The 281,152-nt window shown below is 40.8% G+C and overlaps 27 protein-coding genes across 50 annotated transcripts in view; 13 read left to right on the plus strand and 14 right to left on the minus strand.

Annotated features, from left to right (window-relative positions):
• The first annotated feature begins 2,286 nt into the window (after window positions 1-2,286).
• LOC143378764 (very long chain fatty acid elongase AAEL008004) lies at window positions 2,287-87,002 on the plus strand. 9 transcript variants are annotated; one of them, XM_076830720.1, is made up of 8 exons: window positions 2,287-2,589; window positions 66,634-66,779; window positions 77,531-77,721; window positions 78,192-78,272; window positions 80,162-80,245; window positions 82,464-82,520; window positions 82,639-82,744; window positions 84,097-87,002. In XM_076830720.1, exons 2-8 carry the CDS (start codon window positions 66,722-66,724, stop codon window positions 84,579-84,581), a joined length of 1,062 nt encoding a protein of 353 aa, XP_076686835.1. In that variant the 5' UTR covers window positions 2,287-2,589; window positions 66,634-66,721; the 3' UTR covers window positions 84,582-87,002. The 9 variants fall into 9 exon arrangements, with proteins under 9 accessions (XP_076686835.1, XP_076686838.1, XP_076686843.1 ...); XM_076830723.1 differs by having other exon boundaries at window positions 77,531-77,670; XM_076830721.1 differs by lacking the exon at window positions 2,287-2,589 and adding an exon at window positions 4,622-4,892.
• A 3,980-nt stretch (window positions 87,003-90,982) lies between these two features.
• On the plus strand, window positions 90,983-94,370 carry Arl8 (ADP-ribosylation factor-like protein 8). Its single transcript, XM_076830747.1, has 3 exons — window positions 90,983-91,467; window positions 91,918-92,234; window positions 92,317-94,370. Exons 1-3 carry the CDS (start codon window positions 91,345-91,347, stop codon window positions 92,435-92,437), a joined length of 561 nt encoding a protein of 186 aa, XP_076686862.1. The 5' UTR covers window positions 90,983-91,344; the 3' UTR covers window positions 92,438-94,370.
• LOC143378779 (protein FAM32A-like) lies at window positions 94,230-96,060 on the plus strand. Its single transcript, XM_076830750.1, has 3 exons — window positions 94,230-94,370; window positions 95,076-95,208; window positions 95,276-96,060. The coding sequence occupies exons 1-3, from the start codon at window positions 94,285-94,287 to the stop codon at window positions 95,396-95,398; spliced, it is 342 nt and encodes a 113-aa protein (XP_076686865.1). The 5' UTR covers window positions 94,230-94,284; the 3' UTR covers window positions 95,399-96,060.
• On the minus strand, window positions 95,731-99,819 carry Udt (protein undicht). The gene is made up of 8 exons (XM_076830693.1): window positions 99,639-99,819; window positions 99,134-99,382; window positions 98,746-99,051; window positions 97,995-98,421; window positions 97,770-97,924; window positions 97,208-97,447; window positions 96,909-97,141; window positions 95,731-96,348 (listed from the first exon to the last, which is right to left on the minus strand). Exons 1-8 carry the CDS (start codon window positions 99,688-99,690, stop codon window positions 96,127-96,129), a joined length of 1,884 nt encoding a protein of 627 aa, XP_076686808.1. The 5' UTR covers window positions 99,691-99,819; the 3' UTR covers window positions 95,731-96,126.
• A 1,618-nt stretch (window positions 99,820-101,437) lies between these two features.
• On the minus strand, window positions 101,438-104,659 carry LOC143378445 (uncharacterized; the record flags this gene model as incomplete). The annotated part of the gene is made up of 2 exons (XM_076830152.1): window positions 101,438-102,963; window positions 104,310-104,659. Coding segments are annotated over 2 exons (1,701 nt in total), but the record flags the coding sequence as incomplete, so codon positions are not given.
• A 1,383-nt stretch (window positions 104,660-106,042) lies between these two features.
• Window positions 106,043-111,228, minus strand: LOC143378748 (uncharacterized). 2 transcript variants are annotated; one of them, XM_076830695.1, is made up of 11 exons: window positions 110,585-111,228; window positions 110,213-110,477; window positions 109,195-109,388; window positions 108,912-109,115; window positions 108,049-108,172; window positions 107,731-107,900; window positions 107,406-107,548; window positions 107,133-107,333; window positions 106,723-107,055; window positions 106,468-106,653; window positions 106,043-106,408 (listed from the first exon to the last, which is right to left on the minus strand). In XM_076830695.1, the coding sequence occupies exons 2-11, from the start codon at window positions 110,358-110,360 to the stop codon at window positions 106,303-106,305; spliced, it is 1,809 nt and encodes a 602-aa protein (XP_076686810.1). In that variant the 5' UTR covers window positions 110,361-110,477; window positions 110,585-111,228; the 3' UTR covers window positions 106,043-106,302. The 2 variants fall into 2 exon arrangements, with proteins under 2 accessions (XP_076686810.1, XP_076686809.1); XM_076830694.1 differs by lacking the exon at window positions 110,585-111,228 and having other exon boundaries at window positions 110,213-110,500.
• A 233-nt stretch (window positions 111,229-111,461) lies between these two features.
• Prtp (thioredoxin domain-containing protein pretaporter) lies at window positions 111,462-113,698 on the plus strand. Its single transcript, XM_076830711.1, has 5 exons — window positions 111,462-111,944; window positions 112,132-112,278; window positions 112,383-112,491; window positions 112,567-112,857; window positions 112,942-113,698. The coding sequence occupies exons 1-5, from the start codon at window positions 111,766-111,768 to the stop codon at window positions 113,401-113,403; spliced, it is 1,188 nt and encodes a 395-aa protein (XP_076686826.1). The 5' UTR covers window positions 111,462-111,765; the 3' UTR covers window positions 113,404-113,698.
• Tektin-a (Tektin A) lies at window positions 113,519-120,268 on the minus strand. The gene is made up of 7 exons (XM_076830701.1): window positions 119,036-120,268; window positions 116,222-116,508; window positions 115,840-116,149; window positions 114,569-114,783; window positions 114,272-114,494; window positions 114,050-114,204; window positions 113,519-113,939 (listed from the first exon to the last, which is right to left on the minus strand). Exons 1-7 carry the CDS (start codon window positions 119,102-119,104, stop codon window positions 113,726-113,728), a joined length of 1,473 nt encoding a protein of 490 aa, XP_076686816.1. The 5' UTR covers window positions 119,105-120,268; the 3' UTR covers window positions 113,519-113,725.
• An 867-nt stretch (window positions 120,269-121,135) lies between these two features.
• Window positions 121,136-124,280, plus strand: LOC143378754 (aldehyde dehydrogenase 1A1). Its single transcript, XM_076830702.1, has 10 exons — window positions 121,136-121,268; window positions 121,718-121,822; window positions 121,921-122,022; window positions 122,123-122,288; window positions 122,766-123,070; window positions 123,141-123,243; window positions 123,315-123,613; window positions 123,689-123,897; window positions 123,979-124,053; window positions 124,134-124,280. The coding sequence occupies exons 1-10, from the start codon at window positions 121,233-121,235 to the stop codon at window positions 124,195-124,197; spliced, it is 1,464 nt and encodes a 487-aa protein (XP_076686817.1). The 5' UTR covers window positions 121,136-121,232; the 3' UTR covers window positions 124,198-124,280.
• Window positions 124,281-124,384: 104 nt separating this feature from the next.
• On the minus strand, window positions 124,385-125,288 carry Ndufb2 (NADH dehydrogenase (ubiquinone) 1 beta subcomplex, 2, 8kDa). Its single transcript, XM_076830754.1, has 3 exons — window positions 125,100-125,288; window positions 124,726-124,849; window positions 124,385-124,644 (listed from the first exon to the last, which is right to left on the minus strand). Exons 1-3 carry the CDS (start codon window positions 125,198-125,200, stop codon window positions 124,579-124,581), a joined length of 291 nt encoding a protein of 96 aa, XP_076686869.1. The 5' UTR covers window positions 125,201-125,288; the 3' UTR covers window positions 124,385-124,578.
• A 5,241-nt stretch (window positions 125,289-130,529) lies between these two features.
• On the plus strand, window positions 130,530-168,837 carry Rk (G-protein coupled receptor rickets). 5 transcript variants are annotated; one of them, XM_076807073.1, is made up of 13 exons: window positions 130,530-130,997; window positions 158,140-158,211; window positions 158,614-158,685; window positions 158,886-158,954; window positions 160,316-160,459; window positions 160,606-160,746; window positions 160,913-160,978; window positions 161,103-161,246; window positions 161,326-161,397; window positions 161,521-161,813; window positions 162,630-162,809; window positions 163,857-164,051; window positions 164,165-168,837. In XM_076807073.1, the coding sequence occupies exons 1-13, from the start codon at window positions 130,765-130,767 to the stop codon at window positions 165,559-165,561; spliced, it is 3,078 nt and encodes a 1,025-aa protein (XP_076663188.1). In that variant the 5' UTR covers window positions 130,530-130,764; the 3' UTR covers window positions 165,562-168,837. The 5 variants fall into 5 exon arrangements, with proteins under 5 accessions (XP_076663188.1, XP_076663189.1, XP_076663190.1 ...); XM_076807074.1 differs by having other exon boundaries at window positions 162,690-162,809; XM_076807076.1 differs by lacking the exon at window positions 130,530-130,997 and adding an exon at window positions 154,794-154,932.
• Stim (stromal interaction molecule) lies at window positions 168,529-185,841 on the minus strand. Its single transcript, XM_076807078.1, has 11 exons — window positions 185,068-185,841; window positions 184,199-184,338; window positions 184,009-184,128; window positions 183,812-183,924; window positions 183,251-183,366; window positions 183,019-183,188; window positions 182,800-182,943; window positions 182,556-182,723; window positions 182,214-182,478; window positions 181,878-181,952; window positions 168,529-177,426 (listed from the first exon to the last, which is right to left on the minus strand). The coding sequence occupies exons 1-11, from the start codon at window positions 185,273-185,275 to the stop codon at window positions 176,921-176,923; spliced, it is 2,025 nt and encodes a 674-aa protein (XP_076663193.1). The 5' UTR covers window positions 185,276-185,841; the 3' UTR covers window positions 168,529-176,920.
• A 1,770-nt stretch (window positions 185,842-187,611) lies between these two features.
• Window positions 187,612-190,984, minus strand: LOC143378755 (uncharacterized). Its single transcript, XM_076830703.1, has 4 exons — window positions 190,846-190,984; window positions 190,433-190,553; window positions 189,877-190,364; window positions 187,612-189,058 (listed from the first exon to the last, which is right to left on the minus strand). The coding sequence occupies exons 3-4, from the start codon at window positions 189,937-189,939 to the stop codon at window positions 187,706-187,708; spliced, it is 1,416 nt and encodes a 471-aa protein (XP_076686818.1). The 5' UTR covers window positions 189,940-190,364; window positions 190,433-190,553; window positions 190,846-190,984; the 3' UTR covers window positions 187,612-187,705.
• Window positions 190,985-191,089: 105 nt separating this feature from the next.
• Window positions 191,090-195,386, plus strand: Crm (cramped chromatin regulator). Its single transcript, XM_076830691.1, has 10 exons — window positions 191,090-191,300; window positions 191,365-191,628; window positions 191,697-191,900; window positions 192,682-192,872; window positions 192,943-193,449; window positions 193,868-194,029; window positions 194,101-194,241; window positions 194,303-194,626; window positions 194,696-194,809; window positions 195,036-195,386. The coding sequence occupies exons 1-10, from the start codon at window positions 191,090-191,092 to the stop codon at window positions 195,138-195,140; spliced, it is 2,223 nt and encodes a 740-aa protein (XP_076686806.1). The 3' UTR covers window positions 195,141-195,386.
• On the minus strand, window positions 193,867-199,711 carry LOC143378780 (uncharacterized). Of its 5 annotated transcripts, none has more exons than XM_076830752.1 (4): window positions 199,571-199,686; window positions 199,308-199,360; window positions 199,118-199,243; window positions 193,867-198,384 (listed from the first exon to the last, which is right to left on the minus strand). In XM_076830752.1, exons 1-3 carry the CDS (start codon window positions 199,582-199,584, stop codon window positions 199,122-199,124), a joined length of 189 nt encoding a protein of 62 aa, XP_076686867.1. In that variant the 5' UTR covers window positions 199,585-199,686; the 3' UTR covers window positions 193,867-198,384; window positions 199,118-199,121. The 5 variants fall into 5 exon arrangements, 2 of the variants coding, with proteins under 2 accessions (XP_076686867.1, XP_076686866.1); XM_076830751.1 differs by having other exon boundaries at window positions 193,867-198,515; XR_013088354.1 differs by lacking the exon at window positions 199,308-199,360 and having other exon boundaries at window positions 193,867-198,515; window positions 199,571-199,711.
• A 1,479-nt stretch (window positions 199,712-201,190) lies between these two features.
• Window positions 201,191-206,065, plus strand: LOC143378768 (uncharacterized). 2 transcript variants are annotated; one of them, XM_076830733.1, is made up of 7 exons: window positions 201,191-201,364; window positions 202,787-202,919; window positions 204,392-204,646; window positions 204,830-204,904; window positions 204,988-205,068; window positions 205,142-205,337; window positions 205,405-206,065. In XM_076830733.1, the coding sequence occupies exons 1-7, from the start codon at window positions 201,323-201,325 to the stop codon at window positions 205,514-205,516; spliced, it is 894 nt and encodes a 297-aa protein (XP_076686848.1). In that variant the 5' UTR covers window positions 201,191-201,322; the 3' UTR covers window positions 205,517-206,065. The 2 variants fall into 2 exon arrangements, with proteins under 2 accessions (XP_076686848.1, XP_076686849.1); XM_076830734.1 differs by having other exon boundaries at window positions 204,830-204,901.
• Window positions 206,020-210,409, minus strand: Art3 (arginine methyltransferase 3). Its single transcript, XM_076830699.1, has 8 exons — window positions 210,045-210,409; window positions 209,072-209,425; window positions 208,829-208,998; window positions 208,602-208,760; window positions 208,263-208,450; window positions 207,954-208,180; window positions 207,511-207,870; window positions 206,020-207,439 (listed from the first exon to the last, which is right to left on the minus strand). The coding sequence occupies exons 1-8, from the start codon at window positions 210,055-210,057 to the stop codon at window positions 207,330-207,332; spliced, it is 1,581 nt and encodes a 526-aa protein (XP_076686814.1). The 5' UTR covers window positions 210,058-210,409; the 3' UTR covers window positions 206,020-207,329.
• On the plus strand, window positions 210,387-213,673 carry LOC143378762 (uncharacterized). Its single transcript, XM_076830712.1, has 9 exons — window positions 210,387-210,442; window positions 210,554-210,883; window positions 211,212-211,464; window positions 212,400-212,528; window positions 212,597-212,699; window positions 212,773-212,896; window positions 212,981-213,128; window positions 213,195-213,323; window positions 213,388-213,673. The coding sequence occupies exons 2-9, from the start codon at window positions 210,767-210,769 to the stop codon at window positions 213,561-213,563; spliced, it is 1,179 nt and encodes a 392-aa protein (XP_076686827.1). The 5' UTR covers window positions 210,387-210,442; window positions 210,554-210,766; the 3' UTR covers window positions 213,564-213,673.
• On the minus strand, window positions 213,602-215,956 carry LOC143378746 (fidgetin-like protein 1). Its single transcript, XM_076830692.1, has 2 exons — window positions 215,590-215,956; window positions 213,602-215,518 (listed from the first exon to the last, which is right to left on the minus strand). Exons 1-2 carry the CDS (start codon window positions 215,742-215,744, stop codon window positions 213,703-213,705), a joined length of 1,971 nt encoding a protein of 656 aa, XP_076686807.1. The 5' UTR covers window positions 215,745-215,956; the 3' UTR covers window positions 213,602-213,702.
• Window positions 215,957-221,142: 5,186 nt separating this feature from the next.
• On the plus strand, window positions 221,143-225,029 carry LOC143378607 (cytochrome b5). Its single transcript, XM_076830445.1, has 4 exons — window positions 221,143-221,485; window positions 223,272-223,400; window positions 223,529-223,608; window positions 224,723-225,029. Exons 1-4 carry the CDS (start codon window positions 221,372-221,374, stop codon window positions 224,760-224,762), a joined length of 363 nt encoding a protein of 120 aa, XP_076686560.1. The 5' UTR covers window positions 221,143-221,371; the 3' UTR covers window positions 224,763-225,029.
• Trp (transient receptor potential) lies at window positions 224,799-248,534 on the minus strand. Of its 2 annotated transcripts, XM_076830443.1 has the most exons (18): window positions 248,281-248,534; window positions 241,572-241,813; window positions 241,072-241,216; window positions 239,326-239,421; window positions 238,670-238,812; window positions 236,858-237,059; window positions 236,605-236,775; window positions 235,852-236,086; window positions 233,893-234,045; window positions 233,291-233,436; window positions 233,051-233,157; window positions 231,790-231,923; window positions 231,406-231,535; window positions 229,879-230,074; window positions 229,146-229,310; window positions 228,390-228,612; window positions 227,035-227,466; window positions 224,799-226,409 (listed from the first exon to the last, which is right to left on the minus strand). In XM_076830443.1, exons 2-18 carry the CDS (start codon window positions 241,730-241,732, stop codon window positions 225,865-225,867), a joined length of 3,384 nt encoding a protein of 1,127 aa, XP_076686558.1. In that variant the 5' UTR covers window positions 241,733-241,813; window positions 248,281-248,534; the 3' UTR covers window positions 224,799-225,864. The 2 variants fall into 2 exon arrangements, with proteins under 2 accessions (XP_076686558.1, XP_076686559.1); XM_076830444.1 differs by lacking the exons at window positions 238,670-238,812; window positions 239,326-239,421; window positions 241,072-241,216; window positions 241,572-241,813 and having other exon boundaries at window positions 248,281-248,517.
• A 3,252-nt stretch (window positions 248,535-251,786) lies between these two features.
• Window positions 251,787-263,817, minus strand: LOC143366482 (FMRFamide-related peptides). The gene is made up of 3 exons (XM_076807599.1): window positions 263,640-263,817; window positions 256,092-256,504; window positions 251,787-254,852 (listed from the first exon to the last, which is right to left on the minus strand). The coding sequence occupies exons 1-3, from the start codon at window positions 263,640-263,642 to the stop codon at window positions 254,648-254,650; spliced, it is 621 nt and encodes a 206-aa protein (XP_076663714.1). The 5' UTR covers window positions 263,643-263,817; the 3' UTR covers window positions 251,787-254,647.
• Window positions 263,818-266,990: 3,173 nt separating this feature from the next.
• Window positions 266,991-270,638, minus strand: Tango14 (transport and golgi organization 14). Of its 2 annotated transcripts, XM_076807402.1 has the most exons (5): window positions 270,432-270,638; window positions 270,146-270,344; window positions 268,479-268,598; window positions 268,144-268,393; window positions 266,991-268,049 (listed from the first exon to the last, which is right to left on the minus strand). In XM_076807402.1, the coding sequence occupies exons 1-5, from the start codon at window positions 270,438-270,440 to the stop codon at window positions 267,959-267,961; spliced, it is 669 nt and encodes a 222-aa protein (XP_076663517.1). In that variant the 5' UTR covers window positions 270,441-270,638; the 3' UTR covers window positions 266,991-267,958. The 2 variants fall into 2 exon arrangements, with proteins under 2 accessions (XP_076663517.1, XP_076663516.1); XM_076807401.1 differs by having other exon boundaries at window positions 270,146-270,638.
• A 657-nt stretch (window positions 270,639-271,295) lies between these two features.
• Gar1 (Gar1 ribonucleoprotein) lies at window positions 271,296-273,538 on the plus strand. Of its 2 annotated transcripts, none has more exons than XM_076807404.1 (4): window positions 271,296-271,314; window positions 272,493-272,635; window positions 272,698-272,938; window positions 273,019-273,538. In XM_076807404.1, the coding sequence occupies exons 2-4, from the start codon at window positions 272,511-272,513 to the stop codon at window positions 273,283-273,285; spliced, it is 633 nt and encodes a 210-aa protein (XP_076663519.1). In that variant the 5' UTR covers window positions 271,296-271,314; window positions 272,493-272,510; the 3' UTR covers window positions 273,286-273,538. The 2 variants fall into 2 exon arrangements, with proteins under 2 accessions (XP_076663519.1, XP_076663518.1); XM_076807403.1 differs by lacking the exon at window positions 271,296-271,314 and adding an exon at window positions 272,112-272,401.
• Larp7 (La related protein 7) lies at window positions 273,401-276,425 on the minus strand. Of its 2 annotated transcripts, none has more exons than XM_076807399.1 (6): window positions 276,364-276,425; window positions 275,406-275,718; window positions 274,989-275,335; window positions 273,979-274,899; window positions 273,766-273,910; window positions 273,401-273,701 (listed from the first exon to the last, which is right to left on the minus strand). In XM_076807399.1, exons 2-6 carry the CDS (start codon window positions 275,653-275,655, stop codon window positions 273,550-273,552), a joined length of 1,815 nt encoding a protein of 604 aa, XP_076663514.1. In that variant the 5' UTR covers window positions 275,656-275,718; window positions 276,364-276,425; the 3' UTR covers window positions 273,401-273,549. The 2 variants fall into 2 exon arrangements, with proteins under 2 accessions (XP_076663514.1, XP_076663513.1); XM_076807398.1 differs by having other exon boundaries at window positions 276,305-276,420.
• Window positions 276,426-276,647: 222 nt separating this feature from the next.
• Rpt3 (26S proteasome regulatory subunit Rpt3) lies at window positions 276,648-279,182 on the plus strand. The gene is made up of 6 exons (XM_076807400.1): window positions 276,648-276,859; window positions 277,027-277,119; window positions 277,192-277,525; window positions 278,135-278,338; window positions 278,426-278,690; window positions 278,758-279,182. Exons 1-6 carry the CDS (start codon window positions 276,827-276,829, stop codon window positions 279,074-279,076), a joined length of 1,248 nt encoding a protein of 415 aa, XP_076663515.1. The 5' UTR covers window positions 276,648-276,826; the 3' UTR covers window positions 279,077-279,182.
• Window positions 279,183-279,740: 558 nt separating this feature from the next.
• Window positions 279,741-281,152, plus strand: part of LOC143366014 (alpha- and gamma-adaptin-binding protein p34) — a 1,984-nt gene continuing 572 nt past the window's right edge. Inside the window, exons 1-5 of one of the 2 annotated variants that reach the window (XM_076806695.1) lie at window positions 279,741-280,071; window positions 280,208-280,401; window positions 280,469-280,583; window positions 280,663-280,818; window positions 280,906-281,022. In XM_076806695.1, coding sequence (XP_076662810.1) covers window positions 280,008-280,071; window positions 280,208-280,401; window positions 280,469-280,583; window positions 280,663-280,818; window positions 280,906-281,022 — 646 coding nt within the window. In that variant the 5' untranslated portion in view covers window positions 279,741-280,007. The remainder of the gene's footprint in view (window positions 280,072-280,207; window positions 280,402-280,468; window positions 280,584-280,662; window positions 280,819-280,905; window positions 281,023-281,152) is intronic. The other variant, XM_076806696.1, reaches the window with a different exon arrangement.

The raw sequence follows: 281,152 nt of genomic DNA on the forward strand, positions 1-281,152 counted from the left end.
GATAGACTCCACTTTTTGGTTATCTCGCCACTCCATAAATTTGTTGTACATGGTCTACTTTTCTTTCGATTTCGCCGGCAGCAATGATTCCTCAATCGCTTTTGCAGCTTCTGCTATATAGGGGGCGTGTGGTAGTATCTCGTATCACTATCACTCTTATTATCACTCATTTTATCTTTTAATGAAAAGAGGTGCCAAGTTGTAATGTCAACATAAACACACATGATCGATATCGATTAGTCGATCAATTGCCTCTTCACGCCACAGGTTTACGCCCATGTTCACTCAGCTCGCAAACTCAAGTTCCCCTCGGGAGAAAAGTAGAAAACGCGAATACGTCTGAAATTGGCCATTTTGCTCCCGCTCAGTGGGTGTAAAAAATCACCCCTTTTCATGCAGGTGTTGAAAAAAATTATCTTAAGCCTCTGCGTTTAAACCTTTTCCAATTCTCTTTTCTTTTATTGTTAAAATTTGTCTCCACCAAAAATCTGTTACTCCCGAAAATGTATCGCTCCCCAAAATTTTCCGCTCCCCCAGATTTGTCGCCCCTACAAATTTGCCACTTTCCAATATTCGCAGCTTCCAAAATATGTCGCTCCCCTAAATTTTCCGCCCCTCAAAATTTGTCACTCCCCAAAATTTAACACTCCCCAAAAATTGACGCTCCCCAAAATTTGTCGCTCCCCAAAATTTTCCGCCCCTCAAAATTTGTCACTCCCCAAAATTTAACACTCCCCAAAATTTGACGCTCCCCAAAATTTGTCGCTCCTCAAAATTTGCTGTTTCCCAAAATTTACCGCTTCCCAAACTTTGCCGCCCCAGGCTACAACTTATTCAGCCTATACCCAAATCCACCCCTGTTGCTGTATGCAAGAAGGGCCTCAGGCCCAAAAGTCAGTTTCGAGAACAGTGTCTGTAAACATTACGAAATTAGATATCTTTAATATATAATAAAGTTGCAAAACTACCTACAATAATTACAAATTTGATATATCTCCATTATACTTCCATTATTCCATTATTAATTGAATTCTGCAAAACTTAATCATTGAAATTAATCTTAATTACTGCCCTCTCAGGCCCTTCTTGCATAAAATGGAAAAAACCACAGAAAAGCTGCTTTTTAACATTACTTTTTATTATTTATTTAATATTTGCATAAAATTTGAAAAAACACAGTCCTAAAAATAATCATAGATCGTGTCATATTCAGGTCGATGTATGTTTGATTTAGGTACGAGTTAGGGTCAGTTGGTCAACACCGATTCACAAAATTTTCCACAGCTCGGTGAATTCTAAAGATACAACAACGAAACTTTTAGGCATGTGTAGAAAATAATGCGGAATCTAATTATACCTTTTTTTTGCAAAACGGGCCAGAATGTCCCGAGACCGTGATCGCATCCAACAGTACAATTACAGATTAAACATTAAACAACGCACATTTAATACTTAACATTAGCATACGCAGTTCCTGTTTACAATGACGAATCTTGGCCAATGACCCAGGGATCTCTTTAACAATCAGTCCCACATATTATCGCGGACCCACTTATTATATTAAGGTGAACGACACGCATGACATAACCAGCGCGTTCCATTACGAAATTACATTATCAATGTTTACGCGAAGCAATCTGAACGTTGCGATCTTCCACCAAATCTCGTCTTGAATTTAGCAGAACATTAGAACAACCAATCGTTCGAGTATCGCTATTTAGATTACAATAACGTTCAACTATCACAAAATTCCAATATCCTGGGCTCTTAAAAATCAAAAATGTGAGATTAAAATTTCAAGTCGAGCAACATTAGCTTCACAGTACGAAATGGTAGGTTCTCCCAATTTCACCTTTCTCGCATTTAGTAGACAAATAAACGAATACATTTCACTTTGACACGGATAAACAGCGACGCGTAAGGTTACCTCCTCATTGCCAATTCTCCGGGTTGGTTTTGTGAATTTCAATCGCTTCTTCATATTGTATGCGACGAATTAATACCACTGATTATTCAATCGCCCGACGCAACAGCCCATATCTCATACGACATTTAGATTCATAGTGTACCTTTTCGCTGGAAATAAATGTCACTATATTTTACTCGTAAAAAAAAACACGTATGGTATATATAAATATCATAAGTACTCTTTCAGAAATTCAAATACGCGTTGATTTGAAATTCAGATCCCCTGGATAATCGATCCCTAATATCGAGTCGAATTTCTGTCCGTATCGAACTATCGATCTACGTGTCGCGTCAGTGTTTAACCAGGACTCGGGACGCGACGCGCCGAGTGGTGGCAGTGAAAAATCGCCCCGCTTACGTCGCGAGCACGCGTGACGCGGCTCTCATTTACCAGACGCAACTCGCGGGACAATTAGTGACCTCACTTCCATTTATCGTCCGTTGAACTGTGACCGCGCTGGTTATTGATTCTCGATCTCCGGGCAGCGTTGTTGACGGCGGAGAAAAAAAATATGGCGATTCAGTGATGGCCCTCTTCGACTGGATTGAAATTCCATGGCAGGAGGTGCGCTGCGGGGTGTAACCGAGACACTGTGATCCCACGAGGGAGTACTCAGGCACGTGAGTACTTGTTATTCTGTCAGACAACTCGCTTACGCTAAGGTGACCAAGTATCGCGAAAAGGAAACAGAATTCCGAGATTTGTACAATTGAATTAAACGTTTGGGACTGATCACTTTCGTTTGGAATAGTTGATCACCTCTCCGCAGTCGTACGAATACTAACCTATTAGTGACAGTTAAGTACATGTTACACGAAAACGTGTCCAAAGCGATTGTACATGGGTATCTAGCTTTTCTGCTAACCGCAAGCGCTACGATTAGGCAGAATGTGTTGGACACTCAAGGTCAACGAATCGTTGCTCGTATTACAGCTTTCCTCGCTTCGTCTTTTGTCTGTTGGTAGTGTTGAGTGTTGTGTCTAGAAAGCAGAAACTTGCAGGCGCAGTATCTTCTTTCGAATAGACAAGCATATTAGCATAGTCAAGTAGCATGTTTTTTGTCCCGACTGTAGCAGGTTTTTACGGTCGTATACATTTCACCTCCCGGTGTTCTATTTGCAGAGTTTATGTACTTGTATATCTATTATCTCGGGTGTGCGATAAAAACTGGCTCTTATCTGGTGAATTCTATTGAAAAGAGTGGCACTGTCGTAAGGTACACCGTTGACAATATGCAGCGTGTTTGAAGGAAAAAAGTGAGAACGAGTTAACCGGATTACTGCCCGAAGGCTTGATTAATTGAGTTATACTCTTTTGGGTGCATACGTCCTCCACATTTTTCCTGGTGAATTCGCCCCGATCGCTTAATAAATTTTGTCGCTGGAAAACACGCGGATATGTAACTGCTGCACCGTATATTTCTATAGATACACCAAGCTGCAAGAACGACGCGTCGAACTAACACGAAGAATCACGGATCGCACGTGGTCAGGGGCGGGATAAGAAACTTAAAACCCCCGAACTTCATCGAAATTTCATCCCATTCTTCTGATTTAATTTCTTCAATGAAAATCATCTTCCTACGAGTTCCATTTTATACAGGGCGAAGCACGTAACTCTGCCACCTTAAATTACTTGTAAACTGTTCGCTACGTGAAAAACTGTTTGAAAGAAAAATTGTGCGGTATCAAGGGCAGGGACGAACATTTTACCCCCTTGTGTTTCCCACTTTAGGAACTTGGGTTCACACTTTACCTAAAAAAGACTTATAATAAACGTGTTCATTAACTGCTTTCAAACATATTGCATTTACTCTAATTTGTTTGCTATTTGGTAACAGATAAATAAATTTTAAATACATAAATTTTACTTCACATAATATTTACTTTACTTCACGAAAAATACTTTTCCATAAAATCTGTATCTCCTTTGCTCCTAATGAAATAACGTAATATATAAATTTGAATAAAGCCATCGCTGTAGCTTTTCCAAAATTATGTCTTCGCAAATCGAGAGCCACTCGACTCCCCCCCAGTTTCGTCCCTGATCAAAGCTGTCGTACAGTGTAATATTTTTTTCTTTGTCCCCGCAGTTCGAACTGTAATTTAATTTCCCAGTAATTTACGGTGGAGGGGTTAGGAAACCCACCGCGGATACCCGAGCACTCTTACAAACCATCCTCATCAAAGAAGCCTCCCGCGACATCCAAAAGTGCAATTCTCCGCGATCAGCCACCATTCCCGATTGAACCTGCGTGCCTAACTCTTCCGGTGTCTGATCGCGAAACAGCCATAGAACCGTTATCCCCAAATCCGCGTAATTACGCAACGCCGTACCTCGAACCGTCCCACAATTGCACGCGCGCACGCCCATCTATGATCTAAGCGCCGCCAGCGCCACCATCGACCGGAACGGAAGATCCATCTCGAAGATTCCCGCGCAGCTGATACGTTCCGCGCGCGGTGTGTCTCGCTCCGTCGGATAATTCCAGTATGCGGAATTCTGGCCAGGCGACTTCTTAGCTTGCACCGTTTCTGGGCGCGGTGGGGGGAGGGGGGGGGGGGGAGCTCTGCGAGCCTACGCGCAAAGTGCCTGCACGGGACAATTTCGCCGCGGCACGACGAAATGGCACCGCGGACAGGCAGGCGCACGTGGCGAAACTAGCGCAGAGATCCATACACCGAGAAGGAGGAAGGGTTGTCGCGAGAGCGAGCGTCTCCGGCGAGCCCCGCCCCGTATATATTTTTAACCGGGATCTATCGGAGGTCCGCGGCCGACGTGGCGTGCCGTTCATTCGTCGGGCGAGTAGAGCTTCCATCGGGCAGGAAAGGAAGGAAGGAAGAGGCCGGAAGGAGGGACACGCCAGCGCGGCGCAACAAGTGAACAGGGCACCGGTCTCGTTTCGGCTGCCAGAGCACGCTAGGTGAGTAGCGTTCCCTCGATCAGCTGGTCACGCGGAATACACCGGCGTCAGAGAAGCCGCGAAACACCCATAGGCGTGCTCGCGTCTCTCCGTTACACGACGCTGCGCGGCGGGCCTGCGCCGCGCCGAGCTCGAGCCCCTCCACGCGGACCACCCGGTATACTGGCTCGTCGGAGCGGTTGGCATTCTCTAGGCGCGCGCAACCTTGCGCCTGCGCTCTCCGCGCATTTGAATAACGCTCCTCGCAACTCTTCCGATTAAGGGGGTATACCCGTTTGAACCCACGGAAAATGTATACATTTTGTGGATTTTTTTACAAGTCAACGGTTTGATGCAGATTTCCCGTTTTTTAACTATGTTTACATAGTATTATGAACTACTTATAAAAAAAGTTTCAGTTAAAAAACTATTGTTTTTCGGAAGTTACGGATACATGTCCGAAAGTCTCTCGATTTTAGACGGCTAAACGGTGGCCCTAAAAACTCGCGCTACGTTCAACCAATTCACTTCCAATTTTGCACGCAGAATCATAATAAGATTCCGCATCGTCCAACGAAGGCTTTTTTTTATTTCGATTCCCCGTTTATTATTTATAAAGGAAAAAGGGGGATTTTTCTCTTAGAAAAATTTAACTTTACCTTCGATCTCTCACCATTTCTTTATTTTTAAAAATTTTCAAAATCGCCTTCGTTGGACGATGCGGAATCTTATTATGATTCTGCATGCAAAATTTGAAGTGAATTGGTTGAACGTAGCGCGAGTTTTTAGGGCCACCGTTTAGCCGTCTAAAATCGAGAGACTTTCGGACATGTATCCGTAACTTCCGAAAAACAATAGTTTTTTAACTGAAACTTTTTTTATAAGTAGTTCATAATACTATGTAAACATAGTTAAAAAACGGGAAATCTGCATCAAACCGTTGACTTGTAAAAAAATCCACAAAATGTATACATTTTCCGAGGGTTCAAACGGGTATACCCCCTTAACGGAGGTTTCTCTTCTTGGATAATACTGCTTTGGAGGTTCAGTAGGCAGAATTTTGGGTTACTATTGTTCAGATTGGAGTGAGGCTTGTCTCTTCTTCACTATTCTTGGGTATTTTTTTTTATGGTTCGTTTGAAACTCAGTTTATGCAAACGAGTGGCGTTAAGTTTTCCGCGGGCAACTTTTTGCCATCCTCGATACTTTCTGCATTAGAATTGCTCGCTTTCGGGGACCCTTTAAAAGATTAATTAATGAAGACGTAAGCAAAGTTCGAGGTAGGTGAATTATGTGAAACGGGACACTTCCTTGCAGGATTATGCAGTCTGTTACACTGCATTTATATTGTCACGTTGTTTTTAACAAAGCATTGTTATTATTAGTGCATATAAAAACCGATTTTTGAAGAAAAAAAACCGTTTTTTGAATTCCAAGATTGCAAAAAGACCGACACAACCGGGTTTCGAATTTTCACACAAAAATATATGTATAATCAAAACAGTAAACAAATATTTATACCTACTTATTTAAAAAAAAATCAGTTTCTTTGGTATTTATGGAATTACAAAAATTTAACGAAATAAAATATACTCTATACAAAACCATCTAAATAAAAACTGAAATAACTAAAATCCGTCCAGAATATTAATTATAAATCTTTATTTTATTTAGTACGTTTCTTCAGCAAATATGAACTGGAGATTAGTTTTACAGTAAACTTTTACAATATGCTTGTGCCCTAGGCGATTTCAAATCAAAGTGTCAACGTTTTCAATTGAATACGTTAATTAATTTTCACATATTAATTCCAGCATCTAAAAGCCTGTCTCTTAAAACCCGGCTTTCGAATTTTAGAAATTCACTTATCATTTGATACGTAGCAAGCATTCGTGTGCAGCGCGGAAATTCGTTTGCAGCCAGCTAGAAATGTGGCTGTTAATGATAAATGCCGAGCGGTGGATATTAACAACTATCGATTTCCGGGAAACTGTTGATACCTAATGTAAAATACCATGATTAATGCAGCGGTACAGTCGGAATGGATCGAATCACGCCTATTGGAAGCACCGGTACGATTATCTTGACTTCTGACCTACTTCCATCTGCGTACTTGCTAATTCTTGGTAATTCGCTTACGTCGCTCATAATGAATAGTTAATGTTAGGTATATTTGCTCATAAACGCCTGGAATAATTCACGATTTGGTAACGAATGGCCCTTACTTTCGACCACACATCCAGGCGAGTGGGTCTCCGAGCACAGAGCCGAAATAATAAAAACAGTCGCGCGAGATCGTTACGAGCCTCGGAGCGCGACGGCGGGACGGCGCGTGCGCGATGGATCGTTAGGAAAATCAAAAGAGGGAAAGTCGAGCGGCGTTAGCCAATTTCGTGACAATAAAGGACGTTTCGACATTTACGAGATCGAAAGTGGCACGAAATCTGAGAGACTTAGGTTTCCTACAGCACTTGCGACATTTTGTTTATAATTCGACGCTGGGAATCGCGCGGTTCGACAAGCTCCATTATCCCGAGTGTTGGAGTTCAACGAGTCTCAGTGTTAGGACTAAGGGGCTGCGTTTCTCTTTTTCTGGAGAAGAGGGGCGAAGGGTCTTGACCGGGGCATAAGGTGACGACCGTAGCCAGTCTGAAAATTGTGACCAAACCGTGCAGATCGCGTTCCGTCCCTTAAAGTTTCTTTTTTCTTGTATACTTTTATATATAACCAATTAACGTGGACACACTGTGTATTGTCTATCTATACAATAAACCATAGTTGTGTTTATAGTGTGACATTTATTTTCAATCTCTGCGGAGTAATTTCCAACACCGAGGAACTACTCCTTTCCTTTACAAAGCGCAGACTTTCGTCGAAAAAAAAAAAAAAAACGAAGGTGTTCACGCAGCGTTAACAGTGCGCCTTGATTTATCTCTTACGTAACTTGCCTACTATTCGGGTACGCGGCCCTTTCGACTTCTCTAACCACGTAACATCGCGCAACAGTTTCCCCCGATTTCCCTGATTACGCGTCCAAACTGTAACACTGTCGTTGGTACCAACGACTAATTACCAACGCTTTTCGCGTTGCCCACCCGAGGATTAATAGGATCCAGCTTCGAACAGGGCCGCGGGAGAAGCGCGGAAGGCGCCGTGGCGCGCGCAGCGCTCCCCCGAGTATTCCAACCTCGTAGCCGCGGATATTTCCCCATAGCGGGGCACTCGAGGTGTTTCGCGCGGCTGCGGACCGAAAAAATAAATCAAATTCCGCCGCGCACCTCTCGCCGCCCGCCTCGGGTGGTCGCGCTGGCCCGTTCACCACCGGATGCGGCTGAACTCGGCTAGAAAGGGCTCCTTCCCTTGGTCGCGTTGCGAAATTGGGGTATTAGAAAGGCGGAATGAAAAACATCTCGGCGCGTTTCGCTTTTCTGCGCCCCGGCGTTACGTAAGCCGATCTGGAAAACGCGCGTTTCCCGCTCGAAAAAGCTTTCAGCGAGGAAGCGTTTGGGCCGCCGCGTTGCAACAGCCGTGGCGTAATCGACGACGCTAGGGATCGAGAGATCCAGGATTCGTTGGCTCTCTGCTTGCGATTGAGTCGCGAGGATAAGCGACGCTGGAGTTTAGAGACGCAGGATTACGGGCGGCTGGGGTCGCGCGCGAAGTCTCAGCCGGTGGTGGCTAGGTATTTGCACGGGGGAACAATCATTTTCGATGGCGTGTAAAGCCGCGTATTCACCTGCGCATTCGCCCCGAATGTGCATTCGGCGCGCACCGATTTTTTGCTCGTTCGGAGCTCTGCGCGCATTCGGCGCGCGTTCGGGGTTGAGTGAAATTTGCGGCGTCCATTCCATGGTATTGTTCGGACCCGAATGCGCGCTTTGATGGACCGCCAACAAGCGGATCGGCCCGAATGCGCGCCGCGCCCCGAACACGCGCCGAACACTGGACCAGCAAAAAATCGGTGCGCGCCAAATGCACATTCGGGGCGAATGCGCAGGTGAATACGCGGCTTAATTCTCGTGGACGCCGAAACTTTCACCCGCCGCGCGGGTCGGGATCCGGTAGCCCGCTCGATCACAAATTCCTCTACCCTCTCTCTTTAACATCGCGGTCCTCGCTCTCTCCGTTTCAAACGTAACCGTGAGGACCAGAGGAGAAACACCGCGGGGCACGTCCAGCCGACCGAGCTGTTACTTTTCTCGCGTTACGACAATAAAGCTCGCTCGAATGGAACGTCGTAACGACGCGCAACTGTTTGTCTTGCCCGGCCCCAGCGGGTTTGTTCCTCGGAATCGATCCACGCTGGGGCTGGGACTGTTTGTCGAATTTTTTTTCGGTATTCGAATAGGGTGAACAGTGGATGACCGAATTGTTGAATCTATGAACCTTTCAGATTGATACTTGAATATATATTTATGTGTAACAAAGAAACAGCTGTGAAATTGCATTTAAATTTATTTTTCTTGAAATTTCTATAAAAATTATTAGTTATTCTTATCGTAATTTAAATAAAACAATTGTAAAGTGCAAAACGTGTAGAAGCCCAGTAAATGGCCGCACACTTTTAATAAGAATTGTACTTATTACCCTAGTAGCACTAAATATTGGTTAAATATATTTTCCAAATATTATAAAAATGTTTTTTTGGCCACACTTTTTAATATGACAAAAATGTTGATTACAAATATTATATACACATACTGAAAATGTGAAATAAATGTTTTGAAAATATGAACTAAATATTCGTGGAATATAAAAGAAATATTCAGAAATTATAAAGCAAATATTCTGGAAATGTGAAAATAATATTCCGATATAAATATTCAGGAAATGTAAAATACATATTTAAAAAATGTAAAGTAAATATTCAGAAACTGTGAAATAAATATTCATGAAATATTAAATTAATATTTAAAAAATGTAAAGTAAATATTTACTTTATATTTGAAAAAATAATATTTTTTTTTATAATTTTGTTTCTACCATTAAATAAATATTTACTTTATATTTGAAATATATGTATTTTTCATAATATAAAATGAATATTTCCCGAACATTCGGAAGAAATATTTTGTTTCTAATATTAAATAAATATTTTATTTATATTTGGACAAAAATATTTTGTTCATAATATAAAAAGAATATTTCCCGAATATTCGGGAAAAAATATTTTGTTTCTAACATTTGCGTGGAATCCTATAGCACAGCACAATCAAATCAAGTGAAAAATGGGTGCGATGTACTGAACGAAGATTTCTTCGAAATATATTGATTTGGGAGAAAATGGCCGATGTTTAAAGTAAAAGTTTCAATTTTTATCATAAATCTTGCCTGATTTTCGTCAATTAAAAGAAAACTAAGCATCGGATAAAAAAAAATCCTTTCTTCAAGTACTAGATAACATAATATAATAAGTAAATTCTTTTGAATTTTTTACTTTAGATGCTCGACTTTCTTGCAGCAGTGGTCACCGCAGAAGCCTTTATTTTTAGAGAACCTTCAATTGATGAACAATAACTTAGTTATTGCTAAATATTTTTAAATAAAAAAATTACGATGCACGGTACTAGATGCAATCCATAAAAGGAAAAAAGATTTTTTGAGAAAAGTGTTACAGCTTTTGAGTAAAAAATTTCCAAAAACCACCTTTTTTCGTCCTCCTGACTGAGCATGACCCCTTAAGAGGGCTAGCACTTTCCAAAACGAACGCAAATTCCTGAAACAATCCTTAAGTGACAGGTGGGCCACTGTGAGGTGGACCGCGAAGCCTAATAACCTCTCGTTCCATCGCTTCTCGCCTCTTATTAAACCCCTACAGTAAGAATAACTCGCAGCAAACTCGCCACTCGTCCCAGTGCCGTCCGCGAGAGTAGTCGAAGCAGCGCGAGTCAGTCGGGCGCGAAGAAGGTGGACCCAGTTGCGAAAAATAATGTAGGTCAGGAGGGCCCGCGGCGCGACACGGTCAGCTGGCTGAAAAGAAAAAGGGGGCACAATGTCGGGCATACGGAATCACGTTAATCGCGATTCAGAAACGGTCACGAGTTCCCTCCGTTAAAGGCCTGCACAGCTGGGTTAGAGGATCGCGAGCACGTTCCAGCGCCGTTGTGCAACGGACGGTCGACGCTGGTGCTGGATTTTCTGACGGCGGCGGGCGATCGCGGCGTTTCGTGGCCCGGGCCCCTCGCAATAGTGGGCCAAGGCCGGGCTCCTCGCGAGCCACGGCCGTTGTCGGTCGCCTTCCCGTGCCTCTTCCGTTTCTTCTTTCCTTTTCGCAACGCGTGCAGCCGCCTCTGCCGTTCCGCCCGGACGCCGCCGAATCTCGTGGATCCGAGCGAGCCGCTCGGACGGCCGGGTCGTTGCTCCTCCATTATTTTTAAACGAATCCTTGGATTTCGACGGCCCGAGGGTACCGGTCAAAAGGCGCGTTAATTGCGGCGCGCGACAGCCCGTATGCGATCAGCTGTGCATGAATGACTCAATGTTGCCTGCTTGCGTAACGCCGACGAATTGGGTCGCGCGCCATGTGGGAAGCGAGAGAACTCCTCATCAATTCCTCCTCGATCGGCGCGCGAAAATTATTCGCTATTCTGTAGATATTCACTCGCTGACGCTAGGTCTATGTACAGACGGTTTTAGGGATAGAAACGTGTGCTTTGGAATTGTTTTTAAAATATACTGGGGTTGGATAGACGGTATGGTGTAGGAGGCGTAAGCGAGCTTCTTTGTTAGAAACCACTTGGGGTAGGAAGAGAGTTGTCTTCCTTTGTATTGATTCCTTTCTCCTCATCTCCTCTTGTCACCCCTATCGCGTTTATCCCTCCATCCCCTATCCTTTCCCACAACTCTCCGCTTCCGCCCTTCTCCCCTCTTTTACTTCGCGCTGTTCTCCCTCCTGAAACTTCCCTGCCCTACTACCCCCGTTTGCAAAGGGTGTCCAAGAAAATCCAATCCTCTAGTCAGCTTAAGTAGCGAGGGAGCGAACGTTTCTGCTGCCAAGTCTCTCGACGAACAAGATTCATCGCTGCAAATGGCAAAGGAAGTTCAAAGACACGAGACTGGGACGAAAGGCCACGGTGTCGCAATCTGCTTTCAATCCAAAATCCGCCAGATGAACAGATGCTTCGGGGAAGGATAGGCTGCTAACACTTTGAACAGCGGCCGCGTGGTTTCACGTCGGTGTCTTGTGGAAAACGTCGAAAGTATTGTCTGGATGTCTATCTATCCATAAGCTATGTAGGATGGAGCCTAGGGCGGTAAAGTTTTGGGAGCGTCGAATTTTGGGGAGCGGCAGATTTTGGGGAGCGGCAAATTTTGGGGTGCATCAAATTTTAGGGGACGATACATTTTGGGGAGCGACAAATTTTTGGGAGCGGCTGATTTTGAAGAGCATCAAATTTTAGGGAGTGATACATTTTGGGGAACCACAAATTTTTGGGAGCGTCAAATTTTGGGAAGCCACAAATTTTAGGGTGCGACAAATTTTTGGGAGCGGCTGATTTTGGGGAGCATCAAATTTTAGGGAGCGACAAATTTTTGGGAGCGGCAAATTTTGGAAAGCCACAAATTTTAGGGTACGACAAATTTTTGGGAGCGGCTGATTTTGGGGAGCATCAAATTGTAGGGAGCGACAAATTTTGGGGAGCATCAAATTGTAGGGAGCGACAAATTTTGGGGAGCATCAAATTTTAGGGAGCGATCAATTTTTGGGAGCGACAAATTTTTGGGAGCGGCTGATTTTGGGGAGCATCAAATTTTAGGGAGCGACAAATTTTGGGGAGCATCAAATTTTGGGGAGCGATCAATTTTTGGGAGCGACAAATTTTTGGGAGCGGCTGATTTTGGGGAGCATCAAATTTTAGGGAGCGACAAATTTTGGGAAGCCACAAATTTTAGGGTGCGACAAATTTTTGGGAGCGGCTGATTTTGGGGAGCATCAAATCTTAGGGAGCGACAAATTTTTGGGAGCGACAGATTTTGGGGAGCATCAAATTTTTGGGGAGCGAACAAATTTTGTGGTGTGGCAAATTTTGCGGAGCAACAAATTTTGAGCGAAAGAAATTGGAAACTGTTTAATCACAGAGGCTTGAGACAGCTTTTAAAACATTTCACTTTGTTTTTATATTGAATTAATTTTGAAATTGTCTCGACCCCTTTAAATTAAAATATTTGATGATATTTCATGAAAATGGCGACAGGCTCTTGTTAGCCTAGGGGCGCCAAATCTTCAAATCTGTATAGAAATTCGTTGGGTCACTCACTGATACATCAACTTCCAGCCCAAACCGCTAAACCTAGAAACATGAAATTCAGAAAGTATATTCCTTTTACGACGTAGGTGCTGGATAAGAAGGGATTTTGTGAAGTTCTATCCCCAAGGGGGTGAAAAGGAGTAAAGTGTATTTTCTCAGTCTCCTTAATATCCTTTCTTCGGCCCGATTAGACATCAACTTGGATTTTACAAAGGTTACCCACACAAAAACCTAAAATCCAACATATTCATATATAAATGTTCGTTAAGCAAAGGTTACTTTACAAAAATTACTTTAAAAAAACAGATATAAAAGTACTTCCTTTTAATTATTCTACCAGAGCGAAGCACGAGTATTCTGCTACTTGATAATATTCTCGTGAGAAATTAATTGACAGTATAAAAGTTTACTCAGCAACAATTATTCAATTTCAAAACCTCCACAAAGGAAAATCTAAATTTAAAAGCTACCAATTCGACAGAGCATCTCTTAAAATTCCTAAAGTTTATCAAATTTCTCCTTTTTGCGTCGCTAATAACCCGCATAAGTGGTTGCTGCGGCCCAAAATGAGGAGGGAAAAAGGAACACAGGAGTTTGAATTTTTATTTTGACGAAGAGTGTTGAAGTGGCGGGGCGAGCTGGACAAATCTTTGCCAGCAGAAGCGATCGCTGGGAAAGGCTCTGACCGTCTTGAAGGGGCGTTTCTGAAAACCTTGGGCCGCTGGGTATTAATGGAATCATCAATTACAGAGTGGAACACGGTGAGTATAGGGTCTACGACTTTACGACTCCTCCTGACCTTGAACTTATCTCACTCACCTGGCTTCGTTTCTGCTTTATGTTAATGTCTTCATAGGATATACAGCTCGATCCTTTCGTAATCTTCCTATCAAAATATTCCGCTGGAGGTTCACGGGTACCACCTGTGGATCGGCCATTAAAAGGCCATTTGCTTTCGGTTGATTAATACACGCGAAACCTCGTCTTCAATCAAACTCCAAAGTCATCGACTCGTCTACAAACTTAATTAGAACTCACGAGACTAAACGCTGGAAAGTTTGCAGACCAGAGGTCCTTCAACCACACACTGTTTCTTTTTTTTACACAGACTCCAGCTCGAAGCGATCGAGAATCAGCTGAATATTTCTGCGGGAATTATATCGACGCCAGTTTAGCATAAATTCTTCCGCTCAGTTTCGCTGCCCCTTTTCGGTGAAATAATAATTTTAAAGGTGGCTCCGAAGGTTCTTTACGAACAAAAGTTTCTTTTGAAGGTTCGCGTGAACGTAGAGCATAGTGGAGTACGCGAGGGGCGATTCTGTTTTCTTGCAGGAAGAGAGGTATAGCTCCATTTTTAACAGTTCTTCAGTTTGGACGTGTAATATACGTAAAAGAAAAAATTCTATATCGTTTGGTGCACGTTTCATGCTAAATGCGATAACCAATGAGCGATTTATTGCAAATTTTGTACCTGCACCCATTAGCCTGCTGCGAATCAGGAGCGGCTTCAGATTTCATAAATTCAGTAGAGCCAGTTATTGTGTAAAAATATAGTATTCTCTTTTCAATGTTAAGCGAAGGCAATAATTTTGTAAACAGTTTTCTCTAATTTACTCCAAGTTGGTAAAGAAAAAGTTGAATTGAATTATTCACTCTGGGGGGGGTGAAATCAGCACTTAAAGATATCGCGTTTTTCAAGATTTTTTACAATTATATAATTTGGTAACAGTAAACTTTAAATACAAGGATTGTTCAGTTTTAAAAAAACAAAACTACCTTTATTAATAACACGTGGCGACGTGAACCGTCGTGTACTTTATTTTATGTAATCAAAAGATGATTCCACCACTCGTTTAATAATAATAAGTCCGCTGTGTATCTTCAAAACACCGAGCTAAGGTCGTAAAATACTTCTAGTATTACTACTACTACTACTACTACTGCTTCTACTACTGTTTCTAAAACTACTACTACTACTACTACTATTACTACTACTACTACTACTACTACTACTATTACTACTACTACTATTACTGCTACTACTACTACTACTATTACTACTACTACTACTACTACTACTGCTTCTACTACTACTACTACTGCTTCTACTACTACTACTATTACTACTATTACTACTACTACTACTACTACTATTACTGCTACTGCTACTACTACTACTACTACTACTACTACTATTACTACTACTACTACTACTACTACTACTATTACTACTACTACTACTACTACTACTACTGCTGCTTCTACTACTACTACTACTACTACTACTACTACTACTACTACTACTGCTTCTACTACTACTACTACTACTACTAATAATAATAATAATAATAATATTAATAATAACTTTAAGGGCTGTTTTCAGTGAGCTTCCACAGAAAAATAAATTGCTTCTCGTACACTCGAATATACCTAATTACTGTATGTCCACGCGACGTTTCATTAGAATCGGAACTATCGAGTTGGGAAACGTTTCCTTGCCAGGAGCAATCTTCATCTCTTTCCACTATCACTTCTCCATCTCCACCTGCTTTCGTACACCGTCCCTCTCATAATTCCCTCATCAATCTCCTTCACCGTGACAGTTCCCATCGGGCGGACTTCCGTTTGCGAAGATGCGCGATTTTAATTAATGGAAGCCGGCGGAGGCTCGCGACGGCGAACGGAAGACAAACACTCCCGGAAGATCGCGGCCCGAAGGTCGCCGCGTCGGATTTTCAAGCGCAATCAACGCGAATCACTTGTATTCGGTCGTGCAAATAGCCGCGAATGAACAGTGACGTAAGCGGGGATTAAATTGCGTCACCGGGCAAAAAGCGTTTCGCCGGTTGCGAAAGACGGTGCGCCCGCTGGATTTGGCGGCCCGACAAGACCCTCGATCGTTTTTCGACGGTATCGAGGCTGTCTGAAAATACGGAGCATGGATCTCTTTTATCTCGAAGGACGCTAACGAACGATGTCGTCACGCGCGGGCATTTCGTGTGAAAAAAAAAACACTGATTCCACGAGTTTGGGCGAATTTTCGGAGATTAATATTCATGCGACTCGATCGGAGATACGGTCGTGGGCTTTAGGAATACGTACTCGGGATCGAAAAAGGCGAGGATCGATATGCGGGAATCACTCGGACTTGATTTTGTCCGTTCGAATAAAAAAACGCGACTTGAGTGCTCCCTACGACTTTTTCTTCTTCAAGTTATCAGTTATCGTGCAATGACCCAGTTTCATTCGCGGCAGTACAATTTATGGGATGACTTTGCGAACGATTTGTTTAAAACTGTCAAGTGATTAATCGAGTTCGCGAGATTACATGCCTCGAAGATGATTTTCTTAGGCCTTAAGATTAGTCATAAATTTCATTGTTGTAAAAACTGGTATTTGGGCACGCGTGGAAATTTATTAGTTCAACTAATAATGGATTATCCGTGTAGTCTGTAATACATCCACGTGGGTCTTCTCGTGGCAATTCTTGTTGTTCGGTTTTTCTTCATTCGAGATCTCCTGGTTTCGAGAAATACCAGATATTTCACCGTGATCGAATATCTTGAATTTTGAGTTAAAAAGTGCAACATGGCGAAGAGGTCTGCTCAAAAACTTCCACAATAAATCGAACGAAACGGGAATTATTCATTTATTCAGTGACACCTATTCTGTCGCCTCTGCACTGCTCGCAACACACTTCTGCCAGTGGTTGTTCCAATCTTCACAGCGACGCTAGAACTCGATTTCTCGAGTGGCCTGTTAAGCCGGGTTCACGTTTGTTACTGCGAGTAGTTCAGTTGCATTAGGATCTGTCCGTGGAAAAATTCCTAGGAAGCTAAATTTTTATTGGTGCTTGTACTTGGTCGTTTTAAACAATATGTGTAAGCAGTCAAAATTTTACAGAGGGTCAAAAAAGGTAAAACAGTAAAAAACAAATTTTCGCGAATATCTCGTTACCTATCAGTTTTACGACAAAAATAGTTATTATAAAATGTGTAGCTTAGGAAATTCTGTACGAAAAAGGTTGTATTAGTTTTTTTCGTAGGAGTAACCATTTTCATGTATGACAGCTTACAAAGTTTCAACCCTTATACAAGGGAAGATCCTGAACCTGGAAATTCAAAATATTATGAAACTTTGTAAATATATAGGGGATGTCCTCCTGAGTACACCGCAATTTTGTTCGCCGCCCAGAATCACTCTAAGAGGGTGAAATTGACCCCTGAAAAATTTCTGATTTTGTATTATTATTCGCGAACTGTAAGAGATAGAATAAAAGTTTTCAGGAGAAAGTTACTTCATTTAATTAGGACTATCATTTGGTAACTTACAGTTCTTACAGTTCGCGAGTTATACCTGAAAATCGAAAAATACCCCCTTAAAGTGAATTTGAGCAGCAAAAAAAATTGCGTAATACATACCTATATATCCTCTACATATCTCCAAAGATTAAAGTTTAAGTTTATTCACTCTGTGGGGTGAAATTGGCCCCTGAAAATCCGGCTACTTTTCAATATTCTGTTATAATTCGCGAACTGTAGGAACTGCAAGTTACCAAATTATATTCCTAATTAAAAGAAGTAACTTTTTCCTGCACCGAATCTCGTTACCACTAAATAAATTGACGCGGTAACAGAGCGCGGCGCGGTAACAAATGTGGACCCGGCTTTAGCTCGTCCACCGATTTTTTTTGACCACCAATTCACTCAAAACGACGTCCCGTGACGACAGCTTCAGCTTGGAAAACAGGAACAGTTGCACGATGATAGCTAGGCGACCACAGGGAACGACGAGTTTGACGAGTTCGTCGAGTTTTTGGCTAAAGAGTCGAAAAAGAGCATCGAAATGCGAGTCGTTACTTTATCGTGGCGCAAAAACCCATGAGTTGTTTTCCGACAGATCCGGCCGCTTTTTGTGGATCAAATCACGCAGACGCCTTATGACAATCAAATAAATATTGTGGATTAATTGTTCCGCCAGTTGGTAGGAATGCTTTCTGAACCAGACCGCAATACATAATTGAGGAAAACACTCGTGAGATCCTTGGTTTTGGATGCAGTTTGACCCGCTCTTTTCTTTCTCTTCTCTTTTCTCCTCTGACAACACTCATTCTCGAAGGCTATTTGCAACATTTCGGTGGTTTCCAGAACGGTTATTTTCGCTTCTAACAAAAAATTTAAGGGGACCCTTCTGGTCGACACGCTAAAAAAATAGGTGATTTTTATGAATGTTTTAAAAGAAGAGATGCGTTATCAGTGAAAAAATACTTCAATTACTAACAAAGACGATAACCGAAGTATCTCATGAAGAACCAATTCTGATCCAAAAAGAAAACTAAAAATCTGAATCAAGTCATTAAAAAAATGCAGGTATTTTCAAGTAGAAAAAGTAAGGAGAAAGTTTATGTATACAAATGCCATATGATTTCTTAATGACTACCCAAGTGACTGGATTCTTTTGTAAAAAAATTAGGTCCAGATCAGGAGACGAAAATTTAGGCAAATTATGTTTTTCGCGTTTATTTTTTAAAAAGAATTGTTAAATAAAAAATATTTAATTACGTATGTAAGTTAAGATTCTTTTCATTGTTTTCGTGGTGAAGATCCACATTAATAACTATTGCTATTAGTTATACAAATATATCTATTTTGTGTTATATCATTTTATAGTTTATGTTCAGAATAGTTTCGTTTGCGTGTAATTTTTATAATGCTTAATTAGAGTTAAAAATAAAAGTTTTTTGTAATGTTTACTCTTATATTTTCAATACCGGTAAATTACCGATAAACCGGTTTCGATTGGAAATTTTACCGAATTACCGGCAATTTAATTAAATCGGTAAATTTGCAATCCCTAGTCGGAGTATGTCAAAAGAAGTTTTTCGCAAATATCTCGGAAACGACGGTTAGCTTCATCCTTTGTTTTATCCCACGCTGACGCATACTCTGCCACGGACGCGTACCGTAGGTAGATATACAGCAGAACACATTGTACATAGTAGTAGCAGCAGCAGTTTTTCGCGAATATCTCGGAAACGAAGGTCGAGCGGCGGTAACATGTATAGGAAATAGTTGTTCAGAATCATGTCTCCGACAACATACTTCAAGGTCGTCAAAATCGGTGAGGAAACACCTGCACAATTACCGGATTTTCTAGGTGGCACACAGCGGAGTGATGCCAAAACGGGACACCGAAACGGTAACCACGAAATTTACTCACAGGATCGTCTAAAATTAGAAATCGAAAAAATTTCTCAAAATTCATATTGGCTACCGCATTCTCCTCTGTCGCGACAAAAAAAAGCACCAAAACTACGACGATTGGTGCACATTTGAACGAAGTAGTGCAAAAAGGGTAATTTTACGCGTTAATGTGCAGATAAAAAGCGAACCCGTGTTTCAAAAACTGTGTTAGTGGATGATGCGATAGCGAGTTCAATGACGAATCAAATGCCCACAGTTTTATTTAAATCGGTTCATTAGATCTTCTGAAATTGTGGTTGCCATTTAGGCATCTCTATTGGGGGTGATTATTTATAAAAGGGTAGACGTCACCGACTTCGACGACCTTGGAATATGTTATCGGAGACATAGTTCCGAACAACTTTTTCCTATATATGTTGTGGTCGCTCAGCTTTAGTTTTCGAGATATTCGCAAAAAACCGCGATCGGTAGTTGGTTCGGGTTAGATGTTTTAGGGGGGCCACCAACGTTACGGAAATTTACAGATTTTTTATCTTGAATCTCCGAAAGGTTGGCGACGCCCCTCCCAGTAAAACCATTTAACCCAAACCAGATGATTAGTAGTTATCGATCACGTTTTTATGCAAATATCTCGAAAACTAAAGCTGAGCGATGGTTACATGTATAGGGAGAAGTTGTTCAGAATGTTAACTATGACCATATATATTTCAGTGTCATCGAAATCGGATAGGACTGCCCTCTTGTAAATAATTACCCTTTCTGGCTGCACTAAGCGTCACCTAGGAAATGCATCAAGACCGAAACCGGTAAACTTGCCGATGAACTGGGCCCTCGCCGATTTCGATGACCTTCAAATACGTTATCAAGGTCGTCATTCTGATCAACATTTCCCTTTAAACTTTTTGGCGGTCGGCCTTTAGTTTCGGAGATATTAATAAAAAAAACTTTCGGCATAATGTATTGAAATCTGTTTCACAGCTCGCGGGCGCGTAAAGCATGGTAGCGAATCGATGTGAGGGTGTGTTAAACTCTGTAATTTTAGTGTTACGTAATTTTTTTGTTGCGAATATCTCGCAAATCAAAGCCGACCGCCGAAAAGTTTAAAGGGAAATGTTGTTCAGAATGACGACTTCGACAACATATGCGAAGGTCACCGAAATCGGCGAGGGCCCAGTTCATCGGCAAGTTTACCCCGAAATTATGAAACAAAAATTATTTTTCGTACCCTGACGAGTGTATTAATAAATGCCAAAAACATTTTCTAGGGTATGTTATAACCTCTTCTTGTAAAAAATTCATAAACATCACCTATTTTTCGGGCGTCTTGACCGAAGGGTCAATGCAAACTCTTATTTAGCTAGACTAGTTTAGAGTTCCGATAGGATGGAAATCTGCGATCGCTTAAATCTAGTCTCACATAAACGCAAACTATTCCATAGATATCATCTCGTGAATGTATCGAAGGAAAGCCGATTTTTTTTTTAAATGAGTTTATCTTGTTTTAAGCAGAGTAGCAACACTGTTCTCCTCGTTTAATTGTTGCAAGATGTTACGCGAGACTTGTTTTCGATACGCTAGTCCGATAAGTCGCGTTTACTACGCGTTTACCGGATTCAGGTATGCAATCGATACATACTTTTCCCAGATTAGCCCCGTTTTTTTTTTTTTTTATTATTTCGCTGCGTAAGTTTTAACGAGCCGATGGTATTTTCAAGTGTAAATAGTTTTAACGAATCGCGATATCTATGCACATACAAATCCGCACCATTTTCTACGCGTTAACGGATTTTTTCTGATTACTTTACCGGAACGACTTGCTTATTCTGTAAAAACAACAGTATTCACGTCATCGATGCGAACTTCGCCTCATACATATTATTACGCGCTCCATACTTATAATTATACAATATTTCCATCCTTTGAGCTGACAACTGTAGTATACGGCAGATGACCCAATTACTGCTAATGTCCCTATTACTGCCACTTTGTTTATTTTATTGAATAAAATCGCAACGTATAAAAAATACTGTACACTAATAATAAGGAGAACAGTCCCAATTTAATAATAATTTTGTTTGTACCCTGTTCTTTTTACGATAGTTTTTTATTGAATAAAATAAATAAAGTGGTGGTAATAGGGGCACTGGTAGTAATTGGCATATCTACCCTGCATAAGCTTAACTTTTAATTGGTTGATATTTTTGTATCGATGTATCGATATATATATAGTTATTTATTTATTTATTTATAAACGGACCGAAGCCTTCTTTACATAAATTTTTACAAAGCAAAAAGAACTTTACCTAATATAACAAAAGATAGACATGCTAAATTACATGGTACATCGGATAAGACATTATCCGATAATCCTACGTAACTGTCTTTCAAAGGTGTGCGCAGATCCATTAAAGAAATCAATACTATTATAGAGAGTAGGTACTAGAGTCAGCAATAATTCGATTTATTGGATTAATTAGTTATATTAAGGTACCAGTGCCTCTGTCGCGCTGAATCGGAGTATCGATATATCGGTGTAGTCTTTGGATATACCGATGTAAATAGCATTGTAGGTTTATCGATATATTCCTACAGTTGTGTCCTTACGCTATCGTTTTATCGTCGTGATAATGTTCATTCAACGATACACGTGTACACACGGCTCAAACGATCTTGGCCGTCGAGATTCGATAGTGATGGTTTCGGGCTGATCAGACTGGTACCGAGGCCCGAAAGCTTTTAAGTTGTGATTTTGCATTCTGATCAGATGTAGGAATTTTTAAGCTATAAAATCGGCTCCCGAATCGCGAATCGGGCCCCGTAATTTCGAGTACCCGCTCACCCCTAAAATAAATCATCGAAATAGAAGTGTTCAAGACGGGAACCTGTGGCTTGGCAGTGCCCTAAACCATAAAAAGAGCCAACCATGCGAAGCGATCCCACTGTCCAATCACGACGGCCAAAGTCGTTTGATCCGTGTGTACTCCTTAGGACTTACAATTAGGTAATTGCTGCGTGAACGAATATGTTGCCCCGAGAAAAGTTGCGACCCATAATAATCAGCGGAGCTGCAAGTCACGCGGTAGATTGGACAGGAATGTGCGCGCACAAATTCTACGTTCACTAATGTTCTCCGTTTTTATTCCCCTTTGCACGCAGTAGACGGTGGTGCACAGTGCGATATATCGTTTTGTAAATTCAATGCAATGGATTGCTAATTGTAAGGTGAATGTCCCAATTTCTGCTGATTTCGTATTTTTCTTATTATTATAAGCGTCACGTTTGTATTGTAGGTACAACAAAATAATTATAAATTATTTGAACATTTACGCGAGTGTTGCACGAGCTTGGGGCTAATCAAAGTGCAGCATACGCGGCGAAAAACTTTTAATATGAGAGATTCATGATTTTGCTGACCGTATTTTAGCTGCTTGTGGTAAGGAACTATTGGTATTCGATAATTGAGCAGAAAATAGTTTTTGCAGTAAAAGTTCTTATTTATTAACAAAAACAGATACCGTATTGTGCTCTGGATGTAGATTTTGTACTATTTTTGATTATTTTAAGTAGAAAACGGGTGATTAGGTTTAGGGTCAAGTGAATCACCGTCGTTTCCGAATTTCTACTCGCCAAAATTTTAGCAAGATAAACCTCACAATTCAGTATATGCTGTAACCTCTATTTCTATTCGAAGGCATTTTATTTTTTGTTTATCATTATTTTATGCTTTACCGTTGTGTTATAAAACATCTCCATAAAAGATGTAACTTATTTTAACCTGAAAAGGCAACATATTATGTGAGCAGAAATTGGTACAAATGGTGAGTAGAAATACGGAAATTTAAAGCATTATATTTAATTACAAATTACTAGTAGTTAAACATCTTGAAATATCTTTCTTAAATAGTTTTCGACTGGTTGATTTATTATTAAAGAATTAATCAATTACTCTGCAAATTTTCATCACAAACAAATTTTTTACACCTTCTTTCCGACGAGTAACCTCTTAAATCAGTAAAAATTGGGACATTCACCTTATGCACACGATATTATCAAAATATAAATTCTAGGATGATTACTATACAATTATTATTATTATTATTATTATTATTATTATTATTATTATTATTATTATTATTATTATTATTATTATCATTATCATTATTATAGGAAAGTACTAGTAAAATATTTCATGCTTCCTTCATTGCTGATGTTTTCATCGTCGAAATTTCATCTTACTTCGATGAAGGAGTCACAAAACGTTTCTTACAATAATTGGTGTCACTTCCAAGCTGCAGCAGAACTCCAGTCGTCATTTTATTTTCCAGTTCACTAACAGTAAACTTACGGTTCAATGTTTTGCAACGTCGACCGACAAACAACGGAAGTAAACGCATAAAGTGCTTTGGAATAATCAAGTTCAACGAGGAAAACGGGTCTCGTTAATTCACACACGTATTTGCCCCTGTTCCGCGTCATTGTAACGCTTAGGGTAGACCGGGGGCGGTAGTAACAGGGGGACGAATGCAACGCGCTAAATATCTCGAAACATGTAATAGATATTAACACCAATTTTGGATATATGATGAACAATGACACTTGGAATACACTAAAGTAACTTTTTCTTACTGACTTAAAATGGTAATATAAATCGTATTCCAAAGTTAAAGTGTTACTACCGCCCCCGGTCTACCCTACGTAATCCAAAAGGTAGTAGCAATGTATTCGACTCTATATCGGGATTTAAACTGGTGAACTTAAGGGGGGAATTCTCGTTTAACAGCTCCAAAAGCGACTGATATTTATAAATTTTTTTTAAAAAAATTATTGTTAATATTGGATTTAACTCTTTTGGAATATAAGGAGGCATCTTTAAACTTGCAGAATTTTATTTTATGTGAATCCTTCTTATAATTTATTAATTATTGGTGGAATCTTGTTAACCTCTTCGACGACAGTCACAGTCATGTGATTGCAAAGAGAAGAAAAATTTCTTAAAGCCAGACAGATTACGCTGGGAGTGAATATAAAATTTTAATTTTCGTTCTTATTTACAATACTTTTTTCATCTATATAAAGTAAATTTATCTAAGGAAAAATTTTACTTTTCTCTTTCAAACCTCTATAAATTTTTTCTTTTTTTTCTTTGAATTAGGCTTAATCTCGGCTTAATCTATCTAACTTTAACGAATGAATAATAAGAAGGATCCACACAAAAAAATTCTGCAACTTTCAAGATGCTTCCTTAAATCCCAAAAAAGTTTAATCCAATATTAGCAACACTTTCTTTAAAAAAAATCATAAATATCATTTACTTATGGAGCTGTTAGACAAGATTCTCCCCTTAGAACACGTCCAAGTCGATATTGGTCGGTAAGTTCCTACCATTTTTAACAACTGCTAAATAAACGCAACTCAAGAAACTTTCGAAAGCATCTCTAAAGTTGCATCTCTTTAGCAGCCATCAAAACCGGTACTAGCTTTCCAAGGAACCCGATGTTATTAAATATTGTCGATCCAACCAAACAAAACATGCACCAGCAAGTAAAACACATTAAGAATCCACTCCCACCAAAGCCCACGAAAACCGCGCTACTTCGTTTAACTTGCCAAGCAAACGGAGTAGCTATTTACCAGTTCGTTAGAATTCCAGTGGAAAGCAAGATCCTTGCACGAGCCACGAAATGCAAATGAATTGTTTGCCTATCAGCCGAGCCACGAAGAAGTTCGGAGCTCCTCAACCTCCGATCTTCCTCCTACGGGCCGGCGCAAAAAATTCATTTGCCTTGCCCCATGCCCGAGAGACACTGAACTACCGATGCTTCCAGAAAGGCCTCCGGTATTTGCGGTGATGCCCCTTGTGTCCACATACTCTCATGTACATCGCGGCTATTAAATCATCAGATAGGCGGGAACGTGGAACCAGGCTTACCTAGATATCTCGATTCTGATTAAGCCGCACTCTGGTATCAGCTCCGGGCGATTGCGCCCGTCAGAGATAGACGGGAATCGTGCTCCTCTTTGCTCGAGAGATCCGCGTTAAATGTGCGATAAACCGTTTAAATTAATTATGCAATCGGTCACAGAGTTGCTACTTTGCATAATGCAGCCGCAATTTATGCTAATCCTGCCCGTCGCAAATCGATTATAAAACGTATTGATGCGCTTTTTATTGGGGTGGGGACGCCAATTCGTAAATTGTTTACCACTACAGTGCGTAGTTTTGTAAACTTTGCGCCGCAAATTATTCTCGCTAAACGGTTTCCGGTAGAGGTTGTTTGGTTCACGAGGCTTGCAAAAAGTCTGTCGCTTCGGGATATGTGGATTTAAAAAACGTAAGTAATTATTGCTTTATCCGTAAGTGAGTGGGCTCGAGGTGACGAGTGCCATTTTAAATGGACACTTTCCTCTGTTACTTCCTAGAGCGCAATGTTGACCTATGGCTAGAGTCTAGTGGATATTCAGGGAATCTCGTTTTTAGGGTTTGATTGACGCAACGTGGAGTAGGTACCGATTAATTTAGGAGTTGAAATGGTAAATGATGCACGTGACTATTTTCAGTGTTTTCTTCTCGGCCACTGCGACGCTGCTACTCGTGATCCCGGCTCTCAATTATTCTAGCACTTGCAATTAGAGAGTTTACCATCATTCAGCGTGGAATTTGTAATATGCACTTCCTTTTCTGCTGAGAGAATCATTGTTTACTTCGTCGCTACTTATGCCTACCGCTTAGCAATTTAAATTAAGCAGCGCTTTTGGGTGGAATAGTTCTAATTATTTCGCTGCGTAATAATGCGAGCTTGTGTTAATCCTCGTTTCTTTCGGCGAGTGCTAGTGCCAAGAGTTCTGATTTGCTTGGCGCAAGTTCAGGCGCAATTTATTCAGCAAACTATCAAAAAGTAAAGAAAGAAAACACTTCGATGGCTAAGCTACAGTCATATATGTTTTATTGCAACAGCCCGTGATCGTTCAGATTACGAGGAGCGTACTTCAAAAAACCTCGACTTGTTTATTGATACGTGAGGATCGATTTTACGCCTCGTAAAGTTCTTAACAGCGACAAATATATGTGCATAAAATAAACGTATAATTGCAAGAAAAATTATATCTACATAATGATTCTGACGCAAATGTCAATTTTGCGACCGCTATTAATTATTCGCATAATAGGTTAAGTAACATACGGCTCGTGGAGATGATAAGAAGGCGAGAAATAACAGACAGTCATAACAATCCTCTACGAAATCGGTCTTCTATATTCCCCGGAGACTAAAGAGACCAGATGTTTTAGGTTCGAATGCGAGACGTGTGAAAAAAAGCAAGTTAACACGTGAGGACACCATTTCCTTGGTTTATTTAATTACATAATAAAATAAAGACTCTTCTGCTGAATTAAAACAAAGTTGAAAACACTTTTTTGCATAACAAAATATTAACTACGTGGAGTGTCAAAAGTAACTGTATGGATATATGTAAGGAAACAGTAGGGGAGACCGGGGCTGTTTGTCTCAAGGGGTAGATTGACTAATTGTTAATAACTTTGCACCGACATGTGCTCTACTTCGGAACGATTTACTGTAGAAAGAAGTCACTTTTACTATGCCATGCATTTATGTCCGACCCCGCGATCGCACGTTTCTTAACAGTTATAAGCTTTTGTCGAAAAATTGACTACGTAAGTAAATATTTTTTCATAAAGATTTTATTTTTTCTTGTTCTATATAGTTACGATAGAATAAATGTAAAGGGACTATTTTACAGTTTATTTATTAGACAATCTATTGACGTAGTATTTTTGTTTATACATGAATAATTGAAGGTTATATAGATTATTGAAGTCAAAATGATCGGTCGGAGCTGGTTGACTTATAATATATACTAATAACGTCAATAAGGTTTAAATTGTTACTTAGTTATTGAGAAAGCGATTTTAATGTTTAGTTTAAATGGCACTATGTTATAAATACATTATAATTTATGTTTGAGTTGAAAAAAATTTCAGTTTATTAATAAAATATGAAAGAAAGAAATTAATATTTTATAATGAAACAACTCTTGTGACATTGTGTTATTTTATTACCACTGACATAAGTTGCTAATAACATTTTCCTAACTGATTTTACCTATACTCAACCTACCCCATACTGTAAGTCAACCAACCCCGATTATGGTGTTAGAAAAACATTAAAATACCTTAATTGTTGTCACATTGAGTCAACTTTAATAATTTAATTAGATAGCCAAATGTATGCCCTATCAAATATATTAACCGGTTTAATGATATTTCGTCGACATAATTTATTAAAAATCAAAAACTGAAAAACTGGCCTACCATCCCCGGCCTCCCCTAATTTTGTGCCACTGCGAAAATGTTAAAAAGGTTACATGTCCAATCCTCAAATTCGGGACGTCCGACTATCAGAACGCAAAATTTCAAAATTCCCTTCGCACTCAGCACTCCCACTTCCCCTAAGAAATCCACGCCTTAAATCTCAAAATCAAGCATGCAACTGCTTCTAAAATACAGCGAGTCTTTTGGGCTCTCCTTTACTAGCTCATCGCGTCGAATACCCAAGATAGACTGCTCATTCGCCACGGCAGGAGCAGAAGAAGTGGAGGGGATAGCTGGCCTTATTTCGAGGCAGAAACCTGGTCCTTAAATCGAGACAATCGGGTAAAGGACCCATTTACTGACACCTAACCAATTACTGCTAACCTTAAGCTATTTTACTTAAAATAACGAACGAATAAACGTTGTAAAGTCAACACAAAAACAATTTTGTAACTCAACCTATAACCTATACCATAGATTATATACCACAGCTTATTTATTCGTTATTTTAAGTAAAATAGCTTAAGGTGACAGTAATTGGTTAGGTGTCACTAATTGGGTCCTTTACCCCACCTCTTAAAAGCCTCCTAACCCAGAACAACAAACCGTCCCAACTCATTTCCCCAAATTTCACCGGCTTGAAAATCGAGCTCCCGAAGCGAGCAAAACATATACTCACCAGCGCGGAAACTGAAAAGAAAAGCAGCACGCAGGGTCGATCGCTAGAGGCAGCAAGGGGCAGCGACGAATGTTGTCGGCGAAGGCGAGCAGCCGGTCCCGCAGCGCAGAGAAGGGATGCGGTACCAATATGGCGGCTCGGTTAAAAGCAATCGGCCGGCGTGACTGCTGTCAGTCCGCGACAAGGCACGGCGGTAGCGCGTTCGTTCGTACGGGTGTATAATCGGTGTCGCGACAGACGCGAGCACGCTATTCCCTTTCGTTTCTCTGCATCTGTTAGGCCCCCTCCCCGCTCCTATTCGCCGTCCCCAAGGCCCCAGCAGAGGAGCATCGACGCTCGGAAAGCAGTTCCGAAATACCGTGAGTCATTCCGCTGCGCTTGGCCGATCTATAGATCGCTGCGAATCGTCGACCCGTCGTGCCCGACCACCGAGCCTCTTCCGTCCCATCGCCGCGACGTGCGCCGAGGAATTTCGACGAGGAAACCCGTCGGCCAGCCGCCGGAACGCCAGAGAATCCTTGGCCCGTCAGCTTTCGGCCGCCAGTGTCGCCGAGGGGCAGAGGGGGATCGTCGTCAGTGTGTGTTCCGATTTGTTCAGGGGAGGGTTGAAGATTTACGGGAGATCGCCGTTCCCCGCCGATCGACCGACTGTGTTCCTGGTAAGTGAGAAGAGAAGTTGTTTACACGGCGCGTGCGAGCAAAGATCCCGTTCACGGACCGCTTTGTCTCGCGTCCTGGCGTAACGGATCGACCCGCCGCGCGGGAACGATCCAACGATCCCGCGCATACCTCCGGCCGCCCTCTGTATTTACGTTCCGCCGTGAATGGGACCGCGGCTCATTGATTTTCCCGCGCTAACCGGCGCCGGCGAAATCGCCGAAACCGAGGGCGGGGTTCTCCTCGCGGAAAGCAGGGAAGTAGGTCTACAAGTTCGATTTTATTCCACGCTCGGTGGTGGGAAAAGTGGAAGCTGGAAGATTTTAATTGTGGCTCTGAGGCACGTTGGCATTGTTTTCGTGGGATCGGTTGGGGAAGGTAAAGGGGATCGATATTATCGTAGGCTTGGTCTAAAATTTAGCCCCTCTTTTCGGTGTTGTTATTGGTATTTCGGGGTATCAGTTCTGTGATGATAATTGGTATATACTTTCTGTCTATAAGTATTACAGGAAGCGAATTAATTGTTTCGAAATATAAAAATAATTATACAGTACTTTTCAAGAACAATTGTGAAAATTGTAAATTTATTAAACTCTTACAAGTTTCACTTTGAGGTTTAAGAATTGAAAATCTAAAATTCGAGAATGTTAAATCTAAGAAATCTAAAATTTAAATTTTACTTGGTATTTTATATTGAAAACTGTTGGAGGATTTCGATCTCTAACAAATATCCCCTTTTCTGCAAGTAGAACGTGTGTTCTAGTGTTTATAAACCGCAGTGTGGTTAAGAGACTTAGAATTAGTAGGGCAGGGACTTAGGAAACGGTTCTAGAACGAGTGACACGTCTCGGTAATAAGTAATAAGGACGATATTAAGTAATGATCTCTATACTGAATTTCTGAAGGAAACTGGTAATCCAGAGAAAATGAACGCGGTTAGTTAACCCACATATACACCGTGTGCGATTACTTTCGGCAGAAGTAGCGGTGTGCAACATTCAGCAGAATTTATATTTTACATTCGATCGATATATAATATGTGCTTGAAGAAGTGTGCCTGTGATAATTGAGTATCAATTTGCGTATCGCGTTAACCAGGTCACGGGGTCTCAGAATTCTTGTGTTAATTTAAAAAAAAAACAAATTCAAGTTCCTCGCGTAACGTTTTGCAAACACGTTTTCTTCGAGAGTGAAGGAGTAAAATTATCTATTTCACTTTAAAATCTCAAACTCGATATTTTTTTTTGAAAATTAAGTTTCGTTCGCGTGAGAAATATATCGCTCGATACAATTGCAGAATCTCGCGGCTAGGTATTTAAGGAGTTACGCAAACCCTGAAAGTTTTGAAAACACGATTTTTTTTTCTTTGCATTTTCTTATTACGTGAAGTTTTAAGAACAATTTAAGTCATTGTAGACGCAAAAATTCCCCAAAATAGCCGAGTTATAGGCTTTCAACGAGGCGCGGATGTCGATATTCCGCAGCAGGTAGCGACCACTCTACTTTTCTTCTTTTGCGTTCTTCTCGAAACTACATTTTCAAAGATGACCTATCAAATATCTCCAAAACTATTTGTCCGATTGAGTTCAAACTTGGCACGCATATTCTTAATGGTATTATCTACGATGTAGCTTATCAGTTTTTCCATCCTACACCCCATTCGTATATAATTAATGCTTTAAATTCGTTTTTTCATGTGAAAAACGTATAATTTTTTTCACTTTGCTCTCATTTGTGCAATAAATTTTTTTCTCTCAAATCCCTATGCTACATCGTAGGTATTTTATTAAGGAATACGAAAATCATCGGGTTTTTGATTTCAGACGAACATGTTCGTTATAATTTGTTAGGTTAGTCACGCGTGCAACGGCGGACGAGCTTCGCGGAAGAACAAATAACTCGGTCATTTTTTAATATTTTTGTACAGTATTTATACAATACATGCACTAATACATGCTCTGCCCATAAGAAGAAAATAAATAATTTTCAACCTCGTAGTATCGGTAAAAAAAATTCGTCTAGTTTAGTGCTGTTTCGAGCGCCTCAGGGTGGCGTAACCCCTTAATAAAACCCTGGCCAGAGAAGAACAAAGGAACTATTAGGAAATGTAGGAGCCACTTAAAATAAATTCCTAAAATATTGATTATCCCATTACAGAGCGCACGACCCTCCAATTATTTCGATCGCAGTGTGCTTAACATTGACAACCAATTTCATAGTCCACGGTGTGTCATTGGGTAAGTATGTACCCAGCTAGGATGAAGGCCAAAGACACTCGAAGAGTTTCGTCCTCGGAAGCTTCCGTGTCAATCCATTCCGTTTCGACATCTTGTCAACAGCGAGTTACCCTGCTGAGGATCAGTGCGCAGGGTCAAACGCGGACCTTTGTAGATTTCGAACATTAAAACGTCCATTCGTCCCAGTTCAAAGTTTCATTGCAGAACGCAAGCCTGCGCAGCTTTCGCGCCCGAAAAATCGCGCCGATCTATTTCGATTCGTATTTTTATTAGCGATAGCGCCATTTGACGGAGAACCTCGACCCCCCAGCTCCGAAATGCAATCGTTCACAATGGGCGATAAAAGCCAAAACCGTCCCGGTCACGGCGTACAAGAAATGCAGATCTTCGTTATTCTCGCGATCGTAATTCTGGGAAACTCGCTGGGAAACGACTGTTATTGTCTAGCTAGATAGCCCAGTGAATTATCTCGCAATTACGCGCGTATTTTTCTGTAATCTGCGAGCGACACGTGGGCAATCCTCGCGATACAGGCGTGAATGGAGGCGCTCGAAAAAAGTATACGGGGTGTCTCGCGAATAAGAAATGTTTTACAGTTTCGCCGCTATATATCTTTATTCCACCCAACTTGGGAACGTTAAAAGTCGCAAACACTCGGGTTGAAAAAATTGTTGTGTTCCCAAAACACATATTAATAAATAGAAGAAACTTCAATCTAGTAAACACATTCTTTTTGTGACAAAAAAATTCTAAACAGCGGTACTTTATCAGGGCGTCACAGTGGAAAGACCCCTTAAATAAGTACGAGCCAGCAAATTTTACCCAATTTTGTCCAGAACACCCTGTGCACAGGATCGACGAGATCACGCGTAACGTGTGTGCTTTAACTGTGCTTCGACGCTATGTACACGTTTCTAAGTGCGATATAAAACCGATTGGTCCACGGTGTTTTCGACTGATTAACGGTAGTCGGTGACAGTAACGAAGTCCCTTTTTGTTTCCACGTTTCTTCGCTTCCACCAGTTGGTCAAGCCACCTGAGCAGCCGATTTGAGTTCGATTCACGTTCTACTCGCTCGCGACGCGCTTAGGAAGCATTCAAGGGGCGTGTTTCAAGATTCCAAATGCTCTTCGCTGTCGTTTGCAGACGCGGCGGCCCAGAACTTCTGAGGTCCCTGGGCCTTTGGCTTACGTGGATATTACAACTTTCAGTTGCTGTAATTTATTCGCAGCTACGTCCCATTCTTATTCCACGCGCGAGCTTCTCGTTGTGAAGATCGGCTTCCTTTGGCTCCCTTTCGAATTTAACGTTGCACTCTTTTTCCAGTAATATTGTGAACAGAATTTACACAATATTTCTGTCTTCGCTTTGAATTCTCGTATATTCCTCGGCAGCACTTGAGCTGGTAAAAGGTGGCGCGAAAGTCACCATCCGATGTTCTATAACTTTGCTTCTAAATGAAACCACGTGGGTTTTTTTTTGGTACCATTTATTGAGACTTATAAATTTGTGACATCGAGTTATAAAGATAATATTCGACAAACGACCGCTATGCGAATTGAGGCTTTTTTTAATATATTTTCCCTGGTATTTTCAAGAATCTGTGGGGTTAGAGTTTTGATTTCGTGTTGAATATTGCCCCTTAATTGTTGTAAAGTCAGTGGGTTATTCACGTAAACCAATGCCTTCAAATGGCCCCTAAAAAAGAATTCTTTAATCATTCGTCTAAATTTACGTTGTGTTAAGACCACTGACGAATATTTACGTAAATACATCCACACAATTTGGCCGCGTTCTTGAAAGGTATGCTTATTCATCTTTATGGACAACTAGCTTTACTCCTCGGCTTCGCTCGAAATTTAGATTCTGATTTTATAAAAGGAATTTTTTTTAATTTTTTTGTGAAAATTGTCACATTCATCTGGATTAGTCAGGCATAACGAGCTGAGGCACATTTCGTGATCCCAGAGTTTATCGTTCGAAAGTTTTTAGGCGACAGGCAAACACAGAAACATAGGTAGAAGGTGAGTGTCCCAATTTCTGCTCATTTAAGAGATAACTCGTCATAAAGAAGGTGTAAAAAATTTGTTTGTGATGAAAATTTGCAGGGTAAGTGATTAATTCTTTAATAATAAATCAACCAATTCAAAACCTATTTAAGAAAGATATTTCAAGATTGTTAACTATTAGTAATTTCTAATTAAATATATGATGCTCTAAAAAATATAGCGATGTATGTATTGCCCCAAGCTCGTCCAACACTCGCGTAAGTGTTTAAATAGTTTAGAATTATTTTGTTTCAACTATAGCAATAAAAATTAGGAGATATTAACTTCGGATACTGACCTCTTCTATTGAAATATCAAAACATTCAAAACATCACATATACCTGAAATTAAAAAAGTTAGGAGATATTAACTTCGGATACTGACTTTTGCGCCACCTTTTACAATGAATTGATTATTATTCTTATTATTATTATTATTATTAAATTAACGGGAGAACCCTTTAGATACAAAGTATACAGCAAATTAGTACAAAGATAAAGTAAATATAACAAAAACATAAAATAACATAAAATAAAATGTAAAACGTATGCATGTATGTTAGTATGTATTATGTTTGTCCGCGAATTTCTCCGTAACTACTGGACCGATTTTCGTGAAACTTGTCGCATTTAGTTTAGCTTCGATCAACTTAGGTCATGGAGAAAAAATTATCAAAATCGGTTCAGTAGTTTTGAAGTTACGCCAAAAATAAGAAATCTGTTTCATTATCCGGCTTCATTATTTAAATAAATCTAGTTGTATAACTTAAATAACTAAAAAGTAAAAAATAAACAAATTAAAACCCGACTTAAAAATCAAATGAAAATGCGCTAATAAGTAAAAATTAATTTTCTTCCTTATTTAATCCGTGACTCTCAATTGTTTTAAGTCGGCGCTAGATTTGCACAGTGCAAATGATGAGGCGCCGACATAAAAAAAATTGAGAGTCGTAGATTAAATAAGGAACAAAATTATTTTTTACTTTCTAGCGCAATTTTATTTTATTTTTGAAGTAGGATTTTCTTCATTTGTGATAGACTTGTCAATTTTCTGAAATAAAAATATTTTCCCGTGATTCAGCGCTTTCGACGATAATTCCCTCAGACTCGGGGGTCAGCTTTGTACTGTCTCTCGAGACTGGTGGGAAAAAAATGGCAGATCATACAAGAGTCGGACAATTGCACACTTAGCGCGCAATTATTAAAGCAGCTGATAAATTAGATATTTATGAAATCGCTCCTCGGAGGTCTATTGTGCCTCCGTGATCAATTTAAATAGCAGTAAAAGACTCATCGACACTGCGTGAACTTCGAATTCAGTATTCCGCGCTCGTTTCGTATTAATTAAAGTGGCTGCACTGCCGGGCAGTTCAATAGAAGTTCCTTCGTTTTTCCGTCGGCTTTTATTCACTTTCATTGACGATTGTGATAGGTCGTAAAATTAGCACATCGATAATTCCACTTTCTCTGCTCCTGTGCCGCATAATTCGACGCTATTCTCACTGGCGGAAATCATTCTTTGCTGGATGCATTGTTTTCGAAACGTTTACGAGCTTTAAATATTCAAGCAGAGTATAGGAGGTGGGGGGCAAAGTGCTCCGTGTATTTTACTTTGAATACTTCATTAGTGCCAATATATTCTAATGTGTTTGAATATATTTCACTATAGTTGGGTATATCGTGTTTCTGTAGCTGGGTATATCTCATTGTCATTATATCACAATATAATAATCAAAATAATAATTCTTTGTTGCACAAGTAGACACTACGAAACTAACAAGAATATAAAAAAAGGAAATACATAAAAAAACAAGAAAAAGAAAATAATTCCAATATATTGGAATATATCTCAGTGTATTCCAACATGCCGCAATACATTTCAGCATATTCCAACATTTTCAAAGTTTTCCAATAGCCAATTCTATACTCCACTACTTCGCGAACAAACGCACAGTTTGAACAACAAAGAAGCCCCTTGTGTATTCCTCCAATTGGACGCACGATCCGAAACGCATATTAATCGACCCTCGATCGTTACTCCGCCGATCGAGAGCCGGAAGAAGCGGATCTCGGGCCCGTCTGATTACCAATTCGACCCTCGAAACGCGGTTGTCCTTGGCGACGTCTCTGCGATACGACCGAGATCATCCCGACTTCCGCCAGACGGGCGGAAAAAAGAACAACGATTTCGCGAAGATTCAGAAATGTCAAGGCTGGGCCGATTAGCATTCCCCAGACGTTTCCGTATTCCCCGAAACGCTGAAATTGGAAAATCACCCTCTCCTTTTCCTGCTTGCTTCCCACAACGTCTATTTTTATCCCCAAGTCTGGAGGAAAACGGTACAAAAAACGTTCCCTGGAGTGTTTACTCGAACGTTGAATCAGATATTACAGGCACGATCTCTATCCAGATCACAATTCAGTGTACCTGTGTATTAGAATATTCAGAATGGTAAGCGTTGGTCTCCATATCACGTCCGCCTAACCATCTGTCATTAGCGAACTTGTGCTTATCAGTCGTCGGATTAGTAGCCTTCTATCTACAATCTAAAATCTAAACAGAATCACTCGTATCTCCTGGTATCATCGAAATAACAGCCAATCACAGCCGCCGAGTTGTTCTGCGAGAAAAATTTGGAATGGGGCTTTAACAAATATTCGAATAATGTAAGTATTCGAAAATTCGAAAATCAGAGAATTCGAATTTGAGATTCGAATATTCGAATACCAGAGAAGTCGACTTTGAGATTTGAATATTCGAATACCAGATATTTCGAATTTGAGATTCGAATATTCGAGTACCAGAGAATTCGAATTCGAATATTCGAATACCAGAGAATTCGAATTTGAGATTTGAATACCAGAGAATTCGAATTTGAATATTCGAATACCAGAGAATTCGAATTTGAATATTCGAATACCAGAGAATTCGAATTTGAATATTCGAATACCAGAGAATTCGAATTTGAATATTCGAATACCAGAGAATTCGAATTTGAATATTCGAATACCAGAGAATTCGAATTTGAATATTCGAATACCAGAGAATTCGAATTTGAATATTCGAATACCAGAGAATTCGAATTTGAGATTCGAATATTCGAATACCAGAGATTTCGAATATTCGAATACCAGAGAATTCGAATTTGAATATTCGAATACCAGAGAATTCGAATTTGAATATTCGAATACCAGAGAATTCGAATTTGAATATTCGAATACCAGAGAATTCGAATTTGAATATTCGAATACCAGAGAATTCGAATTTGAATATTCGAATACCAGAGAATTCGAATTTGAGATTCGAATATTCGAATACCAGAGATTTCGAATATTCAAATACCAGAGATTTCGAATTTGAGATTCGAATATTCGAATACTAGAGAATTTGAATTTGAGATTCGAATACTAGAGAATTTGAATTTGAGATTCGAATATTCGAATGTTTGAATATTTGATTATTCGAATAATTACAGCTGTAATTTGGAATCGGTTCCATCGGGCTCCAATTGCTCGAATATACAATAATAATACGTCTTTATTACACCACCAAATTGTATTGTTAGATTAATACAGTTGTTTTTTTGTGGTATAATCGGCGAGATTCAGCAAAATGCAGTTTTAAATTCCGACCCTATATCGTGTCGATGCAGGATTATTTAATTGAACGTGAATATCATTATTACCACGGCTCGACCGGTTGCGACAGAGTGTCTAGCGTGTATCATCTCGTCGCTTCGAATTTCACAAATCAACAGCGACGTCGAAAATGCGCCGGAGAATAATTTAATTGCCGCGGCTCTTAATCTCATTCGCATATTCATGGTGCATAATGCATGTTTTTTCGCGGCGCGCGGCGATGTGCGTAGAATCGCTCCTAGAGTCGAATGCTAGCCGAACCGAACGCGCGACCTCAACGTGTATTCGCAGGAGCCTTGAATGCTGGATGGCACACGCACACGTGCGCAGGTAACAAGGAAGTTTTTGAGTTTAGTGATTCACCGTGAATCTGCAATCACCCTCGAAATCTGATCAACGTTTCGTCGTGGTGGTCGTGACGGGGCGGTTTTCGATGGTGTGATTAATTCGATTAGAGGAGGATACAGAAACTGCACAGAAATTAAGTAGCCGAGGAGCGGAATTTATCCTGGACAGGAGCGGCTTTGGAGATTTAGGCCACTGCGTCTGCCCCAATTTTCGCGAAATATCAAATATTTTATTCAAAAGAATTGAAACGATTTTGAAATCAATTTAGCAAATTTATTGATTTAGACAACTTATTAACACAATGGACGAAAACACCACGAAGGAAGCTAAACTAAATATCTCAAAATACAAAAATTAAAATAAAATTTAATTTAAAAAGTTAAAATAAAATTAAATTAAAAATATTACATTAAATTATAATTTTAACTATTATATAGAACAACTCCGCATGGAATAATTATAAAAAAAACGTTGCAAATTTATAGAAAAACTCCCAAATCTCACTTCATTCAGTGTTTTAAATGAAAAAAAAGTAAATAGTATTCACTCCCTACTGAATGTCAAATTTTCTGCAATGACACCGGGTGTCCTAATATTTATCAACGGTATTAAATCAACAGATATTAAACCAACAGATTCGAAGAAAGGTCACATGGTGCTCGATGTAAAGAGTAAAATAAGCTGAAACAGATCCCTCAGCGATCCATAAATTCCCGCGGGCCAAGATCGACGCCTTTATAGGTCCCAAAGAGCAATGCCTGGAGCGTCGCGAGAATTCCTCAGCGCTACAATCCGTCACGGAATATATTTGCAATAAACACGGTAGATTATGGACCATTCCTCAGCGCGGATGGGGTTATTACCAAAATTCACCGGGGGAACGATAAATCTGCGGAACGGTGCCCGATCGGGTTGCGCGAGTTCGTTGCCGATCGCGCGGCTTGTGTACCTGCTTAGCTATTGCGTGAGAGGACGTTGCAACACCCCGGCGAATTTTCTGAAAGGGACCGAAACAAGTTTTGCTTTCTCTCGGCGCGCGCATTTCTTTTTTCCACCTGCCGCCCTAGATTCCTCGTGTTTTTTTCCGCCCGCCAGGGGGATCGGTATGCTAACTACTACCCTCGGCCCGCCGGCGTTGACCGGACGGGGAACGCCATCGATTCTGAGCAGAAACGCGTGCTCAGCGGTTCTCGAGAGCTTGCGGGCGAAGAAAGTGGCGTTTGCTCTGATTCGCCTCGTTACGTCGAACAATTGGCTTTCCATTCGATGGACGTAATGAACCACGCCGGCGGTTTTATTGACCCCCTCGGGGCAATAAACGCGCCGCGAGGTAACTCGACTTTTTTCCCCGATTGTCAAGAGGAAACGTTGAGCTTCTGCTTCTGTAAATGTGTTGTGGAATTTCGAAGGGAGTTTTCGCTGTGTGAGTCGATAGGAATGGATCGGATGGGATGGTAGTAGGTTCGAGATCACTGGTTTCTGAAGGGGTTTAGGCTAGGCGCGGATGAAAAGTATAGTTTTCGATAGTTACAGAGAAAGGTGAGTGAATGATCGTGCAATTATTGTGGTAACAAATTTGATAAACAAGGAACTCTGTTTACGTAATATATTCGCTGTACGTGATCGATACTCGAAAGTTCGCAATTTGATATAGAAATGTTCCCTTTCATTTTCATGTACGATTCGTGTACGTGGGTACATAATGCACGTAATGATTGGCCGAATGTTGTTTCCACCGCGGTGTAGTCGTCACTTGGTATTACCACAAATAAATTAGATGCATTTTGCAACTAATTTGAGACCGGTTCCGTGGCCGCTGATCGGCTCCGAGGAAGGACTTTAGTGCGGTGGTTACGTAAGAGGATTCTCCCGCCCTCCCTTCACTGTTCGACCAGGATTCCGTCATGCGGTACCATTAACGCGTTATAGCCACTCGGTGCAGCTATGCACTTTCCCTGCGCGAGGAGGTATTGCTGCAAGGGACTCGGCGGTCGTCAGACTTCAATTTCCATGGAAAAAGAACTCGATCAGTGTCTCGTTCGATCGTTTTCCTCGATAAAATTCCGGGAATAGAAAGGAAGATGACTCGTGAAAACGGAACCTGTTATTCCCATACGAATCATCTGGATGTGCAGTTCGTCAGAGTGGAAATTCCACCAGTGCAGTCTGCATTCTAATTATATCGCGTATTCTAAGTGTCTGAGAGTTCTCCGAAACTTTTGGAAATTTCGCGACCTTTAATATGTGTAACTATAGTCTTTAAGCTTCGAAATTTAGCAATCGAAGCTTAATAATGGGAGCACTACGATTCGAAGCTTGGCAATCGAGGCTCTAGTACTTGGAGTTCTAGAATTCAGAATTCTAGAAGTCGGTGCTTTAGAATTCGGAACCCTAGAAGTCGGAACACTACAATGTCGGTGCTTTAAAATTCCGAATCCTAGAATTGGAAGCTTTAAAATTCGGAACTTTAAAACTCGAAGCTTTAGAATTCGGAGCTCTAGATGTCAATACTTTGTAATTCGAAACCCTAGAATTCGAAGCTTTAAATTCGAAGCTTCAGAATTCAGAACACTAGGATGTCGGTGCTTTAAAATTCTGAACCCTAGAATTCGGAGCTTTAAAATTCGAAGCTTTAGAATTCGGAGCTCTAGATGTCAATACTTTGTAATTCGAAACCCTAGAATTCGAAGCTGTAAAATTCGGAACTTTAAAACTCGAAGCTGTAGAATTCGGAGCTCTAGATGTCAATATTTTGTATTTCGAAACTCTAGAATTCGGAGCTTTAAAATTCGAAGCTTTAGAATTCAGAGCTCTAGATGTCGGTGTTTTGTAATTCGGAAGCCTAGAATTTGAAGCTTTAAAATTCGGAACTTTAAAACTCGAAGCTTTAGAATTCGGAGCTCTAGATGTCAATACTTTGTAATTCGAAACCCTAGAATTCGAAGCTTTAAAATTCGGAACTTTAAAACTCGAAGCTTTAGAATTCGGAGCTCTAGATGTCAATATTTTGTAATTCGAAACTCTAGAATTCGAAGCTTTAAAACTTGAAGCTTTAGAATTCGGAGCTCTAGATGTCGATACTTTGTAATTCGAAACCCTAGAATTCGAAGCTTTAGAATTCGGAACACTGGAATGTCGGTGCTTTAAAATTCTGAACCCTAGAATTCGGAGCTTTAAAATTTTAAGCTTTAGAATTCGGAGCTCTAGATGTCGGTGTTTTGTAATTCGGAAGCCTAGAATTTGAAGCATTAAAATTCGGAACTTTAAAACTCAAAGCTTTAGAATTCGGAGCTCTAGATGTCAATATTTTGTAATTCGAAACTCTAGGATTCGAAGCTTTAAAACTCTAGGCTTTAGAATTCGAAGCTCTAGATGTCGGTACTTTGTAATTCGACGCTTTAAAATTCGGAACTGTTAAACTCGAAGCTTTAGAATCCGGAATTCTAGAATTTGGAGCTCTAGCACTCGGAGCCGCGTAACTTGACTGTAACAAACTTTGACCTCCACTAATCATAACCCCCTCGTACCATCCGTCACCGGTGACTCCGGTGAAACCCAGAAGAGATTCGCCAAAGTGCCCTTCCTCCGTTTTGCATACCTATACCGTAAACAACGAATGTAAGTAATTCATTTCACGTGCACAATTGTACACAATCGTGCACGTCGATACGGTGAAATGTACACAAAGCCAGGCTTTGATTAATCGGCACAAGCGGGCAAGTTATGTTGCCAAAACAAGCAACTGTGTCAGGCTTACGCAAACCGAATTCGGCTATGCTACACGCCTCGCGATTTACAGAACTCGCCAATAATAACCAGTCTCAACGAACTCTCGCGAGTGAAAGCGATCTTCCTTCCCTAAGGACACAATCTGATTTATGGGACAGGGAACAGCATTTGGGCGATGGATTTTTTCTGAATTTAGAAAGCGCGCGAAATGAGAATCCTCCTCGGGAACACGAGTTTCGCGATTCACGTCCGTACACCGATGACCCTCCACTTCGAATTCATTCCAATTTCCCCTAGCTCCCCACTACATCCTTACGCCAGCCCACACGCGTCTGACAAAAACGCGTTATTACCATTATCTGAACACTCGCGCGTAGGTATTACCGCGCTATCTTCGAAGCGACGGTACCGATCACCTTGAAATTTTAATCCGTCACGCAATGCGCCAGGTTCCTCCACTAACCCGAGCATCCTTTCGAAATGGAGCCGTCACGACGCGCCGCTGTTCGTAAATCCGTAAGCCCCGAGAACTGTGTCACGTAACGAGACACCGTGCACCGAATCCGCGCGCCATCGCCCCGCGTTATCGAGCGTGCCTCCGCCACGGATGCAGAGAGAGCCGGCCGGCGGGGCCGCGATAAGATTGAAATTTTCATAACTTCGACGGTGATATCAATATTTAGCGCGGGCCCAGACGATACGTAAACGGCGGAGATGTTTGCCCGGCCGGGAGGCCTTCTAGCAACAATCGCTTCTTAGAAACGCGCACACGATTAACGAAAAAAAAAACGCTCGCAAATTTGCGGCCGCGTCATCGCGTCTCCAAGAGGCGGCTCGCAAGAAAGTCGAAATTCGCACGACACCTCGAGGCCGCGATGTATTCTCGACCTTGTCGTTTGACTTATCGTCTCGCTACTTCGTTACACGTGCTGACTCGCGTTCTTGCGGCTCGGTGCGAGTAGCGATGGGAGTGAACGTACCGCGAACAAGGTTCAGAGGTGAAGGTTTGGATTTTATGGGGTTTCAATTTTACTTTGAAACGGAATTAACCTTTCGTTACTCGCGCTGTTGCAAGCTGGATAACTGTTGTGAACTTTGTTGTGCCTCAGCGACCAAGCGGTTTTGAACAATTTTCTAATCCTCTGGCTGTGGCTTTTGCACTTTATGAAAAATCGCCGTCTCTTTTACTCCAGTTTTTCAGTTCGGATGCACAGGCGTTGAAGGGAAACAGTTGTTATTTCGTAGGAAGTGCAACGGTCGGGTAATAGTTTATTGGCAAAATATAGTTCAAAGTGGAACTGTTGTGCGAAAGGTGTCATCAGAGCAATGGAAGTGAATGAAATAATACTGTTCCATCTTTTTTCTTTTTTAAAGACAAATGCATATTAGTATCGCACTCCAGGCAATTTTTTCTTCGTTGCCAATATTTCTGTAAATTTTTAAACCTTAACCCTTCGTGGCCACACGGGGTGTATCGCACCCCAAGAGAAATTTTCGAGTTGAAATGTCGCGCCGCTGCGTCTTCCAAATGGGATTTATCCCCCCAAAAAATAAAAGGAAAATTCAAAAATCATTTTTTCTCACAACCGTGAAAAATCGCTCATTTTCGACTACAAATTTGATCATATCAAAATTTACATTTCTAGAAAAAGACTATTGGACCATGACTGTATAAGTATGTACAATTATCACTGAAAAGTTAAAAGATGCAAAATACGAAAATGGTAACTCAAAAAATTACGCTGGGGTACAGCGAACCCCGTGTGACCAATTTGTGATTTTAAGAAGGTGTGACCACAAAGGGTTACTATTAAAATTTTAAAATTTGGTGAATTTTAACAAAGTCTTTTTTCCAGAACTATTAAACTGCTAATTTCATATCAAAATTTTTAGAAAAAGACTATTAGAGCGTGATTGTATGAGTAATACGAATGTACAATTATCACTGAACAGTTAAAAGTTTAAAAAATACAAAACTGCTAACTGAAAGATGACCCTGGGGTGCGGTGAATCCCATGTGATAAATTTCTGATTATAAGAAGGTGTGACCACGAAGGGCAAATATAGAATTATTTTTCAAGGAAAGTTATATTCTTAACTGAAAAATAATCAGAATACCAAATAAAACAAACAGGTGAAAATATCAAATAGACACAATAAAATCGCGAAGTAAAAAATACAACGCGCGGGTAACCACATTAAAAAATAATGTGCGGGTAACCAAAGGGTAACAGGATTGTGCTTACTATTTGTAACACTGTATTTATGAATGTAGAAAGAGGAAGGAAGTGGGAAAATTTAATGACCAGGAAAATGAAATGGACAAGGTGGGATATTTTTTATTTTAGTATGTTGTGGCGATTAGTTTTAGATCGACAGGATTTTAATAATTTCAGTAACTTTATATCCTCGTGTTGGGTGAATTCCATGGACCGACTCAGCGAATAGGGACATTAATCGCCGTCAAGGGTTACTATAATCCGAATTTATGCGCGAAGATCGGCGGCAAATCACGCGGCTCGCAATAAACGTCGCTGATCTGTTTTGCAATAGCGGCTAGAAGGTAGATTTCGCAAGAACCAACGAGGAGATCCGACTACCGTTTTGCTTCGCGCCCCATAGGACCGTTTCTTTTCCATCGTCCACGTAAATCCATGTGATCCACTACTAGACTAGATTACCTCTATCCGACATATGCCGCGATTTATCGCGCGATATCGACCGGCCGTTTCGCATTTGACCGGTTTATATCGGCGGTCGCCGGGCGGGACATCACCGAGCATTGGCAACGATCGTACTTTTTCTTTCTGCGTGCGACAAAATTACGTATTTAATTAACGTACTGAATACAGAAACTACGCTGACCTCGACACGGTCTACTTCGCCGATTTCACGTAGCGTCGCTGGTTACGCACCGCGACACGCGTTTCCAAAGCCACGTCGAAAGAGGGAACGGCACCGTGGGCTTGCCCAAAACTGCAGTGGTGTGAAAGAAACTTGAACTGCCATTGAGCGGTTGTTGGATATTTAACACCGAATAGGTTGTCACGCGTATTTTTTTTTTGGACGCAATTGTCACACTGAGTCCATTTTTCAATTAGCTGCTGTTTAAAAAAATATCTGTTAAATGAAGTCGTAAAAGTTCTGAGGTAAAGTTTGAACGTTGTAGGGCAATAATAATTCTTTACTGCACAGTAGACATTGCGAAAGTAAGAGGAAGATAAAAAATATAAATACGTATAAGAGAACAAAGTGAAGAAAAATAGAGGAGTTAGAATTTATATAATACATGTAGGGTTCATTCTCGAGAAATTTTATAATTGCTTATTTCTTATTTCTCGAGAAATACTAGAATTTCTCGAGAAACTTAAGTCTAGGAAAAATATTATAAATCTCATTTATTTTCGTAAATGAATGTATTACTAGTTAATCGCTTAAAAAATAAAAAATAAAAATATAAATACATATAAGAGAACAAAGTGAAGAAAACTAGAGGAGTTAGAATTTATATAATACATGTAGTGTTTCTTCTCGAGAATGCTTTCTCGAGAAATTTTATAATTGCTTATTTCTTATTTCTCGAGTAATACTAGAATTTCTGGAGGACGCATTGCGCTGCTTAAAAATAAATTTTAAAACCAAAAAGTAATGTTTCGCTTTGTACAAATTTTGTATTAAATAAATAAAGTTACCAATTATATTTAATATCTATTTTTTCATTTACACAAGTTTTGTATAAATTAGACAGGAATAATCATTTAGTTAAAGTTTTCTTGTGTTTTTGATAAGTATAATCAACATTATTCGAAAAATATAATTTTTGCCACATTTTTTTCAATTTCTCGAGGACTCTCGAGAATTCTCAAGAAATACGATCTCATTTCTGATTTCTCGGGAAACAAAAAACATCGAGAAATCAGGAACACTAAATACATGTAAAAGTAGAAGTTCAAAAGGCGAGAATATATGTTCATCGTTGAAAATTAACATTTAAAGTACCTACCTAGTATCATGTTTAAACAGTAGTGCCATTTTCAATGACGCCTAAAATATATATATTTTACCTCAAAGTTAAATCAGGGGCCATTTTTATTCAGAGTGACAACCGGGGGTTAATGAATGGTTCGATGTGTCCGGTGAATTTTAATAGAGTTAAGGCAAATGAAACTTAGCTTCCGTGAAATGCGTTGGAGAATTTCTACACAGGAAGTCAAATAGTCGCAAAGTGTGATTCGATGATTATTCCGTAACGAGGCATTTCTCTATATGTACGTACGTACTTTCCTTTCCTTTTCTATTTCCTCCGGTGTCAGCGCATTAGCGCGAATCGCAGCTAGGAAGTTTTGTAATCCGAGGACCACCATTCTTCTCAATTTCATACGATGCTGTAATAAAAACGGAAAGCAACGGCAGTGGTGTTATATCCATACATTCTCCCGCTGGGAAAGTAATCCGAAGCAGTTTTAGGTTTCTCGTGGGCCTTCCAAACATACGAGAATCACATCATCCACTTTTCATTAAATATCCTCTTACAGGCAAATATGGTAAATGGTAAAACCCACTTATGTTAACGTTTCCTCGAGCGTTCGACTTTCGAGGTTCACCGCACGATCTTCTATCGAAGCATTAGTGTTGCGCGGCTCCTACTCCTCCGACAAATAAAAGGAAAACAGCCCTGGCACCCCCGAAAGAAATAGGGAAAAGAGGATTAGTGTAGCCACGACTGAAGTAATTCGACAGCTTTGTAAAATGAAAAGAAGACTGGATTTTATTATTCAAATAAATTTTTATAGTTGCCTCGTGAATTTTATTGAATTGCATTAAACATATTCTTCTCCCCTCAACTCGGCTCCCCCAGGATTAAATCCCGAGTGCGCCACTTACACCCACAGAATCGAGTTGATCAGTTCCACTTCTGAGTGCTGCGTTTAATTAACGAAAGGAATCTCCTCAAGGCTAATAAAGGGAGAGGTATAGTAATTGCAAAGTATATAGATTGTAAAATCAATGAACCGTTAAACTAAACATATTCATACAGAAGTACGAAGAAATATGAAGAAATAACCACTCGAAGTCTCAATTAGATTCGCTACATTCTTCGCTGCCGCGGCTGGGCGGTTCGATCTACGACCTCGCCTGTATCTTTTCCAGCTACTGTACCCTTAGACCATACATACTGTGCTTATAGTCAAAGCGAAGCAAAGATAACGGGGGAAAGGCAACGTCACTCGCGAATTTTCGAATAATCATTAACAATGCTGCGAACATGTTGTTCAAAGAGTTGCAAAGACAATGATTAAATTAAATGACACTTTCGTAAATATTTATACATCGCTGGTAGTTCCATCGTAACTTTGCCCACATGTGCCGGGGCACGTAGATGATTTTATCTTTGCGTCAAGGCAGTTATCTGGAGCCGTGACGTAAGTATATAATGTATGATCGAAGACTGTGTATAGTGCCTATCCGAGATATAGTGACTTAGGTGCGAAGCCCCTCAGCGGGGTCCCACCCTGCTGGGTACTGGCTGCTAAACGTGCTCCCCTACAACCTCTCGCAGGACTGTATTTACAGCAGACCTGACAAAACTGGGGCCCTAACAGAAAATAAAACAGAAACTGAAGACGGTTTAATATTACTAAAATTTTTAATATCCAGTAGCAAAGCTTAATTGACGTCTTTTAATAATGATAAAGCGTATCTTGAATTTCTGTTTTATTTTCTGTCAGGGCCCCGGTTTTGTCCTGGTCTTCTCTAAATACAGTCCTGCAAGAGGTAGTAGGAGGGCATGTTTAGCGGCCAGTAACCAGCAGGGTGTCGGCTAAGGCCCCGCTGAGGGACTTCACACATAAGTCACTATATCTCGGCTAGGCACTATACGTGTACCGAAGTGTCACTGTCAGCCGCGCTGACGGACAAAAGGGCCCACAGACGCGCAGTCTCGCGTGGCCGCTGCGTTGACAATCGCGGGGCCTTTCGCTGGAAAAAAACAGTGACGTAATCGAAGCCAAGCGTGGCGCTGACGAGATAGGCGATAAAGCCGTGCTGGAAAGAGCGCGTCGACGGCCTCCACTTTTCTTCGCGAGTACGCGGCCGCAATTTCTCGCGAGTGCCGAGTGTCAACAAGGTGGCATGCGCGTACTCGTTCCTTTCTCTATTTTACCGTGCCTGCCACTCTTGTCTCTCTTGTCTCTCTCCCTCTCTCTCTCTCTCTCTCCATCCCCTCTTCACTATCCTCCCTTCGCCGATCGGTGTTTTTCTAGCATCTCTCCGCGGGTTCGTTCTGCGTTGCTCAAGGCAGGTCGAGCGCAGCCTTTCTCCCTCTGCCCCCGAGTATTACTTAAGATCAGGTTGTTGCGTTGCCCGGTAATAGTTACACTTGCACTTTCGTGACAGCGGCAGCGAGGCGCGCGAGCGCTACTTCAACCGACTTTCCCGCCTCGGCGCCGAGCGATCTAGCCCATACCGATCGGCGAGGTCGATCGGGCCTCTCCGTTACCGATCTTCGTGCGGAATTCTGTGATCTTGGTGGCCAGGGTGGCTGGGAAGTGGAGACTCGTTAGGCTTGAAGTTTGATCCTCCTGCTTACCGATTATCCTGCGCGAGATGGGCATGGAGATATCTTTGGAAATTTCAATCAATGCGTCCCATCTGGAGACTCTCGCTTTCGAATTCTGGGGCACAGATGATTCAAGGTTAATGTAAGTCGAGGGAGGGGGAAGGAATTGCACCGTTTCGGTTGTAGCTCCTTTGATTCTTTCGCAATTATACTTAATGATAATAATAATGATAATTTCCTTCCTGTCACTCCACTAAATTTTACGGATCATTTTCCTACTGTTCCGCCTTTTACTTTAACTCCCTACCATAGGAAATTCGCTCTGTAACCTCTTTCGCATCCTTCAAGCATGCAGCGACAGTATGTTTTGCTAATCAGCATTAACAATTAATTATTAAGTTTTAGTTTTGTCATTTTCCAACTACACGCGTATGATGTTAGTTCTTACTTTTGATTATGTTATTTGGCCGTCTGCTTTTAATTTTTGTGTGCTCTATTGTGTTAGCTTTAGTTTCAAGTAGCTTTAAGGGTAGGTTCCGGTCTAGAGCTAAAAAAAATAGGTGATATTTAGGAATTAATTAAAGGAAAACTACTGTATATAATTTGATGGGACTTCTTGCATTGTATTAAGGATGTCTTAAATTATAGAAATATATTTTTTGTTTTATAATTAATCATTGCAGACAGCCTTGGGGAGTCGTTAAAGTCAAGGCGTCAAAAAATTGATCAAAATCGGTGGGTGCTGTATCTCCAAAAGTTATTATCCGATTCGACTGAAACCTTTTTTATTTTGAAGATTATTCTTCTGTCTAAGGGAGGGACTGGATAAAATTACAAAAATGACATTTTTTTTAGAAAATAACGACACTTCAAGTGTGAAATCACTTTTCCCTGTATTTTTCGTCCTTTCAACGCCTTTGAAAATTATAAATCTTTAATTTTTTGTAATTTTTTCTAGCCCCCCCCCCTAGCCAAAAGAATAATCTTCAAAATAAAAAAAGTTTGAGTCGAATCGGATAACAATTTTTGAAGATACAGGTCCCACCGTTTTGAGAACACTGTTTCGAGAAAAATTGCCGCTACTCAAATGCCTATAACTTCGGGAATTTTACGAATTTCAACAAATCCTTTTAAACCCGTATACCTAAAAGATTGAACTTTCGATAAATGAAATAAAAAGAAATCGATATTTAGACCGCAACCTCCCCTTAAATGGTAAGGTTAATAACAGCTGACTGCTGTGCCTCGCCTTTTGCACTCCTCTAGTGTTATATGTGCTATTCAAATCAAACTAATCTTTTTCTTTTTCCTCTTTCTCTTTCTCACTTTTTTTATGTTTTCTATTTTAAAGTCTGCTGTGCAATAAAGAATTATTATAATAATAATACGTCTTTATTACATTCGCATCAGCATAAAATTAACAAAAGTTAACCATGCTAAAGTAATACCAGCGAATTTCCACGAAGAGATGCCAGGGGGAGTTACCTTAAGGGGTTAGGCCACCTTGGACGAAGCAAAGTCATCTTCGGCAATTGTTTTGAGGGATGATGAAATAAATTTGCTTCGCTCAAGGTGGCTTAACCCTTTAACGCCGAACGGCACCTAATGCCGAGCATTAGCTTTATCGGTGACATTTGAAACGCTATCGAGCCGTTATTACGCGTATATGGTAGAGGGGATAGAAAAAACAGCAATTAGGTTTCGACACGTCGCAGTAGCGCGTGCACAGCCCAGGAGACTATTTTAATATTATTTCTCTCTTCTTACTTAAGGAAAATCTTCAGCTTAAGGCACTAGAGGAACTTCCCCTGATAGGTGAGATTCAGCAATTTGCTGTTCTTAATCCTGAGAATAATAACAAAATACTAATAATAATAGAAAATGAATATAATACTAATAAGTCAGTTGAGAATAATATCAAAATAATAAAAATAGAAGGAGAATATAAATACTAATAAGTCTAAACCCTGAGAATAATAACAAAATACGAATAATAATAACAAAAAGAATATAAATACTAATATGCCTAAGCCTGAGAATAATAACAAAATACTAATAATAATAGAAAATGAATATAATACTAATAAGTCAGTTGAGAATAATATCAAAATAATAAAAATAGAAGGAGAATATAAATACTAATAAGTCTAAACTCTGAGAATAATAACAAAATACGAATAATAATAAAAAAGAATATAAATACTAATATGCCTAAGCCTGAGAATAATAACAAAATACTAATAATAATAGAAAATGAATATAATACTAATAAGTCAGTTGAGAATAATATCAAAATAATAATAATAGAAGAAGAATATAAATACTAATAAGTCTAAACCCTGAGAATAATAACAAAATACGAATAATAATAAAAAAAGAATATAAATACTAATATGCCTAAGCCTGAGAATAATAACAAAATACTAATAATATAAAAAGAATAAAAATACTAATAAATGCAATAAAATAAAATACGAAGCCAAGCCGAAAACAAACACACTGCAGAAGGCACGTTCAAACTTACCACGGGGTTAATAGCACTGGACAATAAAATACCCGAGACACTACGCCGCTCGGTATCCTGGTAGTACTGTTCCAACGGGTTTCCAAAGAATCCGGGGAAAAACTGTCGCTCGTTATGTTACCTTGCCAATTTTTAGAGGTACATAGATCGAAGGAGAAACTCGAATGGCTAATGCGGCCATTTAAGGCTCGCGACAAAGTGGATTTGTTTTCCCGGTGCCTGCACTGTCATTTTTGTAAATTGTACTTATTCGCGGCCGGCGTGCCGCAGCAGTTCATAATAACGTTGTTCCCCGTTATTAACGCTGCGATATTGTATAACGCCAATTATGCGCGCGCGCGGCCCCGTGTGCGCGTCGAATTACAGCCACCCACGGTTTCTACACAGCGGCCACGCTTAATTTCAATAATCTTCCCCGCGATTCGTTAAGCTCCTAGCGAGTGACAGTATATTTAGACGCGTCGGGGCGCGAATAGACTCCGCTGGGTGCATGTCGAGTTAAATAAAGATGCGCGTGCTGCAGCCACGAACTCTCGCAATATCCAGCTGCTCCGAACTCTCAGGCTCCTCCGCGCCTCTGATAGAAACATGTTTAAAAGCAGCTCCGAAGATAAAGCTGCGGGGAACTAGGAGTACTGGCAACGAAATTCGATTAGAAAGTGTGATGGAAATTTGATTAAGTAGCATCCTAGTAGGACCGGCAAATGGACCTAGTTGTGCAGAAAGCTACCAACCCTCGGTGATCTGAAACTGAGTTTTATTTCAAGATTTTAATTGTTAAAGAAAAATAGCTTTACTTCTATTGGGTGTATTTTATTTCTTGTTATTGTTTTGCAAGGTTTTTTAATGGGGTATTTAATAGTGAGTGGTGTGATTAATAGTATTTTAATAAATCTGCAGCTTTTGTTCTAATAATTGTGTGACGTAAGAGTTGTTCTATGGATTGCTAATTTTTGCAAAGTAAAGATCAAATGCAAGAATTTTTTGCATTTTGAGGGTTGGTAGCTTTCTGTGTAACTAGGCCCAAATTAACCTGCAGCGAACTGGAATCAAATTACCGGCTTTGTAATTCGATTCAAAATTTTACATTAAGGGTGTATTCTAGTCTAGACACTCGTTTTTGAAGGTGATATTTGGAAATTAATTCTGGAAAACCTATCGCACCTACAGGGCAGAGGTTTTGCACACTTATTTAGTAGTGTTTGAACTATCAACACAAATTTTTGGAATGCGTTATATTGAAATTTGTCCAAGTTACACGCCGAAGCGCAGGTCATGTCATGAAAAACCGGCCCCATCGGGCGCACGAATTGCGGCTGTCCTAGTCATCTGAAACGAAAGTACCAAAGATTTTTTTAATCTATACGAGTGTAGTCATCGCCTGAATTAGATGTAACCAAGTCCGGACATTGTTACCAAAATCGCAGCTGTTTAAAAATTTATATTTGATTTTTTCAACTCTTCTTGAGCTAAAACAAGGTGTGGGGGAGGTTGTATTAAAACTATTGATATAATTCTAGTTCCGGCTATAGGTACACATTCACTTTGAATGTATGTCAAATTTTAGCTCAATCGGTCCAGTAGTTTTTGAGAAAAATGTGCGCCCGATCTAAAAAAATTGTTTCGAGAAAAACGCGTTTAAAGTTTTTCGAAGTTGCGGTAGATAACAACTAATTTCTGCAACTTATCCCTAATCTGGTATACCAGGACCGTAGAGGAAACCTTCCTGAGCTTAAAAAAATCATGTTGGGCAACTCTCTTTTCTCTGCTGGCAGTCATAGCCTCTTTAGATACAAGGGTCGAAGGAACGACTGCCAGCCACTCTGGGGCCTTAAGCCCCTATAACTCTGGGAGTTTTTCGAATTTCCCCTTAATATTTTAGAGACATATTTTCGAAACCCTAAAATATTTGAAAATCAAATAAAAAAAAATAGAATTTTTGGGTAGAATACCCCCTTAACTTTTGTTTCTTTCGTCCATTTAACTTTTAAATTATTTCCTTACCAGTCGCTTGACCGGTAGGAATAAGTACCTATATATAAAGTGCCGGTACGTTTAGTGTTAACCCTTAACTGGTATCCTGGGGTCGCTCGTGACCCCAAGCACCCAAAGTTCGATGTACAATTTTCGGTTGTCTAAGTTGGTAAACTGAATTTCTAATTAATTTTATAATAATATTTTAACTTTCTACGCTTCTATTATTTTACACATTACCTAAGATGAAAATATTCATAGTGGTTTCTCTAGTGTCGATTTTACAAATTTCTGTGTCCTTTTTTATTTGGGGTCTGCCACGACCCCAGTATACCAGTCACGTTTGCCAAAAACAGTATACCAGTTAAGGGTTAACATCGAATTAAAATAAAATTAGTTTCAACCGAATTAAAACAAAACTCGCGGTCTTTCAAGGTCTTTTAGAGGAAAAGCTGAAAGGTGGGATAGAAGGTCCAAGAAATTTTTTTTCGATGAGGTTTGCTGACACAGCAATTTATATTGCAGAGGTTTAGATTCGCCATTAATTTCCATCGACTGCACTTGATGTTCTGCTCAAACACCGTTGTTGTGACTGATTGAAGAATCTCGATTAGGTACTCGAGGCTGGCACTCGAATTTTCGAGGACCAGTGATAAAAAAAAATCGATTGTAAGGTGATTCGTCATTCAGAAGTCACTAGTGATCCCATATTCGAGGTAATTATGCGTTGGCCGTGTCGTGGGATCGCTTGGCCGGTATAAATACCGATTGTGTCACTGGGATGCACGAGCAGTGATCTCATAGCAGTCTTGGGTGCTTCCGAGAAGCTCGAATTCGCGAGCTTTCGTCGCGGAAACCTGACTCGGCCGTAGACATTGGCACCTCTCGCAAAACGGTGCAGCTCCTCTTGCACAGAATCGTCGAAGCACGGCACTCGAAGATTTTAAGGGGGTATTCTACTTTAGACAGCAAAAAAATGTATTTTTTTTTTAAATTTGTTGAAAAATATTGTTTCAAAAATGCATGTGTAAAGCCCTATATTTGAACTCTTAAAATTAAAAAAGGTTTTTCTAAATATTGCCGTAATATATTAAGTCTTGACGGATTGATTCCAGATTTTCGTGCAGCTTCAGTGCACGTATCGTTATCATCCGCAGCAAAATTAATTCATAATAATGTTTCTTCTGAGTTTTTAGTCCGCGGAAGGTGCGAAAAACAGGAAAAAATCGATAGTCAAACTTCAAAGTGAGGCTATTTTTTTAATAGTCGATTTTTTCCCCCTTATTTTGGTATCAACTATAGCCAAACTCGTCCTAATTAAGAATCACTTTGGCTTTTTTATTTCAAATAAACAGGCTAGCCGAAATTACGGCAACCATGGGAAGACTTTCTTTTATAGCGAGTGCGTTGAAACGTTTGAACTCCCACAAATTTCAATTGTTTCTCTCTAAAAAAATTGTAAACGTTACTGAAACATGGATAAATATATGAACCAAAGTTTGACGAAAACAATCGTATAGGTGCTGTATAAAAAAAATGCCCAAAATTGTGTGAAGAGTGCGTTTTAAAATAGAATACCCCTTGAAATTCCTTGAAACGAGGAAGAATCCGTACGCATTTATTAAGGCATCTTCTATCGTAACAAAAAAAAAAAGAAAACAAATTTTCTCTTGCTCCGTGATTAGGCATAAACAGGCGGACTGTTATATGTATAAAATAACAAAGATAAATTAAGATGAGATAATAATAGATAACAAAAACATAACATAACATAAACTTTTTAAATACTACTAATAGTATTTTTAATACTACTAATACTATTAGTAGTATTTAAAAAGTTTGTTATGTTATGTTTTTGTTATCTATTATTATCTCATCTTAATTTATCTTTTTCATTTTATTTTATTTTATATTATTTTATTTTATTTTGTTATTATTTTATATATATATTTTTTATTTCTTTCTCTTATTTTTATCTTTCTATGTAGTAATGGTAATAATTTTGTATCTCTGTACACTAAAGGGTTTCCCATTAATAATAATAATAATAATAATAATAATAATAATAATAATAATAATAATAATAATAATAATAATAATAATAATAATAATAATAATAATAATAATAATAATAATAATAATAATAATAATAATAATAATAATAATAATAATAATAATAATAATAATAATAATAATAATAATAATAATAATAATAATAATAATAATAATAATAATAATAATAATAATAATAATAATAATAATAATAATAATAATAATAATAATAATAATAATAATAATAATAATAATAATAATAATAATAATAATAATAATAATAATAATAATAATAATTCTCTGAAAATTGAATTACCTGTGACAGCCATCACAGAGCAAAAGCTGTGCAGTAACTTCTTAGATATTAAAACGTTCGAACGGTGTGCAATTTTGTTATGCGACAAATCGACACTCTAAGTAGCATAAGCTTTTGCAAAATGGCCCTCCAAGTCGTCAAACTTTATACTATACCATTACATTGATCCACGACAGACAGTGACACAGTAATCTTCATACGCGATCGCATAAAATAATGTTACAAGAAAAGGTCACCGCCCGCCATGGGCGAATGGAAAATCGTCCCAAAGAAATGTCACTTTAATTCCGCCCTATGCCACCCTGTTTCTCATTCGAATTTCAAACACCATTCTTTTGCGCGACACAGGTCGCCACTTGGGCCGAATGTTCCCAAAGGTCGCACCCTCTATAATCGTCGCGGTCCGATTCGGTTTCCGCTAATGAGCAGGACGTGACCGTGCCCGTTCGTGACCCGACAACAATTCGCTTGAATTATTGAGAATTTCGTTACCCCGCCGAGCAGATTCGCCTATCGATTCCGAGCGGCGAGCCGGCAACGTTCCATCACAGGCTTCTTCAAGCTTTCATAACGCTGATTGATATCTTGCACGATAGCGGGGCGAAGCAGTTCCGATCGCGGATAAGCTATCACGAGAAACAGTAACCGGCTACAAGCCGAGCGGTAAAAGTAGCGAGGGGCTTGAAGCTTTGCACCTGGAAGCTGTTGCGACGGGGCAATCTAGTCTTCGAGGAAAATGACGTGGAAAAGTAGGCGGGTTGGAGCCAATAAACTCGGATCCCAGATAAGGTATCCTGAGAACTAGTAACGCAACTGGTACAGTGAAGGCGGCGAGAAACTTCTGAAAGCTCCTGTAACGTAGATATTCTGTTTTCGAGGGAAATTAAATTAAAAAAGGGGCTAGGCCGCGTTAAGTTTCAGAATTTTTGGCACGAGAATTTAGAAAATAAGGGAAAAAACTTTTTTAAAACTTTTTTTGGCTTTATTCTACGTGCCTTATGGTATATAAAAAAAATTGTGAGTGCTACTTTTTTTAACAAAATAGCATTGCTGGTGCTCTTGCATTCTTGCAGTTTTTGGAAAGACACTCTCCACGACTGACAGTAGAAGTCCTGTATATTTTGACGTAGGATAAGAAACCGAACATTTTCAATATTTACATGACATTTACTACGGAAGTACATAGCGATTTGTCAAAATATTGATTTTTGTGAAAATGGTGGACAGTTTTAGCCGAAAAATTTCCCTAAAATTGTGTCTAAAATTGCCTGTCGCACAAGAAGTTTTTAATGAATCGTAAAATCAGTACTTCTGGAGATAATCTATTGTATACTATTAAAATTTCAAATGAATCGAATAAAAATTGTTCAAGTTATGCTGCTAGCCAATTTGAAAAAAAGTAATTCTGAAGGACAACACATAGTTGAGCTATTTTTTAATATTTCTCTGTAATATTTATACATTATATCCATTAATACATGGCCTAAACATAAGAAGTATACAAATGAATTTCAACCTCATAGTGTCACAATAAAAATTCGTTTAATTTGGGGCCATTTTGAGCGTCTCAGGGTGACGTAACCCGTTAAAGAGGTACAGGACTATTGAAATCTCGAAGAATCGATTTTTTTATTATTAATACTGAGAGTGTCATCTTTTGTGAATATTTACAACACTGTTGCATAAGAAATTCGAGTAATTCCGGAATTTATAGCACTGAACGTAATTGCGAGCCGTCGAGAAACGGCCTCGCAGAGCGGTATTGGCGTAAGAGACTTCACTTTGGAGCCGTTTATCTTGAACGAATGTATATTTTCACTTGGAACTTTAACCGGAGCTGTAGAATTCCATTCTCTATCGTCTGTAACTTCCGCATCAACATTGGATGTTTGTGAAACATTTTACAGCTGATTAAAGTCGATATTTTTCCGTAAAACTGTGGGGAAAAAATTGTTTCTTGTGTAACTTTCACAATTTATATTTAAATCCGCCAGCAGAGTTCCACTCGTAGGTTTTAGTGGAGAAATTATTCGCCTCAAAATATTTTAGTTTTAGATAATTGGTTCACCATCGCGGGACCATATTTGGCGTCAAATAACTTAAATAATTTTCAACATTCTGCCAATTTTTTTTTTAAATACCTACCTGGTAAAAGCGGGCATAAAACACTGTGAAAAGTGTCGGTATGGTGATTATTTGGTATCTAAGCAATCGAGCCGAAAAGAAACCATCGATTTCAGTCGATCAATAATCCCCGATCCCATTAAGGGGTCATGCTCAGTCAGGAGGCCGAAAAACGGGTGGTCTTTGGAAATTTTTTACTCAAAAGCTATAACACATTTCTCAAAAAATCTTTTTTGCTTTTAAGGATTGCATCTAGTACCGTGCATCGTAATTTTTTTATTTAAAAATATTTAGCAATAACTAAGTTATTGTCCATCATTCGAAGGTTCTCTAAAAATAAAGGCTTCTGCGGTAACAAAAAATTTAAAAAATTTACTTATTATATTATATTATCTAGTACTTGAACGAAGGATTTTTCGAAATATTGGTTTGGGTAAAAATGGCTGATGTTTAAAGTAAAACTTTCAATTTTTATCACAAATCCTGCTTGATTTTCGTCAATTACAAGAAAACTAAGCATCGGATAAAAAAAATCTTCGTTCAAATACCAGATAATATAATAAGTAAATTCTTTTGAATTTTTTATTTTAGATGAAAAAATTACGATGCACGGTACTAGATGCGATGCTTAAAAGGAAAAAAGATTTTTTGAGAAATGTGTTATAGCTTTTGAGTAAAAAATTTCCAAAGACCACCCTTTTTCGGCCTCCTGACTGAGCATGACCCCTTAATTGAAACGCGCTCCTCGAATTCATCCAGAATAATTTGTGCAGCTAAAGTGCCCTAAATAAATCTTCGATGCTTGCACTCCGACTCTATATCCTCGAAATTTCAAATTCTTGCAAAAATAGGCTGCTTCTAATTCGCTTCGAGTTCTTTATCCAAATTTCAAGGCATAGATACTTACACGGTTAAGTTTCAGGCGATACTGAGTTTCGCTTATCTATGGCTCGCGACCTTGAGGGAGTTTAACATCTCCCAGCAATTAGCAGTCTATTATGACAGGTCACGCGTGGTTGTGCAATTATTTTGCAACGTTATCGCCGTGCTCGTGTCGATCAGCAGGTTAAATTCGTTCGGAGCAGCTTTGTTCAAACAGACGTCGATGAAATATCAAGTGTACCCAAAGCTGAGGACTATTATTACAGTAGAACAGGCGGCAGGCGACAGGGACTACAGGAACTGTGATCCGCGAAGGTTCTGCTGTATTACTCCGAGATTTATCGCACTCCTCGACTGCTGCATCTCTTGGTCCCCATCCAAGGCGCCGTGGCCTCAGCTACCCAGATGCAGTCACTTTCATTTTTACTATGTACCTGTGCGTTACGTGGCTGCTTCTCCAGTGTGCGAAATCATATATCACGTCAGATAGACGTCGATGGTAGGGATCTCAGTCGATCTTATCGTCTCGAGCACACCCATCGCGGGGCATTTTCAATATTCCCTGGAGTGCGCGCCGCGGTGCGCTACATACAAATGCTGGAGCCCCAGCGACTGCGGTTCGAGAAGGAAGAGATCTTGGGTAGCAGTCGCCAATCCTTAAATCTCGAGGTATAAACTTGCTAGGCGACTACAGCTTCTTGAACGTCCACAAAGTGATCTGTCGCAAATGATACCGAATTTCACGAGCGTAGAGTAGCGGTCGAAAGAACACCCACTGCACCCCGGCGCCATTCTTGAGTTACCATTTTCGTATCTCTTAAGGGGAGATTCTGGTCTAGAGCTAAAAAAAATAGGTGATCTTTAGGAATTAATTAAAGGAAAACTACTGTATATAATTTAATGGGACTTTTTGCAATGTATTAAGGATATCTTAAGTTATAGAAATATATTTTTTGTTTTATAATTAATCGTTGCAGACAGCCTTGGGGAGTCGTTAAAGTCAAGGCGTCAAAAAATTGATCCAAATCGGTGGGTGCTGTATCTCCAAAAGTTATTATCCGATTCGACTGAAACCTTTTTTATTTTGAAGATTATTCTTCTGTCTAGGGGAGGGACTAGAAAAAATTACAAAATTACATTTTTTAGAAAATAACGACACTTCAAGTTTGAAATCACTTTTCCCTGTACTTTTCGTGCTTTTAACGCCTTTGAAAATTATAAATTTTTAATTTTTTGTAATTTTTTCTAGTCCCCCCCTAGCCAGAAGTATATTCTTCAAAATAAAAAAAGTTTCAGTCGAATCGGATAACAATTTTTGGAGATACAGCGCCCACCGTTTTGAGAACACTGTTTCGAGAAAAACGCATTTGTAGTTTTACGTGAGCGCCGGAGTGGATGGTTGTTGCCCATGCATTTGCCGCTACTCAAATGCCTATAACTTCGGGAATTTTACGAATTTCAACAAATCCTTTTAAACACGTATACCTAAAAGATTGAACATACGAAAAATGAAATAAAAAAAATCGACATTTAGACCGGAACCTCCCCTTAATCTTTTAAGCTTTCGGTCATAATTGCTCTATCACTGTCTAATATTCTTTCTCTACAAATATAAATTTTGATACGATGAATTTTGTAGTTGAAAAAATAGTTATGGAAAGAAGCGATTCTTTTTGGTTAAAATTCAGCAAATTTTTAACCTTAACACGAAGGTTTACAAATTTACAGAAACATTGACAAAGACAGTGAACATTGCCTGCGGTACAGTACACCCCGTGTGACCACGAAGGGTTAAGTGCGAGCAAGTCGAGAAGAGTTTCTGATTCTCTTAAAGTTCCTTCTCGCGCCCCAAAAGCCCCAGAAAATACTCACTTCGCAGTCTCTCATTCAGCTCGTTCCCTCCACCGCGCTCGCCCCTCGGCGAACCCCCCGAATCCCCTAGTCGCCGTCGCAGCCTCTCGAGCGGAAACCAGTCTCTCCTGTTATCGACCAGCGTCCACCGTCCCGGGTATCCCCGTCAAGGATATCGGTCAAGTATCATCGAGCGTATGCAAATGATGAGCGATTATCAGCGGGGCTGCATTAATTCGCAGGCGCGCGCGTCTGCTGTCGCGGCGGCGGCCGGTCGAATCGAAACATTCAGCCGGCCGGCGTGTGTATTGAGGTCAGTGGTTTGTCCATCCTATCGTTAATGACGATTCCAGCGCCGAGACACACAGCTTCTACGCAGGCACGGGCGTGCAGGCGGGCTCCTTGCGTAACCCTCGCGCCGGAGAGCGACCGCGGGAGCCGGCCGGCCCGTTTTCTGCGCCCCGGCCCATTATAATGTATACAGTTTTCGCAACATTACTCGCCCGGGGTATTTCGCTTGCTCGGCGCGTTTTCGACTTTTCGTTTTGCAAGCGAACGGGTGGCGATCGCGGCCCAGACGGATCCCGACCGCCGCGCGCCGATTTCTATGGGCCCCGGCCGGCTCCCACTTGGCACGAAAATCGGTGTACCCTATCGGGCCCCGCGACCCTACGCCGCGCCGCGCGCTGAAAGCGTAAGCAGCAGGTTTCGGCAAGTGTATCGTCGCGAGAGAGTTTTACTCGCTGTCGCGATTCGGCGATTAGGCCGGGGATCCACGTGACAGTTCAGCTACCCTAGTAGCATTTCTGGGTGGCCCGCGGTATCCCCAAGTTGGGGATTTGTTCGGCAGCAAAGTGCCAAGAATAAATGGTAAATGTAAGCTGCGCTATGCTGTGCTAAGTATTTGAAAAATTAGCTTTAATTGATCCACTTGGAAGCTAAGCTAAACTGTGCTAAGTTTTAAAACTTTCGCTTCGATGGGTTTAAGTTTTGAGAGATTAGCTTCGGTACATCCTTATGGAAACGTTTCCACCGAAAGCTAAGCTAAGGTGTGCTATGTTTTTTTTTTTGGAAGCTGAGTTAGCTCGACGTAGCTATATTTCCGGATAATCGCTCAAGAGTAGTGTTCCTGATTTCTCGATGTTTTTTGTTTCTCGAGAAATCAGAGGTGAGATGATATTTCTTGAGAATTCTCGAGAAATTGAAGAAAATATTGCGAAAATTATATTTTTGGAATAATGGTGATAATTTTTATCAAAAACACAAGAAAAGTTTAGCTAAATTATTATTCCTGTCTAATTTATACAATACTTGTGTAAATGAAAAAATAGATATTAAATATAATTGGTAAATTTATTTATTTAATACAAAATTTGTACAAAGCGAAAGATTACTTTTTGATTTTAAAATTTATTTTTAAATAGCGCAATGCGTCTAATGTAACGTCAGCGAATCTATTTTTTTTGTAGCAAAATCTGTTATTGTTATATTTTGACGTTTTTGAAATATCTATATTGGCTGTTAAATGAAAAAATGCGTCTTTGACCCTTTTGGAAGAAATTCTGGATTATGCAAAAATTTTATGCGGGATACAATAGTCTTATCTCCTGTTTTCAATATTTCTTCTTTAATAGCCACAGGAAACTAATTAGATACTTAATTCAGTATACAATTTTTCTAAATTTTTAAATAAGAATTTAAGAGCACCTTCAGCAGTTAATTATATCGAATCTTCTGTACTGTGATTTTCTATTGGAATTCGTATAGGTTCTTATGTTATTAATAAGATGTATTATAAATTGTAGATGTGTTTATTCATTTACTAAAATAAATGAGATTTATAATATTTTTCCTAGACTTAAGTTTCTCGAGAAATTCTAGTATTTCTCGAGAAATAAGAAATAAGCAATTATTGAATTTCTCGAGAAATCCTCGAGAAAGCATTCTCGAGAAGGAACACTGCTCACGAAGGACCCTCGTGCTACGTCGAGCTAGCTTTGCTTCCGAAAACAATATAGGGTAAAGGACCCAATTACTGACACCTAACCAATTACAGTCACCTTAAGCTATTTTACTTAAAATAACGAACAAATAAACGTTGTAAAGTCATACACAAAAATAATTATATAATTCAACCTACAATCTGTACTATAGATTATATATACTATAGTTTATTTATTCGTTATTTTAAGTAAAATAGTTTAAGCTGACAATAATTGGTTAGGTGTCAGTAATTGGGTCCTTTACCCTAGCACAGCTTAGCTTAGCTTTTAGTGGAAACGGTTCCATAAGGATATTATTTTATTACATCTAAGGTTCTAGCTAATTTTTTCAAACTTAGCACAGCATAGCTTAGCTGGCTTCCAAGTGGAACCATGAGGCAGGGGAAGGTGTCGATGAGAGATCACCAAAGTGGCTTTAAATGGTAATTCAGATCCCTTATTACTAACTGATCCCTAGTACCTAAACCAGCTGTCCGCTGTGTCCTAATGAAAAGCTGCTATGACACCTCAAAGATTAAAGACTCTGCACAGCAAATGACCACTATACTCGACAGACTATCGAAGAAGGGACTAAAGTCGCGGTTCCCTTCTGGGAGACCTCCAGAGTCTCTCAGATCGATCTATTAATTCCTAATGCTTTTTCCTCCTAGATGATGGTTTTTGTATCAGGCTCGCAGACTCCGCGACCGTGTACAGGCTTATGATAAATGACGACGCCCATTCAAGTCCGTTGTCGATTGGCCTTGACGAGAATTCTCTCGCCGGCCGAGTTGTATTGAAAGCGAAATTCAACGGGTTACCAAACCGTCCGTCCAGCTGAGCACGGTGGGTGGGATCTACGCGCGCGCACACGCGGCCCGTGTCTCAGGGACGTAATTAATCATTGGCACCCACGGCATAGAAGCGAGCAATTATACCAGCACAGTTCCTCCGCGTCCTCCAGATGGTCGGCGGAGGATATAATTTTCCGCGAGGCGGGGAGCGTCGAATCAAATTCCTTGGTCGGCGCTCACCTTAGTCACGCTCGGTGTCGTTTGTAAGCAAGCAGCGTTGGATAGAAGTGGATTAAAAATATATCCGCTTGATCCTGGCGCGGCTCTCGGGTCTTCTTCGACCCATCCTTTCAATTTTTGAAAAGAGTGCAAGGAATTTATTCGCTAATACGCGCAGGCATTTCTCAGTTTCTGACGTTGCGTTAGATGCGTAAGTGAACCGAAGGCAGTAGCAGGGTTAATAATAAAGTAGCGTGGGATGGAAGGGAATTAGAAGAATTGGTAGAAGGAAAGTAGATAAATGGACGCGAAGGAATTAAATAGAGAAATATATAGAAGCGAATGAGCAAATTGGGTAGAATCGAATTAGAAAAATGGATAGAAGGGAATTAGAAAAGTGGACAGAAGGAAATTAGAAAAATGCATAGAGGGGAATTCGAAAAGTGTATAGAAGGGAATTGGAAAAATATGTGTTTAATTCCAGGTCAGTTTAATGTCATTTCTTTATTTCTTTTACACTGTTTCTTTGTTAACTTTATGAACTATATATTGCAGGCTCAAGGGTAATAATAATGAATAAAAAAAAAATGACAAAGACTGTGTAGATTCCTATAAATATTAACTGTTCTGCCACATTCCTCTACAACTGGGAGTACATTCTTCTTCGAAGTTGAACGTCACAATAGGGTCTTCTAGGTCAAAACTCCACTCCTCAAACTCAGCCTCCAAACCCTCCAATCAGCTGCAGCGAGAATCAGTCCCGTCGATCGTAGATGCGAACGATCTATCAATTTGAAACGAGCGTATCACTCGGGCGATTTCGTCGGATAGCGTCAGTTGGCCGGTGCCGCAGGTGAAATTCGAGCGCCATTGGAGATGGCTGGGGCGTGCTGGGCGCAGTGGTTCAAGGCCGACTGCCGATTCATGGTCGGACCCGGTTGAATTGCGCGATGACCGATCGCGCTGCGTGTAATCCATAACAATAATTATTTTTGCTCGGTGTCGTAAGCGAAAGCACGCGGCGAATTTCGGCCCTCGCTTCTAAGCCGGCGTCCACGCCGAAAATCGCCGGGCGAATCGGTCACATTTATGTAACGGCCTGCTGGAGCTTTACGTGGTCGCGTTAAGTAATACGCCCTCGTTCGCGTAACAAAGGAACTTCGCTGCAAACGGAACTGGCGCGTGTGTTCGAACTCTGGGACACCGTTTCCCAATTAAATTTTCACGCGGAACCCCCCTTCTAAACTCACGGGAATTTGCAACCCCCCGACCTGGATAGTTTCTTTACTGTGTACACTGCACTGACGAAGCCGCGCCGTTTCGAATTTTGTAGTCGAGCGTATGTTTGTCGTTTTAAAGAATTTTCAATTTTATTATACAATAATTTTTCATGGGACTATAAAATTTACATGGCGGAACTCTAATGTTCACACGGCGGAACTGTAAACTTTGTGCGAGGGAACTTTAAATATTATACCGCGGAACTCTAAACTTTATATTTGATAACTTCTCGTGGAACTGTAAACTTTATATTTTCTAACTTTTCACGGAACTCTAAACTTTATATTTTCTAACTTTTCACGGAACTCTAAACTTTATATTTTCTAACTTTTCACGGAACTCTAAATTTTATATTTTCTAACTTTTCACGGAACTCTAAATTTTATATGGCGGAACTCTAAACTTTATATTTGATAACTTCTCGTGGAACTGTAAACTTTATATTTTCTAACATTTCACGGAACTTTAAACATTATACCGCGGAACTCTAAACTTTATATTTGATAACTTCTCGTGGAACTGTAAACTTTATATTTTCTAACTTTTCACGGAACTCTAAACTTTATATTTTCTAACTTTTCACGGAACTCTAAACTTTATATTTTCTAACTTTTCACGGAACTCTAAACTTTATATTTTCTAACTTTTCACGGAACTCTAAATTTTATATGGCGGAACTCTAAACTTTATATTTGATAACTTCTCGTGGAACTGTAAACTTTATATTTTCTAACTTCTCACGGAACTTTAAACATTATACCGCGGAACTCTAAACTTTATATTTGATAACTTCTCGTGGAACTGTAAACTTTATATTTTCTAACTTTTCACGGAACTCTAAATTTTATATGGCGGAACTCTAAACTTTATACCGCGGGGCTCGTAGTTTATTTAGTTGAACTCTGAAGTTTATATGGCGGAACTCTTAACTTTATAGGTACGACGGAAAACCAATTGGGAAACGCTGCTCTACGGGGACATGATTCTCCAGATTGTCCATTTGTCTATAACCGCTTTGTAACTTATATAGAACCTAAAAAATAAAAGTTATAGAGCTATATAGGACCCGTAACTATAACTTATATAGTCTGATATTTAAGTTCTTTATAACCGTTATTCCGAATAAAGGTTCTTCATAACTCTTTCAAGAACCGAAATCTTTATAATAACGGTTTCAAGCCCTGGTCACTGGAGACCCATACCGTGATCCATGAAATTACTTAGAATTATTCCAAATTCAGTTCCTAGACCCTTTATTATTATTATTATTATAATACAAACGGGACAAAAAAAATCCCAACAGTTACAAAAATACATAAACGACGGCGCTAACGATGACTAGCACTTATTCAACTAATTTTTCACCATAGATTTCATCCGACCGACTATATAACAAAGACCGGGACGAACTTCTAGAGAGACAAAAAGGGTCCATGCCGTTAAAATATTGATTAGCCACACTCATGGCGCGGTTTATGGGGTCAACCGAGTAGTGACGATATTGAGGTAGTCTCGAAACGAATAGAGGCCTGGACCGCAAATGCCTCTGCGGTGCATTAAAGAGAAACACTGGTTATTAACGCAGAACAGTCTATGCGACCATTTAAGACATTATACAAAAACATCGTATCCGCGATACGTCTGCGATCCACGAGAGTAGGGATATTCAAGGGAGCCATAATAGGGCCATGATTATGGTCAGTACAGTTTACCGAGGCTTTCCGAGAATACGAGCGGCAAAGCTCAAAAATTTGTGTTGGACCCTTTCAATCAAACTGCTATATTTACCATGCTTCGGACTCCAAATAACTGAAGCGCAACGTATATCAACATGCGGCCTAACAAGGGCAACATATAATTGTTTAATTTGCATCTATATTTCTAAAATTCCTCGCGAATCTGGAAATGAATCCAAGGATTCTTAATGCCTTACTGGTACAGCGTATGTAGTTTTATTCCAACTTGAAAAAAAATCCAATTCCAGAACCGTGGAAGTAAGAGAGAAATTTCCCCAATAAAAATTTCGTGGTGCAAAAGGAGCCATCGCGAGTGACCAATTTTTTTTTTTTGCAACTGCAATACCTTTCGATGGATTTTTCTCTTAGTCCCGTAATTTCGAAAAGATACTCACCGTATTCTTATTAATCCACCCTCTGTACAGCAAACGATACTCTCGAAATGATTGGCTCAGGAAACTCACATTACGTTAATCGTTCGCTTCCAAACGCATTCGCTGCCCGCCACCAACGCCACTCCACTCTAACGCTTTCGTCGTTGGCTATTTCAAAGCTGAACGCGCGCCGCGCATAGAAATTATTCATTTATTGCAAAGGGGGACTATAAACTCCAGCTATTTACATAGCAGTTCACTTCATATGCATGTACGCGTGTATGAGCAAGAGCGAGCACGTCGATCACATTCGCCGAACCCATGTATGGACTCGCGGCGCCGAAAGGTTCAACCGGTTGGGATAGAAATTCTGGGCATGTAGTGGTAGTAGATTACCGACAGCGGGGGAGGACAATTTGTTCACCAGTGGGCAGCTTCGTATTTCCTATAAAATTTACGAACGCTACTTTTTTATCGGACAGGAACGGGAAAAATGGTAAAAATCGTACCGCATTGATTAAAGCGTTCCTATTCCCTCGTTCTTAACGATAAACCAAAAATCCTAGTTCCGGAAAATCAAATAACGTTTGATTTCCCAATTTTAGACGACTAAAACGCCCGGGTACAGTGGAATTCAACGACACCCCACTTCAAAACTACCCATACTTTCGCATTCACAAAAATTTTTAATTATAGCCCGAACATAAAATAATGAAATGCAAAAAACGGAATTTGAAAATATCTCTTCGTTTCCGCAAAAAAAAAATCTGAAAGTGCCCTGAAAAACAGCATCCCGAATTGGAAAGCTCCCTTGAATCGACGAGAAAGTTTCGCACAAAGAGTAGAAAAGCGAGCGCCTTGCTTGGATTGTTTTCAAAATAAACAGAAGCAAGTCGAGATGTTAAATAAGCAAAGGCTCGACTTCCCTTTTGCTTGATCACGCCCCACGTTGACCCTGTTGATCTTCCTTGTTTCAGGAACCCTTGAATCTGGTCTGGCTGAAAATCAAAGCCCTTGATTCCGTCGAGGATCCGCGAAGGCGACCTTAGAAGAAACGGAGCCAAAATGTCGATCGTTATGCAGTACGTGGACCGGCTCCACGAGATACTCGACAAAAATGCAGGTAAGCGTACAACGAGTCCTAAAAACCAGCGAACTGACTCACATCTTTGTTCCTTTAAATTCAAAGGAACAATTGCCCGTGAATAACTATCGCGCTGCCTTTATGCATCCATTTGCGTCATCCTCGCCTTCCGTCTGTCTGTTTCGCCAGTTCTATCGTTGTTTCATTCGCCAAATTGAACGCGCGGAAACTTGTGTTATACGCGCGAGGGTGATTCGAAAACTTCGCGGACTTAACGGGGTATTTCGTAGACCAGGACGAGAAGTTTTATCAAACCGGGACCGTGGCGGCTAATTTTGAATAATAATGAAAAAAAAGTTTCTTAAGGGGTTATACCTAGTCAGGCGGCCGAAAAGAGGCGAATATTTGTGAATTTTTTTTGAAGAAGCGGAAGCGTATATTTTTACAAAACTTTTTGCGTTTGAAAGAGCAACATTTAAAGAATATTTGGTAATTTTTTCGTAGAAAAATATTTACGTTTATAATAAAATAACAAGCGACATCCAAGAAGCATTTTTAAAAATTTGGTTTTGCGGTGAGCATTGCCATGCTTCTTGGATGTCGCTTGTTATTTTATTATAATCGTAAATATTTTTCTACGAAAAAATTACCAAATGTTCTTTAAATGTTGCTCTTTTAAGCGCAAAAAGTTCTGTAAACATATACGCTTCCGCTTCTTCAAAAAAAATTCACAAATATTCGTCTCTTTTCGACCGCCTGACTAGGCATAACCCCTTAATACACTTCTCTGTTAGGCCGCGAAGTTTTCAAATCACCCTCGTATTTGTAGAAATTATGATATTTGGTAGAGATGGAATAATTTTCATTGCAATTTAAAAAACTGAATAATCTTCACTGCTTTTAATTTAAAGCACTAAATACTTTTCCCCGTTCTTAATTTAAAATACTAAATAATTTCCACCGTTCTTAATTTTAAGTACTAAATAATCTCTACTGCTTTTAATTTATAATACTAAATAAAGTAAAATTTCTTAGAGTCCTTCAACAAATTTGCAATACTTCGTCCTAATACTTATGCACGTCACTCTATTACCGATGCCTCGAGAAAGAAGCTTCAAATGCCAGAAAGCTAAAAAAAGCATGCGGAATTTGTAGGTTCCTGTATGCCCCTCAATTTTGGGCCACCCTGTACATGTCGGTTCGATTTCCTGGAGCGACGAGGGAGCCTTGTGAGCGATCCTTAAACATTAAGACATATCTCAGGGACGATCAGTGGCCGGTGACTAGGCGCGAATTTATTAAAGAAGAGGAGGAAGCAAACCGCCTCGTTCTCGTCTTTCTGCTTTCGTTCCCCGGTGCCCTGCCCCCTGAAACTCTGAACTGCGCTCCGCGGCGACTCGCGAACAAGTCCGACCGTCGGAAGCTCCGCAAACTCCGCAATTCGTCGAGGCTAATTCCTCGGGAGGATCTGAAATATTTTCCTACTGATATAATTTGTATGCCAGCGAGAAGTCAGCGGGTGGCCGCTCCGGTGACTCAGAGTTAACAAAGGCCTCCGGTCGTTGTGCAAATTCAGGCAGTCCTCGAATATTTCAGCTGATCCAGGTGCGATCGCCTACTAGCTCCTTCCGTATTTGCCCAGCCTTCTGTCACAGCTTTATTTATCCGCCGTCAACTACACGCTCGTGAATTTCAAATGAAATTTCCACCGTGTCGGCAAACATTCCCGCAATTGCGTTCCAGATACCCGCGGTGCCCCCGGGGCGCCGATAAAAGCCGCAACGGCAACGATCGACACACGCCACTGTTCCGCGGTACATCCACGAAAATCGACGAGGCACGGAAAGAGCGCACGGAGGCACCGTTGCCGGAGAACCCGCTACCGTAAACTGGGGTGACTTTGCCCACTTTTCGGGAAAACTTTATTTTATTTTATTGCGGAGTAATTAGAACATATGGTGTTTTGTAATCGATGGCAATAATTTCTACAAGGTCAAACGAAAAAAAAGAATAGCGAATTCAATCATATGGTAATTTTTTAGAGTAAAAAATTACAGAAACAAAGTTTGTTTTCCAAGTGAATTTTGTGATCTCCGAACTTTGGGGAACCTTAAAGTCGCGTACGAAATTGTTACGCAATGCTGTGACAGGGCCGGGGAAAATATTGTTAAATTCGTTAGCAATACACCCGGCCAAGACTGGTACATGGGCCTCATGAGAAGGCACAAAACGAAATGACCGAAAGAAGCTGTCAAAATATTTCTCGCGCGTGAGCGGCTGTTGGTGTCGAGGCGGTTGTAAAATGTCTTGACCACTTAGAGAAAACGTTGAAACGCGTCCTGATAGCGGACATACTTAATTACGACGAGACGAATCTTAGCGACGCCCCGGGAACGAAAAAAGCGTGTTTTCGGCGTGGGGTGAAATACCCAGAGCGCATTTTAAGGCTTTATTTAAATAATTTTTTTTTTTTAAAACATGTTTTGATAATACTAGTCTTATATCATTAGAATAAGAATGATAGAATACGATTGCTCAATCATAACTCAATAATGAGTTTTGGGCATGTTTTCACTAAAAAATTTGACGTGGGCAAAGACACCCCAACTGAGCGGGTAACTTTGTCCACCATGCTTTTGGCATTTTAAAAGCGTACGTTTAAGTAAAGATTTTTTTTAAAGGCATATTTAAATCTACACACCATCTACCATATAATAGTATTTTTCAAAAAAAAAATTGAATTCACTAGGAGTGCTAAAAAAGTTATTTGAAGTTCAAAAGTGAGCAAAGTCACCCCAGTTTACGGTAACGTAGCGTAGGGGCCTCGTGTCGTCACGGGTAGCTATATATATATATATATATATATATATATATGAGCCGTTTATTTTGAAAGTGGTCTAAGTCCATTTGTCAATGGTTTTTTGTTGACTGTAGTAACGCGTGCAACTTGAAGTCAGTATTAAAAATTTCTATATAAAAATTTTTAAGTATAAATGGACTTAGGTCACTTTCAAAATAAACGGCTCATATATATATATATAGCTACCCGTGACGACACGAGGCCCCTACGCTACGCTACCGTAAACTGGGGTGACTTTGCTCACTGTTGAACTTCAAATAACTTTTTTAGCACTCCTAGTGAATTAATTTTTTTTCTTCAAAAATACTATTATATGGTAGATGGTGTGTAGATTTAAATATGCCTTCAAAAAAAAATCTTTATATATATATATATATATATATATATATATATATATATATAAAGTTTCCAGAACGCCAGAAGTAGTAGGGAGTGGTAGAGGGGGAATTCCTAAATAAATAAAAAAAATCTTTATATATATATATAAATAATAAAAATCTTTATATATATATATATACATATATATATATAAATAAAGTTGCCAGAACGCCAGAAGTAGTAGGGAGTGGTAGAGGGGGAATCCCTAAATAAATAAAAAAAATCTTTATATATATATATATATATATATAAATAATAAAAATCTTTATATATATATATATATATATAAATAAAAAAAATCTTTATATAGATATATCGGCTGATGCACTAATACGACTTGTGCACACCATGCAAGGATTCCCCCTCTACCACTGCCTACTACTTCTGGCGTTCTGGCAACTCTGCCCGGAGGAGCACGACCGCAAAATATTTGTGCGCTCGACGCAATGTCACTTGTTACGAGGAGAAAACAAACGGGGAGTGCAGAACACGCTGCGCACACGCGGATGGCTCGCGTAACGAAGTGGACGGCGAAGGATTCGATAAACTAATGAATATGGAATGCCCTTCTATCGCACTAGCATAAGAATCGATGCAAATTGAAAAAAAAAGAAAAAACGGTGCACCTTGCTCTGTGACACTGGTGCAGCACCGGCGGAACACGTGCAGCATCGCAAACACAGGTACAAATTGATCCCGCAAATGTAAGAGTTCCCACCTTTCCGTGGAAATGCAATAGTTAACGCCGCGCCTAGGCAAACAGCCGCGCAGCTTCGAATTATCGGCAATAATCAGTCCGCCGCATGGCTGCGCAAATATTGCCCCGATAAATGCAGCGATTTCCGGGAACGGCGCGAACGTCAGGATTTTTCCATAACTAAATAGACTCCTTGCGCTCTGCGCAGCCACGCGAGTCTTTTAGCGCCGCCTCGAGTGAACGCGTTGCAACGCCGCAGAGGTGGGAATCATTCCAGTAAACAAGGACTTCCAGAACCGTCCGAATTACATGGCTGCAGCATTTTTCCGCGGAAGATCAACGGTCAACCGCTTACGCGAATGCATGCTGCAGTTTCTAATGGCGGTTATAATTACTGCGTGACGTGTCCCTGGAGGATATACTTATTTTTTTTAAAACTGATCTTTATTAAGTCTTTGCTAAACAAGTGTCTATTTTTAATTTTCCGCTTTAAATTCTTAATTAAATTGCATTAATTTTGTTTTACCACTGCAAAATGGGTTAGCAAAAATATGTCATCGGTAGGGTTGCTTTTTCATTACTATACTTTTCTTCGCCGTCACCCCAAAGTTGCCCCACCTGGAAGAAGGTCTGTGGACGCCCTTGGGTGTAGATCCTGATAAACGGGACGACTCATGATGCGTGTTAAGGAATCAAGGGTAGCAGGGTCCGTCTAGTGGAAGCGTTGCAGGCATTACGCTCTGTTTTAAGAGGGGCTCGCGCGATTTGTCAGCCGAGCCGTGACGCTGTGCGCGGAGATTTCGCAAGCGCGACCTTGCGCTGGACTCTCCTCGAGAGAAATTGCCCGGGTACTCGCGCGAGCGGAGTCGAAGCAACGAGGGGGAAACCAAAGTTGCGAGAAACCTTTCTAGGTGATATAGGTACCATCGACGGAATCGAAATTCCTCGCGCCTCTTGCCAGTGACAATAGCCCGGGTAGAGCAGTCCTCGGCTAGTTTCACAATCATCGGTGACTTTCGCGGACTTTTCCTCCTCCCTGCGCGGCACGGAGACTCGTCTACCTTATCGTAAACACGACCGCGGCTGAAATTAAAGAATGCGCGTCGAGCGCGGGATCGCGCGAAATTAGCATTGAAATTCGTTTTGAACCGGGAACCTGCGTCAGAGCGCGGAATGCGCAGAATTTCAAAGTTTCTCGCGACCTCGTGCTGGTACGGGACTCTTAATTTGCTTATTTTCTGCGCCACGATGTTTTTAATTCGGCGGTTAAACCAGACTTCTGTGGTGCACGAAACACTCTTTAAATAAAATTCAAACTCCTCAGTCCGAGGTGTATGCATGGGTATATAGGGAGCAGCACTGTCGATAGACATTCAGAACACTAATCTGCCCTGTTTTCCCGAATGAAAATGGAAAAATTTGTTTTTATCTTTTGTTATTATTAGATGTTAATCTATTTGACGGGGGAGGGAGACCGGTGCATCTGACAAGGCAGGTCGCAGGGTGTAAATCACCGCCGCTACGCGCAAAGATGGCGCAATTTCCCTTCAGAGAATCTTAGCTCTACCTATTATTATTATTAAAATATTACGAATTTTTATACTGACAAGGGAACACCGCGAACCCGGACTCACCGATTGGAACGCAACTTTGTCGGTTTTTAGAGTAACTCAAAACAAGAACAACGGTGTGTTTCATTTGGGCCCTATCGCCCTTTAAGGGAGTGAAAACTAACCTCAAAGTCGAATCGGCACTTCCACTTTTTCGCCCGTAACTCTCAAAGTACAGCGGACAGAAAAAAATGTTTTAAACAAAAGTTTAATGGCGCAATAAGCGCTACAAAGTTGCGTTAACAAAATTTTGAAAAGAGTCTTTTTCGTCAGTTATATATTTTTTTTTAACTCTTTTAAAAATTTTGTTAACGCAAGTTTGTAGCGCTTATTGCGCCATTAAACTTTTGTTTGAAACATTTTTTTCTGTCCGCTGTACTTTGAGAGTTGTACGCGAAAAAGTGGAAGTGCCAATTCGACTTTGAGGTTATGTTTCATCATTTTCCATCTGTAAAATAACAACTACCCAACGGAAACGAAAAAGCCACGATTAAGGACAAGCTAATCTAATATACTGACTAAATTTGGTCGAATTTTTTATTTCCGGTGGACCAGGTCGTAGCTATAGTGATCACCGTAATAAAAAAAGCGCTGTCGGGAGATCGCTTATAATTCCATTATTTATTTAGTTATCGCATTGCAAAAAAAACTACAAGAACTTTAAAATATATACTTTCGAATATACTACCGTTTGTTTAAAAAAAAAGTCTTCAAATTGAAGAAAAAAAATCCCGAATATACTTGCGTTTTCAGACCTTGCAGGTAGGCACAACCCCTTAACTGCATAAGCGGTCCTTCGCGACCTAAAAGCCTTTAATTCTAACTTCCATCAAAGTAAGATTTCGATAGGGTAATATTCCAAAGTAGCAGGAACCAGAGATCGCAGGGTTTCCGCTATAGTTTCCCCTACAGTTTCTTTTACGTGTCTTCCCGCAAACCCCGAAACAACCTTCGCAACGTCATCCGTCAGCGAGCGCTCGAGTGGCCCGATAAATGTCCCACGAAGCCTCTCCAGCGGGCCGCGACTTTTCTCTCAAAGCAACGGCGACGGTGATGAAGATTTCTAAACCCGCCCGGCGGCGGATGGGATTCGCTTGGCCGCTACGGTTCAGGGAGCCACAGTGCTTGCTCGGTGATTTCGACGAGCGCACAGGCGGAAAGGCATGGAATCGCATGGAATTTCGATGCACTTACATCAAACTTATCTGCCATCCAAAGCTTATCTGCTTAAGCATCCACACATGGCGTAGTGCTAACTGGGCTGATGTGTCCTATCGCTGAGTCCTTGCAAACGTATTATTTTGACACTCTACCCCCTCCCCCATTCTTGTTCTCTCTATTTTTCCGAATCTATTTTCGGGTCAGGCATAATAACAGCGATGCTGAGCCTCGCCCTTTCTATACTTTGCGTTTTCTAACTCCACGACGTTGCATTGATTATTTTGTAAAGAATAAAGACGATTTATTATTATTATTAGGGGAGACCGGGGCAAAGTGAACCTCGGGGTAAAGTGAGCTTTCTTAATTTATTCTTTAGCAATAGAATATATTTACAAATTTTGGTGACGTAATAAATGTGTGTAATACCACAATGATAATTATACACATTCAGATATCGCAAAATGGAAATTCATTTAAAAAATTAAAGATTAATTTTTAGAGACTTCCAATTGGTTTTCTTTTCAATTTAGCTTTTTGGATAGATGAGTCTTAAATGTGTTACTTTAACTCCAAAATTTTTCTGCGTGTTTTCAACACGCTTATACACATACCTGTACTCGCGTTTGAGAAAGCATTAATCCTGACATTATTAAATAATTAATTTTCCATTGAGTACCCATTCGGGGCAAAGTGACCGGGGTAAACTGAGCTGCAACGAAAAGATGCGCGAGTGATGTGCGCAATAACCTAACCTGTCAGCTAGCTGGGAAACCACGCGGCGTGATGGAACAGAATCTAACTTCAAAAAAATGAAAAATCTGCTACAGTTTTTGACAACCACGTTTAAAAAAAAAAGCAGAAACTGACGTGCTATACACGTCATCCCAGCGCAAGGGGTTAATTTAAATTACCTATATCCTTAATTAAAACTCGTATTTTATTTCAGCTCACTTTACCCCAGATAGTAGCTCACTTTACCCCATACATGGGGTAAAGTGATACCTCTTGCATCATTTCTTTCAAGTTGATTTTTAATATACTCTAAGTTTATTTTAAGTCTTGCTATTCGTCATTTATCAATAGTGCTGTTTTAATTATATTATAAATCTATTTCCAAACATTTTTATTGAAAGGGAAAAATTTTATTCGACTTCAAACTTTTTCCGCCCCACTTTTCCCCGGTCTCCCCTATTATTATTATTATTATTATTAAACACGAGCGCCATTCGTCCCGTCCAAGGCACGAACAAAGGTCTACGCACACATATCCGTTCCGTGTCAGTTCCGTATCCGTATCCGTCGTGTCGGGAACTGACGCAAAACGGATATGTGTGCGCAGACCTTTTATGCAGCCTTACGCGTCCCCCCTGGAGAAGATTCGGCAGACCTCGAGGAAGATTTCTCAGCCTCCTCCGCTGCATAAACACGCGGATGCGAGACCTTATTCCTGGACGTCCCGCCACGGCGAATCCAATTTTAGAATTTCCCGTAAGCGGCGAGGCGCGTGTACCGCCGACCGTCCTCCTCTGCGGAAGATTCCGCCTGCACGCCGCGCTTTTGCGTCTCCGCGGCGTGAACCCTGAAAACGCGGCGGCCGAAGGTCGAACGGGAAAGATTCAAGGCCGCGCGCGGCTACCAGCTAATGAAACCGTTTCTCCGACTGGTTTTAATGCGGTGACGCGATAGTTGATTGAACTCGCGAAGGACGAGAAGGGTGAGGTAGGATGCCGCGCAAACAGCCCGCCAAGGTCGAGGTTGTTACACTTTTACCGTCGTTCCGCCGAGAACCTGCTGAACCAACCAGCTGCGCGGATGAAGCAATCCGGCGGATCTTTAGAAACACAGTCGCTGTTCTTCGTGTTCGCGCTACAAGCTCGCGATTATGCAATTACTATCATCTCGGTGATTTCGGCGATGGATTGCTTGGGCAATACAGTCGGTTGCATCGACACTGATCTCGCACAAGCTTAAGGGGGAGCTGTGACGGCCGGAAAAGTAAGCCATTTTTGAAGATTTTTTTTCAGGAATAATTTACAGTTTTCGTAGACAAATTTTATTACCTACCTTTAGTACACTGTCTTAAGAGACTATAGAAAAAAATAAAGAGAAAAACATCCATAAATTTTAATATATTAATTAATCTTCTAAAACCCTGCCACGCGAGGTGGTCGAAGGTGTAACTATGGAACAGCAGGTCCGAAATCAAATTTCATTTTTTTTTTATAAACTATGTGAGTGTAGTTCCCGTTGTATGTGCGGATTCTTTGATTGAGAGCAAATTTTTTGAAATACACTCGAAAAACTGTCCATCTTATTCGCGGATTTTCGAAACTTTTCTTCTAAAGCGAACCATTTTTACAAAAATAATTTGTTTTAGAAATCGGTACGTACAACGGGAACTACACTCGTATAGTTTATAAAAAAAAAATCAAATTTGATTTCGGACCTGCTGTTCCATAGTTACACCTTCGACCAGCTCGCGTGGGGAGGCGTAGAAGATTAATTAATATATTATAATTTATGGATGTTTTCCTATTTATTTTTTTTGTATAGTCTCTTAAGACAACGTACTAAAAGTAGGTAATAAAAATTTTCTATAAAAACTGTAAATTATTCCCGAAAAAAAATCTTTAAAATGGCTTACTTTTCCGGCCGTCACAGTGGTGTTTCCCCTTAAGTGAAGTTAAGATACGAATATTGGTAATGGTGAGGATTTTAGTGCAGGTAGGATTCATTTTTAGATAAGTCTTTTGGTGGACTGCTTTTCTAGCTTTGAAATATAGTAGTGCGCAAGTTCTTCTACTTAGAACTCAGTACTTTCGCTTAGAACATATTGCGGTGGTAGTAGATTAACAGCTGGAGGACCATTTTTGTTCGCCAAGAAGAAATTTAATAATATAACTTTTCGTAGAATGTGTTTTATTATTATATCGCAACGACGACGAAAAGCTCCTTCTTTTCTTCTTCCTTTCTCCATTAGGAGCTCTCTTCTATTGACACTTCGTGTTAACGCAAGATTTTCTTTCGAGTTTTCTTAGATCCTTTCTTAGATCCCATGGTGCTCGCGCAAAACCAAATTGAGCAGGCATATGTGAGAATAGGTCGAATCAGAAGTTTGTAGCAGAGAAGTTTGACTGACTTGTTTAGAACTTTTGAGTAGAATAATTTTTGTTGATATAAAAAGCCTTTTGCGCTTTAAGAATTTCAATATTTATGCGTTGGTTGAAATTTAATTTAAAATCTAAATGCATGCCTAAATAACGCACCATACGATTGTGTGGGATTTTAATGTTTCTGTTGCTATTGCCAGTAATATGAAAATATTGAGAGTTTTCTCGAGCATCCCTGTTTTGCGTCGGATATTTTTGAAATGTAAGGTCTAAAGAGGATCGTTTCGCATTTCTTTATATTAACTTTTAATTTCCAAGTGTGGAAGTAATCTTGGATTTTGTTAAATAAACTTTGCAGAGATGTTTTTATTATTGATGGTTTATGGGCCGCCTAGCCAACTCCACCAACATCGGGTCCCCTTTTTTTTATTGTTTTACTTTTGGTTGCAACACAGTTTGCGAAAGTTAAAGATTACAAAAAAAAAAAACATACAAAAATAATCAGTCAGTCTTAGGAAGAAAATATTTCTCCTAGATAACCCATTTGTTGGCAAGCCTACGAAGCTAATGGGTATACAGTTGTAGCTACAAACGTAACAAAATTTTTTTTAAGATTAAGCAATAATGACCAAAGACAAGCAAATATGTCTGAAAAATATCATTCACGCAACTAAAACTAGAATTGCGATGTCAGGTGCATGGGGAAAGGTAGGAACAATAAGAAAACCCCTTGAACAATAAGAAAACCCCTTGAACAATAAGAAAACCTCTTGAACAATAAGAAAACCCCTTGAACAATAAGAAAACCTCTTGAACAATAAGAAAACCCCTTGAACAATAAGAAAACCCCTTGAACAATAAGAAAACCCCTTGACATCGGGTCCCCTCTTACAGGGGTTCCTGATCCCATAATATTGCTCCAAGGACATTCAGTCATAAGACATGAAATTCACCCCACTGCTTTCCGTTTCCAGATCAGAGGACGACGGATTGGTTCATGATGAGTTCGCCGTTCCCTACCCTGTTCATCTGTCTGGCCTACGTGTACGTGGTGAAAGTACTCGGGCCGAAGATAATGGAGAACAGGAAGCCCTTCCAGCTGAAGAACGCCCTGGTAGTGTACAATATGTTGCAAATGCTGTTCTCGGCGTGGCTCTTCTACGAGGTAACGTGTCCTACGATCGCGCACCCTGTTTCAGCTTCACTTCTTCGCCCCCTCTCTCTCTATTCTTCCCTTTCTCTGTACATACGCCTCCGTGCCGAGTACGTGCTGTCCTTCACCGATACGAGAATGTGATTGTTGCATGCGCAAGTCGAAAACTAAACGCCCCTAATTTAAAAACCACCCACCACGAACAGAGCAGCTTCGTGTTCGTGGTTTGGGTGGAAGGCAATTGTTTCTGCAAAATTGTCGAACGTCTGGCCGACGTGATCGAGCTCGAAATCGCGTGCCTGTGGGTTCCTCCTCGATGAAATATTTTTTTTTTAAATAAACCTCAAACATGAGACGAGGAATTCTTATGCTGCGCGGGTTGGAGTCGGAGTAGAGGAAGCGTTTCGAGCTCGATTCGATAAGCTTTCCATAGACGGACGGAGGAGCAAGATGAAACGTTAATTTCAAAAAAACAACAACAGTGTCTGATGGGCGGATGGTGGGGCCAGTATAGTTTCCGTTGCCAGCCAGTGGACTATACCGACAACCCGACGGCGATCAGGGTAAGTTGACCGTCGCTCGTAGTTCCCTTCTCTAGATGGATGATGATCGACCGCCACTCCAACGAGACGGAACCCAACGAATGCCACCTTCCATTCTACAATTCGAATCCTCCGACGGTCCTCCACATGCATATACGCGCGCTTCTACAGTCGCACCGTGGGGCAAACGGCACCCCTTTGTGTCAAGATCGTAGATCCTTTGATGGTAGTGAGATAGAGGGATGAATACTTCAGCCTCTAAAGAAAGTTAAGACGTTGCAGAATAAGAGACAAATATTGGATAAAAATTTAAAAAATTAAAAACCCGACTGCTTAAAACACATTAAAAAAATTAAATTAATATAAAAACATTAAAAAATTAAATTAATAAGAAAATTAAATTAAAAATTAATTTTTTTAATGTTTTTTTAAGCAGTCGGGTTTTTTAATTTTTTTAATTTTTATTTAATTTTTTTTTTTAATGTTTTTTTATTTTTTTATATCCTATAACATTCGGAACGTCAAGACAATTCTAAAGACACCTCATTTGTCCAAATCGGTGTACTCTAGAGATACATACATAGCCTGATAAACACAATACCCTCCTTTGCGTGCCGCAGTCGGGTAAAAAGTATGACAAACAAATTTTGACATCGAAGGTCTACGTGAAGGGTGACATTTTCGAAGAAGTGTCAAAGTTTTTCCTCGACTTGTTGTATATCATTTCCTACAGATTCTGACGCGCTGAATTCAAATCTGGCCGTAGAATTTTTTTCTCGCCCTTCAGGATTCTTTTGGCAGATTTTCAAGGTCACAACTTGTTCGCCATACCTTTTCAATATTTTTTCCTTACTCCGCGATATCTTGGCTTTAAGCGAGAAAGATTCATCCGCCTATTCTTGGGCGTAGCGAAGGTGGAGCAGAGGTGCGCGGCAGAAAGGGAGTAATAAATTAGTCATTCCAAAATTAAATGAATTTACCACAAAATAGAACTAAATTAAATTGTGTAATTCCGCATTACACGACCCCGGTTATATTAACCCCTATTTATTATCCCACTATTTGTTGCCACTCCCTGAATGAAACCCTAGCTAAGCCCCTGCATACTTCTATCAGAAGTTCCACGATCTTGACAGAAAAAAAGCGTCGCGCAGCTCTCAAAATTCTATCCGACAAACGAAATTATTGCTCGCGCAGCGCCGTATACGCATGTGCCCACGACAAACCGTTCAAGCTTCTGAGGGGTCTTGGATGGTAGCAGCTGAGAAAGCACGCTGCGATACTGCGGATGGTTTCGTGCTTTGTAGACGGTTCACCGAGGGGAGGAAGCAGGAGTAGAACGTGTTAAAGCCGCTTAACGCTTGCTGACTGTTTCTCGCTTTTATCCATTTACCTCGGGGCGACAGCTCCGGCCAACCTTGTGTCCATCTGCTTATTTTCTGCGCGGTGTCTGTTCTAACCCGCATGCGACTTCCAACTGCATCAGCTATGGGACCAGAGTCCGGATGTGCCTCAGTCACTAAAAGCAAGAACATGCGTGTGTAAAAAGAAAGATTTTAAGAGAAAAAGAACAATAATCGACACCACGATCGGCGGTTCAGGCAAATTCTCGATTCGATGGGAGAGCGCATAGGTAAGAATTGCGCGGCAGAGCACAGGCTATGCCGGGCCGTTAATGAACCATGTGCGTGCCAATGTTAATTTAACAATACGGTCACAGTTAACTTCTCCTATCGGTGTGTGTGTGTGTGCACCGTACCGTGACCCCTGTCTCTTCTGTTACTCTATATCTCTATCTCTCTTTCTCTCTCTCTCTGTATCTATCCCCCCTTCTCTTTCTCTGTTCGTCTCTCGATTATTTATTCTTTTTCACTGATCGGAAAATGGCCTCTGGGCGGTTGTGGTTGCAGATAGGAATGTCCGGATGGCTGACTGGCGACTATTCCCTAAGGTGCCAACCCGTAGACTACAGCGATCGACCCCAAGTACTGAGGGTGGGTGACGTTCCCCATTAACGCGTAAACGTTACACCAAAAGACGAACACACCTTCCAAGAATCCCGACGCCATTAGAACCTTCCGATCCCTAGAGTCGGAGCCTCTTAGTTGGTAACTCTCGCCTGGCGGATGCGTGGTCTATATGGGCCCACGTTACGTAATACTACGTTTACGGGCTTTTTATCGCTTCTTGGAGAACACGAGGATTTTAGACCTGTTGGTCGCAACCCCCAAGTGTTTTCCGAGAGGTGGTCACAGATAGTTTTAGCTGGCGATTTTTAACAGTTATTTATTTTAATATAACAAGGATTTTTCAGTAATGAAGGGGAAATATTTATCTTATATGGGGAGGAGGTCGCGTCCCTTAAGGGGTCATGCTCAGTCAGGAGGCCGAAAAAAGAGTGGTCTTTGGAAATTTTTTACTCGAAAACTATAACACATTTCTCAAAAAATCTTTTTTTCTTTTAAGCATTGCATCTAGTACCGTGCATCGTAATTTTTTTATTTAAAAATATTTAGCAATAACTAAGTTATTGTCTATCACTCGAAGGTTCTTTAAAAAACAAGGCTTCTGCGGTGAGCAGTGCTGCTCCAAAGTCAATCATCTAAAATAAAAAATTCAAAACAATTTACTTATTATATTATACTATCTAGTACTTGAACGAAGGATTTTTCGAAATATTGGTTTGGGTAAAAATGGCTGATGTTTAAAGTAAAAGTTTCAATTTTTATCATAAATCGTGCCTGATTTTCGTCAATTACAAGAAAACTAAGCATCGGATAAAAAAATTCTTCGTTCAAATACTAGATAATATAATATAATAAGTAAATTCTTTTGAATTTTTTATTTTAGATGCTCGACTTTCGGGCAGCAGTGGTCACCGCAGAAGCCTTTATTTTTAGAGAGCCTTCGAGTGATGGACAATAACTCAGTTATTGATAAATATTTTTAAATAAAAAAATTACGATGCACGGTACTAGATGCAATGCTTAAAAGGAAAAAAGAATTTTTGAGAAATGTGTTATAGCTTTTGAGTAAAAAATTTCCAAAAACCACCCTTTTTCGGCCTCCTGACTGAGCATGACCCCTTACGTATTTGCTGGGGAGTTGCCATGGTTATTTGACAATTTGTACCACTTATTTATTTGAATACACCAGGGATTTTTCATGAATGGAAGGAAGGAAATATTTACCTTATATAGGGAAGGGGGTCGCAAGTTATTCGAATATTATAAAAGGCGGTAAATGTTTGCTAAAAGTTTGGGAAACAGTGAATTATACTGTAACGCCATTTAATTCTTGTATATTATATTTTTTATTATTTATTTAAACGGGACTACCCCTTAGTATACAAACTGTAATATCTAAATACAAAATTTCTCTTATTAAAGATTATTAATAAAAGATTATCCTAGTGTGCACCTACACGAATTAAATTACGGGGAAGAATTAACTAAGCTGTCCGCCATCCAAGGGTTAACAACAATCGTAAGAACGCGTACACCATTTTCTGCAGCGAACCGTCACCGTCTGTCGAACTCCAGAACCATAGTTTTCGTCCCCGACTTTGCGTAAAGTCGACTTCCTACGACTACTTCCTCTCGAGTACGTACTTAGTTTCGCTGAACGCGTCGTTACCACTGCTCAAGGCTAGAGGCTCCGATTCATAGTTTCCTCTGTGTACCGCATCTTTGTCCGGTAGTGTAATTACCGTAATGGACACTATGTATATCGATAACTGTACCGTACCTTGCGTATCTGCCGCTAAGTTTCCAGGTAGCGTTTAGGTGTATACACGTAGTTGTTATCGGGCAAGCTAACGCATTACAGAAATAGCCGCTTGATGCAATTAACCCCACTTAACATACAAACTTTATTTCGAAAACGGACGCCACTTTACACAACTACAGTCACACGCTGCGAATCACCATTTCGATAGCAATCGTCGTTAGGTACCTACACAGATCTGCGAAACATTACCACCGACTGTTCTGCCTCCGTCGACGCGAACCCTGCCGAGGGCAAATCTATGGAGCCTTGTTACTAATTCACCCAGCCGTAATTCGCTGCTGTCGAATCTGTATGTACCTACGGACTTTGCAGCAGGATGTCGAGGCGTCTCCAAAGATTTGCTTCTCCCACTAATTGTTTGCCGATTATCGCGCCAGTAGCTTTTAAAAAGGACCCGTCTAATCGATATTTTGCAAAGCGCAGATGGTGCACGCTTGTTGGTGGTATTACTTCTCCAAATTCACGGAGTTCATGGACACGGTAAGTAGACGTAGCCCTGGAGTACGTCTGTACTTGAACGATTCCAGCCGAGAATTCCGACCGTCGGTCTTGTTTTTTCTTGGCAATTCACCGAACTGTTTGTTCGCCGCTTTTGTAGATCTTCTTCGTACTGAGGAAGAAGAACGATCACGTGTCGACATTGCACGTTATTCATCACGGTTGCATGCCAATGTCAGTGTGGTTCGGCGTTAAGTTCACCCCCGGTACGTAAATCAGGAGATATCTTTACTAAATAGATGGTAGAAATACGATTTGCACAGGTTGAGCGACGGAGTTCGTTCGAGTTAGGTTCGATTCGTTGTGTCACACCACTGTGCATACAATGGGGATATTAAGAAATCGTTGTTAATTTAATATTCCATTCGAAGATTCTAGATCTACTCAGGATCTCTTGGTAGCAGTTTTGGAATTGGTAATGGAGAAATCAAAGGATGCAACATACTAATTGACTTTATCCTAACGATTTTATACTGTTCCAAATTTAACAGACCGAATGTCTTTTTTCTATTCCTGAAGCAATGCACACATACGTATACAAAGCACACTAGAGGGAGGGGCAAGGATTATTATTATTATTAATTATTGTAGAAATAATTCTTTAGGGTTTTGTAATTCCTATATGTCAGGGAATCACGGGAAAAAACGGACCTCGGGCGATGGGGATTCGAACTTACGATCTTGAGGATTCCTCGGCGTACTGGTCAGCTGTCTAACCAACTCCACCGAAACCGATCTTCCGAGGTCTCTCTTATTCCGTGCTCCCTGTTATACTGTTCCTGGCCCCATATTATTATTATTATTATTATTTATTTATTAACGCAATATAACCTTCCGGTACATTTTAATAATATGGAGAAAGATGATACAGAGAGCAGACAAATAAAATAAAATAAAAATTACCAAAGAAATGAAAAAAGAAATAAAGTAAAATAAGTCAGAATTATTAGTTTTATAAGAAGACACTTAGAGTATTTAAAGTGATATGAAAGCTCAGGTGTTAAATTTGGGACGTGCTAGCTGATAACATGTAGGGTAGATGTCCTATTTACTGTCAGTGTCCCTATTACAGCCACTTTATTTATTTCGCTTTAAAAAAATGTAACGTATAAAGAATAGACGTATAAAGAGTGTACTATAATAATAAGAAAAGCAGTCCCAATTTTATGATAAATTCTTTTTTACACTATTCTTTACACGTTGCGTGTTTATTAAGTAAAATAAATGAAGTGGCAGTAATAGGGACACTGGCAATAATTTGGACATTTACCCTGTGTTAAAAGGAACTGCTATTTTTACCTTCGATTCACAAAAAAGAACGAAATAAAGTAAGGTAAAATTTGACTTACACACGTTTGCTTGCCCACCGAAGTAATATCACAAATTAGACCCCACATGAAGATAGACTTCCAAAGAAGAAGCCACTGTGAAAGCTCAGAACGAACTCTTTGCTCAGCCGAACGACGCAATAGCCCCACGCAGTGGTGGTGCCAGTTTCCAATTCCCCTCGTTTCCAAACTGCCAACCGCTAACACACCCGTGGTATCTTAAATTGCAGGCGGTCACAGCACGTTCTTCGGCCTCCTGAACACGTTCGTCCACATCGTGATGTACACGTACTACCTGCTGGCGGCGATGGGCCCGAGGCTGCAGCCGTACCTCTGGTGGAAGAAGTACCTGACCGTCTTCCAGATGATCCAGTTCGTGGTGGTGATGATCCACGCGTTCCAGCTGCTCTTCATCGACTGCAACTACCCGAAGGCGTTCGTCTGGTGGATCGGCCTGCACGCGACCATGTTCTTCTTCCTGTTCAACGAGTTCTACCAGGAGAATTACAAGCTGAAGAGGAGGCGGACGATGGCGAACGGCTTGAAGAAGGACCACCAGATCGGGAACAGCAACAGCCAGGCGCACGGCGCGGTTACGAACGGCAGCAGCCAGCCGCCCTCCGGGCGAAGGGACGCCGCCGATTACTACGTGAAGGGCGACAGCCTGGCGGCGTCGGAGCTGAATCTCCGGAAGACGTACACGACGGCCGAGTGACACCTGACCGCGCCACATCGTAGACCATCGTCCATTCATTTCGCCTATTCTCCATCGATCCTCCGTGTCGCATCCGGGCCTCGCTGTTCCGGCACTCCCGCTACGACGGCCCGGCCGCGATCCGAACGGACGTAGCCGCCGGGAGAGCGCCACGGTAACGCGAGAGTACAAAATTACTCGGCGCTCGCGGCCACGTTAGCCTGTGCATTGTATTCGTAGAAGGGGGACAGATACGTAGAGAGCGCGGAGGAGAATGAAACAGCGTAGGGGGGGTACCGGGGCCCAACGGGCCCGGATGTCGCCACAACTCAGTGCCACGGAACCCTGCCAATCCGGGTGCCTCGTGACACCTCGCGAGTACACCTGCCCCCCACGGCCGACGAGCAGGTAGCTCTCTCGCGTCGTCGATCCTCACCCTGGACGCGTGCGCCGTGGGTTGTCGCGGGGAGACGCCACTGGGCGACGATCTCCGCGTTCCCGTCTCCGTCGAACCCAGCCGAGCCTGAGCGCGACCGATCCTCCCCGATGAAGTCGCCCGGCTACCTCGGGCCACCGGTGGGACGTTACGTAAAGGCTGCCTCGTGCACGCGACTTCGCTGCGTCGCCGACGAAACGGCAATTCATAGGCATTACAGTAATCCAAGGGAGAGGGGGGTTGCGGGGACGTAATCGGTTTTTACTGACCGTGGCGAAATTGCGCGGCGGTTTCCGCAACGGTGGAACCCGCGTCTGGTAAAAGGCCACTCTCACTCGCGACGGGCGCTTCGATCTCCCTGGATTCGAGAATTCTCCAACGGCTCGGTGACACGAAGCTCCGATCGCCTTGAATATTAATCGTTGTCAGAAGGAGGTTGCTAGCAAGAAAGGGAAAATGAAGGTCTGGTGAATGTCGAGTGTTTCCTTGGAAGCGTTGGAGTATCTGATTACATTATCCATTACATTCCCTGCTGTGGTAGCTCTGAAAAAGGAAGGCGCTTTTAGGAAACGAGTTCGATGACTCGCGAGCAATGATAACAGATATGTAGCGAGATATAAGCAGACGTGTGTGCAGAAAGAATGGTGTGCAGGACGAACCACGCAACGTTTGAGCACCTTGGTTATTCGCGGTGTTAGTAGTGATCGATTCAAGTTCGCTTGAATTTTTATAGCGAAATGTTTAACAATTATTTATATAAGAGTTTTATTCCTTTTAACATTTTACTTTTAATTTTTATTCTATAACGTTTCTATTAGCACGAGTCATATGCGTTATGTCATATATATCTATATATATGTGTAGAGCAAAGAAATTTGAGTCAGACTATTTAAATACGCCCTGTATAATACAGCGGGCATTATATCGTGACAATAACTAACATTAAAGAATCTCAAGGATCCCTGATTTCGATTAATATTCAAAGTGATCCAACTTCTCTAGCCCCCTCTTTTCGTTAGAACGCAGGTATTGTTATTAGAGGCATTTCTTTTTTCTTTCGGTTCGTGTAATTTCCAAACGGGGTTGGAGCCCGCAAAACGCGCGCTTACAGATTACATGAAACACACAGAATTACATAAGAGAGTTAACGGTGAGTCTTCGATCGGTTTACGTAACAATGCCGCCGGCCGTTGTCGCGTTACGTAATTTCGGGAAGATCTCAGTCGCGTGATTCCACCGGGGAGGTCCGAGCGTTCGAAGATTCGTCAGTTTATTACTTACTCGCGAGATCTGGTAACCTAAATTTCAGCAGACACGATGGGACAGTCCAGTCCGCCGGCGCACGCGCAAGCGCGCCCTCTGCTTCCGTCGAGTTTCGAGGTTAGGCGAGAGCGAGCGCATGCGCGCTATCCGAGCTTAAAATTCGCCCGAAAATTAGCGTGTTACACAGGTTTACGCGTATTTTATATAAGAAAATACGCGATCGTTTTTTTCCATCGTTGTGATTTAAAACAAATTTCTTAGAACCCCTCTTTGTTACCGTGGCGATATGTTAGGAGACATATTGGCGCGCGCTTTTTTTCAAATCTTAGTAATCGTTCAGGAATCGACGCGCGAGAGAACTGTTCGCCGATTCTGCGGGGGGTAAATTCGATGCTCGTCAGAGCATCGCGGTGTACTAGGATGTCCAGCATTGTACATAACACACGTCGCCTGATTTCGGTATGTTCGGCTCAACAGCAGCCACTCAGTTCGAGCGGAAAAAAAAGAGAGAGTGAGAAAAAATGCGGATGCGTTGAAAAACGAGTCGGGGAATTGTACAAAGTACGCAGCTTACTATTAATCGGTATTGAGAACGATCTAACGGTCTAATCGGTAATGTATAGTCGAGCACAGGTCTGTACAGGATGTTCGCGCGTTATTGATCGCCAGAATTCTCATGTTTGTAAATGACTGGGGTTAGAAGAACGTTAAGGAATAAATTTTTGAAGTTTTTCTACAGGATACACGATCGTTATAAATTACATATCTTTGAGAATCGATGAAAAAGAAATTATTGCATTTACGAGAAAAACACTGGGCGCGAGTAACGAGGACATTCTGCGTACAGGGTGCACCTTTAGGAACCAGAGCATCTAATTATCCGCTCTACTGTTAATAGGAATACACGCTTAAAACACGTTCGGGTGATTGTTGATTAACCAGACGATAACTTTTGAAGGAGAAGCTAATTTTTGTAATCGAGCGTTCAGCTGGTTTCTGCTGGTCCACCCTGTATATTAGTACTCTCCGCTGATCGGCGTTTAATGCCGAGTTTTTAATAATATACGAGTTGCGAGGCAGCGCGAAGCAAAGGAAACGTACGTTTCCCACGGCCAAACGTTCAGACTCTTCCAACGTGCCTTGCGAGTAAACGGATGTGCCTTGATATCCAGGATGTTCCGGCGATCGCGCGGCGAAATCATTCGAATCACCCATGGGACTCGATAAACGATGCACCGTGAATGATCCGTCGCCAATGGCTCCTTAACAGTCTAAATAACGTCATAACGTCGCGTTTCGTTCTCGCAGCACGCGGTGCGATTACAGGAAGCATTTTACAGCGTGTGCTCTGTGATCTAGGCGTTAAGGTTTCGATGGAACGCATACCGAGTCGACCGCACGGCAAAGCTGTATTACAGCGTTGTATTTAAATCGCGAGGGTTGTCGAAATTGTTTGTTAGAGAGCTAGGGACGCCCTGCGAGCGTTCACGTTCCTTTTGTTTTGAAAGGTAGCTTCTCGTATTCAGCGCACGTTGGCCGCCTCGAGGACAGAGCATGTAATTCTATTTTTCTAAGCGAACGCTCGCTACCCGAGACATCTGTGATGTAGATCGTTCTCTCTGACTATCTCTAAATTAGCGAACCTCGCGTACTCGCTACCTAACATTAACATATCGATGTTTGCTCACGTTTGTCCCGTAGGGATTTCATGAAGGGGATGTAACTCTTAGAGGTTTATCAGCCTATGTGTAGGATCGTAACGGTTAGGGGCGCGATCAGCGTAGATCACCGATCCCCTCGAGCTCCGCGCCAGCGCGGGACAACATCCAGAGAATCGAGTAGCATGACGATACGGTCGATGCGCACAAAACGTCCACATGGTGTTTCGTTCGCTTTGCACGTTTCGTACACCTTGTACATAGGTAGGTTAGTTTTGTACTGTCGTAAGGATGAAAATAACAAACAAAAAAAGAAACCCAAAATCGAGGTAACAGAATTCATTGTGCCACGCTTCGCACCGGCGCGCGAAACAGGGAACGGGAGTTGGGGGTTGAGGGTTGGAGCCAGGTGCCGTAAGCTTAGTGCGCATAATGATAATTTATATAACGGATCTACATCTAGATATATTATTACGAATAAAGAGTTGTTCAAAAAGCAGAAAACAATAACGAAGGAGCAAAGGAAAATCTACACTGAAGCTAACGATTGCTTTTGTAACCGCGGCTATGTACATAAAAAACACTCCCAGAGGTGCAATGTCAAGTTGATCGGATTGGTGCAACGCCAACGCGAGACATTACCGATTGAAGCCACTGACACCGCCTTTCCTTTTCCACGAGGACGCATTATAGTAGGTACGAATTCAATTGGCTGCTCGGAATCGGTGGAGGACAATCCCCCACTACACGCTTTAGCTGTTACGTCATTCTACGGGGGAAATAATAAATTTAGAGGTTAATGGGCAGGGGGAATAAGTTTCGTTGGTTACACCAGGAAGAAAAATTGCTGCTATAGTCGAAGAAAAATCAGGTAACTACTTATAAGCCAATTAGTATCCCCCACCAGATGCCTAGCATGATTCAGAAAAATAATTAATAACAGTCGAAACACGCCTGCTCCCTATATATCCGACTGTAGTGTGACAGATCACAAAAGGGGAAGTTGCTTGTGACGTTATTCCCAATGTAGGAAATTACTGAGCGGCCAATTGAATTTAGGCCTACACGATTGATTTTTAGTATCAGAACCATGTATCCAGGCCCTGTAAATTAAAGTGAAGTGTAGCGAAAATTTGAGGAGTTCTTTTATTTTCAAAACGACCATAATAATTTTTGTTCCCTCACTGCCATAGGTCGAAGGACAGTTTGTAAATAGTACCAGGTATTTTGTCGGGATTAGAACTGGAAAAAGATTCTTCTGAAAAGAATGATTTGTGAATGTCCGAACAGCTCGGTCGGTAAAACAGAAAATCCAGGCTCGAATCTCGGTGCAACGACCCATTTGACAAGATTCTTTTTTTTTCTCCCTAGATATTGCTGGAATTCACAACTTTATGTACTCTATTTTCTTCGTCAGTTGCGCTATGTAATTGTGGAATAAGGATAAGGAATACTAATTAAGTGGAACAATTACTTTCCGTTTAGCAAAGAACTTGAAACTGCTTTGTGCGAGGCTTTCGCTGAGAATCCAGCAATTGCGAATTTCTATCGAACTTGCAGAGATTCCGATCCTTCCTAACCTCTCTCACCGAAATAATCAAATAAATGGATCTGCTGATCTGTTGACTATAAATTATAGAAGTAACGAAAACGGCTATTTCAATCTGCTCGAACTTTTGAACCCTCAAATCATAACGTGCTTATCCATCTTCTTTGTCTTCCTAATCTTTATCGAGTCAACAAATATACAATGACTAACATTCATTTGTGATGCTATCTGTAGCACAGTTTGGCGTGACTAATTTTCGAGTTTCTCTTTACAATCTCCGTTAGCCTTCTTGCCTAAATTTCCAGTGACGCATCCCCAGTTTTGAATTTAAAATGTAACACTTTTTAGGTTATCCTAAGCCTCCCCAAATTCCATATTTGAATTTGAATTCTGGTAGAAAGATCGCTTGAACATCGCAGTTTTTCATATTACAAAGAAAAAAAAACTGATAAAGAATTCAGAGGAACGATATACACGTGTCAACCTAATATTTATCAAAGAGTTTAGATTTCGAATCGAAATACGAGGAGGGTAAGGAATCGTACAGAAACAGATCCAACGACGATATGCAAATCGCGAGATGGATCGTGATGAATTAAACGTGGATTAAATACGGAATTAAAATGAGTACAACGGTGGACGTTTTATTCCCAGAACCCCGATCATTCTCTTATCTCGCGAGACGTAAACAAGTCGGAAGTAATTATCCCATTTATGCAGGATGGACTTGGTACTATCGTGGCTCATTTTCCCATGCACTGATAAGAAATGACACTTTCGTAATTGCTACAAAAGAACCAACACCACCTCAAAGGCCAGTGGTGTACAAACCAGAACCGATGAAGTTTCTTAGCAATAAACTTAAAAATACCAAAAACTAAACTAACCCAAGCATACCGTCTAACAACTTCGTGCTTATAATTGCATAATATTGCAATATTCATAAAGGATGACAAAAGAAATACATCGATTCCGCTACGACTGTATTCACGTGTTTACATGCACGCGACGTATTTATGCTTCTATAAATACGGAAATAATAGTTCTCAATCAATACATCGAAATATTTGTCTCCGCATCCAATTTCCATTGATATTGACAACCACTGTTGCACATACCTCGTAGCAACCTGAAATTGCCGAGTTTCAGCCACCACGGCCGACCCACCTGTAATAACGGTCATTATTGTCTGTCAATACAATGTTATTTTCCACGTTCCGTAAACAATACTAAAATACATTATCATCAATAATCCGAATTACACAACCGAGCAATTACATTGCTCCAGTAACACTTATGTACAAACGCACAGTGTGCATATTCATGTAAATTCAAATGTCAGTGCAGCACGGATGCTGCTATAGACAATGCGAGATCCGTGTACGTAAAATGTACATAGACACGGTATGTACGATATGATTCGTTGGGAGGTTAAAACAGAGGTCGCCAACGTTCCCTCCGTCGCTGAATTATTAATGAGCCGAGCTGCGCGCTTGTAGAGGCGCCACAGGGGCGGGTTGAGAGCCGCTGTCTCGGTCTTCTGCTGCACGTCAATGCCCGAACTGTCAAGATCGCTTGACCAGCAAGCAGCTGCCATCGACGATAAGCCCGTGCGGTACGCGAGACGCAGCAGTTTTTCGGGGGATAATATTCGAGCGGAGCAGCCCGCCGCCCAGCCATCCTCTACAGCAGTGCCGCGCGATTAGTCAGCGCCAGCCACTGACTAGCGCGGTACATACCATCGGTTCCGACGGCACTGACGTTGTACTCGGAGGCGCAAATGACTACATGTCAAAGCCAGTGAGCCAGCCTACGGTTTGAGTGAACCACTTGTACATTTCCACCGGCGGAGCTGGATTTCCTCCGATCCCATCGAAAATGTTGGCCCTCATCAATCGGATTCTGGACTGGTTCAAATCCCTCTTTTGGAAAGAGGAGATGGAGCTCACCCTCGTCGGCTTGCAGTACAGTGGGAAAACCACCTTCGTAAATGTCATCGCGGTACGAATGTTTCCCTCTGCTCCAGCGATTTAACGATCGCCCCACGGCCCCCTTCTCGTCCCCGATCCCGCGAGCGCACATTTTTCCAACGATAAATGGACGATGCCCGCCGCGATCATAGGCGCGGAACGTGCATCGTCTTGGTTAGATTCTATACCTCGTTCGCACTAACTCGATGGTCGTCATCGATGTCAACCGTTCTCGTACCCGCCCTTACGGGGCAATCGGAGGATTAACCGATGCACAAACGGTCCTTTCGAAAGAATTATGCAGAATTCGAATAATGCTGCGTGTAATATGGAGAGGATTGCTTGCCGTATATGTCGGCTGTTATAACGTTAATAACGGTGTCGGTTTTAAGTCCGTTTCAGTCTCACCGTTTTCGAATGCTCTCTATGTAGTTATGCCCTGTATATTCTCACACAGCGTACGTGTGTTTTTTCTTTCCAGTCAGGGCAGTTCAGCGAAGACATGATACCCACTGTCGGCTTCAACATGCGCAAAATAACAAAGGGCAATGTCACCATCAAGGTGTGGGACATTGGAGGCCAGCCGAGGTTTAGATCCATGTGGGAAAGATACTGCAGAGGGGTGAACGCTATAGTGTACATGGTAGACGCCGCGGATCCGGAGAAAATAGAAGCGAGTCGCAACGAGCTGCACAATCTGTTGGACAAACCTCAACTGGCCGGCATAGCGGTGCTGGTTCTCGGCAATAAGAGGGATTTACCTTACGCCTTGGATGAAAACGGACTGATAGAAAGAATGTACGTATATATTCTTTTTACGACGATGTAATCGGATGTATACAAGGAGGGTGGAAGGCTGATCGGTGCGTTTTGCTTTTAGGAATCTAGCAGCCATTCAAGACCGCGAGATCTGTTGCTATAGCATTTCATGCAAAGAAAAGGACAATATCGATATTACGTTGCAGTGGCTTATAGCACATTCTAGAAGTGGTGTTCGCTAATACCCGTAAACAGATTTTATGTTCTTATACATTTTTATTGAGAAAACCCAAGGTATCGATAGCAGAATTGGGATCAAGCGTGCGGCGGAGTGTTCACCGATGATTTTACTCTGGGTTCCATTGGTTGCCGTAGGGAATGTTTTTTTTTTTTAAAATCTAAGCTTTAGCCGTTCTTTGTTTAAACCTCGTATGAAAAGCGCATGAAAAGGAATACCGAGAAATTTATCGCTTAAGCCAAATACAGCGTGCGAATGATAACGGAGGCACGTTCATCTTGCAAGCACCCTAGGGATAAGTAACGATTTTTTATATTACGTTTTTAGGCGATCAGTTTAAGTAACATTGTTGTTATTCTACCTTAAACATCACGTGGAAATAGCATTTACCGTAGGGACGATAATAGCTAGTACGGATTACAGGCGCAAAGTTATATCAATTATCGTATAGTACACATTTTCAGACCTATTTAATTAAGATTAATAAATCACAGCATAGAGATTGCGTACATTTCATCGCTATATGTACACGAATATAATGCTAAGTAAACTTGTATAATTAATGGAGAATTATTAACAACATTATTACCGATTTATTATGATCCTTCAAAATACGAAAGTTGTGTTATGTATATACACGTATATATACATATATATATATATATATATATATGAAAAACGGAATAAAAAGATGCGATCCATTTTTTAAATGGAAGCTCGCCTTTGAATAAAGCCGGGAATCCACCGAGAAGCTAAGCTAAGTTATGCTATGCGATGCTATGTTTGCACGTAGGTTTTGGTGGAAACGGTTCCATAAGAATGTATTGAAGCTATTTCTTTTAAAACGTAGCATTGCATAGCATCGCATAGCATAGCTTAGCTTCCCGGTGGATTCCCGGCTTAAGTTTCTATTATCACTGACGGATAGTTTAAAGGCTCCTCCACACCATTGCTGCGATGGATTCGCGGCAGTTTATTGTATAGCCGCAGCGGAAATGTTTTGCGTCGGTCTGAACAAACCCATAAGCCGCCACAAAATAGTAAACTGCCGCGAATAATCGCGTTGGTTTGGGGGAGCCTTAACACTTACGGTTAATACTTATATTGTTTTATTTTCCAATTAATATTAATACATGGCACATAAGGTGATTGTATGTATATTGTGCCATCATATTAGACGATCGTGCTGGCTGCTTGGTTTGTTGAAATAACTTCAAGTCCGACTCTTCATTTACTCGTCATTTTGACTCGGATAGGCAGTGACGGATTTAAGAAAAAAGGCCCAGGTGGCAAACGTTCTGGGACAATCTGTATAAATAACAGAATTACAAATAAATTTAGGCGCGTGTGATATGAAAATTATAGGGAACAAAAAAAGACAATAGTTTTTGGATAAAATTATAATTTTTTTGGAAGATGGGGCCCTGGGGGACCTTCTGGACAGGGGCCCAGGCGGCAACTGCTCATCGGCCACTCGTTAAATCCGCCACTGCCGATAGGAGTCGTTTTTGTTTCCCTTTTTTCCGGATTTGTCACTTTCCAATTGCAATATTATTATTTTGATACTTTACTATAGTCTTATAAAATCGTAATTATGCATAGTTGAAATTTGGCTTCGAAATAGTGGCGGCAAAAGTGTTAATAAAATATTGTTGTACGTTTTCATTGGTGGAGTCGCGTGACGTCACTGCACAATCGATTACAGTACATCGAGAATCGATTTGTTTCTGCTAAGTTGACATTGGCTCTGTGTATTTACGTTGTATTACATTTGACGCCAGTCGTAACGTTTTGCGCGTCAACAGATTTATAACACTGTTCCGTGGATAGATATTCGTTTAGGAATCCGAAATGCCGCCGGTAAACAACGAGGACCCTTATTCACACGCAGCGAAGGGAACTTTGAAGCTGAAAAATGATCAAGGCGTGAGCAAAAAGTATGTAGGTGACAGATACTATTCCCGATTTAGGTTATATAGGTGTTGACAGGTATTAAGTAACTTCGAAACAGAGCTGCAGTTAAGTACTTTCGGAATAAATGTGAAATTACATTTAACTTATACCCACCTTAATTTAGTATATTAAAATACTGTGATTAGTAAATACGGGAATTTTACTTACCGTGTATCCTTCATGTTTATTGCAAGAGCAGCGAACCTTTTACATACGTCGTAAAAAATATAATATTTTTCCGAGTGAACAATAAATGGAACTTTATATTTCTGGCGGTATAATAAATAAAATACTTACGGTGCGAAATTCTTCTGTAACTATGATCTGCAAGCAATTTCAAAACAAGAAAACCGCTATAATTATGCAAATGCCACAAAACCGTTTCTGACAAATGGTTACATCTACCCTAATGCGTCTTCTATTATTAAATAATTTCCGTTAGTCTCTTACTGTAATTCAAATGTAATACCATTTTATATGCACGAAGCTTCTTAAGATAATATTCAGAGACTTTTATTTGCATCGTTCAAAAGTAAAAATATGATTTTTGTGTACATTCGATTTAGCATTCGCTATTCAATGTACTATTTTACATTTCATCCGGCTCTGTTCCAAGACCGTTGAACCGCATGACTAGCTCCATTAGTTATATAGAAATCACAAGTTTTGAGTAGGTAATGTTATATCAGAAAGAAGAACAAAGAAGGCAAAAGTAAGAAACTGGTGGAATTGACAAAGATCATGGAGGAAGAGAAGCCAAAGACTATGGAGATCAAGCGAACCAAAGCTGAAATAGCTTTCCAGAAAATGCAAGAGAAGATGGCAAGTAATTGATGTAGAAATGTGCATTCTAGGGACGCTGTATCTTACCGTGCAATATTGCTTGCAGCAAACTGAACGAATAAAGCAGAAGGCCTCAATGACGCATAAACAAAGGGTTGAAGAGTTTAACAGGCATTTGGACAGCTTAACGGAACACTTTGACATACCGAAAGTCAGCTGGACGAAATAGATGGCTGACACATTTCTTTCTCCTGTATTTTATTTATACAGATACAGTAAATACTCGTTATGAGCCCTTTTCTACCACGCGTTTAAAGCCCGGCGACTATCCCCACCATTTCTTGGAATCCTTCGTACGAGAGTGGGGGAACCCGGGAACGAGAGAGAGGCTCTTTGGTTTACTCACGCTCGTTCTTGTGTTTTCTCACTCGCGCCATTGGCCGCGCGGAATAGTGTTCACAACGCGCTACGAGCCCGCCGCCAGCCCCGTTTGTCGGGCTCATAACGAGGATTTACTGTATACAGTTGACAGAAATAATTGAAATAACATTAAGGTTGGCATTTAGTCTTAGACATGATTGTACTTTATTGCAAATGTTTGTAAAAAAACGGTAACATTACAATATAATCTTAAAATGGATGGAATTGCAAGTCTTCACGATTACGCGTTTCATTCGCACGTGTAATGTTTAAAACTAGTATTAAACCTCGGAGTATAAAAAGGCACTTGTCGTAATGCGCTTGGTAGTGTAACGTACATCGATTAGAATATTACAGAAATATTTGCTCGTTAAATATAATGTACATTACATAAGTGCGCTCTATAAATCGTAATATGTATTTAATATACATAGTCGCTATTCAGATCTAATAAAATGTATATACAAATTATGGACGGAATTATTTAAAAGTGGTTAAAACCGTAAATCTAGACAATTAATACGTTTCCTAATAACTTTACACGAAACGGATATTGTCGAGAGAAGATACTACGAAAGTACTATGCGTTAAAATTACGTGAACTATACTGACTATCGAAATTAAGGACGGATATAAGAATGATAGTTTTGTACCTGCGTTACCATAATGAAATACTTTGATATAATTTTCGGTGATTACCCAAGGATTAGTTCCATCATCGAAATACATTGGGCATTGGTCACGTTCTCTCTCGTATTCCTAGATTTATAATACTTAGAATATTACCCAGAGCAGGCTTGAGAATTAACTACTCTTTCGGTCGATTTTCAAAAGCAAGGCCCTCTTTTTTCCACCACGCGTCTTGGGCCCCGCGACAGCCGCATTAAGGCGACACTTGTATCAATAGGTTTCATATGGTACGTGACCAGCGGACGTAGCCGTGATGGAAAACACTGGTTCTCGTTAGATCACCGAAGTTAAGCATCGCGGGGCGGTGTACTGGGAAAAGATGGGAGACCACCACCTTTCTCCCGGGGCGCTGCTGCTGCTGGGACCCGAAGGAGAGAGGGAAAAAATGGGACTATAGTAGTAGTTCGTTCCTTGGGCAATAATAAGCAAAAATAAGCTTGAAACGCCCCACCCTGCTTAAAACACAGGAAAACAATAAAACATAAACATATGGTACGTGCCTGAGGTGGCTCAAGCACTACGGTCGTCGCGAGAGCTAAGACGCGCGGAGGGAGAAAGAGGGCGTGACTTCTGAAAATCGGCCGAAAAGAGAAGTAATAAGAAATGAAACTGTATAAATTTCAGCATACCTGCAGCTCCAATGCAACTGCGGCACCTTCGGTATAATTCTTACTCGTAACATCTTGTTTCAGGTCACAGAATGGTCCGATAGCTTGAGACATAAGAACCTTATTCAAATCAGCCCTCTGATACACCCAGCAACGATACTTGCTAAACGGATCCAATTCGTCGTACGTTATTAGGTACGACTTCAAATTCTCCTTCCAGAATCCAATACACTTCATCTTATAATCCGGCAGACCTATAAATTAGAAATGAAGCAAAGAATGCGCAGGTTGATCCTCCTACGGTGGCAGCTTGAACTCACTGTAGATATCTACGGGTCTTCCTAAATGGTCTACTGACAAACAGTAGGTCTCGTCAATGGCTATTTCCTTTTGGTCAGTGTCGCAGACGGAGAAGTCTGAGATATTCTGTTTACAGTAGATATTTGGACGAGGAGACAGTGTGACGCCCCCTAAGATTCTAGTTTCGAACAGAACATCTCCCGTCTGAGTGAACATGTATTTTCCAGCGACGGGGCATCGCACTGGCACAGGATCCTTTGCTACGATCCCAAAATATATCGATAAGAGATCAGTGATTGAAACATAAATCTAAGAAATCAGTGATCTTAATATATAAAGCAGAAAGTTCATTTTTGTGTTGTCTGTCGCCTAAAAACTTTCGAACGGTAAACTCTGGGGTGACGAAATGTGCCTCAGCTCATTATGCCCGGCTAATCCACATGATTGTGGCTATTTTCAGCTCGCTACGTCATTCCCTTCCCAAGTTATGAGTTAATTAGGGAAGATAAAATCGCAATCTAAATTCCGGGCGTAGCCGGGTAGTAAAGTTGGTTGAAACATAAATCTAAAGAAACTACCAACCCAAGAATAAGTCATATTTCCAGGCCTCCTTGTTCGGGAACTGTACCCAAGAGCAAACAGTGTGGAAATCGTCTTTGATAACTGCCACACCTCGTCGGTATCTGATGACATTATGGTGTCGGCGCACGAAATCAAAACAGACGTAATCTTTCTGACTGGAAGTAGAGTAATCTTAATTATCAAAGTACCACAAAACACGAGCTTCATCATTAGTACCAAGCTTACCATCCATCGACAGTCAATCTTGCCATCATCACTCTGGTGTCTCTCGATTCGCGACAAACGTAAATTGTACGTCTGTAACGACCTTCGTCAGGATACGAAGTTTCGATTATATGCGTTTCATTAATGAAAATATCTGCATCGATGTTGGCTGTGTTTATCCACTGTCCACTCATATCTTCTGGGAACCTGCACCCTGGCTCCACTACTTCGGCTTTAACGGGTGTCACTCTTAAACGCTCGGGACTTTTCTCGACAGTCTTCAACGTATTGCACTCCGCAGTAATAGACACTCCTATATAAAGATCATCGTCACGATTCTTTAGGAAACATCGGTACTTCTCGTCTTTCCTAGATTCTTTTGTGTTTGCAACCGCGAAGAAGTGATTCTTGTCTACGAACCAATCTCCCAGACAGCTATATTCCACAACTGAAATGTTTATAGTAAACACACAAATGAAATGTTGTAAGAATTGGGCGAACGACAGTCCGTCGAAGTAGCGGAAACATTGGATATTATTCCGACAGGGACCGGGGTGGCCGATCGAGATGAGGTTTGGGGGAAGAGGGTGTGGACCCTAAATCTAAAATTGTAAAATTGCTTTCATGCGCAATTACCCCTGTATCTTTCGAACGCATTAATTACCGAAGCTAAAATTTTATAATTGCGGTCTTTCCACATCCCTCGTAATACCCACCAAGTTTCATCTCGATCGGCCACTGGTCCCTTTCGGAAGTACAGCCGAAACATTACCTCCGTCGAAAGTGTTTTTCATGCCAGAACACTGCTTGTACGTTATATTGAATTTCTGATTGGTTATCAGGAATTGTGTTCCCGCGGTTTGGCAGGATCGAATTTGTGCGTCTGGGTGGTTACACTCTCCTGTAAATCTGAATCGGTTCTGATAAGCGAATTGCCAAACACCTTCGAGAGATGACCTGCAATTCACGGGAACATGGTTCTCGGAAAATAGGGTTATTAACTGCTGGTCGGATCGCAGTCCTTTGCATACATTTTCCACTGTGGGCTCGACGCCGTCTGGTAAATTCATGCAACTTCCTAGAACATAAAACGAATAATGTTGTTTATGCTTGACAGATTTTTCTTGTCGATCCTTTCCAATTTGTTATACAGCTTTTACCCTCGAGTTTCTCCAATACGTTTACTGTCCTCACAATTAGATTGACGCAGTGGTAGCACTCTTCGTTCCGAAATACGAATGTGTAATTAACGTGATACTTTTGGTGCATATGTATGCAATAACCACGATTCGTCATTGTTTCAGCATTTATTTCTGTTAGAGTGTTCCTGCCATTTTCCCATGAAAACCATGAACCTCTTATGACAGTGGGAATTTCACAGGGTGAAGATTCTTGGCTGGAATATTTCACTAAAAAATAATAGAATATTAGTACAAGTTATTGCCTTCGACTGGAACAATATTTGTATAACAATCATTCATTAAGCCTGCTCTGGATATAGTTGCGCAGAAACATTAAGTTGCGCGTTAAATGATGAATTATCTTCTAACTGGAAATATTCAATTAGATACAATTCTCGTTTTCTAATGAGACGGAATTTAATTTGTAACAATTATGTACACACAACAAACACTCGTGCTTGATTTTAAATTTCCGCAAACTTACCCTGCCATACAAAATATAGGGTGAACAGAAATGCGTGCCACGTTTTCGTCATCTTGTCATTAAATCGGGTAAAACAATTTCGATAGTTGAAGAAAAATTTAATTTAATTGTGACTGATCACCACGCATGAGAAAAACTCGTACCCAACGCCCATCCCACTTGTGAATCATGCTTGTGCTGCCCTCTGAAAAGTCAGAGTGCGGGTGTTTCAATAAAGCAAAGGCAAAAAACTAACTGTTTTGAAGTTAGACTTTAGAGAGTTTTATTCCGATGTGAATCTGAACTGTTCGGGAAGACAGTTAGGGTAGATGCCTCTATTACAGTGTTTTGACACCGACGAATGAATTAATTACTGACTTCACTTACCTTAATTTTGCTTGGTGAAAATTTATATGGGATTTTTGAACTTTTCTTTTTATTAAGGCATTTTTTTCGGGTTAAAAATGTTAATTTTTCATATTTTATTAATTGAAATAAAAAGACATGTTTTTATCCCAATTACGGTGCCCTGAAAAGTACGTTGTCCGTATTACGGTGCCTTTTTTTAAAAGCGTTCCCGCGGTTAGGTTATGTCTTTGAACTGTTCAAAACCTTTTTTTTCTACGAGAGGTGTTTTTGTGTAATTTTAATATGATATAAATTTCTGTTCACACATTCTGAGAAACGAAAATAATGTTAGGTTTAGCAGTTATGGAGGGAGTGAGCGGCGACTGATGGGCGCCAATACAGACCAGCGTTAAAAGTTTTACTTATTACTTCTTACGAATTTTCTTATTCGTACTAACGTGACCTGGCGTCGTTTGGTATACACGTACAGTAATCCCCTGTTATAAGTCCGTTTTTTCCTCCCGTGGACAGTCCAGTGACTATCCCCATCATTTCTTGGAAGCCTGCGGATGAGAGTGAGAGAACCGGACAACGAGCGAGAGGAAACGAGAGTCGACACAGCCACTGGCCGCGCGGAGTCATGTCCGCAACCCGGGACCAAGCTGTCTTTGTTTGGCTGAAGTTTTCCCGTTTAGTTAGCACCGCATTGGTAGGAGGCGCTAGGTACATCTCACACACGCATACCTACGTGTATCAGTGAGCACGACACACAACCTTTCGACGTTGGTGAAATGTTACCATGACGACCGTCGTCATTTAGAAATGTTTGGCGCAGACACGAGGAAGTGTCCTCACTTTCCCTGGTTTACCCTTTCTAAGGCCGTCTGACCATGAATTGTCGCGTCAGTGACGCGTATGCAGCAGATAGAAGGATAAACATTGAAATTGAATATATTTTCTTTTCCTAAGAAAAGAAGAAATATTCAATTTCTTTGTATATCCTTCTATCTGCTGCATACGTGTCGCTGGCGCGACAATCCGTGGACAGGTTTAAAGTAAACGGTGCATTACACGTATACACATACACATACGTCCCGATTCACACCAATTCACACATTCACAATTTAGTACGCACCTCATTGGTAGGAGGCGCTACAAACTCTGCTTCAACTTTCGTAAGAGGAAAGCTTGGCCCCCCTGCAACCCACTGAGTCCGCCGCCAGCCCCGTTCGTCGGACTCATAACGGGGGATTACTGTATACAGTAGTTGTTTACGGCGTCGGTTCTTGTGTAATTATTTATAAATCCAATCGTGAAAATGCCACCAGTTTGCATCGTGAAAGGATGTCAAACTAGTACTTCCACGAAAAGTTCGAGACAAGAAGAATTAGAGAAAAAGTGTATTATTCAACAGTATGTTAAAGTACGTATGAATCATCACATTTCCAAAAAAATAATACTTCGAATAATACTTAAAATAATAATATCGTGTTATTATTGATCCTCCATATTAAAACTTCAGAGATGTACTTATTTATTTAAAATTATTATATATACGATTCACAATTATTTTAAAATGTATGAAGTCTATATTAAATCTTCATAATTTAAGTAACTACGTATTATTTCAGTACAGTCACGTGGTAATCAAGGGAGATTGTTAATGAAGAGAAAACCAAAAATTTTATTACCTTTTTCCATAAACTTTTTCCCTTTTTCCCCCTTTCTAAAATTCCTATTTATCATACTAGCATAAATAGGAAATTTTATTTTATAATTATCTGATCCAAAAGCCTCTACTACACTTTCATTTGTTGCATACATTGCTACTTGACGTACACTTCTTGTCAAGATAGCATAAAATGTGATATTATCATTAATAACCTCCCTCTTCATGCTTGCTATTTCTTTCTCACATTCATTTTGGAAATCACTTAGTTCTTTATGATGGCTATCAACTGCGGTTGAGGGAATTGATAGTATATCCTTGTTAACTGCATATAAATTTCCAGCTTTTATCTTAACCGTGTGACGTTTAAGAATCTTAATAACATTTACATGAGGATAATCATCGGCATAATTATCATCATCATCCTCATCATTGTCGTCACAAAATGTTTTGCGAGGATACATAGCAAAATCAAGCGCTGTGTAATTTTGTTTACTCATAATAGTAGTATCGGAACCATGTTCTAGGAGAGCCGTAACAATTTCTTCGTAACCATTCTCAGAAGCAATGTGAAGTGCTATTACACCATATTCATCTGTAGAATTAATGCTGGCACCAAATTTTAAGAGCAGCTCGATAACATCTAGTTGACCATCTTCAGCAGTAAGGTGCAGTGGTGTATAACCTGCCTCACTTTCAGAGCTATATACAGCATTAACATTAGCCCCATATTTTAGAAGGTGTTCAGCAATTTGGCATTCACCTTGTTGCAATGCGATATGAAGAGAAGTTGTACCATCTTTTCCTTCAGCATTTACCTTAGCACCTTTACTTAAAAGCAATTTGATAATTTCTTCGCTACCTTTTTGAGCAGCAAAGTGCAGTGGTGTATAACCTTCCTGCCTTCCAGAGGTATCATACACAGCATTAACATTAGCTCCATATTGTAGAAGATGTTCAGCATTTTTCTCATGCCCATAATTTAATGCCATATGAAGAGAAGTTATACCATATTTTGCTTCAGCATTTACATTAGCACCTTTACTTAAAAGCAATTTGATAATTTCTTCGCTACCTTTTTGAGCAGCAAAGTGCAGTGGTGTATAACCTTCCTGCCTTCCAGAGGTATTATACACAGCATTAACATTAGCTCCATATTGTAGAAGATGTTCAGCATTTTTCTCATGCCCATAATTTAATGCTATATGAAGAGAAGTTATACCATATTTTGCTTCAGCATTTACCTTAGCACCTTTACTTAAAAGCAATTTGATAATTTCTTCGCTACCTTTTTGAGCAGCAAAGTGCAGTGGTGTATAACCTTCCTGCCTTCCAGAGCACAGTGGTCCAAGAGCACCTAAAAAGTGGCCAAAAACAAGGTAGAAAATTTCCGTAAGGAAAATTTATCACCATTTTCAGGAATAGTTGCAGTGCATGTAGACAAAATGTTTTGTGGATTTAACCATTCCTGCTCCATTGGCATTGGTTTTATGTTGACAAATGTATTAAAATGAGTGATATGTCTATTCATTATAATATCAATGTTTCTCATTAATTTATGTTTAATTTATGGAATTTTATTGTTATAGATTTATTTGTAAATATATATGAATTAAGAATAACACAGAGAAGTTAAGTTGAGAGGAAATTGTAATATTCAATTCCTTATCGTTACACTATAATCATATTTCGCAGAATGTTTACAGATGTTTTTCGATTCACCATTCTCCGAGATTCCACCTCTTATACAGAAAAATGAAGCCTGAGTGTACTATATGTAATGTATACTTTAATGTAAAACTGCTACTTTTTGCTACTTTTGTTGTTTAAATTAAATTAATGTTATTAACGAACGACCATGCGCGTATAGGTTTTTTTACATTTAATTATCTATTAGTCTTTCATACATCGTTATTATCTGTTAATGACATTATTTTTTAAATTTTGTCTGTTTCTTAATCACAGAAATAAAATCGCACTCAACGGATACGCCTGTGTATCCTTACTTCTCACTGCTTATACTTCAATACAATGTATCAGTTTTGTCAAGAAACTCGACCAGTCGAGTTGTCGAGTCTTTTAGTTGATCAGTTGCATCCAAGCAGATCAGTTTGAAAAACGAAAAGAAATGTATCCTCGGAGTGTATAACAATTGTAGGTGCGTAAGTGATTTTTAAACATAAGCTTTATATCAAATTAAAAAGTGTTTTTTAGCTGCTCCTGAAGTAAATGTGAGCAGCCATACTACTTCTCATGTCGATAATGATAGCGATAGCGATAACGATAATAATGACACGCACACAGATCTTCTACATACTTTTACGTATTTAGAAGAAGTGGAACTGACAGAAACTGACTGATTGAGAAGAAACTGTCCACTTTAATAAAGTGCCCGAAATTACCAGAAATGGTAATTATGGAGCCTAGAATGGCACTGCAACCTTCTTGTGATAGGCTCTAGACACTACAAATATTGAAGGTAAACTACAGACGTTCCTATTAAAAAATCCTATTTTTAAAATTTTATAGCAACTGTACTCAATATGCGATTTTGAATTTTAGGCTTTTAACGTCGGATTAGTCATCAGCAACCTCGAAAACCCCTAAATAATAAGTTTCATAAATATCTGATGAAATCTTGAATTTTGGCCACTTTTTGGGTGCTCCTGGACCACTGTGCAGAGGTATTGTACGCAGCATTACCATTAGCTCCATATTTTAAAAGGTGTTCAACAATTATTAACTGCTGCATACATGTTGCAAGATGAAGAGAAGTTGTACCATCTTTTGCTTCAGCATTTACCTTAGCACCTTTATTTAAAAGCAATTCGATAATTTCTTTGTTAATATTTTGAGCAGCAAAGTGCAGTGGTGTATAACCTTCCTTCCTTCCAGAGGCATTATACACAGCATTGACATTAGCTCCATATTTTAGAAGGTGTTTAGCAATTTGGAATTCCCTTTCTTGTAATGCAATATGAAGAGAAGTTATACCATCTGTTGCTTCAGTATTTACATTAGCATTTTAAAATATATTTAATAAAAAAAAAAAATAACTATATTTACCGCGTCGATGATGTAGGGCAGAGTCCTACAGTACTGGCTAAAGCTAGACCTCGCTACTAATATTAGTTAACTGCACTATCGATGGAGAAATAAATAAATACTATAGTCCTACCAGTGGCCGTAACCGTGATGGAAAACACCGGTTCTCGTTAGATCACCGAAGTTAAGCATCATGGGGCGGTGTACTGGGGAAAGATGGGAGAGACCACCACCTTTCTTCCGGTGCGCTGCTGCTGCTGGGACCCGAAGGAGAGAGGAGGGATAAAAAAAAATGTGTGACTATAGTTCGTCGGGCAATATAAGCAAAAATAAGCTTGAAACGCCATTCTGCTTAAAACACAGGAAAACAATAAAAACAACAATACTATAGTCCTGAGCAACGTATTCCGGTGACATTCTTTTTTCTTTAGTATTACCAGAGTTTTAAGACGTTTAACGTTTACGCTGGTTTTCCTTGCGCCAAAAGTTATTTTTCATAACCAATTCTTTTTTTTTGCAGGTAATTAAATAATTTTGTCATATCACGTACATTATTTATAGACTATATATTAGGTATACACCAATGCACAGTTTTTGCAATTTGCTTTGTGTATTACGCATCAAACCTAAAACTTTTTTTACGTGCTTGTCGTGCAGTACTGGCCAATTTTTTTAAAAAAAATTTCCTACAATTAAAGTCCTTGGGTTTTTCGGCAGAAAAATGTCCGAAATTAAACAGAAAAAAAAGGAAAATGGACGCTGCATGACGCGAATGCGGCTTTGAAAATGCTACTATAAAACAAAATTAGATTAAACTAAACTAAACTTAGGCCGGGATTCATAGTCGCTACTTATTCTTAAGCATTTGCTTAAGGAAATGCTTAAGAATAAGTAGCGACTATGAATACCGGCCTTAAACTAGGTTTTAATCAACAAGTCACTGAGTGCATCATTTGGTAAAGTTGTCGATTAGCATGATAAACACTAATTTCGATGACCTTGAAATATGTTGTATGATTCTGAAGAACTTTTTCCTATACATGTAACCGGCGGTCGGCCTTAGTTTCTAAGTATGCAGAAAAAACCTTGGTAAACTTTTCCTCATAGATTTGAGGGGAATTTTTTTTCGTTTACAATAATTTTAGATCAAGAAATGGAATCCCTGAAATGCCATCTGCTGGTCTTATAAGAAACTGTAAGCTAGGAGAAAATAAAAACCTAAGAATTGGAATTGGTCAATTATTTTAATCTCGCGCGCCTTTTAAAATAGCTGATGCTTTAAACTCACAGAAACGAGTACTTAACGGATATGCTGTCATTCGGCTCATTGTAAATTATCTACACAGTACGTGTAAAATGCACATTTCCCGTATAAAATTTTGCTTTATTCGTATAAATATTCCTTTCACTATTTCTTAACAGTAAATCGAATTGTCACAAAAACATTATCGATCACTTACCTTTACGATATTCTCTCCCGTTTTTCAACATTCAAAATGTATCAATTTATTAACATCGCGTAATTTGCGTACAATCTCACCTACACATATCTCAGTTATTCTATAACACTCTTCCGATTAGAATAAATAATTAAAGACTCTTCAACAATTCGTAGATTGCCTTTTAACGCGCTATTCTGTCTCTAAGATACGCAAGTATTTCTTCCGTAGATTTCGCCAAAATTGCTTGCCTTGGTTGTTTGAAGCAATTCCCAGATAAACACAAAGTCCTGTGGACATTGAATTTCACGAATATTTAGAAGAAATAAATAAATCTATTTAGACTGACCTTAGGTGCTTCAAATCGCCAAGTTCTGGTGGTACGTATCCGATGTTATTGTTGGATAGATTCAACGTTGCAAGCTTCTGCAACTTTTTTAAAGACGATACGTCGATGTTAGATATTAAATTGTCATTCGCTATAAGTATTTCCAACGATTCGACTTCATAAATTGATTCTGGTAATTGTTCGTACCTGTTAATACAGAGAAACCTGAGTACATGTTGTCAGTAATATGTACAAAATAAAATAATGAAACAGTACCTGTTAAACGACAAGTTAATTTCTCGCAGGTATTTCAGCAAGCCGAGGCTGGAAGGAAGCGAATCCAACAGGTTCTTACTTAAATCCAAAGCTTGCAAATACTTATACTTTTCGCCAATCCATTCCGGTATACATGTTAGTTGATTAGACGTCAGTTTTAAGTCGCCGACTCTCGCGATTATCGATAACTGATCAGGCAAGGCAGCCAGCTTATTTCTACTTAAATCCACTGTACCTACGTCGGCTATACAAGCGTCTTCCAAGACCTGTTGCGGCAGTTCAACAAGATTTTGTCCAGCCAGACTAAGTAATTTTGTACTTTGCATCGTATATCTAAGACATCACAAACGATTCGGCAATGATTTACTATTACGCGATTGATAAGTCTGAAGACATTTGCGTGCACATACCTATCCGGATAAGTGTTGGAATTGGCAACCGATATTACGTATTCGTTTGTATTTAAGTTTGTACTGTTGATACTCTGTCGTATGTGCTTCAAAATTCGTGGAGTCCCGCAACGTATTATATCGCTTCTTACATTTTGTACTTCATTTCCGTCAATTAGAAATTGCTTTAAATTCGGCATTATACCGATATAACTTGGCACTCTGTATAACAAATAATGTTGTTCTGTAAATGCTTCTTCGATATACAATAATGATATATGTAAAATAACGTACATAGTTAGACCGTTGTACGATAAATCGAAGATCTCGAGATTTACCAGTTTTATTATTTCCTCTGGTATTGCATCGATTTTATTGTTCCCTAGTGTCAATGTTTTTAACTGTCCTACACCTTCCAAGCAAGACATATCAATTTCCTGAAAGATATGCAAAATGAATATAATCGGATCGATAGTTAACAGATCATTTTTACATTATAAATTCTGCGTTGAAATTCAAATGTTCTAGTTACTGCTAATTGTAGTAATCTTAAAAACATCTTTCTTTGATGTACTTATACGAGATATAAAGCTACCTATCAGCATATAAGAGTACGTACTGTAATGTTATTGTCAGCCAGGTGCAGTACTCTTAATAGCGTACAACCAGATACTTGAGGAAATGTTGTTAATTTGTTTGTCTGCAATATCATTGTTTCAACTTTCCTTAACTCACCCAGCGGTGGCAATATTTCCAACTGATTATAGCTAGCGTCTAATTTTTGCAATGCTGTTTCCAAAAGAATACGTGTAATTTTTATTAAAGTCTTACAGTGTATAAGAAGGAACAGTGTGCAACTGCTTTTCTGTTTTGAGACTGATGTCGTAACATAGAAATAAATTATTCAGAATTTCATTTATCTTATTGCAGATCATACCTCTCATGCTTGTTAAATCAGGTAGCAATTCTTTTAACATGTTGTGACTTATATCCAAAGAAGTCAATCGCACTAAATATCCCATTTCTGGTGGCAATTCAGATAAATTGTTGCACGACAAGTCCTAAGTGTATAAAATATTTCATAAATGTTTGTACGTGAAAGTCTTTGAGCAAATGTAAAAGTTGCGTTAAGAATGCGGGAGGGAAATAGACGCGAAGCAAGAAGAGAAAAAGTCGAAATGGGAGGAAATTAGAGACGTATACTATAGGCAAAAAATGATGGATATTCAAGAAATGGAAATAGAAAGCAGGAGGGGAAGAGAGTTTGATGAGGAACTAGCGCAAAGAGACAAGGCAGAGCAGGTTCAATGGCAATAAGACAGAATACTAGGAGGCAGATATAACACGCATTATACAGAAATTAGGGATAACCAGAGAGCAAATTACCTAGACCGAAATTACAGAGGCAGAGATCAAAGCATGTACGCAAGGTTCAGGTGTGGGAACGAAGAGCGGGGAAGCAAGTACTGGAAAGAAGAAAAAGAGACAGTATGCAGACTGTGATGGGGCTAGAGAGACGCTGGGTCACATGCTACAAGACTGTAAGGAGCTGAAAAGAGAAAATTCAACAATCAGAGAGATACTAAAGGGAGAAGAAGAAAGAGCGGAGTGGATGCGTATGGTTCTGGAAAAAAGGAGAAGAAAAGAAGAACAAGATGAAGGAAGAAATCAAAACGAAAGCACAATCTTCAGTTAACAGTCCCAGAAACACTTACACACGTAACACATGTAACCCCATTTTGAGGCCGAAAGGCAAAAAATAAACCGATTTACTACTATAAAAGCTGTGTTATAATTTACCAGACAGGATAACATAATTAAATCACCAATCGCAGCATCCACTTCCTTCAGACCATTATTTTTCAAGCGTAATTCACGCAGTTCGGTCAACTTGTAAAACTGGTGCGGTAATTTCTGTAACTTGTTACTTGATGCGTTTAGTATTTCTAGCTTACTTAAACTCCCAACCTCGGGTGGTAAATCTTCTAACAAATTATTGTGCAGCTATCAAAATTATTTGCGACTTTAAATTACTGTATACAATTTTGTGATAACAAATAGTTGCTATAAATATAACACGCACAAGTAATGTAGTTAATTCTGTTAAACATTCTAGCTTTGGGTGAATTATAGTTAAACTGTTGTAGCTTAAATCCAGTAACTTAAGTGGCTCTTGCTCCCACCATCGTTCATCTTTGTGCACATAATCGAGTTCAAAACGGAGCTCGTTCACCTCTTCTTCCGTTAATTCATTTATGTTCCATACTCTATTAGGTACTGTAACAAATTTTAATACTCTGAACATATTGTACATTTCATAGGCTTACCTAATTCTAAATGCGAGCTTAAGCAAAACGATATGTTTCTACAACTAGAAGTGACTTACCTTAATATATGCTTTTGATGATCTTGCATGATATTGCAAATGTTGCTTGCTCTATGGCATTATTCGTAATCTAACATGCAAAGCTAACTATGGAGAATGAAATAAAAAGAAAAAAGTCTGACTTTACGATGAGAGCTTTATTGAAAATTTTAATTGCGGATTGCGTACGCTATGTTCTTCTAATTGTTCAAACGAGATGGGTGTACAAGTAAAAGAAATATTCTGTAACAGGATACATTTGTAGTAATTTCATATTCCTCAACAGTGACGAAATAATAAAATAATTAAATGCTGCTGGAAAGCTTGAAGCATGATAGTGCAAATCTTTCTACCCATGTAACAGTTTACCAATAACAATATAAGGAATTTTAGATACAACGTATACTTTATTGCAATTTCACGATTACAAAGTACAGAACAATCATTTCTCACACATAGGATAACAGTTTAATATAGTTTATCATTCGTGATATCCACAATGCCAATGCTACTTTTATAACACATTTCGCGTGAAAGGAAAAAGATCTTATTTTGTAATAAATTAGTTGTAATAAATTATGAAAACAACGATGTAGTATAGGTATGAACGAGCATGCACATTAGCTCATTTACGAGTGCAAAATCGAAGGTACCAAGCATTCGAACGATTTCAAAATGTACTATCTAAATATAACATTCGATGAACATTTATTCCACTTTCAAATGTTGCAAATACCCGTGTACAGTCCTCTCGACGAAAGATTCAACTGTCCAGTCTTTCTCGCGGATATAATAACAACATCAGGTAATTCAGCGTTATCGTCATTTTTCGTTCGTCGTTTAAACACTGCTAAATGATTAACTTTCTTCTTGATCCCACTCATATCGTACTTATTGCGCGCATTGTTTACAGTTTGATATCCTCGATACAGGATGACTTAATAATGAAACTTCCCCCACTTCGTACCACTTCGTACACGGAATGACGCATCATACTGTAGCTACATATATATATATATATATGTTTTATATAATGCAAATTACCTATGTATATATATATATACACCATTAGATCATTTCTTAACAACTACTATATAAGAATATTTACGTTTTAGGACCAATCAGAGTTGCTAATATTGGATTAGAAGTGCGACGAGGCAACACTTGCTGATGTAGTAGATTTAAGTAGATGAATTTATTTGAAATAAATGTACTCGCAGAGGCGTATTTAGAGTGGGGCAAGTAGGGCTCGTGCCCTGAGCACCAATGCCGGGGGGAGCGCAAAAAAGCTGAAAGAAATAATGTTTCTTGAATAAATTTATTTGGATGGTTAATGTTAGTAGTTTACGCTTGTTATTCGCGTGCTTCGCATGCCTCTTTAGAGAAGCTTCGGAAAAAAATTGCTGCACTTTTCGGCTTCATTTGCCTCGAATTTTCGCCTCTTTCGCTTTTCAGCACTAATTTCTTTAAAAGGATTCTCTAAATTCTAAATAAAATGTTTTGTATGATGAACACTTTTAACAAAGAAGTAGAACAGAAAAGATGGAATTGGAGTGATAGGCATGGGGGGGGGGGGCGCAAATTCTACGCTTGCCCTAGGCATTGTTTACACTAAATACGCCACTGTGTACTCGGGCATTATTTTAAATACTATGTAAAATAATTGATACCGAAACCAGTGGTAAATAATAGTTGAAGATAGAAAGCTTGAATATTTACTGAAATACATAAACAACGAATTAACATTGTTTTAAGTGTTTCCGGTTCTAAAATACTTGAAAGATTTTATTACGTAAAGTGAAGATAAGATGGCGTCTACTTGAAATTATAGTATTTTAAATAATACTATTCTACATTTTCATCGACTCCAAATGAACTATAGCGAATATAATTAGGAAGTTACTATAATCGGCAGGAAAAAGGATGATAGGAATTTCGTAGCGAAATGTTGCCGCCAATGCTGGAATATCATGGGGGCGGAATCGGCGGTTTCGATCCATTTGTAGGAGGCTCGAAGACCAGTGTAAAGTGGAAAGGATTGTTGAATTACAATCGTATAGTACCAAGCAATATTCCGTTTCAGTTTAAACGGTGGAAACTTTAGAATCTCTGATAGTACACTGTAGAAGTATTTAGATCTTTAACGCCGCAACCTCGGGATCAGAGAATCAGCGATGGAACGCTGAAATTTTTTAAATTATTCCTTTTCTCTGTCTACCTCCGTTAGTGATACAATATTTGTTTATCGAATACTTCATCATACCTAAAAAGCAATAATTATTTATCGCTATGGCTGCGCAGTCCGCGAGTTCCGTCATGTTGAAGAAACATATCTTTTTAATTGTATTTATGCTGAGTCAAGCGAAGAGCGAAGAGGAAGATAATCTACACACGTTACAATACACAAAAGAGAATTTTTCCAGCGAGATCGATAAGAAAAATCACTTCGTCATGTTCTATGCACCTTGGTACATGCAGTTTTATCATACCTTATGATTTAAGACCAAAGTTCATTATCGGAGTAGCGAAAAAATTAAAAACTTTGGAGAAGATTCGTGTAGACTGTTACAAGTCTCCTTGAATTCTTCAGTTCTTGCTGATGTAAGAAGAATAATTTTTATCAGATTAACATTGTTTATATCCAATCTATACCAGGTGTGGACACTGCCAAAGACTCGAACCTACTTGGGAGCAACTAGCTGAGCTATCAAACGAAGAGGACAATAATATAAAAGTCGCTAAGGTCGACTGTACTACCGATAGCAGTTTATGCACCGAACACGACGTTACCGGTTATCCTACGTGCGTATAGGATCAATTTCTTAAGCACAGCTTTTGTAGAATTTTTTAAGGCACATACATATATAGTTGCAGCAAAGTAAACTTTAGTTTCAACAATTTTACAGGCTAAAGTTTTTCAAAGCTGGGGAAAGCAAGGGCACTAAGTTTAGAGGCACAAGAGACTTGCCGTCCCTACTCTCCTTCCTTAACGACCAATTGGGCACTAATCTCGGGGTAATTGTCGGGCATGCTTTCGCTTCAGTATAATACATATTACACAGCTGTTTAATCTGGAAGTTTTTAATTCAGAGCGAAGACGTTGTACCATCGCCTCCCGAGGCTGTGAACGGTTTATTAGAATTAACAGAGGACACTTTCGATAAGCACGTATCCGCTGGTTACCATTTCGTGAAATTTTACGCACCCTGGTGTGGACACTGCCAGAAATTAGCTCCCACTTGGGATGAACTAGCCAACAGTCTGCGCAATAGTAAAGACGTTAGCATTTCCAAAGTTGATTGCACGCAGCATCGCGGTGTTTGCGGGCAATTCGATATAAAGGGATATCCGACGTTGCTTTGGATCGAAGATGGAAAGAAGGTGAAGTTTAAATATCACCTTAATTTGTCTTGTTCGAACTCGCGTCGGAGCAGGCGTCGGTAACGTTTGAATGTACATTCGCAGGTGGATAAATACTCTGGGCAACGTACGCACGAGGAATTAAAAGCTTACGTATCAAAAATGCTGGGAAATGGCAACGACCAAGTGAACATCAAGACCGACAGTTCTGACAGTACGACTCACACTGTGCTGAGTTTAACCGGCGACAACTTTGAACATGGTATTGAAAAAGGCATTTCATTTGTTAAGTTTTTTGCACCTTGGTGTGGACACTGTAAACGTTTGGCACCTATTTGGGAGGAGCTTGGGAAGAAGTTCTTTGTAAACGAGGACGTGAATATAGTGAAGGTAGACTGTACGCTCGACGCGAGCAAAGAATTATGCAATGAGCAAGAAGTAGACGGTTTCCCTACTCTGTGTTTGTATCGTGACGGGCAGAAGGTTTCCGAATACAATGGTGCTCGCAACTTGGACGATCTGTACGAGTTTGTGACGAATTATTTGCAGCTGCACGACGAACTATGATTATATATTTCTCTCATATTGACTCTAATTCCGAAACGATAGCGATAATGTAAGCTGTTTTTAATCGTAAATATGTAATACTTAATTTAATCATATATTAATGTACGAAACGTCATACAAAGAAACTCCAAAAGTATCCAGGCCATATATTTTTCATTTTTGTATAAAATATCAAAACAAAAATATTATAAAATTACTATACACGAATACTGAGAACTGGCGAAGTTTTGCGTGAATAAGTCTGTGTACTTCCGAAATACATTTAAAAGATACATTCATAGATTCCGTTTCTCCAGCGTGGCCCTGTGTTACTCGACTACCATTAAAAGCCTGCTAGAGCTGTCGCGGAGGGATAAAACGAGCGCAACAATTGTCCCCGCTGTTTATCTATGTACAACGTTTTACGTTTCACGATTATTTCACGTTCAAGGTCGCTTCTAGCCTTTACCAGACCCGCCTGGGTCTCTTCGGCTCGCTTCAGCTCCGCTAGCATGGCCGCCGTGCGCTCGTTAAGCATCTTCACTTCGTCCACGAGGCTAAACATAACACGCATCATAATGCTATAAATATGTGCAGACAATTGAATTATCATGCAACGTAACCCCGCGCGATTGCACGTAAAGCAACTCCGCGATAAGAAACTCACGCAAATTGAGGAGTGTCACGACAGCTTTCCACATTGCGTCGATGTAATCTGTCGGCTAATCGTGTTTGCGCCACTTTCATTGCGCAATCCAACCCGCGTACGGAATGACGAAGCTCTTCGATCGCTTTCTCCGAGTTCGCTTGCTCGTACAAGCACTGGAAATAGTTCTCCCCGTTAATGGGATAACGGTAGTTGCCGTGCAATCGAGGTAGCTCAACTTACGCGAAGCAATTCCTTTTCTAATTGTAAACGAACTTCCTCCGTAAGCTTGATCTTCTCGCCCAAACTCATATCTACGCGCATAGCTTGGTCGCGAAGATCCTTGATGGAGTTCGTGTATATAGCGCTCAACGTGGACCTTAAATTCGCCGACCTTTGCCTGGCAGCCTCGGCGGCGGTCAAACATTCCTGTGTATAGTGCTCGTAACTGGCTGGTGTCGATTGTCTGTTAACAAACATTTACAAGAGATTGCAGAGGCCCGTTTCAATTGCTCGATTAGATAACACATCGGTACACACTGTCCTGGGAATCTGGTAGCACCGGGATGCCATAATATGAGCGGAGAATTGTTCTTTAAACGCATACACTGGGAATCGATGGTATAAGCGCCAGTTTTATCAGTCCAATCAACCTCCATCCTCGCTTTCTCGGCCTTCAGTTCGATCAGTTGCATTTCTATCTGCTCCCGAGTTCTGACCAGCAAGTCGCGCACCTCCGAGCAAAGCGCTACCTCCTACAATTAACATGTATACAGAAGCAGGCATAACATTACACAGTTCGACAGAATTTGACTCATCTCCGGACTTGTAACACTCAATAGCCGTTTCTGGCAGGTTTTCGTGCGCTGAAAACGAATCCGCAAACCCTCTGTCGCCATCACCCTCAGTTTTTGAGAAATTCGATTTTGAAAAAATTCAAAATTTTCAAATTTGAAGATCTTTTATGACGGTAATAGTTGTTTGATTGCTTGTTCCGTCAAATTATTCTATGAACCCTCCCAAAGACAAAGATATAAGTTATTAATGTATTATGAACATTTAAATATGTTTAAACAACGATCAAAGGGGAAAGAACACCCGAAATGCACCCGTTTTTGCAGATATCTTTCAATTTATTTCCAAAATTAAGGGTCTGGGAGAAAATCTGACTACACCACGCGATGCAGCAGATATTTTTCCTTCGGAAAGCGTCAACAGAAGTGGTAAATCACGTTTTGTTTTCAATACAGAAACGAAATAGTTTAGTAAAACGTGCGGCGGCGACAGTGGTAGTCAACGGCGGCGCGCGATCCACTGCCGCTCAGCGTAACACAATCGCTTGACGCGCTTGATTACCACTGTCGGCGCCGCACGTTTTGCCAAACTATTTCGCTTCTCTATTGAAAACAAAACGTGATTTACCGCTTCTGTTGACGCTTTCCGAAGGAAAAATATCTGCTGCATCGCGTGGTGTAGTCAGATTTTCTCCTAGACCCTTAATTTTGGAAATAAATCGAAAGATATCTTCAAAAATGGGTGCATTTCGGGTGTCCTTTTCCCTTTGACCATTGTTTAAACATACTTAAATGTTCATAATGCTCAAAATATAATAAAATAATTTGACGGAACAAGCCACCGAATAACTATTACTCTTTCGACGCAAAAGACGTTCAAATTTGAAAATTTACCGTATTTTTAAAAATGGAATTTCTCAAAAACTGAGGGTGGTGGCGACAAACGGTTTGCGGATTCGTTTTCAGCGCGCGAAAGCCTATAAGAAACGGCTATTGAATTTTACAAGTGATATTAACTTTCGTCAGCTCTTCCTCGACTTCGTCTCGGGTCAGATCGGACTCTAGTCGCTTAGCTCGCAGTTGCAGAAACTCCCCGGCGATAGACTCGGGAATCGTGAACACCGACAGGGACTGTTTCACCCGTCGGCGTTCAGCTTCCAATAATTCTATTTCTTTAGTCATTTCAAGTATCACGTGCTCCAACTCGGTTTTCCAACGGTGCACCTCGCAGGCTCGATCTTTCAAGTGCTCCGTCGTCTCCAATTGCGTCTGGTCCGCTTCGCGGAACGATTTGGCGACGCACCGTTTCGCATTGTTTATAGCGACCCTAGAACATCAGCGTGCGTTGTTAGTATTAATGTAAGATTGCAAGTGTAGGGGTGTATTTATGTCAGCGTACTGGGCATCTCGGATCTTCTCATCCGATTGCTGGAAGAATCTCATATTGTTGGCCCTCCATTGGGCCGCGCCGAATTTAGTTACAGAGTATCGATCAACAACGGGCCTAACTCCTGTCAGACCATCTTGAGGTGTGAACGTCACACGGCCCGTTGCCCATGGGCCGACCGGGCCCATGGACGCTTCCGGTTGGGCCGGAAGCTCGTCTCCCGGCTGAGGAAAATACGGGGCCGGTCTGTGTCTCGTTTCACCCTCTGTGGATTCCATCATGGGACAAGGCATGGAAGGCTGTAGGAAAGGGTTCAGTCCCATATTACGGGTCAGTCATTCTAAAATGACTGCACTACGCTCTGCAACCCTTTCGCTGCGGATTTCGACTTCGGTCCACGCATTGAAAAATGCGGAGAAGCGTTCTCTTGTACTGTGATACTCAGCAATGTTCTCCGGTATCAGAGACGGGCAACAATTTTATTTAAATACAAATTTCGAATAACGAATAAGAGTTAAGAAATTATGGTCGAATGAATAAAGTAACTTTTGCTGGGCCCATATTTAAATAATTTTTTGTTTACTTAATGCCCAACTCTGATATACGGTGAGTCAAAAAATTATTGGAACACCCTTTCAAGCAGAATAACTTTTTTAAAATTGGCCCGGACGAATTGAGTTCTTTTGAGAAGCTAGAGGGGTAGGACTGTTGCGGCTTCGTTGCTAGCATGCCTTCGTGTTTTTAATCGACTTAAAAAGTAAAGGGGTTCTCAGTTCGATGTATTTGTATCTGTGTATGTTAGTATGTATTATATTTGTCCGCGAATTTCTCCGCAACTGGACCGATTTTCGTGAAACTTATTGCATTTAGTTTAGCTTCGATCAACTTAGGTCATGGAGATAGAATTATCAAAATCGGTTAAGGGGGAGGTTACCCTGAACAGCCCAAAATCAGGCCCTTCTTCAAACGCACATTCTGAAGTAATAAATGAATATAGAGATAATTTTTTTTTACTTTTTAAGCGTCATTTCGTTGACTTTAATGCGCAAAAAGAAATTTTTAAATATATTTATAGGGAAAAAAGTTATAAATATAAATGTGAGAGCGTGTACGCGATGCACCGTTTTATGGTGAACACGGTTCCGGACAGGTGAATTACCTAAAGCACAAAGTAAAGGCATTTTTATAATCTGTAAGACAGTATCCATCTTGTGCAGGAAGCAAAATTTTGTTAAACAAATTAATACAATTTTTATGTTGATGTTTCTGATTTTTTCCTTTTTTGTAGGAAAAATATTTTTTATCTTTTTTTAAGGAATTTATATTGAAAATGTGCTCCCAATGCGTGGAGGGGAATAGTTTCCTGCAACTCCCTGTAAATTTTCATTCAAATTTCAAGATTTTATGTTCACCGCTTTGGAAAACGTAGTTTCTGGGACACATTTTTTACTGTAATTCCTTCATTTTTTAGAATTTCGGGGCCCGGTTGCGCTTAAAATACGTAGAAAAGATGTAGCTAGCTTAATATACAAACATCCTAAAAACCAATTTCCGAAATATTTTAGGGGAACCTACCCCCTTAAATAGTTTTGAAGTTACACAAAAAAAAGAAATTTATTTCATTATCATTAGAATCTTCTGTTTCTAAATAGCAAACGGTTATTTTTTACGAGCTCCTTTTGTAGGCCTGCCCATACTTTTTAAAACAAATGTAGTTATACAAGTGAAATAACTAAAACAGTAAATAATAACAAATTTAAAAAAAAAATTAATACCGACTTCAAAAAAAAAAAAAAATGCACTGAAAAGTGAAAATTAAGTCTTTTCCTGATTTAATCTATGACTCCCAATTTTGTTAAGTCGGCGCCAGATTTACACAGCGCAAATGATGAGGCGCCGACATAAAAAAATCAGAGTTACCTTATTTTTCCAGTGCATGTTAATTTTTTTGAAGTCGGTTTAATTTTTTTTTGAAATTTTAGATAGAGCTTTCGGTTAGTATATACTCTCGGGTTTTTCCCCGTGGGCTTGGGTGAGTCAGACTATGGCCGCGTTACCCGTCAGGTAGTCCAATTCGCTCAGGTCAGTATTTTTCGGCGTGTGGAAGTGAATACCTTCCATTGTCCGCGCGTTTTCGGCTTCGCTTGAGGGACGCGATCCTCTGCGGGGTCTGCATAAATAGCCCTTCGAAGGTGACGCGGCCTCACTCTTGAACCGGGCCTCTAAGGTACTGTGTCGTGAAGTTCATCGTTAACCGTTTACCTCATTTGTGTACAGTCGGTCGATACGTTAAATCGAAAGCAGTGTGGTGAAACAAACTATCATTCATTTCTTAATTACACCCCCAAGACTTCTCCAGTATGTATACAGCTTACTTAAATCTACAAAAGACATTTTTTAAATTTTCATTACAGGCTCAGATAAGAAAGTTAAAAAAAAACGACTATCACTATTTTCTTCGCTATTCCGACCAATTGCAGTTTTTTTTTTCAAAACGACGGGACACGTCGCCTAGTAGATCCTTCTAGCTTCTCCAAAAAACTCAGCAGGGTTGGACCAATTTTAAAAAAGTTATTCTGTTTTAAAGGGTGTGCCATAAATTTGTTGACTCACTGTACATCTAGTCGACTGTTTATTTCCTGGATTCCATTCTCGAGCTCCTCTGATAAAGTTCCATTAGTAACCATAAGTTGAAAATTAAAAACTTTTGTTTATTCGTTTATAAGTGATATTTTCCAAGAATCGTCCCAAAATTTAAATACGTAGCGAAAGGGTTGAGCGACCCTATATAAGAAACATATACGGTCATTTTAAATCGCAAATTACCCCATCACCGGTTCCATCGCCTGGAAACCGAGGCGGTGCTCCTCCCGAAGAACCTTGCGTCTCGTCCATGTCGAATATTTCTTCGGATCAACGAGATTAAATTTCACGAGACGATCACAGCAGCTGTTTCTGTAGATAATTTTCTGGCGAAATATTCCCGATGTACTTTAAGGGTGCAACTCGACTTGACATTTTCTTGCTTCTTGAAATCGCATAGCGACTGGTCCCTCGAGTCACTAACATGAAATTTATCGATTTAATAGCTCGCGGCAGTTGGAAAGGGATTCTTTTTTAACTAAATCTACTACCTGTGTGCGTTCTTTTCCCATAATTATTCCAATGGAAATTATTAAGAGGTTGGTGGATCGTGTGACAGATGAATTAATATTTCCCCTCTCGCGATACTCTGAGTGCGTTCCAATTACGCCCGAATCGCCCGTGATTTTCATTAAATACCTTTCGTTTCAAAATTTTTGAAAATCTCCTGAAATATGGAAGAGAAATCTGTGGAAGATCCATTATCGGAAAATACAGGATTTTAAATATAAATTACGACGCGAAACGGGAACATACAATTTATGATATTCATTTTATTAACAGAACGGAACATTTGGGCCTGGCGATTTGGGCGTAAGTGGAATTTGGCTTATATAATATCTACAATTTTATCTTCATCGAGGTTTAGGTATCTATAATTATCCCAATGACTTGAATATTATAACTGTACTGCATAGTATTCGTTGAATTAAATCACGCGATTGAACTGCAAATAATGATATGAAATTAATGAAAGATAACAAAAAGGAGATGAACGCTATCAGGCATAGATATATAAACCGTATCGGAACGTTCTCTCGAATTCATCGTAATCTCGTGTAGGTAAAAGAATTGCGCAAATACGTTCTCCAACAGAATTCGGACGATTATTACGTAACGGTAATAAAGCGAAGCGAATAAAACTCTCGAAAAGTTCCCCCCGGTTTAAATGCGTAGGTACGGGAAAATCGGTTTCTTATTTCGCCACATGTAACATCTAAGATCCCCCTTTGTAATGCAAATCTTCTGCTCCGCAATATGTGTTAATCGGCTCCGGATAAGTCCGCAAGATACATAATCTTTCACCGTTCCAACAAAAACATCTTATAAAAACAAGCGCCCGACCTTTATCCTTTCGCACTTACGTCCCCACTTGGCAACCGATAATAAAAAATCTTAGATACAAAGCTATCCATGTACAATAGTTAATATGCTTTTGTATTTAGCTATATATTTTAATTATGAATATACGCTGAATTTTATCTATATATATAAAACCACGTTTATTAAATAATTGAAACCTGACTTATATCTTTTTCGATAATGTACGACAGCTATTCTGTAGGGCTGTTCGAGTACTCGAATATTCGAGTAGCTTGAAACTCGGTTAACGAGCCGTGTACTCGAAAAAAGAACCGAGTAGCTCGAAGAAAGCCGAGAACTCGAATTTTATCGAGTGGGCCGAAAGAACCGAGCAGTCCGAGTATGATAAGTAGTTTGAAGCTTGAGTGTTTCGAATATATTAAAATACATATGTTTATCTACTGGATAATGGTTCGTAATAATGTGAGTAACTAAAATGTAAACTGCAAATGAAAATATTCTTTAACTATTGAAAATAATTTTTCGCGTATGTATGATTTAATAATATTTCTGAAGAAATATATGGTTCATGGTTACCCAGTAGAAAAACATTCAAGCTTCAAATTATTCGACATACCCGGACTGCTCGGTTCTACTCGAGCCGCTCTCGGTTCTACTCGAGCCGCTCTCGGTTCTACTCGAGCCGCTCTCGGTTCTACTCGAGCCGCCCTCGGTTCTACTCGAGCCGCCCTCGGTTCTACTCGAGCCGCCCTCGGTTCTACTCGAGCCGCCCTCGGTTCTACTCGAGCCGCCCTCGGTTCTACTCGAGCCGCCCTCGGTTCTACTCGAGCCGCCCTCGGTTCTACTCGAGCCGCTCTCGGTTCTACTCGAGCCGCTCGCTTCTTCCGAGTACTCGAACAGCTTTACTATTCTGGTACATATCAATTAGTTCGTAAGTACGGGGTATGACTACATTACCAGCATTATCTGTTATCACAGAACTGTGTATTTAACGCGGTGATACTGACGTATCTTGAGTCAGTCTTTGAGAGAGCAGCGACGAGTGTGCACGGAAAAAATGACACGTAAAATGCCAGACGTTAAGTACACCCAGGTAAATTATACCTAATTAAAATAATATATATTATTTATTATACTGGACGTAGCCTTTAGTTACAAAAAAAACATATAGATAAGTATAATAAGCCTATATGACGGATGAGAAAAATTTACACACAGTCGATTCGCGGCATGTACACAAGAGTAGAACATAGAATAAGATATATACATAAAAACTGCTTTAAACAAAAAAGAAAGGGATATATACATAAAGACATAGAGATGTGGTTTGATTTTCTATTGAAAAAATTCAGAAAAATAGAGGAAAAATAATAGTAGCAAAGGTAAAAGTAACAATAACGCTATGGTAGTTTACGCTCTAGCTCAGTAATAATAATAATATGTTTAAATTTTCTTAATATATGTAATACATTTAAACTCGATGTATGTTTTATAAAATTCATACCTATCCCGTAATATTCACTAATCTGTTCGTGGTTCCAGCTATTCATCAATAATGAGTTTGTGGATGCGAAAAGTGGTAAGAAATTTGCCACCTTAAATCCAACCGATGGCACTGTTATTGCAAAAATCGCTGAGGGTGACAAGGTAAATTCTTTTCCACCGCAACAGAGTTATGCAACTTTCACAACGCTCGACAAATTTCTGTGGATTACGAATCACTTAATCTGTCTTATGCTTTTCAGGCTGATGTAGACAAGGCTGTTGCAGCTGCTAAAGAGGCATTCAAGAGAGGATCCACATGGCGGAACATGGATGCATCTGCTCGTGGGAAACTTCTGAACAAAGTATATCTATTATTATGCAATTTTGCAACGCTCTCGAAGAAGTTTAAGCAAACCCGTTCGCTTCCATTTTCTTCCCCGTTAATATATTGTATTTGTATAGTTCGCAGATCTCCTTGCACGCGATATGGAATATCTTGCCAGTCTTGAATCTCTGGATAATGGAAAGACATATATGCATGCTGTTTACGATGTACATGCAAGTATAAGTGCAATTCGTTACTGTGCTGGATGGTGTGACAAAATCCGTGGCGATACCATACCTGCAGGTACGTCATATTCGACAAGGGAAGGTCGTGAACCCGAAAATTCAAAAAATTCTGAAACTTTGCGAATGTGCAGGGGATTTCCTCCTCATTACTACGCAATTTTTGTTTGCTGCCCAAATTCACTCGAAAGGGGTGAAATTAACCCCTGAAGATTCGGCTATTTTCCAATTGTGTGCTATAACTTGCGAACAGTAAGAAAATAAGTTTCAAGACAAAAGTTACTTCTCTCAATTAGATCTATCATTTGGTAAACAAATTATTTTACAGTTCACGAGTTATAACACAAAATTTTCAGGGGTCAATTACACTCCCTTTGAGTGAATTTGGGCGGCAAACAAAAATTGCGTTGTAATCAGGAGGAAATCACCTACATATTCGCAAAGTTTCAAAATTTTTTGAAGTTTCTGGTTCGGGATCTTCCCTTGTCAGTGGTTGCTTTGCACATTTCATAGAGTACTAATCACTATTGTTACTTAGATGGGAATCTTCTCTCGTTCACGCGAAAGGAACCAATTGGTGTGGTAGGCCAAATTATTCCTTGGAATTATCCTTTGGTCATGCTGACATGGAAATGGGGTTCGGCATTGGCTACTGGATGTACCGTGGTTTTGAAACCTGCGGAACAAACTCCATTGACTGCCATCTACGCTGCGGCACTCGCTAAGGAGGCTGGATTCCCTCCAGGTGTTGTGAACGTTATCACAGGATATGGTCCGACAGCTGGTGCAGCTATAGCTGAGCACCCAGACATCCGCAAAGTTGCATTCACTGGATCTACGGAGGTACCCATTCGTGTTATTGGCTTTCTAATGAGATTTGAATCAGTACTAAAGATTCCTACATTACTTATAGGTCGGTCACCTGATACTGGAGGCTTCTGCCAAGACAAACATGAAACGTGTCAGTCTTGAATTAGGTGGCAAGAGTCCTTTGGTCATTTTCGACGACGTTGACGGTACATTGAGCATGCATTTTACGAAGTATTAAAATTATTTATAGCATTCAATAACGGAGAGCAATTTACAGTCAAGGAAGCCGCGCAAATCGCATACGGCGCGTTGTTCACGAATCACGGGCAGATCTGTTGCGCTGGCTCGCGTACTTTCGTACAGTCCAAAATCTACGACGAATTTGTCACTCATGCTAAGCAGCTGGCACTCAAAACCAAGCTCGGCGATCCCTTCGATCCCGAGGTCCAGCAAGGGCCACAAGTCGATGAACAAATGTTGAATAAAGTTTTGGGATTAATTAAGTCTGGGAAAGAACAGGGTGCGGTATTGGAGACTGGTGGAGAACGACTGGGGAACGTTGGTTATTTCGTTAAGGTAGACTTTCCTGTTGTAAACTTTAGGCCTCTTTATTTTTTAAACATTCCTTAATCTCCGTGATTTCAATTCAAGCCCACTGTTTTCTCTAACGTCACTGACGATATGAGAATTGCCAAGGAAGAGATATTTGGGCCTGTTCAATCTATCTTGAAATTCGAGACGTTGGATGAAGTTATCGAACGCGCGAACAATACGGAATACGGTCTTGCTGCTGGTGTGCTCACCAACGATATCAACAAAGCTTTGACTTTCGCGCAAGCAGTACAATCTGGCAGCGTCTGGTAATAATTATTGTACAAATTTTCTGAGCGGTATACCTGTATGGCACAGGAAATTTCTAAAACGATGTGACTGTTCAATAGGGTGAATTGTTACAACGCTATTACACCGCAAACTCCATTCGGTGGATTCAAGCAATCGGGCATAGGCCGCGAAATGTAAGTTTAACAAGTATTCGTTTGTATTGAACAATTTCAAGAAAAGGACATCGTAAAGCTCTGGTTTTGTGTGTTTTCAGGGGCCCAGATGGATTAGAGGAATACCTTGAAACCAAAACTGTGTCCATTAAGATACGAAACTAATATGTATATACGTTTCAATACTTTTTCTTATACGAAGTATATATAAATACGTATTTTAATAAATTTCTTGTATTTTGTATTTTCACTGCATTATTTTATTTCCCATACGTATTACGAGTTGTTTCGTGGTACCACGTACATATAAATAAGGAATATATCTTGGAATTACGTAATGCAGTCCCAGGGATTTATTTATCAAAACAATATTTTATTCAACAGCTGTGTACCAATTAATGAATCTCATATATTGGATACTAGCTTGTAGATTTCACTGAGCACAATGCAGCTTTATATTCAGACTAAGTGTATACAAAACATTGCACGTATGCCGACGAATTGAAAGTCTACGCTTACGAAGGAAGTCTTTACCAATGTATATCATCAATTATCGGGTGGTATTCCTAATTCCTCGTCCGTCCAAAGTGCTGGATCATGTGGAACATGTCCCTACGCATATAAAATATAAAATTACGGAATCTGTCACAAACCCATGACGATGCTGCCCTAATTATAGATTTTGATGTTTACATGAATAAGATGTCCAGAATCGTGCCAAAAGTTCCAAAGAAGCCACCACCAGGCGATTCCACCTATCATTTCCGTTAGCACTATATGAAACGTGTCACATTTAGGTACGTGACGGTAATGCATTCTAAAAGATATTACAATTTGTTTAGTATTACCTTAAACGCGACACACTCGGTCGTACCGAGGTGTACTCGAAAAATTTTATTTCACGACGAATGAATGGAAGAAATTAAATTAACACACGCGCAATTAAAATACGCATTTTACGTACAGTGTAGCTGCAAGTTAGCATTAGGTATTGTGCGAGTGCGAGTTAAAAATCACACAAACGTAACCTCTGTTTGAAGGATTATGTAATGGATGTATTAACTTACTCGTGACTTAGACGAACTGGATTCAAATTTACCACAGCATTCTTCCCCTGCTTCAAGTGATTCGCGGATCTTACGATCCCCGTAAACCGCGAAAGAATCATTTTTTTCAATTAACCACTAATTCCATTCAGCACCGTCGCACACTGCCGTGCTTGCTTACTGTCAAATCCAGCGACCTCTGATAAGAATAAGATGAGGCTGACGGTGGTCGAATTTCGATTAATCGAATGTGGCTTTATTTGAATTTTGAATCAGAATTTCATACAAACGTATGTAGTACTATTAGTACTAACACGGACGAGGTCCTCGTGGGTCCTCGGCAGAGGTGATAGAAATAGAAACAATGATTTTGGATGATGAAAAATTTTTTGTTTATAATTTTTAGCTCTAATAGTAATGATTGGATAAACAAACTGCAAATAGAAAAAATGTGTGTCGTGGCGAGCTTCACAACACTATATTTTTTTAAAATTCAGTTTAACAATATTTAATTTTCCAATCTTTCTTAGCGTTTGGACAATAATTTTTCCCATTTTCGAGCGCTAGTTTTCCCATTTTCTAATGCACTGTTTAATCATTCCAGTGAAGTAATAATAATTGGATTCCGTTTGCCCCTAATATTAGTTTACCGCCAACACTGAAATTTACAGTAAAATCTAATTTTAAAAGTCTCGCAGAAAGTTGCACGATGCATGAGTGTCTTAAAAGTTTGTCTAGCCCTGAGAAATTCATCGGTTCAGTCAAGTGTGTGCATGGCATAGTGCATATTATCTCGTGATTTCTCAATTTCATCGATTACTGGACCATGTGGGAGGCCTTTTAATTTAACAGGATTCCATTCAGATATACCCGTTACTTAGAAGACTTTTTCAGAAACTGAAGGATGTTTAAAAACAGAAAATGATTTTGTAATCAAAAAGTGTTTCATAGAGTACCGTGCCTCTACGTGTTAGTGATGCGAACGCGAATTCCCATAAGGTGATAGGTCTATCGTTTTAGCCTATACTTCGCCGATGTTAGTAACTAAGGGGGAGAAACAAGTATCTCACTCATATTTCTCCAAATATTCCTGCAACTATTCACTTACACTAAGTTCAACTAAAACGTATTTATACATTATAAATAATACTACGTGATATGTATAAGCATTAACATTAATGTATCGAACGATTAAACATTGAGAATAAAAGAGAATTCAGTCGGCGCAGAAAATCATTTGCAAATCCAAGGCCAAATGTTACAAATTGCTTGATATCTCGAGTTCTATCGATTATAGTTAATAATAATTTATACTAGGCGGTTAGTGTAAATGTTGTTAACATTATTTGTCACAGCAATAGCCACTGGAATGGATATTTTAGCCGAAAATCCATTTTTGCCGAAGAATTCGCTGGATTTCGCAATTGTAACTAACCGTCGACCTTGTTTTCATCGGGGGACATCATTCCTCGAAGTCTACATAAGGAGCTCACAGATCTTCATGTACTCAGTTGTCGTCGGTCCTCCGGGCTTTAAGGACCTCCGGGAACCCTGGAGCTGCCGAGCCACCTGGATCCACTGGACTTCCTGGGGACCTGGTTCTTCCTCCCCCTCTCCCCTGGAGCTGCCGAGCCACCTGGATCCACTGGACTTCCTGGGGACCTGGTTCTTCCTCCCCCTCTCCCCTGGAGCTGCCGAGCCACCTGGATCCACTGGACTTCCTGGGGACCTGGTTCTTCCTCCCTCTCCCCCCGGAGCTGCTGAACTTGCTGTGGACCTGGTCAGGATTTCAACCCTGGTTCTTCCGCCAGCCTCTCACCCCTCTGGCCTGGGTTCGTTTATTCGCTTGGTGCTGATGAAATTTTGGGGTTCGGTAAGTCATTTAAAATTTTATTGTTTTGCGAATGTCAAATCCATCATCTGTCCTATTTCCATGCATACTTTCGAGAATTTTGCGCGAGTCGTTCTATTTTGTGTATTTCTTCGATGGGTTTGCATGATTTATTTTATTTCATGCATTTCTTCGATGGGTTTAAATGATTTATTTCATTTTCGTGAATTTCTTCGATGGTTTTCTCTGATTCATTTCATCTCGTCGATGTCTTCGATGATTTTCCCTGATTCATTTCATGTCTTCGATGGTTTTTCCTGATTTATTTCATCTCGTCGATGTCTTCGATGGTTTTCCCTGATTCATATCATCTCGTCGATGTCTTCGATAGTTTTCCCTGATTCATTTCATCTCGTCTATGTCTTCGATGGTTTTTTGTGACAACTGTCACTCTTTCCTTCAAGTACTTATCTCTGCGGTGGTTTTGCATGCTCGTGCGTGCTCTGCTGTTGGTCGAAATTATCTCGATCGTCTCTAACTCAATAAGCTTTTCCTTAATTTCTTTCCAGGCCGACCACACCGTTACTAATATATAGTAGTTGATTGTTTCAGCTTTTCAGGTTCACCGTTACTCGGGGAATGGAGTTAATAACGCGATATATTTAAAAAGAAACTAGTGAAAAGTGATAGTGAAAAGTGATCGTGCAAAGTGACAGTGAAAGAAGACATCTAAGGTAGGTTAGGCTAATTTATTATAGTATGAAGTATTTAAGGTCCCATGTAAAATTGCCAAGCAGTCACTAAATCATTAACTATGTTGTTCGTTTATTGGCTCCTCATCTGTGATGAGGAGGTTACCGCTGCTTCCGTTTGCGGAAGCAAGTGACTGAGCATGGAATCGGTATGGGTGGATCGGTTTCATCCCTTGGTGTTCTTGTCCAAAGGGAAAAGTTTCGGGCGTAGGGGGTGCACCTTTTGGTACACTGCCTGCGTAAGTCACCCGGTTCGATTACCCAATCTCCGTGTTGGACGGCTTGAGTCAGGTCAAGTGTTTGCTCCTGACGAGTCGCATCGGAGCAACAGGAATCGTCTGGGAGGCGCCGAGCGCTTTTCCCTTTCGACTTGGACAGCAGGGTGGTAGGAACTGCGCCGTCCAATACTCGTTTCATGCTTACCCTTCGCCTTTCCTTCTATCCTGAATTTCTTTTAATCGAGTGATTGCTTGGCAGTTCCCTAGATTCTATATCTAAACCGAAGGAATCGATGGAACTTTGTTTCCATCCATCTCTTTGGTTTAGTAGGCTTCATGTACAGGGAGATCGATGGAACTTTGATTCCATCTATCTCTCTACGGGTCTCCAAGCGCAGCAACCTCCTCGCGGTGAGACCTGGTAATCGGTGAGAACCGAGCCGATGGCTGCGATTGTCAAATATTCTAGTCGTATATAAGAATTTCTTTAACTTGCAATACTATGTAACTTAAAATGTTGTTCGATTGTTCTTACCGAACCCCAGAACACGAATATATTGTTAAGATGGAAGAATAAGTGCAAGTTGGAATATTTCAGCGAGATACTGGAACTGTTGAGTTTTTCACAATTTTTAAAGTCGTCTCTGCTTCAGCATTTTATTGAAATATACAAAGTTACAATTCCTTTGCGAGGTATTCCACGTTACATCGTGAAAGCATGTCTTCCACAGATAATGTTGTTGTTTATATAAATTTGTATGTTAAATAAATTTATTTTGCGTTAAATAAACCGAAATAGGACAGCAAGGTTAAAAGACGAATGCGATATCGTTTTATTTTCTTCCTCCGTTCTCTTCCGTTGAACGGAATATGTTCATAAGACGATTTTTAAATTGTTACTCTAACAGAAACATTTGTAAATCGCGGGCATTGACTCTCAAAACATAAACTAGTTTTACTCGTGCTTAATTCTAGTTCCTACCACGCGTAGCGTTACAATCTGTTTTGAGACTTCACCGGTAACGTTGCATGCGACACTAAAATGGCAAGGGGGTCCTAGGACCCCCTAAACCGGCGACACAAAAATACATTGCTTGATAGGTCTATTCTATACCTCGTCTGTGCCACTACCTTCAGTCCTCAAATTATGGGTCGGTAACACAGTTGAGTGGCGACACGAATATCCATAACGTGATAGGTCTATCCTATACCTCGTCTGGGCTTGGATGTTTCCATAAGTGAACCAGAGATGGCGCTGCATGTCATTTTCGACAGCTTTTAAAAATATTTTGGCGCGTAGAGAGAGAAAATGTTGAGTTGTAATTTAAATTTTATTTGCAATGGGGTATCAAATTTTAGGATTTGTTAAAGCAGAAGTTATTTTAATATCTATGTGTAATTAACTGCTGAATACTTAGCCATGAATTTGATATATTATTTCGAGAATTATTTAGTTAGCTTGAAAAATATATGACTGTTAAAAAAAGTCGAAATTATTTAAAACTTTTTACAAGGAACCACCTAGGGAATCTTATTACCGAGCCTTTGCGTAACTCGTATTTGAATTCTCATTTTAATATCTCGTATTCGAAGCACTTTAAATTCCCATTTCGTTGGAAAAACTTATTTACCCAAATTATCTGAAATATGATAACAGTAACTCATTGTTACCTATGTTATCTTATCTTCCGATAATTATCTCCCGCACTTTATCTCAGATCGTACATGTTCCAATACTCTCCCCTTTGCCAATGTAGAACTATTAAATTTCAAACGATAGCCGCCAAATTTCACCCCCAAAAGACTAATTCTTCAAACTATAATCCTAAACTGTCAACTGTCAACTGTTTTCGTCTTTTCAGTGATCCTTTCACAAACAGGAATCAACCTAACACGCCGCCAATTTACGAAGAAATATTCTCAACCCGAAAATTCTGATTTTAATAAAATCACACGTGAACGTAGATCACATTGTAGTACACAAGGGTGAATTCTTCTTTTTTGCTAAAATTCACTCTAGAGGGGTGAAATCAGCTGCATAAAGTTTTCACGCATTTCGTAACTTTCCGTAAAAATTTTGCAATATAACTTCATTTTTCTTTCGGTAGTATTACTGAGCATAAAAAACTGAACAATTATTATATTCCAAGTTTTCTTCCATCTCGCGCCGTTGCAAAGTTATATTAAAAAAACGAAGATGAAGAAACGCGATAACTTTACTTCACCCCTTCTGAGTGAATCTCCTCATAAAAAAAGAATTTACTCCTTGCATACTCCAATACCCTCCACATTCCCGGTAAGGTTCACTGAAATCAGAATTTCCGAATTGAAAATATTCCCTCGTTACCACTTCACTGAAGCAAATGCACTCAATCTTCAACCAAACTTCATTAACCTCTTCACCTATCGAACCTAACCTCCAAAGAAGCTCGAAGTCACAAGACTATACAAAATCGAAAATCACCAGGATCGATGGGATCTCTATATACGGCAGATCGCGCCGATTGCACGGGAGCTTGTAGTGCGGTCGCGATCTGCGGAACAAGCGCGGAGAAAGTTGATTGGCTGCCGGTGGTGATCGCGGCGGGCGGTGGGGGGGACGAAGGGTGCAGTTACGCACGTAGCCGCGCTGTCAGTCGGTGAGTGTATCCCGTGGCGCGCGGTTCTGTTCGTCGAGTCGATTCGAAGGGCGAGTGCGCACGCGTTGCCTGTTCCGCGAGCTTCGCAAGCTACCAAACACGCCGCGGTTCCCACCGTTGCGAAACGTCCTCTCGGCAAGACGCGGCTCTTTGACGCGCGACCGGTCACGATGTGGTGAAGTGAGGACGTGCCCTGGGCGCGGCGACTCCGGTGGCAGGGAAAGAGCTGTCGAAAGCTGGCCGGCCATGTGCACGCAGTCCTGCCGCGGCACCGCTGCTGCTGTCGTCCTGGCGATGCTGCTCTGTCAGATTTGCTCTGCCGAGAAGCAGCCGGTGTCCTGGAGAGGGCCGGCCGTCCTGGAAACCTGCAACGTCACCGCCGACGGACGAGAGTTCACCTGCCGCGGGGCTGGCTTCCTGTCCATCCTGGAGCCCCTCGGCTCCGCCGTGCTTCCATCCACCGGGAATCTGACGATCTTGTGAGTACGCAGTTGCCTCTTTGCGTGGGGGAGAATTTTGCGCGGGGATTTCGGGGCGTTTGAAATCGGGAGAGTCTACGGCGGTTAGACAGTTTATCGGTTCTTCTTACTCTCTTTGCCTATTTTTTTTGCTCGAGGTAGTAGGAGTCGCGTTATTGTGATGGAGTTTGAGAAGTTTAACTGTTATTAGTTAGAAAGTGATGAAGAGGAATGCTTTTAGGGTTCGTTTTAAGTAACGATTGAGTTAAGGCTCGTTAGCACGTTTCCATTAAATTACGAATCACGTAGTGGCACGGTCAAGTGATATTGTGTCAAGGGTCACGTAATGGTGTGTCAACTTAACGTAGAAAGCATTCGAGATGCATCGAAAGCTAATAACGGTCGCCCGGTCGTCTCTCTTTCTCTCTTTCGCAACTTTTCAAGCGCTTTGGCCGCGCGAAGGTCGCGCAAACTTCGGTCTTGAAGTGTTTAAATGGCATGAAAGTGTCCGGGGCCTTGCAATCGGGGAGCTTCTAGAATGTCATCGGCGATTGAATGAAAATTCGACGCGGATAACTCGCGGGCAACTGCCCGTACCCGGGATCGCTTCTGGGTCAGAGGCATCTGACGAAATTGAAATCTAGTCCACATATTCGCTCCTGCTGTCCCTTTCTCTCTTTATAACCAGTCAGTTCTCCCTCTATCCGTGTTTTCGCACGCTCAGTGTCAGATTTCAAAACAAGTTGCTAGATGCCACTCGTCGTACCATTGTGCGTTTTTACTTTCGCTCGCCTACCCACGTCCTGCACCTGCATGTGCGGGTATAATAAAGATGTCGCTAGTGCCATCGCTAATATCCTTGTAAATTGCAGAGCATCGCATCTTTCTCACTTTTCTTTCCACCGTTGCTTGCGTGTTTGTGCTTTGGGGATTGCAAAACGATGGTTAACACGTTAATTTCTAGTATGTAGCTGTATCACTACTAGCAGCTACATACTAGTGTTTCCATCGCCACTAGTAGCTACACCCTAGTATTCCTATCGCCACTAGTAGCTACACCCTAGTATTCCTATCGCCACTAGTAGCTACACCCTAGTATTCTCATCGCCACTAGCAGCTACATACTAGTGCTTCCATCGCCACTAGTAGCTACACCCTAGTATTCCTATCGCCACTAGTAGCTACACCCTAGTATTCTCATCGCCACTAGTAACTACGCACTAGTGTTTCCATCGCCACTAGTAGCTACACAGTAGTATTTCCATCGCCACTAGTAGCTGCACCCTAGTGTTTCCATTGCCACTAGTAGCTACACCCTAGTATTCTTATCGCCACTAGTAGATACACCCTAGTATTCTCATCACCACTAGTAGCTATACCCTAGTATTCTCATCCCCACTAGTAGCTACACCCTAGTATTCTCATCACCACTAGTAGCTACACCCTAGTATTCTCATCGCCACTAGTAGCTACACCCTAGTATTCTTATCACCACTAGTAGCTACACCCTAGTATTCTCATCGCCACTAGTAGCTACACCCTAGTATTATCATCACCACTAGTAGCTACACCCTAGTATTCTCATCACCACTAGTAGCTACACCCTAGTGTTTCCATTGCCACTAGTAGCTACACCCTAGTGCTTTCATCGCCACTAGTAGCTACATCCTAGTATTCTCATCGCCACTAGTAGCTACGCACTAGTGTTTCCATCGCCACTAGTAGCTACACCCTAGTGTTTCCATCGCCACTAGTAGATACACATTAGTATTTCCATCTCCACTAGTAGCTACGCACTAGTAGTTCTCTCGCCGTATTAATCTGGAAGAGTACTATCTACCAGGAATGGTACTCACGGCAATCAACCCGTGGAAGCAAAAGAAAAGCGTCGCCGCACGGTCAGGGACTAAATGGCGACGTTTGCAATTTGCATATAATAATATGACGGTCGCGCGGAATCTTCCGGGGCCGGCGCGAAACCGCGCGGAAAAACGAACGACAAGCGATCGCGACTTTTTTCTGGCCTGGATTCCTTCCGAAAGTATTTCACGGGACACTTGGTCGTAGTTTCCGTGCACTCGGGCCCGATCCAGTGCATGCTACTGCGCGCTGTCTATTTCCGTTTGGTTTTTTTATTTTCGTGTTCCCTCCTTTTTTTTTTTTTTCTTTCTGGGTCAATCCTAACCTCCCGAAATGCGTGTTCCGCGCGAATGTCTCGGAACGGGGTAGGGTAACTGCGCGACCGACACTTTTACAAGGGGCGACATAAATTAAAATCACAATAAAACTGGCGTTATATCTGCGTCGAGCGTGCTCCGGTCTAAAATTGAGAGGCGGAATATAACTAGAATACTGCGTACCAGGGAAACGTCGATTTAACGAGAGTCTGTAAGTTAGATTAGATTTAGATTAGATTCAGACTCCTGGGGGGGCCTACGAGCTAGATTATTCAAATATGGTGGTCCAATGAGTGATACTCTCTTGAATAATTAAGGGACTGATATTCTGTGAATAATACACATTATACAGACTTAGGTTAAGTTGAAAAACAGTCACTGACTGAACTTCGCCTTTGCTATTGTCTTTGTTTACGTTCTTGTCATTGTAATCTGCTATGTTTGTTTTGCAATAAAGACGTTGAATAATAATAATAATAATAATAATAATAATAATAATAATAATAATTATAATAATAATAATAATTATAATAATAATAATAATACAGAGAAACTAACTTTGAAGTTCTGCAAAAGGAAAACTTCCAGAAAGTATAAGAAGACATTCCAAAATTTCAATAGTAATAGGAAGAACTCTTGTTCTCGCTAGCTCCCTCGAAACTTTAACATAGTTATAGAAACAGAGTAGGCTGAATTTATAATCAAAACTTGAATCGAACACTGCGATCCCCCCGGAATCTTCGATCCTCTGAACTTTCCTACTTGGAACTTGCTTTGCTGGACGCAGAAGCTACAAATATCTGTAACTTTCACAAGCTCGCGCCCCCTACGCCGGAGGCCAAAGCAATAACCATCAAAACGCGTTCTTATCGAGTGATTATAAAAATAAAGCCTCTCGAGCGGCATCGCCGCGCTGCACCTTGAGAGGAATAGCTCCAAGAATAAAGGAAGGCGATACGCGCGCGATGTAACCGGCATCTCCTAAAGGCAAAAGGTATGAAGCATAATCCGTACAAGCACGATGACGCCGCGACCTACATACCCGGAGGTTGATCCTTCTCGGCCCCGAAGACAGTCGATATTTTATAGAACGCCATTTAGGATCAAGGAAACAACAGGAGTTATGCAGCCACTCGATATGCTCCCCTCCACGTGCTTCTTGGAATATCGTCGCGACGATCGCGTCGAGGCGATCCCACCCGGTGTCTTCCAAAACACAGTGCCCCCTGCCCCCCCTCCCCCCTCCCGCTTCTTCGAAGATCGATTCGACGACGGCAGAACGCGGGGGGACACCGCTAGAGGGAAGGGCACGCGAAAAGCGTGGCCGTGTAATTTATCTTCTGGCTGGCGAGCGGGCTGATTAATCGACGGAGTCGTCGAGATTAATTTGCGCGCTGCTTAGGGCCGGTGAGCGAGTCGCCGGGAATTATCGGGCGTTATTGATTCTCAGCGGTCAGTAAATCGTTCAGGAAATGGTGTGCTCTTGTTAGGCTAATTGCTCGATTTGTAGGAGGACGTTGCGGTATAGCGGGACTTCTCGGTTTGGTGGTGGCCAGTACACGCTGTAGAATCTTTGTTGCGCGTGCAATGATATATGTGGAAGGTCTGCTAGATGGAGCAGGCGGTTCTGCACGTGTATTGAATGCAAGGCGTACAGTCAACTCCTCGAAGTATAGTGGTATCCTTAACCTTTAGAGGGCCGGGCTGGCCACCATAGTGGCCACCTAAGACTTTGGATACTTTGTCGGCCATTTTGGTGGTATGTATGCATAAATTGTAAGTAAATAAAATTTACAATTTCAATGAGGAAAAAATCCTGGAACTCTAAGTGTATAACTGTTAGACTCGTTTATACTTACCATTGTGTTTTGTAGTTCACTATATTTCTTTCACGCAATGTACGTATTGTAATTCACATCTATGCTTAATCGATGCAGGAAACGGAAGTGCCTGTTATATATGGCGACCGTATAGGGGTCCAAGACGCGATTGCCAGTTAATTTGCGAAGTGTTGAGTTTTTGAAGTTTTCATAGCTGAGGTACTTTGTAACCGACTTCACAAAAAAAATACAAACGAGTCGAATCTATAACCTCCTCCTTTTTGAAGTCGGTTAAAAAAGGAGGAGCTTATAGATTCGACGCGTATGTATTTTTTTGTCCCCGCATAACTCCTCAGCATATGGACCGATTTTGACGATCTTTTTTTTATTCGAAAGTCGACGATGCCCCGGTGGTCCCATTCAACACTGCATCAATATTAGCTCGATACTTTGCGAGTACTAGTTAATTCAAACTTCGCCTTGTTACATAATTGTTGTATTTCATGTATTCTAATTAATGTTATCGACCTTATTCAGTTCTAGTTGTAGATGGCCAGTGGTTAGCACTGATAATTATTACTGATAGTCATCGACAAGAGTTATTGGTTATTGATGACTATTAAGAGTTATCGATAGCTGTTGGTGGTTATTGATAGTTATTCGTAGCAATCGATGGCTGTTGATAGTCATAGACAGTCACTGACGACCATCGATACCTGTTTCTAGCTATTGATAGTTATTGGAAATTATTCACAGCCACCAAGACCCACTGATAGTCCTCCAGAGTTTGCAGCAACGACAGCGGTAATCCTACCACAACTTTACCTCGCTCCTCGCGCACCCAAAATTGATTGGATTCCAAACGACCTTGACGTTGGAAGCGTGGAAGGATGAGGAGTGATTAGAACGAATTGCCACCGCGAGCTGCAGCAATTAACGAGAGAAATGTTTACGATCGTTCGACGAAAGGATGAATGAAGAGTTCGAGCTCGCGCGGAGGCACCGGGGCGCGTGCACCCTCCTCCCCAGCGCCAGCGGCTGCCTTTCGTCGCGTTTTCTATAAATATTTCGGTTGGTCGCCGGCGTGCACCCAGCGGGGCGATTTTAAACCGGCCGTGATTTATTCTTCCCCAAGCTAGAGATTAATCGGCCGCCACCGACGCGCCGAGAGATATCGGCCGCTGAAAGGGCTGATGCTGCTACTGTCTTTATGTAATAAATGGAGCAACTGTTGATCACGGGGACCGCTGCCAGCGGCGGGCTCCCGTCCTCACCCCCATTTGGAATATTTATGCAACGTCGCCCGCGTTCTTCTCGGGGCTAGTTCCGACGATATTCTTACCACTTGAAGCGAACCGGACCTTACGAGTACCTAATCGGTGGTGTTCCTTCGGGGCGAGTCGAGGCTATCACTGCTGGACTCTTTCTGCTCTTTATTAATATGTTCACTGCCGTGGATGCTTCCAGCGACTGCGGATGTACCCTAAGGATACTATCCTTTGGACTCGTAACTTCTCTGTGGAGTTGGGATACAGAAATTCCTAGATTTGCGAACTTTTGAATAATAGTATTGTGATTATCTGATTACGAATGGTGTACAGTAGCGGTTCTTAAATTCTGCGCACATAATTAAAAAGAAGAAAGAGTTCTTGCAAATTTGTTTTCAACTTCAACATCGTCGTTTCCAGCTCAGAATAGAATTGGCTAGTTTTTTCATCCCTCTTCACTTCGATGCTAGTAACTGAATAACTCCTTGTAAGGAAATTTGGATATACAGTGACTCGCATTAATATGCGGACACTTTTTAAAATCGCATAACTTTTTTAGAATTGGTCCAAACAACTTGAGTTTTTTTGAGAAGCTAGAAGGGTTAGTTTGCTAACTGACGTGTTTCGTCGTTTTGAACAAAAATGTATTTGGTTGGAATAGCGAGGAGAATAGTAAAGGTCGATTTTTAAACTTTTTTTTGTGAGCTTGTAATGAAAATTAAAAAAAAAAACCCGTTTGTAGATTGCAGTAAGTTGTAGACGTGCCTAAAATTTCATGAATAATCGGTTAACGTTGCTCGGAGCTACAAACGTTTAAAGATCGCAGAATAAGGTCGAGAATTGCGAAAATTCCCTAAATCAGCGATTCTCGACCTTATTCTGCGATATTGGGTTACTTTGACCCAAAGTTACTTACTTACCCGTGTAACTTTGCAAATTCCATATAAGGGTTAAAGGGTCAGAATATTGGAAGATATTCTCAGAGTACTCTAAGAATAGTTTCGAGTCTATTGTCTATTTAAGAAACAATAATCGCTTTCCTCTCAATGCCAGAAGACGTCGAAGTGCCTTCGATACAATGACTGCCCGTGACATCGAAAATCCATCCCTTCTATGAATACACGTTCTGCTTGACTCTCGGGGGCTGATATTCCACCGAAAGCTTTCCTTTGTTCACGGCCTTTGCTTTATACAATGGGCCCCTTTTTCTCGCCCTCTGAATAGGTACCCTAAGAAAGTTGTCGAGTCAGAGAGCTTCTTTGCGCGAACTTTTCCCTCCGTTCGAGAGCCACTGTGGTATATATGGTCCTGAAACCTGAAACTTCCATTGAACGTTTTCCCCACGATTTTATTAACTACATTTAACCCAATTAATATCTAATCAGACCTCTAACAGGCATTATAAAAAATCAGTTAGCATCCAATTAAACTTCTATAAGACGTCTAATTCATTTCTATAAAAATAGAAGATTTCTACTCTAGAATTTTATTAGCGCATTATTACCACCCTGTTTTCCAACAGTATACATTCTGACCTCGACAGGACCTTGTAAGTTAGCAAAGCATTTAGTTTCCCGACTCGATATAATCCCCTGAAATAATTCCCGCTCGATTCGCATTAATTACGAGGGTCTCGCGTGCCCGCTTTTGTACAGCAGGGTTTACAGAATTATTATTCGCGATTTTGTGGCCGATAGATGGGAATCCAGGGGCATCAAAGAGAACTATCAATCACGCCAGTCACGTTCGTGACGCGGATCACGTGTACATGACGTTATTGTGAAAGTAATTCCACCGGTCGTTGCCAAATTCAATTCATTTGCTTGCACGGAAAAGGAATATTTCGAAATATTTATTATTATCCCGTATGATCTGACTTTCGAGCAGCGCTTGCATGGCAACGCTCTCGGGCTATTTTTACGTTTAATAATAGGGGACCAATTTTGTAGTGAGGTCGCATAGCACTACGTTATTATATACTATCAATGAAGTTGATTAACGAACGGTATACCTGTTCCTTATAAGTAAATAATTGCATAGTATATTGTTTAATTGTATAGTACTACGTTCGTAGTGACGGAATTAAATATCACGTAGTAGCACGTCAGTTAAAAAATTAAGGAGCCCTCAAGTAATTAAAAATTATACAATATTATCCAAAATACAACTCCTCTAATGTACTCCGTTTGCAACAAAAATCTGATACTCCACCTAGTACTAGTAAGTCAGTCAACAAATTAAAGATTCCATTGCAAGTGCAAAATTATACAGTAGGTACCACTCCAGCTGGAAGTCATCCAAGGATCACGTAGTACCACGTTTCTAAGGCTGAAATGAAATACCACGTACCTAGTAGGACGTTAGTTAGGAAATCCCTCATCTAATAAAAAATCGGGGTACAAATAATTATTGTGAATATAGGTATTGTAAAAATGACCACTGAGTAGCTCAGTTGGTAGTGTGTCAGGTGGAGCGGTTCATGGGTTTTTCTTGCTGCCTTCCTTCTGGTTGGGCACTACTTTATTTCCCCCCTAGATTAAGAATTCACACGACTATGTGATACTGAATGTGCAATACGTCTCCGTTCTAATAACACCAAAGGTACAACACCAAAGCTTCTTTAATCCACGATCGTATAACTAAGAGCTTCCAATTCGAGGAACAATTAGTTATCCACCTTCTTGATTGTCTGGCAATTTTTTATACTTGTTTTTTAGCGCCAAAATTGTTTTTTTAACACTCAAAACACAGTCCATTGTCAGCTAAATACATACATAGTAGCACTAATTGTTGCCACAAAACTCTCACACTCAAATATCACGCAAGTACTTAGTAGTACGTAAAAACACCACTCCCTAGGATACCACTAATCATGAAACCCAAAATCACACGAATCAACTTAAAGAATCAATTACGTAGCAATTCGTTGATAGCTGGTGAATCAGCGATAAAAAAAAAACGCAAGCAATTCCGCGTGTGAATCAGTTTGAAGAGATTAAGGGACCCGCGCCAAATTCCGTTCGTGCGAGGTGTCGCGATATGGGTCGTGTGGGGCTATGGAACGCGGGGGAAATGCGAAATCCACCGAGGCTCGTATGCGTTGTTCACGTTCGAATTGGGAGAGACCCGCGGAGCAACGAGGAAGATTGCCGAGGAGTCGAAGGAATGTCGAGGGGGTTGGCCAATCGAGACACACTGTAATCCGGAAATATTCGTGTCACATCTGTACCGGATACATCACTTTCCTGGGGCCGCGCTTGGAAACGAGATCGCGTTGGGCACACGCGCTGCTTGAATGGTCCTGATCGCGAATGTCTATCAGATTTGTGAAAAGTTAATTAATCTGCTTTACGTTTGAATACCTTTTGATTAAGGAATGTCTGCTGGAAATGCTATTTGTCGAATATGTAGATCTTTTTGCTCGAACTGTACCGCTGTTTGTAAGCAGTGGGACTTATTGGGCCTGGTTCTCTGTTTTTTGTAATAAGCAGTGGCACTTGTGGGCCTCAGACTCTGTATTTTCGAAATAAGCACTGGAACTACTGGGTTTTAGATTCTTCATTTTTTAAAATGAGAATTGGGACTTCTGGGCCTCAGATTCTTCACTTTTCCAAATAAATATTGAAACTTCTGGGCCTCAGGTTCTTCACTTTTCCAAATAAGAATTGGGACTTCTGGGCCTCAGATTCTTCACTTTTCCAAATAAATATTGAAACTTCTGGGCCTCAGGTTCTTCACTTTTTCAAATAAATATTGAAACTTCCGGGCCTCAAATTCTCGACACTTCCAAATAAACCTTGGGACTCCTGGGCCTCAGACTTTCCACTTTTCCAAATAAACCTTGGGACTTCTGGGTCTCAGATTCTCCACTTTTCCAAATAAACCTTGGGACTTCTGGGTCTCAGATTCTCCACTTTTCCAAATAAGCATTGGGACTTCTGGGCCTCAGATTATGTGTTGCTTCTAACAAGCAATGGGACTCCACGATTCAATTTCTCCATCATTCCAATTGCCAATAAGCAATGCTGGACTTCTCGGATCAGCTATTTCGTTAAAGCGCCTTTCTCCTTTTAATGAAATCAGCAAATTGAAGTTGCAAGTAGGCTCCACGGTACTATCCTACCTCGATATACAGTAATGAGGGTTCCCTAATTGAACTCGAAATTGCTTCTAAAGAGCCTTACGATTAACTCGGTAACGGGGGTGGGGGGCGACGTAGGCTTTAAGGTACCTTACCGACCCTGACAATGATGTTCTCCGGTAATTACACGCCACGCGATCCTTGCTTTAGGAGCACGATAACTGCCCGTGGGTCGTTCAAACCCCAATAACTTTTTCCCCCGCTGGCGATCTTAATCGCAGTTGCAAGGGAGCACCGAGTAAATTGAATATACATATTCTTCACGGCCAACGAACCGACCTTATTAACAAGAAACCAATGAAACAACGAATTTTCTTGATTTTAAATCCAAATTGGATTACATTAAAGCTTCTCCAGACTTAACACCTCTGGAAACTTTCAAGTTTCAAGTATCATCTGGATAAATTCTTAAATATAGATAGATTACATTCAAATTTAATTGGAGGATTCAAAATTTGACATTTATGCGAATTTCAATTGAAAATTAAAGTTTAATTTTTATAATTTTAATATTTAATATTATAAGTTCAATGCTATTAGAGTATAAATTTAATTGATAATACATATTATATACAGGGTGTCCCACTAAGGAGTGGACAGCGCGATATCTCTTAAAGTATTGTCGATAAAAATATAAAAAAAATAGGGAATTGCATGGTTCGAGGGGGCCCATTTATTAGCGCGAACGAATTTTGTTTTCGATTATTATTTTAAAAGATACGATGGTCAAGTTCGGTTTTTCAAATGGAACTATTTTTTTTGAAGACCTGAGTTGATAGTGCGTTCCAAGACAAATTTAATAAGCTTTAATGTATACACTTTATTTCCACTGGTTTTTAAGATATTGCGCTTGCAAAATTACTGATTTTCACTGGAAGAAAACCCTCTGGAATAGGAAGGACCGGGGTCGGTCTTACTGGCGCTACGGGTGGCATTGCCTGTTGAAACTGATACCTACCTGCCAAAGGTCTACGACAGGGTTTGCAGGCCCAAACGCTGGACAATTCTTTTCCGTCAGAAATGCTACTTAGGTAGGTACATCTGCGGTATCGAGAAGCGCATCGTTACTTTTATTTCGCACTTGCTTCTACGCTCGGATGGCCGGTTCTTTTGGGAGGGATGCAAGTTGGATTGGTTAGGTTAGGAGGAGTGAAAGTTGCTAGACTAAATTTCAACCATAGGGAGCAGATTGTGTCAAAAGAAAAGAATTGTCCAGCCTTTGGGCCTGCCATTTCTGGCGTAGACCTTTGGCAGGTAAGTATCCATTTCAACAGGCAGTGCCACCCGTGGCGCCAGTAAGACCGCCCCCGGTTTTTGCCATTCCAGAGGGTTTTCTTCCAGTGAAAATCAGTAATTTTGCAAGCGCAATATCTTAAAAACCAGTGGAAATAAAGTCTATACATTAAAGCTTATTAAATTTGTCTTGGAACGCACTATCAACTCAGGTCTTCAAAAAAAATAGTTCCATTTGAAAAACCGAACTTGACCATCGTATCTTTTAAAATAATAATCGAAAACAAAATTCGTTCGCGCTAATAAATGGGCCCCCTCGAACCATGCAATTCCCTATTTTTTTTATATTTTTATCGACAATACTTTAAGAGATATCGCGCTGTCCACTCCTTAGTGGGACACCCTGTATAATGCGTTGTTATTTCTTCAGAGTAGTTGATGGTGATTAACAATAACAAAACTGAGTTTCTCTGTAATCAAGAAACGACATTTAATGTCACTAATCACCCTGTTAATCTCTATTTCCAAGTTCTGTTAATATCTTTAATTTACAATTACTCTGCGTGAATTGCGACGTGCACAACTGTTTTCTGTTTACTCTCTCGTCCTTCGCACGCTCTGCTTTATTAGCGCTCGAGAGAGCGCGGCGATATTCAAATTAAATTAAAGGAATTACAGTCCCTTTACATATATATTAAATAAATATATTGGAATAAATCACTTGTACATTTAAAAATAAAAAATTCAATATTTCTCCATTATTATGTCTTCAGATATCTCAGTGAATTCCGCGACATGATAAGCAATATCTTCGGTCCCATCACAGGTCTCAAGCACCTCTATACGTGCATTAGACATCACAGCAAGCCCAAAGTATCTCAAAAACTCACTAGGCACCTCGGCAAGTCCTTGTCTGCTTCACCAAGTCCCCAGACATCTTCATAAACTCTCGAGCTCTCAAATATTAGAGATGCAAGAGGCTTAGGTATCTCAAGCTTTTATCTAACTTCATAAGTCCCTTGATACCTTCATTAGTCACCAGCCATCTTAATTAGTCCCCAGTTATCTGAACCGCCCCTTAATTTACCAATTTCTGCAATTCAAATGTGCCCCGCCTGAATAATCATCGGATTTCACTAAAAACCTTTCTCGTCTGACGAGTGCCGATTCGTGCCTATCCCCGCATCGCTGCGTGCTCGAATTCCGGGCAAACGAGCGTAGGCCTGTTGACCTGAAAAATAACGCGAGTCCCGCTCTGGAGGGCGAGGGATGGCCAGCGAATCGACGTACACCCTCGACCTATGCGCTCCTCGCGAAACTTGCCTGCAATTAAAACTTTGTCGCGGTAAAAATGGCACAGGGGCGGACGCTAACGAGCAACGCCAACGACGAGCTAAATTCTCATTCCGTTCGTAAAGAAAATAGGGGAATCGTGGCTTCGTGGCTAAGAAATAAATTCGCGGAACGGGGAAAGAAACAACCAATTAGAACGGAACGTTCCTCCTTCTTTCTTCCTTTCAATTAAGCAAACATAATCTTACGAAGTACCTACACTTTGGTGGATAATATAGCGCAGTGGTTAAATAATAATTTAAATAATTCTGAAGAATAATAGAAATAAGATGTACACCATATCTCAGCTGCAATTTATTATTTAAAGTTTAGGCTTTCGGTATTCTTTTCAGCACTGCCATAGTTTGATATTTAGCGTTCCATTTAATTTTTCTTTATCTACGGTGGAAATATAACGAATGCCCAATGTCACAGAAAATAAAAAATAATTAAAATCTAGAAATGATTAAAGTATTTTCATTTATGGTGGGAATACAATAATAATATCCCAACACCGCAGAAGCTCAACAATATTATAAAATAAATAAAACGGTTAAAAATAAGAAAATATATTTATTCAAACTTCTCCGGGCACTTTCATAAATACAATTCGATCCGATGGGATTGCGCCCGCGCGACACATTCCCCTGATTCGCGAGCCAAAGGCGGGATAAGAGGTTTCGTGCTTGGAAGCGAATATCACGGGGCCAGGCGTCCTGAGAAATTGAAGCTGACGCTTTCGCTCGGGAGGAAAGCTCCAGCGTTTCGAGGGTGTTTGCAGGGTCGAGGAGTTCGGAGGCGACGTGGCACTCAGCGTTTCCTTCGCCCGTATCCTCGCCACCCACGGCGGCGGAATTTTAACGCGACACTAAGCTGTGATAACGCCAGACGTTCCACCCGCATCTCGAAGACAGTTGGGCGGGGGTGGATCGCGAAAAATGTCTACACCTCGCGAAACCTTAGGACAGCGTATCCAAATTTTTTGCCACCCTTTGAAACTCCAGCGGGGATTCAGCACGCTTTGAAATTCTGCAGTCGGGTGTATGTTTCTCGTAGAATAATCTTCGCGTTTTTTAATATTCAAATTTTACGTGGTGTAAGGAGATTTGCTATTCATAGCGCGACGCCCACGCCAAAGGGGCTGGGATTTTCAGGAAACGTTGAAATATTCAAAATAGGGCCATTCATATTTCGGTGTACACGTGTGGCGATAGATTTGGATCGCTGGAAAGATTCTTTTGGATTGGTGGCTTCGATTCTTCACTGTTTTGGGGTTCCTGGTTGATTGAGTTTGTTTTTCAAGTCTGCAGAGGTGGTAATAATTTTTTGAGATACTTTGGGTACTTCCTAGATATTGGAATAAAATTTTAGTAGAAGTCTTTGATCATAGGTGTTTTAATTCGATATCTTTAGGTATATCAAATCTCTTGTTGGCTTGAGTAAATGGAACAATAGATATTAAATGTAATTGGTAATTTTTTCTTATTTAATACAAAATGTGTACAAAGCGAAACATTACTTTTTGGTTTTAAAATTTATTTTTAAATAGCACAGTGCGTCTAATGTTGCCTCAGCGAATCTATTTCTTTTTTATGGCAAAATCTGTTACTGTTATATTTTCACGCTTTATATAAATCTATCTTGGCTGTTAAATGAAAAATGCGTCTCTTGACCATTTTGGAAGAAATTCTGGATCGTGCAAAAATTTTATACGGGATACAATAGTCTTATCTCCTCTTTTCTATATTTCTTCTTTAACAGCCACAAGAAACTCATTGGGTATTTAATTCAGTATACAATTTTTCTAAATTTTTAAATAAGAATTTAAGAGCACCTTCAACAGTTAATAATATCGAATCTTCTGTACTGTGATTTTCTATTGGAATTCGTATAGGTTCTAATGTTATAAATAAGATGTATTATAAATTGTAGATGTGTTTATACGTTCGCGATTAACTAGTAATGCGATCATTTACGAAAACAAATGAGATTTATAATATTTTCCTAGTCTTAAGTTTCTCGAGAAATTATAGTATTTCTCGAGGAAAAAGAAATAAGCGATTATAAAATTTCTCGAGAAATTCTCGAGAATGCATTCTCGAGAAGGAACACTAGTTGCAAACGAGGAAAGGAGTGCGAACGGAATCGCGGGAGACACCGATGCGCGGGTGTTTGATAAAGTAGGGAGGGAGGAGAGGGACGGCGCTCGTGCCCGCGACGTGTCTGGGCTTATTTAAAGTTTCCAGGCGAAAGTTTCTCGGACAGCAACAAAGTGACTCTAGATACCAGTGGCGAGCGTGACTGGAATATCGAGCCGCGGCTCTGATACGCTTACGCGAAAGGGGAATAAAAGCCACGGTCCTCGTGCATGTGCCCGGCGAGTAACGCGAGATCGCCGAATTTCCTGGGGGTCAGGTGAAACGATTCCTTTCCCCCCTCGACACGTGGGCTGGATCATGTTTAATTAACGAAAAAGAATGGGTGGTGCTAGGTGGGTAAAAAGAGGGACGTGGAGCTGGGCTGTTAAGAGAAAGAACGTAGTATGTATACTATATGTATTATTAGGTGTGGGTGTGACTTGAAATAGTTGTGACGAAATAGGGTAGCTTTGCATTTGGGATTTGATGCTTTCCCAAGGAAAGAATGCAGTATAGTGTTGATGGGATTATTAAGTACAGTCGAACCTCGATAACTCGAATCTCAAGGGAAGGGAAAAAAATTTTCGAATTATAGAGGTTTCGAATTATCAAGTTCTCGAGTTGTAGAGGTGTTTACAGCGGAGCGGAAGGAAATGAAGAAAATTTTCGACTTACAGAGGTTTTCGAGTTATCGAGGTTCGACTGTAGCATGGTGGGAATGAGCAAGTAGTATAGTAGGAATATTGAACTAGTGTAGAATAGAACATCGGCAGGCTCGAGAAAAATATCTTATTTTTAAAAACTAATCTTTATTAAGTTTATACTAAAAAAGTGAATCTTTTAAATTTTTAACTTAATTGGTTCTACAAAATAAATTATAGAGGTTTCGGCTCATCGAGTTTTCGAGTTGTAGAGGTGTTTACAGCGGAGCGGAAGGAAATGAAGAAAATTTTCGACTTACAGAGGTTTTCGAGTTATCGAGGTTCGACTGTAGCATGGTGGGAATGAGCAAGTAGTATAGTAGGAATGTTGAACTAGTGTGGAATAGAACATCGACAGGCTCGAGAAAAATATCTTATTTTTAGAAACTAATCTTTACTAAGTTTATACTAAAAACGTGAATATTTTAAATTTTTAATTTAATTGGTTCTACAAAATAAATTATAGAGGTTTCGGCTCATGGAGTTTTCGATTTGTAGGAAGCGGAAGGGAATGGGGAAAATTTTCGACTTACAGAGGTTTTCGAGTTGTCTTGGGTCGACTGTATAAAGCGAAAGAATATAGTACCCACCACATGTGTGATTTAAGATCCTTGTGATGACATGAGATAACTTCGCATTAGGGATTTGGAGTTTATCCAAAAAGAAAATGTAGTATCCTATTGATGGCATTTGGTGGTGATTCATGAAAGAACTACGTTTACTATCACAAACCTACACAACTACTTAGTTCCCTAGCGAGTATTAATGCCACTTGACTCTGGTTAGTGATGTGCGATAGTGGTTCCAACTATCGATGATGCTTATATTTTTCCGTTTAATACCGACGCATCAGATATATTATTGAAAAAGTATGGGTATTGATAATATCGGTAGCCAGATCGTGTCAACTTACCAATTAAAAAATGAGCTACATATAATCAACAAAATCTCATTTCGGATTAAAAAGAATTTTCTAAGATCAACATTTTTATATAATATTAAGAAATTATTCTGTTTACGTTAAGACTCAAAGTATTAAAATCAGGACGAGTAATTTACTCTTCAAATCATATTTATGAAGGAAACTAGAATTTATGTTTTAATAAGAAACATCATGAGTATCATTCAATATAAAAATATGAAAAATAAATACTGAATTTTACTGACCGAAAATTATTAGCTTGAATCAGCTTAAGCGAAAGAAGGTGCAATAAAAATTATCAATGTTTTAGCCAAATTAATGTTTGAAATATGGATAAAAAATATAACAAATACATATCGATATATACAGTTATCGATAAATATCGCGCATCACTAACTCTGGTCCCTCATAAAAAAGAAAAAAGTTGTAGCTACATACTACTTTCGTCTACTAAACACTCCCATAACAAATAACAAATCTCCCTAAACACCACGTCGTCACAGAACACAGAGTCTCGAGCCACCCTTCCTCAGTTAAAATGTCCCACCTAAAATGTCCTATTTCCCCATTTTTCAAAAAATGTCAAAATGTCTGAAGTTCCACACGTCTTTTACATTTAAATAAAGCTGGAATCAGCCTAATTTATTTATTTTTCTACAAGCACGGCACAAAGAAAATGGCAACACTTCACTTTTCTCGGATCTCTCGAAATGCTAGACGTGACTTTTTAAATAAGGAGGGCCGAGCTGTCGTTCACAAAAATCGAGGTAGTGCCACGTTCGCATGCGCCATTTCAGCAGCCCCCGTTCTTTTCCTGGATTTTGGGGTTCTGCTCCATTTATTTATTAACCCTCTCGCATATACGCGCGTCATCGTGACGTCCCTCCGCCAGAACGGAGTATGTAGAACGAAACGGCTAGGTGTTTGTTTCGCTGGTCCCCGCCATCGCGAACTCAATTCGAGCAGATAACAGAGAAACTCGTGGCGCGATCGTTGTCATACGGGGAGAAGTTTTTTTTTTATGTACGCGGGGCAAAAGTTTCCGTTGCGCGCCCGTGAAAAACGGCGGGCCATAAACAAGAGACGAATTTCCAACTGGATCCTATCTCCGGGGGGACGAAATCGATGGAACCTCTGTGCTGGAACTTTCCAACGCGTAATAGAACTGTTCTCCGCGCTCTTCACTGGCTGCAGGGTGTCTCGTTGATTCTCCTTTCAAGCACACCCAGGCAAATGGAAGACCTCTACTTCTACCAGTTCGCAAATACAGACTGACAAATAGGAAAATTAATTCTCATTTTTCCAGAATTTTTGACGAGATGATATAGATTCCTGAAATTGAGTAAATTTAGTTTGAAGATTGCAATTGTTAAAGAAAAGTAGCTTTATTTCCATCGAGTGTATTTTATTTCTTGTTATTGTTCTGCAATGATTTTCAATGGGTTCTCCAATAGTGAGTAGTGTAATTAATATTATTTTAAATATTCTGTAGTTTTTGTTTTCTAAGCCTAAAATGGAACTACGGCTTGGCAATTTTAAGAATTGTATAGTGTAAGAGTTTTTCTGTGGGTTGATCATTTTTTGCAAAATAAACATCTCAAAATTGTGGGATCTGTACCGTGTTTGACTATTTTTTTGTTGCCATTTTAAGGGTTGGTAGGTTTCTGCATAAAATGGTCCAATTGTATCAGAATTACAATGATGGGATGTTCTAAGAATTTAGAATACATTCTTATGTAGCGTCTAGTATTAATAGTTCCCAGAGTTTTTCCCCCAGACTATATTAATCTTAAGCAACGCCACTCTTTTTATAAATTAATAGTTAGTTGTCAAAGAGGAGTTGATTAAAAGAAGTGCCATTTTAATTTGCCCACGATTTCTTTTCGATCGGGTCTTTATTGAATCAATAACATCAATTTAAAATATAATAATTGAGTTTATTTCAACTGAATAAATATTGCAAAGTGGCACTTCAATCGCCAAAGTTAGAATTATAGTGAAAGTGCGCCCTAAACCTAAAGAAGTTCTAAAGAAGCAGGGAACCGAGTCGTGCGTAGAGTGAATCCGCTTTTATTCCGTAAAACTCTGACGACGAAGCATCCCACCCTCCCACTTGGACATTGGATTCCCAACGTCTCCCAAAATGGTATCCGCCTACGAAGCATGGTACTAGCGATTTGCATAGAGACGATGGAGAAACCGTCGCGAAACGAGTGTCCCGAAGCTGTTTTCGCTCGATGCTAACGATTCGAGAGGATCGATCAGATTCGTGGTTGGGATCGCGTTATCCTGACATCTCCGTGGAATAGGGGTGGGTCTTAAGGGATGTTTAAGGTCCGCTCACACATTTCCGTGCTGTCAGTGTGAAGAATCAATTTTTTTTTTTTTTTATTTGAGCTCGACGACACTTTCAAAAGAAAGTTATAAAGCTTTATATGAGTTTTAGGAAACAATTCTTCACATTAGTTATATTCGGTAGTTCAATCTAAGTACATGATATTTTCAGCGACGTTGGTTATGTGCGCTTATATTTTTAAGTTACATTTATTTAGGAAATGGTATACATGTGTAAAAGCTTCGATGTTCGGTTTACTAAAAATTAATCTTGTATCTAGTGGGAGACGCAGTTTGCATTTATTTAGTTTTTTAATTAATTCTATGCTTTGGTTATCGAGTAGAGGACATTGCCAAACTATATGATTTGGATCCTGTTTTTCATAGTTACAATTGCGTTTCGCTTCGTTTATACATATGTACGCGTTGTAGCGATGAGGCGAGATTGTAGTGGTCGGACCTACGACGATTGATAGTAACAATAATCTCTCGTGAGAGGCCTGCATTTGTGAACCAAGGTTTATCGCTACTCTTATAATAAAATCGGAAATAGTCTTTGCCTTTAACTTGACCTTGTTCATCAATGAACTTTTTGGTGCTTAAGTTGCATTTGTAATTCAGTAAAGGGAATGAATATTGTGTCATCGTATTGTGCTTCAGTCGCTATTTTGGCTAGAAGAATTAATTTATTTCAGGGTGAGTAACTGACGAGGGAAGATCCCGAACCCGAAAATTCAAAAAATTTTAACGGGGTAACATTGATCCCTTGAAAATCCGAATTTTCTGATTTTGTGTTATAACTCGTGAACTGTAAAATATTTTTTTTACCAAATGATAGATCTAGTTAAAAGAAGTAACTTTTGTCTTGAAACTTTTTTTCTATCTCTTACAGTTCGCAAGTTATAACATAAAATCGGAAAGTAGCCGAATTTTTAGGGGTTAATTTCAGCCCCTTCGAGTGAATTTGGGCAGCAAACAAAAATTGCGTTGTAATCAGGAGGAAATTCCCTACATGTTCACAAAGTTTCAGAATTTTTTGAATTTTCGGATTCGGGATCTTCCCTTGTGAGTAACAAGTGTGAACTGCTCCTTTCCAAAACAGTTAAAAATCGGAAAGTTTGAATTCATTGATTATTTATATCACTGCGATATAAAATAAGCAATGGATTGAATTGCTTCGATTTTTGGCTTATTGTTAGACCACTTTCATTGTTCGATTTTTGGCTTTTCCGATTTCTGGCTTAATGCACTTTTATTGTTTCAATTTTTGGCTTTTTCGATTTTTGGATTAGGCCACTTTTATTGTTTCCATTTCTGACTGCTTCGATTTTTGGCTTAGACCACTTTCATTGCGATTTTTGACTTTTTTGATTTTTAGTTTAACTTCGCTCTCATCGCTTTGATATTTTCGTTAGACCACTTTCATTGTTCCGATTTTTGACTTTCTCGATTTTTGGCGCAGACCACTTTCCTTGTTTCGATTTATAGCTTAGACCACTTCACAATCCCGGCACACACGTGTGCGTGGGCCTTTAAGCGTTTGAGATGGCGTGGATTCGCAGAGGGGGTTGTAGAAGGTTTGTCGTAAAAAGCTGGAGAGCGGAGCGACGCGTGTTTGCGCTGCAGGGGGTTCACGGGCCATCGTTATTCCGCTCGTAGAGCCCCTCTACTATTCATCATAGCTTTATCTGCGCGGCGTCGTTCACCGTTTACTGCCCACGCTCCCCTTTACGTCGGCGTCGCGTCGTTTCGCGAAATAATGCAGTCTTCCCTTTCGCGCACTCGGCGATAAAACTGAACGAGCCCGCCGGGCGACGTACGGATTTCTAATCGGCGTTTAACGACCTCTCGACGAGTGCTCGATAATTGGCGGATGCAGCTGAGATTGGGTGAACGCGTCGCCAGGTGTATGAGACGCGTTCGGGGAGGGGGGGGGAGGGGTAGATTTGGGGGTTGTTTTGTTTTGGGTGGATGTTTTCAGCGAAGTTGGTTATTAATGGGTTTTGTGCTCGTTGTGGAGATTCAGAGATATTTTAGGAAGTGTTTGGGGTAGTTTTGATGGGTTCAAAGGGGTTCAGATTTAGTCTAGAGTGGTTCAGATGTGCTTTAGGGGTTTGGAGCTGCTTCAGAGGTCTTTGGAGTTGTTCTGAGGGGCACGCAGCTACTCCGGAGGTCTTCAAGGTTGTTTCAAGGGGTGACAGACACTTCAGAGGTGTTCAGAATTGCTTCAGGAGGTATCTGACACTCCACAGTGGTTCAGAGTTACTGCAGAAGGGTTCAGAGCCACTTCAGAGGGGTTCACAGCTACTCCAGGGATCTTTAGAGGTGTTTCAGGGGGTACCAGACACTCCAAAGATCTTCAGAGTTGTTTCAAGGGGTGACAGACACTTCAGAGATCTTCAGAATTGCTTCAGGAGGTATCTGACACTCCACAGTGGTTCAGAGTTACTGCAGAAAGGTTCAGAGCCACTACAGAGGGGTTCACAGCTACTCCAGGGATCTTTAGAGTTGTTTCAGTGGGTACCAGACACTCCAAAGTTCTTCAGAGTTGTTTTAGGGGGTGTCAGACATTCCAAATAACCTTCAGAGATGTTTCAGGGGGTATCTGACACTCCACAGAGTTTCAGACTTACTTCAGAGGGTCTCATACTCACTTCAAAGAACATTTGCTCCAGAAACCTTCAGAGTAATTTCAGCAAGTTTCAGAATCACTGCAGACACCTTCAGAACACTGTGTATAACTCTCTCATTGTCAGAAGAATTCGCAGTTTCAGTACAATCATAAGAATTTCAATTACTCAGTGCCTCGTGCCTCAAATAATCTCAAGTAATCCTTCCAATAAATACATACATATAGGTATCAGACTCCCGCGAACCTAATCCGGCGTACATCTGTAGTTCAGGTCAAGTGAACCAATTCGAAAGTGAAAACCCCAGTGTGTCTAGACACGCTGCGATTACTTTCCCAGGTAACCTGGTTCGTACCCACGAGGTGACGACGAGCTGGCTTGCTCACGCAACGTTTTCTAGGACACACTTGGCCTCGAACCGAGCCATTAAAACGGTCGTCGTCCGGATTACGAACCCGCGACCGAGCGCAATATTTCCCGGCCGTCCGACAGCGGGCAATAAATATCGCCGGATCCGATATTAGCGCTACCCAGCTATAATTCGCTGGGATAAAGTGGCCGGCGATACAACCGCGGGAACCATTTGCCAACTTCCATCGATTAGCATAAAGATCCGATAAAACGACGTGTCGCTTGATCCCTCCTGCATCGTCCAACCCAGATCCCATGGATGAACGAGATAGAAACGTCGATTCTGGAAATTGCGAACATCATGGGCAATGGGGGCACGATAAATTATTCTATTAACTAGGGGAACAGGTGCAAATTTGGGGGATGTGTGTCTCGTTGTGGTGGTTATTGGTTTGTCACAGTTTTGCTTTCTTGGAATTCTGTTTTGTTGGGGTACTGCTTTGTTAGAGTAGTATCCTGTTTTGTCAGAGTTCGGTTTTCCCAGGGGGCTATTTTCTTAGAATTCTGTTTCCCCAGAATTCTTTTTTTCATAGATTTCTGTTTCCCTAGAGTTTTGCTTTCCCAGAGTTCTGTTTTCCCAGAGTTCTGCTTTCGCAGAGTTCTGTTTCCCCAGAGTTCTATTTTCCTAGAGTTCTGTTTTCCCAGAATTCTTTTTTCACAGATTTCTATTTCCCTAGAGTTCTGGTTTCCCAGAGTTCTGTTTCCCCAGAATTCTATTTTCCTAGAGTTCTGTTTTCCCAGAATTCTTTTTTCACAGATTTCTATTTCCCTAGAGTTCTGCTTTCCCAGAGTTCTGTTTTCCCAGAGTTCTGCTTTCCCAGAGTTCTGCTTTCCCAGAGTTCTGTTTCCCCAGAGTTCTATTTTCCTAGAGTTCTGTTTTCCCAGAATTCTTTTTTCACAGATTTCTATTTCCCTAGAGTTCTGGTTTCCCAGAGTTCTGTTTCCCCAGAATTCTATTTTCCTAGAGTTCTGTTTTCCCAGAATTCTTTCTTTCACAGATTTCTATTTCCCTAGAGTTCTGCTTTCCCAGAGTTCTGTTTCCCCAGAGTTCTATTTTCCTAGAGTTCTGTTTCCCCAGAATTCTTTTTTCCCAGATTTCTATTTTCCTAAAGTTCTGCTTTCCCAGAGTTGTTTTTCAAAAATTCTGTTTTCCTAAAATTCTACCGTGCCATACTTCTATTCCCCCACAGTTTAGTTTTATCCGAGTTTTCTTTTCTTAGAACTCTGCTTCGTTACATTTTAGGAGTGTTATTGGATGTTTGGAGGGTTCCCGCTATGGGGGTTCATTTCCAAGGGGTTGTGGCAAAAGGATCCTTGTGTTTACAAGGATAGAGGGTTCTAAGCCTACAGGGAAGATAGATTTGCTTCGTGATGGAGCATGCTTATAGAATTATCATTGTCAAAAGGGAAATCCAACATGGCGTAATTGTGACACCCCCCTTGAACCCTTTAGACGCATCAATCCGAGGCTCCTCGACACGAACGACCCATTTCCTATTGAATCACAGTGCAGTCGAAGCACTTCAGCGTGGAAGCGGTAATTTCAACTCTCCCAAACCTCTGTAACTCTTGGAACTGGGTAATGGACGATATATATTACAATGATCCTCGTACAACACAAAACTTGTCTAACAGAGAAGCTCTTCATCCAGGGTACAGATACATCCTTATTCTATATTCATAAACAGCTCATAAATTTCTCAACCTTATTTTCTCGAAAACAAAACCCATGACAGAAGAACTTTATTCTATACCTTCCATTCAATTTTCCACAAATAGTCACCCCTTACCCTTCACCACACAAAACCCTATGGAACCCTTATAAAGAATAATTGTTTATCGTTGCTCCTTTTTTCTAGTGTACCTACTTAGAAAACTACCTAAAACAAAAGTCATTATTGTTTAAAGTACCACTAATGCCTCAGTCGACATAAATTTTTATTTTGCCAGCAAAAATTCCCCATCCACTTTCCTTCGAGAGGGATTCAATAGAAACTGTTAATCCCAATAAATCCCGCCTCTGCTGCTGTTCGCGGCAGCGATAACCACCGGGTGCATTGTCGCTGGTGCGACCGCTAAACGCGAAAACATCCCGAATTTATAGAAGCGGAGCTTCATTCTCGAGTGTCGAGAGTTTCACATGCAGGGTTGCTCGCGGTATTTGGAAATTGCCAGGACCATTTATTTCCCCCGAGCTTTTCGCGAGCTGTCTCCATAAATCACGCGAAAGCCGCGAATTTGCTCGACACTGTCAACGGTATTCCATAGAGTGCATCCATTCGTTCAATTTTCGCGTCGTTTAGGTCTCCCCTCGATTCGTATTGATGATTTCGAAGTAAAAGATAGTAGTTTCGGTGGACTGAGAGATCCTGCTTAATCCTTTGAGTCCTGTGAACGCAAATACAATAAGTTCCATCGATTGGGTACGATCCGTGCGTTGGACGCCTATAGGCGTTTGAGGAGCGTGGTTAATAGATACGATTAAAGGATTTCCGCACGTGGTGGGTGCAAAGTGTTTTGAATCAGAATTGAAAGGGTTAGGGAAGAGGCTTGTGGAAAGGATATTGGTGGTATTCAAAAGTGTTGTTCGGTTGGAGAACTTCGCAGGATCCTGGGGCTGCGCGTGCGTGGACTGGCTCGATCAATGTGTAGGGATGTGCAGGGACCATGGAGACCACATGAAACAATGGAGTTTTTTTTTGGTAGTGCGTGGGGAACTACGGAACTCCTTCGAAACTTCTTGAATGAACAGGGTGGACGTGATGTTCCTTTATTTTGTTGGAAATATGGGACTAAGGGTCGAAGATGAAGGTCTTCAAGTTAATGTTTCAAGATCATCGATTCGATAGGTAAGAAGGAAGATCGATTCGATTCGATCTTAGAGGTAATAGCTGAAGATTCTTGAGGTAATAGCTGAAGATCCTAGATTTGATAGCTGAAAATCCTTAAATTCAATAACTAGAGATCCTAGATTCAAGAGCTGAAGATCCTAGACTTGATAGCTGAAAATCGTGAAATTCAATAACTGAAGATCCTAGATTTAAGAGCTGAAGATCCTTAATTCGATAGCTGAAAATCCTTAAGGTGATAGCTGGAGATCCTAGATTTGATACCTAAAGATCCTTAAATTCAATAACTGAAGATTCCAGATTCGATAGCTGAAAATCCTTGAAGTGATAGCTGAAGATCCTAGATTTGATAGCTAAAGATTCTTCAAATTCAATAACTGAAGATTCCAGATTCGATAGCTGAAAATCCTTAAATTCAATAACTAGAGATCCTAGATTTAAGAGCTGAAGATCCTTAATTCGATAGCTGAAAATCCTTGAGGTGATAGCTGAAGATCCTAGATTTGATACCTAAAGATCCTTAAATTCAATAACTGAAGATTCCAGATTCGATAGCTGAAAATCCTTGAAGTGATAGCTGAAGATCCTAGATTTGATAGCTAAAGATTCTTCAAATTCAATAACTGAAGATTCCAGATTCGATAGCTGAAAATCCTTAAATTCAATAACTAGAGATCCTAGATTTAAGAGCTGAAGATCCTTAATTTGATAGCTGAAAATCCTTGAGGTGATAGCTGGAGATCCTAGATTTGATACCTAAAGATCCTTAAATTCAATAACTGAAGATCCTTGATGCAACAGCTGAAGATCCTCAGAGACGCTAGACTCGATAGCTGAAGACCCTTAATTCAACAGCTGAAGATCCTCAATTTGACACCGAAACATTCTTTTTCCACTTCCCAAAGCTACCAACCCACGGCCACCACTCCCCCTCATTATAATTTACCTAACATTCCACTGCAAAGCCTAAAAAGGTCCTCCGTGGGCCATAATTTTAAATCCGCTTACCCTGTCCAACTCCCATAAAGTGATTTTCCGGAGGACAGTGTGTTATGGTGGTTATAGTATCAATTACACGCCGTTTACCCCTTAACGACCGCATAAATTCGCCGATATCGGGCACGCCAGCCACTCGAACACGACGGATACGCCATTGTTCGAGTGCACCCCTTCGCAGGGGCGGGAGAGTTAATCTAGGAGTCTTGAATGGAATTATTTTAAGAAAAGCTCTTGGATTCTAGAAGCAATTTTCGACAGGAACAGATCTCATTGTAGGGTGGATGTACCAGTAAATGAACACGTACCAGTGAATGGACATTTTTTATTAAAATGAGTAAAATAAGTTATTGAAAAAAGCAACTAATTAATTAGAGACTTCTTGTAATTTCTTGCTTCAGACCCAAATAATTTTTGCAGCACGTGGAGTCAATCGTGCTGCAAACATAATTTTATAATAGTGTTCATTCATTAGCCTTAAAAGTGTTCATTTATTGGTGCGTTTACCCTATGTAGATGATTCTTCAGGGTTGTCGAAGCAGGAACACTTTGAGAAAGTTTCTGTTAACAGACGTTGCCCTTTCAAAGCTCCATAAGGAAATTATCTCTTCTCTCTATCGTACTGTCTGACTATGCTCGTCCACTACTACTTGCTTATCTCCAGTCTAGTATTTCGTTGCTCCATTTGCATATCTTCTACTATTGGTACTTGGTTATTTCCCTTCATGGGAATATTGATTTTTAGTATCAGCAGCATTAGTAGTAGGTCATCTCCATCATGCTATGCTACTTACTTATGCCCACTATGCTATTGATTATCTATAACTACACTAGTTCAATTATTCCTACTAATACTATTTTTACTTGTCTCCACTGTACTATTTTATCTGTACTCCACTAGTTTAATCTTCCTACATTGGCTGGAGTTGAAGAATGGTTTGGTAGGTAGGACGGAATGAGAGAAATGGAAGGTTGTTTTTTTTTAATAACATGTTTTTATCGTCAGTTCCGGGAGATAACATAGCTTTTACAATTAATGGCGACAAATTAACAGAGGAAATAAGCCATTTTTGAAGAAACGAAAGGTTTGCCTTAGACGGGGGATGTTAGGAAATAACTCGAAACAGGTATATATAGGAATCAGTAGTTGAGGGAGCACTTGCGAGAAACTGGGATCGTTCGAAATGCCATCTGGCGGCGGAATTGGAAGTATCGCTACACTACAAATACTACTACTCCTTACTTATTCCCACTGTAACACTATTATCTATATTCTATACCAACACGACGATGGGTTGCTTGTTTGAACCCATTTTGTAGAACCAATTAAGTTAAAAATTTAAAAATATTCACTTTTTTAGTATAAACTTAATAAAGATTAGTTTTTAAAAATAAGATATTTTTTCTCGAGCCTGCCGATGTTCTATTCTACACTAGTTCAACATTCCTACTGTACTACTTGCTCATTCCCACCATGCTACCGAACCTCGATAACTCGAAAACCTTTATAAGTCGAAAATTTTCTTCATTCCCATCGGCTCCGCTGTAAACACCTCTACAACTCGAAAACTCGATAAGTCGAAACCTCTGTAATTCGAAGATTTTTCCCCTTCCCTTGAGATTCGAGTTATCGAGGTTCGACTGTACTTAATAATCCCCACTGTGCCTACACCGAACAATACTAAATATCGTTAAGATCTTAATACAATAATCCTTTCACATCCCACGTGGCAAGCTCCAAGGGTACTCATTAAACCACGAATTAGATTTGAACTGAAAACAGCAGCCAAGAAGGGAGGCCCACTTTATCCTTGACTATATAGCACTAGAATTCCCATAATTCTGTCACACTATGCGTGGCGAACGTCAGAGGTACCGAAGTAGAATCTGCCTGTCGTAAACCCGCCCTATCTATTACTTCGCGTCTTCATAAGCTAAACTCGTCAAGCTACGCTTAATGACGCTTCGCACCCGAAAATGTGGGCCGTAGCAAGCAGTAACTAATAAATCTCCTTGTTTACGAGTTTCCACTGTTCTCCTTTTTCATTTGCACCCTTCCCCGCTTTTCCTCCTCGGACAAGACCACCTCGGCGCTGCTTATGAAACAGCCACGTTTCATTAAAGTATTCAGTCTCTGTAAAGTGGAGTAGAATTCCACCGGGGTGCACTCGGTGACGATATAACGCCCCTATTTCTCTTCGATTGTTACAGAGACCTAACGAGCAACAACATTACAGACATTCCAGCCCGTGCCTTCCATCGAGTCTCCAATCTTGAGGTGTTGTAAGTACGGACATCGATTGCACTTGCCTCGGATTGAAACTCGATTATCCTTCGAGTCGCGTGGCAAATTGCTTTCCTCCTTTTTACCTTTTTATAATCTGCTACCCAGCGAGCAGTTTCTTGCTTCCCCTACTAATCGAGTTTACAAGCTAATTGAAAAGTCCATTACCTATATATTTTGCTCTCGAACAAATCTACAGAAAAGAAATACAGTTTTCTTTACTCGACGAGTAAGACAAATTCGTTTATCTTCTATTTCTGCCCAGAGTATTTATTTAGATAGAAATTTTGCTTCGGTTTCGCCACACTATTATTCGGAACGTATCAGCTAAGTGTTTGGAGTCTAATTTGTAAGTGTCTCTTCCTTTTTGCATTTCGTTTTTCTTCTCTCTGTATTTTCAGATTACTCCGACGGAATCGTTTGCACGCGATCGCCGACGATGCATTCGCAAACTTGACGAGCCTTCGTGTATTGTGAGTGTCCGTGAATAATCGCACGCAGTTGGTTGCAAAATTGTTTTAGATGACTCGTTAAACGGCCCACTCTCGCTTGTTAGAGGCGGGGCGGCCGGCGATACGTCGAGCATAAAATAAAAATAAAAAAAAGGAAAGGGATCACGTGGTGTGGCCGCGGTTGTTAAAAGTTTTGTAATTTCTCTGTCTTGCTTTTGTAGGGAGCTCGATGACAATTATTTAACAAATATACCCGTCGCGATCGTAAAGCTCTCTGGCCTTGAAGACCTGTAAGTGTGCATCGATTCAGTAAAATGTAATTTGACAACTTTTTTTTACATCCTTACGAAAACCACTTTTCCTATAACGATTCAATTGTTTACGATGTTCGTGGAGAAAGCATTCGTCTATGTATTTCGATGTTATCGTGACACGATAGCTTCGAGGATCCTAGTTTCATGAAGAACTTGGATCACTTGTTGTTTTTTTTTTTTTTAAATTCTTTGTTTTAGTTGATATTGTTGACCATGCCACTCCGTATTGCTAAGGAAGTAAATCACTTTCATTTGATCTTGTACTTGTTTGGAGGAGTTTTGGGACTCACCTTGAAGTGATGAAGATATCAACTTTGACCTAAAACTTAGAATGAAAGAGCTTGGAACTGATCTTGAAGAAACAATTGGACTGACCTTGAAGAAACCTGAAATGTACTTCGAAGCAATGGGGAAACTCACTTCTCAGCGACCTTGAACTAACCTTTAATCTACTTTGAGTCAATCTAAAACTCACCTTGCTGTGACCTTGAGCTAATCTTGAAGAGACATTGAACTAACCTTGAAGAGACCTTGAACTAACCTTGAAGAGGTCTTGAACTAACCTTGAAGAGGCCTTGAACTAACCTTGAAGAGGTCTTGAACTAACCTTGAAGAGACCTTGAACTAACCTTGAAGAGGTCTTGAACTAACCTTGAAGAGACCTTGAACTAACCTTGAAGAGGTCTTGAACTAACCTTGAAGAGGCCTTGAACTAACCTTGGAGTTCTTGAACTAGCCCTGAAGAGACCTTAAACTAATCGTAAATTTGCTTGGAATCAATCGAAAGCTCACCTTGCAGTGACCTTGACATAATCTCGAAGAAACCTTAAACTAACATTTTAGTGACCTTCACCTAACCTTGAAGAGCCTTTAAACTGACCTTGAAGAGCCCTTGAACTAACCTTAGATCTACTTTGAATCAATCTAAAATCACCTTGCAGTGACCTCGAAATGACCTTGAAGTAACTTCCAAATCGCCCTGAAGTGACCTTGAGTTCACTTCGAATTAATCTAAACTTCACCTTGAAGTGATCTCGAATCCATTCCAACATGGTCCTAATTTCCATTTACCTTGAATTCATTTTGAACGAACCTAGAACCAACCCTGAAGCGGAGTGGCGATGGTCGCAAAAACGCATATACCAGGCACCCGTTGCCCAGTTCCATGTCGCTCTTCATACGCGAAACAGCGATCGATAAAGCTTCATCGCGGCGAAAAGATCGACACGCGAAGTCTCTTCTCTCTTTCTCTCTCTCTCTTTTGTTCTGCTTTTATCACCAATAGCCGTGGAAAGCAAGAAAATCGTATTCGTTTATGTTCCGTCCGGTTGCCGCAGGTCCCTCTCGAACAACAGAATAGAGAGCCTGGAGGAGCGCGTGTTCCAGCGAGCCACTAATCTGCTGTCGCTCGATCTGCGCGGGAACCCCATCAAACGAATACACCGCAACACTTTTCAGCATCTACGGAAGCTCCGCAAGCTGTGAGTACGACACCTCCTCCTTGGTTCTACACACGATTCATTTGAATATTTCATTAATGCTACCCTAGACATTGACTCCTCTCTCGTTCAAGCGATTGTATTCTGAAGAATGTTGCCTGATGATTCGTGTGACCGGAATGTTGCAGGATCCTCTCGAACCTGAAGGAGCTACGTGTATTCCCGAATTTAAATGGGACGCGATCGTTAGAGGTACTAAGATTAGATCGCGCGCAAGTGACGGACGTTCCATCGGATCTCTGCGAGCAGTGCCCGAAATTGAGAAGCCTGTAAGTGATCGACCCATTCAATGAAATTAGATTAATTCTTAATACAGCCACTTATTAAACCAATCTGCGATCGTTCCTATCGGTCTGATCTTCTCCGATTCATTTCGTGCCGCAATAATCCAATCAACTCTGATATAAGTAAAAGTCCTTTCGTTTCTGTTTCCAGAGACATGAAGTCTAACTACCTCAGGGAGGTGCCCAATTTGCGCAATTGCAGCGAGCTACGTGTCCTGTAAGTACGCGCAAAGATTAGATTCTGTAGCAATTTTGTTATTTCATAACATACACCTTTTCTCCTGGTTACTAGAGCGTACACCGTGATAGACAAATAATAACGGGCTAATTCATCATTTCAGGGATCTAGCGAGCAATCAGATCTCCTCGTTGCTGGACGAGCCGTTCAAAGGCCTCGAGATGCTGCACGATCTTCTTCTATCGAACAACAAGCTGCGAATCATCCCAGGCGACGCGTTCAGCAGCTTGTCGAGGTTGCAGGTGTTGTAAGTGTCGTCGCTTGTAACTGCTCCCGTGAGGATAGCTCAACGCTATCGTCTTGAAAAAGAGGGTTCGATGTTTCAGAGACCTAGAGAGCAATTCCATTGAGTACATACACCCTGACGTGTTCAAGGAGACCAAGCACCTCGAAGACCTGTGAGTGTAGCAACGCTAAGTAATCGACAAAAAAATTAGGAATTACGATTCTTCCTCAGACTTGCTACACTCCACTGCTCAGCATTGCACTTCTGTAAATACAGAATATCACTGTGCTTTCAGAAATCTAGGGAATAATGTGTTCCCAGCTCTGCCCACGCTGGGACTCTCAGGTCTCCTACACCTGAAGACGTTTAATAACCCAGCACTGAGAGAATTCCCATCGCCAGAGAGGTTCCCACGCGTGCAAACGATGGTGCTGTCGTATGCTTATCACTGTTGCTCATTCCTCACCGTTGAGGTGGAGGACCCCGTGACCAAGTCCTCCGTTCAAGAGTCCATCTTGTTCCCCACTGACAACGAGTTCGATATGAGTCTGTGGAACTCGAGCTTTACAGATATCTGGCCGCAGCTCAGTAAGTTTTTCAACAGGCTCCTCTGTTGAGATCCATGAAAGTTTGTCACAGATTGAGAGTATCGTAGGTAACAGTGTTAAAGGTTTCTGGGTGTAGAGTGTTGTGCTTCTGAGAACTGCTCCTTAATTTCATTATTTAATAGCAATAGAATATTTTACAAGTATCTACACAGAAGATCCACTTCCAAGGGTATTCTACTATTTATGCAATATTTGAGTACTTAGAAAAATACACAGAAAATAGTGATTAGTTAAAGTCACCAAGCGGACATCTCTACCACCTAGGTACTTGGAATTCCCTCCACCTTCATAAAGTTTTCTCCACCATTTCCTCGCCTCCCATCTTATCATTCCGTCCATTGTATTTAGGAATAACTCGCACCAACCCCAGGAAGCCTCGAACACCGTCAGCTACAGGCTCCTGCATTTTCAGTGATCACCAATGATCCATCGTTACGCGACATCTTCCACACTCGTGTTAACCACTCTACTCGTGCTTACACATTAATAATACCCTGCCACCTTCTTTCAGTGAACGTGATTAATATTTTCAACCCCTTTACTTTACTGTAATTTCGTTTATTTAGGGTAATGGCGGATTTCAGTTACCATGGTTTTGGCTGTCGCTTCTTCCACTTTCGTTTCCCAATAGTCGCTCGACACTTAAATGCTGCAAAGCATGAGCCACGCACACCCTCCACACAAATACACTATCACGCGAGGCATGTCGCTCTATCAACCCCTCAGCTTTCATCGACAGATAAATGAGAACCAGACAAAAGAGACTTTGCAGCACTGAAGTGATGACGTTTTTTAGATAACATGACCGACAAATTCGGCTCGCAAATAAATGAACTTTGGGCTAACTTTGGTTCAGATTTTACGTACCCTGGTAACCTGCCCTCATATGTTGAGGATTATTTTGAAGAGCAGAACAGCCGAGCTACGCTGCCAGCTCAGACACTGCCATCTCACGTCCAGTGCCTACCTCAACCTGGTATGTCTCAAAACATCCCTAAATCTTCCGTTGTAACTGTCCTCCAAATACTTATACTCGAGAACATACAGCAGAGCGTTTCTATTGCTGCGCAGGATGAAAAGCACTTAAGATATAAACCGGGAAAAAGGAAGATGAACGAGATCTTGAGAAGTTCTTAAGGGGATACATACGTTCTCAGCGCCTAATAATTGATCACCTTTGGGATTTTCTCCTGGAGAGGTGTGAAGTAAATCGAATCTCTTATAATTGTATCTTGTTCTTGGGACCTTTATTCATATAAAAAAATTTATTTGACACACTTTTGTCATATATTGCCGTTCGTTTTCTGCGGTTGCAGCAACCTCTGTACCAAGCAGGGGGCCACCTTATCAGCATCATAACTTCGCCAATTTACAACCTTTCTTCATGAACTTTGCGTTAATCTATGCAGAATGAAATTCTCTAAGTGCCATCGGGCCATTTTTTAAATATTTAATTTTTAATATTTTTTTTACCATTTAAAGATCGAAATTGAAGACGAAAAATCGACTGCTTTCTTCAAAATGGTATAATTTTCTTATTTCTAAAAATTCAAAAATTTAACCCAGTGGTCCTTAGAGAATGTCATACTTCATACGCGAACGCAAAGTTCATTAAAAAAGGGTTGTAAATTGGCAAAGTTATCATGCTGATAAGGAGGCCCCTGCTTGGTGCAGAGGTTGCTGCAACCGCAGAAAACCAACGGCAATATATGCCAAAACTGTGTCAAATAATTTTTTTTATATGAATAAAGGTCCCAAGAACAAGATACAATAATAAAATTTTCGATTCATTTCACACCTCTCCAGGAAAAAATCCCAAAAGTGATAAATTATTAGGCGCTGAGAACGTATGTACCCCTTAATACACTTTTACTTTCCTTACACCCTCAAACTTTAAATTACCTAATTGACAACGTGATTAGAAATATTAGAATCCCTCTGTACATTCATGAACCTATCCTTGACTAACTATAACAGAAGCTTTCTACAAACCAGAATAACTTTGAAACACCGATGCCTGCAGGTCCCTTTCTCCCATGCCAAGACCTGTTCGACTGGTGGACGCTGCGCTGCGGCGTATGGGTGGTGTTTCTGCTGGCGTTGTTGGGCAACGGGACCGTCGTGTTCGTCTTAATATTCTCCAGGAGCAAGATGGACGTCCCCCGGTTTCTCGTTTGCAATTTAGCCGCGGCGGACTTTTTCATGGGCATTTATCTAGGTCAGTGACGAAAATACACAGACCCTCTCCCTCCACCATTGAACGCCTTATGCAAAACCCCGGTCACTCTAACTGCACCGATTACCAAGAACGCTGACACCGCGCGATTCCAGGTCTACTGGCTGTGGTGGACGCCTCGACCCTCGGCGAATTCCGCATGTACGCCATCCCCTGGCAGACCTCGGCCGGATGTCAGCTGGCCGGGTTCCTGGGTGTCCTCAGCTCCGAGCTGAGCGTGTATACGCTGGCGGTGATCACTCTGGAGAGGAACTACGCGATAACGCACGCGATGCACTTGAATAAACGCCTCTCCCTGAAGCACGCAGGTTATATAATGACCGTGGGCTGGTGTTTCGCTCTGGCGATGGCTACCCTGCCACTGGTCGGCGTGTCTGACTACAGGAAGTTCGCCATATGCCTGCCCTTCGAGACCAACGGGAACGCGGCCCTTACTTACGTGCTCTTCTTGATGCTGATCAACGGAGTGGCGTTTCTGATACTGATGGGATGCTACCTGAAGATGTACTGCGCCATCAGAGGCTCCCAAGCCTGGAACTCCAACGACTCCAGGATAGCCAAGCGGATGGCCCTGCTGGTGTTCACGGACTTCCTCTGCTGGTCCCCCATAGCGTTCTTCTCCCTGACTGCCACGTTCGGATTGCAACTAGTGTCCCTGGAGCAGGCGAAGGTGTTCGCCGTGTTCGTGCTGCCACTGAACTCCTGCTGCAATCCGTTCCTGTACGCTATACTCACGAAACAGTTCAAGAAGGACTGCGTGCTTATATGCAAGGCGATCGAGGAGTCCAGGGTGACTAGGGGGATCGGCAGGTGCAGGCACAGCTCCAACTTCAGCAACCGGCAGACACCGGTCAACACCAACAGCCTGGTGGACAGGTCGTCCAGGGACAATCAGACGCCCTGCGCCTGCAACTCAAGGCTCCTCGAGTCCGGCCAGTGCTCCGGTTACCGGAGGTGGGGCACCAGGATACTGTGGCCCTGCGCCAAGGACACGAGGCCACGGCACGCGCGCAGCGACCAGTACGCGTACCAGATCGCGGAGATCCAGCAGAAACAGCACAAGAGGGCCTCCTCTGTCTCCTCCAGCGAGAACTTCTCCTCGTCGAGATCGGACTCCTGGAGGCAGACGCACCACTGCGGTATCCCGCTGAGGCTGCTGGACCCTAAAAGGAGAGCCTCCTCCTGGCTGATCACCAGGAAACCGTCTCAAGACTCCAACCTCAGCTCGTCGAGGAACGACTCCTCGGGCTCGGCTACCACTGCCAGCACCAGCACCTGGAGGATCTCCAGGTCGAGTGCTTCCCTGGAGATCACCGCCAGGAACACGCCCAGACCGGCCAGGTCGAAGCCTAGGCTGACGCGGCAGCTGGCCATCCAGGAGCCAGAGCCGCCAGGATCACCTGGCAGACTGGCCGTCAGGCTCCTCGCGACCATACCTTCCGCAGCTGAGACCAGCGACCAGCAGGACGACGACAATACGCCGCAGAACTAGAGACACTGTACCTGCGGAACTCCCAGGGTTCAGGCGGTTAGGGTGGGCCGAGGAGACGGGCCTCGTTGCTCTAGAATGGTGGTTTCAGTATTAAGAGTTCCGAGAGTCGTAGCTGAGTGTATTAATTTCTCCCAGCGTGATTGTTAATTGCATGTGGATATTTTGAGGGCTGCGGGCGCACCACCTGCGAGTACCAACGAGCAAGGAAGCGTCAGCCTGTAGATTTAATCGACTTTCGTTGCCGAGAACCGCATCGAGCGCGATGAGGAGGAAAGATTCAGCGAGGTCTCTTCTTTCAACGTCTTCTCCTTTCATTAATACTGCATTAACCAGTGAGCGACATAGCGCGTGCTTGAGCCATCAGGAGAAAGGCACCATAGCAATTTTTGAATTTTAAAATCTAACTGTTGTTAGGAACACTTTAGTCCAATTCTCGGAAATGGCTAAGAAATCGTACATCGCGTTCAATCACCCTGTATGAGGGGGCCTCAAAGTCTTAGGGCCTTTAAGGTCGTAATCCGAGTCTGCCTTTCACACTTGTCCATGGAGAATTCATCTGTTGGCTCAGCAAAGCGTTGAAAGAGGAGGCGCCGCTTTTATTCCTTTTGTACAATATTATTTATGCGAGTTTTGGTAGACGCAACGAAGTAACTTCGTAGCTGACCGAAGCGGAAACGAAGGAGATCCACCTACTTTCATCCGCCGTCCGTTACATGCGTGTAATCGACCTGGTTGCATCAGCAACGTACAGTCGATAGTATACAATAGTCACACTTTTTAGCTACTGCCATGGGTTTACCACGTTTCTAGGACTGGTAGCCTTTAACATGTTGACTGCCTAGATTTACAGAGGCCTGAGAATGCATCGATGTTTTGTACGTGCCCCTTTTAAATAACTGATTAGTCTTCGACGCCTATTTCTTCTTTCTCGATCAATATATTTGAAAGTTGCTGTAAATATTGAGTTAGGGGTCGTCCTTAAATTACGTAAGGCTTTTTAGGGGGGGGGGCCGCGAATTTCTTACGTTTTCTTACAGAAGGGGAGGGGAGTCAGGTAGCGTCTTGCGTAATATTTTTCAACCTAATTTTCAATAAATACAAATTCTATCATTAATGTTCCAGAAAAGAAGATTTAGTTTAAATTCCACGAAACCGAGTTAAATGAATTATATAAATCTTTAACAGAATTTTAATAACTGAAAAAATTAAATGTAAAAAATATTACGTAAGGAGGGAGTTCCAATATCAAATCTTACGAATTCTTATACTAGGGGAGGGAGGGAGTACGGAATCACTAAAATTACCCTTACGTAATTTAAGGACGACCCCTTACTTGGCTGAGGTGCCCTTAATCTCGGTGCACCCAGAGATTTTACGCTGTTAATATTTTACAATGGCAGTCAATACGTTGGTTCGATAGCATAATGTAATTTAATGAGGAAGTTACAGGATTCTTTTACACGTCCAAACAAATTAAAAAGGAAAGATTCCTAGCCTGGTCAATTTCTTCGAGGTCCCTCGCCTTAGAGGGGCCTCGGAGATAGTAACTTTATTAAACTTGTGACGAGGAACTCGACGTTCTGCATAGTTCTCGATTAAACGTAGAGCGAGAAAGTATTTATTGATAAATTAAAAGGACACACAGTGGTTTCTTTTCTACCGTTTAATGAGAATACTCAGCTCAACAGGAACTCGAAGCGCTTCTTTTGGAAAGGATCTTTTATTACGAGATCAGTATTCGAGGAGGATCCATTGTATTTAAATTGTTAATAAGTGTATTTTCGCGTTAATATAAGACTGAAGGTTTATACAATTCGTCCCTGTAATGTTGGAGTCGAATTTTAGCTGAAACAACCGGGCACAAGTTCAGCGACACTAGTAGTAAACGATTAATTTATTGAACACACTACAGCCTGTTATTAATTACGGTGGTCGATAAATTCCTGGATGAATAACGTTCCAGAGAAGTTTCAGAACTTCTCGCTAGGCATTTCAATGAATTTACGCAGAAAGAAATTTACTATCGAAACTGTTGAAAATTCACTACCGAATGTACATTTTACATAAATATACATGACTGCCTTTATATCAACACCACAAAATCAATTCAGAAAACTGCCAACTATTTAATGTGTTTAAAATGTACTGTTACTAATGATAAGCTACTTAATTAAGACTTAGTAACAGTAGAGGCGAATCACAAGGTTTAACTCTGTGAATTTATAGACCACCTTAGTATCACGTGATCATTGTTACGTTCATTAATTATCGAGGTGAACGATAAGAAGAATTAGTTACTTGATTATTAGATTGCAGTTAGTTCGTTCTAGTTTAAAAGCTATTATAAGATCGTTATATGGGGTGGCCTGGTGGCTATTCTCGCTCAGATATCTTCAAATGTATGAAGGCCCTCGAAATATGTTTTTAACGAAGACTATCTAATTCAATAATCTTTGCTTATAAATTAAAGTGTCTAAGGCATATGAAAGCCATCTTCGCAATCGCAATTAGAACATCTTTTACACATGAACTTTGAGGAAAAATAAAGAAACATGATCACCGTAATGTGGTATCATCTGAGCTCTGAAATTTTTCTTTAAAAACAGCTTTCTGTAACACTCATAGTTTTGGAGATATCCAGATAGCAGCGATGAATAATACTGGACCACCTTGTAGTGTGCAAATGTTTATACACCGTAGAGACGCATAGTATTACCATTCACCGACTCCATTCATTGTTGAATTATTATGATTTATTCGCAGCCACCGGTGCTGCGTCCACTTCTTCGATAATTTCGCCCTCTGACGGAGCGCGTTTCGCGTGTGTCCGGTCCGACGTATTTAATAACGATTTTCTAATAAAACCGCGTATCACGATGTAAAATGGGTCTGTCAGCGTGGCAATTCCGCCGTTCCCTGTAAGATCGAGCAAGGTATAAGACTGAAAAAAATGGGAGGGAAACTGACTCAGGCTTTTCTCGTTGAAACTTCTTTATTTTTGAAAAATCTGTTGCATTACAAGGAAGACTTGTCGCGCCTTTAAATGGCGACCAATAATATAATAGTAATAGTAGGAATAATTTAAATACTTATCTAAAATAAATTCAACTTTGAATAATACGTCCAGCGTGTTCGCGCGGACGCCTACGCCACTGGTCAGAAGTACGAGACCACGTGAATTATTGTTAACGTGATATTCGTGGTAGATGAAAAATAACAGTTTAGTAATTATTTAAATTAATCGTGATAATTATTCATAAAAACAGTGCTGTTGTTTTTAAAAGAAGCATAAGAGAAGCGATGCGAACGTGTGTTTAAATTCAAAAGTGATATGCGCGCGCAGACGCGGGAAGTATTCAGTTTTCAAATCGACCCCCCAGCGCCACCTGGTTCCATACTTTTGGCCAGCAGTGTCTATAAATTCTGAAGTAACGTGAACCTTTTTTTCCAAACTGCACACGCACCCTTTCTCCCACACACACTCTTTCACTCTGTGTCTACTAGTAATTAGTGAACTGGAGTCAGGTTTCAATACGATGTGATACAACATTAGCGAGACGCAAAATCTGAAAAACTGTCCCTTCTAAATGTCACTCGCAATATAAAACGCATTGCTCGAAGGTCCTACAGAATAAAAATCTACGCGTGGCCCTTTTCTAACCATTAAGTACCAACTTCTGCTTCTTAATTAAATAAACCGTTAGCTTGAACAAGGGTGGATTGCCAAAACTCCAGATGGCGCTGTAGTCGACTTATTCCACTTTCGAATGCAAAATTTAAATCTCTTTCCCCCATGTGGGCGACAGTGTTTCTTTCCAATTTCTCTAACACAGAACACTCAAACTTTTACTACCTATAGAAAGAAATCTGCGAAATTCTGCCAAATTATAATACGCGAAAATTAAGAATCCGAGTCGAGATTCGAAGTTAAACTCCCCGCCATCTTGGATTAGGCACAACGGCGCTGTTCAACGAGCCACTAAGTTTCTCCAAAGTTTCTTCCCTGATTTTCGTATATTTTCCAATCATTCCATCCCTGTTTCTTACGTTCAACGATCGAAGACAGCTTGAAAGTTGGTACTTAACGGGTCAACACAAACTAAGACATTAAACGAAGCTGACACATTTTATTCTCGTACACATATTTCCGTTGTTCGCTCTGATTACCCACCCACCCCTCGAGCGACGTTAGCCATTTCTCATCGAGCAGTCCAACGACCGATAAAAATTTCATTATACATTTGTAGATCGCGCTAATCTTCCCTTTTCCCGCCAATTGACATCGCACAAGGAAACTACTCTTGCCCGAGGACGGTGCACTGCTTTTAGGACGGTCTCAATTTTTGATTCGTTTTTCTCGTGGAGAAAGTCGTGTCGCGAGAGATCGATGATCGGTTAATTAACCTTCCGGTTCAAAGGCTATCCCCTCAAAGAAGGGGAGACACGATATTCAATCTTTCGCGATCACTCTTAACTCCTACACTTGAACTTGAGGACATATTAATTCTTTACAGTGTTTCATGTTCAGCGAGACTCAATGTTGAGACTCGAAAATGCGAAAAATTATTGTCCAAACGCTAAAAAAGATTGGAAAATTAAATGTCAAACTATATTTTACAAAATACACTGTTGTAAAGCTCGACACGACACATGTTTTTTCTATTTACAGTTTGTTTATCCATTCATTACTATTCGAGCTAAAAATTATAAATAAAAAAAAATTTCATCGCACGTAGTCAATATTTCTTTAAACATAAATTGCGGTAACTTGAGTATATGTTAAGGGATCGTTATGAGACTTAAAACATAACTTCAGAAAACTCTAGCGAAGCCGTGAAGTGTATGCCCAAAACCCTTATGTTAAAAGAGATAATAATATTAAATTAAAAAGTAATACTGAACGTGTGTCTAATAAAAAGTGTCGAAGCAATTTTGAGCTACATACAACTTGCAGCGACAAAGTTTTTCCTTAATACACAAGGAAGATTTTCAAAAATTTCCACACTGATTAATAAATAATTGTTAAAGATATGGCAATATAACAGTCAGGAGCTGCGTATAATCCGCTACTTAGCAGTCTTAGCACTCCCTAAGTGCTAACTGAACAAACGGTAAATAGAAAAAGTGTGTGTCGTGACAAGCTTTACAACGCTATATTTTTCTAAAATACAGTTTAACAACATTTAATTTACCAGTCTCTCGTAGTGTTTGGACAATAATTTTTCCCATTTTCGAGCGCATTTAGACCCTTTAATTGCTGACTCAACAAATGCTAGGATGTTTCAACCATCAAGTCGCAAAGTCTTTTATCTGTCCGAGTACAACCAAATTGGCAACAGTCACCTTGATCAGCAAACAGTGTATTAACACATCAAAATTAAACTTCAAAACTTCCAGACTCTTGATTACAACGATTTTGTAAATTCTACTATGTACTAATCGAGCCAATCGAATCTTACGATCCTTTCAACTGTCGCTCTCATTATTGTTATGTACTTAAATTGAACTTGGTCCATGAAACTTCAAACTTTAAACTCCGCCTATTGCTCTTTTATATTGCTCTACTATTAATTTACTTAACAAACAGCAATGTTGTAGAGAATCCCAATGGCCATTGAGATTACAAGCGAAGATTTACTCTCGAGACTTCCAGCTACAAATTGTATACTTCTGAAAAAATATTCTGTGTATGCGCTATAGTGGCGCACTCAGAGAGGGAAGCCAAGGGCTCTGGGCACCCCCAAAGAAAAAAGAGATTAATGTAGCCACGACTGAAGTGATGCAAGCGCTTTGTAAAAAGAAACGAGAACTGGATTTTATTCTTTAAAGAAACTTCTATAATCACCTAATGGATTTTAAATTCGCAGTGAAAATATTTGTATCCCTTCAACTGAACTCCCCCCAAGATTAAATCCAGAGTGCACCACTGATTCTCTGTGCCATCGCAGACAATTTACACCTAGAAGCTTAGAGTAACATCAATCCCAAAAACCCCAGGCCACAGGAACTCCTCAACATCCATGCTTCGTTCATAATGTCTGTCGTCCTAGTCGAACCCAGCAGTGTTCGCTCGACCAGCTCTGAGATACAAATGTGTCGATTTGCCATTTAGGAGAGGAGCGCGCTAAGTGTGAACCCGGAACGATAAAGCCAGTGAAAGGAATGCGCGTGGTCGCGTGGAAGAAGTGAATTCTCGCTGTACACGTGGGAAACTTACGGTGACCACGACGGTGTCAACCAAATCCAACTACTTTCAGTGAAATCGGAATACACGCCAGGTAAACATTAAACGGATACATCGGGTAGCACAAGAGAAGACAAAGCGGAAGTGGTGGTCAGCGTTTTGGTTCCTTCGTGTTGGAACCACGTAAAACTAAATTGAATAACGAGCGTGCGCTCGGACTCTCCACAGTTCCAATTTCCCCCTCTGAGCGTGTGCTCCGCAGACTTTAAATTAAACGAGCCACTGACTTCATTAGCACTTCATATAATTCCTTCGCTCCGAGGGGAAATCGACCCGTGGAGAGTTAAGCAATCGACGAAAGGGCTACGACGCCTGTTATAATTGCCTAGCGACTTGCACGTCCTCCGACAATGCTGACAGTACTCCAGTAAAATTTATCACACTATCCCTTACGTAGATATACAAGTTTCAGAGAGTTCCAGCCTCACCTTAAGCTTCTATACATAATACAATATATATATATAAACAAAAGAAAGAAAAAGTGATAAGGAAGAAACCACTCCGTACTACGTCTGTGCCCCTGCTTACCCCGACGAGGCAACAGGGAACAGGGGAGCAATAATAAGTTAACCTCTAATCCTTTAAACGTCTAAGAAGTGAAGTACAACGGGTGTCGCGATACTATCGGTCGAGACTTGAAAATAAAAGGGGAATTGGACGACACACGCGAGTTTTAAAACGGTGCACGCGACCCTTGAAAATGCCTTTTGAATCGAACCTGTCGCGATATAAATTTCCTACGCTTCCGCCGTGCGGGGTAAGCACGAATTGCTCTTCGTCACCTTCCTTCGTCACTATTATAATCCCCTGAGGTCCCTCCTCTCTTCCGGGACTTTCAAACAACCTCCGCGGTCGAACGCTATAAATCTAATAATACTTACAAATTTCTTAATACAAGTTTGTCTAAAACAGAAAGAAGAGCCTTAGAAGATATTGCTTTTCAACAGCGCTCTATGTACAATTCCATCGACAGCGATGAATGACGCTGGACCTCAAAGGATTCCAGTGCTGCGAGTCGCAGCGAAGCCAACTGGCCCAGCACGGTGGGCGAAGCGGCTTCGTAACAGTCAATTTGATTTTGTTCCGACTACGGTCCCGCGCGGGGCTATCTACCGAGGGATCCCATAAGTAACGTTAAACAGCTTCTTTCATTCTTTTCCAAGGAAAGTCACCAAGGCCACGAATTGGTACCAACAGAAACCATCGGAGGATCTTTGGCAAATAAGAATTTCTACGCTACGGAGCAATAATCATCACCGAAGGAAGTCTGCTCTCCGAAACAACTCATGGGATTACAAGATATCGTTCGACGGCTGTCCTTATCGTATACGCTCTTTTATCGACTACTTTAGAATATACGCGTGCCTATAATCGTTAGCTTCTTACAAATATACAAAAAAGTCCCGAGTGGAGTTCGGTTTGGTTCGGTCGCCCGGTCGTCGAGGCCCGCGGGACGCGCTTCCGGCCGCTCGGTGAAACACATGCGGCTCGGATAACGATGAAATTCAATCTGGCAAAGTTCCGCTAAGAACATTCCCTGAGCAGAGAGGAGACCGAGATTGCCGGCGAAGCATGAGAAAGATCTAACATCCAATGTAACTTTTTGCCGCGCGACTCTGGGATTCTTAAGTCCCGCTACTATTATTCTATCACGTCCGCAGTTAAGAATATAATGCAATAACAAGCAGGGGCGTCCGGAGACTTTTTTCCCAGGGGGTGGGTGGGGCGCAAGTTTGGGATGATGGTAAAGAAAAATATATCCCTCTTGCTTTTTTTAACCCATTTCATGGTGCCAATTTAATTAAAAATTTAAAATCGAAATTTAAAAATATTCCCTTTTTTTAGTGTAAACTTAATAAAAATCAGTTTTGAAAAATAAGCGACTTTTTCTCAAAAGCCAGGGGGGACAACTGCCCCTTTTGCTCCCCCCTCTACCGGACGCTCATGCTAACAGGGAAGGTCCCGAACCCGGAAATTCAAAAAATTCTGAAACTTCGTGAATATGTAGGGGATTTCCGGCTGATTACAACGCCATTTTTGTGTGCTGCCCAAATTCACTCTAGGGGGGTGTAACTGACCCCTGAAAATCCGGTTATTTTCCGATTTTGTGTTTTAACTCGTGAACTGTGAAATAATTTTCTTTTACCAAATGATAGATCTAATTAAAAGAAGTAACTTTTGTCTTGAAACTTTTTTTCTATCTCATATAGTTCGCGAGTTACAACACAAAATCGGAAAATAACCTGATTTTCAGGGGTCAATTACACCCCCTTAGGGTGAATTTGGGCAGAAAACAAAAATTGCGTTGTAATCAGGAGGAAATCTCCTATATATTCACAAAGTTTCAGAATTTTTTGAATTTCTGGGTTCGAGATCTTCCCTTGTAAGATTACAACGCTATTTGTGATGAGAATTACTCATTTAAAGCCAGTGATCTCTCACGATATTGATACTTTAGTTTCTGCAACAAGAAACCTTCTAATACGTTAGGACTACCCCATGCTTCGCCTTGCATCGAAACAGTCCGCAGAGCTAGCACGCTCCTCAAAACGTATACGCGAGAATCCACCCGGAGGTTTCAAGGTCCCTGGGTTTCAAACGTCCCGCGAAGGAGACAGAAGCGCTCGAACCGCGAAACTGGAGGGGGATACCTCGATGTAGGGGCGTCGAGTTTGTGCCCAGCATGTACAATGACCGAAGCCTAGACAGAGTCGATGGGAAAAGAAGAAAGAAGGGGGGTCGTAAAGGGGTTACGATCTAAGGATTATCACTAGCGTCGTCGTGGAAGAAAGAGAACAGAGAAACGGAAAGCCTTGGTGCGTTAGAATTTCATTTTCGCCAATGAAGAATAATGTATTGGGGGTCTGACGCAGGAATCGGCGATCGTGGATAAATGTCTTGCGATTGGAGTGCAGTAATACTCGGTATAAATGGAAGAGATTCATCGGAAGCGTTTGCTGATGACTGCTTGAAACTTAGGCCGAGTCATGGAAGAACTGGAAGGGTGGTCTTTCGAAGGGGTTCAGGAGTAGCTTGTACTGGCCTTTAAGATGAGAATAAATAGGAATGATAAATTAAGCTACTACTCCAGGGAACAGATTGCTGTTAAATTTGAAGTTGCGAGGTGAATGATATAAAGTACTTGGAAGGCCCGAGAGAGGGCAAGAGTGACCAGTAGACAACTTACCGTATTGTTTCAATACTTTAGAGAGACATAACGCTACAACAGTTATAGCCAATGAAGAACATGATGAGCAGAGAATTGAGATTCATTTAATTTAGAGAGACATTACATGATAGAGGGTAGAAACAAGGGTAGATCCCGAACCCGAAAATTCAAAAAATTCTGAAACTTTGTGAATACGTAGGGAATTTCCTTGATTACAACACAATTTTTGTTTGCTGCCCAAATTCACTCGAAGGGGCTGAAATTAACCCCTGAAACTTCGGCTACTTTCCGATTTTGTGTTATAACTCGCGAACTGTAAAATAATTTTTTCTTATCCAATTGAAAGAAGTAACTTTTGTCTTGAAACTTTTTTCTATCTCTTATAGTTTACGAGGTACAACGCACAATCGGAAAATAGCCGAATTTTCAGGAGTTAATTTCACCCCCTTGGAGTGAATTTGAACAGCAAACAAAAATTGCGTAGTAATCAGGAGGAAATCCCCTACATATTCACAAAGTTTCAGAATTTTTTTAATTTTCCGGTTCCGGATGTTCCCTTGTAAGAGCCCGAAGAAGAGATTAAAAGGGACACAGAGCAACTTTTCATTTTGTGTCGAAGCAGAAACAGATGTTTCAGAGGGAATATTCGAGCAAGGAAGTTCATCGCCCAGCCCTGAGCCAACGTATTGTCATGACTGAAGAATTTTGGCAAGCTTATAAACGGATAAATCTAGTTACCTACGTCAGACATTGCTTGCTGGTATATTGGACGAACCCTGATTTGTCGGAGAGAATGAAAATTTGGCAAAATGGGAGCACACCGGGGCACCAGAAACACCCTACGTGATAGTAGCCGAGTAGAACATGATTCGTAGAAATCGACTTCATTTTTAGCTGGCCTTCTTATTTGTCCCTGTCTACTTAACTAATGATCATCCATATTGTGCTACTACTGTCGCATCATTTATTTGGTTCGATATGTCCACCCTCTCATCTACTCTGGCATCATACAATCTCTTATCAACATAGACTCCTCGCAATATTCTTCTATAATACACAAATATACAATTTGTAAGGGCAACAGCTGCGCCCTCTGCATTTGAAAAGCTCCTAGCTTTCACCGAGCTGTGCTTCTCGGCGCAGCTGTTCACGGACACCTTACGTGGATGATAACCATCGCTATATTACAAGACATACAAGATTCGCTAACTATACACGTCGCCAGGAACCTACCAGAATTGACCAGTTTGTTTCAGAAACGATTCTTTCAACAGCATTTAGGACATATGGAAGAACAGAAGGACCTGCCTGGCCCAATGGGACCTGAACATCCTTCGTTCAAAATTCAGCCCACTGAGAAACGAGCTTCTAACTCTGCTTGAGCTCTGCGATCAGGAAGACGAAGAACACTTCCTGGAATATTTCATCACACATCGCAGGACACCTGGAAGAATGGCAAACAGAGCGATCAACCTCTCCGACTATTAGACTCATCGAAAAATTCTATACTTTCATTTCTCTAAACTTTCTTCGGCGCACAATACAGTACTAATCCCACGAACACTCCACAGCCCCCCCAAGACTCACGGGCCAACTCTGCTAGCATCCTGGGCCACCGATCGGCCGATCCTGAACCACGGGCCAACCAGCTCCCGCGGATGTTCTACCCGGCTACGACATTGTCTCTCTATACACGCGTCTCTGCACGTGTATGCATGTACACTACCCGACCTTATCTAAGATCGCTAAACGATCGATCGTTTTCTTTACCAACGCGGGGGGAGGGGGGACGAGCCGTTAAGTGCGCGTCGCGGCTTCGACCGACCGATGAATCCGCAAGTGTGTTAGCTGTTTTTTTTTTTTTTCTTTCTCTTTTTTCTTTAAGTAAAGGAATAATTGAACGATGCGCCATTTTTACGTGACTAGCGGTGACGTGATAGGCGTCATCACGTGACTTTCGTCTTGTTCTTCCTGAACGGGGGGAACAGGATCTTCCTGCGCCTCCGTTTCAGCTCGTCGTTGTCGGCGGTCGAGTTCGAGTCGGTGGAGAGCGTCTCGTCGTCCACGGACATCACCGTCGGCAGCTCCCTCAGCGTCTTCCTCTGGCTCCCCGTGGTCGTCGTGCCCGTCGCCGTCGATGTTAAAGGCTGACCTGACTTCTGGTGCCCGGATCGCTCCGCTGAGTCCAGCGAGTTCTCCGAGTAGGATGTCTTCGACAGGAATGCTGAGAGGATCTTGTCGTCGACCCCCAGGAGCATGTTGGTGTCCTGGCTGTGGGAGCGCACTATCCCACCGCTCTTCTCCCTGCTGGCTGCTTTCACTGGCTCGTCGGAGCCATCCCCAACGATGAAGTGCACCACGCTGCTCTCCGGTGGCGTGTCCTTCCCTGTCTCGCTGCTGGACGAGTCTGGAGGCAGTGAGGACTCCTTCCACGCCAGGCTCTCCAGGGTACCTGTGGATCAAGAGGAACATCATCATCGGGGCGGATAGTTTGGCGAACAAGTTTTTTTTATGTGCTTTGCCTGGGACTCTAGTTCCTTCGTGGGTCTACGAGGGGACTCAGGAATGTGGTGGAACCTGTTTTAGATTGAGTTGATGTCTCTGATCGTTAGCTAATGACTTATGCAGGATTTAATGCACTTCTTTGGAGGAATTGTAATTTAAAGCTGCTCTCTTGTGTTCGTTAGGTTCATGAGAAATAATTCCATGCAACATTGGAAGCTGTGCGAATTAGAAGATAAGAGGAGGAAGCAGAATCAACGAGATAAGATTGGGAGCATTTGTTTATATTCTACACCCGTATGTAAAAGCACCGTACTTTGCGGAAAGATGGCCTGCGAATATGTTGATATTCCAATGCATCTCCTTGCAATTGATCATTGAGATTCTACGCACTGAAGATATGGGAAACAATCTGCATGCGTTAGAGATTGCAATCATTGATTGAAAGGTAGAGATAAGAAACGTAGGTGAAAGGATCTCGTAGCTTGATACTTAAATACACACGGAATTATTGGAACAGTGAGAGCCACCATACTGAGTACGTAGTTTTAATCTGCTGGAGGTTCGTTATCTAATCTATCGCTGCCATTGAACCACAAAGAGCTGATTACATTTCTATATCTACTTAGGGAAATGAGTCTAATTCCAGAAATGTTGATGATTAACTTTACAGCTCTGCTAATAACTAAACAAGAAGACAGAAAAATTTCTAGAGTGTCAAGCTTGAAGAAAAGCATCGATGAAAAGTATTCAAAGCATTAGATAAGAGTCTAAAAGCTTCCGAAGACACGATCGTGCTGTTACAAATTTTCGAGAGCATCTGTCGCGGACAACGATGGACGCTCGATGCTATCAGTACTCGCTTAATAACGATTCCTTCGTTTCAACGCCGAGGAAATTAAAACTACATACTCGAGTGATTAATCGATCGTATTAGCGAGACGCGAAGAGGCGTTCTCCGCGGCTTAGGTCATACAAACAAGGCTCGTTGGTTTCTTGGTTTTCTCGCATGTTGCTTGATTTATTAACTGCTAACTATAAATTGTACACAATCTGGGTGGGGGTAACAAGTTGTTATATCAGAGTTAACGTATAGATTCTTCTCTCTTCATATATAAACTTGCGTACTAGCTACTGTTCAAGAGTTTGGGTACACACGTGTTAATCAGGAAGATACTCGTACCGTTCTACCCCTACGAGTTAGCGAAAACAGGTGGCAGAAGCTGTTCGATGCACTGCGATTACTGTCCTCCTATGTAATACATTCCAATTGTCCAGCGATACGTTGCCATATTACAGTAACATCACATATCATGAGAGTTTCTTTGGCGTTGACTATCAACGATCAGTGAAACCAGGAACATTGGTAACAGTAGCGATTAACTATCAAGCATAAGAATAATAGCAATTAATCTCTCATTACAGTCCGAGTAAAACCAACTGGATGCTGAATGGATCTACTCCCATCACTCAGCTTCCCCCTCTAGCGTGGTGCAACAGCGGGTGAAGTGGCATCAAGCAGTCACTTGACTTCGCCCCGACTATAACGAACCAACACTCCCTACAACTCCCAATTGATCAAAGATCCCTGAATCGCCATTCCCAAGCCTCCTCCTCCCACTTATCTCGCGCCGTTCCGTCCCCCCTAGAAGAGCGACGCACCCGGATGTACTTTGGAGCAGCGGCGCAGCGTTTCCACTCCGCGTGGCCGAGCGTAAAAGGAGGAGACCTCGCGCCGCAATTCCCGCGCGCCCCTCGAGTCGCCCGAGAAGATTCTCACCTGCGTGAAATCCTCGGTCGAATCAGTCGTATCTAATTTTAATTGGCTCTAATATTAACGGTGACGCGACCGGGTGTGTCTCCACCCCAGGAAAATAGAATTCGCTTTCTTGGCATGACCGCCGGATTCCCAGGAACCACTGGGATCACGGAAATCGGTCGGAGGGGGCGCGCGCCAGCCGTTCCTGCTCGTGGTAAGATTAACGGCCCTCCCGGGGTTGCGGTGGAAATTTATGGGGACCCAGGCGTACGCGCCGCGTGGTGCTCTCTCGCAGGAGACGCCACCTCCAGCGGCGACGTTCAATTAACATCCAATCCCGATGCCCCTCGTGCGCTCTAATTCCAACTATTAATAAAGCCACCGTTGCGCAATCCCTTTTCCGCGGCTCTGGCAAAACGAAACGCGCCTTTTGAGTCGCTAAAGCACTTGGCGGCCCGATTGATTCGACCAAGATCGCGCGACGGTCACGAGGATCCACGGTGCTGTCGCAAACGAGCTAAATGGTAACGAGGCGATAATTTCAATTACCGCGCTCGGAACTCTTTAATTTTTTACAATCTATTGCCTGTTTATGGAGGAACAGCGCGTCAGGGTCGGTTAGGATGCACCTTGGGATTTAGCAGCGAACGATCGAGAGTTACGACGATCTAGATTCTAGATAACTACCGAGGGGAGGAGAATCGAAGCAGTCGCGACACGAGTTGACCCTTGTATGTCGGCAATTAAAGTCTGATTCATTACTGTTGTCGCTGGTCTTCGCCGATCCAGCACGCACGCTTCGTTTGGAACATGTACAAGCTTTGTTGGAATACATTTAGTTTGTTAATTCGTGTGTTACTTGGATCGTTTGTCCCGTAAACTGATTGCAGGCATCTTCCTTTCGTTTGGAAAAAGAGAAGCTATGGAACATTCCTGCGACGCACGTGTGTACCGATTAACAATGAGATTATTCGTATCTGTGTGATATCACATAGTCTTTCGACATTTGTTATAAAGATAAACTGTTTATTTGTTCGTTCCGAGGTGTCGCGGAAAATTTCAATTACAAAAATATTTTGTCATGTTTCCTGTTCTGGTGTAATGGCGTCGCCACTTTGTAAATCGTACGTGTAAATATAAACTTCTACGCATGTATTAACAATAAATTGGAAGATTCGTCGACAGGCTCCTCGTGAAACTGGACAAATCTGTATTAGGAAAGGGGAACATTCCAACGTTCAATCCTCCCTTTTCCTGTACACATCCCGATTGGAGGACTCGGGCAAAAAAGTCAGTCGTCTGTAACATTAATCGTAATGTCATTCTAGAGAGGAGAATTGCCATCTATTAGGATATACTTTTGATCGCAGACGTCGCTTTCATGTCACACATTACTTTGGCATCTACAATTACACTTTAGGTTCCATGCGTCTACCATGAATACTGATACGCTGTCACAGTCGAAGTTGTGAAAATTATTGCAAGAGTAATTCTGCGACAGCTGAACTGTCAGAAGCTTTGGGCAATGCGCAAAATGAACAATATATCGCGCTCGCTTCGTTAGTCTTGCTTGAAACCGGTAAGTAAACTTTCTTCGGCCCCTAGAGTCGAATGGCAACAGAGCAAAGGAGTACTAAGTGCTTCGACACCTAATAACAATTCGCCACCAAATCAAAGACCACTGTAATCGTTAGTCGAATACTTCGAACAAGCTTAAAACAAGAAAATTGTACGTGTGTACATGTCTTTGTCTAACACAGCCTACGAGGCAATTAAAGTTAGTTCTACAATTACTCGTACTCCGAATTAAATAATAACAATCGCTGTGCCATAATTTACGGCAATGCTTCAGAGAATAGACGTTAAAATAAAGAAACAGATTTTAGTGAAACTCAATAAAACGTTTTTCTTTTTACAATAAAATTGATAGCTAGCGTATTCTTAATTGTTAAACAAATTCCTATAAGTAACATAATCTCGATACAAATGTATGTATATCTCTGCCCTAGGCATATTTAAGTAATAATATATTCCGTGAGGATAGTTCCGGCAACAACTGTCATGGCAACTCTAAAATACTCGTACATATTATTCTCATAAAACGCAGCTTTTACTGTAATGTGTGACATTAGCTATCCGCATCCTCAGTACCACTAACATCCTTCGACGGATGTTCTCAACTGTCTAGAGGTACTAAATACACAAGAAACTTTGCATGAGTGATTCAAATTGCATACGCCACTTTGAGATTTAAGGCAACCCGTGAATTCTAAATGAGAATTTCGATTTATCTGCAAGCTCGTACAAGCTCGCATCAACGACTGGCTAAACTTAGTAGAAATATGTTGAACGGTGCTTAAAAGACTGATCTTCACGAGTATCTACGTCACACCGTTGTCCGTCAACGGGGAAATTATCGATGTGACCAAAAGAGAAACACAGAAGAATTACTACCAGGAAGACAAACGAGTTAGTGAATTATTTATCTAGAAGGCGTCATCCACGTGATGGAGAATGGAAGATATATATATATATATATATGTGCGGGTATATAAGTCGTCATATAAAGTTACAACAGTATGTACAAATTGAGCATTTGTTATATCAATCTATATACTCGTGGAAGTCCGTTTCCAGCTTACCTGCGGCACCGCACGATGATGGCGCGTACACCGAGCTTGCCTCGTCGTCTAAGTCGTCTTGGCTACTGAGCCGACCTATAAACATCAATTACACACGATTATTCACATTAATTTGTCGTGTCTGAGGCGAAATTCCTTAATGAACACGCTGTAGGAATGTCGGTCTATCAAATGATAATTGCGAAACTGAAGGGGATCCTTCTCTGAGCTCCCCGTGCTATCACAACCACTCCAAACATAAGCGAAATGTTAATAGTAGCTACAAGCCGCATTAATATTTAATGCCGCTGTTCGAATTGTTCAAGAAATTCTGTGTCTGGTCTGAAGTTTAAATACCTCTGACTCCAAGGCCTCGCCCATTGGGTGTTCCTCTGTACAGAACAGTTTCCAAGTAGCTTATCCCATTATTGTTGATTATGTTGAAACCACAGAGAAGCTCGATCTGCTTCCAGCGGTGCACCCTCTCCTGCAATTCCGCGGTGACTTCGTTCAGCGAGGTTCTCGCTTCGACGATGCTCTTGTCCACCTCGTCGATAGACTTCCCGTGAGTCGAAACGAAGGCTCCTACCAAGCTCGATCGTTTCTTTCGTAATTTTTCGCACTAGGAAAGGCAATTAATACTGACGTGGAGTAAACGTCTATATTGTAATATAAAGTTATAGCGGTATAGTATCTTACCGCTTCTCGCGCTTGTTGCAACTGCTTCTCCGCCGATATCTTCTTCTTCGTGTACGATTTATTCTCAATCTCGTGAGTTAATTGCAACCAGTGTTGCAGTCCTGGAGGCGGGGACCAACACCTGTCCTCGAGTTCACCTTCCGCGCGTTGTAACTCAACTTTTAGCATCTGCGAAGTGGAAATCGATTAGACCTGGAATAGAGCGATTCCGAATCCCGGGAGTAGAAATATACGCAGCGCTAACTTCAATTTCTGCTTTTAACTGGGAGACTTCTAGATCCGAATACGAAGCGTGCAGCCCCATACTTTCGTCTTGCAGGCGTTTCTCTAAATTCTGCTTCTCCGTTGTTGCACTCTCCTGCTCCATTCGTGCCCGCTCTAATTCTTTCTGTAAAGGACACGGTGCTGCGTTAATCGCGAAAACGAGCGAAAAGTAGATGCTAGCGCGTGGAGTTTAACGCACTTGCAAGTCTTCCAGAGCCAGCTCTGCTTTGTGCAAGCTTTCCATGTCCTTCATCATTCTGATGAGATGATTCTGCGAGTTCTTCTTCTGTTGATATGCGTACCAGCATCCAATAAGCGCTCCGAATAGTAACGTTATCAGTATCAAATCTTTAACACTGTGTCCAGTATCTATAGCATGGAAGATTGTTTTTAAAAGGGGTTTGAATGGAAAGGAACATCCTGATCTTTACCTTTTGGCGGTCCAAAGAGAACTACATCCATGGCTTTTAAGGCGATCTTCTGTTTATGAATGGGGTCCTTGATGCCCAAAACATTGCTTAAGTAGTGCATGTTGTTTACAGCCAACCTGGAGGTAAATGGAAGACAGTGGCGTATTTAGTGTAAACAGTGCCTAGGGCAAGCGTAGAATTAGCGTTTATCACACAAAACATTTTATATAGAATTTAGATAATCCTTTTAAAGAAAGTGGAGCTGAAGGGCGGAAAAGACGAAAGTTAGAGGCAAATGAAGCCGAAAAGTGAAGCAAGTTTTTTTTCGAAGCTTCTCTAAAGAGGCATGCGAAGCACGCGAATAACAAACGTAAACTACTAATATTAATCATCCAAATAAATTTATTCAAGAAACACTATTTCTTTCGGTTTTTTTGCCCCCCCCCCAGCATTGGGGCCCAGGGCACGAGCCCCAGTTGCCCCACCCTAGATACGCCTCTGATGGAGGATGCTCAGCACACGAAATGCTCTGTCGCAGGGTTTTATACAATGCAAGGTAAGTATACTCGACAGCAAATTTACCTTGGAAGCGTAGCACCAGTTACACGGTGTTGTATAAAAGTAGGAACATATTGAGGAAGCTCGACATTAGTAGACAGCCACTCGGACGCCTGTTCTATAGTCCAGTTGTGGACCTGCGGAGGCAATACGTCGATAAAGTAATTTCCAGCTGCTGAAAGCTGCGATTGCTACGGAGACAAATACAACATCTACGATACCTCCGACCTCAACCAGGCCTCCCAAAGTTCTCGTACGCTAATGTGCATATCATCGTTATGATGGAAAGCCCTCTGCCTCCTCTCATACCCAGCTTCGTACTGTAACTCTTCCCTTAAAAACTACAAGGAACACATCGTTGTGTTTTCATCAGTCGGAATGGAATGAACAAACGAACAGCGGTATACTCACATCGTCCGACTCTGAAAGGTCTACATTTCCATTGGCATCGTCGTCTAGTTGACTATGGAGTGATTTGATAGCTTCTAAACCTAGTCGATCATGAGAAGCCATTGTAAGACAAGCTAGGTCATCGTTACAAGTATCGGAACCTGTAATAAATTAAACGGCCTACGTTTGATCGTATGTGTTTATGATTATGCCGAGCTTGTTATTGCAGGCGCCTTTCAATTAAGACCGCATTTGTACCCGTTGTTAAGTGTACCCGAGAAGCTTGTCTTCCAAATGTATTAATGTAAAGCTGACAACGCGGCGAATATATATTTTGCACGGTACAAGTAGAATTCTCATAACGGAGCGTTGTTACCAAGTCGATGCGAGATTAATTATATCTCTTCTGTAACATGATCATCATAAACACATTTCTTGTATCCACAAAAGGAAAAGGAAGATTAAAGTAAAACAAAGCCTCTTACTTCAAACATAATCAAACTCATAAAAACCTCCTCGCACCTCCCAAGAGAAATACGCAACGTTCGGATCGTCGATTTTATTAGAATTTTAAGTACAATTACTGCCCGTCGACCCGAGCATCGCGTACTTCCTTCATTAAGTAACTACTAGAATCTCCGCCAACATTTCCCAATGAGGATCCAATACAAACAACTATACTACTCCATTCCTATAAAAAGCTCGATACAATTACTGCGATTCGGCGTAATCGTACGCGCAATCCCTCCATATACATGTTCACCAGCACACATACATAACCCGCATCCAAGATTAATCTAGGATATACGAGGAAGAACAGAACGAATGCGAGGCAAGCGATTGTTGGCGTTAGAGGCGAGGATTAGCCAGCGATAGAGAAAGAAGTTTACCAGCTTCGTGGGCCACTGCCTGTGCCAGTCCATCGGTGAGCGTAGCAGAGAATGCTGATACTTTGGAATGTGAGCCTCCGGAGGAGCTGGACTGATAGCTCGGGCTGGAGTCAAGGGCCCCGCCGCTGGCGTCTACCGTGCTGGTACACCAATACAACAACTGCAGCCCGAACAGTAGAGTCGCATCGCTGATCACGGATGCTCGCATTTTAAGGTTAGATACACCTTGTCAGTGACACCTCGCGCCCCCGTTGCACAGCTGCTGCAAGTCGAATGAAGCCGAATAACTAGCTCTTGGCCCGTTGTCACCTTTGACGTAGAGCCGCAATAGTGACCGCGCTCAAGGTTACAGTTATCAGAACCGGGGTGGCGATAGAATCTGACGAGCGCATAACACGCGCGAGACACGATCACGATATTACAGCAGCCCCATAACTGGCTGGCGCGCACCGTCGATCGTCGGCCCGCATCAAGGCCAGGGCGTCGGTCAACGTCCGAGATCTTCGCGCTCCTACCCGACGAAACGGACCGGACGATTTTAATCCAATTAAGTACACTGGCTCCGCCGACACGGGTTTTTCCTATATCAAGGCCACTGCCCACGAACCAACGCTGCGGGAAATAATTAATTTAGATCGGAAACCCAGCATTCTCCCCGATTCTTCAGCCCGCGCATTCAGCTTGTGCGCCAATAATTGGAAATTCGCAATTGGCCGCGCGCGCGATCACTCGGGCGACGGTATTGGCTAGGAGCAGCTGGGAGCGAGTCGCTGTTGCTCGCTGCGGTGCATCGCCAGCAACAAGGCAGCGCGAAAAGTCATTTACTCATTTCAAGCATTTCGAGTGGTTTGCTGGCTGCACCTTGCTGCACTTTGGAGGGGGGAATGTTGTCACGCTGGGAGTGCGAGCCAGTTGCCTGCCATTGGCGTGTTTTCCCGTCGCAGTGGCGGGGATCGCAATTGAGCGTTTTTAACTTTTTTCGGATATACTTACGTGTTATATACGCAATTGCGAGGTTAATAATTGTATAAACCGGGTAATAATTGTTAATAATTGTTTTCTTTTTAGAGGTAAAGGATTTTAAGGTGATCACTGTTTGCATTGTTATATATGTGTTACGTATTATGCGCGATACCTATATATATAGCTTGTAAGAATAAATTTGTTTGATTTAGGGTTTGTCGGTTTTTAAAAACCGGATTTAAAAACCGTTTTTTTTATAAATTTGTAAAATTCAATAAATATTCCCTAAATATTTAAAAAAAAAAACGATTTTTTAAAAATAAGTACAGATATTTATTTTCTATTTTAATTATATTTTTTGTGAAAATTCGAATAGCGGTTTTTTGAGAATAGTGGAATTCGAAAACCGGTTTTCTGAAAAGTCGGTTTTTGTACACACCCTAGTTTGATTTCGCTGTATTGTATTTCAGTTGTTTCAATAAAATGCAGTTAACAAGGGAAGATCCCGGAATTCGGAATTTCCAAAAAAATTGGAGACTGAATATGTTATTCAGGTGTAATCAATACTCTAATTAATCTGTAAAAGATAGGAAAAGAGTTTCAAGGACAAAACTTACTCCTTTTAATTAGAACTATCATTTGGTAACTTACAGTTATAACACAAAATTGGAAAATAGCTGGAATTTAAGGGGTCAATTTTACCCCCCTAGAGTGAATTTGGGCAGCAAACAAAAATTGCGTTGTAATTAGGAGGAAATCCCCTGCATGTTCACAAAGTCTCCAAAGTTGAATTTCCGGATTCAGGATTTTTCCTTCTAAGTGATAAAATAGTATTAAGACCGTCGCGCATTTTGGCGAAGCGCGGAGCGACGAAGTGAATCGAAGAAATTAATAATAATTAATTAATTGTCGCTGCGCTTCGGTCTGGTGTGCGCGGCTCCATTAGAATCAATTTTTCATAAACTTTTCTTTTCGTATCGCCGGGCTTCGCCAAAATGCGCGACGGCCTTTCTTCCACTACTTACTCCTTCCTTTTCCAAATTGTATGTAAAAGCAGAGGACTGGAGCAGACCAATTTTTTATTTGTTCCACTCCTGCTCCGCTCTGACATCAAAATACTTACTCCAGCTCCGCTCCAGTTGCTTTGTTTTAAATAAAAATTCTTTTAATACTTTCAAACAGTGATCTCTCAGTTGCAACAAACCGCATCTTTCTAGCTTTTCATTTTCATACAGAAAAAAATTCATAAAGAATGCTTAATTTTCGGGCAAAGAAAGTACTACCTCCTTAACACTGGGCTGCGAGGCCCTACGATATAATATTTTTTCAGTGATGAAAAATTAAGATTTGGTATTTATTAAAGACATTTAACTCATCTGCTCTGATAAAAAGAAAAAATTCAAATAATAAAAAAAAAATGTTAATCCTGTTTTAAGATGCCATCGGCTATTCCTCAGCTCTTTCCACTTTTTTTCCAAAGTTGCTGGCTCTGTTACACAGTTGCTTTTCGGAGGTATACTCACAAAATTTGGCCTACAATTAAATAAGAGAGCCGCTCGGTAAAAAATAAAGAACAAGAAATTAATTTTTCTTAGAAAATATTATATTTAAGTCTTATACTCTTTGTAATAAATATTTTACAATATCTCTCTCTCTCTCTCCCTCCTTCTTCCACTTAATTACTCTCCCCCTCACTCACACTCTCACTCATTCCCTCAGACTCATTATCCGTCAACTGATTTTCTGCTTTTCCACATTGTTCCTCAATCGCTGCATCCTCCAATTCGTCTACTATCTCGTCGATTGCCCAAAACTTCCTCTCCACCGACTTCGTGTGCTCAATGTAATTCTTCCAATTGTCCGGTGTGACATTATTTACTCCAGCTATTAACAAATCTTTTGCATCGGATAGCTTGTAGGTAGTATAAATCTTTTGTACAAAATTCTTTACCGCCGACCACACCAATTCGATAGGGTTGTAGTCACAGTGGTGCGGCGGCAATCGCAGCACCCTTCTATTCTGCTGTTCTGCGTACTCGTCAATTAAATATTTCGAGTATTGCGGCCTTAAATTCTTGACAGTTTCCATCAGTTCTATTTTTAAACTATCATCCGGTACCGTTGCACCTTTCGACCGCAGCCAGCCTATAATACTCTCTTTCGCCCACTTTGACGTCGGACAATCCTCGACTTTAACAGAATGGAACGGCGCATTGTCCACGACAATCACGCAATTCTCTTCCAACTGCGGTAAGATATTTTCAAACCATTTGAAGAACTTCTTGCTGCTCGTTGCGTCGTGATGATCGCCGCTCTTCATCTTTGACTCAAAGCAGAAGAACCCGCCAGGTACGAATCCATCCGTCGACCCTATGTGAAGCACAGTTAGACGTTTCCCTTTGGCCATGGGTTGAGGGATACCCGGGGGCAGCTGCCTGATCTTCGCCTTATTTGCGGGTGTCTTGCACGTATCCTGCCATGCCTTTTTACAGCACTCGGTGGTGTTTACCCACGTCTCGTCTAATAAATAGTATATCTTTCTGCCTTCCTCTCTGTATTCCTGTATCTGACGTAAATAATTTCTTCGCCAGACAACGATATCCCTTTGTTCGGATAGCACGTTATGCCTTCTCTGCACTTTATACTTGAAATTTAAATTTTTCAGTATTCGGTGCAAAGTGGAACGGCTGTAGTTCGGCATTTTTGGGTCGTCATTGATCGCCGTTAGTATTTTCACCAACGTTGGAACTTCTCGGCGGTGCCAGAAGTCGTACACTTTTTGCCTTATCGCGTTCTTCGTGCTCTCGTTGGTGGTGTCAAAGATTGACGGCTTCTTCCTCGTCCTGTTCGGGGAAGAAACCCTTCCGCTCTTCTTGTACAACGCGATTGTTCTGGTAATAGTGCCTTTGCCTATTCCAGTCTCTTCGGCCACTTCTGCAATGAGCGCCTTGTATTTGATATCTGGCTTCTTTTTTTTCTTCACCATGTATGCGTGAATAATCATCTTCTTCTGGCCAGTTGTAACATGCTGTAAAACAATATTATAACAGAAGAATAAAACTCTGAAATTGGATCAAAATGATCTGTATACATTCATATAATAAATAACAGTTTAAAAGGGTAGGTTACCCTCAACAGCCCAAAATCAGGCCCTTCTTCAAACGCACATTCTGAAGTAATAAATGAATATAGAGATATTTTTTGTTTTACTTTTTAAGCGTCATTTCGTTGACTTTAATGCGCAAAAAGAAATTTTTAAATATATTTCTAGGAAAAAAAGTTATAAATATAAATGTGAGAGCGTGTACGTGATGCACCGTTTGATGGTGAACACGATTCCGGACAGGTGAATTACCTAAAACACAAAGTAAAGGAATTTTTATAATCTGTAAGACAGTATCCATCTTGTGCAGGAAGCAAAATTTTGTTAAACAAATTAATACAATTTTTATGTTGATGTTTCTGATTTTTCATTTTTTTTTGTAGGAAAAATATTTATCTTTTTTTTAAGAATTTATATTGAAAATATGCTCCCAATACATGGAGGGGAATAGTTTCCTGCAACTCCCTGTAAATTTTCATTCAAATTTCAAGATTTTATGTTCACCGTTTTGGAAAACGTAGTTTCCGGGAAATCGCGTTTAAAGTTGCACATCGTTATCCGATCTCATGTGCAGGCTTGTACATTTTTTACTGTAATTCCTTCATTTTTTAAAATTTCGGAGCCCGGTTGCGCTTAAAATACGTAGAAAAGATGTAGTTAGCGGAATATGCAAAATCCTAAAAACCAATTTCCGAAAATTTTGAGGGTAACCTAACCCCTTACGAAATGAAAAATTGGCTTACCTTTCCTTTGGGATTCTTTCCAAAACATGCATTAGCATTAGACGAACCGGGTGCTCCATTCATTTTGATAACACAATAGAATATTTGAGAAATCCAAGATGAAATACAATGAAACAACGAACAATTAAAAAAGTAAACAATGAGAACTAATACCGCAACTATACTAATGTAAATACTAATAACACGAACAAATAATGCGTAAATACAAAATACTAATAATAAAATGGCACAGAATGCTAACACAAATAATACTAAAAGATGCGAAAAATAGAAAAAGATAAAATACGAGAAAGTGGCTGCCTCATCAAAACTTCTGTTGCACCGTTTCCGTCACTAACGCTCAAGTGCGTCGAAGTTCGCCAAACAGCGGTAAGCCTACGAAAACAGATCGGCAGCAATCGGCAGGCAAGTCCGTTCTCTCGTGGTCCGTGGAAGTTCCACGGTGGAACGGAGTTTACCGAGTTTACGCTTCTATTCTAACCTCAATCCTACACCACCTCCATTGAATTATGTAACTCTTTCAAAGCACTACTTCAAACAATAGAACCGTATTCACTTTTCTTCGAAATTCTCGATAAAACCGCAGAAAAGATTTAAAGAAAATTGACGTATACCCCCTCCCCTTTGTTTACAGCGCATCGAATGAAGCACGACTGAAGGGGGCGATTAATTCACGCCTCGTCTAGTGATCCTCTATGGAGTGATCGGTATAACCGCGGCCACTTTGGAGCGAAACCGGAAATAACATAACCTAAACCATATCTATCTCTTTTTATCAGTATTTCTCTCTCTCTTTCTGTCAGTATTTCTGTCTCATTCTATTAGTATTTCTGTCTCTTTCTATTAGCATTTCTGTCTCTTTCTTTTTTACAGTTTCTTTCTCTGTCTACTTCCGCTTTTGCTCCAAGTCGCGGCAACCAATCAGCGACGATACACGTTGTTCCGATCACTGCATAGAGGATCATCAGCCTCGTCTGACACGTACTGTTTTTGTGCTTGTTTGTAAAAACTGAATTGTTAATACTGCTACGATAAGACGCCGTTCACTTTGGCCAGAAATATTCCCACCATCTGCAAATTGCAACAAAAGCGCGTACAGCGTCGCTATTGAAAATGTCTACGAAAGCGCCACTTGCTTCAACAATTCGCAAGGCTGAGAACACATGAAGATTTCAGACCATTCACTGTTGTAAACTTTCGTCGGAGCATCGGGATGGAGAGTAACGCAAAAGGCGACGAGTGCGAAGCTCAGGGAGCTGCTGCAGTAGCCAAGAAAGATGAAACACCTGTGCCAGCCCAAGCTGCACAAAGCTGCACGGACACGAAGGTGCCCGCGGATTCCAAGAATACTCAAGCTCGCGTTGTTCGGGGTACTAAAAAAGTGAAACTAGATGTGACTGACAGTAACACCTCCGAGAAGAAAGGTTTGTATTCTGGTCGCGTTCACGTTTGTTGTAAGGTAACCAAATTAATTTAAGTTAAGCGCAGACTCCAAGGACGAGGAGGCCAGCGCAGAGGTGAAAGTGAAGTCTTTAAAAAGATCTTGCGAATTGTGGTCCATGGAAGATAAGAACACCTTCTTTAAGGCTTTGAACGAATACGGGAAGGATTTCGACGCTCTGCAAAGCTACTTCTTATGTCAGGGAAAGAAGAAAGGCTTGCCAGACGTTATGATAAAGAACAAAGAGCAGATCAGGCATTTTTATTACAGGACGTGGCTGAAGATCTCGAAGCACTTGAAATTTTCAGAAGGTAATAGTTCGCGAAAAGTTTGCGAGCTGCTTTCATAGCCGGTGACCAGGGAAAGGTTTGTGTCGCAGATGTAAAGAAGACTTCCCAAGAGTTGTACGGCCTAATCAATTATGGCGAGCTCAGACGAAAATTGCCCCGGTTGCATGAGAAAGCTCATTTGAAGTTAAACGAGCTGGTTTACTGGGGATCGACCCAAGTCAGACTTAGAGGGAAAACTATGAGGATTAAAACACCTATATGCAGAGCGTTGAGGAAACTGAATCAACTAGAAGGTATATGCGATAGTTACGGGGTCATTCTGGTAATCACGCCACAAAATTCGGCAACATTCAGGCATTTTTTCTCAGTGAATACAATGAATAACAATGTCAAACTTTTTTTTCATTTATTAAGCTACTTGTAATGTATACAGAACAATTTTTTAAATACACTTTTAATTGTCTTTTTTTCAATGTTATTTGGAGTTCAAAATCGCGCCTTTGAAAAGAAACACCTCCCTGGCGGGAGTGATTTAAGCTCACAGACTCATCTGAAAGAAAGAAACCTAGCTGATTCTTAATCATTATGAGTACCGCTATCGCAGGTACCAGAATTAGCCACGTAAGTCAAAATTTTACAAAATTGCGCGCATTCAAACTTCAAGTTTCAAAATTTTCCATTCTTAGTTGAAGTTTGAATGCGCGCAATTTTGTTAAATTTTTACTGACGTGGATAATTCTGGCACCTGCGATAGCGGTACTCATAATGATTAAGAATCAGCTTGGTTTTTTTGTTTCCGATGAGTCTGTGAGCTGAAATCACTCCCGCCGTCTTTTCAAAGGCGCGATTTTGAACTCCAGATAACATTGAAAAAACACAATTGAAAGTGTATTTAAACAATTGTTCCATATACATTATATGTAGCTTAATAAATGAAAAAAAATTGACATTGTTATTCATTGTATTCACTGAGAAAAAAACCTGAATGTTGCCGAATTTTGCGGCGTGATTACCGAAATGACTCCTTAAAGTATTCTATCTTTATAAGATTCTAAAGTTCCTATCTTTATTCAGATTGGCAGGAAGAAATCAAACTACCACCTCGAGTAACGATCGAGTTGAGACCGCGCAACAACATGGCATGGTGGCAGGTACAAGCGTCCTCGATGAACCCGAGGGTGCGCACTGTGCTACCTGTGCAAAGGCGCTTGTCTAGCTTATTAATATTTCTACAACAAAGGTGGAGGTCTGCGAAATATAATACAGTATCCTTGCTTCGAAGTACATCGCCAACGTTAACAGAGTCTAAAGGAAAGTCCTATACGCATATTGTAGCCTTCTAATGTAGAAAATACGGCTGCCAACGAAATGAAAGGCACTCGGTTGTTACGAGTGGCGCCACCAGAAGCATGCAAGATTGCTCTGCCGATGGTGAATCTAGGAGAGTACCTGACTAGTAATAGCGTCAGCTTAAATTGCTACGAGGAACGTCTGGGACTGAAAAGTTCTAGAATGGGCTTGTTAGGATCGGGGCAGTACTTGAAAGGTGTCGGGAAGAAAGGGATCAAGAAGAAGTTGGATAAAAAGTGTGCGAATCAATCAGAGGACAACTGTGCGCTACCAGACAACAATAGCGATGTGGACGTAGTGGAGTCAGGCAGTAACGTTTCAGAGAAACCGTCCAGCATCGCCACTTTAGAAAAGTCAACGTCGGAGCAGCAGCAGCAGCAACAGCAAACGGAGCGTAATAGGTTTCCAGGGAGAGAAACGATCGAAAGGATTCGTAGAGGGTGGAATGTCGAAGAAGCGAATACCATCACTGTGGGAGATCTCTTTTTAATGGTACACATCTTACAAGGAGAGGTTCCCAGGTGTCCGCCTCCGATTGCTTTGGTTTTTGGACCGAAAAATAAGATATATGTGTTTTTTTTATAGTCGCCCGTTTTCATATTTAGGGGGTGAAACCAGGCATCAAAGTTATAAGATTTTCGGGTCATCAACCAGAATACTTTGGTTTTTGGATATGTTTTAGAGGGCCGAAAAATATGAAATCACCCCTAAATATGAAAACGAGTCGAAATAAAAAAAAACACGTATATCTTATTTTTCGGCCCCCTAAAACATGTCCAAAAACCAAAGCAATCGGAGGCGGACACCTGGGAACCTCTCCTTGTTAGTCGAGGCTGTGCGAAGTGGAAACTCTCTAAAACTCAAAACAGTCATTAGCAACGCGTCATTTCTAATTCTCTAAGTTTTCCAGTTCGGCCGTCAGTCTAAAATTACCCTGGAGTATTGGTGGGACTGGCATCCACAAGAGCAGCACACTGGGGAACCTACGTCAAGCACCCTACGCGATGATCATATGTGCCTGACATTGCAAAAGCTGTTATCCATAGCGAAGCACAGTTACGGCACAAGTAAAGTGAGAAGACAGATCAACGTAACACATTACAGTGTATAAGACACTCTGTACTAACTCCAATTGATATTTAGGTGTACAGTAACACTTCTGGGAGTAGCGAAACTGTAATCTCATCTCGCATGCCATCAACGAAGGAGTCCTTTAGAAGACCGCTTGTTCCACAGACGTATCATAAGATTGGTACACCGGACGCTTTCAAAACGCAGTTAGATGTAAGTCGCTACATTCAGCCGCGGGGTGCATTTATTAATGATGCTATTTTACAAAACGCAGAAGTTCAAGACACGCTTTTGTAAGCGAGGCAGAACTGTGAGACAAAAGAGTCTGATCGTGCAAAGGGTGTTGCCAATAATTTCTCCATCGAGCAATCCACCGGAGGATGCAGCAACTAATTCTGAGGAGACAGAGAAAGCTCACGATTCTCCCCTGACTAACAACGACCAGCAGAACGAGAAACCACCGTCGATGAACGAACCACGGGACAAGATCTTCTTGGATGAACTGGAAGTGGCACGCGATTCCAAACCCACGAATTCGATTATAACTAGCGCGACCCAGATTCTCAAAGAAGGAGAACACCAGTGGCTGAACAGCGAGGTAATTTCCTAATTCTACAATCGGCAATTTTAAAACGAAATCTTTACTAATGCAAGAATTGAATCGCAGGTAGCAGATTTCTCATTGAGCAGCTTCTTGGGGCAGCTTGAATCTCCTATGAAAATCTACCTGCGAAGTCAAACTGGAGACCATTTAGTAGAAGATAGTCGTCCATCTTCCGACGTAAGTATCAAGCGTACAATTATAAAATACTATGATTCAGCACTAAGCTAAGCTATGCTATGTTTGGGTTTGCTATAAAACATAAAAAACATAGCACAGCTTAGCTTACCTTTCGATAGAAGCTGTTCCGTAAGGATATATTGAAGCTAATTTTTTTAAATTTAGCATAGCTTAGCTTTCAGGTGGATTCCCGGCTTTAGATCGATATCTAAACGTAATGTTTCAGGTGGTGTCGCAAATGCAGTGCCTAATGGGAGAGAACAGCGTAGATTACATGGCGAAATTCGCCAATCTGGCGTCGCAAATGGCGTCAGACGATAGTAAAAAATAGCGACGCGGATATTTAACGAATTTTTATATAAACTTTAACGAGTACGACCGGTTCAAATCATGTTGACACGACCACATTTTACAATCGGACTGTACGACAATATTTGGATTGACTTATATATTTATCTCTTTGATACTCGATTTATCAGTGTCACGATAACGATGAAAATGCATGTAGTCAATGAATGAAGAATACGTTTGTGAAATATATCATTTTTTCACCGCATGATTCATGCGTGCATACAAAGTCTCGTTGAATTCCTTTAAACGAGACACCCGCGCAATTGCATTTCCTTTTACAATTAACAGCTCGCAGAACAGGTAACGTATGCGCTGGTACTTAACGTTTCGCTGTTAAGTGCTTGGCCAACATTTTTGCTGAATATTCTCCTCGCCATATTCTTCAAGACAGATATCATGAAATTTCTACGATAAGCTTGTACGATTGGCTTCGCGCCATCAGCCACTTAGGAGCATTCATAAATATTTCATTCTACGTTCGTTAAAAAAAGATTTATAGGAGAATGCAGCCACAGGTGTTATCTCTTATCCTCGCCTGATCCGCGGCGGTGACGCGCCGCCTGTTTCTCGAATCATTTAGGCAGGTTCTCGTACATAACGCCTGGAATTGCATATAATTAATTGCAGATGTAGAAAGAGCCAGCGACGAATTCCCGCCTCGCAGTTTTCCTTCGTGGAAAAAGAGAAGAGAAATTCAGCTATTTATGGAAATCCTGTCCCGTTCCTTGGAAACGATTACCTAGACAGGCTTATATAATATGGACGCGCACAAAGTAAAGAAGCAAATTGGCACATATTACAAATTGCGAACAGCGCTTTCGGATTGATGAGAAGTTTTCTGCCGTCTAAAAATAGTTGAACGCATCGAGCCCCCCTTGCCCAAATATTAACTCTTCTTAGCCGATAAGATAACCACCGGCAGATTACGGGCGGCAGGAAGAGGATAAGAGGTAGTATCTCCGAGGACCACGGAGACACTCGGGATGCTCGCGATTGTTAAATTTGAATTTGGAGCCGAGCGCAGATCGATCTGGATATCGATCTACGCTCGAGGGCAGTTGCGAGTACGTGCGCGGAATACGGGGACGATAATGAGCGGAACATCCCGAGGATAACGCCGTGGCGTTCTTGGAAACGGAGCCTACGGTCCGTTCGACCGGCGCGTTGCGAAACAGACGTTGTAAATGATTCATAGTGCCCGCGTCCACGTGATCTCTTGCGCACGCACCTATCTGTTATTTGCAGATGTGATTTTCCTCAGACGTAAGCGCGTTCCCCGCCTGAACTGGTTTTGCTCGTTTTATCGATCACAAAGGCTAAATCGCTGACGAAACGTACCGTCATCGCGCGGCCGAAACGCAATGCCTCGTAGGACAAGCGCGCGGACAGCCTCGTAACCAGTTCGTCGACATTTTCCTGGCGAGCCACCACTATCGTCAACAACTCCCTGGCGAGCCACCGCTTTATCGCGAACCCTTTTTCGACCGGGTTTCTTTTATCGAGTACACACACGGCGGTCCTCTCGCCGAAGGATCAGGCATAAGATTGATGATTTCCGTCAGTAACTCTCGATTTTGGTGTCCGAGTTAAAAATAAAATTTCCGAACCTGTTTGACAGACCGTAGTGACCTTTAACCGCCTCGAAACGTATTCGATTACGCGCAGGTTCGGAGATACTACGCTGCAGGCGACAAAAACTCTGTCGCGAAAACCTGGTCGGGGAAAACGGCGCCGCGCTTCGCTCTTAATCTTCGTTGCCCCTTTCATCCTTTCTGCGTAAGCACGCTCCAGGGAACAGCCGGGGGATTTGTTGACGTCTGTTTTCGGGATCGTGCGCATCGCCTGAAGATGTCGTCCTGCGCATCGCTCAGAGGTCTCGTTCCCCTGCGCGATACCTAATACTTCCGCGCACTACGTGCTCCGTTCTATGTAGGTCGACGCATCGTTTGACACCGCCTGATCGGTAGCTGTAAAATATCAATTTGTCTTTATCTAAAACACTCGATTTGTCCCTCAAGGATAATTAGTCACGGGGCTTCGAAGTAATTCGCACGAAATTAATTCTCCGTCGCCACTGATCGACATTTGCATTCTCAATTCTTCGAACTCCCACAAATTGGCATGCGTGTGCCGATCCGAGCATTAATATGTATACGCTCCGTGTGTATTCCTTTTAGCGTATTATGATGGAAATTGCTTAATTGTGCTTGTGGATCGAGTAGCTTAATTTTACCTCGAGCTTCCTATCTTTAGCTCAAGCTAATGACGAATTTTGTATTCTTAGAGTATAATGAATACAATGAACGAGACGAGAAAACTGAATGAAGAATTATTCCTGGAATATTGAAGCATCCAGTTCCTTATAGCCAGCGGAGTTCGATGAAGTCCCATGTTAATTTACCATAGACGCTCGAATGACTAGGTTAGGTGTGCCAGGAAATTTTCTATGAACTTCGCGAAGTAATTTTCCGATTTTATGCGGACGAGGGGATGGAAATTATGGAAGCAGCGATCTCTATGCCGGCGATTAAACACTGTCGCATGCAACGCGACATTTATTACAGCCGGCGGTTTTGATAAAGTCCCCAGGGTCGCGGTGCCGACGCGATTAAAGAATTCACCATTGATGCTCGAAATGCTCGCGGTGACCCGGCTGCGCGCGTCACAATATTTGCATAGGTTATAGTTTACTCGCGAGTCAATTATGTGCTGCACTACGAGAAAGTAATTTTTTGATTGTATGCGGATAAGGGAATGAAAATTAAAGAGGCGGCGATTAAACACTGTCACGTGCAGCGCGACATTTATAATTGTCCGTGTTTACAGCCCCGCGGTAGTGCAGCGCTTCGACGCGCTGCATTACAATCTTTAATGATCCTCTCATGAAACGGTGTATCAGATTCAGCTGCGCGACACGGTGTAAATTAAATTGCGTAAGCAATAATTGCAGTAAACAATTGTAGCTTAAGGTACTACTAACACAGTCGCTGGGAATTGTGTGTATGGTTAAATTAAATTTTACCGAGCTCCGCGAAATAATACGATGCGAAGTAACGGCAGCTCTTTCCAGTTCTTATACATAATACCTACCAAGAGTCATGGGAGTATATAAAACCACGATACAGAACGACCATAATCCAAGGCGATGTGGTCAAAGATGGTCAGAGATGAATGAACATCGTAATCGTTCCTTTTTCCATCTCGTGCCGCAGGAAGCGAGAACGCTGTAACCGACAAGGACGTGGTTTCAGAATTATCGGACGAGGATATGCGCCGGAAATTTGGCGGCAGATTTGAATTCCCCCGGCGGCCGGAGCGAGCGGCAAGGCCGGCCCAGCGTCCTTGGCGATCGTACCTGTGAACGCGGCCGAGAAAATTCTGTTATTTCAATTTTTACGAGGGCAGAGATGATGCAGCGGTTGATCGTGGGTCTGTCCGGAAAAAAAAAACACGGAATCGCGGGCGGGAAAACAAGTTCGAAAGCTACCCAGGAATTTTTCGATCGCCCCGTCAACGAAAAGGAACGCGACGAAATGGAACGCGGACGCGCGATCATCGATTTCGTGCCCATGGGACTCCGTCGAATACGCGGCCTCTTCCGCTCGAGCAGCGGCAAGAGAATACGCGACGGCTCCCAGTGTTGTGATCAAAACAAAACTTTTTTCTAACCCCGTGCCCCCCCTTCTTCTCTTTTTCCAAGCATCGATTCGTTTCGTGGAAAACGAAGGCCGGTTTTTTGCCAATCCGGAGACGCCAGGTGTGTAATAGGGGGAGCGATACAAAATAAAGCTCGACGGGATTATGGTTCTCTGAATCGGCCATTAGTAATCTAGAGGAGTCTCCGCGGATTGCGGTTACGATAAAGAGCCATGTTCTTCCCGCTGTGGAAACGGAATAAATGGAAAAAAAAGGGAACGATACATCGTAAAATAAAATGAAGATCATGGTACTACTGACGTGTTTACACTCCGATGTCGAGACATCGTGGCGTACTATAAATAAACGGCTGCATTGGCGTCGCCAGTGTAAGAGCCTCCTCGGTTTCTGGCTCGCAGGAATGGAGAACTGTAACTGACGGTCCATCTGCACATTAAGATTAGATCTATTTGCGATCGATATTTAGTGCTTAATCGATCGTTAAATTTACCTATTGGAAAAAGGGTTTCCACAGAGCGTTTCATTTGTAACGGTAAAAGTATCCTTGAACAGACGATACGTAGTTTGATTAGTACAATGAAATAGAAAATGTTTTTTTTTTAGGTTAGTTCAAGCTAACGATCTTAGATTTAAGTGTATGAGTACTTATTTCATTGAAACCTATAATGGAAACCACATTTCCTGAATCTGGGGATTGTAATAAAGACTTATTATAATTATTATTATTCGACTCGTAAATATCAAAGAGTGCACCTTTTTCGCGTCATTGCGATTTCTTCCGAAAACCGGGAATTTAACAGCGTTGCAGGAAAATTCGGCGTCGACTTGGGCACACGTTTTTTTGCAATACATATTTCGCCCGGCGATCTAACGCAGAGTATTCGCGCAGCCGGACAGCGTGTTCCACTAATAACGTATGGCAAAAAAAGAATTTGGTGCGATCTCGAAACGCCTCAATGTCATCGCGGTCGACATCTTCAAGATCAACTTTACCGAGCCGTTGGGCGCGTGGTTTACTCCGTCGTTCCTTTCATAACCCCTCGCGCGGAATCACGTGATATTTCCACGACGAAAGTCGGAGGAAAAACATTTCTGATAGTAATTGCATTTCGTGCAAGCTAGATAACCCGCGAGCTTCTTTCGTAACAAAGATTCAACTAATCGGGCAGTCCGCAGAAAAGTGTCGATACGAGTCACGTTTCTTAAGGTCCGTCTAGCAGCGAGCAGGGTGACATTTAATTGCTTCGCGGTGGGGCAAAAAAAGGGAACACACTCGCAAGAAAGTACAGTTTATACGCATACGTCAAGCTTCAGCAGCAACGAATTAACGCTTCGCATACGCTTCGCGCAAACTTTAAGCTACACCCGTATGTGATTAGAGGTTAGAATTACAGTGCACGGTGTCGTCCCTTTGGAAACCTTCAATCGTTCGACCGTGCAGTCAATGCAATCAATCACTGATACGCAGAAAAATGTATTCAGTGCACGCACACTTTCCCTAGCCTCTTATCTAAACTCCTCTGACGCAAGTCGCAGCAATTTTCGACTTCTACCCGATCCTCGGTTTCCTTAAGCCCGCGCAACACAATAAGACCTACACCCTACCCTATCGACTTCCCCACAGAGCCACGAAACGTCAAACAACCGTATCTATCTCGAACACTGTGACCACTAACTATGCTAACTACGTGCAGTGATTTACGATCAGCCTGTCGCAATTACACGCTGTCGCAGCGGTTCCCACCTGGTGCTCCGCGATACGAAGTTTAGGCTTTCGAGAAAAATTATCTTATAAAAAATTACCTAATTTTTTATATTATTAAAAGAAAAACTAATTGAGATTCGGGGTTTCGCGAAATTCCGGTGGGTTTGGAATGGTTCCGTGGGAAAATTGAATTGTGAATCGCTACGCTATTGGAATCTCCCCAAACCTAAAACGAATCAAATTCCTTTCACTAATGCATTTAAACTTTCGAGTCTCGAGTAAATGAAAATAATCGCTTCAGCAAAAAGCGACGTCGAGTCAGACTTCGGATCGAGGTAATCCCCAATCCCGTTTCCGAATCGCACGTTGCGTTCTGGATCTCGAGGACCGCCGCCAATGGAGCGTATCCGCAATTATTGCGTCAGCTATCGCGGGGCCGCGCCGCCGGTGATTGGCCGGTCCCGAAGAGCGGGAAATCCCCGTTGAAACCTGCTTCTTCCGCGCTGTCCGTCCCCGCGGTTCTCCCGTTGACGTCTTTCGCGTCACCGAGCCTGGCGACCCCGACTTCGTCAGAGACATTTCGGCGACCGGCGATCAGTATCGCGCAGCGCTACACCGCCGCGACGTCGCTGTACATCTGCTCGCAAGTATTCTGGCCCCTGCGGGACCGGGCGACGCGATTCGCTATCCACGCACCGTCGGACGATACCTGGTGACCGCGATAACTTTCCGAACGCTGCGTTCTTCGGACCGACTGCACACCGTCGTTTTGAAAACCGAGCGACCGTACGGGGGAGGCCATGGATCCATTCGACGGCTACGACAGGACCGACTTGTCGGAGGTGAGGTATAGCCTTGCTTGTTTACGCGGTTTCGGTTACGTTCCGTTCGTGCGCACGATTGTTCGAGTTCACACTCGGGCCGCAATACTCGCGCGATCCGCGACCATTTCACATGCCCATTTTAACCACGCGCCTCGCTGGCGTTCCGTAATAACTTTCTACGAAAACGGGAATGTTGCTTTTGGAGTGACAGTCGAATGAGGAAATGGAACGTGTAACCGATGGGGGCTTTGATCTTGGGTAATCTTTATTGTCGAATGTTGTTCGTAGGAAGTTAGTCTTAATACTCGTAACGTTTAATATCCTCGTGGTTTTTGGTGTTTGGTTAGCGGAGTCGGAAAGAGTAAATTAATCGCTGGCCAATTAGTAGCCAGTGGTAGCGGACGGAGGAGGACATATGTTCGCGGGGCAGACAATAGTCGCAAATGTTGGAAAGTATGCTGACACGTGACGCTCAACTATGAATCTTAATCTGTTTCTCGACGGTGGCATATAAGACCAGGAGCTCGAATAAAAGTCCCTGCCAAGAAGTCGGCAGTAAATCGGTGCAGAGCCCGTTCACATTTTTCCGACTTGTTTACGCCGGCGGTGCCGCGTGACGTTCGCGAAAAAGAAAAAGCGAACGGCCCGTTTCGGTCCATACGAGAATTCAGTAGCGCCACTGCTGCGTCAAAACAAACGCGTCCACGCGTAAAAGGCCCGTATCTGTGGCAATCTGTTTCCCGATATATTAAACGCAGGAATTCGACTCGAAGGATATCGTATTCCAGCGATCGAATAACAAGCTCGCGAGCTGTAATTATATCGTAAAATACTTGGCCCTTTGTATTGTAATTTCCCCCGTGGTTAAACGAAATGCAGAATACCTTAACTGTTGACGAGGTGCGTCGAATGGTAGCCAATTAAAATGTTTGTGGGAACAATTTATTCTCCTCGCTGTGCCGCGATTACCCCCGCCGTTGCTGACGCGAAAAGGAAAAAGGATCGATTACGGAAATTAGCCGGGGCGGAGATAAGCTTCCGCGGATTTAGTTGTTACTAAATAAAATTCGTGTGTGTTAATTCGCCAATCAGGAGTCATTTACTGTGCGCTTGGCTTCGCCTAAGCAACGTAACGCTTGACGTAAAAAAAAGGCAATTACGTTCGAAAGAAGCAACGGTCCGTGGTTATTTATTGCGAATTGCCGATACCTGTTCTGTACAGATATTCCACTTACTTATAATCGCGCGGCGTAAATACTGTGTCTGTATGTGCGCACACGAGCGTCGGGTATAGCATTGCAACGATCTCCTTTTTTTTTCTCTCTCTTCTTCGTCGCGCTGAAAGAGAGGCAAAACGCTCGAAGTCGCCGGCAAGGTCATTAACGTAGAAGCTCGACTTCGTTTCGGATTTGTTTGTCATAGGATACGTTTCGGTTGCAGGTGTACCCATCGTTTGCGAGCCTCAACGACGAAGATGACCACTTTTTATTGGACATGGACTCGCTGGTGGCGAGAAAAAGCAACGCTCTGACGACGCGCAGCTACGAGCCGGCGCGAAAAAAGTGTAGCTTCGGTAATGACCGCGATGTGTTTGTTGAAACTTATTAACATTTCCAGGTCATTGTATTTAGTAATACTGTCGCAGTGTAAATACTGTGTCAATGCGAGAGATAGTATACTACGTCGATGTGCTCGCCACGGTAGAGCTGGCCGAGTACTTGAAATACGAGTCGAGTAGAACTCGATTGGTGAATAGATGTAACTTCTTTAGAGTGCTCGAATAACTCGAGTACTGGTATCGGAATAGATCGACTTGTTTTGGGATACTCGGGGTGTTCGGGTACTCAACTTCGCTTGAGTAGTACTCAAAGTAATTAACTCCACTTGGGTACTCAAAGTACACGAGTTTATTTGAGAACTCAAAGTATTGAACTCCATTCGAGTACTCGAAATATTCAACTCTGTTTGAGTACTCAAAGTAATCAACTCAACTCCGCTCGAGTACTCAAAGTAATCAACTCAACTCCACTTGCGTACTGGAAGTAATCAACTCAACTCCACTTGAGTACTCGAGGTATTCAACTTCGCTCGAGTACTCAAAGTAATCAACTCAACTCCGTTCGAGTATTCAAAGAAATCAACTCAACTCCACATGAGTACTCGAGGTATTCAACTCAACTCCACTTGCGTACTGGAAGTAATCAACTCAACTCCACTTGAGTACTCGAGGTATTCAACTCCGCTCGAATATTCAAAGCAATCAACTCAACTCCGTTCGAGTACTCAAAGAAATCAACTCAACTCCGTTCGAGTACTCAAAGAAATCAACTCAACTCCACTTGAGTACTCGAGGTATTCAACTGAACTCCGTTCGAGTACTCAAAGAAATCAACTCAACTCCGTTCGAGTACTCAAAGAAATCAACTCAACTCCGTTCGAGTACTCAAAGAAATCAACTCAACTCCGTTCGAGTACTCAAAGAAATCAACTCAACTCCGTTCGAGTACTCAAAGAAATCAACTCAACTCCACTTGAGTACTCGAGGTAATCAACTGAACTCCGTTCGAGTACTCAAAGAAATCAACTCAACTCCACTTGAGTACTCGAGGTAATCAACTGAACTCCGTTCGAGTTCTCAAAGAAATCAACTCAACTCCGCTCGAGTACTCAAAGTAATCAACTTAACTCCTCTCGAGTACTCAAAGTAATCAACTCAACTCCGCTCGAGTACTCAAAGTAATTAATTCAATTCTGCTCGGGTACTCAAAGTAATCAACTCAACTTCCCTTGAGTACTCAAAGAAACCAACTCAACTCCATTCGCGAACTCAAACTATTCAACCCCGCTTGAGTATTCGAGCTCTTAACTCCGTTTGAGTCACCAAATCCGATTTAGCTTCCCTCGTCTTTCCAATGTATTCGGATTTAGCTCTGGTTCTCGCTACAATTCCCATTCACGAAACGTCATTTCACTTCGCTCCTATCACACCCCTCCCCTCCATTAGCTTCGCCCATTAATCTTGTCATGTCATCACGTGGCCAACAGGTGAGGAGAACAATGAAATTGACGGCACCGGCTGGTCAGACAAGCCCGTCAGAGACTGGTGTCAAGAGGAGACGATAAATTGGCTGATGTCCGCGGCGTCTTACATCGGCCAGCCGTACAGTATGATCCAGCACAGTCTGGCGGTGCCTGGAAACGAGCTGGTCACCTTCAGCAGAGGCGATTTTATCAATCACGACTCCATATACGGAGATCGTCTCTATGACCTACTCCACTCTCAGCATATCTCGAATTTACGTATGTATCTGTCAGCTACGCGGCGCGCTGATAACAAATGTAACAGTAACCGAATATGTAGCGGAGCATCTCGCTAAATAAACATCGGCTTAACTAAGCAACGTTATTTCTCCTCCACCAATTCAATCTCGATTAAAGAGAATTGCCCGCTCCCGGCATCAAAACGAATAACTCTGATTGCAGTTCCATCATTCGACACCATACACCCCCATTCCGAGGACGAATACGCGCGGATCAATTCCAGCAATGCATCAGGTAGTGAGTCCACTGGATTTCGATTATATAAACGGAAAGGCATCGCCTCCGATTCACCCCTCTATTTAATCCTCCCGCTTTTGCAGACGCAGAATCGGACAACAGTATTGAAGTCTCCACCAAACGACCACCGGGCAGGCCGCGAGTATTAAAGCCAAAGAAGAATTGTGAGTAGCACCGAAGCTATTCTAAATAACTCGTCGCGCACATTCGGCTAACGTTACGTAACTCCGCTTTCAGCCACTAGCCAGGGAAAGCTTTGGGAGTTTATTAGGGACTTATTGCGCAACCGAGAGACGTGCCCCAGTTTAATCTGCTGGGAAGATTATTCGCAGGCGAAATTCCGGTTCGTCAAGAGCGACGAAGTCGCGAAACGATGGGGCTCGCGGAAGGGAAACACTAAGATGACGTACGAGAAACTCAGCCGCGCCATGAGGTACTTAACCGCAACCGCTTATCTAATTCGCATCTGTAATTGATTTAACGCTTGTCGATCCTTCCAGGTATTACTACAAAAGCAAAATCTTCCAACCCGTGCTCGGCCGAAGGTTGGTCTACCAGTTTGGGCCCAACGCGAAGGGCTGGCAGACGGACAACCCAAATTTCCGGCATTAAATCATTCGCCGTGGGCTTCCGGGATCCCGTGGATCCCTTCGGAGTCATTGTAAAAATTGTATAGAAACCCGAGGACAATAATTGTGATCAATCGCCAGGTCCATCTGCGCAGGATGCTTTTGGGGATTTGTACAGGGAGAGATTGCCGATCATCATTTTTACCGACGCGTTTTGTTAATGTTTCGACGAAGAAATACCGAGTATCTTGATAACGCAAAGATACGTCGAACGACGGCTCGATTAAAAACATTAAAAGACTAGGAAGAAAAGATCTAGTATTATAGACGTTGTACGCCAACTAGATTTAAACAACAAAGACAGTGCGAATGAGTGAAAAGTGTTTCTTGTATGGATGTTTGAATTTGAATGAGAGAGCGAGAGATACAAAGTGCGAATCGATCTTAGCTCCGTAAGATTTTCCCATAGTTTATTCGATTTTAAGCATGATCGTTTACTTATGTAAAAGTATACATATTAATCAAGAAAGGCAATAATTCTCGTCATTTACAATCAAATAAATTTGCTATTATTCTTTTTTTTTTATATATATCACAGAGTTGTGTCTTTATATATCCTTAGTTCGGTGAGCGCGCGGATAACCTTTTCAGCGGACCCTCGGTAAAATGAGACGCGGGCCACTTTTAAGAGCGAACTAAATTCTAAATTACAAGTAAGAAACGATACGGTGTAATATTAGAAGTGTTTCTCCTAGACGAATCTTAAAGACCCTAAGCAAAGATAGGTAAACTGTTGTGTCGTTTGCTCGCCAACCTGCGGAAGCTGGAATATCAGATCGACTTCGTGTCCTGTTAACTGTAAAATTCGTTAACAAGAGTCGGTAGCTAGATACTTATCCTACGAAGTAGCGCATGCAAGAAAGCTGGCGGATATATAATCGAATCTCAGGGAACTTCGGACGATTTCGTTACCTGTTCAAGTATTTAAATATCGAAGATGTATAGTATATAATATCGTGGTCGGTGAGATGCACAAGCGAGAGGCATGCATATATTAGATTTAAATTGATTTGTCGATGTTCCTTAGTTGGGTTGCACTTAACTTGAGCGAACTCGATTATCGTTGTTCTCGCGGCAGAGCCGTAATAAATGTACCGGGCTGTGCGTGCACTCCGTCAGCTTTGGAACACGTTACAACCTTCGAGCAGTCTCGTTATCCAAATCGATCGAGTATACATACAGCCGCGCGTACTTGAACGTTTGTTTTCTACCGCCGCCGATAACCGTTTAAAAAATTCGACGGAACCGTGAAACGAAACGCTATCGCCAACTATTCCCAGAAACACCTAGCTTCTCGAAGCGTTCGCTGTTACCTTAATTACAAATGTAAATTTAACGGCTATCGAAAGGCACGAATCGTAAACAACCGCTATCTCGAAGCACTTAACATTCGCGACGTTAATGCGGAAAGAAATGTGCGTGCATGCTTGTATAAAACAACTTATCGAAGTAACGGGCGTGATCTTTGGTCATAAAGTATACCGTAAGGCAACGTAACAGAAGGACCTTAAGATTGTTTACACCCATTTATCCATTGCGGGGGACGAGAGGCTTACGATGCACGCGATTATACGGTGATTCCTACGTTCTTAAAGGGCTTCAAAAATGTAAATCGTAGTGTCTTAAAAAATACGAGTACGGGCTGCTCTATGCTACAGTTTCTGAGCCGCGTTCCTACGGTAATTTCCAATGATAGTCATCAACGGTGTTGCGACCAGCAAGCTGCTCTGGACCCTATGTTCTTGGTGTTTGGCACTTACGTCTATTGTATGGACTTCGAAGCGAGCATTGAGGACTTATTCCAAGTAGTAAACTTGGCTAGTGTTTTTTATATGGATCGTGATAATAAGTCCTCTAATGTCCCTGACGTGTCTGCGACAGATTAACTTACCGCTTAAGATCTCCCCTGTGGAAAGAAGCGCTTGTAATTATTTGCGAACCCTCCACTAGATTTTTAAAAGATTTTATTGCAATTACCCTCGGTAATGCTGATTGGTTCGCTCAGCGAAAATACTGTTTGCTTCCAATGCGTCGGGGTTGAGTTGGGTCCCGTGCTGAAATGGACTGGATTGTCCAGGTCAAAGAAGATATCGAAGTAGCCAACGATCGCGGTCAGCGATCCTGTCTTCTTCACTTTCAGCTCGAACGGCGACGAGAAGTTCACGCAGTCCTTCACCACTTTGTATAAATCGAACGCTTGGATTTCGACGGTGCTCGTTATCAGTTCATCAGCGTCGCAGATTTCTATGCTTGGCTCGCGAACAACTTCTGCTTTCATGCAGCTCATCTTGAAACCGTACACGTTCGACCAGTAATCGATGAGCTCCACGTATCTTCCTATAAAAAGAGTAGTATTAATTTTTCGCCGCATCGGAAGATATCCTTCCTGTGGAATCTATCGATACATAAGTCGCACGCACTGGTATCTCCGCTCCCAACGATACTAAGCGTACACCTGTTGGGGAGAAGCGTTCCACCAGGTGCTAAGTAATGATCCCTCGCATATATGACAGTGTCCAGCATGCCCTCGAACAAGAGGAAGTAGCCCATCCATTCCGACACAATTGCATCTACTTTCTCTTCGTCGAGATTAATATCCTCCAGGCGACCTTTCTTCAAAGTGATAATATCACTCAAATTGTTCTCCCTGTCGTGCGAGAGAAATGATCTTGTTAGGCATACGGAAGTACGGGAAACCAGAGTTGGGCGTCATTCGAGTAAATTTTTACCTCACTATGTCGATAGCATGACAAATTACATCTGACTGGTCAACACTGATAACTTTCCGGCATCCAGTTTTCGCTGCGAACATAGACAGGATGCCAGTTCCACAGCCGACGTCCAGCACCACAGAGTTACTAAATCTATTCGCGTTCATCAATAACGCATCACGATAGCTTTCTGTTCGTATTTTGTCCTGTAGAAAAATAATACTTATAGTCTGCGAGTTTCGATTAAGGGGAATAGGCAGTCGAAAAATCGATTTGTTTTTATTTCATTTTCCGAAAGTATTATCTTTTCTGAATAAAATGCCGCTTGTCCCTTTAAAGAAGAATCTGCTTATTTACCGTTAGCATCTCGTGATGAATGGCGAAATGGCTGTACGTATTGAAGTAGCTTTTGTCGACGTTGCAATTGGAGTTGCCAGAGGGAACGACAGTGTTGTTCTCATCCGAATCGTCATCCAGCACGAGCTTCCGTGCCTTCTCTGTCATTTCATCTATTTGCTGTGAATGCGATTCATTAGACAGGTTTATCGCCTACCGCAGAGACATTAAACTTCACGCACGTATACCTGTTTTGCTAAGAAGCACGCCAACTCACGGTGCTCCAACTGTGCTCGCAGCGTTTGTATCGTCCTTTGCAATTCAGCGAAGTGTGCTTCGGACAACGTGACACAGCCATTCTCCGAGTTTACTGTATACGCTATAGGCTTCGTCGTCTTCTCTTCCAAGTCCTCGATATCTTTAAACGAACAAGTACAAAATTAACGTATTAACTCGACAATGGAATCTTCACTGCTTATCTGCGTAGTTACCAAACATCAGCCAGGGATCATCTTCTATAATAGGCCTCAAGTACTCGTCGCTCTCCCACGTCTTTATATTCAATGCGTTCAGCTGATCGGGCAGAACGTTCTTTTGTCTGATGAAATTGATCAATTTGATATAGGAATAAGTGTCGAGAGAGTGTCTCGCTATAAAGTTCTTCAAGTCGAATCTGTGCGAGGTCACGAGGTGCTCCAGCGCGGTGGGAAAGTTGCTTGTAACTTCGTTGCAAAAAAGGCACGGTATCGATTCAAAATCCTCCGTGATCTCGTCCCAGTCGTCTCCGCTGTCGTCATCGCTCCTTCCGTCCATCTCGCACTCGTAGTCGGTCTTCGATGGAACGGCTGCAGATTAACGGGCATTAACTCTCGGAAGACAAATGGTGGATATGGTCGCGTAAGACGAACGCAGAGTCAGTTTGACCCATAGCAACATTTCTATGGTAAATGGGTTTCACGAAAAAATTGAATATAAAATGAATTAATCCCACATAAATAGGTAATAAAAAAATACATAAAAAAAAACATTCACGTACATTCGATACATAAAATAGGTGTATCTCCTGTATGATTTTTACAAATAATGCTACTGCAATTTAGGCATCTTACACTATACTTTGCCATCGCCGTCACAAATGTAACATCGTGATCGACTTTATCAGAGTTGGATCAAAATGACCCTGCATTCGTTGTACGAGGGTTAAAAAACAGCCCCCCAGCTGTACCATATTCGTAACACTGAAGTGAAAAATTAACAACAGAAGATCGTTCGTTTCAATGCAAACAACATTCCTTACTCGATCTTTGCATACACGAAACATGTTTTAAGTGATCTTTAAGTTAAATTAACACTCTGAAATTCGAATGAGTACCAGAAGATCCAGAGACTTAATCGAAAAATATAAATGTGAAGTATTAGTTTTGTGAGTACTCGAGAGTTTAAAAAGGAAATTTTGATTCGTACCTTGTTCTGTCATTCTGCGGCTAGTTGCTCCGAATAATAAGTAATGACTATTGCGATCGAAACGGAAGCGTGTAAATTCCGTGAAGGTTAGAGATCCGCGCTGGTTCGACTCATTTGTGCACGTGCTGCGGCAGGCAAAGCCCCTCTCGCTTAATGTCAAATCTGGTATTATATATCACATCGCGCATTGACCAATAAAAACCTTCTATTCGTATAGGTGGTCCCCAAACTATGTAGAATTTAATGTTTATTGATTCCACTCGACTCTCGAGTACACTTGACCCTTTAAACTTTTCTTTCTTCGTCCACGGCCCCCTCCCCCCTTCCCCCGATCCTGCAAGAAAACTGGAGCACAAAGGAAATTTTTTTCGCTCGTCTCGCTGATTATTCACGGATAGGTAATCAAATAAAGGGAATGTCCCTGAAAAAGTATCGCTCTCTTTTCTTTGAGAATTTAAGAGAGCCGATGTTGCTAAAAAAGGAATTAATTCGCCAGTGTTCTTTTAAAGGGAACGATTAAGATCGGGGACAAATATTTCCACAAGGACTTTCAGATTTTCAAGGGGTTTCTGAAGCGGGACACTGTTGTACCCAAAGCTGGTAACAACAAATGAAAATTCGCTCATTGGAAGGAAATAAACCGATTACAGATACGCGGTAGTTACACGTCGCGTTCAGTTCCATTGCCAGAGCATTTAATTTGCGACATTTGACAAGTGAAAATGACTTTCCCACCGGAGATATGGGAGCAAATATTTTTATACGTGGATCCAGTGGTGCTTACGAATTTCAAAACAGTTTGCAAGTGCTGGAACCTAGTTATCGATAAGATTTTAAAGGTACGTCTTGCGTGTTGTCCGAAGTCAGAATGCACCGGTTTTTTTTTTACACTTACATGATTCTATGTTCGTGTACAGTTCGTAAAAATTCTTAGTTTATTGTGGACAAATTTCTTAGCTTATTTAGACGAAACCACGTGACTGAAATCATTGTCGCATTGTTGTTAAATTTAAAACGTACGTAAACATGAATGCAAGTGCATGCGCGCACACACATGCATGGCGCGCGCGTGTGTACATCTGTGATGGCTGTAGAAGATATTAAACTTTTGCAGCTTTCAATCAAATTTCAATTAAGAATTACTTACCATTTATGAATCGATTCTAGGAAAACAACCACTGGTATAAAATATGCAAGAGGGAGATATCAGAGGATTTATGGAGCACCTTGTGCGAGACGTTAAAACCAGATAAGTTTTACACAGAGCTACACGAGAAACACGATGCTGCGCTGTGGAGAACGATGTTCAAGCTATGGATCAAGTGCAAAAATATAACAAAATACAATGTGGAAAGCAAGTCCATTGAACCGTTGTCGAAATACCGAGGCGAGGAATGTATCACTTGTACAGCTACCTCAGGTAACAGGATACATTAGCGCAGTGCTCTGCAACCTTTTCTCATCCTGGGCACACCTAAGCCCTTCCCAGAATTCCATGGTACACCACAAGCAAAAATGTGCAAAGCACACAGAAGTTGCGAAGCGTATACACAGAAATTACATTTATTTGTGAAAAACTTTGTTGAAAAAATCTTGTGCTTTTTCTCCTTTTGGAAGCATTGCGCTGTGGCATACTAGGCATTGTCTCATGGCACAGTAGTTGCGGATAGTGATACTGTCTTGAATGTCCACAGATGGACAAAAAATTATTTGAAATAAAAATTTGTGTACGAAATTTGTTGCTCATCTCTGCTTGAAACTCTTAAAAATCTTGATAAGTCTTGAATCTTGATAAGTCTTGAGTCTTGATAAGTCTTGAGTCTTGATAAGTCTTGAGTCTTGATAAGTCTTGAGTCTTGATAAGTCTTGAGTCTTGATAAGTCTTGAGTCTTGATAAGTCTTGAGTCTTGATAAGTCTTGAGTCTTGATAAGTCTTGAGTCTTGATAAGTCTTGAGTCTTGATAAGTCTTGAGTCTTGATCGTCTTGGAAGTGTTGAAACTCTTGCTTCAAAGACTTGGTAAGTTTCGGACCCGTATGTACTTCCACCGCCACCGTCATAAACCGCGACCCTGGCGAGACCCTCTGGCCGATCAACCTGGCTAGTTTTTGGTAACCAGATGTTCATTTTCAAGACTTTTAAGACCTATCAAGACTCAAGACTATCAAGACTCAAGACCTATCAAGACTCAAGACTATCAAGACTCAAGACCTATCAAGACTCAAGTCTTTCAAGAGTTTTAAGCTTCGAATCATGTTCGAAGTGCTTTGAATCTCATCACTAGTTGCGGAGCACTGCATTAGCGCACCGAACACATGAAACTGCATTTGAAATTTATAACGAACACTTTCCGCAGGGAATATATTGGCTGTCGGGACGTCCGAGGGGTACATTTACTTTTACGATATTTGTAATTTGCACAAAGGTGCGATATACATAGCTGACCACAAGGAATATGTAAGGAGCGTGCACTTATGCAGAGATGGTATTCGTATTTCTTTTTTAATAAATAATTTCGATGAGTTCTTTTGATTAGCAATATACGTTTTGCAGATACAAACGTGATTTGTATTTCGTGCTCTGTTTATGATCATATAAGCTTCTGGGATATTGCTTCGAAGAAGCTGATCGATAAGACGCGTGGGAAGCTGATTTGGTATGGCTTGAAGAATTTATAAATGATAGGCATGAAATAATTGCGTGGTTACTAAATATTGAACGTTTAACAGTACGAGTTACAGTTACTGTTACATCGCCAAGCATAATGTGATAGTTATCGAAGGACCGATACCAAGGACTATGTATAAATTCGGTACGGATAATATTATCGCTATTGGCTCAGATAACGATAAAGTAAGTGTTCAGCGATTATTAAAAAGTTTAAGAAACATAACTCGATAGATTTCTCATTTGAACTGCGGACGTGTTACTGCTAAGGTATATTTTTATACGGAAGAGGGACATTACGTTCACTGGAACCTGAGCGCGGACAAAGAAAACTATACTTACACCTGTGTTCAACCGCCAAACATACGAATTCGACGTTATTATACTTTTAAACCGGATATAATCGTCTGTATCGCAGGTAGGTGCTCATTTATCAATTAAATTTGTGAGTGTATAAAACTAACGAGATATCTTATTATTGTAGAATATGGATACTTAGGTTTTCTAGTGCGAGGCAAAGAATGGAAGTTACATAATGTATTTCCTACATTACATGGCACTCCGACAGATGTTTTAGTGTACGGCAATGTACTTATTCTAGGCTTAGATTCAGGTAATAGAACATTTCCTTTGTGCAACGTAAGAGTATCGTAATGTACGCAAACGATTATTTCCAGGGAACGTGCATATATTTTATATAGAAGACTTCGATAAGATAGATTTTAATGTTATGACATCGAAAAGACTGATACTTGACACTACGGCTGTTATTTCCTTGAATATAATGGTTCATTCCGAGGAATACTTGTTAATATCTTACAAAAAGAAAATCTATATCGCTAAATTCACATAACAAATCTTTCTTACGTAGATATTGAAGTAACTCCTACATCATTAATAGCCGTATTTATTATAAAAACTTGTAGTACAAAAATATATATTTGATATTTAAAGTAAATGAAATACTGAATCGTTCAAATTATTTCTCCCCCCTATACTTTATAATTCTGCGCCGTCCCAGTTCCATATATAGAATCCCATTCGATATAAGTTGATAAGCTGGACTCGGATACACTGGGGCGTACGTGTATCAGCGCTTCTTTAAAATCATCCACAGTCACTTGTCTGACGTCTTCCTTCCTAATATTTTCTAACTGGCTGAACGAAATACTTCTAATCGGTCCCATGCTAGCTTCTTTGCACAAATTGGACATATCTGCCCCTGAATATCCCTTCGATCGCTCAGCTACATCGTTAACGTCTTCCTCCGTGAGATTGTGCGGAATAGTTACCAACAAGGTATTTATAATTTGTTTACGAGCTTGAACTTCCGGCAGAGGTACGTAGAGCCTCTTAACGAGTCGCCTTCGCGCTGCCTCGTCCAGTTCTTGAGGTCTGTTCGTTGCTCCTACGATTAACATACGGTCTTCCTCGCCAGTCGCTGCCCCATCTAATTGTACCAGGAACTCGGTTTTCAACCTCCTAGAACTTTCGTGCTCGGTTTCGGACCTCTGAGTGAGCAAAGAGTCTATCTCGTCTATGAAAATAACCGACGGCTGGTAAACCCTAGCCACGGCGAACAACGCTCTGACCATCTTCTCTCCCTCTCCTATCCACTTTGAAGTCAAAGAGCTCGCAGAGATTGAAAAGAATGTCGACTTGCTCTGCGAGGCTATACACTTTCCTATAAGCGTCTTCCCGGTACCTGGAGGTCCAAATAACAAAACCCCTTTAGGCGGCCTACGCAGGCCGGTGAAAATATCGGGTCTCAACATAGGATACACGATTACTTCCTTGATAATCTTCTTCGCGTACTCTAGACCAGCTATGTCGTCCCAAGAAACAGTCGCTTTCGAATGCATTATCTCGTTCTTTATTAATTCAATCATTTTCGGCTCCACGTTCTTCAGTCTCTCGTCTTCCACTTCCATAGTATCAGTCTCGCTATTGTACATATCCTGACCCTGCGTCGCTTTCTCCTTCTCGCGTCTAAGCGGGCACATGAACTGCGAATTCACAGACGACTTGCCGCCTAAAGTCTTTTTCTGCGCCGCTCTGTTATTCTTCGCCTGCTGCACGCTCAACTCGTCCCTAGCAGTCTTGAAGCATTTCATCTTAGGTCTAGGGGCTTCGTAATCATCTTCGCTGCTCTGAGGAAAAACTTGGGACTTTAATTTCACATTGTTTTTATAAACGCTGGACGGTTCATGATTATTTCTAGGTACATTAAACGAATCCTCTCTGAGAAATTTCGACTCGGTTCTCGGTTTGAACTTAAGTAATTGCTGGCGTGGTTCGTTATGATTGTCTCGATTTATCGAGTGAGCTTTAGGCACCTGCCTGTTAGTACAACTTACTTGCACGCTACTGCTCTCGTCTGCGGAATTGCTCGACGATACGGAACACCTCTCCGCTGCAAACTGCACATTACTTCCTGGCCTTCCTCTGCCATCTATATTCGAACCCTTACCAACATTCGCTTTTACTTGAGCGCTGATCTTTCTGTTTCTTACTAACAGCTCTTTATTCTTCCACGTACTTATAATGTTCTCAATGTGCCTATCATTAAAGACTCTTCCACGACACGGCATGGTATTATCATTCTGGCAAGATAGAGGCTTCACGAAGCTGATGGCTACGTCTACGTCACTTAAACCAGACTTCCACGCCTGTGGATTGTTATCGACCTTTGGCGTTTGCGCCTTGAACTGCTTCCAATAATTATTCACGCCCTCCTTGCTTTCCATTAGACTCTGGTAATCTTCTAAACTTCTTCGAAGCAGGCAAGCTGCCATGTCCTCTGATTCACTGTGGAATATATATATATATCTATTTGTTTGTGAGTTATATTGAATGTACACGTAGATTACGAAACTTACAGCTGTTTTGCAGTCAAATATTTGGTGGCGAGGCACCTGCGTTCGATGTCTACGATCTCTGTATCGTCTTTGTTTTCTTGAGAGAATTTTAAGATGTGATATGCTGCTAGGAAATTATTCCTCTTCTTGTTCATTGTGGCGTCAGCAGTGGCCATGTTCGTCCCCAAATTAGGAAACTAAGTATGTCCTTTTCGATAGAACTGATTTTTCTTAAATTGCAGTACTTACTTAGTTCGCTTGATTTTCTATATTGTAAATCTAACGCGACAAGGGTGATTCGAACGTACGAGCGAAATGAAGACGCTAGCGCGGGAAGAATTAATACTAGATATGTCGCGCGATCTTTACTTTACCGTCGATGGATAATCATAACTATTTGAAGTTATCGCAGATATGTTTAAACGTTGCCAGAAATGTTATTTGTATTTGTATTTTTGTGCTCTTGTTAAACGGGATGGCGTTTCAAAGCATATCGCTTTGTATTGCCCAACGAACTATAGTCCGCCCTTTTATCTTCTCCCCCTCTCTCTCCTTCGGGTCCCAGCAGCAACGGCGCACCGGGAGAAAGGTGGTCACATGACTTATATGTTTAGTTTCTTCTTTTAGTTTTTTGGATTTTTTTCGAAAACCGTTTGTCGCACGAGAAAAAGTAATAGAACATAAAAGATGCTCCTTGTCCGAATCTACAACTTTTGTTTGACATATTTTTTTATTTACTCAATAACTTGGAGGATATTATATAAAATCGACTTCGCGAGCTGTTACATAATGATTTAAATGTTTAAGGGCCCAGGGGCAGCCTTTCCCGTTATCCGATCGAGCTGAAACTTTACACGGATTTTTTTTTAATTAATTGGAACTATTCTGGAGGGTGCCCCCGAAGAAAATCGACCTTTGCTATTCTTTTCGCTATTCCAACCAAATACATTTTTTTTCAAAACGACGAAACGCGTTAGCTAGCAAACTAATCCTTCTAGCTTCTCAAAAAAAAAAACTCAAATCGTTTGGACCAATTTTAAAAAAGTTATGCGATTTTAAAAAGTGTCCGAATATTAATGCGAGTCACTGTATAAGAATGATGACCTTGACAACATATTTCAAGGTCATCAAAATCGGCGAGGAATGGCTAAAATAGTAATTACCGAGAAATGCATTGAATTTTAGGTCTACTCTGTACCTCGCCTCTACATTCGCGTACGTGTCTTGTACCTACCATACTACATAGAACCTCGATCGTAACAACAGAAGATTTCATGTAATGGCGTGGGAGTTAATCAAACACAGATTGATTGAGTTAGTCGCCTGTGTACACACTGTAACAAGGTAGATAATCGATTTCACTTGAAACTTCTTCTCTTTTCAATTTTCGCGTTATTCAGATCTCTGGGCGACTATTAATAGCGTCAAGATAATAGTTGACACAGACTGCTTTGAAGTAAAATTGCACTGCCAAATGGATCTTGAAGCGATCATCTAGCAATCTTGAGGTGTATCTGGCAATAACTTTGGCACGAATCTATTACTAGGTAACTTTGAAGAGATCTTGAGAACTTGAAGTGACCCTCACATATCTTCGAATTGATCTCAAAATGATTTTAAAAAAATCTAAAAAAAAATGAAGTGTCTCTGCAACGACCTTGAACTCAGAATCTTAACCAAGGCTCTTCGTCTAATACTATTATATAAATTTGAAGTTGCATACTTCGAAATGCGTTTTCTCAGTAAGTTTGAACTGTATATGTTGTCGGTTTTTGAAAACCGTTTCTTTTTTATGAATTTGTAAAATTCGAAAACGGGTTTTTAAATTCAAGGAAACGGGTTTGGATGCTAGAATTAATGTGTAAAAATTAATTAATTATTTAATTAAAAACGTTAACATTTTAACTTGAAATCGCTTCGGACACAAGCAAATTATAGTAGGTAAGAGTTTACTGTAAAAATATAATCTTCGTGAGTTCGGAAGAAAAATACTAAATCTAATAAAGATTTATAATTTATATCTTGCATGGATTTTAGTTATTTTAGTTCTTTTTCATTTGGTTTTGTATGCAGTGTATTTTATTGTGTTATATTTTTGTAGATCCATAAGTATTAAATGAACTCAAAATTGTATGGGTTTGCACGGATTTTAGTTATTTTAATTTTTTTTTATTTGGCAAGAAAAAATATTTTACAGTTCACGAGTTATAACAGAAAAACGGAAAATAACCGGATTTTCAGGGGTCAATTACACCCCGTTAGAGTAAATTTGGGCAGCAAACAAAAATTGCGCTGTAATCAGAGGAAAATTCCCTACATATTCACGAAGTTTCAGAATTTTTTGAATTTCCGGGTTCGGGATGTTCCTATTTTAAAAACTCCCTCCCCTTCGCCGGGGAAAGATATATAACCCGGGCAACGCCGGGAACTTTAAGTCTCTTCATAATTCTAACATTCACATTTAAATATTAACAAAATACGTCGCATGCATCGTGCCACGTAAGATTCATAATAATGGAAATCTCATTCCTGAAATATCACTGAATTAATCTACAGGATTTTTTATCACTCGCAATACTCGTTCAGACTCTTTTCACAACAGCCTTTAATCGACTACGGGATAATTAATCACCCAAAGATCCAAATCACGCGTTGCCAGCCAGCTGTATTACTATCTCGTTCGTGATAATCTCCAAATTCCAAACTCCAAACTTCTCGATTGGAGGTTCCTGATATTTCATAAAATATCTACCCCTTTTCCTCCAACAGAAATCTATCACTATCTTAGCAAACAGCATTGCCTAGACTTCAGCTTGCTACATCGTCAACCTCGACTTCGTTTCCAATATGATTTAAAAAGAAAAGGAATCCAGAAGATTCAAGTCAACAGCGCTTGAAGAATTATCACTTATTTATCACTTTGTGTTATGAAACTACGAAACCGCGTCAGCCTCTCTTTGTAGAAATTCCCGGCCAGCGATTAATCGATGCCTGTTTCTACATCGAGCGGGGAACTACAGTGTGCTCACTGAATTACGAAATGAGCGCTCGTTATCTGTTCTTTCTTCCTCGTTTTCCTCTGCGCGAGTCGCCTGACTCAGCAGCGCGTTTCCCGCTAAGTGCCATTTAATTTACAATGCCAATTAAACAATCGACTATCTCCTCGTTATTGAGCTTTGAAACACACCTACGTCACCATTTCTATCTGCTCTAATTTCACAATTTCTTTGTGGTAGTTACAAATTCTATTACACTCGTAATTACATCAAATCTCACCTACCCTCGCAAGCATTCCATTTAATACAGTCTAAATGCAGTTAATCTAAGAAAATAAATATAACAGATACTGTGCGTGGTAATACGTGTATCACCGGTGGCGCGGTGGCCCAACTGGGGCGTTTACAGCGGGGCCCAAAGAAAGTCTGAACTCTGAACAGTAATAAATTTAACATAGGTGGATGAGGAAGAATTATATATTAAAATTTGTAAGTCATAGATGTAAAAATATGAACTTCATATTTTTCCAAATCTGAACTCTGCGCAGTAATAAAAATAGCATAGGTGGATGAGGAAGAATTATATATTAAAATTTGTAAGTCACAGATATAAAAATATGAATTTCATAGTTTTCCAAATCTGAACTCTGAGCAGTAATAAAAATAGCATAGGTGGATGAGGAAGAATTATATATTAAAATTTGTAAGTCATAGATGTAAAAATATGAATTTCATATTTTTCCAAATCTAAACTCTGGACAGTAATAAAAATAGCATAGGTGGATGAGGAAGAATTATATATTAAAATTTGTAAGTCACAGATATAAAAATATGAATTTCATATTTTTCGAAATCTAAACTCTGGGCAGTAATAAAAATAGCATAGGTGGATGAGGAAGAATTATATATTAAAATTTGTAAGTCACAGATATAAAAATATGAATTTCATAGTTTTCCAAATCTGAACTCTGGGCAGTAATAAAAATAGCATAGGTGGACGAGGAAGAATTATATATTAAAATTTGTAAGTCACAGATATAAAAATATGAATTTCATAGTTTTCCAAATCTGAACTCTGGGCAGTAATAAAAATAGCATAGGTGGATGAGGAAGGATTATACATTAAAATTTGTAAGTCACAGATATAAAAATATGAATTTCATAGTTTTCCAAATCTGAACTCTGGGCAGTAATAAAAATAGCATAGGTGGACGAGGAAGAATTATATATTAAAATTTGTAAGTCACAGATATAAAAATATGAATTTCATAGTTTTCCAAATCTGAACTCTGGGCAGTAATAAAAATAGCACAGGTGGATGAGGAAGAATTATATATTAAAATTTGTAAGTCACAGATGTAAAAATATGAATTTCATATTTTTCGAAATCTAAACTCTGGGCAGTAATAAAAATAGCATAGGTGGATGAGGAAGAATTATATATTAAAATTTGTAATTCACAGATATAAAAATATGAATTTCATAGTTTTCCAAATCTGAACTCTGGGCAGTAATAAAAATAGCACAGGTGGATGAGGAAGAATTATATATTAAAATTTGTAAGTCATAGATGTAAAAATATGAATTTCATATTTTTCGAAATCTAAACTCTGGACAGTAATAAAAATAGCATAGGTGGATGAGGAAGAATTATATATTAAAATTTGTAAGTCACAGATATAAAAATATGAATTTCATAGTTTTCCAAATCTGAACTCTGGACAGTAATAAAAATAGCATAGATGGATGAGGAAGAATTATATATTAAAATTTGTAAGTCACAGATATAAAAATATGAATTTCATATTTTTCCAAATCTAAACTCTGGACAGTAATAAAAATAGCATAGGTGGATGAGGAAGAATTATATATTAAAATTTGTAAGTCACAGATATAAAAATATGAATTTCATATTTTTCCAAATCTGAACTCTGGACAGTAATAAAAATAGCATAGGTGGATGAGAAAGAATTATATATTAAAATTTGTAAGTCACAGATATAAAAATACGAATTTCATATTTTTCCAAATTTTTGCTCAGCCCGGACTGGAAATTCAGCGGAGGATCTAAGGCACCCCCAAAGAGGGGGCTTTGTAGGAAGAAAAGAGAACTGTATTTTATTCTTTAAATAAATTTTTATAATCACCTAACGAATCTTAATAAATTCGCATGAAAAATAATTTAAATATTTAACTTTTTGAAAATCACCCCTTAAAGCGTTCAGGCCTTTCCTTCCTACAAACTTTGGTAGATCTCGAGGAAAGTAGCTACTCTTGCTTCCTCCGTTTTCAAAATAAGCAATACTTTCTCTTGGACAGTGCTTTAAAAAAAAATATCCACTTGCAAACACGCTGACTCTTCCAAGATTTCAAATAAACGCAAAGAAGTCATAAAGTGCGAGGAAAATCCTGTCGAGCAATCTGTATAAACAATTGACGTCCCAGATGGGATTTCCTGGATCACTGTTGCTAAATAGATAGCGCGGCTTAATTAGCAAATTTTTTCTCGTGAAGTGTGGCTCGACTCGCTATCAAATACGTGACACAGATTATCTGCGTTTATCTGCGTATGTGACATTGATCGCAGAGTGTAATTCGCCGATTCGATTTCATCTCCCCCGTTCGCTATCGTCTGGCATTCTCGCTGATAAAGCGGTCGAGTGCTACATCTGGCGCGCGACCGTAGCTCAGTCATCTCAGTCGCGGTTGGTTCGTTGATCGATCGCGAGCACCTTGTATCGACTCCACAGATTTTTCTTTAATAGAACATTGGTGTTGGAATTTTCTGGGGGGGGAGTTTTTGGAAAATGAGTGCACAGTACACGCTGAAGGAAGTGGCGCAACGAGACGGGAGAGACGGGGCCAGCACCTGGATCGTTCTCCATGACACGATCTACGATGTCACTAATTATAAAAACAAGGTACATTGGTGGAGGAACGCGTGGAATGAGGAGGAAGGAATTTACACTGCTGGACAGAATTAAAGGATCGCTAGAATCTCCCGAAAATTTTGGCCATTTTCAAATGGCTCTGTCCCCGCGAAAAATGGCCAGAAAAATATTTAAAAAATGGACAGGACTGACCATGACTATCTCCACCCTTGAAGACCGTAGACAGATTGCTGATATGGTTTTTTTTTGTACAAAGTCATCAATGATTTGGTAAACTGTTCGGACCTAATTGAGTTAATTAGTTTTAATGCCCCGGAGAGGCACTTGCGGAAAAAACGTCTTTTCGCCCATAAGCTGCCGTTGTACTCTTACTACACAATTGACAGTATGATTAGGGCTATGCGGTACGCTAATCAGCAGTTTAATGAGGTAGACACCCCTTCATAGGCTCGCTCAGCTCTTTTCGCGCGAGATTATTTAGTCATTTAGCAAATTCACGTGTGGTTAATTAATTAATTAATTAATTAATATTTACTTATGCTCTAGACGGTATAGGCTCTGGTTTATGTGTATATCTGGCATATTAAGGGATTTCCCGTTAAATAAAATAATAATAAATAAATAAATAATAAATAAAAAAACACATTTTAACGCTGGAAGTTTCAATCTAGGACTCTGACTTTTTTCATGCATTATGATATTGTTTAATATAGTTGAAGCGTAGAAAACGAAATTTCAGAATTTTTTGTTTAATTTGAATGTATATACGGACCCAAATTTTGACAAATTAAACACCCAAAGCGTGTTTAAACTTTAAACGCGTTTTTCTCGAAACAATCTTCTCAAAACGGTGGGCGCTGTATCTCCAAAAGTTATTATCCGATTCGACTGAAACTTTTTTTAGTTTGAAGAATATACTTCTAGCTAGGAGGGAAACCAGAAAAAATACAAAAAATTAAAAATTTATAATTTTCAAAGGCGTTGAAAGGACGAAAAATATAGGGGAAAAGTGATTTGAAACTTCAAGTGTCGTTATTTTTTTTAAAAATGTCATTTTTGTATTTTTTTCTGGTATGCCCTCTAGCCAGAAGTATATTCTTCAAAATAAAAAAAGTTTCTGTCGAATCGGATAGTAACTTTTGGGGATACAGGTCCCAAAGATTTGGATCAATTTTTTGACGCCTCGACTTTAACGACTCCCCAGTGCCGTCTGCAATGATTAATTATAAAACAAAAAATATATTTCTATAATTTAAGACATCCTTAATACACTGCAAAAAGTCCCATTAAATTATATATAGTAGTTTTCCTTTAATTAATTCCTAAAGATCACCTATTTTTTGGGGCTCTAAACCGGAACCTCCCCTTAAGGGTTTGTAAGAGTTTCCAACGTTTTTGAGCCAACTTCATTTATTTGGCACACAGAATTGGTAAAATACTTTTTTTATTGCAAATACTTTCCCTCGCGTTCGACAATATTCTTCCATTTCTCGGGAAGGAAATGGATCCCTCGTCGTAAGAACTCCTCACTTTTGGAGGTGGTCCTTCCAAAATCGGCGATGGAAATTTTTGCAGACCCCCAATAGTGGATTTGCGACTTATCTTTTAAATAATCGGTCGCTGCCTACGCGTGGCGATCAGATTTGGTTCGAGATTGAAATTTGCAGCCTTCCTCAATCTCGCGATCAGATTTGAATTTTGATTATGTCTGATATAGAAATTTAGAGTTTCTTTGGTTTTGATTTTAATTCGAGGTGAAGATGGAGGAAAGGGTGGATTGATTTTTTTCTCCAATAGTATTGGGATTTAATTTCAGCATCCCGGTGGCGCAGAACTGATCGAGGAGTACGCTGGTCAGGATGCAACTTCCGCTTTCGATGACTTTGGCCATTCTTCGGACGCGAAACGGATATTGAAGGACCTCCTCGTCGGCGAAATAGTGGATGTAGGCATTCGCGTTTTATTTTCTATTTCAATTGGGGACTATTATCCGCGAATTTTTTAACGATTGGAGACACATTCCCGTTGTTCCTTTGTTCAGTGACAATATGTGAATTATCTGTTGCGCTGTAGGAAGACAGAAGGGGGAACAGGAAGAAGAAAGGCGAGAATGAAGGCGCGAAAACGAAGAAGATAAAGGATGGCAGGCGGAGGTACGTTGTTAACTAATTACTTCTACTGCTTTAACACATAATAATTGAGGAACCTGTCGAAATAGAAACTTAAATCTAGTTCTCCTTCTATTCTTCCACATAATGATTCTATTAATATAGTTGCTTCACTACGACTATTCATTTGCATAAACTTTTTTTTCAAAAAAGTAAAAAATCGACTTCAAAGGTGCGCTAAAAAGAATAAAATAATTTTTTTTAAGTCGCTGCCAAAATAGAAACAAAATTAAATCAATTTCTAAACCTTTATCAATTATAGTCCATTACCAAACTAACGCCCGGAATTAGAGCGCCCCAAAATTTAGTGGGACGTCACGCGTCCAGCATATTTAATTTTGTTTCTATTTTGGCACCGACTTTAACAAAATTATTTTATTCTTTTTAGCGCACTTTTGAAGTCGGTTTTTTTACTTTTTTTTATATAAAAAGTTTATTATTTTAAAATTTATAGTGTCCTTTTTTGAAGTCGGTTAAAAAACATTTATCATTGTACCAATTGGGGAGCATACTCCATATAACAACGAAAAAATCATCCAAATCGGTCCACGCGTTACAAAGTTAGACGCGAACATACATTAAAACTGGAATTCTAGATAATTCTAGAATATCGAGATAACAATAAAAAAATTAGCATGGTACCACCGGCTCTTCACACTCTCTCAAATAGAAAAAGAAAGGCGTTTTAAAAAAATATCCAGTGGCGGACTGGACAGGGTCTCAGCTTGGCTGATCGCAAGTGGGCCCAGCGGGCCCCTGATAAAATGGGCCCCCTTAAGCATCAGGCATAATATTACTAAAATTACTAAAAAATATACATTTATTTCACCAAAATTTTAATTGTACTTTTCTGCCACTTATGTATTTTTGAAAATTGTATTTATTTCTTACAAAACTTTAATAATAGCCTGACAGTTGCGGGTGGGCCTCCCTTATCTCCTGGCAACCAATATTTTTAGGCCCAGTCCGCCACTCATTATGAAAATATCTGAAACTGAACAATCTCTTCCTCATTCGAACTGCAGTAGCTTCTTCATCGTTGAAGAAATTACCACGACCACTTGACACTGCACGTGACACAAATTTCCCTTTCTTGCAGAGTGTTCCTGTCAACGATATTCGGGAACTGCGTGTCGTGACACCGAACAGAAGAAATCGCATGACTCGTGCGGCGATTAGGTTATTATTAATTTATTCAATTTTTACTCCCCGTTGTTTTTTTACTACCAGTGTAAGTGTACAGCTAGTTACAAACTATGTAGAATAAGAATTTATATAAGTTTAAAAAAAAATCGTTTCTTAAGCTCCTATCCGTGACGGAAGTCTCGAATCAGAGGCAAAGTGTCGCGAGGCGTTGGCAGCGTGCTAATCGTACGCGATTAAAATGATGAATCAATTAATGGACACCGATGAGCGTTAAATTTATCGGGAAAAGTGGGCGTCTCGGCGATCGAGCACGCGACGCGTTCGCCTTCTACCGATCCCATTGCGCGTGCACCTCGATGGTCCCCTTTGATGGAGTCTGAGAACGGTAAGTATGTAAATCAAATGCAACGCATGGAGAAGAAACTGAAACAGCGTAGCTGGACATGGTTCCATATCCTTTTATCGCTGAAAGATAATCGCTGTAATTATTAAATAATCGCGGAAATAAATCCTTCCTGACAGATCGCACCGCCCGCGTCTAATCTCGCCAGAAAAATCAGAAAACCTTCCATCGGTGTTGTATTAACGTTATCGCGTTGCAGTTTGGACAGAATGTCACGCTTAAAGTAAACGTAGACCAGAGATGGGCAGAATTTTTATTTAAAAAAGAAATTCGAGTAACGAATAAAAGTTAAAAAATTATTCGTCATGTGTCGAATGAAGTGGAAATTTGAAGTTGAAGAATTTACTCAACGCTGAAGTTGAAAGGCTAAAATAAAAAAGTCCCTCGATTCATAAAAGCTAAATTTAAAGTAACGTCTACTTGCTCCGTTGTTTAAATAATTTTTACTTAGTTAATGCCCAACTCTGACGCGGGCCTCGATAGAATGGGGCGTCGCTGTTTTAGATAAATGAAGAGCGTTTGTAGAAAACACTGTAAGTGCCATGAATCAAATTCTATAGTATTGCCATTGGCAGGTAGAAGATTTTCTGATAAAAATGTTTTTTTTCTTTAATTTTGTCATTTATGGTGTTTCCTACAAGGGCTTTTTCAAATGTCACTCCCATAAGGGGCTCTGATCGAGAAATGAGTATTCAGATCCACCCGCCCATTATTTGGCCAGTGGCTTTCGATTTGCCTCGTAATTTCGTGGTGGCGACTGCGACGTTGTCTTCTTGCGGAGCTGGTTTCGAGGCTGGCTCCTTCTTCTTCTTCTCTTCTTCCTTCTTCTTTTTCTCCTCTTCTTCCTTCTTCTTCTTCTCTTCCTCCTCTTTCTTCTTCTTCTCATCCTCCCCCGCCTCTGGTTTCTTCTTCTCCTCGCCGCCCTTCTTCGCGTCGTCCTTCTTCGCGTCGTCCTTCTTCGCGTCGTCCTTCTTAGGCGGTGGCTTCGTTTCCGCGTCCCGTTTCGCAGCGGCCGCTTTACCCAGCGGCGACTTCGAGGCGTCGTCTTCCCTCGGGTCCTCCGGAATCGGGGACGGGGTCCTTACTTCCGGGGTGCTTGGACCCTTTTCCGCCGCTTTGTCCGTACTGCTGATGCTAACCGACTTCAGCAGGCTCTTCTTCAGCACCGACGGTGGCATACGAGCCTCGCTTCCTTGCCGAGACACGGCCTTGGAGCCCTCGCCCTCTTTGCTAGGCTCTGTTGCGGGATAAAAGTCACTTTTACGGCTGTACCTTTTTTCATTATTCATTATTAACAGCTGACACGTTGACTGAGCAGCTATGAGAGTTTACGTATCCTTGCTCGCTTTATTGCCAGTGTTTTAGAGACTCGGTGTATTTCATTCTGCGAAGGCTTGAATAAGTTATGGATTGGTTTAGTGGCAGTCAACGTGTCGGTTGGTAGGCTTATGATACGGAGTCCTGAGTCTTTTCACTGTCCCACAAAAATTCAGAACAATAGTTGAAGATACAATAAAACAGCCTGCCAAACCTGAAATTAATTTGTCGGACCGTTTTTGTACCAAAAATTCACAAAAAGTTACCTATTTTTCGGCCCAACGAGGCGCAATCCCCGCTTAATAGAGGAGGGAAATAGATCCTTAATAAGGGAGGTGATAGATCCCTGATAGAACGTATAGCTCCTTGACAGAAGGATACGTGGATCGCTAATAAGGGTTTCAGCTAGCTGCTAGATCCATGATACGAAGGCAAATAAATCGCAGATAGAGGGTCGGACAGATGCTTCCTAGAGGGGCACGTAGGTCCTCCACAGAGGCAGACCTGGATCCTCAACACAGGGGCAAAGAGATCCAGCTAATTACCTTGGACTTCTTGCCCCTCCTCGGGCAGTTTAACTCGGCTCAGCATGAACTTGGCGTAAGCGACCCTCGTGGTCGCCGAGACCTCGGACAGCTGCGGGTTGTAATCGACCAGGCGATTCGGATCCAGCGAGGCCAGGTCCGAGTTCGCCTCCTGCATCAGGCGGCGGCGGATGCTGCGCCGCGTTTGCTTCATCGACGCCTCGGTGGTGCTGCCGATCGGATCCTTCGCGATGGTGTTTTTCCTCACCATCGCGTTCCAGTCCTTCTTCTTGCTGCCGCTGCTCTTACGGCCGATCGCCTTCGCGATTTGACTGAACACGTCCTTCGGCTCCTTCTCGTTCTGGATCACCGCGTTCACAATGCCCTCCACTATCCCGATCTGGAAGTCCTTCTGCAGCCGACGCTCCATCACGCGGCCCTTCTTCCCGGACACTGCGAGCAACAACACCCTTCTGTCACCTTCTAGCACTTCGGAGGGGGGTCTCATTTAACATAGGATATGTTATACGGCTGGACTGAACGCTTTTTTGTAACGACACCGTGTCACGAAATGACGTAACGATAAGGTGTAACGTTCATCTCGGTATGGTCTAGGCTCAACCTGCTCATCTAATTGTAAGAAGACTCTCTCTATCTCAATCTCTATCTCTATCTCTCTCTCTCTATCTCTCTCACTTGCTCTCTTGCTCTCTCGTGGAGGCAAAAAGGGAAGTAATGCGCGAAAGAAGAAAGCTAAAAGGAAGAAATATCTCTCTCTCTCTCTCTCTCTCTCTCTAACTCTATCTCTAACTCTAACTTTAACTCTATCTCTATCTCTATCTCTATCTCTATCTCTATCTCTATCTCTCTCACTTGCTCTCTTGCTCTCTCGTGGAGGCAAAAAGGGAAGTAATGCGCGAAAGAAGAAAGCTAAAAGGAAGAAATCTCTCTCTCTCTCTAACTCTATCTCTATCTCTATCTCTATCTCTATCTCTCTCTCTATCTCTCTCGTGGAGGCAAAAAGGGAAGTAATGCGCGAAAGAAGAAAGCTAAAAGGAAGAAATCTCTCTCTCTCTCTCTCTCTCTCTCTAACTCTATCTCTAACTCTAACTTTAACTCTATCTCTATCTCTATCTCTATCTCTATCTCTATCTCTATCTCTATCTCTATCTCTATCTCTATCTCTATCTCTATCTCTCTCACTTGCTCTCTTGCTCTCTCGTGGAGGCAAAAAGGGAAGTAATGCGCGAAAGAAGAAAGCTAAAACTTCAACTTTTCCGTAATTAAATAATAGCATTTGAAGTTTTTAAGTGGGCAGGGAGATTTTCCTCTTTCATCGTTTCGTGTTACGTTGACTGAGAGCTGGAGGAACTTACGCGCAGCGTCTTGTTTGTCGACGTTCGGTGTTCTCATCCCATTTTGCCGAAGGATGTCAATCAGCTCGTAACGAAGAGTGGAAATGTCCTGTCTGATCTCCATCACGTCGTCCTCCGTGATCCCGAACTCGTCTCGTTTCCTCTGCTCCGCGGTCACGTAGCGTCTGATCAGCAACCGCATCACCGTTTCGTGCCTCGCCAACGCCTTCTCCCTTGACTTTTTCTGGGGAAATTTTTAACAAATTATATTTGAATCCCAAGAAATTATTGCACCAAACAGTATGCGAAAGGAATCCTAAACAATAGAAATAAATCCCTTCATTCCTTTGGAAGCAATATCCGATCGATTCTTGGACCAATTATTTATTTAATAATAATAATAATTAATAATTTAAAATTTTATTTCTCAAACTTTTTATTCAGTGTCCAGCTTCTTTGTTTAAGAATTAACAATTAATAATTAATAATTTAATAATAAATTTATTTCTCAAACGTTTTATTCAGTTTCTAGCTTCTTTGTTTATGATTTTGCTTCTTTATTTAATAATAATAATAATTAATAATTTAATAATTTATTTCCCATTATCTGAAACTTATTATTCAGGTTCCAACTTCTTTATTTAACTCTCCTTTTTATTCTAATATTAGATTACTATTGAGAAATGGACCATTGCTATTAGAGATCTAATAAATCGGTTTAGTACATTTTGATATCCGAATCTTATTAATTTCTTTAAACGAGCTAATGGCACGTACGATAAGGGATCTCGTTGAACGACCACTCTTCCCGCATTGAAGGATCTTGGAGAAGGATTTCCCTGTTGGAATCATGTTGAATGGCGGAGGCACCGTATCCCCATCTTCGAAGTAGCTCATCCACAAGTGGCTCCTGGCGAACTTCCACTCTGTGTCGGCCCTTTCCTGAAGACATCGATAAACCACGCATCCATTCAACAATCGAACGAATTTAATTATCTTTCAACGAAGACTACAATCTAAATTACTAAAACCCCACTAATTCTTTAACCCTGAAAGCGACAGGCAGTGACTGGGTCACTTTAGACCCATACCCACCTTTCTTCTTGTACCACTTAGGTACACGATTCCTTTTTTTATCCATATTTCAAACTCTAAAGATCCTTTTTTAATCATAAATTAAAATCATTGAGAATATGGGTCAAAATAGACCCAGGCAAAATGTTAATGTTAGAAGGTAGCTGCTTATAAAATTTCCATTTCGCGTAGGGAAATTAAAAAGAAAATATTTTTCCCTTTTTAACTATTTTATTTAATTTGTTATTGCATCACTGTTATAAACAAAGAAACTCTTATGAGAAATTTTATAAGCCTCAACCCAATACCATAATCAATAAGAATTTCGATTCCAAAATTTTCAGACCCTCGGACGGAGGAACACCTCAATATCTCGGTGTAATTTCGAAAACACCTCACTCGTTTCAGATACAGAATATTTTGTTTTGCGTCATACCGAGATGATCTGATAGGAGTTGGACATCATGGCGATCAGCATGTTGAGTAGGACGATAACGTTTATCACGGAGTACGAGCCGAACATCAGAAGCGCCCAGAATCTCGTGAAGCTCTTGATCCCCGTCAGATCGAAGGACATCAGGTCTATCATACCGAAGCTGGCCCAGAAGAGTGACTGCGATGTCTCGAATAAACTGGAAGCATTTAAGGGGAGGTTCCGGTCTAAATTTCGATTTTTTTTTATTTCATTTTTAGAATGTTCAACCTTTCAGGAAAACGCGTTTAAAAGGATTTGTTGAAATTCGTAAAATTCCTGAAGTTATAGGCATTTGAGTAGCGGCAAATGCGTGGGCAACAACCGGTCACTCGGCGCTCACGTAAAACTTTAAACGCGTTTTTCTCGAAACAGTCTTCTCGAAACGGTGGGACCTGTATCTCCAAAAGTTATTATCCGATTCGACTGAAACTTTTTTTAGTTTGAAGAATATACTTCTGGCTAGGAGGAAAACCAGAAAAAAATACAAAAAATTGAAAATTTATAATTTTCAAAGGCGTTGAAAGGACGAAAAATATAGGGGAAAAGTGATTTGAAACTTCAAGTGTCGTTATTTTTTTTAAAAATGTCATTTTTGTTTTTTTCTTCTGGTATGCTCTCTAGCCAGAAGTATATTCTTCAAAATAAAAAAGTTTCAGTCGAATCGGATAATAACTTTTGGGGATACAGGTCCCACAGATTTGGATCAATTTTTTGACGCCTCGACTTTAACGATTACCCAGTGCCGTCTGCAATGATTAATTATAAAACAAAAAATATATTTCTATAATATAAGACATCCTTATTACAATGCAAAAAGTTCCATTAAATTATATTTAGTAGTTTTCCTTTAATTAATTCCTAAAGATCACCTATTTTTGGGGGCTCTAAACCGGAACCTCCCCTTAACAGACGTCAGAACTATTTCTTCTGATAGATATCATCGCTCTAAGCACCAATGTCGAGGATCGTTAATACAAGAAATCTGTGAGGTAAGAATTTAAACGTAGATTTTAAAAATTAGAAGACTCTAATTTCAGAGAATTTTACGTTAGTAGAATCTGGAATTTTTGAAGATTTCGGGAGTATGTTGCCACTAAATAGTACACCTTCAATCATCAAAATAAAAATTCAGTACACGTTTGTTGCATAGCGATAGAAAGGAGCATTCCGATCGTTCGTTTCACCTCGCCAATTTTATTCTTTACATGGACTGACTTCTTATTTTGATCCGATTCGCCTTGGCCTAATATGTGAATCAAACATTAAAAGTAATTTAATAAAAGGGATCACTTTCTTATTTCCACATTTCAACAATTTAATTTTTTTTTCTGCGTGCAGGAAATTTGGCAATAAATCATAAGTGACTTATATTGAATTGATTTTAAAATGGTCTCAACACTTTCAAATTAAAATTGCGCCAAATCTCGAAATACGCCTTCACTTCAGCCTCAATAATTTTAAATACAGAAACCTCCCTTCTCCACGTACTTTGCGAAACGTCTCCAAATAGAGCAGGCCTTCTCCTGATTATCGAAGTCCGGAAGATCTGGGAATTCCTTCATGTGGTAGCACTTCTGCTTCTCCAAGTCCGCGTAGTACCACATCAGTTGGTTCATTCCTGGAGAAGAATGTGCAGGGGTGCGCTTCAATCTTTGCGTTTTTATTTGTTGGGAACAGAACTAACAAGTTTTCAACAAGAAGTAACAGTTCTTTAGTAGCAGATCGGTGGCCCGGTTTAATCGAAGAAGAATTTAATGTTTGCCTTGGTAGCATTTTTAAGTGGTATAGTGGGAGTTGAGGAGGATGCAATGGCGATTGACAGGCTTGTGGGAACGCGGGGAATGAATAAATAAATGGCTACTGGACGCTTACCGCAGCCGAAGGCGAACAGCACCAGCGTGTAGATGAAGAAGAACTTGATAATGTCTATTATCATCCTCCCCAGGGAAATTTGGAGTGGCCCAAGGTGGGGGTTCACGCTGAATATGTGAACCAGTTTCAAAAAACTGAAAACGTGGAATGGCTCGTCAGTTTGTACTGTAGTAGAAAATAGCGTAGTACGGCTTATTCGGGGCGTCAGATTAAATAGAGAAATATTGTGTTAATGACGGAAGGAATCGAGAGCAGACATCTCTGCGTTAGCTCGTTAGGAGTTGGTTTTAGAGCAGGTGTTTTCTTTTGGAATCATAATTTAGGGATAGTTATATTCAGCTGAGTAATAAAATTCGGCTCCAATCAGAAGAATATCAGTTCGAGTAGCATTAATTTCCATTAGAGCTGATTTGGGGTGCCAAAAGCTGCTCATGCTATCCCTACTGAGGTATTTTCTCCTCGAATCTTGATTTAGGAGTAAATAATACCTAGACTTAATAATTTAGGACTTCAACTAAATAATAAAATTCTGCTCCAATCAGAAGAATATCAGTACAAATAGCAATCTATTCCCATGTGAGCTCATTTGGGGTTCCAAAGCAGCTCATGCTATCCCTACTGAGGTAGTTTCTCCTCGAATTTTAATTTAGGAGTAGTTATGTTCAACTAAATAATAAAATTCTGCTCCAATCAGAAGAATATCAGTACAAATAGTAATCTATTCCCACGTCAGCTCATTTGGGGTTCCAAAGCAGCTCATGCCATCCCTACTGCAAGGGCGGATCCAGAGGGGGGCGATAGGGGCGGTCACCCCCCCAAGAGTAATAAAATAGAAATATATATATTTTATATATAGATAATTAATGTGAATTTAATTATTTAGGCCATAGTATCATATAGAAATATTAAAATATAAATTACAAGCAAATTTCAAATCTTGTAAAAAAAATTAAAAAATGTACTTATGTACTTTTACATATTTCGCCCCCTCCAAGAAAGGCTCCTGAATCCGCCTCTGCCCTACAGAGATGTTTTCTTCTCGAATGTTAATTTAGGATTAGTTATATTCAACTAAATAATAAAATTCTGCTCCAATCAGAAGAATATCAGTACAAATAGCAATCTATCCCCACGTCAGCTCATTTGAGGTTCCAAAGCAGCTCAGTTCACAATACCAGCTACCCCTAACAAGTTGTTCCCTATTCGAATCCCAGTCCAGTGATTTCTACAACCATTAAATATTAAAAAAAGAGACCATCACCTGAATATCATCCCTGCAGCAAAGGCACCTTCGGAAAGAAGCATAGGATCGAAAGCGTGCCACTGATCTCTGGGGTACCAAGGATCTAAGCCGTTCCAATATTCTCTCTATTGAAGAAACAGTTTCAAGTAGCCTAATTAATTACTTATGGGGGTGGAGTAACGAAGACGAGAATTAACTCTAACTTACTATTATACATAGAATATTATACTCCCGAAGTTAGGGCATTGGAAAACTTACTTGAACTATGAACCATGCAGTGGCCCTCAGCATTACCCAAATCACATAGAACACGTTCTGAACGAAGTCTACCACGTTCCAGAGGTCCGATACGTACTCCAATAAACCGTCTGACCATAACGATCTCATTTCACCCATGACTAGACCTGGCGGATGGAATCTTAGTACTATTTAAACCATTTCGAGTAATAATAGTTCCCACGATCATATATCATATTAGCAAGAATTTTCAACGAAGGTATTAGAATGAAATTATAAGTGTATTAAAAATTAAAAAAAAAACAGGTATTATTGTATTTACAAATGTTAATTGAACTTCTGGCGAATATATTGTGGCGTTAGACGCGGATGAAAGTCGAATTATATGTATACAATGGTATATACAGAGTGGAGCAATAAGAATTTCCACTTTAAGTGTCTCCGAAATCATGGAAGTTGTAGAAAAAAATTGTTATGACCAATTTTATTCCAAACTTTTATTCGGCAAACTTTTCTCTTTCTGCCATGGTTCTGCAAATATTCAAGGTGGTGATTCTTATTGTTCCACCCCTGTGTAATGTATTATAAGTATTCGTGTAGAGGATTTCATTAGGTCTGTTTACTGAACACGTAGATGACGACGCCAGACTCGACGAAGCCTGGCATGCATCCTCGCTCTCGCCTCTTCCATCCAGCTAGTATCTCTCGCATCCAGGCTGTTCCGAATAACTCGATTGCCAGGTACTCGATGCGCTGAGACGCCATTCCGAGCAACACTGACGAAAATATCAATTATTATCTTATGATATACAATTATTATTATATACAATTATTATTAAAATATCGATTAAGCTCCCATGAAAATAAAGAAATTTCTGCGTAAACAAATCCTGGTAAATATATTCTACAGCGTGAGGCGTGAATTGTACGAAAAAATCTTTGAAAATTCTTGGAACATAGCTAAAACTTAGGTACAGAGTAGGGTCACTGTACCTAATATCGCCACCCGCTATATCTCGCAAAGTAAGCTCTAAAATTTATCGAGTATGCACTGAATTAGTACCTAAACATATGTAGGAAGACATACTGTAATCGCAGCATCATGTGATCAGCAATTACAGAAAGAAAAGTATTTTAGTGAATCTTAATAGTGAAAAAATTTATTGGGCGAAGGTAAGCCTAATAATTCCGTAAATGCAAGAATATCTCCTAGAAAAACCTAATTAATGATGCGCTTAAGGGCTGTAATCGATTCAAATATTTTTTATAATGAAAATAGCGTTCTTCTTTTAGCAACAATGGTTTCGATGTAATATTTGTTACAGGTGAGGTCACGAAATGTGCGGAGCCACCGAAATAAACTTTATTTGCCCAATTTCCGAACGCAAAAAGTAAAATATTATAAAACTCCTGTTTCTATATTTTTTGTAAAAAATAAAAAAATTTTTAAACCTAATCCTAATCAAAGATTGATAAAAAAAAACATTTATAGAGCAAGGAATAATAAAAGTACCTGTGAAAATGCCTTAAAAACTCATATATACATGAATTAATCAATATTTCTTGAGTTGACGATATTAGGTACACTTTTTTCAGGACCCGATTTTTGCATATCTTGCGTTTTTTTCAGTCCTAATTAAAAATTTGTAGGTTTCAACGATTCTAACTTATGCTACATGAAAGATAATTTCAATAATTTCTCTTTAATTTAAAACGAACTGCATGCAAAAATATCAATTACAATAGTTTACAATGAAAATGTACATTTGATGAGAGGTGACTTCTCTTATGTTAAAATTTTTTTATGGAACAGTTTTCAAGTTATTGTGCTTTTTCCATTTTTTTTCCTCTTCACTTTAAAAACCATATCTGGAGCTAGGTGTGCCCGATTTGATCGCTCTTGGCACCAAACGAAAGACAATGAAATGACGAACAAATATATATAATGGGAGCTTTAATTAGTTAAGCGGTTCAAAAAAAGTGGCCGGCATGGCCACTGGTCAAAATGTGGGATTTGGATTTATTCACTCAATCGGTTGGTGTTATTTTTTGCGTAAAAGTATCAGCTATACGCATACGAAGAGAAACCGGACGTTTTTATCGGTTTCTATTTTTCCGTGAAAAGGTAAACAAATTTTATAAATCACATCTTAAAATCTGTTCCATAAAAAAAATTTAACCTTGATTTTCGAAATCAGGGGGAGAAAATTTATAAGAGGAGTCACCTTACATTTTCAGTGTAAACTAGTGTTATTATTTAATTGACAGCGATTTAACTTTTGCCTGGCGATATTAAGTACAGTCACCCTACTACTTGGAAGATGTCTGACTATTACTCGCCACTTCTACTTGTTTCTCTCCTTTTCTCTCGTGACTCTTTGTTTCTAACACATTCCACGTGACATGGGTCACTATATATATCGAAAGTGAAAGTTACCTTTTTCATTCAAAGCTAAATCTACTTTTTTAATCACTTGTAGTTTTATTAAATATCTGAATTTATTTTTAGTAACGAGGAATGTGTTAAAATGCTGTTGAAATTGAAGAGAACAGTAACGAGGTCTCGATCAATTATCCCTTACTGAGGAAGAACGCGTAGGAGGAGGAGTGGCAGATGAACTTGACGAATGGCTTCTTCATGAACTGGCCCATCGGCGAGGTGGGCGAAACCATGTAGATCGAGCTGTACACAGGGAACATCGCACCCAGTTTGCCAACATCTATGAACTGCCCGATCATGTTTTTCCTCCTGAAGCCCGGCAACCCGTCGTACCAGATTGCAGCCAACAGCTGCTGCACGTTTGGATGGGCCACGAACTTTAATCAATTCAAAGATTCGTTGTAGAAACTTGCAGGAACGATCGACTGTTTATTAGGTCGTTGCAAATGAAATGGCCGTTTCTGATTTTTTAATTTAAACTTTCACTTGACAAACCTAATTCATTATTAAAAAATAAAAAATTTTAATTATAAAATCAGAATTTAAATTTCGGGCGAAGCCGAGTACAATAATTCCCATAATCGAGAATCTTGTACCTACTACATATATTCCAGCACAGTAATTTCAATATACCTAATAGAAAGTTTACTATATCCCAATACAAGAAGAAAATTATTATATTCCAACACAGTAGCTCCAATATAATTGAGAGTTTACTGTATCCCAGTAGAATAGAAAATGTACCATATTCCAACATAATAATTCCAATATAATCGAGAGTTTGCTATATTGCATTCCAATAAATCAAACACATATACTTATTCTAGGTCTCCCTTAAAATAATTTCAATACAGCGGAGTATTGACTATATTTCAAGGTCCCAGCGACTCTTCACCTGTTTCTGTTTGTACTTGATGGCGAGCTTGAGTCGATCCAGGGTCTGACGTTCCCCAGGCTCCCAGTTGTCACCAGTGGGATTGTAATTCAGCATAATCTCAAGTTCCAGGGACGTGCGCGCGTGGTCCAGCAGCGCTGTGGCGAAATTTTGCGTCTGCTCCCGCATCTCCTGCAACCAGACTCCATTGAAACCCACACACAGTTCCTTCGTTGATTCTCATCTTCTAGCCAGGTGTTTAGGTAAATATTACATTGTACTCGAAACGAAACTCCTGCTCCATTTTGCTCAATCGACGGAGCTCCCAGGACAGCTCGAAGGCCGTCAGAAGAGGGTCCCTCGAGGACAGGGCGATCAAGGATGGGGAGGTCAACGCGCGGTACGCGTTTATACGTGCCTGCGAGTGTCTCAGAGAATCTTGCTCGCTGGACGTCATGCACTCGTCGCAGCCGCATCTGGGGAAAACAGTTATCTACGTGAATCGTAGAAAATGAGATGGTGAAATTCGTTGGAAAGCACGGTAGGCTTGAAACAGCGCGGAGTGGTCTTCAATTGAGCTCCAGGGCAAGTGAAACGAAGAGATCAGGGTAGATATTACAAATGTCCCTTACGTTTCAGGTGTGCGCCTCCGATTGCTTTGATTTTAGGACAAGTTTCAGGCGACTGAAAAATAACAAATACTTACTCTTTTCTTATTTTGGCCCGCTGGCATATTTAGGGGCTAAAACCACCCCTCGAAGTCCTCAGGAACAGGTATACAAGTTTAAATTAAATTATTCGACGGCGAATAAAGCAAAGGTTGAGAAATTTATTCGACCCTGCGGTTGGATCGCTCGACGAATAGAAAAATTAACTTTATTCGACGCGTGACGAATAATTTTTTCAACTTTTATTCATTATTTGAAATTATAATTTCACACAGATTAATATTCTATAAAACCGAACGATTAAAGACTAGATAAACTGTTGTACTAACTAAATCTTATTCGTTTTTTTATTTCAGATAACCCAGTTCCGAATAATGTTGGTCACCGCAGAACGTGTTTCTAAAAACAGCTTCCGGAAAATCAGTTGTAATTGTGCAATAACTAAATATTTTTATACCAAAGCATAATATAATAATCTGTTAAAGTGTCCGTCATCTGAATACAAAAGCCATTGTATAAAAATATACATGTACTTTCTGAAATAAATTCCCAAAGATTCGATTCTTTTTCTACCTCCTGACGGTAGGTAACCCCTTAAGTGCCTTTTTTTGAGTGCGCTTGAGTGAATCCTATTTGCGCATGCGCACTGAAATATTCGAGTGCGCTGAATCCTATTTACGCATGCGCACTGTAATATCCGAGTGCGCCGAATCCTATTTGCGCATGCGCACTGTAATATCCGAGTGCGCCGAATCCTATTTGCGCATGCGCACTGGAAATGCCACTGTTGCTACTTACGCGTACAAAGTACAAAATGATGAATCAAGAATTTAATTAAAATATCGTTAAATCTCGGCAGTAAACTAACTGAATCCTCTAAGAACTTGGAGGCCATGAATTTAGACGATGGAGAAAATAGAAAATCGAGAAGCACCGTTCTAATGTAATTTACAAGTTGGAAGTTTATTTCGGTCGAAGGGGAACTCGAAGCTTCGCCCCACCACAGAATCATCCCCTTTAAATAAATTACAAAGCGTGCACGTTTCACGGGAGCACGTTTTGATATGAGCACGTGCCACTTTTGCAATAACATAATTAGCACCCTTAATCGGATGACGGTGTTATAAGCGACTGACGAGTATTGACACGAAGCCAAATAACTTGGTGTAGGTAACCGGCCGACTTCGATTTAAGATTCTCGCGCTTGAACGCCGCTTTAGACAACCGTTCACTCGTACCTAACATTAAAAAAAAATTTAATCTGATCTCCCTACCGCAATCGGGAAGCAGCGAGCGAAGTTTCCAATAAGAATAAAAATATTCATGTCTTCTATTACAAAATAGCGCTCGGTCGATGTGGGTCAGTGATGGTAGCATACGAATTATTTAATCCCCCAGAGGGATTGCACAAATGGTACCTAGCATCGTGAGGAGTGGGCAACGTCGCACCACGATCGAGAAGTATCTTCAGAATTTCGTAGTTGTTCTTGTGTGCGGCCAGAATCAGCGGTGTTATGTCGGGGGTGAAGTTGGACGAGGATCTGTCGACGGCTTCCCAGCTCTGCAAGAAATTATTCATCGCAGTCAATCTGTGATTGTTTCATTAACGAGAGCTGCCGCCTCGGATGCATGAAAATCGTAGTTTTCGTTCAGCAATTTTTTCCCTTTAAATAATCAACTCAATGAAAAATCTGATTAATGGCAATTGTTGTACATTGTTTTGAAGATTAAAAGAAATTTTTTTTCAAGAATATGGCGGAGCAAATATTTTTTTTTAGCTTCGAGAGATGTACAATAAATGCCATTTAAAGGAAAAAATCCAGGGGTGCTAGCTTCCTTCTTAAAATGTAAGGGAAGTGGTTAAGGGATCTGTATACTTGAATAATTTTTAAAGTAATTATTTATTTTGGCAAGCCTGTTGTTTGGTGGCTTCTTTATATAAAATGCAGCTAGGGCACTAGTTGTACCTAGAGCGTGTTATGCGGAAGCTTTCAGGAATTTAGTAGAAGTTAAAGGAAGGCGGCCGAGCCATGAAAGAATTATTCAATCGAGACGGTGAACTTGTTGAACTCACGTAAGGCTGCCCCGACGTGTGTATCCTCTCCTCCCATTCCAGAAGGACTTCCACAGCCTCCACGTACTCCTCTTTTATGGCGTGTAAGAGCGAATCCTGGTGGGAACGGGGAGGAATTATGTGCGGGGTGTGCTGTGCTTTTAAACGCGCGGTCCCAACGGCGGGCTACTTTATCGGGAAGCTATGTTACGCGCCGGCGTTTTCTGCTCTTATGATACATGGACAAACAGACCTGGCTCTTATGCAACGGAAGCTGAGAAAACTCGAGAGGAAGTCAAGGAGCTGAAAATAAAAACTAGTGGGGTGCTTTGCATTCTTCTCAAAATGCAGGGGAAATTTTGTTAGTCGATTTCAGAAGAAGGGGGGAGAAATCAAGAAGTTTCAAATGAAAACGTGGCTCAGACTTTGCACCCTTCAAATTGCAGGGGGAATTTTTTAGTCGAATTTAGAAAAAATTGAGGAGAAATCGAGAAGTTTGAAATAGAAACGTGGCTCGTACTTTGCACTCTTTAAATTGCAGGGGGAATTTTTTAGTCGAATTTAGAAAAAAATGAGGAGAAATCGAGAAGTTTGAAATAGAAACGTGGCTCGTACTTTGCAGTCTTTAAATTGCAGGGGGAATTTTTTAGTCGAATTTAGAAAAAATTGAGGAGAAATCGAGAAGTTTGAAATAGAAACGTGGCTCGTATTTTGCACTCTTCAAATTGCAGGGGGAATTTTTTACTTGAATTTAGAAAAAATTGAGGAGAAATCAAGAAGTTTGAAATAGAATCGTGGCTCGTACTTTGCACTCTTTAAATTGCAGGGGGAATTTTTTAGTCGAATTTAGAAAAAATTGAGGAGAAATCAAGAAGTTTGAAATAGAAACGTGGCTCGTACTTTGCACTCTTTAAATTGCAGGGGGAATTTTTTAGTCGAATTTAGAAAAAATTGAGGAGAAATTAAGAAGCTTCAAATGAAAGGGCGATCCATACTTTGCACTATCCCCCAATTTGTTGCAAAATAAATTTTACAGTTGAGTTTAAAAAATTGAGAAGAAATTAAGAAGCTTCACATGAAAGGGCGATCCATACTTTGCACTATCCCCCAATTTGTTGCAAAATAAATTTGACAGTTGAGTTTAAAAAATTGAGAAGAAATTAAGAATCTTCAAATGAAAACGCGATCCATACTTTGCACCCTTCACAAATTGCAAAATAAATTCTTCAGTTCAGTTTAGAAAAATCCAAAAGAAATTAAAAAGTTTCAAATAAAACCGTGCACTGTTCTCCAATTGCGAGAAAAACCCTTTACTTAAATTTCTCGAAATATCGTCGCGAAAATTAAAATTCATTAAAAACCTAGTCTACCTTTACTTGTATCCTCAATTCGAGGAGCAACCTGATGAGCTCGATTTTTTACTTGAATTTAGAAAAATTAAGAAGCTTCAAATGAAAGTGCGATCCATACTTTACACTATCCCCCAATTTGTTGCAAAATAAATTTGACAGTTGAGTTTAAAAAATTGAGAAGAAATTACGAAGCTTCAAATGAAAACGCGATCCATACTTTGCACCCTTCTCGAATTGCAAAATAAATTCTTCTCGAATTGCAAAATAAATTCTTCAGTTCAATTTAGAAAAATCCAAAAGAACTCAAGAAGTTTCAAATAAAACCGTGCACTGTTCTCCAATTGCGAGAAAAACCCTACTTAAATTTCTCGAAATATCGTCGCGAAAATTAAAATTCATTAAAAACCTAGTCTACCTTCACTTGTATCCCCAATTCGAGGAGCAACCTGATGAGCTCGATGTTCTCGTTCTCAATGGCGGCGATCAGGGCCGATCTGTTAAGTGGATCCACGCAGTCGATGTTAAGAATCTCGGGATGTTCCTTGTTCTCCTCCAGCAATCTGTTCAGCGATATCAAAATCGTCAGCGTTCGAATCCACTCTCCTCCATCAAGCTCATTTTCACCCTTCGCACCCTCCCCGCACTACAATCTATTACACCACCGAAATAATCAACGTCCAATCTCAAAAATCTCTGCACAACACTTACCCCAAATTTCCATACCGATCACGATTTTAATTCCAACGCAATTTCCAACGGGAGTCAAAAGAACAAGAGAAAGAAAAAGAAAAAGAAGAACAGAAGAAGCAAGAATAATTTGACCGATTCACCGGGCTTCAGAGATCGATCCACGCGGCCATCTCTCGTGACGCGATCCAGCCGACGATTTATCATCGCCGTGGCTCCAAGGATTACCTTTTGACAGTGGCACAATCACCTCGTTCCGCGCTCAGCAGGAAGTGCTTCTCAACTGGGCCAAGACTGTAGTCCTGGGTTGGGTTTAAGGATTGCACCGACACCGTCGGCGCTCTCGCCTCGTTCGCCAGCAGATTCTGCTGCGACTCGGACGGATTCATCTCCCTTTCCCAGAACTTATTCCAAGGGCCCAGATAATGTCTTCACGCGGGCTGGCTCATCGATCCCCCTCGCCGGTACACCTACGCGCAAGCCGAAAACAATTGCTCAATCCTGAGTAGCCACGCGTGGGATGCAAGCTTTCGGTATTATCGAAATCCTGCGGGAAACTCCCCGCTCCTGCAGCTTCCCCGGCTCCACTTGCGAGACAACTTGCGCGCCTAGCGAAACGTCACAATATCTTCTAATTGAACTCAGCTGGCTTGACACCAGTGCAGGTGTACCAAGTGAGGATTCTAGGAGAGAAAGCAGCGCGGAGAACTCGCGTTCCTTGGTACGTAAATATTTGAATTATTAATAACAGATTTGCGGAATATACCGAATTGAGTTAATTAATAATTTGGTGAACCCGTAAATTATATGTATACATATTATCAAGCTCGAAAATTGATTTATATAGTAATAAGTTTCTTTATTTATATACTAAAATTTATTTAAATATTAATGAGCTTCTTTATTTATTTATTAAAAATTATTTATATATTAATAAAATTCTTTATTTATCTTTTTAAATTTCTTTATTTATCTTTTTAAATTTCTTTATATATTCATAAGCTTCTTTATTTATATATTTAATTTTGTTCTGGATTAAAAATCAGTTATATATTAATAAGCTTCTTATTACGATAATCATCTCTAGTAATATAAATAATTTAATACAATATACTTATTTTTTACATTTAATTAAGAGATGTCACTAATGCTTGGCACACCTCTCCGTTTATATTAATATAATAACAATTACAATGTGCTTCATAAATCTCCTATGTATGGTATTCTAAAAAAATTAAACTTCACTTATGTCAGCAGGCGCAAGAATTAAGTTTAAAATACCCCGATTTAAGGGGTTACGCCACCCTGGGGCGCTCGAAACAGCACTAAACTAGACGAATTTTTTTCACCGATACTACGAGGTTGAAAATTATTTATTTTCTTCTTATGGGTAGAGCATGTATTAGTGCATATATTGTATAAATACTGTACAAAAATATTAAAAAATGACCGAGTTATTCGTTCTCCCGCGAAGCTCGTCCGCCGTTACACGCGTGACTAACCTAACAAATTATAACGAACATGTTCGTCTGAAATCAAAAACCCGATGATTTTCGTGTTCCTTAATAAAATACCTACGATGTAGCATAGGGATTTGAGAGAAAAAAATTTATTGCACAAATGAGAGCAAAGTGAAAAAAATTGTACGTTTTCCACATGAAAAAACGAATTTAAACCATTAATTATATACGAATGGGGTGTAGGATGGAAAAACTGATACGCTACATCGTAGATAATACCATTAAGAATATGCGTGCCAAGTTTGAACTCAATCGGACAAATAGTTTTGGAGATATTTGATAGGTCATCTTTGAAAATGTAGTTTCGAGAAAAACGCAAAAGAAGAAAAGTAGAATGCTCGCTACCTGCTGTGGAATATCCACATCCGCGCCTCGTTGGAAGCCTATAACTCGGCTATTTTGGGGAATTTTTGCGTCTACAATGACTTAAATTATTCTTAAAACTTCACGTAATAAGAAAATGCAAAGAAAAAAAAATCGTATATTCAAAACTTTCAGGGTGGCGTAACCCCTTAAGTTGTAACAAGCAGCAGCCCCTACTCGAATTCAAATTCGACTGACCATTTCCTTTCTCCGAGACCACAATCGAGTACAGAATGCGGTGTTTGCTCTGCAATGATCCGAGGATAATCTGATGAGCGTGGACACGTGATTCCTATCGATTGTTCCGCATTAACAGATCCATAATTCGATATCGAAGGGGGCGAAGAAGGGGCGCTTAATCCAGACGACCGCGATTAACAGTTCTTAGCCGTTGTTTTTTCCAGGTTTCGGGAACAGGGGATTTAAACGTCCAAACGGCGATCGACATTCCTCGGGGAAGCCAGCGCGACAAAACTTTCCGCGCTGCACTCGTCTAATCGAGGGATCCAGTAGTACAGCTCAAGCATATGTCAGACAGCTCTGTGTTCAGACAGAATTACCAGCATTGCTTCGTTGATTCGACGATAGATTGAGATGATATGCATAAATGAAGCGATTACTCATTTAAAAATTATACCCAAACTTTAATTTGTTATTGCACAATATTCAGAGCTACCTTTTCTGTGACAGAGGAAATTGGGGAGCTTTCACGTAGTCCTGCTAGCTTTTAGTGGGAAAAATTAAGACGGTATATTTGTATGAAAGGGTTTTTGTCAATTAGAAGTGGTTTTATAAATACAAAAATTAAAAAAAAATTATCAGAAAATATTCTACGTGTCAGTGGTAATACTGTTGTATGGAATTTGATTTTTGACACTCACAGGGTTTTCTACAGGCACTCTTCGACTCACTTTCCTTACATGCAGCAAATTAGCAATCACTCGTACGCGATATTGACAGTCATATTGAGTTAGTTTTAAAATTGTCTCGACACTTTTAAATTAAAATATTTGATGATGTTTCGTGAAAAGTTCGGCAAACTTTTGTCAGCCTAAGGGCGCCAAGTCTCCAAATTCGCCCCTGGTTAATTCCGCAATTAAGGGTACAACTTACGCAGTCGTTTTTGTCGAGAATCAAGCATTTCTTTTCGAATTAATTACAACGAAATAAATTGAAGCTGACGCTTGTTCTTTGACACGAATCGTATTAACATCATAAGCTTTAAAAGAAACATGTTTGTTTCGCCAAAAATATGCATTATCTATGATGCTACAGAGGGACCATTGAAGAGGCTTTTCAAAAAAGTTTCTTTTGTTTTACAGCGATTTTAACGAAACGAAACAAAATCCAGCGACCTGCTTGTAAATTCTACTTCAGAGTACCTTTGGTTCTCTACTGAACCTATAAAAGCCGCAAAATTATGAAAACGACAGCTACGAAATGGTAATTTTTGAAAAAAGTGCCTTTTTCGGTACACATAGATGAGGTTTCAGTTTCTTTTCACAAGGAATAAGAGTTTTTACTAATCATTTAGGTTCAGGCCTAAACTGCACATTTTATGAACCTGCTCGAATTTGATTGGAATCGATTGGAACCTCCGTTTTTGAGTTATCACTGCAAAAGGAAATAAACTTTTTTAAAAAGCCCCTTTACTGATCCATCTGTAGAATCATTTATATATTTTGCTAAATAAATATATTTTTTTTAACCTTATGATATTAATAAACATTGTGTCAAAGAACAAGTCTCAGCTTCAATTTATTTATTTAATATTAATTAAAAAAAAAAAGCTTCATTCTCCGAAAACGACTGTCTAGTACCCTCAAGTGTGAAATCAATGTGTCGTGTCCCTTTCCTCGTTCAGCAGCCTTGACACGCATCGAATATCTCCTGCATTCGACGATAATCCGTTCGTGGCTGACCAAGGCAATTCTACGGCGCACAGTGGTCTGTCCAATAACAATCTAGCGAGACAAAAGATGCAGGTCGCACATAAATCATTAGGTGGAATATAAATAATTTATATACCTATAGATTATCTATATAGATAATCTCAGTATATAAATTATTTATTAAAATAATAATCTATATTAGTTACATAATTTTAATTATTATTACAATAAAAAAACTCCTTCATTATAACTAAAAAATAATATTGAATAGATTTAATACAAATATATACTTTTTCTGGGTGTTTTAATACAATATAAAATGTATCAGTTATATATATATATATATATTTTTTAAAACACCCCGAAAAATTATATATATATATAATTTTTATAAATATATATATATATAATTTTAATATATATATAATTAATTAATATATATATAATTTTTCGGGGTGTTTTAAAATATATATATATATAACTGATACATTTTATATTGTATTAAAACACCCAGAAAAATTATATATTTGTATTAAATCTATTCAATATTCTCTTTTAGTTATAATGAAGGAGTTTTTTTTGTTGTAATAATAATTAAAATTATTTAACTAATATATATATATATATAAAATATATATATAACTGATACATTTTATGTTGTATTAAAACACCCAGAAAAATTATATATTTGTATTAAATCTATTCAATATTATATATATATATATAACTGATACTGGTGCATTCTATCAGTCGGTTCCTAAGGAGCCGAGCCGCGTACGTTTCGCTGATCCTTACTTTTATGAAATACGCATAAAGTTGCACACCATGTCATTCCGACGAGATTCATTCATTTTGGATGGTCATGAATTTGAACTTTTGTCCCGCTAGATCATCAATACAGGCCACCCCGCGGCGTGTCGATTGAGACTTATCAGTGGTGCAATCAATTCCTTCGAAACTGTCTCCTAGTTTACACTGAACGATACCGGTTACACAAGAATGCCCACGATTCTCACTCTCCGCTCACGTTGAAAGGGGGTGGAACTTATTATTAGCCTCTGCAAAGGGACATAAGGAGACGAATGGGAAGGCCACTTTGTATTTATCAATCCTCCCTTTTGCACCGCTTGGAAATCTTATTCTCCGTTTCAGTTCCCGTTACAGATTCGATTATTCGAACGCGGCCGACCTCGTTTCTTAGAATCCTCAGTGGCGATGTTATAAACCAACGCAGAGATCGATCACTTTTACCAGAGGCTATTCCAGCGTCAAATTTCACTGCGCGAGTTTTCCGAGCATAGTTCCCCGCGCGCATGGTTCCCGTTACACTGATTATTAGCGTATGGACACCGGGGTGGAACGGTGCCCTTCGGTTTGGAGGCTGCGCCACCGGAGACCGCGTTCTCCAAAATGGCAGTGGTGCCTTTGGCATTAAACTTTGGGCTGTAATTTAATTTAAGGAAAACTAGCGAGGTGGTTTTATTAAAGTGGGATCGGTTTGTCGAGGAATTTAGATAGGGGCTGAAAAGTAATCGGGGCCTAAGAAATGTAACGTGAACTGAAGGGGCCATTTTACTTTGATCGACCAAAAAATGAAGGTATTTTTAAAGATTTCTTTTCTCAGTAAATAGAGCTTGTAAGGAAATAAATCCCTTTCCAATTTATTAAGCTGGTCTTGTAGTATACAAAAGAAATCTAAAAAGAATTTTGCTAGTTTGTTTTAAATGTTTTTTCTAGCGCCAATATGGAACCTGAAAAAGAATTCATGGTGCAGGTGGCAAAAAAATCGAAAAGATTCTTAATCTGTATGAGTGTCGCTATCACGCGCACCTCAATTAATAATTTTTGTCGAAAAATAATCGGGAAAAAGAGTGTTTTGTCAAACTTTTATTTAAACCGGCGCCATTTTGTTAGGTTTCAATGAAAATTATTAATTCAGCTACGGGCGATAGCGACACTCGCACAGATTAAGAATCTTTTCGAATTTTTGGTTCAGATAAGCCTGAGTGGGGAAATCACCTGCACCAAGAACTTACTTTTTTTTGGAGGTGCCATATTGACGCTACAAAAAAAACATTTAAAGCAAATTAAAAAAATTCTTCTTATTTTTTTTTTGTATAATATAAAAGTGCCTTAACAAATACCAAAAACATTTATTTCATTATATGTTGTATTTACTGAGAAAAATTATTTAAAAATAGTAGAATGCCCCCGGAAATGAGGGAGAAAATTTCGGATTAATTTCGAAGAAGGGATCCACATTATTAATGCTTGTTATTTAAAAATGTGAGTGGAAGAACTATTTTCCTAAGAATCTTAACATTATAACACTATTTATTTAAGTATACTGGTAGCTTAATGTTCACGAATTATTCCGGATCCATTGACACGGGCAATCAGGGTAGACGGAGCAAATTTTTCCCGAGCATGAAGTTGAGGGGGGAGTACGAATTAAAAGATCCAATTTCAACAATTTAAAAAACAGTAGTTCGCAAAAAATAAATAGTAAAATGCCTTTCAAATTCCGGAATTTGAAATTCCACATACAGCAAAATTATAAATTAGGAATACTTCACACGTTCCACAAAACTCACGCCGACCCTGCGGGCAATTTCGCCTTTCGATACAAACAGGTCAACCGTTAGCCCCTTCACTGTCGAAAACGTCATTCGAATTTTTACCACATACCGTGTGCGGACACACCCCCGCGCTATTCTTCTATCATACACTTTAAACGCCCATGGGCGTTCTCCGCACGGGTCCCGCCGAAAAACCCAACGCGTATAGAAATTTCTGTCTTGAAACCTATCTCTGATGCCCTCCCAAACTCGGTGTCCCACAACGCATCAAAGCATCCACAAGTCCGCACCTAAGTGGCGGCCAAAAGAAAGTTTGAAACTCATATTTATAAACCTGCATAATTAATTCAATATTTCTAATTACTTTAATAGGTACTAATTAATAAATCCTTTCAAACAGAAGAATTCTATTTCTGCAATCACTCAGAGTTCGATCTTCTTTTCGGCCACTACTGTACGTGCCCCACATTTCAGAATAAAATACATTTCCCAATGAAACGATGTTAGAAACATTCGAGAAAGTGGGGACCTCCACCTCCACCACCAGCTGCCGAAATAATACCCTGCAGCCTGATGCACCTACCTTGTGGCAGGCGTCGGTCAACGGGAACCCATGGTGCCGCAAGGGAACGGTACGGTTGGCGAACGCAGGGGTTGATGCTCAGCCTTCGACGCTCGCGGCGGAACTCGTTGCAACGACGGCGAATAGACGCGGAATCCGTGCGTTCACCAGCTCCGCATAGTTCAGGGAAGCCTTAGGGCGTCGGTCAGCTGGGGCATGGATTAGGCACAAACACGTGGACCTGCATAGGGAAAGGAGGATGGTGCGGATACGCGGCTGCCAGCCACCACCGTCACTATCACATTGCGTGTACACGTGCACGACACCTGGCGAACCTCTCGCCTATTTAATGGGGGCACTGGGCAGGCATAACTGTTGGAGGATTAATGGACACCTCTGTGATGGGGGAGAGGTGAAGGTGGTGGTGTGGTAGTGGTAGTGGTAGGTATGGTAGTCGCGGTGGTGGTGGTAGTGGTGGTAGCAGTGGTAGCGGTGGTAGTTATGGTAGTGATGGTAGTGATAGTAGTGATAGTAGTAATGGTAGTGGTGATGGTGATGATAGTGGGTGGTAATATTGTTATGGGGTAATATTGTTATGGTGGTGGTATTGTTATGATAGTGGTGATATTGTTATGATAGTGGTGATATTGCCATTCTAGTGGAAGTGTTGTTATGATAGTAATGATATTACTATAATAGTGGCGATATGATTATGATAGTAATGGTACTGTTATGATAGTGGTGGTATTATTATAATAGTGGTGATATGATTATGATAGTAATGGTACTGTTATGATAGTGGTGGTATTATTATAATAGTGGTGATATGATTATGATAGTAATGGTACTGTTATGATAGTGGTGGTATTATTATAATAGTGGTGATATCATTATGATAGTAATGGTACTGTTATGATAGTGGTGGTATTATTATAATAGTGGTGATATGATTATGATAGTAATGGTACTGTTATGATAGTGGTGGTATTATTATAATAGTGGTGATATCATTATGATAGTAATGATATTGTTATGATAGTGGTGGTATTATTACGATAGTGGTGATATAATTATGATAGTGGTGATAGTAGCGGTATTGGTATGATGTTTAATGGGATAAATTTTATAAGAGTTATTAGGATTCCTAAATTTATATATCTTAAGGATTTTCTTATTGTATTGAATCAGAAATTGAATGGGAATATGGTTACTTTAATTATCACTCTGATGATGATGATTATGATATTGGGACTGATTGACGGGTAGATGATAATTCCTAGAAACATAATTGTTCTTCTAATCAAAGAAATAATTATATAGATGATTCTGGAGTAGTCTTGTAGCTTCTTAGTAGATTCTGGTAGCGTTATGCCAGTGGTGGTGATGGTAGTATTGGTACGATAGTGGTGGCGGTAGCGCGACAGTGGGTCAGCAATGATTTTTCTTCGTTTCTCTTCCGGATTTGAGGACCGCGGGGCACCATACATTCATTTTTTTTCCTCCCTTCTTTTCAGTACTACATGTATGTTTATTGAGGCAATAGAACGATCGTTTTGTACGTACGTGCTCCCACTGGCTGTCGAGCTACTTCCGGCCAGATTGGGAGAAATGGCGATGTTAGTACGCCTGCGGAACGTGGAAGTCGTTTCTTTCAATTCTCCGCCAAGGAATGGCGAGGATTTTTGGGGTGCACTATGGGGGAAGGTATGAAGCAGGTGTTAGAAAGTCCCTTATAAATGTTTGCAGGGAATGGATTTCCTTCTTTGGACTCTCGTGGACCGGGGGTTGCGAGAAGAAACTGAATTACTTTGATTCTCAACTTCCTGGGGAAAGGGTAAGGGTGAAATGGAATTTCACGTGAAATATATTTGCGGTGTTTGAAGAAAAAATACAGAGACTATTTCTGGGTAATATACTTCCATTATTCGAACTTCTAAGATGGTGGGCAAGGCAAGCTAACCTTGGAGGAATTGGACATCGTTTCTTTCAATTTTGTATAAACAAAGGGAAACTTAACGAGGCTCTTTTTTTCAAGAACTTTCAGGGCCACTTAAGAAATAAATATTAGAAGTATCCGATAATTATTCACCTCTACTGACCCTTTTCTAATCAATAAAATAACCGAGGGTGGAAAGGGGGTACTTTTTCTCCTAATTTCCTGCAGGACGACGAGAGAATTCAATTCTTCTTGAAGGAAAAGATTTTGGAGGCACGTAACATTTACAAAGACGAAAAGCAAGAAATAAGTCCAGCTGACACATCTGCCCTAATCAACCCCCTCGGGGTGGCGTGCTGTTTCTTATTCCAGCACCGTAGTCCACCCGTTCTTCTTTATTCGTCAAATCTTCCGCTGAAATTTATTAAACCACAAAATCATGACAGCAAAAGTTACAAGGTATATAAACAGAAAGCTATAAAAAATAATAACAAACTCTGTCATAAATCGTTACCCACGTTAAGGGGTTATGCCTAGTCAGGCGGTCGAAAAGTGGCGAATATTTGTGATTTTTTTTTGAAGAAGCGGAAGCGTATATTTTTACAGAACTTTTTGCGCTTAAAAGAGCAACATTTAAAGAACATTTGGTAATTTTTTCGTAGAAAAATATTCACGTTTATAATAAAATAACAAGCGACAAAAATTACGCGAAAAAAACAGGATTTCAAATTTAAATAGCCGCCATGTTGTTTTAACTTAATATTTCGGAAAATTCTCTCCGTCAGCCTGAGGATACATTAATTTACTAACGAAATCTTTTTTGTGTTTTGATTTTAGATAATCTGGTTCCGAATGGCAATGCTCACCGCAAAACCAAATTTTTAAAAATGCTTCTTGGATGTCGCTGGTTATTTTATTATAAACGTAAATATTTTTCTACGAAAAAATTACCAAATGTTCTTTAAACGTTGCTCTTTCAAGCGCAAAAAGTTCTGTAAAAATATACGCTTCCGCTTCTTCAAAAAAAATTCACAAACATTCGCCTCTTTTCGACCGCCTGACTAGGCACAACCCCTTAATTGGTTTATTAATCGTACATACTCCCAAAGTTCGCCAAGCCTTTTCCAGCAACCTTTAATCAAACCAAAACACAATTACCAATCACGGAGCCCCATAAAACAATAAAACCCAAACACGGCAGAAATAAAAATTAAAAAGAAACTTCCTAAAAAAAGGCCAAGCGTGTAGTACACAAACTCACAAGGGTAGTTTACCATCAGTTACACATCAATTTCGACGAGGTTCGCGTAGATTATAGTTCTCGAAAAACTATTTTCCAGCAACTCTTTATCGTCGATCATCCACATCCAGGGTGGTGAATTCAACCCTCAAAGTTAGCTGCGAAAAATCACGTTTTCCCCAACATCTCAGAAATTACAGACCACAGAGAAAGAACATTTAGACAAAAAATAACGTACGTTTCATAAGAAATTCATCCACGCAACCAGATCCCCGACACGTAGACTTCTTCGAGCAGTATACACGGAGAAGGAGGGGGTAAACCGTGCAAGAGACAAGAACCACGTTTCCAGCCACTTTTTTCCTTTAATTCATACGCACGTATTAAATTTACATTCACTTTTAAGAACGACGTTTAGGTTACAGACAATGCTCAGTGCCGTGACATTAACTTCCATCGCGATCGAAGGGCGCAAAGGGAGGGAGGAGAGCTGAGTCCTTCACACTTAATCCTTTTCACTCTCGTGCGCGACAATAATACGAAAATAGAAGCGTTCCGTTGCTGAATCAAGGAAGAAAAGCATCGTCTCTCCGCTCCATCCTGATCGTTAATACATCTACATCGACTCTGAACCGTGGTGGATCACCAGGGGGGGGGGGAGGAGGGGGCGGGGGACACGTTCTGCGGCAACATTTATAAAGTTCATCGAGAGGGCGAAGGCGCCGAGGACAGTGGACTTAGCTCCGCGTTCCCTCGTCCCCAGCAACCTCAAGATGGAATGCTAAGCGACGCGTCGTTCGACGCGCCGTTTCGCGAGTAAAAGGGGCGAGGAGCTATTCCGTGGAACAGCCCCTCCGGTGGTAGGTCGACTCCTGGCAAATCTAGACGCACGTTCCATCGATACCGATGATTAATCCGTTTATATGTACATTGAATATGGCGAGTCAGGTGGATGCACATTAAGGTACCCTCGGGGAAGGAGCTCGTCTTCGGGCAACGTTATTCCGTCAGCACCTGCTTAACGAAACCCTCGCTAAATTGTCGGTTGGTGTTTTAATTACGCTAGCCTGTGTACTGACGAGTTGAGGAATTCTCTAACAAGGAGAGTATTTTAAAGAAAAATAAGAAATACGTGTTTTTTTATTTTTCCACGTTTTCATATTTGGGGGGTGAAAACTGCGTTCGAAGTTAGGGTTGGAAAATCATTTTTGTGGAATATCTCGAGAACTATTAGAGATAGGGGAATAGTGTGAATGGACGAATTTTGTGTCTTTGAATGCGAAATATGACTGACTAGCCAGATTTTCAAAAATCCAAAAAAATGATTTTTCAACCCTAACTTTGAACGCAGTTTTCACCCCCCAAATATGAAAACGGGGGGAAATAAAAAACACGTGTTTCTTATTTTTCGGTCCTCTGTAACATATCCAAAAATCAAAATGATCGGAGGCGGACACCTAAAATACTCTCCTTGTAAGTTTCCTTCTGCTTCGTTGGAATTAGATGAAAGCTGCTGGCTACTGCAATTATTCCCTTCTTCTTTTTTAATATTCTTAACATTTGCAACGCGACAAGCTCGACTGACACTAAGCAGTAGTGGGCTAACAGAAGAGAATTAATTAACGCTGATGTAACTTAAGAACTCTGAGGTCTGAGTTATGCCAGGCGGCTCTTGGGATCCTTGGGAATGGCACTTCTGGAGTCGCGCTTGGACTTGGGAGATGAACGCTTCGAGGAGCACGTTCGAATAGTATTAAGCTACTGCTTACGAGCTGATAATAATGATAATAATACTGCATCGTAATGCAACAAAGCTGTGTGCCCGCATCAAATTCGTGTTTAAATAAAATGTCGAGTAACGAATAAAAGTTAAAGAGAACCCGGTTAAGGTTTCACTCAGTTTAACTTCAGTCGACACACGACGATATCCTTTTTAACTTTTATTCGCTTCTCGCAATTTTTATTTAAATACAAATTTTGCTCCGCTCTGGCACACTTCCCATTTAAGGGGGTATTCTACCCGAACATTCGATTTTTTTTTTGATTTTCTAATAGTATAGGGTTTCGAAAATATATCCCTAAATTATTAAGGTGAAATTCGTAGAACTCCCAGAGTTAGTCATTCCCTCGATCCGTGTACCTAAAGAAGCTATGACTGAGCAGAGAAGAGAGGAGCAGTCCAACATGAGTTCTTTGAAGATGGGGAAGGTTTCTCCTACGGTCTTGGTATAGCTGATTAGGGATAAGTTACAGAAATTAGTCGTTATCTACCTGAACTGCATGAAAAACTTAAATCGCGTTTTTCTCGAAACGAATTTTTCAAAAACTACTGGACGGATTGAGCTGAAATTGTACACATATTCAAAGTGAATGTGCACCTACAGCCCAAAGCAGAATTATATCAATAGTTTCAATTCAACCCCCTCACTCCTCGTTTTCGTTCAAGCAAAGTCGAAAAATCAAATATTAATTTTTAAACAGCTGCGATTTCGGTAACAATGTCCACGCTTGGTTACATCTGCTTAGGGCGATAACTACACTCATATAGATTAAAAAAATCTTTGGTACTTTCGTTTCAGATGGCTAGGACGGCCGCAGTTCGTGCGCCCGATGGGACCGGTGTTTGATGACATGACCTGCGCTTAAGCTTGTAACTTGCACAAATTTCAATATAACGCACCCCAAAAATTTGTATCGACAGTTCAAACACTACTAAACACGTGTGCAAAACCGCTGCCCCGTAGGCGCGACAGGTTTCCCAGAATTAATTTCCAAACATCACCTTCAAAAACCAGTGTCCAGACTAGAATACCCCCTTAAATGAATTCCCAAGAAGCTCCATAAAACTCACCCTCCCACCAAAATAGCATTACAACCACCGCCGTCACTCGATTACTCCGAGGACCCCCAGCTCCCTGGCATCCGTAATCGAAGCACTCAGAGGCTGATGCATTCGTCAGGGCGCAAAGAAAGTAAGGGTAAAAAGCACAGAGGAGAGGAAAGACGCTGCACCGGGCTGGCTGAAGATAAATCGAGGCCCTCCGACGGCGAATTGAATCAAGGGGAAGTGGAGGACCAGTGACGTTGACTGATAATAACGTTGTCCGCGGGACGTTTCAGGATCGAACGCGGGTGCTGTCCCCGCGATTCCCGTGCCCCTCGACAGGGAACCCCGATGAGCTCGCGGGGCTGACCGATGTGCGGCGACCGTTTTACTCGTGCTTCGCGTCGGTGCGCTCCTCGAGGAAGTCGAGGCTGCTCCTGTGCTCGGCGTCGATGTTGCTGAGGATGCCGCAGAGGCGCAGCAACCTTGCCTCGTAGGGGTGCAGATCCTTCAGATCGTCGCTGGAGAGCAGGTCCGAGCACATCGCTGTCATGTCGATCTCCACCGGGTAGATCTGCACGTTCCGGCCGAATCTAGGGGAGGAAACAGTCGGGGGTGACGGAGCAGTCGGAATTAAAATTGCGACACGGTTTATTTTAAACTTATTTTAAAGTATGCTCAATGCGGTAGGGCTCGTATACGCGACGACGTTAGCCCTCGGCTGTCACTCTGGGGGCCAAAATGACTCACAATTTTATTTAATTTTGAGGTAAAGTACCTTGAGGAATCGTGGAAAATTGTATTACGATTTTAACATGATGGTACTTTAAAATTCGACGCGCGTTACGAAAAGCAGCACGTTTCAATTTTCTTACGAAAAACAGCACGTTTGTCTTCATGTTTTGGTTTTCGCTACGCAAACTAGCATGTTTGAGTGGTTTGCCTCGAAAAGTAGCAGATTTGGGTGGTTGGCTACGAAACATCGAATGCGATAATTTAAATACCTTTCAACGCGATTTTTATTTAGTACTAGGTCGGTAATTTATTGAACATTAAAATACCGTACTTAAATTGTGTGGATTAAAATTTGTATAAGTGTTTAATTTTGGAGATTATTATTTATTATTATTATTTAATGGAGTTATTATTTATTAAACAATATTTTCAAAAGTTGAATTCTTCGATGCGAAATAGGTTCTGCGATATAAGCCACAGCGATGTTCTTCGTGGCGAAAGAGGATAATGTGCTAGCTTTCACCGCAAAGTGCGAAATGTGCTAATCTTCGTGGTTAAGCAGTCAAATATGTTAGCTTTCGCGGTGGAAGACCAATCGTGCTAATATTCGTCAGAAACGATGAAATGTGCTTCTTTACGTGGCACAATGAAAGGTGCTGTTTTTCGTAAGAAAAATGAAACCAGCTACTTTTCGTAATGCACGTCGAAATGTTAATAAAAAACAAAATAGGCATAAAAATACAATCATTGGCACCCTAAAATTTGAGGCTTAAAGTGTTTAAAACAGACTATGGACTTTGCAGTGTTGTAGTGCAAGAAAAATAAGAAATTGTAAAAAAATACTTTCTAAGCTTGTACTTCTTAATATTTGGCTTTTTAATCAGGAGTGCCAATGATTAGTGCAGCTTACCCTATAGATTAATTTTTTCTTTAAATTTACACATTTCTGCGTGCAAAGCTTTTGATTTTATCTAGTAAACCAAATATTTCCAAGCAAGGCCTCGATGTAAACTTCCGAATCGGCTAAACTGTCCGCCTACTGCTTCCCCTATTGCTCCGCACACCTCCGCTCGACACAGTTCGCCCACGATGCCTACCTGATGAAGTTCAAGTCGTTCCTCCCCCGTTTGTGCTCCCTGTTGTCGTTGCTCGCCGCCTTGAAGCTAGACCGGCCGAACCTGATGACGACGTCGGGGGACTTCCAGCGCGGGTACCTGTTCACCTTGGAGCTGCCGTCGCCCTCGACGCCCAGCACCTTCTCCACGTTGCCCTCGCCGTCGCTGCGGCCGAATCTGATGAAGGAGGAGCCCATGCTGCTCCTCCGCTCCTTCGAGTCGGGCTCATCCGAACGGCTGTCGACGTTGTGCCTCTTCAGCACGTACTCGAAGTCGCTGGGCGCGTCCTTGAAGATCCTCAAGCTGCCATCCGCCTTCAGGGGCGTCAGGATCGACGACGACACCAGCATCCAGTTGCAGAGGAACGGCAGCACGTACAGGGACGACAGGGCGCTCTTCAAGGGGAAAGTTTAAGGTCACGTGGATGATCTGAATGGGTTGAACTTTGAGGGGGAGGGTACTGAGTTGTTTAGGATTTGTGGTGCTACGTGGAAGTGGTTTTGATGTTGGAGTCGGTTCTTTGGGACTCTGGGTTGTGTTTCGGGAGGTCTGGGTGAGATTTGAATTGGAGTTCAGCTGGGTTTGGATTTGAGCTTGAAATAGGGTGTGTTGGGTTTGAATTAGGCTTGAGTTATGCTACAAATAGGGTTGAGTTAGCTTTGAATTAAGCTTGAGTTAGGTCTTAGTTAAGCTTCAAATGGGTTAGGATAGCTTTGAATTAGGCTTGAGTTAAGCTTCAAGTAGAATTTAATTAGCTTTGAATTAAACTCGAGTTAGGTCTGAGTTAAGCTTCGAATGGATTCGGTTATCTTTGAATTAGTATTGAGTTAAGCTTCAAATAGGATTGGGTTAGCTTTGTATTAAGCTTGAATTAGGGCTTGAGTTAATCTCGAAACAGAGTTGGGTTAGCTTTGAATTAGGATTGAGTTAAGCTTCAAATGGATTAGGTTAGCTTTGAATTAGGCTTGAGTTAAGCTTCAAATAGAGTTTAATTAGCTTTGAATTAAACTAGAGTTAGCTCTGAGTTAAGTTTCGAATGGATTCGGTTAGCTTTGAATTAGTATTGAGTTAAGCTTCAAATAGGGTTGGATTAGCTTTGTATTAAGCTTGAATTAGGGCTTGAGTTAATCTCGAAACAGAGTTGGGTTAGCTTTGAAGTAGGATTGAGTTAAGCTTCAAATGGATTAGGTTAGCTTTGAATTAGGCTCGAGTTAAGCTTCAAATAGAATTTAATTAGCTTTGAATTAAGCTTGAATTAGGGCTTGAGTTAATCTTGAAACAGAGTTGGGGTACCTTTGAATTAAGCTTGAGTTAAGCTTGCAATATGGTTGGGTTGGCTTCCAATTAGCTTTGAATTAGGTCGGGATTAAACTTAAAACAGTGTTGCCTTAAGTCCACCAGAATTGTAACACGTTGACTACCACGCAACACCCACCATTTCCCATTCAGTCAGGTTCATTCAAACGTGCATCGTCAGAAATAAGAATGCTTCATGGCATAATGACGAATTACTCTCCATCGTTCCTAATAAAAGTAACAGAGTTCAGAAATTCAGAAATCTAATGATTAATCCATCAAAAAAGTCCTAAAGAAAAATTGTAAGCTAGATGTTGTCGTCACTAGTAGTAACCCTCCATGACACTCAACAGTCCAAACACGAAGAATTAAAAAGCTGATCCTCGACACTCCCCAACTATACTTTATCCTCTTCCACCTCTATCAAATTTATTTAGCAGTCTACTGAATTATTAATGAATTTTTTCGTAACCAGCGTGACATCGTCTTCACCAGTTAGAATTCAAAGCGCCACGAAGAAGAGATGAAGAAAGTCTCAGAGACAAGCTCTTGACCGAACCCAAACTCTCAAAATTTCAACTCATCCTCTTCACAGTTCGCCCAAAATTCGTGCTCCGTTGCTAATAAATTTAAACAAACAGAATAGTCAGGCTTGGAGCAGCAAGTATTGAAATACAGCCATAGTAAACGAAGGAGAAAAAGAAACGCGTAGGTGTGCGCATAGCGAGCACTGATCATCTGTTTTATATAACAAAGAAGGAGAAACGATAACATCGTAGTTACGCAAGAGTCGAGAGCGCAAAACGTTGCATTGAAAAAGGAGCACAATGGGAAGCAGTTATCATGATCCGAAGAATCGTCGCTTAACAATATCCCCGGGGATATTATTCCGTAATTTCGGCGATTGTACGCGCACAGAGAATGTTCTGAAAATATCCATCGCGCGGCAGATCGGGCTTAAAAGCGAAACCAATTAAATCCACGGCGACCGTTCAGCCGTCGCACCTTTGTCGCGAGAACAATCGAGACACCTGTTGGTACTTGCGGAACACTTGTTCTTCCAGAAGCGAAACATCGGGCTGGGAACCAAAAAAAAAAGAAGGAAATAAAGGGTTGCTTTCAAGCTGACATGATTCTGTAAAAGCTGCTGTAAAGAGAATGTTAATATCTTTGGCCAAAGGGCTGTACAGGGTTCATGCATCGTGGCTACTAAAATGTCCATTTTCAACAGCAGAAAAATCTAATTATTTAACACTTCACTTCATCATCGCGACACTTGCTGCGGTCAGAATATTAAAATACAAAAGTAAAAACTCACTCGTTCTATTCTTTAGCGAATCTTTGCTTAAGGTTTCATTTTCCATCCGTGGACATTTTCAGATCCATTTTCCAAGTTGGAGGAAGCAGAATCGAACGGGGGAGCGAGTGCGAGTAGGTGGTTGAATATTGAGCTTTCGAGCCCTCGAATTAAAGAACGAATCTGTTCGGTAGTTAGTCGCAGGGATGCAGTTTCGCGGATCTACGCGATTAAAGGTTGCGTGGGGTGGATTTCTCTGGATTATTGTATGCAAGTGGGGTGGCGCGGGGGCAGGTGCGCGCGATAAATAATATCGGGCCTGTTATTAGCTGTCTTAACAGGATGTTTAGTAATACCCCGGTATACCGAGCAAGATTAATATGGTGCCTTACGTTACTTTAATTAACCCCCGTACGCGGTCACCCTTCATAACGGTTATGTCGCCCACGAACTTGCCAGCGGTGTCTGCTAAAAAGCTGCAGATTTACGAGGCCAGCTAGCAAGGGAAGAAGAGAAAGAAGCGACATTTATGGCCGTGAACGGCGTCGATGGGCGGGAAGCTTGTTATGCTTCGTTCGGGGGGGAAGGTCGTTCAAGGATTTCGCTGAGGAACGGCGTAGGAGGCCTGGGAATGGGTGGATGACGGGAAGAAAAGGGAAGCGAAGAGGCTGGAGAAGGAAGGAGATGAGGACGTGGATGGAAGAAGGAAGGAGTGTGGGGACAGGGAAGAGAAAAGGTGGGAAGAAGAAAAGGGGATGTAGGAATAGGGAAGGGAAAAGGTGAGAAGAAGAAGAAGAGGGGTAGAGGGAAGAAATGGGGATGTAGAAATGGGGAAGAAGAAAATTGGTTGAGAGAAGAAGAGGGGATGTAGGAATAGAGAAGAAGAAAAGGGGTGGAGGGAAGAAAAGGGGATGTAGGAATAGGGAAGGGAAAAGGTGAGAAGAAGAAGAAGAGGGGTAGAGGGAAGAAATGGAGATGTAGAAATGGGGAAGAAGAAAATTGGTTGAGAGAAGAAAAGGGGATGTAGGAATAGAGAAGAAGAAAAGGGGTGGAGGGAAGAAAAGGGGATGTAGGAATAGGGAAGGGAAAAGGTGAGAAGAAGAAGAAGAGGGGTAGAGGCAAGAAATGGGGATGTAGAAATGGGGAAGAAGAAAATTGGTTGAGAGAAGAAAAGGGGATGTAGGAATAGAGAAGAAGAAAAGGGGTAGAGGGAAGAAATGGGGATGTAGAAATAGGGAAGAGGAAAATAAGAAAGCAGAAAGAAAATTGGATGTAGGAATAGGGAAGAAGAAACGTGGTAGATGAAAGAAAAGGGGGTGTAGGAATAGGGAAGAGGAAAAGTGTTAGATGGAAGAAAAGAGAACGTAGGAATAGGGAATATAAAATGTGGGAAGAAGACAAAGGGTTGTAAGAATAGGAAATAGAAAAGACTGGAAGAAGAAAAGGCGCAGTCTTACGCAAAAGCAAATGTAGAAACACGGAAGGGGGAGGGTGGAAAATAGTATCGAGAAAGGTGGAAATAAGGAGGGGTGAAGATGGGAAGAAGAAAATGAGAATACAGAAATAAGGAATGTAGGAAGGTACGCAGAGGCGAAAGGGAGAAGAAAATAAGCCGAAGTGAAAGGAATGGAAGAGAGCAGAAGGGCAATAAAAAGGGAGAAGAAAGGGAGACGAAGTGAAAGGAAGCAGAGAAGGTAGTAAAAAGGAGCAATAAACGGGATGAAAAATGTAAATCTAGATAAATAAAGTACCAGATGGAGGAACATACTCGGAAAGAGGACAGCGCAAGGCACACTTCTTCCCCCTGTAGCTGTAATGATGATTGAACCAGAAATCGTTAAAATTGTACTCCAATCTTACTTAAATTCCTATCAGGCTCCCATTATTAAATCATGGGCTGTAAAGAATCGTATCTTCCCGAAGGGGAACCCACTGAAAGCAGGAATATTAAAATTGATCGAATAAAACCTGTACAACAACGCAGAGAATTAACTTCAGTCCTACCGAGGACCATACCGAGAACAGAAGAGAAACACCTCTTCATTAATTATCCCCCGAGCCTGTGCGTTATCCTACAAGCAACCACTGAATGATCACGATCACACGAGAAAGGGGGGAAAAAAAGGGAAAGAAACCGACTGTCTAGAACCCTTGTCATCCCTCACGATTTGCAGAACTCGAAATGAAATAGATTTCACACAACACTTTCGCCCCTTCTTCGCCCTACGACACGGAAACCAACGTAACACTCGAAACAATTCACGGGAGCCTTTAATCAATCATTCCGTCACACAAAATTATTAAACAAACATTCCTCTAGCCACCACTGTGCCGTTAACACAGCCAAATACCAACAAAGTATTTTGCAACCCCTAACTCTCCTTCTCCTTGAAATCACGGAGAAATAAAGAATATTTAACTTCGTACTGTTTAGAGATGCTTCTCTCGAAACTTCGGTACTTTTGGCACTGGCACCCTTCTTGCATTCCCCAGTACAATTCCAGTTCCCCAATTACTTAAAAGAAAGAAGCCAAAGGGGGATTAAAAATATGCTAGAAACAGCCTCCACCGTTCGACCCAATCGCCTCTCGATACCGTCTGCCTTTCGAGCGATTAAGAAAAAATTTACTGCGCAAATTGCATTGCGCGGCTCGGTCTTTGCCAACGGACAGTAGCCTCGACGTTTTAACAGCAATTTATTCCGGGAAGTTCTGTCGAGAAAGGCAGAGGGCGAAGCGCCGCGAGCGCGACCGCCGAGGATCTTAAACCACCCCGCGCGCCGGAAGTGGCGATTCCACCGCGTGGAATAAGCGGAAGAGGCGGCATCGCCCCGCGGAGACTAATTGCGAATGAAACGCGATTAATCCGTTCCTGTACGGCGAGCATGTCGCTGGAATTACGCGGCGTACGTCTCTGCGCAATTAATCGGGAACGGGAGAAGTTACTGTCGTGGGAGATATTAAATTTCCACCGAACACGAGGGTCGTAGCTTAAAACAAAACTAGGAGGCAGCTGCGAGTTCCCGGCGACGTGATAGTTCCATTTCGAGATTGCGCAGTTTTAGAAATGCACGCGTCAATTCGTGGAGGGGCGCGTCTTCGGCGGGGGAGGGTGGATTTAAATTCGAGGAAGTATATTTTAATTAGGTCGAGGTGATTGGTTTCGGAATGCTTGGACGTTGCGTGTGTGAGGCGAATCAATGCCGAGTCTCTGTTTCGGTGGATTGGGTGGCGGAGGGTGAAGTGATTAAACGCGGAGATAAAGTAGCGACGGGGGTATGTGGAACAGGTGGGAGGTGCGAAGATGTTTATGATGCTTAATTTCGTTTGGGCGTTCACCAGCTGCTGCTTTCTGCCCAATGCTTGGATAATTGTAACTGTATTTTGAAATGGGGGGGTGGGTGCAGTGAAGCAGAATTGAGATGTTAAGGTGCGAATGAAGATGGGAGAAAAATATCGTGGCTCGCGTGAGACTTGATCTCGTGGGACAATTATTTTATTACTCTTTAATTGTTTTCTCATTAGTTTCGTGGAAGTAGACGCCAATGAGTGAAGTTTCATGATGTATTTTCAAAAATTTCATCCCTCGCGACTGTTTCCATTATTTGCATTCAGGGGTTGCTGAAATTTTTGTCTCATCGTCGATTCGCACCTTTAGGAATAATTAGAAGTAAAGGTGTGATGGAATTAGACATTGACTAACTCACAGTTTGTGCGACATTGAGTTAGTAGCAATAATGTATTCAAATAGGTTGTACTAATTATATAAATAGGAAAAAAATTTTTTTTCAATGTGGGTTAGTCGGGTTTAGGTCTCAATGCCTCAAATAGTCTTCTGTTAGTTGATTTGTCTAGTTCTGACGCTATTCCTTTTCTATGTCACACTCGAAATGGTAAAGGGGCATCCCAACTTCGGCGGAACGGAACTCGGAGATTCGAAGATCAATTTAAAGCACTCTATCACTAAATATTGAATGGCAGACATTTACGGGAGATAAACTTGGAAATGAACCATCGCGGATCAAGCTCAAACTGGAATTTAAATATCACAAGAACTTCCGAACTCATGGAACTCTGAAATTATAAAGGAAAATAAAATCAAGCGGAAGAAGTTCAGAGAAAGAGAGAAGAAAGAAATGGACTGAATCTGGAGAAAGTATGCACAGTGGGGGAAGAAGAAATTCAGAGCAAAAATAACAAAAAAAATAGAAATATGAGATAAAACAAGGAAGACGAACCCCATAAACCCCTCAAATTATAAAAAAGAATTAAAATTAAGCAGCTATTACTCATACAGACAGAAATAACAAATAGACAACCAGGAAGAAGAAGAATCCCAAACAGAGAAACCAAGAAGAAATCCAGAGAAAAGATAACAAAAAACACCACAAATATCAGATAAAATACGAAAGGCAAATCCCCTAAAATCCTCAAATTATAAAAAACAGTAAAATCAAGCCGAAAGTATCTACAAAGACAGAAGAAATAAATAGACAACCAGAAAGAAGAAGAACTCCAAACAAAGAAACCACGAGGAAATCCACTAACAGCAAACTCCACAAACATCAGATAAAACAAGAATATCCCACCCCCAAGCCCCAAAAATTATAAAAAAAAAATAAAACCAAGCCAAAGTTTAAAAAAAAAACAAACGAGCCACTTACACCCCAAGAAGGAAGAAGAATTCCAAACAGACAAACCCAGAAGAAAAGATACACAGTGCTACAGTGGGTAGAAGAAGAAACCCAGAGGGAAGCTACCAGGAAAACCCGCAAGTATGAAATAAACGAAGAAACCCTGCCCCTGACTGAAAAAACAAAAATCCATAAGAACTCCCTCGTCGAACGCCTAAAAACCAAACCAAGCTAACTTCGCCAAAGAAGAAGCCCCCTGATGATAACTCACATCGGTGAACGGTCGCAGGACTCAGCCACTCACCATGTCGCAAGTCGCAGGGGGTCGAGCTCTTCAGCTGGGAGGGGGAGCGGTGTTCTGCTTTCTACGTGGACGATCTCTTCTCGCGGTCTCCGCCGACGGATGCGAGGGGATACGCGCCGGGAGGGTGGTGATATCGCGCGAGGACGCGTCGACGTTCGCGGCCTGTTGCTGGTGGGACGAGTGTGTCCGGGGTTAGAGATGACACCCTTTATATAGAGGCAATCCACGGCGCATCCCTTGCCCCACTCGGCCAGGCAGGGAGAGCCGGGGAGACAGCCTCACCTGAGTTATGATTGGCCGAGCGGTACAACACGATACCTCTACATTATTTTGATTCAATTACACCGACGGCTAGCGACCTACGTAATCTCCTTTATTATTTATGACCCTCGGCGAATAATAATCATCGCTGGCGGGGCCACCGCGATCGGGGCGGAGTGTCCGTACGTGGCCGGCTGCGGGGGTGCGTCGATGATCGGTAAGGACGGCGAGGATCTAGGGGGTAGCGATGGCGAGGCCGCCTCTTCGCCTCGCACCTTTGAAGAACCGGCTGGTTTAGATAAATGTTGGCGAGGTGTACACCGTTTGCTTTTAATCAGTCGTTTTCTGTTTGTTTTTCATTCTGCAACGCTCTGGCTCGCAGTGATTATTGCCGCTTCCACTCTTCCGCGTTTGTAGAGCAAGTTGGTGGCTGGGAGCTCCTGAGGCTGAACCTATCGGTGAGAAGGTTTATGACAATTTTGAAATATATGCTTTGGTCCGATTCAGTGGACCATTCAAGATTTAATCTTGACGGAGAGGGGTGGAAGGGAGAACAATATTTTTAAAGCAAATTCACGAAAATTTATTAGGTGGTTATATAGATTTGTTTAAAGAATAAAATCCAGTTTTCTTTTCTTAATACAAAGCCACTTCGTTCGGGGGTGCCCCTTCGGACCCTCTGGCTCAATTTGTAGAACTTTAGGTTCGGTTGTATTAGGCCACCCGATTAGTTCGCGAGGAATATTTCAAATGTACTTTTGGGGTTTATGGAACGGTGTTGTGTAATATTATTATTATTGTATATAGGGTGCATGAACCCTACTATTTATCTCTATTTAGGAAACACATCGTGAAGTAATATAAACACACCGTGGGTGAACTTAGGGGATGATTTAATATTTAATTTAGATTTAGAGGATTCTGAGAATATGATTGGGAGGATATTTGATTCTAGCTAGTTTGTATAAGTGTAAGGGGTGGGCGAAATAGTTGAGTGCGTTTTTAACGGGTAGCAAGGGGTCGTTGAACTTGAAAGATGAAGTGTACGAAGTCACACACCCACGCACCATGCATTTCTTCGCGATAGGTGAAGTAGAGCCTTGGGTCGAATGGGGGGATGAAGTGCAACAGGTAGAGACACTTGTTTTCAAGGGGTGAAACTGGGTCAGCTGTTTCCCATCCTGAGGCAACGATCGTGGCACAGGTGCGAACATCTCCCTCCCCCTCGTTTCTGCATATCTCGACGCGGTTCTGAATTGTTTCCTCCAACGTCGAACGCGTCTTCTGCTAATTACAGAAGCGAAGAGGCGTTTAATTTCGCCACCCCCTTCGATTATTTCAATTAATGCACAGGATGGTGGTTAATCGAACGAGGTTTCCTAAATATTGAAGATTCAGTCTTAATCAATGAATTTAAAAAATGACTAATTACTGTGTTTTGAAGCCAACTTATTTCGATTAAAAGATTCCAAGATTTCTTCTCGCTTGAATAGTTCAAAATTGCGCTGTACTTCGAAGAATAGCTCTAATCTTAGGATTTTTCGAAAATCTATTATGAAAGGTGGCACTTAGAGGAATTACATTGTAATTAGGGCAACTCGAGATCATTAATCTACTCGAGTGGGTGGAATACTCCTGTTACTTAGAACGCGACGTAACGATACTCAAACCTTCAAATATAAAGGACTAAAAAGTGACGATCGAGAGGAATGAAGATTCTGAACAATTACCTAACATCCATGTGAAAATTATTAGTTTGCAGGATAAATAATATATCACACATGATCTCAAACATATGTATATAAAATTCTCTGCTTTATGGACAGTTTTCTTGGCTCCCCGCTGAAGGTCGTGCATTATTATTTCCTCGCCACGTAGGTAGTCTACAAAAGGAAGAGAACAGAGAAAAGAACTAAAGTAAGGCTTGTTCAGGGTCTCAGAATTCTTCAGACATTGATCATTGACATAAACCACATGATTATTGTATTAAGGTACGAATAGTTGAAGGTAATAAAGCTTCGATGAGGTGGTTGTATTTTAAACAGTTTAAAACGTGATTCGTCCCACGCGAATGCGTTTCCTCGTGAACGTCAGACTTTCATTCGCCACCCTTGTCGGCCCCACCGCCCCACGTAGCTACGCACCCCCGTAGAATATTATATAGGATGCCTTATCTTGAAAAATGTTTTCGGTTTCACGGAGTCACCTATAACACCATTGTGTACGCTTTGTGCGCGCAATAGAGCTGGACTGACACCCCAGAAAGTATATAATCCGGTGTTAAGCCGAGCAACCGAGGATGACCGTCCGGGGGATGTCCTGCGCCATCACGAACTCTCGAACTGTGATCTATACCTAGATCGCGGGGTTATTCTTTCTTTGCCCACTCCTTCAGGGTTTTCTGGAATTTTTAAGGGTCTTTAAATCTTTCAATAATTTGCTTAGAATTCTTAAGAATTTTTAGATTTCTTAAGAATTCTTAAATTTCTCAATTTTTTTTAGATTTCTTAAGCATTCTTAGATTTCTTAAGAATTTCTTACAAAAATTTAGATTTGTTAAGAATTTTTAGATTTCTTAAGAATTCTTAAATTTCTTAAGAGTTCTTATATTTCTCCAAAATTTTTAGATTTCTTAAGAATTTCTTTAAAAAATTTAGATTTCTTAAGAATTCTTAGATTTCCTAAGAATTTCTTAAAAAAAATTAAATTTCTTAAAATTTTTTAGATTTCTTAAGAATTCTTAAATTTTTGAAGATTTCTTAAAAATTGTTAAGAATTCCTAGATTGCTTAAAAACTCTTAAGAATTCTTAAATTTCTTAAGAATTCCTATCAATTTTTACGAATTTAATATCAAATTTACACGTTCAAGGTGAATGGAAGTAGATTTAATATTTATTTTTAAAATAACTACCGAATAGAAAATGAATTTCAAAATTATCCATTTTCTTGTTTTCTGTTAAGGATTTCATAGTTCGAAAGGAATCTTGATTTTCTGGGGCATTTGCTCCTTAGCGAATCTCTGAAAAACGAAAAAAAAAATAGAAACTAACTGTTTGGTAGAAAGTGTGAGGGAACATTAAATGGGGCGGTTGTGCAAAAAAGAACTGTATTTACGGTATCAGGAATTTTCGACTCCACAGTATGCGGTGTATCTCGCAGGAAAAATACCACAGACAAACGCAAGAATCTTCTTATTCTTCATAATATGAAAATATCTTGAGTGCACGATCATGGTTTTATGAATAAACTATTATGTACATGGAATGTCGTTATTTTACTGACGGTGGTGAGTGTGAAATGCAACGATCTCCTCCAGTTTTTGGTCTCCCCGGGTTTCCTTCGTCCTTGATTCCATGTTGCGAACGAAACAGGAGCGCAGATTCTTCATTTTCTTCAGACGGTACGAATAAATGGTACAAGAAAAACAACGCCAGTTGCAATGCTTAAACAATCTACTAGTACACTTAACTAGACCTCCAAATTCGATGTCAAAGTAACGTTCAACGTAAAATTCTGTTTCTTTAAAAGAACTATAACTTTTATCATTCTTCTTCGCGTACCATCTGCAAGTACCACTTGAACAGTGTCTAAATACTATCGTCGCAGTACATTAAACCTAAATGGAGAAGCAGCCTCGAGTACTCGAGAAGAAAATAAATTCCACGCTCCTGCTCGATTGATTTCTTCGTTTTTTATATGCGAATGTTTCGTACGGTGAAAGTTCGGTTTTACACAATTAAATGGTTCTGTTCCCACGAAGCTTTGCGGACTCCTCTTCTCTTCATCCTGGCGGGAAAACTTTTTTTCAGTTAAGCTACCTAAATTCCTCTTTAGAGACACTCATTAGAATCGGCTCGTAACACGTCACTCGTGTTGCACTAGCGGCAAGTTCTCCGTTATTATTTCACTAGCACGCAACCACTTATAAAATAGTATCTGTAAATTGTTTTAAATTCAGTCTTTCTGAGTCCCCTTCACGTCTATTTCTTGTTTCATTCTTTCTCTTTTTTCTTTTCTTTTCAATACAAAAGCTTTACACGAATAAGAACAATTCCCGTTATTTCCCGTATCGTTGCTCGCATTTGCTGTACTTCTCCAGCAGGTGCACGAAATCTTTCACGGACAGGCTAACGTCTAGAGGTAATGTGCTGCGAACAGAAAGAGACCGTTGTTAGACGCTTAACAGGAACACGCAGCCTAAATTTCTCGACGTTCAAGTAGAGAGCTTCGTAGTGAACCTACAAGAATTCCGTTATTCGTGTCTGCCACGGTAAAACACCATACGTGGAACAAAGACGACCATATATCAAACCCACGTCGGGATCAGGAATCCCTCGCGAGTTTAATTTCTCGTTAAGTAAATCGATGTCTATCTCCTCCGACTTGATCTTCCCCGTCGCAACAGCTTCAGCCAACTTCTTCGTCAACGATACTATCTCCCCTTTCCCATCCACAGAGGACAGCAAGCACACTCGCAGTTTCGACTTGGAACCTGCGAAAAGGAAACAGTGGCTACTGTAACGCAAACTAGCAAATATCATTTATTTCTTCGAAATTTACAACGAATGGAAACGTACCGGTTATTCCATTCTGCGCGAATGGCGTGTTTGGCTTGCTCCAGTTGATATGCTCCACCAAATCAGGTCTTCTCTTCGCAATTTCATGTTTCAAGAAACTCTCGTTCCTAGCTAGGAAACCTGCAACAAGAGAAATTCACGTACTGTATCACTTTCCCATTGTAATTTAGGTTTCCATGTATAATTTGAATATATAAAAACGCTTCACGTGCTTCGTAGTGGTGCGATCAGTCTATTCGAAGTATGGTATCACGGTTCAGCATGAATGATAATGCGTAACACAAATGTGTGCTCAGTTTGGCCTTGACTCTAGATAGTGAAACACTTGTCTAGCGTAACAGTACGTGGTTCTACGTAGTGTGTGTAAAGCTTTTTAATAATTCGAATCCTTTTATGCCGGTATGAGTTTGTATAATATAATTGAATTAAAATGTTCAACTAATTGTAAGATAAAGTTGTTGCTGGCTATTAACATTAACTTAAACAAGTCATATATAAAAGTTTCACTGTCTTACAAGGACACCATGTGGTAGACACCGATTTTGACGAGCCTTGGCAGGATGGATCTATGTCGAAAATAAGTAAATAGGTGTCCGAGCGTTTCAGCCAATAGGCCTTAATAATAGAGATATTTACATGGAAATTATTAAAAATTTGATAGTGGCCGTGGGGTTTTAGTGGTTAAATTTATAAAACTTTATAAATTTTTTTTATAAATTATTTTTTTATAATTTTTTTTTAACTTGGGGAAGTTTTCAAAAGGCACCTCGACTCCTTTAGAGGGGAATCCCTCGGGGGCGCCAGGGTAGTGTGGGATTTTTACCCATTAAAACCCCAGGGCCACTATGAAATTTTCAATAATTTCCATGTAAATATCTCTATTATTAAGGCCCATTGGCAGAAACGCTCGGACACCTATTTACTTATTTTCGACATAGATCCATCGTGCCAAGGCTCATCAAAATGAGGTGTCTACCACATGGTGTCCTCACCCTTGTTAGTCATATACTATCTCATTACCACTGTAAAAAAAAAATGTGGAACAAGAATTAGTAGATAACGCAACAGTTTCAGATAAGCTTTCTGCAAGTCCACGTATGTCCACTTTCTCGTAATAAAAGTAGTATTCCATAACATGGCATTAAAATTTACAGAAACATTACGCGACTGTTCATTCCTATAATAAGTACATACGTATCCTAAAAATCCTCTGTTTACTTAACTAATCTATGACTCATCGCACAAAATCCATGCCACAAAGCAGCTGCAGATGTTACTCCTACTAGACAGCTAAATAGTAACGATTTCGGAGCCAAAGTTATGTCATAAAACCATCTAATTTCAAAAACGGAAAACCTCTTCTCACGGAGAACTTATTAAATTATTCCAAATTCCTCTGAACTATGATTCCTTGAAACTATTTTGAGCTACAAGCTTACGAGCTTCGCAAGACTGTGCGCAGTCCCTTTGAGCTCAATTAACATCATCGACCGTGGCAGGAAACGTATTACAATACAAAACCTATTTATCATAAATACACGACTGACGCTTCCCGTTCTAACGATTCCACGTAGGAGGAGACCCATCGTGTAACCAGAGGCTGCGCGGTGGTGAATGCAACTCCGTTAGTAATCGGAGTGAAACGATGGAGCAGAGTTGAACGTTACCATTGATGTCGTAGAAGCTGATGTATGGTATGCCGAGCGCGACACACCAGCCGATTATTCGCACGCAATCCAGGATAGTGTCCTCCTTCGCGCCGAAGACGACCACTACGTGCCTGGGCAACGTTTTCGTTCTGGTTGCGGCGCGCACCAGCCATTCCACCTCTGTCCTTAAATTCTCGCCGTGCCAGATCGCCGTGCACTTCCGATAAAGGATCACACAGCAGTTATGAGCCGCGGTAAATAAGTCGCAGACGAAATGCGTGAGTATCAATAACGTGCGAAATACCGTGGACATAATGCCTTCCCGTGACCGCGCGTCCACCTATGTAACATAATCAACGCGGCACTGGCGATAGAGTGCGGACAGTTCTGAGAGCCGCCCGGGGGAATGTCACAACGGAGCTCGTGCACCTAGCCGCCGACCCGTCTAGCAGACGGTCACCTCACGTGCACCTGCCTACTTACGCTAGGCTGGCGACCTGCGAGCGCGCCCTTTCGTCCGCCACTGGCACTAAGCTTCGCGGTCCGTCGGTGTGTATAGGGTGATCCTGAAACAAGGAACATGACTTGTGCTCGCCATACTTAAATGCGAAGGTCAGTGGCGGACTGGGTCCAGGGCCGGTGAAGGGGACGCTAAAAAACTATAATGCACGCTTAATAGTAAAGGAACCCAACTTCCACATAGACAAAATGTAAATGTAATTTTTTTTCTTTTCGTACTCCGTAAAGGCAAGAGATATTAAATAGGAAACAGATGCAAAAATTTTCTTGCGTAAGACTGACTGGGTTTAAAAATATTGGTTGCTAGCAGACAAAATATAACTATTATTGCAAATATCTTTAAATACTACTTCAGCCTTTGTGTTTAAACATTTTTCCATTTTTTTCGCCGCAAATTTACAAATTCGCCCCTGTATATTAGCCGGTCTGAAATTGTTTCGTAAACAGCGACCGAGGGGAAATTGGTCCCCTCCAGTGAGCCTGCTCCTTTTCTCTGGAGGTGGCCAGTTCCCCTCAATCGCTGTTCGCGTAACAACTTCAAACCGGCCAACTTACAATTAGTTATTTTTTAAATTACTACATTGCTAAAGTGTTATTCGCTGTTTTAAGATCACCCGGTGTATAAACGTCGGCCTTTGTTTATATTTCACGGGAGTGCCGTTTGAAACGTAATTATTAACTCCAAATAATGATTTTGCTATTTATCTGTGTAATAGGGCTGCAAGTGCGTCGCTTAAGATTACTTTAACGGCGTAATTAGTCAGATAAATGTGTAGTTACTTTATGTAAGAGGTTAGGTAGTGTAAAATATTTTCGCCAAGGTGGCACGTGTGCAGATAAACGAATATCACCACGTAACAACTAAAAACACAGTGGGGCTATCGTTATCTCTTGTTCAATGTCACTCTACAATAATTAAAAAAAATAACAATATAGCAAATAGGACAGCATAAAATATCGGAGCTTATGATACAAAAGAATGTGTATTAAACTTTACCAGCCGTTTCCACCAGGAAATGGCTTTTATTAAGAAATGTAAAGAATTCTATTCAAAGAGATACAAATTTTCCTACGCTCCTCGTACAGTATAAAATTTATAAATTTGAAAACTAATTATTTCTGAATTTAAAATTGAAAATATATTAACTCCTGCAAATAATGTAATTGTTATCGGGATATTATCTATAGTTATATATTATTTATAAGACTACATAGGGCGCATTCCACTTACGGCCAAATCACCCGCAACGCCCGTAGTTTTCGGATCAAAAGTTCTGAAAATCTCCTTAAACATGGAAAAGAATTCTGTGAAAGGGCCATTATCGGAAAATACAGGTTTTTAAATACAAATTACGACTCGAAAACAGGAACATATAATTCATGATATTACAAAACCAGAAAATTCCTACGGTCGTGGGCGCTGGCGATTTGGGCGTAAGTGATAATCGCCCATAATTATTGCGATAATTCAAATTTCATATTTTTAAACTTATTCATTCATATACTCTACAAGCTTAGCGCGCACGCGCGATGTTTCAATCTTGCAATCTTGTATACATACCGCTGCGAAAACGTGTTTAGTGCATCGATAAAATGCCGCCGATTTGTAATTAGTATAGGAATATTTGTATAAATAAGGCAGTGTCAGAATTAAGTGTGACACATCGAGCAATTAGCACTTTAAATAATGCACATTGCCGCATAATCGCGCAGGAAATAGGAACCCTTTCGCCTGACAGATTTTAATTTTTATAGGTTAGGCACGTGGCGTAGCTTACGTTCGTAAATACTCTCTATAGCATTATAATTTCTTAACATAACATTGCGTTCTATTTATTTTTTCTAGCGATCTTAGGATAGAAAAATGTCATTCCGAGGTCGTGGTGGTGGTGGATATGGAAGAGGAGGAGGTGGATTTCGCGGAGGAAGGGGCGGTGGTGGTTTCCGCGGTGGACGCGGGGGTGGTGGATTTGATAGAGGTGGAAGAGGGTAATTATTACATTTCATGCTCGCGCAGCAAATAGAAGCTAACATTAGTTTCTACATTACAGGTACGACCAGGGTCCGCCAGAAGAGGTGACTCCGTTAGGTCACTTCACGTGGACGGTTCAAGATGATCTCGTTGCTAAGGTGGACATAGAACAAGTGCCTTTTTTCAATGCGCCAATCTACACAGAAGCCAAACAGCAAGTCGGGAAGATAGATGAAATATTCGGTAACATCAGGGACTACTACGTGTCCATAAAGCTATCGGAAAACATAAGGGCGTCGAGCTTTATAAAAGACACAAAGGTAGAGCACTTCTCACGAATGAATCGAGCTTTGCGACGGTTTACTTTTTTTTTTTATTAACGATCGATGTGTCTTTCTAGCTGTTCATAGATCCAGCGAAGTTATTGCCGCTGCAAAGGTTCCTCCCTAAAGCTCCTGGAACGGAACAAAAGAGGGGCGGTGGTGGACGAGGGATGAGGAGAGGAGGTGGAGGAGCACGCGGTGGTCGAGGAGGTAGACCGTCGTTTGGGCGTGGTGGTTTTGGAGGTAGAGGAGGCGGCGGCGGTGGTGGAGGCTTCAAAAGTCGCGGAGGAGGAGGGTTTGGACGTAATGACTCTGGCAGAGGCCGTGGAAGAGGGAGATGGTAGGAAAGTAAAAGCTGCAATGAATTTTTATGTAAGGACATGTTAAGGAATAGGAGTACATTGACCTCACCGATGAGACAAAAATGTTGAAAATAGACTTAAATGCAGTTAGAAAGAATGTGGTCGAAACAGTACTGGATTTATTTTCATCGACGCGTTGTTAAATGTTTATGAATTACACCTCTGTAACTGCATATATGATACAAAAACAAGTTGTGGTTTATATACAAATATTAAACATATTTCACAAGAGAAATGTGTTTTCTTTTAGACTTCGTCGAATTTTATATGCTTCCCAAGTACTGTCTCTGCCTTCTTCAGTAGTTTGTTCCTCCCTCTCTGTTTGGGTCGAACTTTTTTACCCAGCTTCTCTTCCCTATCGCGCTCGATTTTGCCCCAGTACGCCTTCTCTTCATCACCTGCATGGAATTATGTTAAAAGTTGATATTCTTCGAGATACAGATGCGCATAGAATACTCTTACCATCTAACAGTGTCATGTGCCTTTCTTCGTCCGATTTCTGCGCAAACGTTTGTGCAGCTTCTGCCGTATCGCATCTTACATAAGCGAGAGAAGAACCCTCTTTAATGTCTATGTATTTTACAGAGCTATTCATCTTCAATTCCACCTGAAATATTATGAAATTTATTGGAAAAGTGGATCTATATTCTGTGTAACATTTCACGCGCAACATACCTTTAAACCTTTAGGGTCTGAACATGGCTTGTCCATTTCAACCTTGACTATAACTCCCGGTACAAAAGAGAATCGAACCGTACTCGTTTTCTCCTCCTTGCACGTCTTCTCCTTCTCATCGTTCCCTTCCTTTTCAGGTCTGTTTCTCTCATAATTAGACCGCTGGTTCCACCTCGTTTTCCACAAATGTTGCTTCAGCTGTTTCATTTTACTCCTCTGTAACTCTAAGTATTTATTCCTAAGATGCTTCCAGTCTTTCTTAGCCATCACTTGTAGTCCCAAGCTGTAACTAACATCCTCCGTCTTGCTTCGCCGCTTTCGCCTCCTCTTCTTCTTCTTATCCCTTGCATTCTCTTCGTCTTCAGTGATCGCAACTGCGTTATCTTCGGTTATCATCTTCTCATTCTCACCGCCATCGAATACTGGTTCCTCGCTTACAGACACACTCTTCTTGGATTTCTTCTTTGGTGAAACTTCCAAAGGAACAAATTCAGCTTGCTCTTCGGTACTCTCTTCTGTCTCATTGTTCTGCGCATTAACAGACTGCTTAAACTTTTTCTTCTTGCTTTTCACTACTTCTGTGTCGATCTGGTTCTCGGGATCACCTGATTCCGAAACTTCTGAATCCCTTTGCCTCTTCCTTTTAATCTTCTTCTTATTTTTGCTTTCGTGAAGCTCGGAACTGTTGTTCATAGTCGCTTCCTCTTTCTCCTCATTATTCTCAACACTTCTATCTTTGTCCGTCTCCATAGCCTCCGACTCTTCGGTGTCTTCTATTTTTACAGACGTACTCGTCACATCCGAATTCACTGTCTTCTCCGTAGGCATCGCACCTTTCTCGGCGTCATTAAACGTAGTAATACTTAACAGTTCATCGGGAGTTGTGTGCGAAGGTAGGACGCAACCTTTCTTTTTAAATGCCTGCAAAAAATTAGAGATTCATGCGATTATACGAAACAATTTGAATTCAAACCACTTCGCTCTTCCATCATCGTTCACAGTCCCTTTACCTTGAGGCAATTTTTAGCAGTCTCCGGTGTATCAAACTCCACGAACGCGAAGCCTTTTATTTTCCTATTGTGGTGATATCGGGGAACTGAAACGTACGCAACTGGACCATATTGAGACAATATCGAGCTCAGCATCTCATGATCCGCGTCTGGTGGTAAATTTTGTATGTAAACTGTACATTCATCGGTGTTTTCTTTTCGTATTATCTGCGTTATACGACGAACCTTTGTTCCATCTTCGGACAACGCTAACATCGTGGACGCTTGTAACGCTTTGGTTATCCTATTTATATCGGTAGTTAACTCTCGGATCTTATTGAACGTAATGAAAACACTGAGATCGACATCTGAAAACCATTAAGCACATGAATATTCACCGACATTACAGATTTTTAATACAGTCCAACGAGAACTTACACGGGTCATCTTTAATCAAGTTACTCAAGAACCGATCTTTACTCAGATTCGGGTCGCTGAAGTAAAACTCCATTTGCTTCAGTATCGCGGCATGAAGTGCCTTTTTCCTGAGCCTGGGTTTCCCACGCGGGATGCTCGTGATTTTGTTAACAATCTCCGCACGCGAATCCTCCGTGGACTTTTGCACCCGAGGAACGGGAACTCTCTCCGAGTCTAGTTCCATATCGGACTGCTGTTCTTCCATCACCATTGTTCTTCGCAGATTTATAAAATCGCTCGAGGAATGCCTACAGCTTTATCCGCCTCCAGATGCCTAAAATTTAGCAACAAACATTAGAATCTCTATTTGCATGAATTCTCTTTAAATTCCAAGTTTATATTGGTCGAAAGCACGTATCATGCAAAAATATTATTTTTGAGTTTAGGAATTTATCCATTGAAACTTTATCCGAGAAACTTTGACCAACCTATACTAATACTCTGAACAAATTGAAAAGTAGAATGCGTTGTATCATCGAATCAGTTGCGAAGACTATAGAACCCATTTTCAGCTAAATACTTTGTTGTTAGACAATCACCGTAACTGTCGCAATATCGGCTGGAAGATATGTCAAAATTTCGCGAACTCTTTCGCGTCATAAGTTTTCAACGAAAACATTCCTAAACTCCAAATTGGTATCATTAAACTGTATCAAGTACTTTCCATAAATATAAGTTTCGACCCCAAAAAAAGGTTTCCCAGAAGAAAAGCTTACATCAATTTTGAGTTTGGGAATGCTATTCATTGAAAAGTTGAGGCGAAAATGGTTATGTTTTTAAAATTCATAAAAGTATTTCGTAAAAAAACATTTTTTTTAGATTTCGAACAAAATTGTCTTTTTATCGAATAAGCTACTCACTTTAAATTCCTCGATATAACTATGGCTACACCGTATCATAAAACAAATTTGTTTCATACGTTACAAGCTCCAAATTGTAAACACTTCGTCGCGAACACAAGACCAGAAATCATGTGACTCACAGGTGGACGGCGCGAAGAAATGTTCGTCCCCGATCATTCGAAAACTGTCCAAAATCACAGGCAACAGGGAATTTGTCTCGTTATTTCAGAAGTTACTGAAACATCCCTAGACCGATTATTCGTAAAAACCTATACACGCGCCTACACAATAATACGAATTAACGATTTTAGGTTGAAGTAAATATTCGAAACAGATAATTCAAATTGAATACGATTTTTTTTTCACTTCTCCAATTCCGTTTCCATTTTTCCACGAGTTCCATTCTGCAGGCCGTTAAATAGTTAATGGTAGCCACCCTTGGCGCATACCGTCATCGAGTGGATCCGCTCAAAAATCTCAAGTCATTCGTTGGTTCGTATGCTCTGTTGGAATTAAGGTAGAAGGGATATCCATAGAGTAATGGATGAAATGAGTATTATCCTGCCCGACAAGGTATGTGCGCCTTTAATCCCAGCTTCTTCTTTCAAAATTTCGAAAAGAACGGTTTAAGATCAAATTTAAATCCCGACACCGCTCGTCGTAACCTCCGCTTGACCCTATCGTACGTTACTGTTTATCTCGCGTGCCCCCTAAAGTCTGACTTTCCGATGGAATCGTAGGATGTCGGAGAGATGGACTGCAAGCCTGTAATCGGACACTACACCGGTGCTGGAGATGAGCTGGACGTCGAGGATCTTTATACTAAGTATAAGGTGAGAAGCGCCAGCCTTCGTTGTGCTCAGCTTATTATTGACGTCTCACGACTATCGTTCCGAATTCGATAGAAACTGCAAAGAATGCTGGAGTTCCTCGAAGTGCAGGAGGAGTACATAAAGGACGAGCAGCGCAATCTGAAGAAGGAGTACTTGCACGCTCAGGAGGAAGTAAAGCGCATACAGAGCGTGCCTTTAGTCATCGGGCAATTCTTAGAAGCCGTAGACCAAAACACTGGTATTGTAGGCTCCACCACAGGCTCTAATTATTATGTACGTATCTTGTCTACGATCGACAGAGAGCTGTTGAAGCCCTCCGCTAGCGTGGCGCTTCACAAGCATAGCAATGCTCTGGTAGACGTTCTACCACCGGAAGCTGATTCCAGTATCTCGATGCTGCAAGCAGGTGTGTGCTTGTATATATGAGTGGAACTAACAAGAGGAGGACACCATGTGGTAGACACCAATTTTGACGAGCCTTGACACGATGGTCTATGTAGAAAATAAGTAAATAGGTGTTCGAGCATTTCAGCCACTAGACATGAATAATAGAAATATTTACATGGAAATTATTAAGAATTTCATAGTGACCGTGGGGTTTTAGTGGGTAAAAATCCCACACTGGCATCCACGGGAGATTCCCTTCTTGTGGCGTCTAGGTGCCTTTTGAAGATGTCTCCGCGTTAAAAAAAAACTTTATAAATTTTTTTTTAACTTGAGGTAATCTTCAAAAGGCACCCCGATTTCTTCAGAGGGGAATCCCCCGGGGGCGTCAGGGTAGTGTGGGATTTTTACCCATTAAAACCCCAGGGCCACTATGAAATTTTCAATTATTTCCATGTAAATATCTCTATTATTAAGGCCCATTGGCTGAAACGCTTGGACACCTATTTACTTATTTTCGACATAGATCCTTCCTGCCAAGGCTCATTAAAATCGGTGTCTACCGTATGGTGTCCTCCTCTTGTGAGAGGGAGTACAATGAAATTCACTTTTGTGCTACCTCGTTTTACAGACGAGAAGCCTGATATCCAGTACAGCGACATCGGAGGTATGGACATGCAGAAACAGGAGATCAGAGAAGCGGTGGAGCTGCCGCTTACTCACTTCGAGTTGTACAAACAGATCGGTATTGACCCGCCAAGGGGTGTACTAATGTACGGGCCACCTGGGTGTGGTAAGACTATGCTGGCTAAGGCTGTAGCTAGACACACTACAGGTAAAACCACGATGTCCACGATTCTATGTATGATTTTAAATGTAGTATCGAAGTATTAATTAATCTGATGTGTTCTCTACTCCCCAGCTGCGTTCATTCGCGTAGTAGGCTCCGAATTTGTACAGAAATATCTGGGCGAAGGACCAAGGATGGTCAGGGACGTGTTTCGTTTAGCCAAGGAAAATTCCCCTGCTATAATCTTTGTCGACGAGATTGATGCTATAGCTACAAAGAGATTCGATGCTCAGACTGGAGCCGATCGCGAGGTGCAGCGTATTCTCCTGGAGTTGCTCAATCAGATGGATGGGTTCGATCAAACGACTAATGTCAAAGTCATAATGGCCACGAATAGGTGAAACTTCGCTCTTGATTGTGTTAGGTTCCCTGTACTGTGGAAGTTACAATGTGATTCTTTCCAGGGCGGACACGTTAGATCCCGCATTGTTGCGTCCCGGTAGATTAGATCGAAAGATTGAATTCCCACTGCCGGATCGCCGGCAGAAGCGCTTGATTTTCTCCACGATCACCGCGAAGATGAATCTGAGCGAGGAGGTGGACCTCGAGGATTACGTGGCGCGGCCGGACAGAATCTCCGGGGCTGATATAAACGCCATTTGCCAAGAGGCAGGGATGCACGCGGTGCGCGAGAATCGTTATATAGTCCTGGCGAAAGATTTCGAGAAGGGCTACAAGAACAATATCAAGAAGGACGAATCCGAGCACGAATTCTACAAGTAAACGGGGGGAGGTACGCTCCTATACGTCGTTCATGTTTAATGGCCCCATATGTATTTGAAAGTTCATGTATCACTGAATCTAATAATCAATATATGTTTACACAATTTTCGATCGTGTGCGTCTTTACGCTTATTTTATACATATATTTTATCTCCTTTCTGTACCACTGTGTATGTCGACAGGGTCGCGGGCACTTTTGCGGGGCCGGGTTCCAAAATTGTGCGGGGCTAAAATAAACGGGTCTATATTTTGCTTCTAAATTTTATAATAATAAATATTTATGCATAGGACCCCGCAAAATATACGATGAGCTTCTCGTAAACCGCGGAGCCTTTTAAATAAATTTTATAATAAATATATATGCATAAGGCCCCGCAAAATTTACGATTAGCTTTTCGTAAACCGCGGGGCCGCGTTCCGGGGAATGCGCTGAACCCCCGCCTCGCGCCGGCCCTGTATCTCGAAATTATAGAGGATGTAATCAACATGTTTCGAAAATGAGAATCGTTTCAGGTGTTATGGACGATTTCTATGCAAATTATTTTTATTGAATTTATAATCTATGATTTATCACCTGAATGGAACAGCTGAACCGTACCGCACGAACTTAGTCGAAATCACCCTAGTCCTTTTAACCTTAGAGCATATATGCTCTAAGCTTTTAACAGTCGAACAATAAAGAAACATTCACTGTGATCGTCCATTTAGAAATGTTATGAAGTAACGATATAATTTCTTGCACGGAGCGTAGCGAGCAAATATCGCTGCGCATTAGAAAAACGAGATTTCAATTGAAGTATGATACGTCTTTATATCGACGGATACGTGTAAACATAACCTAGAACGATAAACAGTAAACAAGCTCTTTTAGGCACTTTAATAATTCTGCGAAGTCGTTCGTCTTTCATAGCGCCGGACGAAGTTAATTACAATGAATTTACCTCGTTTATTGATAGCGAGCTTAGAAAAGGGAAAAGCTAAGGAAATTGCAACAAGTAAGTTTAGATTTCAGTGTGCGTCTCTTTGACTTTAGTCCTCGTTTAGACGTGCATTTAAATAATGTAATTGTTATACGAAGAGAAACATCTGGAGGCGAATCATTCGTGCCCCTTTAATCGCCTGATTTTACAGGTATAGGAGCAGAGAGATTGTCTAATCAAGATTATTTCCAACGCTCCACGGATAATAATTTTGAATATTACCTGTGGAAAATTCAGAATAAATATTACAGTACACATGTATTAGTATGCATTACGGAGAATCCTTCGCCAGATATCGTAGTCGACGGAATAGAAGCTCTCGTTCTGCATCACGACCCACAGGCAGTAAGATTCTTCATTCGTAGAAAGAACTTTCAGCAGGGCAAATGACTTTCAGCATTCATTTCCTTAGGATAATGCAGAACAGAATTTAAAACAGTGGTCGTCTTTGATCGCCTCTCTAGCGGAAGCGGATGTCTTATTGTTCTCCTGCGACTGTATAACAGATGCTCTGGTTAAAGATAAAGGTACAAATGAATTGTACTCGAGTATGATATGAATAATATCCAGTCGTAGAAGGTTAAGCACACACTCTGTGTGTTTTAGTAATACAATGGTGTCTGCAAAAGAAATTCGAACTGATCGAATTGAACAAGTCCGACGTAGACATTTCGGAGGCTGATTCGGAGCATAACAAGCAAGGCGTGGAAAGGATGGTCGAAGCTTTACATGCCCATATGTGGTCTACCATGACCCTCAAAGGTTTTCTATAAAGATTCCCCAAGAAACTGCTTGTACAACGGGTGACATACTTCGCCAGGGATATATACATAAATTATCATTTTGCAGAGAAGCCATCAAGTGCTGAAGATCAAAGCTCCGAAGTGAAAGGAGTTGAAGAGCAGTTCGAGAACATCAAACTGGCTCAGAATTCCACGGAAAGGTTACCAATGGAGAACATGCTAGGTCGGTCTAAAAGAAATTTACTAAAAACAGTGGCGGATTTAAGGAAAAAGGCCCAGGTGGCAAACGTTCTGCGGGGCCTATTCTTTCGGGAAAATGAAGAGATAGTTTATAAAAACGGGGCTAAGCGTAA

The sequence above is a fragment of the Andrena cerasifolii genome, chromosome 2 (assembly GCF_050908995.1).
Source record: "Andrena cerasifolii isolate SP2316 chromosome 2, iyAndCera1_principal, whole genome shotgun sequence".
Lineage (NCBI taxonomy): Eukaryota > Metazoa > Arthropoda > Insecta > Hymenoptera > Andrenidae > Andrena > Andrena cerasifolii.

Bases quoted from the DNA above. Each gene is read 5' to 3' on its own strand.
- Tektin-a (XM_076830701.1), bottom strand. From the start codon at position 119,104: ATGGACGAGACGCAAGGTTCTTCGGGAGGAGCACCGCCTCGGTTTCCA. The intron at 116,509-119,035 runs GTAATTTGCGAT...CCTTTCCTACAG, and splicing joins GCGATGGAACCGGTGATGGG to CCTTCCATGCCTTGTCCCAT. The intron at 114,205-114,271 runs GTAAGTTGAGCT...AACTATTTCCAG, and splicing joins TAGAAAAGGAATTGCTTCGC to TGCTTGTACGAGCAAGCGAA.
- LOC143378748 (XM_076830695.1), bottom strand. From the start codon at position 110,360: ATGAGTGGGATCAAGAAGAAAGTTAATCATTTAGCAGTGTTTAAACGA. The intron at 107,549-107,730 runs GTACGTACTCTT...CATATCTTTCAG, and splicing joins TGGCTGACAATAACATTACA to GAAATTGATATGTCTTGCTT. The intron at 107,056-107,132 runs GTATGTGCACGC...GTGATGTCTTAG, and splicing joins TCCAACACTTATCCGGATAG to ATATACGATGCAAAGTACAA.
- Ndufb2 (XM_076830754.1), bottom strand. From the start codon at position 125,200: ATGATTCTTTCGCGGTTTACGGGGATCGTAAGATCCGCGAATCACTTG. The intron at 124,850-125,099 runs GTAAGTTAATAC...AATATCTTTTAG, and splicing joins CCAGTTCGTCTAAGTCACGA to AATGCATTACCGTCACGTAC. The intron at 124,645-124,725 runs GTAAACATCAAA...TTATATGCGTAG, and splicing joins ATTCTGGACATCTTATTCAT to GGACATGTTCCACATGATCC.
- LOC143378764 (XM_076830720.1), top strand. From the start codon at position 66,722: ATGTCGATCGTTATGCAGTACGTGGACCGGCTCCACGAGATACTCGAC. The intron at 66,780-77,530 runs GTAAGCGTACAA...TTCCGTTTCCAG, and splicing joins GATACTCGACAAAAATGCAG to ATCAGAGGACGACGGATTGG. The intron at 78,273-80,161 runs GTAAGTTGACCG...TTGTGGTTGCAG, and splicing joins ACAACCCGACGGCGATCAGG to ATAGGAATGTCCGGATGGCT.
- LOC143378762 (XM_076830712.1), top strand. From the start codon at position 210,767: ATGACTTTCCCACCGGAGATATGGGAGCAAATATTTTTATACGTGGAT. The intron at 212,700-212,772 runs GTATGGCTTGAA...AACGTTTAACAG, and splicing joins ACGCGTGGGAAGCTGATTTG to TACGAGTTACAGTTACTGTT. The intron at 212,897-212,980 runs GTAAGTGTTCAG...GTTACTGCTAAG, and splicing joins TTGGCTCAGATAACGATAAA to GTATATTTTTATACGGAAGA.
- Larp7 (XM_076807399.1), bottom strand. From the start codon at position 275,655: ATGGTGATGGAAGAACAGCAGTCCGATATGGAACTAGACTCGGAGAGA. The intron at 274,900-274,988 runs GTAAAGGGACTG...AATTTTTTGCAG, and splicing joins CTGCTAAAAATTGCCTCAAG to GCATTTAAAAAGAAAGGTTG. The intron at 273,702-273,765 runs GTAAGAGTATTC...AATTCCATGCAG, and splicing joins GCACATGACACTGTTAGATG to GTGATGAAGAGAAGGCGTAC.
- Gar1 (XM_076807404.1), top strand. From the start codon at position 272,511: ATGTCATTCCGAGGTCGTGGTGGTGGTGGATATGGAAGAGGAGGAGGT. The intron at 272,636-272,697 runs GTAATTATTACA...TCTACATTACAG, and splicing joins TTTGATAGAGGTGGAAGAGG to GTACGACCAGGGTCCGCCAG. The intron at 272,939-273,018 runs GTAGAGCACTTC...GTGTCTTTCTAG, and splicing joins GCTTTATAAAAGACACAAAG to CTGTTCATAGATCCAGCGAA.
- LOC143378755 (XM_076830703.1), bottom strand. From the start codon at position 189,939: ATGAATGGAGCACCCGGTTCGTCTAATGCTAATGCATGTTTTGGAAAG. The intron at 189,059-189,876 runs GTAAGCCAATTT...ATTGTTTTACAG, and splicing joins GAAAGAATCCCAAAGGAAAG to CATGTTACAACTGGCCAGAA.
- LOC143378768 (XM_076830733.1), top strand. From the start codon at position 201,323: ATGGATCCATTCGACGGCTACGACAGGACCGACTTGTCGGAG. The intron at 202,920-204,391 runs GTAATGACCGCG...CGTGGCCAACAG, and splicing joins GCGAAAAAAGTGTAGCTTCG to GTGAGGAGAACAATGAAATT. The intron at 205,069-205,141 runs GTGAGTAGCACC...CTCCGCTTTCAG, and splicing joins ATTAAAGCCAAAGAAGAATT to CCACTAGCCAGGGAAAGCTT.
- Trp (XM_076830443.1), bottom strand. From the start codon at position 241,732: ATGAATCCGTCCGAGTCGCAGCAGAATCTGCTGGCGAACGAGGCGAGA. The intron at 238,813-239,325 runs GTGAGTTCAACA...AATTTCTTGCAG, and splicing joins ACACGTCGGGGCAGCCTTAC to AGCTGGGAAGCCGTCGACAG. The intron at 229,311-229,878 runs GTATGACGCAAA...CGATGTCTTCAG, and splicing joins ACTCCTATCAGATCATCTCG to GAAAGGGCCGACACAGAGTG.
- LOC143366482 (XM_076807599.1), bottom strand. The intron at 254,853-256,091 runs GTAGGCATCGTG...TTCCTCCCCTAG, and splicing joins AACGACTTGAACTTCATCAG to ATTCGGCCGGAACGTGCAGA.
- Tango14 (XM_076807401.1), bottom strand. From the start codon at position 270,440: ATGTCCACGGTATTTCGCACGTTATTGATACTCACGCATTTCGTCTGC. The intron at 268,599-270,145 runs GTAACGTTCAAC...CTCTTGTTGCAG, and splicing joins CAGCTTCTACGACATCAATG to GTTTCCTAGCTAGGAACGAG. The intron at 268,050-268,143 runs GTAGGTTCACTA...TTCTGTTCGCAG, and splicing joins ACACGAATAACGGAATTCTT to CACATTACCTCTAGACGTTA.
- Stim (XM_076807078.1), bottom strand. From the start codon at position 185,275: ATGCGAGCATCCGTGATCAGCGATGCGACTCTACTGTTCGGGCTGCAG. The intron at 182,944-183,018 runs GTGCGTTAAACT...TGTCCTTTACAG, and splicing joins TGGCTCTGGAAGACTTGCAA to AAAGAATTAGAGCGGGCACG. The intron at 181,953-182,213 runs GTATTTAAACTT...TGATGTTTATAG, and splicing joins GCGAGGCCTTGGAGTCAGAG to GTCGGCTCAGTAGCCAAGAC.
- Art3 (XM_076830699.1), bottom strand. The intron at 208,999-209,071 runs GTAACTACGCAG...GTTCGTTTAAAG, and splicing joins TGATCCCTGGCTGATGTTTG to ATATCGAGGACTTGGAAGAG. The intron at 207,871-207,953 runs GTGCGTGCGACT...CTCTTTTTATAG, and splicing joins CGTTGGGAGCGGAGATACCA to GAAGATACGTGGAGCTCATC.
- Arl8 (XM_076830747.1), top strand. From the start codon at position 91,345: ATGTTGGCCCTCATCAATCGGATTCTGGACTGGTTCAAATCCCTCTTT. The intron at 91,468-91,917 runs GTACGAATGTTT...TTTTCTTTCCAG, and splicing joins CCTTCGTAAATGTCATCGCG to TCAGGGCAGTTCAGCGAAGA. The intron at 92,235-92,316 runs GTACGTATATAT...TTTTGCTTTTAG, and splicing joins AACGGACTGATAGAAAGAAT to GAATCTAGCAGCCATTCAAG.
- Rpt3 (XM_076807400.1), top strand. From the start codon at position 276,827: ATGGATGAAATGAGTATTATCCTGCCCGACAAG. The intron at 277,526-278,134 runs GTGTGTGCTTGT...CTCGTTTTACAG, and splicing joins TATCTCGATGCTGCAAGCAG to ACGAGAAGCCTGATATCCAG. The intron at 278,339-278,425 runs GTAAAACCACGA...TCTACTCCCCAG, and splicing joins TGTAGCTAGACACACTACAG to CTGCGTTCATTCGCGTAGTA.
- Rk (XM_076807073.1), top strand. From the start codon at position 130,765: ATGTGCACGCAGTCCTGCCGCGGCACCGCTGCTGCTGTCGTCCTGGCG. The intron at 161,398-161,520 runs GTGAGTGTAGCA...CTGTGCTTTCAG, and splicing joins ACCAAGCACCTCGAAGACCT to AAATCTAGGGAATAATGTGT. The intron at 161,814-162,629 runs GTAAGTTTTTCA...GACGTTTTTTAG, and splicing joins AGATATCTGGCCGCAGCTCA to ATAACATGACCGACAAATTC.
- LOC143378607 (XM_076830445.1), top strand. From the start codon at position 221,372: ATGAGTGCACAGTACACGCTGAAGGAAGTGGCGCAACGAGACGGGAGA. The intron at 221,486-223,271 runs GTACATTGGTGG...ATTTAATTTCAG, and splicing joins TCACTAATTATAAAAACAAG to CATCCCGGTGGCGCAGAACT. The intron at 223,401-223,528 runs GTAGGCATTCGC...GTTGCGCTGTAG, and splicing joins TCGTCGGCGAAATAGTGGAT to GAAGACAGAAGGGGGAACAG.
- LOC143378779 (XM_076830750.1), top strand. From the start codon at position 94,285: ATGCCGCCGGTAAACAACGAGGACCCTTATTCACACGCAGCGAAGGGA. The intron at 94,371-95,075 runs GTATGTAGGTGA...ATGTTATATCAG, and splicing joins GATCAAGGCGTGAGCAAAAA to AAAGAAGAACAAAGAAGGCA. The intron at 95,209-95,275 runs GCAAGTAATTGA...TATTGCTTGCAG, and splicing joins AGAAAATGCAAGAGAAGATG to CAAACTGAACGAATAAAGCA.
- Udt (XM_076830693.1), bottom strand. From the start codon at position 99,690: ATGACGAAAACGTGGCACGCATTTCTGTTCACCCTATATTTTGTATGG. The intron at 97,925-97,994 runs GTAAGCTTGGTA...CTCTACTTCCAG, and splicing joins AGATTGACTGTCGATGGATG to TCAGAAAGATTACGTCTGTT. The intron at 96,349-96,908 runs GTATGCTGAAAT...TTATAAATCTAG, and splicing joins CAGTTGCATTGGAGCTGCAG to GAATACGAGAGAGAACGTGA.
- LOC143378746 (XM_076830692.1), bottom strand. From the start codon at position 215,744: ATGGCCACTGCTGACGCCACAATGAACAAGAAGAGGAATAATTTCCTA. The intron at 215,519-215,589 runs GTAAGTTTCGTA...TATATTCCACAG, and splicing joins TATTTGACTGCAAAACAGCT to TGAATCAGAGGACATGGCAG.
- LOC143378780 (XM_076830752.1), bottom strand. The intron at 199,244-199,307 runs GTAAATTTAACG...CTTAATGTGCAG, and splicing joins GGAAACCCTTTTTCCAATAG to ATGGACCGTCAGTTACAGTT.
- Crm (XM_076830691.1), top strand. From the start codon at position 191,090: ATGGAGAGTAACGCAAAAGGCGACGAGTGCGAAGCTCAGGGAGCTGCT. The intron at 192,873-192,942 runs GTATCCTTGCTT...CGCATATTGTAG, and splicing joins GGTCTGCGAAATATAATACA to CCTTCTAATGTAGAAAATAC. The intron at 194,242-194,302 runs GTAAGTCGCTAC...TACAAAACGCAG, and splicing joins CTTTCAAAACGCAGTTAGAT to AAGTTCAAGACACGCTTTTG.
- LOC143378754 (XM_076830702.1), top strand. From the start codon at position 121,233: ATGACACGTAAAATGCCAGACGTTAAGTACACCCAG. The intron at 122,023-122,122 runs GTATATCTATTA...GTATTTGTATAG, and splicing joins GTGGGAAACTTCTGAACAAA to TTCGCAGATCTCCTTGCACG. The intron at 123,614-123,688 runs GTAGACTTTCCT...TTTCAATTCAAG, and splicing joins ACGTTGGTTATTTCGTTAAG to CCCACTGTTTTCTCTAACGT.
- Prtp (XM_076830711.1), top strand. From the start codon at position 111,766: ATGGCTGCGCAGTCCGCGAGTTCCGTCATGTTGAAGAAACATATCTTT. The intron at 112,279-112,382 runs GTGCGTATAGGA...ACAATTTTACAG, and splicing joins GACGTTACCGGTTATCCTAC to GCTAAAGTTTTTCAAAGCTG. The intron at 112,492-112,566 runs GTAATTGTCGGG...TTTTTAATTCAG, and splicing joins AATTGGGCACTAATCTCGGG to AGCGAAGACGTTGTACCATC.